The sequence below is a fragment of the Microcaecilia unicolor genome, chromosome 9 (genome assembly GCF_901765095.1).
Source record: "Microcaecilia unicolor chromosome 9, aMicUni1.1, whole genome shotgun sequence".
Taxonomy (NCBI): domain Eukaryota; kingdom Metazoa; phylum Chordata; class Amphibia; order Gymnophiona; family Siphonopidae; genus Microcaecilia; species Microcaecilia unicolor.
Genome location: NC_044039.1, coordinates 154,359,886 through 154,648,243, shown reverse-complemented (window position 1 = coordinate 154,648,243; position 288,358 = coordinate 154,359,886). Strand labels below are relative to the sequence as shown.

The 288,358-nt window shown below is 42.3% G+C and overlaps 1 protein-coding gene across 1 annotated transcript; it reads right to left on the bottom strand.

The window, feature by feature from the left end:
* Nucleotides 1-38,596: 38,596 nt before the first annotated feature.
* On the bottom strand, nucleotides 38,597-42,022 carry LRFN5 (leucine rich repeat and fibronectin type III domain containing 5). The gene is made up of 2 exons (XM_030215026.1): nucleotides 40,635-42,022; nucleotides 38,597-39,539 (listed from the first exon to the last, which is right to left on the bottom strand). Exons 1-2 carry the CDS (start codon nucleotides 42,020-42,022, stop codon nucleotides 38,597-38,599), a joined length of 2,331 nt encoding a protein of 776 aa, XP_030070886.1.
* Nucleotides 42,023-288,358: the final 246,336 nt, after the last annotated feature.

Sequence of the window (288,358 nt, the reverse complement as noted above, 5' to 3'; positions counted from 1 at the left end):
TGACTCTGGACATCAGTGTCCAGAGTTAGATCTGCTCTAAAGGATGTCTAGAGTGCCAAAAACATTGTGTACAACTGTGACCATTAGCATACAGAGTGGGTACCGTGCACTAGTTGTCAGATAACTGACAACTAGTGATAGCACAGCTGAACTTACCAAGATGTCAGTAATAGGGATGGGCTGTCATTTGGAATAGCACAGAAAATGTCAACAATATTTTCTATGTCATTTTATGTTGTTATCAACTGAAAACAAGCAGCAAAAACACATTTCCTGTTTGGTTTCCTTTTTGTTCACCACAAATAGTGCACTTTCTTTCCCAACAGTGGAAACACCAAGTATATGTGAGGAACCCAAACTATAGCTACATGATGCAAGATTCTACATTAGGAGTCACTGCCCAGGAAAAGGATCTAGGTGTCATCGTTGATGATACGTTGGAATCCTCTGCTCAGTGTGCTGCGACATCTAAGAAAGCAAATAGAATGTTAGGAATTATTAGGAAAGGAGTGGAAAACAAAAATGAGAATGTTATAATGACTTTGTATCACTCCATGGTGTGACCACACCTCAAATACTGTGTGCAATTTTGGTCACCGCATCTCAGAAAATATATAGCGGAAGTAGAAAAGGTACAGAGAAGGGTGACGAAAATGATAAAGTGGATGGGATTACTTCCCTATGAGGAACTTGTGACCTGGATTGGCCACTGTTGGAAGCAAGATACTGGGTTAGATGGACCATTGGTCTGACCCAGTATGGCTATTCTTATATTTTTATGTTCTCTTTTCCAAGCTGAAGAGCCCTATCCTCTTTAACCTTTCCTAATACATCCCCTTTATCATTTTGTTCGCTCTTCTTTGAAACATTTTATAATTCTGCTTTTTTTTTTAGATGCGGTGAACAGCTTTGAATGCAGTAAATAAGATGAGGTCACACCATGGAGGTCTATAAAATACTGAATGGAGTAGAACAGGAAGACATGAATCATTTGTTTACTCTTTCCAAAAATATTAATTCTAAGGACCCCGCAATGAAGCTACTAAATAGTAAATATAAAACAAACCAGAGAGAATATTTCTTCACTCAATGTGTAATTAAACTCTGGAATTTTTTGCCAGAGAATGTGATAAAAGCAGTTAGTTCAGCAGGGTTTAAAAAAGGTTTGAATACTTTCCTAAAAGTCCACACAAACACATAGTCATTAAAACACTTATTCCATTATATTTTATCACCATGTTTTTGACACCATAAATATGTATTTATGTTATCTACCGCTATCACATATGTATGGTTCATGATGCATGGATATTTTTTTCTTTTTATCTTCAAACATATTCTGGTTATATAGAGAATGATCATATGCATGATATCTGGTTTTCAATGTTAATTTTAATTTTAAACTATATGTATGTATTTTAATTGATATGTATATTTCTTGTACATATTATTTTATATATTGATTATTTATGTTACATTGTATATGTCGATTTTGTATATTTTTCATTCTGTCAGACCCCTGAGGCAGGCGCTATGGAGTGCCAAAACATGGCCCATGTTGGGTCCATCTCATTAAAGTCTGTACCACTGTTCCAGTTCTGAAGGCACTTTTGTGCTTTTTTGTGTTGCTAAAAGTCCATAAGCCATTATTAAGATGAACTTGGGGAAAATCCACTGTTTATTTGTAGAATGTTTATTCAAGAATAAGCAGTATAAAATCTGTTTTACTGTTTTACTGTTCTGGGATCTTTCCAGGTACTTCTGACCTGGATTGGCCACTGTTGGAAACAGGATACTGTGCTATATGGACCTTTGGTCTGTCCCAGACCGGCAACACTTATGTTCTTATGTTAAGCATTGTGCATGCACAAACTAGTGAACATGTTCAAAGATAGTGTTTCCTCTTTCTGAAATAGTGCATCCTCTTTCTACATAATGTGCACCATTTCCAAAGATTGTGCGCTATTATCAGAAATTGAAAAAAAAACATCAAAATGGCCAGACAAAAAATGAATAAAACAAAAATTCCCATAAATGAAATGGGGAAACAACACAAGATGGAAATCTTATGGCTGCCCATCCTGAATCAGTAAATAAATCTCCACCTCACCAGATCCTCCACCCCCAGTTGCATCTTGAAGACCCAGGAATGCCCTTATTTGGAAGGTTGTATCCTAGTGGTACTACCACAAGACTGTTGCTTGGGGTCACTGCCACCATTTTGAAAGCCAGACCCATACAGGGTGGGAGCAGAGGTGATGGGTGAGTCATGGGTTAGTTATAGGGTCCTGAAGGGAGGTCTTAAGTTGCAATTGGACAGATCTTCAAGATGCAGTTAGGGGTAGAGAGCCTTGGAGATGTGATTGGGAGGGGGGATTAGGAAATTATGCTGCAGGTATGCAGTGTTCAGCACTGCCATGTCTGTGATATAAAATCCACATATAGACATAGCAGTGCCGAACCTAACACCCCTATCTGGTGGGATGGTCACCATTTATTTTCTACTAATCTACTTCAGTAAAATTGGTGCTCCTGCTAGACATCCTGCTGCTGGGATGTCCATGAAGACATGTAATTTAGAAGGGAATCTATGTCAGCAGACCATCTTTTAAAATATTTGCCTAAGTATAGATATCTCATCTTAGATGTCATTAATAAGGCTTGGGTATCCTTCCTAAAATGTTGCATATATGTTTTTATGTATCTTTATAAAATATTAGCATAAATAGCGCAGAATAATGCCTAGATGAAAAGCACAGACATTGTGTCTGCTCGAGAGCAAGTGTAAATGTACACATGTACAAAACACATCATCATGTGTGTTTTCTAAAATACATGGGCAATTGTGATACCAGCTATGCTGTGGCCAAACTCTGCCCCTGAGCATGCTTAATGTTCAAGTGCACACTGGTATGTACTGTATGTATTGTTCGATATGTCCTAATTTTTTTAAGATCTCATTTACTCATGTGTGAAATTTTTTTTTCTTACATTTGTACCCCGTGCTTTCCCACTCATAGCAGGCTCAATGTGGCTTACATATTATATACAGGTACTTATTTGTACCTGGGGCAATGGAGGGTTAAGTGACTTGCCCAGAGTCACAAGGAGCTGCCTGTGCCTGCAGTGGGAATCAAACCCAGTTCCCCAGGACCAAAGTTTACCACTCTAACCACTAGGCCACTCCTCCACTCCAAAATGATTCATAAAATTATAGTTAGGCCCTCTTTTACCAAGGTGCGGCAAAAGGGGTCCTGCGTTGGCATCGGCGCGTGTTTTACATGCACGGTGAGACCCCCTTTTACAGCAGCTGGTAAAAGGGCCAGTCTCACTTTCCTTCAGGAAATGGCCGGGCATCAAGTAAAACACTTGCCGCATGGCCATTTGGGGGGGGGAACCCTTCCCGCCACCCATTGAGGTGGCAGTAAGGGCTCCCGAACTAACCCGGAAGTAACCAGGCAGTGTGCAGCACTGCCCGATTACCGCTGGGTAGCATCCGGCTCTACAAATTTGCATAGTGCCAGAAATGACGGTGCGGTAGGGGAGGGAAGTACTGCCGGGCTGCTGTGGTAGCCCAGCGGTACTTCCTAAATAGCGAACGGTAAACCCGCGTTGAGCTTACCACCATTTCGTAAAAGGAGCCCTTAATGTCTGATAATTCCTAGCTTAATGCACATTCCTAAACCATCTAAAGATGTAGCCAAATATCTGGTTAAATTTATACAACTAAAGTTCAGCTGGTTGGAGCCAGGGCCAGCGTTAGGGGGGCAAACAGGGCAGCTGTCCTGGGACCCACAACTCCAGGGGGCTCCACGGTTCAGGCATCTCTTCCCATTCTCCCCACCACAGTCCATCTACTCCCTTCCCTTCACCTTTCCTATCTTCTTTAAAAATCAATTTCCCTTCTCAGAAGGGCTCCAGTGCGGCAGCTATCCTCACAAGATGACTATGGCTGACCCTAAGCTTTTCCTCTGCCATGATCCGTCCCCCTCTAATTCAACTTCCTGTTTCTGCCTGGGCAGATCACACCAAAGGGATAGTATCAGGGTAGCTGCAGGCAGTTTGTGAAGATGGCTGCCTAGCCGGGGCCCGTCTGAGACGGGAAATACATTTTAAACAAGACCAGGAAGGTAAGGGTAAGGGAGAGAGACGGACCATGGTAAGGAGATGCCCAGACTGCGTGGTAGCAATGGCAGGTGTGGAGAGAGTGAGGAGGAAGACTAGGGGCCCCCTCCTTAATTTCTGCCCTGGGCCCCAACATGTCTAAAACCAGCCCTGGTTGGAGCTGAATATAGTGCTAATTGGTTTAATTTGAAAGCCTTGCCCTGGGCAAACCACAGCTTGGTCCGTTTTGTGTCTGTCTAAATTTGCACACACATTGACTTTGTGCAGACAGATAGTAGGTGAGAAAGGGGGAGGAATTTTACCAGTTATCATTTCTTCAATTAGAAGCTGTTTTTAACTGCATAAATCTTTTGAATATCAACCCTCATTTTATCAATGAATGAGCTATTCATTGTGTAATCATCAGCTGTAAAAGATGTGAAAGGCATTTCTATAACCTGGTGGTTGCAGAAGTCTAGCACTTACTTGAGTCATTGACACCAATAATTGAAAGTTGTAAGTGCTAGATGTTATTCTGTCACCGTTATGTGGATGGAGCATGAGCATGTCATGGGCATGCCACCAAACAACACATACAGTTTACAGAATATCATCAGTTGTACTAACTGAATGGCACAGAAAGGTATGTCATCAACTTACACCAGCCATTGATATGATATAAGATGGTGTGCCAAAATTTCAGCATTCCACAGCTACCATGCTAGTATTTTATAATAACTCAGGCACACCCACAAGAGATTATAGAATTAATACCAAGTTATAGAATGGCCCTGATAGTACTTTTTCTATGCTGTGAACATTTTATACAGTGTATAAATCAAACAAACTTGCCTGAATCAAATATTTTCTTGATCAATCATAGCACCGTTATGTTTTAATGTTGCTCTGCCTGGAATGCATGCAATCAGCAAAAACAATAAACTCCTTCCAATAACACTTAATCATTGCCATGATGTATGACTCATTCTTTCCATAGAGTTTTCTAAAAAAAGGTTCTTGAATAATGTTCCTCTTCCTTGGATTATCAAGTCTCACTTGAAAGCTGTATACCAAGCAGCTCATTTTTGAAACAGAAAATTTTCTAAAAAGCAGCACAGAGTGGCAGATGGACTTTTTCTTTTGCCAAAACGTACAAATCACTATTTTTAAAAACATCTTTGAAGATATTTTTCTATGCAATTCATGTGCAGTGCATCTAAACCACGGGGGGGGGGGGGGGGGGGGGGGGGGGGGGGGCATGTTGGGTGGGATTTGGGCATTCCCAAAACTAGGACATTTTTCTGCCATAATGGAAAAAAGTTGGAAGACTGGGTATCCAAATGGCAGATTAGATTTAATGTGGACAAGTGCAAAGTTATGCATATTGGAAAGAACAATCCAAATCATAGTTATTTGATGATATGTTCCACCCTAGGAGAAGGCACTCAAGAAAATGATTTAGGTTTCATCATGGACAATACGCTGAAATCTTCTGCCCAGTGTGTGGGGTGGCCAAAAAAGCAAACAGACTGCTAGGAATTATTAGGAAAGGAATTATAATAATAAAAAAGGCAAAAATAATGCTTCTGAATCACTCTATGGTGTGACCTCACCTTGAGTATGCATTCAATCATGGTCGCCGTATCTCAAAAAGCATATAGCAGAAGTAGAAAAGGTCCAAAGAAAGGCGACCAAGATGATTAAGGGGATGGAACTCCTCTCATTAGGAAAGGCTTATGAGGTTAGAACTCCAGCTTGAAAAATAGATGGCTGTGGTGGGGATATGATAGAGGTCTATGAAATACTGAGTAGAAAAGATAAACATAAATTGATTTTTTTTTTTACTCTTTCAAAAAGTATAAAGACTAGGTGACACTCAAGGAAGTTACATAGTTCTAATTTTAAAACAAACAGGAGGAAAGAAGATATGGTATCAGCAGTTAGTGTATTTGGGTCTAAAAATGGTTGGGCAAGTTTCTGGAAGAAATATCCATATTCTGCTATTGATTTAGATATGGGGAAAGCCACTGCTTGTCCCTAGGATCAGTAGTATGAATCTTGCTACTATTTGGGATTCTGTCAGGTACTCGTGAACTGAATTGACCAATTTTGGAAGCAGGATACCAGGCTAGATGGAGCATTGGTCTTCCTCATTGTTGCTATTCTTATGTTCTGTCTGTGTGGCCCAGGGCTTTTTTTGTGCCGGTATGCATTGGTACGGCGTACCGGCACATTTTTTCACGGCGCATCCTAACCCTTTCTCTCCCCTACTGTCCAGCGATTCTCCGTCCTCTCTCCCCTGTCCTCCCCTTACATCGATGTCCAGTGATTCCACTCTCTCCCCCCTGCCCTCCCCTTCTATCAATTCTTTCCCCAGCCTGTCCTTCTCCATTGCCTGCCTGCTATGAAGCAATAAAGAAAGACTGCAGGCAGCGATTGAGAGAGGCTGGCAGCGTCGGAGCTTCCCTCTGCGAGTCCCACCTATGCAGAAACAGGAAGTTGAAAGAAAGTAGGCAGGACTCACAGAGGGAAGCTCCAACGCTGCCAGCCTCTCTCAATCACTGTGTGCAGTCTTTATTTATTGCTTCATAGCAGGCAGGCAGTGGAGAAGAAGGACAGGCTGGGGAAAGAATCGATACAAGGGGATGGCAGGGGAGGGAGGAGAATCGCTGGACATCGATGTAAGGGGACGGCAGGGGAGAGAGGAGAATCGCTGGACATGGATGTGAGGGGAGGGCAGGGAAGAGAGAATCACTGGATATGGATGGGAGGGGAGGGCAGGGGAAAAAGGAGAATCGCTGGATACGGAGGGCAGGGGAGAGAGGAGAATCGCTGGACATGGATGGCAGGGGAGGGCGGAGAATCACTAGACATCGATGTGAGGGGAGGGCAGGGGATAGAAAATCGCTGGACATGGATGACAGGGGAGGGCAGGGGAGAGAGGAGAATTGCTGGACATCAATGTGAGGGGAGGGCAGGGGATAGAGAATTGCTGGAGATGGATGGGAGGGGAGGGCATGGGAGAGAGGAGAATCGCTGGACATCAATGTGAGGGGAGGGCAGGGGATAGAGAATCGCTGGACATGGATGGCAGGGGAGGACAGGGGACAGAGGAGAATCGCTGAACGTGGGAGGGGAGGGCAGGGGAGAGAGGAGAATTGCTGGATATGGATGGAGGGAAGAGAAGACAGGAAGGAGATGCACATGGGTGGGAGGGGAGGGCATGGAAGAGAGGAGAATTGATGTACATGGATGGATGGATGGGATTGGGGGGAGAAAGGAGAAATGCTGGACTTGGATGGAGGAGAGGGGAGAGAGAGTTATTGCTTTATATGAATACAAGGGAGGGAGTAGAGGAGAAATGCTGGACATGTTTGTCACAGTTTATGTTTCCATCATTATTCACTAGAAGGAAAAGTGTTATTCATTAATGAATTCTAGGATTTTTCCTACCTTTATCTTAGAATGGATGCACATGGATGGAGATGAGGGAAAGGGAAGAGAGGAGAAAAACTGCACATGGATGGAGAAAATAGGCAAATGCTGGATCCACGTTATACCTCCTCCAGTCAATTCCACGGAGGAGGACATAGCTTTTACTTATGGATGTAGGGCAAGAAATGAAGAAGAAAGGAGGAAAGTAAAGAAATAAATGGAAAGGAAGCCCTGGAAACGGAGTTAAGAGAACAGATAGAGAGCAGCAGAATCAGAGACTGGGACCAATATGGATAGAAAAACAAAGTCACCAGACAACAAAGGTAGAAAAAATTATTGTATTTTCATTTTAGTGTTTGGAATATGTCCAATTTGAGAATTTACATTGGCTGTCTTATTTTGCACTGGGTATACTGGAGTTGTAACAGCTTACAGAAATGATTTATAATGAAAAAAAATCACGTTATTTTTTTCTCCAGTACTAGTATATTATTTTCAATGATGTCTGTTTATATGCGCCATGGCTGGTATAAGGGGTGTGGCCAATGTAGGTGTGGCTATCATAGGGGTGGAGCCAAATGTGGTGAGCCTGCCCATAATGAGTACCGGCACCTTTTTTTCTACAAAAAAAGCACTGGTGTGTACTAAAAATGCTGCCCCCCCCCCCCCCATATATCCCAATGACTTATTTTTGTGTGGTTTTCCCTTGGACTTTTTTTTTTCCAAAAATGATCCGAAAAGATAGGCGCAAATGGCCTTTTTCAAAACAAAAAGAGAGATCTTTTCTGGTTCAAAAATCACTATGTTTGCCACTTGATTTTTGGATGTTTTCAGTAAAATGTCTACAATCAGCTTTAAACATCATATCAAAAATGCACCTCATCGTGCCTTCTTTATTACTTCTCACTCCCTGTTTGTCACAGTTTATGTTTCCATCATTATTCACTAGAAGGAAAAGTGTTATTCATTAATGAATTCTAGGATTTTTCCTACCTTTATCTTAGAATGAAGACTGCTATGAACCTGAAAGGATTCCATGTTGTGCTATGTATATTTTGTGCTATCTGCAGTTCCGTTTTGCAGCTTGCTTCAAATGAGCTAAGTTTAACCCACTAGAGAGCTTTCAGGGTACTGGAGCTCACTACACTTAGAATGACATCAACAACTACGTGAAAACAAAGTTACAGGAACAGTGTGAAGATCAAAAATTTACATCAGGTGTGGATGCTGTTCAAAAATACCATCCAGGAAGCCCAGGTCAAATATATTCTATGTATTTAAAAAGGAGGAAGGAAGACCAAACAACAGCCAGTATGGTTAAAAAGTGAGGTGAAGGAAGCTATTAGAGCTAAGAGAAAATCCTTCAGAAAATGGAAGAAGGATCTGACTGAATAATAATAAAAAACAGCTAAGGAATGATAAGTCAAATGCAAAGTGTTGATAAGGAAGGCAAAGAGGAACTTTGAAAAAAAAATTGCGTTGGAGGAAAAAACACATGCAACTAAATGTGGAGGGGCATTTTTGATATGACGTCTAACTCCAACTTTAGACGTTTTGCAAAAAAACCTTCAAAATATGAATAGGAAAGTTCATTTTCAAAAAAAGAAAAATCTCTCTCTTGTTTTCAAAAATACTGTTTCTCACAAGATATTTGTGCTTTGGACGTTTTATTCCAGGCCTTTACTGGAAATCGCTGGACTCACACACACACACACACACACACACACACACACACACACACACACACACACACACCACACACACACACACACACACACACACACACACACACACACACACACACACACACACACACACACACACACACACACACACACACACACACACACACACACACACACACACACACACACACACACACACACACACACACACACACACACACACACACACACACACACACACACACACACACAGAGTACAGACCTGTGGTGAAGAGGTGCTGAAAGGAGAGCTGCTGTACCCTGTGGCTGCTGAACAATGCAGAGGGGAGGGGGCCCCCCTGCAGGAGGGCCCCAGGCTGAAAGGCCTAGCACACTTGGAGCTGAGAAACACTATGAAGGGGAGGCTTCCTCCACCCAAGCCCCAAGCATGCAACCAGGAGAACCAGGAGAGCCCAGGCCTGTGGACGGAGGAAGGACCAGAGCCCAGCAGCGCTTGCTGAGGAGCCAGCTCACCCTGACTGTAAGTCCTGGCCATAACATTCCTAAGCTGGGTGAAGAACAGGGGGCAAGAAGGCAGGGCCCGGGTTCCAGAGCAGGGTTCTCTGCATCCAGTATCAGAGGAGAGGTGGTGGAAGAGAATAGCGGAGAGTCTGAAGAGGACGTTAGTGAGGAAGAAGAGGAGGAGAAGGAATCCAGGCCTAGGGCCTGGCAGAAGAAAGAGGCCCAGCATATGACTCCTGAAGAGGTAATTAGATCAGTGAAGAAAATGAATCGAGTAGAAGGTGAAATAGAGGTACTGAGGAAGCGGCTGAAGCTAGCAAAACTATGTGTAACCTGGCTTCCACTGGCCCACGAGACAAGTATGTTAAGGGAGTTGAAGCACTCCAGAAGCGGCTTACAGCAAAACAAAGGCAGCTGCAAAAACTAAAGAACTGCAGAGATAATCCCCTTCGTGAGGTTTTCCTGAACAGGGAACGCATGCAGCAGACCCAGACGCAGTCCCAGATCCAGCAGGAAGCAGAACCCAGAGACACACAGGACTCCGTGGTTCCAGACACCCCAGAGGCTATGCTGGAAGGGACAGCAGGGGAAGAGAAACAGCAGCAGCCAGAAGGAGGGAAAGACAAGACTGACACAAATAATTCCCAGTTATCACCAGTATTTTATTTCCTACAGGATTCCCAAGAGCTAGGTGCTCCATCCACTTACCAGCTTTGTAGAACAGAGGCTCCTAGTCCAGTTGTGGCAGGTACTGTGGATAAGGAGGGGCTCCAGCACTGCATGCAGCAAGAGAGCCTGGCAAGTTTGGAACACAAAAGAGCTATGAAACTGAAAAAAATTCAAAAACGTCCCTTATACTTAGAGAGCTGGCAGGGCATAGCCGAACCCACAGAGAAGAGCTCAGGTTTGCTGGGAGAGACAGAGAAGAAAGACAGCCTGGAGAATCAGAACAGTTTGAATGCTGAGGAGAATCAGAACAGTTTGAATGCTGAGGTAGGAGAAGAATCACTACACACTGAGCAAGTACAGAAGTTACCAGGAACAACGGGAGGGAAAGTAGAGCAAAAACAAGGGGTTTTGCAGATGGAGACAGAGACTAAAGAGGATGGGAAAGTACAGGAATGGAGTAGTGGAGTACTACAAGAGATGGAAGAAGCTGAGAGCAAATATGGTGGACAGAGGGCGGGAACATCGTGGGAACACCACAGTCACTCATGGACAGAATTGATAGGGCAGACCTCTGAGCAGGGCTGTCCAAGAGCTGCCATCCAATCTCAATCAGAAGTGCTGATGACATCATGGGGGAAGCTCAGTGACAGGCAGGGGCTCCCAATAGATTCTGCCACTCAGAAACAAGAAGAAAGAGCAGAAGGGAGCTTCTCAGAAACTCATGCCCATCAAAGCAGGAGTCCCAGAAAGGAGAGAGAGAATTGTGGAGAGTGTCAGCTGCACCAGGAGGCGGAGCCAAGACCCAGATCGAGTGAGACAGGGCATGGAGGAGAGTGTCAGCTGCACCAGGAGGTGGAGCCAAGACCCAGACTGAGTAAGACATTGCCAGATACAGAGAGAGTACATGAAGGAGAGTGTCAGTTGCACCAGGGGGCGGAGCCAAGTCCCAGACCCAGTAAGACAGAGCATGGAGGAGAGTGTCAGCTGCACCAGGAGGCAGAGCCAAGACCCAGACTGAGTAAGACAGTGCCAGATACAGAGAGAGTACATGAAGGAGAGTGTCAGCTGCACCAGGAGGCGGAGCCAAGACTCAGACTGAGTATGACAGTGTCAGAAACAGAGAAAGTGCATGGAGGAGAGTGTCAGCTACAAGAGGAGACAGATCCCAGACCTGGTCTGAGTGGGACAGTTGCAGAGCAAGGGAACGAGTGCTGGTTGGGAACAGCAGCAACTGGCAAAGGACTGGAAGTAGAATATTGCAGAGGGGGAAGAGACAGAAACAGCACAAGTGAACTGAACATAGTGGGGTTAGTGGACATGGGAGAGGAGGGAGGGGAAGAGAGGGGGAGGGGAGGAAGGCAGGAAGGGAGTGGGGAAGGGGGGAGCATACTGGTATCAGCCCCTTTATCCTTTGCAGCAGTAGTACGGGGAGGAGGGGCAGAGACAGGGAAGGAGGAGGGGAGGCAGGAGTCAGACATGGAGACAAGGGGAAATCCATTTTCTGGTCCGTTGCGGGGTCCCGGGAGCGGTGTTACCCCAAAACGTCGAAATGTTGTCCAGCTGCGTTGGGTGGGCACAGGGGTAGCACCACCTAGAGAGGTTGTTTTAAGAATGGTATTCTCCCTTGGCTTTATCCCTGAAGATTTGTATGCATGCATACACCCTGTGGGAATCCCTGAATATGATATTAGTTTCTTAACAGGGCGAGGTTTGGACCTGTTTTGGGAAAAGTACACAGAGGTGCAGCATCAGGGTAGATGGGTGGATTTTAAGGCTGTCCCCATCAGTAGACAGGACGCAGTCCAGATTACCATTTTGGTACGTAATGAATCTCTTATGGCTGCAGACCTGTCATACTGGTTGGGACGGTATGCCGAAATTAGGACCCCATTAAGCAAAATACCAGACCAGAGTCGTGTGTGGGCGGGGGGGTGGAGTGCCCTTGTAAAATTAAAACAGGCAGGCTATGTCACCCAACATATACCTTCAGCCGCATACATTGGAAGGGATCGAATTCAATGCTTTTATGCAGGACAACCCAGACAGTGCTACAGGTGCGGATCTTTCCGTCACTTAAGCATGTCATGTACAGTGTTAAAGTGCTCGCGATGTGGTAGTACAGATCATGACACCAGCGACTGCACTACCATACGCTGTAACCTGTGTGGAGGCTTGGGGCACCCTTTTAGCAAGTGCCCACAAGCATCGCACAATCAGGTAGAGGAAGAGAGGAGGGGGGAGGAAGGGGCACAAGCAGAAACTACAAGGATACAAGGACAGAAGCGGGAAGCATTAAAGGGATTAATGGATAAATCAAATACCACTATTCATACAGAGGCAGGCACTAAGGGAAAGGGAAAGGGGGAGAAAAGGGCATCAGGTTTGGATCACATTCAAAGAAGGGGTATTTGTGAAAGGATGGAAGAAGGAGGTGGGGAGAAGGGGGGAGAAGAAGGGGAAGCATGGACCCTGGTAGGGAAACATGGAGGGAAGGGGGGTCGGAGGAAGGAGGGGAGGGGGCTAGCCCGAGCGGGGAGAACAGATATTCTGGAGAAGAGCCAGAGTAATCGATATGCAGTGTTTCAGGTTTCAGGTGAAGGAGAGGGTGATCTTGAGATGAATCCACCCCAAAGGGAGGTTTGGAGGAGAAGAGGAGGGAGGGGAGGGGAGCAAGGAATGAATCATCTGAAAGACTTAACAGAGAGGAGCCAGCAGTGTTACCCCCAAGTCTAACATCACATCCTACTAGTTTAATGAAGGGCCTCATGCAGGAAATAGAGGAGGGTAAGGAAGGGATGAAAGGGGAAAGGGCTGGTCCAGAGGAAACCAAGAAAAAAAAGGGTAGAAAGAAAGCGGGGAAGATGACTCAGAGTGGGAGGATTTGGAATTAGAAGAAATTATAGAGGATCCTGAAGAAATGATGGGGGCAGGAATATCTGTGAAGAGGGATTGCGGTGAAGAGATGAGGAGGGGTAAGAAATTTAAGAAATAAACCATGGCTGCCTTGTCCTTAATCTTTGCAACTCTGAATGTAGCCAGCATAAAGGCAGAGAGAACTAGATTTGTCGCCTTTAGCGATTTGACCCAGTGCAAGGTAGACTGCATCCTGTTGCAGGAGACTCATTTGGATTCTTTGCAGCTCCTGCACCGGGCCAAGAGAGATTGGAAAGGGGGGCCCTCATTCTGGTCTCTGGCCAAAGAAAGATGCGCAGGGGTGGCTATTCTTTTTGCCACCCGAGAAGTGGAGATTACGAGGGAAATAGAGGTGGAGATAGGGAGGTGTGTTGTCTTAGACGTTTTCATTAGAGGGGTAGCAGTGCGAATCATTAACTTTTATGGGCCCCAGATTAGTTGGGAACGCAAGCAGCTGTTGCTCCGGGTGAAACCGTATTTATATACAAGCAAATTGGTGGTATTTGGAGGAGACTTTAATATGGTCTTACAGCAAGCAGATAGAAAGGGGTCCAGGCGTCAGGTGGGTTATGACAGCCTCCAGCTGGCAGCAATTGTAAAACAGGCAAGACTGGAGGTGGCGGGAGGGAAGGGGTTCACTTTTAGAAGGGGAGACACGGAGAGCCGTATTGACTGGCTCTTTGTAGGCGGGTTGGCTAAGTTTCAGGGGCAGCCGAATAGATGGACGGAATATTCAGATCATGCCTTAGTTTCCACAGTCTTAACAATATGCGAAGGGGCGCAGAAAGGCCCAGGATTTTGGAAACTGAGTGCAAAGTTATTAGAAGTAGAGGAAAACAGACAAATATTTGAGGGTTTTTTAGCAGACCAAGAAACACTATGGGAGGTGATGGATGATAAGGGAGCCTGGTGGGACATGGTAAAGGGGCGAGTCAAGGCCCTTTTCCGGTCCCTAGCCAGGAAGCAGAGTCTGGGGTTACAGGCACAGTGCTGTCGTCTTCGTAAGCAATTGGACCACGCGGTCTCCAACCATCTAGAGAAGGGAGAGATAGAAGCTTTGCAGGCCCAGTTGAGGCTGTTGCAATATGATCGATACGCTGCTTTGCTTCTGGAAAGGGAATATGGGCATCGGTATTCCCCGGATCCTTTCCAGAATTGCAAGGTAGCAGTAGGACACAAGGTCATTTATGCTATGAGAGATGAAGCAGGGCAGCGATTGACGAACCAACGTTCAATCGAGGCCAGGGTCATTCGGTTTTACACCAAATTGTGGGGGAAAGAGAGCTTGGTTTCTAACTTCATGCTATCATACGTGCAGAGTGCCCCAGGCTTGGGAAAGGTTTCGGAGGGGGAGATGGAACAACTGCTTAGGCCCATTACCACAGGAGAGGTAGATGATGCTATTGATACGCTATCAGCACGTACAACTCCGGGTCCCGATGGGCTGACCCCAGAGTTCTACAAAAAATTCCGTGTGGTCCTGATTCCAGTGTTAGCTGCAATTTTTAATAATTGTTTGCAGAACGGGCGTTTGGCCCCTTCACAGCAGTGTTCTATTTTGGTTCTCCTCGCAAAGAAGGGAAATCTGGAACTTATCGAGAACTGGAGACCCATAAGTCTTCTGAATGTAGATAGGAAAATAATGGCCAGGATTATTTACAACCGCCTGGCTGGGGCAGTGGGTGGTCTCTTGTCCTCAGCACAGTTTTGCTCGGTGAAGGGGAAAGGGGCAGTGGAAGCAGTTTGTACCATCCGTGAAATAGTGGAAAGGAGTCAAGGTGGGACAAAGGGAAAGTATTTGCTGACCCTTGATCAGTCTAAGGCTTTTGACAGGGTGTCCCAGGAGTACCTATGGCTAGTGCTTCGGTGCTATGGGATACCCGACCAGTTTATAGGGTGGATCCAGACTTTGTATCGCAATGCAAGGAGTAGCACTCTAATAAATGGTTGGGTGGGCAAGAGCTTTGCAGTGAGGTCAGGGGTACGGCAGGGGTGTCCCCTCAGCCCCTTGCTGTACGTCCTTTCCTTAGATCCTTTCCTCAGAAGGTTGAGTGGAGGGTTTAGCGGTCAACTAGAGGGCATCTCTTTGGGTTCACACACATGGCGATGTGTCGCCTACGCAGATGATGTCACAGTAGTAATCAGTAGCAAGGAGGAAGCCGAGCGAGTTCAGACCTGGATGGCAGAATACACACAGGCTGAGGGGGGCCCAGATAAACCAGGATAAGAGCTCCGCAATTTGGGTAGGACAGGGCAGACCAGCTTTCAAACTTCCCAGTCAGTACCCAGTAGCAAGGGATGAAGTACGGATCCTGGGTCTCTGGGTAGGCAGACAGGACTATGATACGATCAACTGGGAGAAGGGGCTGGGGAGAGTCGAGGAAAGGGTGGCCCAGTGGAAATCATATAAGTTGCGGTTTGTGGAAAAACTGCATATCATTAAGACCTATCTGATACCCCTTCTCCTGTTCATATCCAAGGTCTGTTTACTGCCTATATCGTTACATGCCAGAGTATACAGCTTGTTTTTCCAACAGCTATGGGGGAACAGGATGAATATTATCCGGAGGGAGGTGACCTATTTGCCCAAAAGGGAGGGGGGGTTGGGAATGGTCAACCCTGTGGTACATTTTAGTTGTTTCTTTTTCCAACAAAATCTGGGAGGGGTCTTGCGGGAAGGGAGGCCGGCTTGGGCAGACTGCATGGCCTCCTGGCTTCAGCGGTACTTGAGGGATTGGGTGAGGGGAGGTCAGGCAATGCCCCTGCGAGGGAAGGCGGGATACTTGCCACAGTACATCTCACCTCTGTTGAGATTGGTGAAGAGATGGGGTATCACAGTACAGGAAATCCAGAAGGAGGACAGGAGGCAGCTACAACACCGCATTATTCAGACACACTTTTCAACACGTCTAGCCTTGAGGGACTGCCCAGGTCCACTACAGGAGGAAGGTCTGGCTTTCCTCAATTCATCACGCCTCCCCCGGAAGATTGCGGACATGGCCTGGCTGACTTTCCACAGCCGGCTTTATGTTCGAGCTAACATGAAAAATAGAAACAGCAATGATCGTAAGTGCCCGAGGGGGGAGTGCGTGACGGAGGATGAAACAATGGACCACTTCCTCCTCAAGTGCCCGTTCAATCAACAAGTCTGTCAGGCAGTAGCCCGCCAATTAGGGATTCCTTTCTTCCACCAGCTATCTTATGCAGAATGGGCCTATGGAGGGTTTCCAAAAGGAAAGGGGTGGTGTAGGGAGACACTGTATATCATCGCTGCAGCCCTTTGTTACTTCCTGTGGCAGGCACGCTGCCAAGCTTCATTATATCGGAAGTGGCTGTCTGTACAGGAGGTGGCAGGGGATGTGGTACATTTTGTCCAGCAGCTGGCAGTGAGGGAGAAGGAGCATTGTTCTGGACTACAGTGGGCAAGGCATTGGAGGGGTTTTTCGTTTCAGCCTCCCTGAGTGGGAGGGTTTGTTGAGGGGCGGGGGTATTGGCCAGTAAGGTTTTATTTATGTATTAGTTAGCGGGTTTTATTGCTTGTTTTATCGCTTGTTTGTATGCTTGGTTTGTCTTGTTGCAAGTTTCAATAAAGACAATATGACACACACACACACAACACACACGTAGTACTCAGGCTGCATATACTGCAGCAGGACATGTTTATCCACTCCTACTCTAGCTGAGATAACATTTAACCATTTCTCTGACCTCATGTGCAACTTTCTTTAAATCAATCACCTTACTTTCTAACTCTTCCTACTTTCTTACCCTTCAATATGTTACATCTTTGCTTTACCCTTCGCTATCACCTATAGAGGGGTATAATCGAAAGGGGCACCCAAGTTTTCCTGAGGACGTCTGCACAGGATGTCTCAGTGAAGGGGCGGGGAAACCCTTATTATCGAAACAAGATGGGCGGCCATCTTTCGTTTCGATAATACAGTCGGGGACGCCCAAATCATGAAATTTAGGTTGACCTTAGATATGGTCGTCCTTAGTGATGGTCGTCCCCGATTTTTGCCGATAATGGAACCCGAGGATGCCCATCTCAGAAACGACCAAATCCAAGCCCTTTGGTCATGGGAGGAGCCAGCATTCGTAGTGCACTGGTCTGACTGATATGCCAGAACACCAACCGGGCACCCTAGGGGGCACTGCAGTGGACTTCAGAAATTGCTCCCAGGTGCATAGCTCCATTACCTTGTGTGCTGAAGCCCAAACCCCAATCCCCACAACTGTATGCCACTGCCATAGCCCTTATGGGTGAAGGGGGGCACCTACATGTGGGTACAGTGGGTTTCCGGTGGGTTTTGAAGGGCTCACATTTACCACCACAAGTGTAATAGGTAGGGGGGATGGGCCTGGGTCCACCTGCCTGAAGTGCACTGCACCCACTAAAACTGCTCCAGTGACCTGCATACTGCTGTCATGGAGCTGGGTATGATATTTGAGGTTGGCATAGAGGCTAGAAAAAATATTTTTAAATTTTCTTTTGAGGGTGGGAAGGGGTTAGTTACCACTGGGGGAGCTTTGTCCCCTATTGACGAACAAGGAGTCTATTCCCAAATGGTACAAAGATTAACATCAACACAATTAGTCTAACATTGATTATATTTTTCCTATGTCTTCGTGACTTTCTGTGACACCCTGTTTTGATTTTAGGCAGAATGTCACTGTCTTTAACATTGCTAATTGTTTGTAATTCGTACGCACCAAATGTAGACCTGTACAACCCCTGACCATCCTTAAGTGTTGACTTAAGTCCCTCCCCTCTTTTATTCCCCCCTGACCCCCCTTTATACCCCCCTCTTGTGATACACTTTATGGGCATCAAATTGAATTCAATCTCTTTGATCATACGATTCCATAATTTATTTATTTTACAGCACTTATACCCCACAATTTCCCACCGCTGGCAGGCTCAATGTGGCTTACAACAGTTAAATAACAAATAGGCGAGTACAATAAATGGAAAGGGATAAGCGGGGCATTATCTAACCGTAATATCACTTTGTATTTGTTTACACCGGAGTCTGCAAACGCCTCCCCGGTACTATATAAGCCACATTGAGCCTACTAATAGGTGGGGAAATATGGGATACAAATGTAATAAATAAATAAATAAAACCCACAAAAACTACTGTACCCAACTGTGCACCACTACAATAGACCTTATGTCTGCAGGTTTCATCTATATGTGGGGACAGTAGGTTATTGGAGGATTTTGGAAGGCTTACACTTTTCACCACAAGTTAGAGTGGGATATTGGTCCTGGGTCCTTCTCTACAGTGCACTGTACCAACCACTAGGCTACTCCAGGGACATGCTTGCTGCTGTAATAGGACTGATCATAACATCTGAAATTGTCATAGAGGCTGTTATGTACTGTTTCTTTCACATCTTTGGGGGATGGGAAGGAGTCAGTGTACTCTGGGGGAGATGGGGGTTCATGCCTTATTCCCTCCAGTGGTCATCTTTTTGTGACTTAGTCGTGATTGAAACAGATCTAGACCAAGACATCTAATTTTTAGCCCTGGATGTTTTTGCTTTTTTGTATTATGACAGAAAAACATCCAAGTTCTGGTAATGCCCAAATCCCACCCCCAGCACATTCCTGACATTTTGTTTTGTGATTTTGAGGCACTGCAGACAAACTGTATAGAGAAATGTCCTAAAAATGGGTTTCAAAAATAGTGATTTGGACGTTTTGGCAAAAAAAAGTCCATCTGTTTCAAAAATGAGCTCCTTAGTCGATTTCCTAAAAGAAAAGTCCATAATTAATTCTAAGATGAACTTGGGAAAACCCACTGTTTATAGAATAAGCAGCATAAAATCTGTTTTGGGATGTTGCCAGGGGCTTGGACTTGAATTGGCCACTGTTGAGAACAGGATACTGGGCTTGATGGATATTCAGTCTGCTCCAGTATGGCAACATTTATGTTCTTTTACTATTTTCACTGTCAATACTGACAAGCACACTTTTTATTTGATAGTCTGCCATTGCCTATAGGAAAATAAAAAGATGAAGTCCCAACGATTAAAGCGTATCAGTTAGTAGTACTTTCCACGTTGCTGTACAGATGTGAATTCTGGATGCTATTTTCCAACTTGTTATTCCATCTGTTTACAGTATAAGGTGTCAAGACAGGATCATCAATAGAGAAGTCCTTAAATTCTACCAAATTTCCAGTGTGTAAGAAATGGTGATACAAGTTCAGCTGTAGTTAGAAGACCACGTCATATGGCTAGACATCACCACAATTCCCAAGCCCATTTTCTATGGCTAACTGAAAAATGGGAATTAATTACATGGAGTACCACGTTACATTCAGTACAACTTCAAAATCTGCATACTAAAATTTGAACACAGTCAGATGTAGATTGCTCTGCTAATAACCAAGGGGCCCTTTTACTAAGGTGTGGAAGGCTTAATGCAGGCCTACTACTTGGTAAAAGGGTACAACTGTAGGATGCACTGAGGAGTCCCACGGTAGTTTGGCCAATAGTACATGCTACTCCCGTGGTAAAAAATATTTTTTACTTTTTGCCGTGGGAGGCATGTTTGGGAGCAGAGAGTAGGTGTGCCTGCATTAATCAGGTAGCATGGGCACATTACCATGTGCTACCCAATTACTGTGGGAGTAGTGTGGGAGCTGTTATGGACTCCTAAGTAGGTGGCAATTAGGGCTTCTGGCGGTAATGGCCACTCACTAATGGGGAAATTAGCGCGTGGCCATTACAAAAATACATGCGGCCATTTTAATGCCACACTAAAAGTGGTCAAAGTGCACAGGAAAACCCGTGTTCCGACAGCAGCGCTGGCCACATTTTAGCACAGCTTAGTAAAAGGACATCCAAGTGAGCACAACAGCAAATGAATGAGATTTTTAAAAAAGCTGGTTGCACCTTCATAATTTCTTGTCCCATTTGTGGGTCAAAGATTGGTCTTATGCCAATAACATCTATGGACTCATAAATAAAGTTATTCAAAGTCAGTTGCTGGAGATTCACTATCACTGAAAGAAGGCTTCCAGCACAGGCATAGAACAAAATGAAATCATGTACCTAGAAACCAATTTCCAATTATCTAATCAGAGAAATCATTTTCAAGTACTATAGGTTAGTATCTCTCTCTCTCTCTCTCTCTCTCTCTCTCTGTATAGATAGATAGATAGATAGATAGATAGATAGATAGATAGATAGATAGATATGACCGGAGCAGTTGCTTGACGTATAGAAAATGTTTGTTGTAAAACAAAGATAATGAACTGTGTGATCTTCTCTGTAGACAGAGACAATTTTAAAAACTTACCTGGAATCTTTTAGGATTTTGGTCTTGCTGCTGACAACAATGACTAAAATGTACTAACGATAAGAACATTATTATTCACGATAATGTGTTCCTATATAGTAGGGATGCTCAACCCTGTCTTCAGGACACAACCAGTCAGATTTCCAGGATGTCCTCAATGAATTTGCATGAACTAGAGTTTAATGCCCTGCCTTCATTATATGGGTTAATATAGAAATGGCATTCTCTTGACTAGTAAATTATTCCTGCCCTAGAAATCTCTCATGATAATGCTAGTAGTAGTTGTGATTTTCTTCATGTAATTTTCTTCTACTGCTTTCATGGAAACTTTTTGTGGGATGAGGGCACCTCAAAGTTTTTATCATTCACACAAAATGGAACAAAATCCTTAATATTTCAAATACATTGTATAGAAAATACTGGCAGCAGAGAAATATACAAAGATCCTTTCCTATACAACTTACCATTTTTGTCTTCAAATTTTGACTTTTCACGATCGTATCCCAGGTGTTTTTCACTTATTTCAAAAAGTTCAAAGAAGAGTTCATTATTAATTTATGTCAAAAATATAATCCTCCAACTTAACCAAGTTTGTATCCTCAAACGTTAGATCACAAAAATGAAAGTATATTATAATGTCAGTATGATCACCTTGCCTATCCAAAATGTCCTTAGATCTTTAGGGGTAGTTGTTAAGTTGCTTTACAGTCATAACACACATTGGGGTCCTTTTAATATTCCTATGGTTGTCTACATGGTTAACGCACACTAATTTGTAGCATGCACTAAAAACACTAACACACCTTTGTAAATAGCACCCTTAGGTCCCTTTTACTAAGCTGTGGTAAAAATTGGCCTGTGGTAGTGTAGGCACGTGTATTGGGTGCGCACCGGGCCAGTTTTTACTGCATCTACAAAAAATGTTTTTATTTTAATAGGATGGCAAAAGGACCTGTGGTAAAAATAAAAACCAGTGTGTGCCTAAAACCATCCTGAGCTCTTAACGCCACCTATTGACCTAGCAGTAAAGGCTCACGTGCTATATGCGCATGCCAAGTGCTGATTACTGCCAGCATTATGGGTGTGCACCAAAATCTGAAATTACCACTAGGAGGGTACGCTGGCCTGGCGGTAGTAGAGCCTACCGCAGCTTAGTAAAAGGGCCCCTTTAGAGAGCAATACTTTTGTGAAAAATTGTAAAAATGGTCTTACTTATGGGAAAGACCTGTGTAAGGATACGCTAATGCCTATTTTTACTGCAGCTTATTAAAAGTACCCTATTATTTGCTTTCTACTTAAATTATACTGAGCATTTCAAGACATGATATTCAGCTAGGCTTGACCAAGCAGTACTGTTGAATATCCCCCTCTGGAGGCAGAGTTGGGATGGTAATATCCAGTGCCAGTGCCTGCATAGCAAATTGGGTAAATAGGACAGCTTCATTATCAGCCATACCTTCTGAACTTTGGCCATATCTACATAATTTCCAGGTATTGCCACTGAACCAGATATCTAATGCCCGTCCCTGGATGTGGTCCAGCATTGAATATCGGAGTCAGTGGCAGTCAGCATTTAAAAAACAATTCCACCACTACTGGCTGAATAAGGACCTGTAAGTGCATAACTGGCTAGTTATATGTGTATTTTCAATGTGGAAGCTTTAAGTATAGCTGTGACTGAAATTATTTATGACTTTGAAAGGTCAGTTATGTGTTTGGAATTTGAATAGCTGCCACATTACTAAATAGTTATTCCTTGGTGCCATAAACCTCTCACAAGTGTGGATGGAAATGTAGACTAGAATTTACAGCAGGAAAAGGACAAAGAAACAAACAAACAAACAAACAAACAAAAAAGCATTAATCAGTTGTGCATTAACGTTATCTTTTACAAAAAGAATACATTCTGTGGCGGGGAGGGACTGTGTTCATAGATAAGCCCAGAACTAGATATCATTTCCAGCATGATAAAAAAATGAGGATCAGTGAAAATCTAAGTAATTTTCCTTACCTGGATCCTTCACCAAAAAGGACTCAATCATCACAAACTTGAAACTTGTGAGCAGTAACACCAGTAATCAAAGCTTCAATCCTGGCAACCCTGTATTCTTCATACACTAAGCCAATGATTCCCAAACCTGCCCTGGGGGAACATCAGCCATTCAGGTTTTCACGATATCCATAATGAATATTCATAAGCTTGATCTGCATACACTACCTCCTTGGTATGTAAATCTATCTCTTGCATACTAATAATGGATATCTTGAAAACCTGTCAGGCTGGGGTTTTGCCAGGACAGGTTTGGGAATCACTGCACTAAGGATAAATTAGCACCATACCCATCCTGATTTTTTGTTATCACGTACTTAGAGGCATGTTAACTAAAGCTCATTAAGCATTTACTGTGGGTTTAAACACATGGTAACCATTAACATAGACTCATGTCAATAGCTACCATGTGGTAAGAGCAACCATGTAGTGTTGGTAGAGGATTGGATGGGGATCTGGGCAGATATTGGGCATGGCCAGTAATGACAGCTATCATGAGATATGTTACTACATGGTTGTTGCCACAACTGCTCATAGAGTTGATACACTAACATCACCTCAAGAGGTGATATCAATTGCAGGCAAAATATCAGCAGTCAGGGATCATGGCTGAGGCATAAAGATTGAGTTTTTAAAAAAAGGCTTTTGCTGCCAAGATTCCTCTGGATCTGATCCCCCCCCCCCCCCCCAACAGTGCCACCTGCTTTTGACAGTTCCTCTCCAAGACCATACTCCTCTGACCAGCACCCAGGGGTCCTTTTCCAAAGCAGAGGTAAGCCCAACGTGGGCTTACTGCTCGCTAAAAGGGAAGTACCGCTGGGCTACCGCAGCAGCCCAGTGGTAGTTCCCACCCCCAGCATGTGTCATATCCGGCACTGCAAAAATAGTTTTATTTTTGTAGAGTCAGTGTATACCCAGCATTAATTGGGAAGTGCCACGCATTGCTCGGTTACCACCAGGTTAGCGTGGGAGCCCTTACTTCCTCCTGAATAGGTGGTGGTAAGTGCTCCCTCCAGAAATGACTGTGCGGCAAGTGCTTCACTTGTCACATGGCCATTTCCTGAAAAAAAACCCCAAAGACCTGCCTTTTACCCACTGCGGTAAAAGGGTACCTTGGCGCACATCAAAAATAAGCACTGACACCATCGGAGGCCCCCTTTTACCACAGCTCATAAAAGGGGTCCCCAGTTCCCAGTCAGAAGAGATGGGTTGTTTTTGCAACAACATGGGAAATGTCAACAACATATTCCATGTCATTGCATGTCACTAATGAATGAAAATGAGCAAAAAAACACATTGTGTGTTTTTTCATATGATGAAAATAGTGTGCACTCTTTCAAAAGAGCAAGGCAGGTGATCCGCAAAATCCAATGTGGAGACAAACAAAGCAGATCAATCAGTAGTACAGTGCAAACTTTATTGAAAAATAATCACCCAACACAGATTGTGTTTCGTCCACAAAGGCTGCGCCAGGGGCTTAAATAAGATGCAAGCTAGATCAAAACAGCAGGGCAAAAAAAACAGCAAATAGACTTCCTCCAAGATGGAGTCTATAAATGCGCTCCAAAGAATGACAGAATATGGGTGTGCTCATTGTTTTTGTTTTTTTTGATGAGCGTACCCACATGCTGTCATTTTTTGGAGCGCGTTTATAGACTTCGTCTTGGAGGAAGTCTATTTGTTGGATTTTTCCCTGCTGTTCTGATCTAGCTTGCATTGTATTTAAGTCCCTGACACAGCCCTTGTGGGCAAAACACAGTCTGTGTTGGGCGATTATTTTACAGTAAAGTTTGCACTGTACTACTGATTGATCTGCTTTGTTTGTCTCCACGTTGGATTTTGCGGATCACCTGCCTTGCTCTTTTGAAAGAGTGCACACTATTTTCATCATATGAAAAAACACACTGTACTACTGATTGATCTGCTTTGTTTGTCTCCTCTTTCAGAAGAGTGTACATTATTAACAAAGAGGATACATTCTTTTGAAAGAGTGCATATTCTTTTCCTGATAGTGTGCCCATTCAAAACATTTTGCATATATGAACTGTGCCGTCTTTGTAAATATCTCAGCAGAGAGGTAAGATGGATGTAGTTTCTTATTCCATCTAAAACAACTCTCTAGAGTCATCACCAGTCTTCTTAATATTTTGCTTTTATCTACTTTCCTTGTGCTTATAATTCTGCCTATTAGCCAGTACTTACATTTGAGACACATTAGTACTACATTAGAAGATTTTAAAGAACAAACACAGACACTGACTAGATATTTTAAGGACAAAGGATACCCTAGTAAATCTTTGAAACAAGCGTACCTGAGAGCAAGATTTGCTCAATGTGAACTATTATTGCAGGAGAATACTTTGATTCAAAAAGAATGAATAACATGTATTCTACCTTATTCTTACCTTTCCAATATGATTGTGAAATCTTTAAGATCCCATTGGCATTTCTTGCAATTATATCTGGGGTTCAAAGAATTCCCAGTTATAGCATACAAATGGGGGAAGACGATAAGATAAATTTTATCTAATCAATGATATGATAAGCAAATGTTTGAGAAATTTGAGGGCTCTCATGAACAATGTGAGAAGAATCAGTGGTGCTCCTTGACCATCTCTGGACCTGTTTGGACAGATTCAGTGACAGGATATGTAGTAAAATCTAAATCGATCACATTCTGTAATAGCAGTACTAATGTAGTCTACATGACTGAATGTCCATGCAAATTAGTTTATATTGGCCAAAGTAGTAGATCAGTCAAGATAAGACTAAACACACCTAAATCACATTTTTTTGACAAAAACTTTACAAGTTCCATTGTCAAATCATTGGAAAGAATGTCATCATGATTGGAAGGATATAAAATGGTGAGTGATAGATATTATCCAAGAAAGGTTGGAGGTTGGAAGCTTAGAAAATAAGTTAAACTATAGAGAACAATTTGGGGTTTTCATGCTTAAAATAGTAACACCACGAGGGCTAAATGCTGAATTAGAATGGATGATGTTACTCTAGCTTTATATCCTGATTGATGGACTCATGAATCAGCTGATATAAATGATCATACTAAGAACATCACCACCACCATCTTGATGATAAGAGATTTAACAATGTCAGCAAGGATGGCATGAGAAACTTATAGGTAACTATAGATATAAGGTTTTTCTTTGTGATAACTGGGAATACATCTCATTTTTAATATGATTTTCATCCAGGGGGTGGTTCCTTGATATAGCTATATAGCAATGTCGGACCAGAAATACCCCGGAGCTGACATCACTAACATAAGTTGTGGAATACAGTTTATATTGTCTTAATAGCAAAACATTTTGAAAAGAATTTAAGATATTTTTAGGGTTTAAGAATTATAAGCAAAAGGAAAAAAGCTAAAAGCAAAATATTAAGAAGACCGGTGACGACTCTGGAGAGTTCTTTTAGATGGAATAAGAAACGACATCTATTTTACCTCTCTACTGAGGACTTCAATAAAATTATTGAAATTATTGAAATTAGCATATTATTGTGAGTGTGTTTTGAGGCTTATGTTGAGTACATTTTAGCCTTTGCATTAGTCTTTGTAAATATTGCACATTCTTGAAAAAGCATGCACTCAAATCAACAAAATAGCTAAATAAAAACAAATAAAACAAACATTCCTGGAAATGATACATTAAAAAATACAAAATGAACATTTTCTGGCTGCCCATCCCTACCAGAAAATATTCTCCTAATAAAAGTTCCCCCCCCCCCAAAAAAGTAAACCCCATTCAAAATAAGCCCCCTTCATGATAAGCCCCACTTAAGAGAAGCTCCCCTCCTCAGGACAAACTCCTCTTTCAAGTTCTTCCCCCTTAAGATAAGTCCCATTCTAGATAAGACCCCACCACCACCACCATCTTTGACCTCCCCCTTACTCCTGACTTTCCCTCCAGGGACTCACAGAGGGGTCTCTCTAGTGGTCTAATAGGCCTGGATGGGATCTTCTGGTATTCAAAATAGCAGCTATGATACTCTAGAGGTAGTCTCTTGGTAGAAATGCTTGGGATCATCCTGCCATAAAGGGAGCCATATGGGTGCATTACTGCAAAAACCACCACACTTTAATATATATATGTCCCTTATCTTCCAATTTGGATAGCTATTGACATGTAGATATGATTTGCTTACAATTTTATGATTTAAAAAAATGCAATTCACTTCCAACAGTTAATTCGTAAACTATTTCTATTTCATATTTTTTTCTCAAAGCAGAGAACTTAATATGTCATGAACCCAATTTTTAAATTTCTTAAAGTTGTTAGAAAAGGGCTGTGGATGTTTACCTTCTAGACAGTGTGACTGTGAAAAGTTGTTTCAGATTCTTTTACACTCTCTTTTTTTTAACCTATGCTTTTCTGAAGTTCAAATATTAAAAAAAAAAAAAAGCAATTGAAATACAATAAATGAAAACAACATTCAGATGTCTGGATATACAAAAACACACCCCCAAAAACATTTGTATGGAAGCTGATTTTAACTAGGTTTTGAATATCAACTGAAAGTTACAATTTATGGGATACATTTTCCACTCATACAACAGTGTTTTATGCACAAAAGTAGGTGCTTCTAAAAGTGGCTGGAGAAATATATGCATAAAAGTGGAGGTTAGCTGGATCTGGGGCAGAGCTTTGAAATATTTGTGTATGTTATGGATTGGGGGTTATTTGAGCGATGATTATAAAGTGCACACATATGACCATGATGGTCTAATTGCTTAAAGCTTGCAATAGCAGGTCATGAGGTCTTTTCCCCCAGGTTTGTTTGCATGAGTGGTGTTAGACACATTCTTAGTCTTTACTGGCTTGTTTTGTATTACCATTGAGGTTGATTTTGAGCGAGGTTCCCCTCCCCCCTTTTTTCACATACCTTGTTATGGATTAAACAAATATCTGAACAAACTAAGGGATCCTTTTACTAAGCTGTGCAAGGCTTTAAGCGCGCCAAAATGGAGTTACTGCCCGGGTACCACTTGGCTCTTGTGGTAATTTCAATTTTGGTATGCATCCAATAGGCGTCTGAAAAATAATTTTTATTTTCGCACGCACATATCGGACGTGCACCAAGTGGCATTTGATGTGCATAGGTCATTACCACCCGGTTACCGCATGAGTATTTACAGCTAGGTCAATGGCTGGTGGTAAAGTCATAGACCCCAAATGGATGCGTGACAATTTAGATTTTGCCGCACATCCATTCTCGGCAAAAATTTAAAAAGGCCTTTTTTACAGGTGCGCTGAAAAATGGATCGGCATGCACCCAAAACCCATGCCTACACTACCGCAAGGCATTTTTCAGCGCACCTTAATAAAAGGACCTCTTAGGGGGGGTCTTTCACAAAGGCATGCCCATAATATTCCTAATATTCCTAATTTTTAGCATTCGCTAAGAATGCTAGTGCACCTTTGTAAAAGGAGCCATAAAGTAATGCCTGTCTTGGAGCAGGGTTAGTTTTGTATGGGAGGTTTTTGGGAAGCAACTCTGTCAAAGCACCACTGATTCCTCTAATCTAAGTAGCTAAATAATGAGGGACAGGCAAGCTCTGCAGGCCTCCGGGGAACCTGCTTGTTCCTAATGATTGAAAACACAGTATTATATATTCCCTTTATAAAATAGATGCAAGATATGTGCCGAAGTAGTTTCTCAGCCTAGGTACCCTGTTATATAATTACCTTCCCTAAGGTACATAAGTACATAAGTAATGCCACACTGGGAAAAGACCAAGGGTCCATCGAGCCAAGCATCCTGTCCACGACAGCGGCCAATCCAGGCCAAGGGCACCTGGCAAGCTTCCCAAACGTACAAACATTCTATACATGTTATTCCTGGAATTGTGGATTTATCCCAAGTCCATTTAGTAGCAGTTTAAAGCTAAGAGGCCCTTTTACTAAGCTGTGCTAAAAAGTGACAGTCGGAATCAGAAGTGCCTCAGCATGTGTTAGCGCTTACCATAGCTTAGTAAAAGTAAAATTGCTGAGAGAGAACCTGCTAAGGAAAGGAAAACTTCACTGATGTATCTTACCTGCTGGAAATTCCATTCAAGGTTAGGAAACGGTAAACTTTGGGATTAATGGGTAGTTTCATTATCGTTTTTTGTTAAATTACTTATTTAGCAAAGTCAGTTTTGACAATAGTGTAGCGTTTTATGTCTCTGTTGGGGTTTTATTTAAATTGTGTTTTAGAGTCTAGTTTAGACTTTTAGGTTGCATTTTAGAGCTTGACGTAACATCAGTTTTGAGCACAGATACCAGTTGAAAAAAACCTCTCTCCCGCCACATCTCCCATCTACCTCAATGTCAAGGAAACGGTTTATTTAAATTCTAATTTTATATTGCTGGGAAAACTGTTGTTCTTTCTTTTTTTAATCTTAGTAGAGAGGACTTAATTTTCTCTTTAAGGAACTTCTTTGCTTGCTTGCCCGGGATTCTTTTTTACCTCCATTTTGAAAAGAGAAGTGACCTAAATAATCTCTTCTGAAGTCCTCATTACACAAAAGAAGGCAGCTGCTACTGTTAGCCTAAAGGACATCTGAGGAATATTTAGGGACTTTGGTAAGGCTATTTCTGTTTTATGTTGTCTTGCTACAGGTGCAAATACCTCTGCAACAACAATATGGCTGGGAAACATCACCAAAGCTGTTGCCCCAGTTATAGCTTCTTCCTCTTTGAGACAGAAAATGTGATCCCAAGAAAGGGCCTATTCCATGCACACAATGTCTTCAGCTTGAATCCCTCAAGAAAGAAGTGAAAGAACTGAGAAAGGAGATGGCAAGGTTGAGAAGCATCTGTGAAAATTAGAAATGCATTGACTAAATGCTTCATGAAGTATGAAAGATTTCCAGCAGTGGGAAGAAGTAGCTGTGCTGAAAGAGGGCAACTGAACTCAGATCACAAGACCCTACAGGATCGATACCATGACTCCACCCACCTTCGAATTAAAAAGCCAATATGCAGCCTTTGAAGTAGAAAAAGTGAGAGCATCCCAGAAAGGAGAAATTAGAGCTCAAAATCCCCAAAGTTGCTGGATCAGAGGCCACAAAGAGGTGAAAGGTAGTGGTGATTGGTGATTCTTTTCTGAGGGGTACAGAGGCATCAATCTGCAGCCAGACCTGATGTCCCAGGAGGTGTGCAGTCTGCCAAGTGCCAAAATTCAAGATGTTACAGAGAGTTTGTCAAGACTCATCAAGCCTGACTATTATCCAGTGCTGCTCACAGGTGGTGTTCTTGTTGATCCTCCCTGTTGAGGGTAAAGGCCAAAGCAGAGAAGTTTGAATCCTGGAGATGAATATGTGGATTCACAGATGGTGTCCTCAAGAACAGTTTGGCTTTCTAGACCATGGGATGCTTTTCCAAGAGCTGCTGAGAAGAGATGGTGTTCATCTATCAAAGAAGGAAAAAAGTGTTTTCAGCAGCAGACTGGCTAACCTACTGAAGAGGGCTTTAAACTATGATTGTTAGGATAGGGTGGTCAAAGCCCCCAGGTACGTGAAGTATTAAAAACATCTAAATAAATGGAAACAAGGGGTAATGTCTCTAAAGCACTTTATACTAATGCCCAAAGTATGGTAAATAAGGTTTTAGATCTTGAGGCTGTGATGGAAGATGCTGAGTTCAATTTCATGGTGATCACAGGGACATGGTTCATAGCGAACCATGGCTGTGATATAGTTATACTAGGCTTTAATCCATTCAGGAAAGATAGGGTAGGAAGTAAGGGAGGGAAGTGGCATTATATGTTAAAGATAATATTAAAGTCACATAATTGCAGTACCTACAGGGTAAGGAAGAGTCACTGTGGGTCAATCTGCAAAGAGGGAATGGCAAATGTATTTACACTGGTGTGATATACAGGCCTCTTCAGAGACAGAATAAATGGACAGAGATTTAATTGAAAATATTCAAAGTATAACAGTGAAAGGGGAAGTAATACTAATACGTGATTTTAATATGCCAGATGTTGATTAGGGTATCACTATTGCGGGGTTGGGTTGGATTGGATTTATTATTTATAATCTGCCCTTATTTAGGGCAGAGAAGAAAAGAAAAGAAAAAGAACCATAAAAAAACAAATACAGTAGATTCATTAGCATAACATAATTCATCAACATAACATAATTACAATAAAACTAAAACTAAAGCAGGGAGATCTTAGATTCTCTACATGGGGAACTATCCCAGCAGTTGGTAATGGAACCCATGTAGGATGGGCCATAATTGTCTTCATGCTTACTAATAGGGAGAGTGTTTCTGATGTTATAGTGGTGATCATCTGGCATCCAGTGATCACCAGATGGTGCAGTTTAATATTATGATAGATATGGAGAGGGTTCATTCAAACGTGAAGTTTCTAAACGTGAAAAAAACTAACTGTTCAGATGAGGGATTACCTCAAGGAATTGTCTAGATGGGAATGTCTGGAAGAAGTTGGAAAGCAGTGGGCAAAACTGAAAGGAGCTACTGTAAGGGCAACAAACCTTTTTGTAAGGAAAGCAAATAAAAGTAAGAGGAAAAGGAGGCTGCTTTGATTCTCAAAAGTAGTAGCTGAAAAAGTAAGGATAAAGAGGTTAGCTTCTATAAACTACAAGAGATCACAGAAATAGAAAGACAGGTGACAATATCTGGAAAAGCTAAAGAGAAAATGGTAGAGTAATCAGGAAAGTAAAGATGCAACTGGAATTAAAAACAGCCAATACGGTAAAATGGGGGGGACAAGACATTTTTTTAGATATGTTAATGATAGGAGGAAGTGCAAAAGTATAATTGCAAGACTCAAAGTTGAAGGGGTGGAATATGTAGAAGCTGATAATGATAAAGCGGAATTTCTGTTCTGTGCTCACAGCTGAAGGGCAGGGAGCAGGCCTGCAGAAGACAAACACAAATAGAAATGGAGGAGTGGTAGTCCCTAAACAATTTTCAAAGGACTGTGTTTCTGAGGAGCTGGCTACACTTAAGGTAGACAAATCAATGGGACCAGATGGCATACATCCGAGGACACTGAAGGAACTTAGGGAAGTTCTAGTGGCTCCAATGGCTGGCATTTTCAATGCTTCTCTAGAATCAGGAGTGGTCTCAGAAGACTGGAGAAGAGCAGATGTAGTCCCTCTCCATAAAAGCAGAAATACAGGCCGATAAGTCTGACTTCTGTGTTAAGTAAATTAATGGAAATGCCTTTATAACAGAATAGTAAAGTTTTTGGAATCCAATGGATTATAGGACCCCAGGCAACATAGGTTCACTTGAGGAAGGTCTTGTCAGGCACATCTGATTAATTTCTTTGGCTGGGTAACCAGAGAGTTGGATTGAGAGAGAGCACTAGATGTGGTGTATTTAGATTTTAGCAAATATCTGTTGTGGATTAGGAATTGGTTATTGGACAGAAAACAGAGGGTAGGGTTAAATGGCCAATTCTCTCAATGGAAGAGGGGGAATAGTGGAGTGACACAACAACCTGTTCAACATATTTACAAATTATCTGGAAATTGGAATGAGCTGATTAAATTTGCAGATGACAGAAAATTTTTCAGAGTTGCTGTGAGCTGATGTTTTACTCTTTCAAAAAGTACAAGGTCTAGGGGACATGCAATGAAGTTACATGGACATACTTTAAAACAAATAGGAGGAAATATTTTTTTCACTCAATGCATAGTTCAGCTCTGGAAACCCTTGCCAGAGGATGTATTAAAGCAGTTAGCATGCCTGGGTTTAAAACGATCTGTACAAGCTCCTGGAGAAAAAGTCTATAGTCTGTTACAGACATGGGGAAGCCACTGCTTGCCCTGGGATTGGTAGTATGGTATGTTGCTACTATTTGGGTTTCTGCCAGATACTTGGAACCTAGATTGATCACTGTTTGAAACAAGATACTGGGCTAGATGGATCATTAGTCTGACCCAGTATGGTTATTCTCATGTTCAAGCCTTTGACACGGTTCTGCATAGATGACTAATACATAAACTGAGTGCCCTCGTCATGGGCCTTAAAATGACTGACTGGGTTAAGAACTGGTTCAGTGGAAGGTGACAGAAGGTTGTGGTAAATGGAGCTCATTCTGAGGAAAATGATGTTACCAGTAGTGTGCCATATGGTTCACTTCTTGGCTCAGTTCCTTTTAATATTTTTACAAGCAATATTGCTCAAGGGCAGTCTGGTAAGGTTTGCCTCTTTGCGAACACCAAAATCTCATGAGGAAGGACTTCATGAAGCTAGAGGAATAGTCTGGGAATTGGCAGCTAAGATTTAATGCTAAAAAATGCAGGGTCATTTATTTATTTATTCCAGATCTGATATACCACTGAAACTGATGGACAGATCACAGCGTTGATCAAGTAAATGCAAAAAGCATAGAAAAGAACTGCAAAATACAATATGAAAGAAACCATGCACAGACTATGCACAGAAATAAAACAAAAAAAAAAACCTAGGTAAATTAACCTGCACATTAGGAGTCACCATTTCTGTCTGTCATCTCTCAGGCACCCATAACCGAGAGAGTTACCTCACTCGCTGGAATATGCTCTTTGGAAAAGCCATGCTGCCTAAAGTCAGAGACATAGAATTCCAGAGTTGCAGAGCAATGAAGAAAAAAAGCACTATGTTGTGTGATCCTCAATTGGGCAGAGCGTGATCCTAGAAGTACCATACAATGACCGTTAATAGATTTCAAAACACATACTGAAGAGTATGGCATGGTCAATAAGGATAGATACAAAGGTGTACCCTGTGGAAAGGCTTCAAAAGCCAAAAACAACATTTTAAACTGAATATGATAAATCACCACTAACTGGTGATGATTCATCAGAGTGGACGAAACATGATCAAATTTACATAAATTTCAGAGGAGACAAATAGCTGTGCTTTGCAATGCCTGTAGTCGTTTGAGAAGTACATTGGAAATCCCTAAATAAATGATATCACAATAGTCCCAAATGGGAGTGGAATGTGTCGTGATCGAATGAAGAACAGACTAATCACAACTGGTGCAAAAGAAAAAAAAAACTGAGATTTACATAGTTCAGAGATTTGATGCTCAAAAGAAAGACTAGAATTGAGGAGTACACTAAATAGTGAAAGCTAGTGATGGGAGTAATCAAAGTGTCAAATAATAAGAGTGGAACAATTGGAGTAAAGAGATAACCGATCAGCCAGCAGGCTACTGTCTTGTCACGATTTAACACAAGATGGTGGTCTGTGAGCCACTAAGCAATTACCTGCAAACAATGTTGGAAAGGTTGCAAACCAGATGTCAGAGAACTAACCTTATACAGTAATAAGATGTCACCAGCATACATAGAAAAAGAAATGCAAAAATCCTGAATAACGGTGGCTAAAGGACTCAAGAAAATATTAAACAATAGGGGACAGAGTATTGAATCCTGTGGCAAACCACATGCCAGCGGCTTATTAGTGGAAGTAGAATGATTCAACCTAACATGGAAGGAACAGTCAGAGAGAAATGAGTGAAACCATTGCAAGACAGTGCCAGAGATTCCCAGGGAATCCAATTGTGACAATAATAAAGAATGATCAACCAAATTGAATGCTGCAGAAAGATCTGATGAAATAGCCAAAGTAAGGTGATGGTTATCTAAATGCGACCTTACCTCACTAAGGAGGTCTTTTACTAAAGTTTAACTCGAGTTTTCTGCAGCAGGGCCCATAGGAATAAAATGGGTCCTGCTACAGATAACTCAAGCTAAGGTTTAGTAAAAGACCCTCTAAGGGTGCGGTAGGTGAGCTAATGTTTTTAGCGTATGATAAAAATTAGCATGCACTAACAGTAGAAACACCCATAGGAATATATGGATGTCTCTAGTATTAGCGTACGCTAACAAATAACACGTGCTAAAAACGCTAGTGCATCTTAGTAAACAAGGCCCTAAGGGCAGAAGCCAAAATAGTTTCAGTACTACAGCCTGTCCTAAAACCCGATTGTCGTGGATGTAACACTAACTTTTGTTCCATAAATTGACCAAGCTACTGGAAAACATCTTTCTTGATCACGTTTCAAGTAAAACAAAGAGTCAAGACAGGCCTATAGTTAGCAGGAAGATATGGATGAAGGGTTGGTTTTTTCAGAACTGGTTTAATGGAGACTACTTTCCATTCATGAGGAATGTGCCCGCGTGATAGACTAGAATTCACTAGTGATAAATACAGAATTAAACATAGATTTGGCAGTTTAATCCCAGATGAAGGAAACGGGTCCAGAGTATAAACATTAATCCATATAGAGGCAATAGTCTTATCTAAAGCAATCAGTGTCTGAGAATTAACATCTGGACTGCAAAAACCTGAGGGAATGGTACAGTTTAGAACGTGAAGTACTTTTGTACATGAAAGAGGAACGGGACTTGGGTGTGATCGTATATGATAATTTTAAGGTTACCAACAGGTAGAAAAGGTGACGGTGAAACCTAGAAGAATGCTTGGGTACATAGGGAAAGGAATAGCCTTCTGAGACCTCATTTAGATTATTGTGTACAATCTTCAAAAAGATATAAACAAGATGGAGTCAGTCCAGAGGGCAGCTACTAAACTAGTCAGTGGTCTTTGTCATAAAGTGTACGGGGATAGGCTTAAAGATCTCTCTCTCTCTCTCTTTATATATATAATATACTTTGGAAGAAAGGTGCACTGGAGGTGAGTCTCTTTCAATTGAAAGGAAGCAGTAGAACGAGGGGGTATAGGATGAAGGTGATAGCCGATAGACTCAGGAGTAACCTGAGGAAATACTTCTTCACAGAAAGGGTGGTGAATTTGTGGAATGACTTCCCTGTGGAAGTGGTTGGGATGAAAACATTATCTGAATTCAAGAGAGCTTGGGACAGGTACGTAGGATCTCTAAGACAGTGATGGGGAGAGTAGATGGCATGAATGGGCAAACTGGATATGCCATGTGGTCCTTGACTACAGTTTTTCGATGTTTCTATGTAAAATTTCCTGCTTTTCGTTTGAAATAGGTCCATTAGAGATAAAATGTACCCAGCATCATGCTTCGTTTAGAAGAATTTTGAAGACGGTCATTGTCATTTTTTTTTAATAATGCACTTGCAATTTTAGTTAAGTTGTTATGAGGATTTCCTCTTGTGTCCTTGGGAGTTTTTGAACCCGAGAGGGTCTTTTTCTACTGCTTAGCTCAAGTTAACTGCAGCAGGGCCCATTTTATTCCTATGGTCCCTGCTGCAGATTACCACAGTTAGCTATAGCTAAATAAATAAATAAATAAATATGGCATTTCAAAAATAGAAGGACATTTTAAAAATCTTCTTGCATAGATGCAAAGTCTGTAGGTGCTTTAACCAGTGAGTTTTATACCAATTTCAAAGGAAAACCAGAGTATACTTTCCTTTTGAATGTGTCCGAGGAAAAATGTCCACAGATATTGCCCTTGTTTTTTCAACAAGTTCACTTTCACTTGGAAATAATGGTGGGTATATTAGAAGCGCTAGTCACACTATACATGCAAATAGCATGATTTCATAAAGCCAGTATTTACATGTGTAAATCTGCACCATGTAAAGATGGCAAAAAGGTTGGGTTTGGGTGGGGATTGGGCAGACTCAAAATCTATACACGTATTCTACATTTCAAGAAGAGAATGCATGAATATGTCTAAATATATCGCTGTTGGATTTTACAGTTGCTCCTGGGCATGCATAGAGTTTTAAAAGTGCTTGTTTTGGCAGAATAACTGTGGCTTCTGTACTTAGGGGTCCTTTTACTAGGTTGTGGCGAAAACGGGCCTTTGCTAGTGTCAGCGCATGTTTTTGATGCGCACTGATGACCCCTTTTACCGACGAGGGTAAAAGGCTATCTTTTTTTTTTTTTTTAAAGAAATGGCTGTTTGGTTAGTGAACCACTTACTGCATGGCAATTTCAGGGGGAAGCATTTACCGACACCCATTGAGGTGGCGGAAAGGGCTCCTGCGCTAACCAGCAGTAACTAATTACTGTCGAGTAAACACTGGAGGTACAAAACTGGAAAATATTTTTATAGCATCAGACATGGCACGTGCTGGAGGAGGGAACTACAGCTGGGCTGCTGCGGTAGCCCGCTGGTAGTTCTTGTTTGGCGTATGGTAAGTGAAAAGGCCCCATTTGTAAAATATCATCAGACTTGAGCAGGCTTGACTTAGTTCGATATTGATTTATATGTTCTAGCTTCATGTGTATAGATTTGCAAAGTCTATTTATTATTTTTCTCCCATCTTAAATATGTCCCTCCAAATGTCTATGCCAAAAATAGATTAAAACATTCACGTTGTTGATTTCTGTGCCTATTCTTTCCCAATAAGGGAGTGGGCAATCTCCAGACTGCCTATTGACCAAGGAAAATGACATTTTGACAATTTTTTATTGACATATAAACTGTTCTGTTTTAGTTTTCAACTAAATAAAGCTCAGATTATTAACATTGAGTTCTATAAGTCCTTTATGCTTTTTGAGGAAGGCCTTTGCCAAATAATCATTTTTTTTTCTTTCTTGTTCCTTGCTACAAGATGAACAATATGTCCTGCAATTCATTTATCTAGGACTCAAGAGGAAGTGTAGATTTGTGGTTATTTTTCTAACTTATATCCCATACCAGTCAATAAGGGCTTCTTTTACTAAGCGGCGGTAAGCCCAACGTAGGCTTACTGCTCACTATACAGGAAGCACCGCTAGGCTACCGCAGCAGCCCAGCAGTACTTCCCATACCTAGCACACTGTCATTTCCGGTGCTACAAAAATGTATTTATTTCTGTAGTGCCGGAGCGTACTCGGCAGTAATCGGGCAGTGCCGCGCGCTGCCCAGTTACCACTGGGTTAGTGTGGGAGCCCTTACCGCCACCTCAATGAGTAGTGGTAAGGGCTCCTCCCTGAAATGGCCATGCGGCAAGTGCTTTACTTGCCGCATAGCTACTTCATGCAGGAAGGCAAGACTTCCCTTTTATCAGCTGCGGTAAAAGGGGGCCTTGGCACGCATGTAAAACATGCACCGACGCCAGCGCCAGCCCCCTTTTGCCACAGCTTGGTAAAAGGGGCCCTAAATGTGACAAGTTGCCAATAGTAGCTGACGAGAAAGCTAATCATATTGATTTCAACAACACTGCCTAACAGAGCTAGAGCTGCCTAGGCCCCATCCATTTTCACCACCTTTACCATGTTAATGATGAATACCACCAACTAAATCTGCAGTGTTATGGCAGATTCATTTGAGATTAATGGTCAGATCTCCATGTCTTCAAAAGATAATATTTAAACCATGAAGGTAAATATACTCGTCTTCTCCATTCATGATTCTACACAATACTGTGCATACAAATAATGATTTCCTAAGGCACGTTGATTGAAAATGCAATGAAATTGGGTACTGAATTTAACACTGGGTATACTTATTGAATATTTTATTTTACACAACATACTGTTAACAACACAGAGTTGTTGTTCTGTACAGCATTTGCCTAAAAACAAAGGCAACACCATTGTCACTGAAAAGAAATATGCAGTCTGGGCTTTAAAAAATATGAATTTAATAATTTATCATAAGTGGTCTTTTTTTTATATGCTTGAAGGAAATCTTGTTTCCAGTATGAAAGGCTTTTTCTGTGAAAACGCTCTTTTTAGTTTTGTCTGCTACTGCAGAACCAGGAAGCCAGTCCTAGAGCAGGGGAAGGCACTGGTGCTGTTTCATGCTTTTTTCATAACCATAATACCTTTTAATGTTGCCTTCGACTTTTATTTTTAAGTAAACAAAAATGTGTGCAGTAAACAGCTTATACATAACCCTGCATATATAAGCCATAAATTAATAAGATGCGATTGAACTTTTAATTTCCAATCAGGGTCCTCAAACAGTGATTTTTTTTTCTTGAAAAATAAAGAAAAAAACCTAAAATGAAATTAAAACAGGTCACACAGTGCTTTCCAATATCCACTCAGAACTTGAGAAAGCTGCTTTTCCTCTATGCATATCAGAATTGTTTGACTGAATTAGCATCCCGTTCATAGACATGCTCCTCTTAGACCATAATCCACCAGTGTTCTCTGAGTTAATGTAACAGTGATACTCCATCAGTTCTCCGTTCAGAGAGTATCTGCGCCTTGCCCTGGAGGATTCAACAGGCAAAGTAAGAAACTTACTTGGTTTTGACTGTGGTCTTTTTACTGAAGGAGCTCCCTTGACTGAATCAGAAAGGGGAGCAGTTAACTGCAGGGCAGTTGAGTTATTTCTGTTAGTATTCTGGGACTCAATGTTTGAGATGATTTCACTCTGTGGCTCATTAGTGGGCTTTAGCCCAGTCTTTTTTTTCTGCTTTTGAGATGCAGCTATGCTTGAAGTCCAGGTGTAGGGCAATGCAGAGGTAGTGGTGGAAGAGTCTTGGCTTGAACAAGGGTCCAATGACTGCATCAAATTTTCATTAGCCACTTTACAACACTGGAGACTCTCTTCATTTCCTACAGCCTGTTTCGAAATAGACTGGGCTACTGACCCACTGCAACCTTGATTCTGAGCTCCATTGGTCTGAGAATACACATTGTTGACCTTAGTAACCTTATGATGGCCATTGTTGTTGCAAACTTTATATCGTATCATTAGTATTATGATAAAAACCAGTACAGATGCAACAATTATACCTCCAATTATTATAATCATGGTGCCTCCCAAAAATTGTGACTGCATGAAGTGACAACGGACATAATCCTGCTCTGTAGTAAACTGTATACAACCCACAACTCTTGTCGCAGTGAGGGAAGTGATGCCATCATCATAAATTGCTAGGACACAAAGATCATAAACAGTTCCAGCAGCCAGGTTATTTATAAGGAATGTTTTGCTTGTAGGAGGTATCATCCTGAGAGACAATAGAGCATGTGTCAATTACAGTTAAAATAGCATGATTCACTTATAATCAAGAAGACCTAGCACAATGTATCTAGCTATCTAGATCCTTAGTCTTCACTTCCAGTTGATGACCACCAATGGATAAGGTTTTCAAGATATATCTAACAAATATACATGACATATATATATGTGTGTCTACTACATCCATTGTATTCAAATCTCCCTCATGCATATCCATTAGGGCAGTGGATCCCAAACCTGGTCCTGGAGGCACCTCAGCCATTCAGGTTTCTGGGATACCCACAATGAATATTCATAAGAGAGATTTGCATGCACTGCCTCCACTGCATGCAAATCTCTCTCATGAATATTCATTGTGGGTATCCCAAAAACCTGACTGGCTGGGGTGCCTCCAGGACCAGTTTGGGAACCATTGCATTAGGGGTATCTTGAAAACATGACCTTTTGCAGCCCTCAGGGCTGGGTGTGAATAACACTGATCTTGATATAGAAAGATAAATAACTGAAAGGTGTTTCATAATTTTATCTACAAAACTACTGCATTCCATTCCTGATATAGTACAATATTAATGAGGGCTGGCAGATTTTATTGACAAGCTAATTGCATTGCTTGGCAATGCAGAACTCCCAATAACAGCCCCTGCTAGAAAAATCATTTATGACAAATTGGTTTTTAAAGGTGTGACTGTTACATTAGCCGAATATCAAAACAAATCCACTTTGTGCATGTAACACCTCTATGCATATCAAATAGTTTGGCAGTTCAAGAAAGTACTAAGGGTAATATTACAGAACCAAAAGAGCAATGAATTTACAAATATGTGTGGAGAGGTGTAGGGAGGGAATAATTGTCTTCAGAACCAAAACTTATTAAGAGTGATCTATTTGCTACCCAAAAATAGATCACTTAAAGTTCATGATATGCTGAATATTCCATAATTCAATTATAGGCATCCTGTGATCTGTTTCTGAACACAGCATTTTGAAGGAATTGTCAATTAATATTAAACTACAGCACTTATCACAGAAAATCATCTCAATGAATGTCATAACAATGTTGTAGACTGAATCAAATTTGTCTTACCTGTAAACAAGCGAGTCATCATAAGTGCCATTGTACTGAATCTGGAACATACGGATTCCAGGTATATTCCTTTGAAAATTGAATTTTATTAGTGCAGTAGATGATGTTGCTTCAGCCACTACTACTTTTTTATCCTGACTAATTTTAGTATCCCCATTGCTACTGCTTGCATTTGAGCCAGACTTAGTAGATGTTGATATATCTGAAGAACCAGGATCAGGCTCATGAATATGGTTTGTGCTGTTAATCATGTGAGGAAGTTTGATTATATGAAGGTCCACCGATTGAGTAGCTTCACCTGCAGGGTTTGAAGCAATGCAGGTGAAAGAACCTGTATCTTTAACAGTTGTTATCAAGATATCTAATGTTCCATTGTCATAAATAAAGGACCTTGTGCCATTGGAAATAATCTTTCCTTCCGGTGAAATCCAATGAATAGCTGGTTCGGGATCTCCTCGGGCTTTACATCTCAATGTTGCTCTTTGACCCTCTAATACTCTAAGCTCATGAGTATATCTAGTAATGAGTGGCTGCTCACACAGGAACTCTTCTTCTGTGATTGACCAAAAGTAACGTCCAGATAGAAGTGGAGGAGAAGCACAAGTCTCCAAGTCATCCTCCCTTAGAAGGCGTCTCAGCCATAAAAGTTCACAATTGCAATGCAGAGGGTTTCCACCAAAGCTTAATGCAAAACTGGATGGGCTCATGATTCCTGAGGTTACCAATGACTGAGCTCGTTGAAAGAGAGGGTCAGGTGGTAGTTTCTGCAGTTTATTTGATGTCACATCTAATCTATTAAGCTTGTGCAGGTGAGAAAAAGTTCCTTTAGGGATATTGTCAATCATATTATGATCTAGACTGAGTGTGTGTAAGCTAACCATCTTCTCAACGGCATCCCAAGGGATTGTTTCCAGGTTGTTATAAGACAAATCGAGTTCCTCCAGTGCTAAAACATCATCAAAAGCTGTGGAAGATATTAAAGTCAGCTGATTGTTATTGAGAATCAAATGGTGGAGGTTTGAAAGCCCACTAAACATGTCATTTGTTATTTTAGTCAATCTGTTGCTATTTAAATGCAAAGCCCTCAAATTGCGCAAATCTGCAAATGCATGAGGTGTTATAAAACTTATTGTATTCCTTGATAGGGTCAGGTCCACCAAGCTGGTCATATTGGCAAAGTCTTTCCTTTTAATATTTGTAACAAAATTATCAGCCAGGCGTAGTTCTACAGTTCTACGGTTAATGTTTGGTGGAACAAACAAAAGCCCTTTCTTGTCACAAAGGGTTGCAAGATTGGGAGACAGATTCTGACAGGTACAGCGCTTTGGACAGACCTCGGCTTTCACTGCCATGCCAATGAACAGCAGACAAAAAAGCAGTTTTTCCATGGTAAATCAGGTTTAATATCCTACAAGAGAAAACACAGGAAATATACTTTAATATATGGCAGCTATTCATTTAAACTCTCTCTTTAAGATTAATGTTACAATATTTTAATTTGAAGTACAGAAATGAGAAGAAAAACCTAAGGAAAATGAGAGAATAGAGAACATAGAGAGAATTAATTTAGATAAAAAAAAGTGGAATTATTTCAAATCAGTCTTTACAGTTAGCTGAATATATTAAAATGACATTTAACAAGTTAGATTTTATGAATTTATATTACTCACTTTATATATTGCTTTCAAAAGAGATACAGAGATAAGAGCTCTTTTTGAGTGAATTTTACTGATGATGAAAATGGCAGATTGATAGCAGCAATTTCACTAAACCAATGTGCAGAACAAGCAATTACTATTTAAGTTTTCATGCAAATCTTATTTAAAGGTTGATGCAATAGCCCAGGGGATCTTTCATAGATTAGTAGCTCCATTTGGATGAAATTTTGCTACTGGGTGGCAAAATTTTGTGTGAAATTTTGTTACCTGGAATCTGCCAGAAAATAATAACTGTACCTTACTGAACTGTAGTATTTTTATTTATCATTATTATTACTTTTTTGTGTGAAAGCCAGTGTTCAAAGATGTATGTTTCTGTGTTTTAATGAAATTCAGCAGTAGTGCACTGCTTCATACACTTTTGTATCACAACAAGAAAGCTCCATGTGTAACAGCGTGCACAGGAAAGCCTACTTAGGCAAAGGACAAATTTGCAGAAACTTTTGCAAAAGAAGCCTGTCAGGCTTATTTTCGAAAGTGATTGCCGGCCATTTCCCGACATAAATCAGGAGATGGCCAGTGATCTCTCAAAAGCGGCGAAATCGGTATAATCGAAAGCGGCTTTTTTTTACAGCATCGCCGCTTTCCCGTTGCCTCGCCGGCGAAAGTTCAAGGGGGCGTGTCGGTGGCGTAGCGAAGGCGGGACATGGGCGGGCATGGGTGTGGCTACCAGATGGCCGGCTTTCGCGGATAATGGAAAAAAAAACGGTGTTAAGCAGTATTTCGCCGGGTTTTCTTGGTCCTTTTATTTTCATGACCAAGCCTCAAAAAGGTGCCCCAACTGACCAGATGACCACCGAAGGGAATGGGGGATGACCTCCCCGTACTCCCCCAGTGGTCACCAACCCCCTCCCGCACTAAAAAAAATACAACTCAAAACCTTTTTTTTACCAGCCTGTATGTCAGCCTCAAATGTCATACCCAGCTCCCTGACTGGAGCAGTTTTTAATGGGTGCAGTGCACTTCAGGCAGGCAGGCAGACCCAGGTCCATCCCCCCTACCTGTTACACTTGTGGTGGTAAATGTTAAGCCTTCCAAATCCCCCCAAAATCCACTCTACCCACATGTAGGTGCCCCCTTCACCCATAAGAGCTATGGTAATGGTGTAGAGTTGTGGGGAATGGGTTTGGGGAGGATTTGGGGGGCTCAACACCCAAGGTAAGGGAGCTGTCTTCCGCCAGGGTCGCTTTACTCATACTACCCCTCTCCTCAAGTTGCTTCACTGGCTCCCTATCAGTTTTCACACCCTGTTCAAACTTCTTCTACTAACCTATAAATGTACTCACTCTGCTGCTCCCCAGTATCTCTCCACACTCATCCTTCTCTACACCCCTTCCCATGCACTCCGCTCCATGGATAAATCCTTCTTATCTGTTCTCTTCTCCACTACTGCCAACTCCAGACTTTGCGCCTTCTGTCTCGCTGCACCCTATGCCTGGCATAAACTTCCTGAGCCCCTACATCTTGCCCCGTCCTTGGCCACCTTTAAATCTAGACTGAAAGCCCATCTCTTTAACATTGCTTTTGACTCGTAACCACTTGTAACCACTCGCCTCAACCTACTCTCCTCTCCTCCTTCCTGTACACATTAATTGATTTGATTTGCTTACTTTATTTTTTGTCTATTAGATTGTAAGCTCTTTGAGCAGGGACTGTCTTTCTTCTATGTTTGTGCAGCGCTGCGTATGCCTTGTAGCGCTATAAAAATGCTAAATAGTAGTAGTAGTAGTAGTAGCTATGCACCTGGGAGCTTTTTTGGTATTTAAAATTTTTTTTTAGAAATGTCCCCTAGGGTGCCCGGTTGGTGTCCTGGCATGTCAGGGGACCAGTGCACTATAAATGCTGGATCCTCCCATGACCAAATGCCTTGGATTTCGCCGGGTTTGAGATGTCTGGCATTTTTTTCCCTTATCGCTGAAAAACAAAACCGGTGATCTCAAACCCAGTGAACTCTGGCATTTAGCCGGGCTAAACCGTATTATCGAAAAAAAAGATGGCCGGCCATCTTTTTCGATAATACGGTTCCAGCCAGCTGTTGCACCGCCGCCAAAATAGATCGCCGGCGACGTTCGATTATGCCCATCCACGTGAGCTAAACATGAGAAAACACTAGAATTTCAGGATATCCATGCATTTTTTCATACAAAACCCCCTTTGCAAAGTTTCTCCATTTTAGTACATCATCCCCAAAGTATCCTAACCATGACTATTGACAGTCCTAACCTCCTCTGCTCTGGAATGAATCAAGCTACCTTGGTCTGGATTTTGATCTGACTTGATGGACTGAATTTTAGAATGAAGCCTAAATTGATTTTCCTCTTCCATGTATAGTTATCTTTTGCCTGTGTCTATCTGTAGTCATATAACAATTCACCAATATTTCAGAAACAAATGATAGAGAGTATTCAGGAGAATGATTAGATCTGGAAACTGGAACATTGTGATTTCATCCCGGTTTCAGGGTCAATAGCCAAGGTTAAATCCATATGAACTAGTAAGCTAAGGAATTCATTAGATATATTGAAACTGAGAATATAATGAATGGCAGATAAGGACCATTCAAACTGTTCAGTTTACTTTCTGTTGCTATGATATCGGCTCTAATGGATCTGCATCTTTTCTTTCGCTTTCTCCCAACTAAACTTTTTCTGGGCTTCAGATCTGTTATTTAGTTTATCTGTATAAACTAAGCTGGAAGGCTGCTCTGTGCAGCAACGTTTTCATCATTCCCTTCTATGAAGAAATATTGTCTAATTTTATTTCTCAGGTTGCTTCCTTTGAGCCTAATAAGCTTTCTCCATCTAGAGGTTCCTTCCTACTGAAGAAATATTGTCTTCTTGTGCATTTATGCCATTTACACCTTTTAGAAAGCAATACTAAAAAGTCAAAAGTCCATTCAAGTAAAAAATGAAATGGGTAAAAGAGCTTTCAGAAAACTGCCCATGCCGTACGTGTTGCTCCACAGTGGTGGCAATTCTATAATTGAATACTACCTGTTAGGAACCATGATGGGGGACTATGAGTGCCAATTCTATAATCAGGCACAGCAAGCAGGAAAAACCTCTACGTAGACAGTATAAACACAAAAAAGTAGAGGCTGGCCAAAGGACAATCTAACACAGAAGATGATGTTTAAAAGACACGTTATTTGCTGCTTGGACAGAGAGCAGAGCAGACTCCTTCGGGTAACGCTGTGTGTTCAGTATTTATTTTGAGTGGATGCCTTTGGGCTGCTTTGTTTGTTCAGTAACCTTGTTGAACACTATTGTGACCCCCGAGCTAGGCATTTTCAGTACTCCAAAACACGGATCGTGTCGGGTCCCTCTGTCCAAGCAGCAAATAAAGTGTTTTTTAAGCATCATCTCCTGTGTTGGATTGATTTGGCCAGCCTTTACTTTTTTGTGTTTGTACTGTCAATTCTATAATGGCATCTATGAGCACAAATGCCAGTATAGGATACTGGCTTAAGCCCAAACATATGTGAACAATGTTAAGCGTACTCACTCACGCCAGGTCAATAGTAAGATTGAGTGAATATGCCTAAACACTATGGACCATGCACCTACAGTACAGTATTTTGTAAGTTATGCGTGCATGTGGGAGACAAGACATGGAATGTCTGCAATGTTAGACGTGTTTGTACATTATGGGGCTCTTTTACTAAGACACGCCCAAACGTTGTATGCGCTGGTGTAAAGCATTTTTTGGACATGTGCTGGTCTATTTCCTGAGCGTGCCTGGAAAAAAGGGGATTTTTTAATGTACAGGAAAATGGACATGTGGCAAAATGATAACCAGTGCACATCCATTTTTGACCTGAGACCTTAAAACCACCCACTAACAGTGGTAAGGTCTCATGTGCTAACTGGGTGGTAAGCCTGCAGCGCGCGCCAACTGCCGATTACCACCGGGCCACCCGGGTTATCGCATTAATACAAATCCGTGAGAGACAGACCCATAAGCAGGCATGCAGGAAGAAGCTTGTTGGTGCCGGACCACCCTCCCTGCCTTGGAGGCCGGACCCAGGGAATTTTGCCCCCTGCCCCCCCCCTCTCGGCGGCCCTGTTGTTAGGAATTGAGGTTTGGGTGGGTCTGTGGGGGGTGGAGAGAGGGTTTGCTGCAGGGGCGTAGATTTAGCCTTGGCCCCCCTCTACTTTCAACCCCCTTGCCGCCGCCGTCCCTCCCCCACTGCCAGGTACCTTTGCTTGGCGGGGGTCCCCAACCCCCGCCAGCCGAAGTCTTCCTCAGCACTGGTCTCCGGCGCCTTCGCTGATCTGTTTCTGTCATTCCTGACTCCTGACATCCTGCATGCACGTCATGCATGGGGCTACATACAGGACGTGCATGCAGGACGTCAGGAGTCAGGACTGACAGAAACAGATCAGCGAACGCGAAGAAAAGGGCGAGGACTTTATCCTGTAAGTAGAGGGAGCAGAGGCTGGAATCATTGCCCCGGAACAGTGCCTCCCAAAAAATCTGTTTCAGTGATCCTATCAGCTGTGGAAGATAATTGTATTTTTAAGGGTGAGTCTGATGTGGAGAATGCTAGGTGAATGTTGTGAAGGGGAGGATAAGGGTTTTGTACAGATGGAAGTGGAGGAGGGAGAAGGAAGGAGGCTCAAGAGCCGAGGGAGACAGAGCAGAGCCCTACCTTTAATCATTCCTCAGAGAGAGAGAGAGAGAGAAGGAAAAAGGTAGTGCCCCCTAGAAAATGGAGGTGGGAGAAGGACTACATTTCCCAGCATTCCCGGGGAAAACCCTGGTATAGGGATTATTGGCCCCAGCATTCCCCGGGAGAAGGCTCTGACAAGGCAGGGGAGGGGCACCTGGAACATAATCAAGTAAGAGAGGAACAGCAGGCCAGGGTAGAGGAGAATGAGCCCATGGACTGGCAGGCTGCTGGAGAGAAGGAGCATGAGGCAGGTTCTGAGGAACCCATGGACCTTTCTGCCTGGGCTCATGCCTTGAAAGCTAAACTGAAAAACCAGGTGAACTCTTGGTGTCAGAGCTGGGCTGAAAGTGGAAAGGGGAAAGGTCATGCGGGAGGAGGGTCAGTGAAGTAATAGAGTGACCCAGAAAGGGGGGGATCTTTTCCTCTTTCCCAAAGGAGTTCAGGCTGTGTTTTTGTGAAGAGACTGTGTGTCTGAATTGAGTGCTAAGGCATTGAGCCCTGTGGATTTTGAACTGTGGAGAAAACAAACCTTCTTTTTGTGTGGGGGAGGGGAAAGTAGCTACAGTTTTTTTTTCCTTTTGTGGGCTGAGGCCCAAGGAACTTTGAGGTTTTTGAACTGTTGCAGAAACCCAAGCATGGGGCCGAGCTACCTGGGTTCCTTTTGGTTGTGAAGTTGGACTACAGGGGAATCTATCTTTGGGGACTGTTAAATTGGCTCCAACTGTTTTTTTTTCTTGAAGCAGCAGAGAGCTGCACGGTTTTTTTTCTGCTGTACCTGTGAGGCAGCATGGGCATAATTATATATATATGTTTAAATTCTATTTCAACTTTTCACCCTGCAAGTGAAGGAGGAATGCCATCTGGTTTAGATCTAGCTTTGGCTAGGCTAAAGGTTAGAAAGGTCAGAGAGAGAAACTTTCTTTGACCCTTTGTGAATGATGGAGGGTTAAGGCTAGTTCACAGGTATTAGTTACCACATCTGTATACCATTATAAACAAGGCATGAGCCAGACATACTGTAGTTTAAAAGTAGGCTGAATGTTGTTTAAATAATTCTAGATATTCTTGATATGTAGATTTTGTTATAAGGAATTCTGATTTCTGTTTATTGAAGAATATGTTTTATTCTGTGTAATTAATATGTAGAATATCTGTTCAACTCTCTGCCTTACTTTTCAATTAAGATTGCAGTTGAAAAGGTCAGCATCTGGTTTGAATTAACTACGGTCCTAGCTAGTTCTGTGAAGGAAGCTAATAGGTGAAAAAGGTCAGGAAAAGCCTTCTCCTTGATTGATTAGCTAAGTGTAGGACTGTAGCATTAAGCAAGAATATCCCTTAGCCCCTAAATGAACCTAAGTTATGAAGTTAGCTGAGAAATTAATCATAATGAAATGCAAGAGTTCTGGTGCCCAATTGTCTGGTGTGAGAGGCCTCAGGTCATAGGTCAGTTTGAGAAATATCGAACCTATGTAACTGATATTTGGAATATATGTATGGTAATAATTAGTTCAAGGCAGGGTAATTAATCTATTCTTTACCATCTGGAGAGTAAGGGGGGCTAGGAGGGGATAGAACTGTATATAAGTGGGAGCAGAAGCAGCTTACGTCAGAAGGAACAGACAGAAGAAGGAGAGACAGCAGAAGAGAAGGAGCTGAGACAGAAGCCACGAGACACAAAGAGCTGAGGAAGAGAAGAAGAGAGCTAGAGCTGATGTTCTACTTTGTTTGCTGGCAAATAAAGAAGATTTCTCCCTCATTCTGGTGTGTGCTGTTTGACTCCTGAAGTACCACAGATTCTGCTAACAATAGGGGTAATTCCTGCATCAATTCCTGCAACAATTCTTGGTGGCAGCGGTGGGATCCCGGACCCTGCACATTAGCCGGGTATGTATTTTGTATTCTGTATTGTAATCCTAGCTAGGAAACTGTAAACCAGCCCCTCAAAAATTGAGGGAAGGGGAGTCTGATCAACTCTCAGCGAAGGCCTTAGTAGCTTCTAGTCTAGTGGAGATTAGTAGCAAAACCGCCTGAGCTTATCTGTATCTTAGAAATCTGAAATTGTTGGGTGGGATTTTCTGTACTGAATGTGTGATGCTTGAATGTTAATGAGTGCGGACTTCTTATAGCTGCGTTTCCAGTTAACGCGAGTTCAATTGACCAGCGACGGAAGGAAGCGATTGTTGTTTGTCTACCATTGTGTCTCGGGAGTGTGGACCCCATAACCACACTTCCAAAAATTCCCTCCCCTTTTGTGTGTTGTAACTGTAAGCATTATGGGAGGGACATCATCTAGACAAATTGCTACTCCCCTAGATTGTATGCTTAAGAATTTCAAGAAAGGATTTTTAATTAATGATTATGGACAGACTTTAAGTTTAAGTACTCTAAGAACCTTGTGTGAAGTTGAGTGGCCATCTATGGGAGTGGGGTGGCCCCCTAGTGGCATCTTAGATATTGAAGTAATCCGGAAGGTCTACAGCATAATTGTAGGAGAACCAGAATATTCTGAACAACTCCCCTATATAGATTCCTGGGACAGCCTTGTGACTGACCCTCCCTCTTGGTTGAAAACTTATATGGGATCCCCAGTAAAGTTCATGTTGGGCCGCGTTCAAAGAAAGATTAGAAAGTCTAAATTGGAAGAGGGAAAGAGCCCCAGGAAGCCTACCACCCAATCGGTGGCTTCCGCCCCTACCCTGTCCGAGAAACCCATACTCTCTGATGACCCCTCAGATCTTGAGCCACCACCTTATGGCCCATTGTTGGGGTTCCGTGCCACCCCCAGAGATCCACGCCGTCCAGCCCAAGCCTCTCCAGCACAGGCTTCTCCGGATAGTTCCTCCCCTTCTGTGCAAACCCCGCCACATCCTAGGTTGGACTTTTCACCCAGCCTCTACCCTTCTGTGCCACATCCTTCCCTGTTAACCTCCAAAGACCCGCTTTGGGCTCCATTCCCTGACTCCTCAACTCCCGACAGCCCAGCCTCTCCTTCTAGTACCCCTATCCACTCATCAGGGGCCCGGCATCCTTTTCAATGGACTGAATCACCTGTGACCACCTCTCAGTCTATGAGTACCCCTCCCCATCCCTCAGGGGTTCAACACACCTCCTCTGAATGGGTTAGACCTGCTGCAATCACCTTTGAGCATGATAGGAGGGTAGCTCCTAGCTCTGCCTCAGGTTCCATTCCTACCTCCTCGAGAGTTCTGCCCCTCCGTCAGGTAACCATCACTCGACCGGATCCTAATAATGAGGGTCAGGTTATACAGGCACAGGCACAGGCCTACCAGTATGTACCCTTCACAACCACCGATCTCCTGAATTGGAAGACGCATTACCCTTCTTATACTGAAAAGCCTCAGGCAGTGGTGGACCTAGTGGATAGCATTATGGCCACCCATAACCCAACCTGGACTGATTGTCAACAACTTCTCCTGACCCTCTTCACAACTGAGGAGAGGCGGAAGATTTTACAAAATGCTGAGGCCATCACGCGAGCGCGTGTCCCCGAGGGGACACAGGACCCAGAGCAATGGGTTAGAACTCGGTTCCCTCGTGCAGCTCCAGCTTGGGATCCAAATAATGAGCAGCACTATGAACTGTTGTCTGGCTATTGCCGGGACTTGCTGGAAGGTATGAGGAAAGGCATAAAGAGGCCCATTAATCTGGCAAAGGTCTCTGAAATTCTCCAAGGGGCAACTGAATCCCCTGGGGCCTTTTTAGAGCGACTAATTGAAGCCTACAGAACATACACCCCATTTGACCCTGAGGCTCTAGAAAACCAGAGAATGGTGAATAGCGCATTGGTGGCCCAGAGTATGCCAGATATCCGGAAGAAGTTGCAGCGTCAGGAGGGATTCGCAGGGATGAATACCACCCAGCTAATTGAGATCGCAACCAAGGTTTTCATTAATAGGGATCAGGAGGTGCGCCGAGAGGCTGACCGGAAGATGCAGAAGAAGGCCGACCTTTTAGCGGCAGCCATTACTAATTCCACCCTTAACCGAGGTCGACCTCTAGCTAATGGGAAGCCAAGGTGGGACCCTGGACCGCCAGCCAGGCCCCGAGATTCCTTCAATCAATCCCGGCCACGGGGGGAGAATCCCAGACCAAGATTGGAGAGGGATCAGTGTGCCTACTGCAAGGAAAGAGGGCACTGGAAAGAGGCGTCAGGGACTGAGAAGGGGACCAGGAGATCGAGGAAGCCGAGGCCGAGTTCGAGAGGGAAGGTATGAGCCTCCTGATTCTGACATCATTGGGATAGCCGAGATGGCAGAATGGGATGAATAGGACAGACCGGGTTCCTACAAACTGGGCTCCCAGGAACCTATGGTCAAGTTAACTATAGGGAGCCGCTCAATTCCATTCATGATTGATACAGGAGCTGAACATTCTGTTGTGACGGAGCGATTAGCGCCTGTGTCTGGAAAAACTGTCCGAGTGGTGGGAGCCACGGGGGTGCAGAACCGGAGGCCCTTCCTGACGACCCGTAGATGCCAATTAGGCTCACACACAGTCACTCATGAATTCCTGTATATGCCAGACTGTCCAATCCCTTTGTTAGGCCGGGACCTGTTGTCCAAGCTTAGGGCCCAAATTTCCTTTGACTCTGATGGCCAGACTTCAGTCTCCTTTCGGCCCCCGACATCTAGCCCTAAGGGTATATTGAGTTTCTGCTGCCCTCTTGAAGAAGAATGGCGGCTGCATCAGTCGCATGGCCAAGTTGACCTACCCCTGGCAGACAGCTTTCAGGTCAGTGGGGTATGGGCAGAAGATAATCCCCCAGGGTTGGCCTGAAACATTCCTCCTGTTCATGTAGACTTACTTCCAAGTGCCTGGCCAATCCATCTTCGTCAATACCCAATTCCCCGAAAGGCTCTGGAAGGGATTCAAGCACATTTGAATCGTCTGTTATCCCATGGAATTATTCGTCCTTGCCAGTCTCCATGGAATACGCCACTGTTGCCAGTTCAGAAGCCAGGGACTGAGGACTACCGGCCAGTCCAAGACTTACGAGTGGTCAACAAATCCACTATTTCATTACACCCTGTAGTGCCTAATCCATATGTCCTGCTAGGATTGATACCTTCTGGAGCTACCCATTTCACAACACTAGACCTAAAAGATGCCTTCTTTTGTATTCGGGTGGCCCCCGCCAGTCAACTGCTTTTCGCCTTTCAATGGGAAAACCCAGTAACAGGAAGGAAGCTTCAGTATACATGGACCCGCCTGCCACAGGGGTTCAAGAACTCCCCCACCATTTTTGGGACTGCCCTAGGACAAGACCTTAAGACTTTTAAATCTGAGCCTTCCAAGCGAGTTTTACTCCAGTATGTAGATGACCTCCTGATTGCAGCAGTGACCCAGGAAGAGTGTTTTGAGGCTACCAGAGAATTGCTGGAGCTACTCTTGGAGGCAGGCTATAAGGTCTCACGCTCAAAGGCCCAACTCTGTCAGTCAGAAGTGAAGTATCTGGGCTTCTGCATTTCCCAGGGAAGTCGGAGACTGGATGTCAGTAGGAAGCAAGCGGTTGCTGCAATTCCCCAACCCAAGTCCAGAAGGGAAGTTAGGGAATTTCTGGGAGCAGCTGGATTCTGCAGAATTTGGATTCCAAATTTTGCATTGATGGCGAAACCCCTTTACCAGGCCACAAAGGGGGGGGTGAAAAGGAACCATTTGAATGGGGACCTATAGCTCAACAATCCTTCATTGCCATAAAGAAAGCCCTACTCCAAGCCCCTGCGTTAGGCCTTCCTGATGTGGAGAAACCTTTCTCACTGTATGTCCACTAGCGACAGGGGGTTGCTCTGGGTGTGCTGACCCAGATGATGGGATCCTGGCAGAGGCCTGTTGCATACCTGTCTAAACAGCTGGATGGAGTGGCTAAAGGATGGCCAGCCTGCATGAGGGCCATTGCAGCAACAGCCTTACTGGTCCAGGAAGCTGATAAGTTGACCTTGGGGCAAGAACTGGTTGTTAAAGTCCCCCATGCAGTTCTCACCCTCATGGAGTATAAGGGCAACCACTGGTTTACAAATAACCGTATGGTTAAGTACCAAGCCAGCTTGTGTGAGAATCCACGGATACACCTGGAAACAGTGGCTACATTCAATCCCGCCACTCTTTTGCCAGCATCTGAGGGACCACCGGATCATGACTGTATCCAAACTATGGATGAAGTGTACTCCAGTCGACCAGATCTTAAAGATGTTCCGTGGAGGGACCCAGATGTAATTTATTTCACAGATGGAAGCAGTTACGTGGAGAACTCCAAGAGATTGGCAGGCTATGCTGTGGTGACAGAGGACAAGGTGATAGAAGCAAGGGCCCTGCCCCAAGGAACTTCAGCCCAGAAAGCAGAACTTGGGGCCCTCATACGAGCTCTGGAGCTAGCAGCAGGACTGGTGACCAACATTTATACTGATTCCAAGTATGCCTTCACAACCCTACATGCTCATGGAGCTTTGTATAAGGAAAAGGGACTCATAAATGCCGCAGGCCAACCTGTTAAGTATGGACCTGAAATACTGCAGTTGCTAGAGGCTGTTTGGGCCCCTAAGAAGGTAGCTGTCATTCACTGCAGGGGACACCAAAGGATAGATACTCCAGTGGCTCAAGGGAATCGCCATGCTGATCGGGTGGCCAAGGAAGCTGCTCGAGGACCCCCAGCAAGTACTGTGACTCCCCTGTTCCAAATTCGACTGCAAGAATGGACGCCTATGTACACCCAAACGGAAGAGAAATGGGCTCAAGAGGAAGGTGCAGTGAGGAGACCTGATGGCTGGTTACATCTCCCTGATACCAGAGTTCTGGTGCCATGCCACCTAGCTTGGCCTGTAGTGTCTCAAGCTCATGACTTGTCACACTTAGGGAAAACAGCACTAGCCAGCCTACTCAGTCGAGTAGTGGTCTTGGAAGGATTGGATAGTCTGGTTGCCACTGCCTCTGCCCGATGTACTCTCTGTGCCCAGAATAATGCTCGTCAGGGACCCCGTATTCCACCAGGAGTTCAGTCCAGGGGACTAACACCCTTTGAGTCCCTAGTTATAGACTTCACAGAAATGCCCAGGAGTGGTAGGCTCCGATACCTCTTGGTCATGGTTTGCACTTTTTCTGGGTGGGTGGAAGCATATCCTACAGTCACTGAGAAAGCCACAGAAGTAGCTCGAGCCCTCCTTAGGGATGTCATCCCCAGGTATGGACTGCCCCTTGCCATAGGCTCAGATAATGGTCCCGCCTTTGTTGAAGCTACACTTCAGGCCCTGTCCCGCGCATTGCGCATTACCTGGAAATTGCATTGTGCCTATCGTCCCCAGAGTTCAGGGCAGGTTGAGCGGGCAAACAGAACCTTGAAAAATAGCCTAGCAAAGATTTGTCAGGAAACCCAACTGAAATGGCCACAGGCACTGCCACTAGCCCTCTTCCGCCTCCGATGCACCCCAACTAAAGGAACAGCCCTCTCTCCCTTTGAAATTGTGTATGGGAAGCCCCCAGCCATTTTGCAGGGAATTAAGGGAGACATAGGGACTTTAGGGTCTGCCCAGGTGCAGGAGCAGGTAGCCCTCTTGGGCAGGATAATTTCTGAGCTTCAGTCTTATGTGAGAGAAATAAACCCTGTCCCCTTCCAGGCTCAGGTACATTCCTTCCTGCCAGGGGATAGAGTTTGGGTGAAAGACTGGAGGCTCCAGCCTCTGGGGCCCCGATGGTAAGGACCTTTTACTGTTTTGCTTTCTACCCCTACAGCTGTGAAGGTCGCAGGGATAACTCCATGGGTCCATTGGTCTCGAATCAAGTCTGCTGACCAGACTGAGCCCAGCACGGATCAGACGGAGCCTGAACAGTGGAGAGCAGAAAGTGATCCAGCGGAGCCATTGAAGTTGCGCTTGACCCGAATCAAAGAATCTACTAGCTGAAAAGAAGGGTCAACTGCATACCGCAGGAGCTGCTGAACTTCGGCTTCATACTGAGACTCTTTGTTGCCCAGATTCTGGCTTTCCTGGAATTTGAGAGCTTGCTCCTTGTCAGTTGAGGGTCTATCTCAACTGGTATAAGAACTCAAAGACTGAGAACATTATATTAGAGTAATCTGTGATTAGCACAGACTGTTGGAATATTATTGCTTAATTAGTTTGCTGTATTTGTTTTAGATTAGGAAGAAAGAAAATGTTAGTAGTTTGGATGCTTTTGTTGTTTTCTACTCCTTGCCTCCTTGTTCCTAATACCCCAACTCGCTCCAACCTTTGGTTACATTCTGTCCAGGAACTAATTAGCCAGGCAAAGATTACTTCCCCTTGTATTGTGTGTTCCCGATTTTCTCCTTATACTACAGCTGTCCCAGCTGTTCCTGTCCCTGTGCCGCTTACAGCTCTTATACCTCCCTACTTTTCGAGTTCAGGTCCTTGGAGCCAGGATTATACTTGGTGGTCCTTTTATAATGCTACCTCCCCCTCTGAATCTTCTCTAAGGCCAGTCTTTACGTCTCCCTATCCAGCTTCTGGAGTGTTTTGTTTAACAAGAAACATCTCAACTGTTCTTCCCATTCCCTGTAACTATACTAATGTTCTCCCAGAGAAGGGGGAATCTGTGTGGGTAGTTTCTCCAGGTACTCCTATGTGCCCTACTACCGTACCTGCAGATTATGACCCAGGTGATTATCTGGCTCCTAAGCGTACCACTGAGAAGACTATAGTGTCCAAGCTTATTTTCTACTTTCATAAGTCCCCGGGGTATGAAGAATTTATAACAAATGAGCAGCCTGTCACAATTGGGGATTGGCACCTATGGTGTGCAAAGTCTCCATTTCGTCTTCGTTCCCCCTGGGATAGGGGCTCGCACTATGGGCATCCTAAGCACCTTGTCCAGCCTGAGCCAACATTTATTGGGAACTTTCCTCACCCTCTCCTTGGTCATTACTGGCTCTGTGATAATGTCCTCCACATGATTCTTCCCCCCACATATGATTTTTGTGTATTGGTAACCTTGAATTATTTTCCTAAAGTTATTCCTCTCCTCAGACCACTATCCCCGCACCGCTCTAAGCGAGAGGCCTTGTCCTTACCTTCCTCCGTTGCCACAGAGGATGAGGCGATTGAATTAGCCCTCCAGTATATCAACTCTACTTATCCTCTGACTAAAAAGAGACTTGTAGCCCTTTCTGCCATGGCCTGGATTCCAATTGGAGGCCCGGTAGCGGGTATTACTGAACTAGGCATGGCTACCCGGCGACTTCAGTCCCTACTCCATGTTTTAGTTCATGAGCTGAACGTGGTAGTCAATGCATTGCAGGATCAAATTAATGAATTAAGTATAGTTTCTCGGTATAACCGTATGGGCCTTGACTACCTCTTTGCAGCCCAGGGTGGCCTCTGCACAGTGCTTAATTCTTCAGAGTGCTGTACCATTGTCATAAATAGGACGCATGTAGTTAGGCATGCTATGGATAAAGTCCTACAGTTGGCTAGCCTTAATGTGGAGGATTACCGAGGAGGATTAGACCTTACCTCCTGGTGGTGGTCATTGACCTCATGGATACGTCCCTTGTTCATTTCCCTAATAGTCTTAGTTTTAGCAGGGTTGTTGTTTTGTTTCCTGGCCTCATGTGCTTCGGCAGTATGCCGTCGGACCTTAACGAGTAGGGTAATGGTGATTCACAAGCCTATTCCTAGTTAGGATCACTATAATCTCCAGAGTTTGAGTTATGAGACTTATCTCTGCATAAGCTGATTTTAGTCTCAAAGGGGGGAATGAGGCAGCATGGGCATAATTATATATATATGTTTAAATTCTATTTCAACTTTTCACCCTGCAAGTGAAGGAGGAATGCCATCTGGTTTAGATCTAGCTTTGGCTAGGCTAAAGGTTAGAAAGGTCAGAGAGAGAAACTTTCTTTGACCCTTTGTGAATGATGGAGGGTTAAGGCTAGTTCACAGGTATTAGTTACCACATCTGTATACCATTATAAACAAGGCATGAGCCAGACATACTGTAGTTTAAAAGTAGGCTGAATGTTGTTTAAATAATTCTAGATATTCTTGATATGTAGATTTTGTTATAAGGAATTCTGATTTCTGTTTATTGAAGAATATGTTTTATTCTGTGTAATTAATATGTAGAATATCTGTTCAACTCTCTGCCTTACTTTTCAAGTAAGATTGCAGTTGAAAAGGTCAGCATCTGGTTTGAATTAACTACGGTCCTAGCTAGTTCTGTGAAGGAAGCTAATAGGTGAAAAAGGTCAGGAAAAGCCTTCTCCTTGATTGATTAGCTAAGTGTAGGACTGTAGCATTAAGCAAGAATATCCCTTAGCCCCTAAATGAACCTAAGTTATGAAGTTAGCTGAGAAATTAATCATAATGAAATGCAAGAGTTCTGGTGCCCAATTGTCTGGTGTGAGAGGCCTCAGGTCATAGGTCAGTTTGAGAAATATCGAACCTATGTAACTGATATTTGGAATATATGTATGGTAATAATTAGTTCAAGGCAGGGTAATTAATCTATTCTTTACCATCTGGAGAGTAAGGGGGGCTAGGAGGGGGATAGAACTGTATATAAGTGGGAGCAGAAGCAGCTTACGTCAGAAGGAACAGACAGAAGAAGGAGAGACAGCAGAAGAGAAGGAGCTGAGACAGAAGCCACGAGACACAAAGAGCTGAGGAAGAGAAGAAGAGAGCTAGAGCTGATGTTCTACTTTGTTTGCTGGCAAATAAAGAAGATTTCTCTCTCATTCTGGTGTGTGCTGTTTGACTCCTGAAGTACCACAGATTCTGCTAACAATAGGGGTAATTCCTGCATCAATTCCTGCAACACCTGGACCCTGGGAGAAAAGCAGGAGCAACTGTTTGAAGGGCTGCAGGATTCCTTTTTGCAAGTTACTGAACTGTGAATCCCTAACAATAAAGGAGCTTGGTGACTTTTACCTTTTTGAAGTTTATTTTCTTTGAGCCCTGCCCTGTGGACTGCAGTGGGCCGGGAGGCTGAGTGGCCAGGGTGGAGGCAAGGTCCCGAAGACTCTCGGGCGGAGGGGAGGATCTTTCACAATGTATGTTGGCGAGAGAGCAGTGTAAGTCATGGGGAGTAAGGAGGGTACTTGGAGGAAGCAGCTGTTACTATTTTATTCTATGACTTATAGTCTGCCTTTTTATTAATTGGATTCCAGACGGATTACATAATCTGAAATCCTCAACAATAGAGGTGAATTACAATAGACATTCTGTATAAGCTGATTCAACAAAAATTATACCTCTAACCTCTATTTAGAATAGAAATACATTTTTAAAGCTTTCTGAAAAAGGCAGTAAGATGTATTTTTTTCTTATTTAGAAGACTAATTTTTCACACTTTGATATGAAAAGGATTGTTCTAACTTTAACTTTGATCAGATAATTTTTATAGAAGGCCAACCAAATCTTAACATTTGTAAACATCGAGTATTTGGCCAATAATTAGGAATACAGAGAAGCTGTAAAAGTCCTACAGGGTTATGACTGTACAAAGACTTAAAACAGACTATTTTTAATTCAATTCAAGATTTCATTGGTAGCCAGTGAAGACTTCCCATAAGAGGAGATGTTGTTTAAAATTTGCCCAACTTATAAATCAATCTTTCTGATGTATTCTGCAGTAATTGTAATTTTTTTCTGTAGCTTAACCAAAATACTACCATATAGAGAACTGCACTAATCCAATAGAGAAAGTCAAATTGATTGGACAATAGTCCTATAACTCTGAATGCTCATGAGGGGCATATAGCTCGAAGGTGTTTCAGTCCAAAAAAGAATGTTCTTGTCAGATCATTTATTTGGGCCTCAGAAGTTCATTTTGAGACTAGAATTATTCCCAATACTTTGGACTTGTTTTCACGTTTTAGGATCTCTCGCCAGAGGATAAAGTTAATTCTTTATTTGGAATGAATTCATAATTCCCAAACCATAATATTTTTGTTTTTTATTTAGGGCCATGTTTACTAAGGCGCACTAGCGTTTTTAGCGCATGCTAAATGCTAGAGTGGCCCATATGCTACTCATTAGCATGTGATAAAAACACCAGTGCACTCTTAGAGCTGCTTAGTAAACAGGGCCCTTAAAAAGTTATTAATTGTCCAGATGTCAATGAAGAATTATTTTTAAAGATAATAATGTTTCTTCAAAATAAAAAATGTTTAAGGATTTGCATAAAATTGTCAAATGAATGGATTTAGAGAAGACGTTGAAATGGTCTCAGTAAATCAAGGTAAATCTGTCTGTTGTAACTATTTTTTAAATAATTTTCAATAAAAAAAATTAAAACCCTGCCTTTTACTGTACCTTGACAACTTCCTCCCTAAATATCCCTCTCATAGGGTTATTTAACCCCAGAGGGATCATGAACTAGAGCCTAAAATGATTTTTCTTTGATCCCCTTCTTATTTAATTGAGCATTTGTTTTGTAGAATAAATACATTTTTAAATCTTATTAAGCTTTCACTTCAGAAAAGTGTAGGGTATCATGGGGTATTATGGCCAGGATTTGTCTAATCAGCACTGTCATCATGGCATGATGCCTAGAATTGTTTTTCCTTGTTAGGGAGGAAAGAAAATGTACTATGCTTTCATAATTAGAGACATCAGTCGTTGTTTACATTGGACATAGTAATTTTATATTTTATATTTATACATTTTCAAAATACAAGCAAGACAACTCTTGAGTAACAGAAAAAAGATTCCTTCCTCATTACAGAACTAGTCCATCTCAATTACAAAAGAAAATCAAGCAATAAGAAGGAACATTATATCACAAAACTTAAGAAAACCGGGAAAAGAACAATCCAAAAAGGAGGGAAGGAAGGGATTAAAGAAAATACCAGTTAGCAGGAGATAAAAACTGGTAAAGTAAGGAAATTCAAGGAAATGAACATGGTAAATTTTAAGGCAAAAATTGAGCAGTTAATATCTGTATAGGTAGCTGCAGTAGATATTATGGATGGTTAAGTAGCACTTAGCCAGCCAAGTGCTAATACTTAGCATGAGATAGTCAGCTATCTCATCTGAATAGTAGCACTTAGCGCATAGGGCTACATTCTATATATGGCGCCTGAAAAAATCCATGCGGTAGAAAAATACATCTAGGTGTATTCCTTAAAGTACACCTACATTTTATAGAATAGGCTTAAATTTCCATGCAGTATATAGAATACACCAAGCACCTCTCCATGTGACCAAATTTGGTTGCATCCATTTAGGCCATGTTTTACTTGGTGTAAATTCCGTCAACTAAATTAGGCACAGAGCAGGTGTATTCTATAATAATGCGTATAGATTTTAATAGCACCCATGACCCTCCCATATCCACACCCCCTTTTCAACTATGCGACTTGGAATTTATGTGTACCGTGTTACAAAATACACTTAGCAAGTTGTGTGTGCAAATCTTAATGCCAATTAGTGCTGATAATTGCTTGCTAACATCCAATTAACAGTGCTGATAAGCTAGTTAACTAACTAAGGTCTCCTTTTACTAAGCGGTGGTAAGCCCAATGTGGGCTTTCGGCTCGCTATAACAAAAGTACCACCAGGCTACTGCAGCAGCCTGGCAGTACTTCCCACTCCTACCACACCGTCATTTATGGCACTACAAAATTTTATTTATTTATTTTTGTAGCGCTGACTGTATCCAGTGGTAATTGGGCAGTGCCAAATGCTGCCCAGTTACTGCTGGGTTAGCGCGGGAGCCCTTACCGCCACCTCAATGGGTGGTGGTGGTAAGGGCTCCCCCTGAAATGGCCGCGCGGCGAGTGCTTTACTTGCTGCCCAGCCATTTCCTGCAGGAAAGTGAGACCTTCCCTTTTACCAGCTGCGGTAAAAGGGGCCTCAGCACGCATGTAAAACATGCGCCGACACCAGCACCAGCCCCCTTTTTCCTCAGCTTGGTAAAAGGGGCTCTAAGTTACATGCATTGTTGTAGAATACGCTTTGATTTCCAGGCGTAAATTAAGGTGTGATATATAGAATTTGGGGGAGAGCTGCTAACTGTCTATATTGCGCAATATAGCCGGATATCTGTGAATATTCAAGTACTGACTGGTTAGGTTTAGTGGGCAAATAGGACCACATAAATTGCAGTCCTATCTTTGCCCGCGGCCAGCCCTGAATATTCAAATAGCCAATTAAGTTAGAACCAGCCAAATAAACCCCGGATATTCAATGCCGGTCACTGGAAGTGACCCGGCATTGAATATCTGGAGTCAGTGGCGGCAGTGGCATCTAACTGTGCTGGCAGCCACTGTCTGAATATCGCGAAGACTGTATTTATTTAGTAAGGCCTGTCAATCAGCAGTCCTAAACTAATTGCATACAATTCTGGTTTAGTGACTGAATGTTGCCACTTCTGGTTAATATTTTGATCTTCCCTTGCCCTACCCTAAACTTGGTCCATTTTTGCAGATATTATTAAGCTTTTTAGCAATTTAAATAGTCTGATAAATCATCTACATAATGTTTAAAAAGATAAAAATAGAGCAATTATGCATTCACCAGCAACCAACAAATTCATAATTGGTTTTGAGTATCAACTCAGTCATTCAACTGTTCATTGTAATTTTTTTCATTCCAGACTTGTTATGATAATGTTGTTTTATACTTGTGAATACCTGGTGTTATGTGATCAAGTAAATAGTAACTATTTACAGTGTAATATGCAGAAATAAGAGTTGATGTGTGACTAGTAGCTGTACTGTTGCAGAAGTGGCAACAGAAAAGAGAATCACCACGGGATCTTTCATCTATCGCCAGCTCACCAAACCCTGGAGCATTGCCCTTTACACAAGTTACTTTGGTAATAGGAAGACAATGCTGGAGGGGGAGGCAGGGCTAATACAGGGTATATGTGTCTGTATCTCTTAACAGGTTCTGCATGTGTATGTCTCAATGTGCATTATTCTGGGAAAGGGTTTTACCAGATTCTCAAAGATATCGGAGACCTAAAAAAGGTTAAGAACTACTTCTCTATCACAGCCTCTTCTTATCTTCTCCTCTGGATTATACATATTTACAGCCTTAAATCTCATTTTATACTGCTATTGTTGCTGGCTCTGTGCCAGTGTGGTAGCCTTCTTTGAATTCTGTCCATGAACTCCAGAACTGGGCACACTACTGCAGATAGCATTTCAGCAGGGTAAACAGTCTACTATAACCCCAACAACAGAACCAACTTGCCAAGTCAAAATTGAACTGCAATGATTTAGCTGCATACTTTGCCAACAAAATTAAATGTATTTGCCAGGATTTACAGGCAGTCCCACCCAGTCTCCAATCAGCTAACCAGGGGCGTATAAACTCACCCCCTCCTGACACAGACACATGGGGCTCTTTTAACCCAATAACAAAGGACGGCCTTGACAAAATCCTAAGAAACCTTTGACTAACTACCTGCTCCCTCGACCCCTGCCCATGCAGCAGGCAAGCAAGGGCCCAAAAGAAGGTGCCGCAAAAATCATGAACTCCTCTCATTCTAATGGGCAATTACCAATAGCATTAAAAAGGGTAGTGGTACGTCCTTTTGCTAAAAATAAACAACTTTGACCAGGACAAACTTGTGGCTAGTGTCTAACATCCCATTTCTATGAAAACTTGTAAACAGTCTGTGTTTAGCTCAAGTGATTGGCTAGAAGAGAGAAATTGGCTATATCCATGCCAATCTGGATTCAGATCTGCTTATAGAACAGAAATGGTCCTTGTATCCCAACTAGACGAGCTTCACAGTAACCGAGACAGGGGATATCACTCAGTGTTAGTACTGCAATATTTCTCTGCAGCTTTTGACACTATAGATCAAAATATCATGCTAGCATGCCTGGAAGAAACAGGTATCAATGGAACAGTACTTGCTTGGTTCAGATCCTTTCAGACAGACAATAGTACATACTGTTCAGCAGCACCTCATCTCCACCGTAGGAACTAACATGTAGGGTACCTCAAGGTTTGATACTATCACCTATTCTGTTCAAGCATGTAGATGTCTTCCCTGAGTGCTCCTTTTACCCCACGGTCATCTAGCGGTGCAACTGATTCTTTTGCCAGCGTCTTGCTTTTAATATACCTAAAAAAAAATGTACTATGTGTTTTTTGCCTCCAACGCAATATATTTTTCAAAGTTCCTCTTTGCCTTCCTTATCAGTGCTTTGCATTAGACTTGTCATTCCTCATGCTGTTTCTTATTATTTTTAGTCAGATCCTTCTTCCATTTTCTGAAGGATTTTCTTTTAGCTCTAATAGCAGGAACTTTAGAATACGCTACATTCAACACTTATGCTGATGCCAAATTCAATCAACCTTCAAGAGCTGCTTCTATCATGTGCGACAACTATGCTGCCTGTCTTCTTACATTGAGAAGGCAAGTCTTGTCTCAGTTGTGCATGCCATGATAACATCAAGGCTGTATTGCTGTAATGCACTCTACACTGGTCTGAATACAAAGGGATTGCACCAGCTTCAATAGATTCAGAATGCTGCAGTAAGACTAATAAAAGGTTATAAGCAACGTGACCCATCTTACCATTTTTCAAAAACTTCACTGGCTACCAGTACAATACAGGACTAAATTTAAAACTCTATGTCTGATCTTCAAGGCCCTTAAAGGAAATGGCCCACAGTACTTGAAGAACAGGATCTCCCTCTACATATCTCCAAGGACACTAAGGTGCTCCCAATGACTATCCATAACCACACCCTCTCCAAAGGACATCACAAGATGTGATACTCACAAGCAAGCTTTCTCTGGAGTGGCCTCCAAATTCTAGAATGCAAGCCCTGGAAGGTTTTGCTTAACATAAGACTATCTCTACTTCAGGAAACAGGAGAAAACTTGGCTCTTCAATCAGGCTTTTAACCCTTTAGTGTCTAATGTTCCCATAATAAGCCATATGGGAAAAGATTGATGGGAGCATTGGACACTAAAGGGTTTTAATGAAAGAAGTAACTAACTTGCTAGTCATACACACATATAAGGAGTGGCACCGGTTGCACATACTGCAACAGGACATGCTTATTTACTTCTACTCTAATTAAGATAATATCCAAGCAACTTTAGACCTCATTATTTTGTTACTCCTGTTTTTCTGTCTTATATATCTATATGTTCCATCTTTGCTTACACCAAGTTAAATCTAATATAAATACATCATCATCATGGAAATCAGACTGTGGAGTTCCCCAAGGTTCACCTCTATCACCAATACTCTTCAACATTTTAATGATCCCATTGGCCAAGTCCCTATCGAATAATGGTCTCCATCCATTCATCTATGCTGATGATGTTACAATCTATATCCCTTTTAAACGTGATTTATCAGAAATCTTCAACGATATAAAAAATGGATTGAACATCATGCACTTTTGGGCCAACTCATTTCAACTGAAGCTGAACACCGATAAAACGCATTGCCTTATCCTCTCATTCCAGTACAACAATTATAAACCCACAACTTTATTCACTCCAGAGCATTCCCTTTCCATCTCTCAAAATACTAGGTGTCATTATTGATAGAAATCTTACACTTGAGTCCCAAGTAAACTCCACCGTAAAGAAAATATTTCTTTCAATGTGGAAACTCAAGCGTTTAAAACCTTTCTTCCCAAGAGATGTTTTCCGCAATCTAATTCAATCAATGGTGTTAAGCCACCTTGATTACTGCAATGGAATCTATGCAGGATGTAAGGAACAACTCACAAGGAAACTCCAAATGACACAAAACACAGCAGCCAGATTGATATTTGGTAAGACACGATTCCAAAGTGCCACACCACTCCGTGAACAATTGCACTGGCTTCCTATCAAAGAACGTATCTCTTTCAAAATCTGCACCTTGGTCCATAAGATTATCTATGGAGTAGTCCCAGATTACATGATTGACCTAATCAATCTCCCAATTAGAAATAGTACCAGTTCATCACGGTCTTACCTGAATCTCCATTACCCAAATTGCAAAGGACTAAAATACAAGACAACCCATGCGTCCAACTTCTCTTACATAGGCACGCGCCTGTGGAACACATTGCCACAACTGGTGAAAACAACTTATGACTACCTAAAATTCAGAAAGTCATTAAAGACTCATCTATTTGGAAGGGCATATCCGAATGACCCAACTTAAATGACTCAACCCTGCAACACTTCACTATTAAAGATCGTATTGGACATTAATGAACTCTTTTACCTCAACCCAACTTGATTGAATCTTATCTTCCCTATCCCAATACAACATTTTGTACCTATCCCGTACCGGATTTGGCGAATGCCTTCACGGTATTATGTAAGCCACATTGAGCCTGCAAATATGTGTGAAAATGTGGGATACAAATGTAACAAATAATAATAATAATAATAATAATAATAATAATAATAATAATAATAAAATGTTTTATTGCATACTATGTTGACATTGTAAACTTTTAAAACAAATATGAGGAAATATTTTTTTTTCACTCAGTGAACAGTTAAGCTCTGGAACTCATTGCCAGAGGATGTGGTAACAGTAGTTAGCATATCTGGATTTTAAAAAGTTTTGGACAAGTTGCTGGAGGAAAAGTATATAGTCTGCTATTGAGGACATGGGAAAGCCACTGCTTGCCCTGGGATTGGTATCATGGAATGTTGCTACTATTTGGATTTCTACCAGTTACTTGTGACCTAGATTGGCCAATCTTGGAAATTAGATACTGGCCTAGGTAGACTATTGGTCTGAACCAGTATGCCATAATTTATATTCTTATATAGACATTTTTAATGCTGTAATTGTTTATAAATTATGTTTGACTTATTCTTGCTGTATACTGCCTTGAGTGAATTCCTTCAGAAAGTGGTAAATAAATCCAAATAAATAAATATATATCTGTCTACTTCTGTGCATGCTAGCATTTCACTGACACTGACCACTCACACTGTTTTGCAATCTTTAGATAATCAGAATGCTCATCCTGAGGTCTCCCCATGTCCATCTATTTGTAAAACTGTCTTTTAAACTCTTCTTTATTTTAGTTTTCCTGTAACTGCTTAGATGACGTGGAGGGGCATAATTGAACGAAAACGTCTATCTCCATGGGCGTTTATCTCCGAGAACGGGTCCGTGAAGGGGTGGACCGAACTGTATTTTCGAAAAAAATAAACGTCCATGTTTTATTCGACAATTTGTGAGCTGAGCGTTTTTGTTTTTCAGTGATAATGGAAAATGAAAGCGCCCAGCTCAAAAACGAATAAATCCAAGGCATTTGTTCATGGGAGGGGCCAGGATTCATAGTGCACTGGTCCCCCTCACATGCCAGGACACCAACCGGGCACCCTAGGGGGCACTTTTACAAAAACAAAAAAAAAGGTAAAAGAGCTCCCAGGTGCATAGCACCCTTCCCTTGTGTGTTGAGCCCCCCAAATCCCCCTCCAAATCCACTGCCCACAAGTCTACACCATTACTATAGCCCTAAGGGGTGAAGGGGGGCACCTACATGTGGGTACAGTGGGTTTGGGGGGGTTGGACGACTAAGCATTAAGCAGCACAATTGTAACAGGTAGGGGGGGGGATGGGCCTGGGTCCATCTGCCTGAAGTCCACTGCACCCCCTAACAACTGCTCAAGGGACCTGCATACTGCTGCCAGGGAGGTGGGTATGACATTTGAGGGTGAAAATAAAAAGTTGTGAAACATCATTTTTTGTGGTGGGAGGGGGTTGGTGACCACTGGGGGAGTCAGGGGAGGTCATCCCCGATTCCCTCCAGTGGTAATCTGGTCATTTAGGGCACTTTTTGGGGCCTTATTCGTGAAAAAACAGGGTCCAGGAAAAGTGCCCTAAATTCTAGCTACAAACGCATACTTTTTTTCCATTATCAGCGAAAGGCGGCCATCTCTCCTCGGCCAATAACCACGCCCCAGTTCCACCTTCGCCACGCCTCCAACACGCACCCGTCAACTTTGTACGCTTCCGCGATGGAGTGCAGTTGAAAACGTCCAAAATCGGCTTTCCATTATACCGATTTATTCGTTTTTGTGAGATAAAACGTCTATCTCCCGATTTGGGTCGAAATCTAGGCGTTTTTCTCTTTGAATTATAAGGTGGTTAGTGAAAGCCCATTGTTGTATATTAAAGGGCCCTTTTACTAAGCCGCGTAGGTACCTACGTGTGCCCAACGCGTGCAATTCTGAACTACCGCCTTGCTACCGTGTGGCCCAGGCGGTAATTAATTTTTTTATACGCATCAACTACGCGTTGTGGAAAATATATTTTATTTTCCTGCACACAGTGCTAACCGGGTGGTAATCGGCATTGTATGCACGCAGACGATTACGGCTTGGTTAACGCGTGAGACCTTATGGCTAAGTCAATGGGTGGCAGTAAGGTCTGAAGCCCAAAATGGACAAGTGCCAATTTTTATTTTGTCAAACGTCCATTTTCAGCCCCCCAAAAAGGCCTTTTTTGCAGGCGCATTGAAAAGTGGACATGCGCATGTCCAATACATGCATCTACAACAGCACGGGCCATTTTTCAGTGCACCTTAATAAAAGGGCCTCTAAATGCCTTGAATAAATAAATACAACTTCTTCACATCTGGCACATTCCAGTATCCCACCCCGTCACATGTGGAGGGGCATAATCGAATGGAGCGCCCAAGTTTTCCTAAGGACGTCCTAGCAGGATGTCCCCGCGAAGGGGCGGGGAAACCCATATTATCGAAACAAGATGGGCGGCCATCTTTCATTTCGATAATATGGTCGGGGACACCCAAATCTCAGTATTTAGGTCGACCTTAGAGATGGTCGTCCCTAGAGATGGTCATCCCCGATTTTCGGCGATAATGGAAGCCGAGGACGCCTATCTCAGAAGAGACCAAATCCAAGCCATGTGGTCATGGGAGGCGCCAGCATTCATAGTGCACTGGTCCCCCTCACATGCCAGGACACCAACCGGGCACCCTAGGGGGCACTGCAGTGGACTTCAGAAAAAGCTCCCATGTGCATAGCTCCCTTACCTTGTGTGCTGAGCCCTCCAATCCACTAAAATTGCTCCAGGGACCTGCATACTGCTGTCATGGAGCTGGGTATGATATTTGAAGCTGGCATAGAGGCTGGAAAAAATATTTAAGTTTTTTTTAGGTGGGAGGTGGTTAGTGACCACTGGGGGAGTAAGGGGAGGTCATCCCTGATTCCCTCCGGTGGTCATCTGGTCATTTAGAGCACATTTTTGTGGCTTGGTCGTAAAAAAAAAGGACCAAGTAAAGTCGACCAAGTGTTCGTCAGGGACGCCCTTCTTTTTTCCATTATTGGCCGAGGATGCCCATGTGTTAAGCACGCCCCAGTCCCACCTTCGCTTTGCTTCCAACATGTTCCCGTGAACTTTGATCATCCCCGCAACGGAAAGCAGTTGAGGATGCCCAAAATTGGCTTTCCATTATGCCGATTTGAGCGACCCTGGGAGAAGGACGCCCATCTCCCGATTTGTGTTGAAAGATGGGCGCCCTTCTCTTTCGAAAATAAGCCTGTTTGTAATGTACCTTTGCATGTTTGTACCTTAAATGTTGAAATCTTCTTTTAGATTACTCCTTATTTTCTCTTTTCCATAATGAGTGTGCACTATGTTGAACATCTTAGTATCATTTACAAAAAATATTTTCCCATCATTCATGAAAATATTGAACAGGACAGATCCCATCGACATTCTACTGCAAAATGAAATTTGCTTCAAGAAACTCAATCAGTTCTTAATCTGCTTACCTTGGAGACTACCTGTAGTCTGTTGATTATATTTATGAGTGACTTATGCAAAACATCAAATACTTTATTGAAATTTCAACAATACTTCATCCAGTGTTTTCTGATAATCTTATTCTTTGGCCACTCAGGGAGTCTTTTACTAAAGCTTAGCTGGAGTTATCTGCAGCAGGGCCCTGCTACAGATAGCTCGAGCTAAGCTTTAGTAAAAGATTCCCTCAGTGAAATAAATTGATCAGATATGTCTGAAATTATGTTTTGGATACTACATTCAAGATGCTCCACTTTATCCACTGCTGAAATCAGACTAAGAGCCCAATATTTAGCGCCTCCCTTTTTTTTTTTTTTTGCTGTTTTTTGCTGTGATAGTTAGAACACTGGTTGTTATGATATGTTAGCTGTCAGGATTGCTGATAGCATAGCCAAATTTACTCTCAAGGCTGCTATCAGCAGTGTAGCTGCTGACAGATGCAGCAGCACACCCCTGTTGCCTTCGGATTCCTTCACCATCTTCTGCTCTCCCTTCCAGTCCATTTCCCATCTTCAGTTCTCCATCCTGCACCCCCTCTCTGTCAAGCCATACTCCCTCACATCCCACCCCTATCTAATCCTCCCCATCCGTTCCCCCACCCCTGGACACATCACTCCTCTGGACAGTTAAAGCCCATCCACCAACCCACAACCCCTTGAGACCTATTTGGGAGTCTGCCATTGTTGGATTAGCAGTAATGAGCAGCAGCGATCCTTCTTCACTGCTGTCTGGTTGGCATCTGAATTCAAAATGGTGCCTTTGCCCCTTAGCGGTAGTCATGTGGTACAGCAGGCATAATGTGTCTTTGGCCTTAGAAGACAGCAGTGACTTTAGTCCTCTGGAACTACTTCTCTCTCCAAAGTATCTGTTTACTATTTCAGAGCTCAAGTCACTGCTGTCTTCTAAGGCCAAAGACACGTTATGCCTGCTGTACCACGTGACTACGGCTAAGGGGTAAAGGCACCATTTTGAATTCAGATGCCAACCAGACAGCAGTGAAGAAGGATCGCTGCTGCTCATTACTGCTAATCCAACCATGGCAGACTCCCAAATAGGTCTCAGGGGGTTGTGGGTTGGTGGATGGGCTTTAACTGTCCAGAGGAGTGATGTGTCCAGGGGTGGGGGAACGGATGGGGAGGATTAGATAGGGGTGGGATGTGAGGGAGTATGGCTTGACAGAGAGGGGGTGCAGGAGGGAGAACTGAAGTTGAGAAATGGACTGGAAGGGAGAGCTGAAGATGGTGAAGGAATCCGAAGGCAACAGGGGTGTGCTGCTGCATCTCTCAGTAGCTACACTGCTGATAGCACTCTTGAGAGTAAATTTGGCTATGCTATCAACAATCCTGACAGCTAACATATCATAACAACCAGTGTTCTAACTATCACAGCCAGCCACACCTCTGCCTGCCCATATCATATCCACATTCCACCCTCTCTGGCATTTGGAAGCTAATGGTGGTTTTTAATGCAAAGACTCCCTTTTAAGACAGTAATGCAGGCCTCGTGAAAGAGCCCCATAGTTAAATATAATTAGAACTATGTTGAGTAAGTGAATGTTGATGTTGGAGTCATCTAATATACATTTTAAAAGGTAAACATACCCATCCCCAGGCTGGATGCCAACTTTTCAAAATTATTGGGGTGCTAAGCCCAATGAAAATAACCCCTTCCTGGACACTTACAAGGAATTTTCTCAATATTGGGGGTGCTCAAGCACCCACAGCACCCACAGAGTCGGCTCCTACAGCACCCACAGAGTCGGCTCCAATGTCCCCAGCAAGAAAAGACCCACTAGCCGTATAAAAGATTTTTTAAATTAGAAATGTTTACTTATTCTTTCAAAGCAAGGGGAAGTTACTACGATAGGATATCTTTAAACCAAAAACTGGCATAATATAACCTGTTAAGCTATAAACTACTCACTTTTTAATTTTATGGATGGGCACAATTTTGGTAAGTTCTCTATTACAAACACAGAGCTGAAAAGGATCACAATACTTGTTCAAGCCAACTCAACAATATCACACTGTATTCATGAGAACCATGCATTTGATTCCTTGAAATGTGTGGTTTTACAACATCAAAGGGAGTAATAGAAAACTCATGTTGCTGCAGCAGGAAAAAAGATGGATTTATCACCTACAGACACTTCATCTGGGAGGGCTTAACTCCAGGATAAAGTGGAATCAGTTTTTTTGAACAGCATATCTTTAAACATCTTTAAAGCATTTAGAACAGTACATCTTTTAAAATATTTGAGGGCTGCTCATTGGAGGATTCTGGTTTAAAGGCATGTGATGTCAGCACTATAAGATCACGCACCATGTTGAGAAGATTACTGGACAGCAGTATGAAGTAGTGAAGTGATGAGTTGTGATAGATTTCTCGGCGAGAGTAAGTTGCGGTAAGGATGCGTTCACTGAAGATTTTTGTTTTCTTGCAGAAAACAGTTGAGTACGCCACGGACCCTGAAGCAGGACACAAAACCTTGGCCAAAGCTGGCCATGGATAGCTGAACAGACTGTGCGATTGCAATGATAAGTTCTGATTAATTGAAAAATAAAAAACAAAAGTTCTGACAAGAAGAAAGTAATCAGAAGAACAGTTGGAGGTTTTTATGCCAGTGATGAGTGAGGGGGCTCCTTAAGGTTGAAAGCTTGTGAGCTGTTGACAACGAAGTTATCCCAATATCTGTTGAGGCTTTTCCTCCACATAGCACCATCATGCTGAGAAGAAATTAAAGGATTTGATATCGTTGATTTGGCTTGCAAAATTTTGGTAAAACCAGATTGGTATATTGGATACTTGTGCTAACGCCCTAAAAATATTTTATGCATTGCTTTCTATATAGATATGAACATTATAGAATTGTTTCTTCACATATTCTATATAGAACATAATGGGAAAAAAAGCCTTAAGGAGTCCTTTTACCAAGCTATGGTAAAAGAGGCCCTGTGGTGGTGTGAGCGCGTGGATTTGCTGCACCAAGGCCTCCTTTTATTGCAGCAGGTAAAAGGCTTAAAAAAAAGGAACTAGCTGTGCGGTAAGTTAACCACTTGCTGTGCGGCCATTTCCTAGGGGAGCCCAGCGGTAACCAGGCAGTGTGTGGTGCTGCCTGAATACCACCAGACACGCCCCCGACACTCGAATACAAAATAAATTTCTGAGGTGACAGAAATGGCACATGGTGAGGGCAGGGCTCCTGCGCTAGCTCAGTGGTAGTGTCGAATCGGCACATTACACGCCACAGTAGGCTTGCCACGCCTTTGTAAAAGGGCCTCGTAGTGAGACAATTAAAATATTTTAAAAATCTAGCACTACAGATGTCAGTAATAAGCTGTCGCTCAGAAAGAGCAGAATGATATGATAGGAAATAGAATCTTCACTACTATGAAATGGCTTAACAGGCAGATAATTTATTTCTTAGAAACTATGATTGTGTCAAGCCTCTGCTATTCATAGTCCTGGATTGGCCTAAGGCTTTCATTAAAGCATGATATTTTATGCTTTGTACTCATTCACATAACATTTCTTTTGAAGAATTTGTTTTTCAAATGTACAATATCGTGTATTTCTATCACTGGAAAATGAAAAGCGGCTCTTCAGTAATCAGTCTATCAGCCTATGGCTATTCCATAACATATGCTCAAGAGAACCAGTATTTATCTGACAACTGGAAAATAATATGAAAACAAATTTATTTTTCTACTGCCTGCTGAGAATGTAATCTTTCCTCTGTTGAATCCACTATTGTACCAATTTGTATTTTCAGTTAAAAGAAAACTTTGACCTCCCTTCACAGAGAACTCTGCATTCTTAGGTTGTGAATATACCAATTAAATTTATCCCAATTTTTTATTAGCTCAAAGTTCATGAGGCAAGGATCATTCTTTTAAAAAGAAATTGTAACATCTCAGAGTCTTGTATTAATTTTGAATAGTAAAAGACCCTCAGGGTGATGTTTATTTACACTTAAAAATGTTACCATGATAGATAGATAGATAGATAGATAGATAGATAGATAGATAGATAGATAGATAGATAGATAGATAGATAGATAGATCTGGTCATGTTCTGGATCAAATTCAAAATTACAGTTCTTATTTTTAAGATCATTTCTGTAGTTTAGTCAAAACACCCCATCCTGTAGATTAAGATGCTCTTAGTTAAATATTTTAGCTATATTCAGTGGTGTGCTGGTAAATTTTTAACAACAGGCTCTCTCCCCACCCTGGATTTTTTTTTTTTTTTTTTTTGGGGGGGGGGGGCGCAGAGATAGACTGGGGTGGGCAATGCATTACTATCTCTCTCCTTCCCCCCTCTTATCAGAGCTCCCATTAAACCATAGGCTCTCATTTATCAACAAATCTTTATAGCCCAAATCAAATGTCATGGTCATAATTAACTTTGTATGAACTTGGCTGCTAATATTGTGCTCAACTGGACAATGTTGGCAATATACTGACACTGGACAGTTCTGCTGAAGGAAACCCTTCCCTCATTAATCAATATCTTCTCTGTGAAACAGTAGTAATAAAAAAAGGCAAGTGCATTCTACAAAGCAGAAGGAGCAAGTTCCCACATGCCATCTTTTTTCCTTTCTGTAGGCTTCCAGGTTCCAATCTAATTAATGTTTAATGTGTGATAAAATGCCATAAATAAGTAAACAAATAATTAGAAACTCTGAATGTTGAGCACCTGATTGTCATAACATGACATCTGTTTTAGTGGCCCTTTACCAGGAGAAAAAAAATCTCTCCACTAGACCACCAGGGTGGCTTCAGCCAAGTATGTGCCCGGACCCTGTGGCTTGGGGGAGGAGAGGCAAACAGGGAGAGGGAGGGAGCCCTGCATTCAGTAGTGTGCCTTGCATTCAGTAGTATGCTGGAGGGAGAAGCTCTGCTACATTTAACAACCGGCTCACAAAATCTTAAAAAACTTAACAACCGGCTCTTGTGAGCTGGTGCGAGCCGGCTCCAGCACACCACTGGCTATATTCTTCCTCTATCTATCAGTCCAGATATAGGTAGCTGCAATTACCAGAAAGTGAAGCGTGTGTTTAAACAAGGTCACAGTGCTTACTTTCATTAAAATCATAGAAACATGATGGCAGATAAAGGCCAAAAGGTCCACCCAGTCTGTCCATCCTCAGTAACCACTAACTCTTCCTTTCCTAAGGAATCCCACATGCCTGTCCCATGCTTTCTTAAATTCTGACACAGTCCTCATTTCCACAACCTCCACCAGGAGGCTATTCCACACATCCACTACCCTTTCCATGAAAGAGTATTTTCTTAGATTACGCCTGTCTATTTCCTCTTCTTAGATTCCTCCTAAGTCTATTTCCTCTTAACTTAAGCTGTTTCTAAAAGTTCATTGCTGCTCATTATATATCTTTACTGATCTTCTAAACAAACCATTATATTTTATGGAATTCCTATGGTCCATATACTTTATGCGGAAACATGACCACTAGGAGAAGTAGTATGAGACTACTGCTAGGGGCACCAATTTGGAGAAATCACTGGAAGGGCAGGAGCGACTGAGGATTGTTCCTGCCCTTGGACTACTGGACCACCAGATAGAGTGCTTGTCATATGTGTGAGTGTGTGTGTGGGGGAGGGGGGTTGTTTCTCTTTCTCTTTATCCTCTTGTTTTTTTTTTGTTGTTACATTTGTACCCCGCGCTTTCCCACTCATGGCAGGCTCAATGCGGCTTACATGGGGCACTCCTCCACCCTTCCGGTGGAGGGGTCATGGTTGGCGTCAGGGGGTGTTGATTCAGTGGGGAAAGGGGTTGTGTGTGAATGGGGAATGGAGGGGGTTATGACCAGGGAGATTCTAATCAGCCCCATGGCTTTTTAAGGTTAGGCCTAGAGAATCTGGCCACAGCTTTGAGGCTCAATGTTCCAACACAATAAAGTTTATTTCACCATGATTTTTTGATCATAATCCCTGTGATTCTATATATCACACCTTAATTTCCATGTGGAAATTGAAGCATATTCTATAACAATGCACGTAACTTAATTGGTTACCTAGCTAACCAGCGCTATCAGTTGGATGTTATCAAGCATTTATCAGCACTAATTGGCATTAATTAAAATTTACATGCACAACTCGCTAAGTGCATTCTTTAACAAGGTGAGCCTAAATTCTAAGCTGCATAGTTGAAAAGGGGGTGTGGCTATGGGCAGAACATGGGCATTTCTAAAATCTATATTGTTACTGAATACATCTGCTCTGTGCCTAATTTCAGCATCAGGATTTACGTCAAGTAAAACATGGCGCAAATGACTGTGATTAAATTTGGTCACATAGAGAGGCGCTCGACATATTCTACATACCATGTGGAAATTTAAGCCTATTCTATAAAATATAGGTGTACTTTAGAGAATATGCCTAGATGTATTTTTTTCCACACAGAATTTTCAGATGCCATAATAGAATCTAGCCCAATATGTATTATGGATTTTACATAGTAATGAACTGCTTTGCATCTCATTACTATGTAACCTGTGGTGACCTAGATATAACCAGGATAGAACATGACAAGTTGTGTTAGAGCCTTTTAAGTCTGTTGTCCAGATAAGTAGTGCTCACTGGGTTCAGTCAATTATATTCAATGGCATTGTCTGAATAATGCTGCTGAATATCATTTTTGACAGCCTCAACATTATCCAGGTAGTGATAGGGTTAGAGCCAGAAATTATCTGAGTACTGCCAATGTTCAGGACCAGCAAATTAATTCTATTCTAGCTCAGAGAAATAGTTGTACCAACTTGCCCAGGTAGCTATCTGGGCACCAGTGCTGACTATCAGCACTACTTGGATAGATTTCGGTGGCCATTGAATAGCCAGATATTCAGCACTGCTATCTGGGTATGGCTTGGTGCTGAATGTCCAGGTATTAAAAAAAAACATGGTGGCCAGCATTTAAAAAAAGTGATTGCCATAGGCTTCATATTATCACTTTAGTTTAAATTGCATTGTACATCTTATCCTTTTGAGTGAGATAATTGTTTAAGATTTTGTGTTTTTGCCTTAAAATGTGCATGATACTTTTTTTATCTATTTATTTATTTATCAAATTATATTAGTACATAAGTAATGCCACACTGGGAAAAGACCAAGGGTCCATCGAGCCCAGCATCCTGTCCACGACAGCGGCCAATCCAGGCCAAGGGCACCTGGCAAGCTTCCCAAACGTACAAACATTCTATACATGTTATTCCTGGAATTGTGGATTTTTCCCAAGTCCAATTAGTAGTGGTTTATGGACTTGTCCTTTAGGAAACCGTCTAACCCCTTTTTAAACTCTGCCAAGCTAACCGCCTTCACCACGTTCTCCAGCAACGAATTCCATATCTAAGCAGGTTACAATGTACACTCATAAAAATAATACATAGACCAAACTAAAACATACTATACAATAAAACATATATCATCTCCAAAAATGACAGCAGAACAAAGAATAGAATTACATCACATCATCAACAAAATGCCTCACCAAACAAAAAAAGTCATCAACTGTTTTTTTAAACTTCATCAGTAGGTAATTTGATGAATCTCCAATGGCAGTGCATTCCACATAATAGCCCCAATACAAAAAATGTTTGAGCACAAGTTTCAACAAACTGAAGATACCTCCAAAAAATTACAACCCAGAGATCTCAACTCCCTTATAGCCAATAGCACCTAAGGCTCTGAGTCATTGTGAAGTCTAAAGGGGCTTCACAATGCAGAACTTTAAAAACCAACATCAAAATTATAAATTTGATGCACCACAAGATAGGCAACAAATGACGCTTCTGCAACTGGGAAGTCAAATGTTCAAACCTATTCATACCCCCAATTAACCGAGCTGCAGAGTTTTGGACTACCTGCAGTGCCCGCAATGATTTTTGTGAAAGAACACAAAAAAGGGCATTGCAGTACTTCAAATGTGGTAAAACATAACTCTGATTTACCGATTGAAAATTCTCTACAGACAGCAAGTCCTTGAGTCTTGCAACCAGCCGTATTCTGAAAAATACAACTTTAATAACAGCAAAAATGTGTCGCTTAAAGACAAAGAAGTATCCAGAATCACTCCCAAGCTTTTCACAGATCCTAGTATAGGAAGAGATATGTTCTCAAACTGAATAGTTGACACTGGATATTTTCCCCCAGAGCAATACAACCACGATATTTGAGCTTTTCCAATATTCAATGCAAGAGCATTAGCATTCATCATGCTAGTATCGCTCTATGATAAAATTCAATCAATTTTACTATTTCCTCAATTTCAGAAGAAACAGGAAAATAAAACTGAAGATCATCAGTGTATAAGCGATAACTAACGCTCAAATCCATTAGTAAGTTGCATACTGGAAATATAAACAGGTTGAATAAGAGGGAAATAATGAAGAGCCCCATGGGACACCTGAAATTACCGATATCCAATCTAATCTTGATGACATTTCAACAACCTGAAAAATATGGTCTGACAAAATTATCTAAACCATGTTAACACCTTACCTGAAATGCCCAATGGTTGCAGACATTCAATTAGCAGGACAAAGCCTGACCTAATTTCATCCAGCATAGAAATCAATAATGTTTCTGTATTATGCTTGGCTCTAAAGCCAAACTGAAAAGTGTCAATCAAGTAAATGGTGATGATCAATAAAATCAGACAGTTGAGCTAAAACCATCTCCTCCATCACTTTAGCAAAGACATGACTATTAGGGTAGGGGGTGAACTACAATAGTTAGTAGGACGGAGAGGGGAGGAAACAACAAGAGGGAGAGTTACAGGTGTCTTCCACGTACCTCCACTGTATGCAAATCTCTCATAAATATTCATTGTGCATATCCTGAAAACCTGACTGGCTGGGGTGCCTCCAGGACCAGGTTTGGGAACCACTGACTTAAGTGCATTAATAATAATTTTTTACATTTAAAAGAGGTTTTGCAAACTATTGCATTATTTCAGCCTAGTAAATACGTCTTATGCCTGCCTTATTAATATTAACATGCAAATATCATCAATTGAGTGAATACAGGCCCTGTTTATTAAGCCGCACTAGAGGCGCATTAGTGCTTTTAGCGTGCGCTAACCATTAGCACGTGCCAACTGTGTAGGTGCCCACAATATTCCTATGGGCGCCTACACAGTTAGCAGGCCCTAATTTTGTGCACACGCTAAAAACGCTAGCGTACCAAAGTGATTAAGTGACTAACCAGCTTATTTTCGAAAGAGATCGTGAGCCATCTTCCAATACAAATCGGGAGATGGCCGGCCATCTCCTGAACCCGGCCAAATCGGTATAATCGAAAGCCGATTTTGGCCGGCGCCAACTGCTTTCCGTTGCTGAGCCGGCGAAACTTCAAGGGGGCATTTTGGTAGGGTACAGAAGGCAGGACGGGGGTGGGATGGGGGTGTTGTTACGAGATTGCCGGCTTCACCCGATAATGGAAAAAATATGGCCAGCTCTGATGAGCATTTCGCCAGCTTCACTTGGTCCATTTATTTTTACAACCAAGCCTCAAAAAAGTGCCCCAACTGACCAGATGACCACCGGAGGAAATCGGGGATCACCTCCCCTTACTCCCCCAGTGGTCTCCAACCTTTTCCCACCCAAAAAAAATGTTTACACATTTTTTTACCAGCCTCTATGCCAGCCTGAAATGTCATACCCAGCTCCCTGACAGCAGTATGCAGGTACCTGGAGCAGTTTTTTTGTGGGTGCAGTGCACTTCAGGGAGGTGGACCCAGGCCCATCTCCCTTACCTGTTATACTTGTGGTGGTAAATGAGAGCCCTCCAAACCGCCCCAAAACCCACTGTACCCACAGGTAGGTGCCCACCTTCACCCCTTAGGGCTATGGTAGTGGTCTAGAGTTGTGGGGATTGGGTTTTGGGGGGGATTTGGGGGGCTCAGCACCCAAGGGAAGGGAGCTATGCACCTGGGAACAATTTTTATTATTTATTTTTTTAATTTTTAGAAGTGCCCCCTAGGGTGCCCGGTTGGTGTCCTGGCATGTCAGGGGGGACCAGTGCACTACAAATGCTGGCTCCTCCCACGACCAAATGCCTTGGATTTGGCCAGGTTTGAGATTGCCGGCATTAGTTTCCTTTATGGGTGAAAACCGATGCCGGCCATCTCAAACCCGGCCATCTCTGAGATTTGGCTGCCCCCAACCGTATTATAGAAACAAAAGATGGATGGCCATCTTTTTCAATTATATGGTTCGGGACAGCTCTTTGTGGCGCTGGCCATATAGATGGCCGGCCATCTATTTGGCCGGCGCCGTTCGATTATGCCCCTCTATGGGGCCCATTTAATAAGCTGCATTAGACACTTATGCAACTTACAGGAGGACACGCTCAGGCATCTGGTGGTAAGTTTAACATTTTTGTGCGTAAACTGCATGCAAAATCATTGTTTACATTTTATTTTACATGGACAGACATGCTAGGGGCAGAGAGTGGGAGTTCTGCTCTAATTAGTTAGCACATCAACATTACTGTATGCTGATTAGCACAAGCTTAGCGCGTGAGTCTTTACTACCTATAAAATGGGTGGTGGTAAATGCTCATATACTAATTATTGTTAATAGCCACACACTAATGGCAACATTAATGTAGAAAATAGAAAATCGGCCATTTTCCCTCTGCTGGAAAAATGGCCTTAGCACGAGGGAAAAACCTACATAAGAGCATGCTAAGGTCAATTTTTCCCGCAGCTTGGTAAAACGACCCCTATGACTTTATTTGTTTTTGAAAAAAAATCTAGAACATACTTGAAATGGACAAGCCATAGAGGAGAAAAAAGAAAAAAAATACATTCCGATTTTCAGGCCCAAATATGAAACTAATCCAGAATCACTCTCAAAGAAGCTAAGGAAAAATAAATCACCCTCAAAGAAGCTAAGTTAGAAACAAGAAAGAAAGAAAAACTCTGGTCTAGAGAATATTACAACAAATAGCCAATTTAGTTGGATTTAGATTGGTCTATTATATTACCAAGACAGGTTCATTGCTTTTGAAAACCATCTAACTAGTCAGGCTCACAGTACACATAGAGGTCAATTTTCTGTGGTCTATGGACTGCATCCAAGTAGTGCTGCAGAAAAGCCAAACTAAACTTTAAACATATAACTTATCTCTTTAAAGTTAGACCTGCTATTTATGTGTTTATATATAAATGTTTTTAGTTATCCATTTATATGGTGATTTTAGAAGGCTTACACACTATATAGACATGTAGGTAGTAGACTAAGGGCCCTGTTTACTAAGGTGCGTTAGTGTTTTTAGCGCGTCTATACTTTGCACGTGCACTAACCATTTAGGCACCTATGGGGATATTGTAGGCACATACATGGTTAATGCGTGTACATAGTTAACATGCATTAAAAGTGTTAACGCTCCTATAACACTGCTAAGTAAACAGAGCCCTACATTTGTAAATCAGAATACACATATAAGTTAAAATTTATATAGTGCAATGATGTTTTTGGAAATCTACCCTATGTTTTATTTTATTTTATTTCTATTGATTACCTGGAAATCTACAGAAATGGGTGTGTTTGGGACATTCTTTGTCCTTCCTTATCTATGGATAATGTATTTTGTAATGGCCATGCACATACAAGATGCCTAACTTAAAGTAATCATTTATACTTGCTATAAATCACTTGCAAACCCCCATAAATGTGACTTATGACCTGCCAAGTGTTTGTTGGAGGACATTTATTTGTGTTTGGTGTTCCCTGATTGTCACTCTCTATTAAACTTCACCTTTTTACCTTCCTAAGCCCCTTGGCTGTTTCTCCATATTTCTTTTCACTCATTTAACTGGTTATTCCCACTCCGTGGTTCTCCCTCTGTTTTGCTGGGCATCTTTCTATGGTCTATTGAGTAGATATCTGTGTCTCTGCCTGGTTATGATACTGGTGGTGGAATATTGGTGTACCGGTGATGGGAGTCCAATAAGAAAGTGTACAATTCCTTGACTTTGACAATGCATGCAGCTATCAGGTCACCAACCTCCTGTGAAAAGTTGTGAGCAAAGATGAGAACATGTGCATGATCTTCACATTTGGAGATGAGGAAAGCAAGACAGGACACATGATGACAAATGAAGATATTTATATAAAACATCGAAAATTATTTACAGAGGGAAAAAATCACGATATACACAAATAAGACAAAGCAATTGAGCCCTGGTTCTCAAGGTACAGAGTACATCCTCCCAGATGCAGAAGTTCTGCAGTGAGGCATGCAATTCTACCCTCACCCTTACAGCTCAGCCACAACTGTGGCTAGGGTATTCTGCAATTCTCTTAGGCCTTGCAGGATGCCCTGCATCACTCGCAGGGTCTGAAAGAATGTCAAGGTCATAGGAGCTACAGGGCCAACCTCATCTTGTCTCTCCTCCTCCTCCTCCTCTGGAACTTCCTGGTTCTCTGGTTCTTCCTTCTCCTTTTCATTGATTGCCCTGCTGTGATGGTAGATAAGCAGCAATGCCTAGGTCTATCTGGCTGCAGAGAGGAGGGAACATAATGATTCTAGGCCATCAATGGGGTTGAACTTCAGGACCAACATAAGAACTTTTGACCACTATAAGTGGGGTTATACCATGGGAAGACAGCACACAAGCTAGTATTGCCATAAGGTCTGTGAGGAAATGGTGTGGTTACATTAGTGGGTCTGACTGTGTCTAATATATACAGCTCATAGGCCACTAAACATGGAACATATGGTAGCTAAGCCTCAGCACAATATAGGGAGCATGGTAATCTTGTAGACTTATATTTTATGTCACCCTGGCTTGACTAATGGCTACGCCATGTATCGCAGAAAGTGGTTTATTTTCCTGGAAGTCATATTTCAAACTCTTTGTGATGTTATTAAAAAGAATACAGTCAGTATGTTGACCTTGATAGTATCACTGCTAAGTAGGTAATCTACATAGCCATTAAGACTATTCTGGGGAAATGAGGCCTGTGATAGTCAGCATGCTTATCAGCAGTGTCACCACCAGTACTATATATGCAATAAGATGAAAGACAGAAGACATTGCTTCTCCCCACCTAGCTAACTAGGAAGTCTGAAAGTATATAGTTGCTGTCTGCATGCATGTATTTCCACATGAGGTATACAGCAATGCCAAGAGTATGTGTTTTTATCACTTACAATATGAGAGTCTATGAATTACCACTGCCATGACACCAAGGCCTTTACACAATCTTTTAAAAGAAACCAGAATCAAATAAAGCTCTGTAGTAACACAAGAGGAGCTCTAAATTCACAGTTGTAATCTTACCTTGTTTAGCTGCCAGCTCTTCTCTTATTTGCTGCAGCAGCACAGGGTAGATGTGGTGCAAGGCCTCAAATTTGGCCTTCAAGGCCTCCACATCCTGGAATCTAGGGAATCATCTGTAAGATAGAGAAGATGTTGTATCAAACAGCAGGAACTTAATAATGGTCTGCATTACAGTTATCATTTCTTCAACCAAACATCCAGAGCAATAAACATATCTCCATAGATATCTGATATACCAGTCAGGACATCTTTCCTGGACCCTTATCTCCTTATAATTCTCTCTGTCGAGATCCAAGATGGCTGCACCTAGCTAAGTTGCTGTGAGCCTCGTCTTTCGTGCTCTATCAAAATGCCTAAACGCAGAGGGAGAACAACGAGCAGAGCTTCCCCGCTACCCCCCTCTTTACCTGGTCCGATGGATCGTTTTGTGAGGCCACAGGGAGTTGTTTTTGACGGCGGAGTGCTGCCAGTAGAGAACGCCGGCAATTTGGAGATTTTGGCTTCTCCTGGCTGTGAAGTTACCTTGAGCCCCGCTGCGCCCACCCCTCCTCCCCAGTCGATTGGCGCCAGTTCCTTCCTTGTTGAATCGACGGGGTCCACTCCGGAAGATGGTAGGGGCCCAGAGGAACGCCGATTGGAAGCTTCATTTACATCTCAGGTTGGAACGGAGGGCAGTCTGCCCGTGGAATCGCTGCGGATTGAGGGAGGAGGACCTGAGGACTTGGGTGAGACTCGTGAGCGGTTTACTGAAAGGTTTGAATTACCTAAAGAGCTAGTAACTAAACCAAAAGAAGTGACATTAGAAGCATTATGGGATTTAGTTTCTAATTTGGGACAAACATTTTTAAAACAGACTAACGAAGTAATGCCAAAAGTAGAATCCTTGGAAATTGATTTACAAAAAAAAGATGTGCAGCTTAAAGAGTTAAATGACAAAGTGGAAAAAACGGATCAAAGAATTGTGAAGATTGAAACAATACAATCTACTATGATGAAAGATTTGACAAACCTCAGACTGAAAACTGAAATTTTTGACAATTATACTAAAAGCTATAACCTGAGATTTGTCAATTTTCCCAGACTACAGAATGTGGTTCCTCTTGAAATGCTGAAACGCTATATGCGTGAAATTCTGATGATACCTGAGTCAAACTTACCACCATTGACTATGGCATATTATATTCCTGGAAAAAATTTGAACCAACTTGATAATCCGATTGATGTCTCCCTTTTGCTTCAGATTTCTGACTCTGAATTAGCAACTGCCGCCACGTTAGTGGCGACGGTTGCATTATTACCAGACAAGAACTGGATCTTCCGTTTATTTTTCCGTAATAAAGAGAAGCCTTTTTTGGGCCTTAAAATATTATTATTTCCTGATGTCTCCACGGAGACTAGAAGACGGAGGAAGCAATTCTTGCTCCTTAGGCCTGAGGTTCTGCACTTGGGGGGAACCTTTTTTTTAAGGTACCCCTGCAAGTGCATAATAAGGCTTAGGGAGAAGAAATATGTTTTCATAGAACCAGCCCACGTATCGGCACTTATAGCCTCGGTAAAAGTGGATAAGCAATAAATTATAAGATAACTCCACTTAGCTAGTTTTGCATCATCCGTTATATACTTCCTTTTGTCAAACTCCCTTAGGTATCCTAATCTTGGATCCCAAATTTATGGACTTGAGTATGGGTTACCTTGAAAATGTATATTGTTTTTTCTCTTTATATATTTTCTTAACATTCCTTAACAGTTATGTAACTGCCTTATTTTTGTATACTTTCTTAAGCAAGATATCTCTTGTAATAAAATGGATAAATGAATAAATATTAAATAAAAAAAAATAATAATAATTCTCTCTGTCATTATTAGTTTCAACATTTCCCAAAGGCCCCCATGTAAGCAGCAGTTGTGACAGATGGAATAGGGGTAATGTTGCAAGACACTCTCTTCCTCTCACCTTAATGAGTGGAATTGACTCTGAACTTTTCCTAAGATGAACAGTTTTCAGAATGGACAAACATGAAGCGTGAATCAGCATGATCTGTGTGATCCAGTGGCCATTGTCAAATGATAGTGAAACTCTGGAGGAGTGGCCTAGTGGTTAGGGTGGTGGACTTTGGTCCTGGGGAACTGAGTTCGCTTCCCAGCACAGGCAGCTCCTTGTGATGCTGGGCAAGTCACTTAACCCTCCATTGCCCGCCGCATAGAGCCTGCCATGAGTGGGAAAGCACGGGGTACAAATGTAACAAAAAGAAAAAGTGGACAAAGCTATGGGGCCAAATGGGATAAATACTTCTGGAGCTCAGAGAAATTTTGGCAGGACCTCTTATGGATTTATTTAATAGATCTTTAGAGATTGGAGAGGTTCCATGAGATTGAAGATGAGTGGATGGTATGGTGTGTTGTATCCTTGAAGGATACTCTTGAAACAGGCATTTAGGGTATCCCAACAGAGAGGTTTCAACAGTGGTGAAAGAAAGCCAGGAGTGCTTAAGGAGAGAGCAGGGTAAAGGATGCACATTATCACCGTCAACTTCTAAGCAGCTTGTAGATGCAAGGAAAAAAAACACAGTTTTAAGTGTCTGTATACAAATGTTAGAAACCTATAAAAATAAGATGGGAGAGTTAGTGTATATAGCACTAAATGATGAGGTAGATATAATAGGCATCTCAGAGACCTGATGGAAGGAGGACAATCAATAGCATACTGTGTTAACAGGGTACAAATTATATCACAATTTAATGAGAAAGTGGATGAAATTGGAGGGGGGAGGGGGTTGGCCTATATGTTAAAGAAGAAATTGAATCAAACAAAATGAACTATATGAAACAGATAGCAGTATGGATTCATTATGGATAGAAAATCCATGTGTGAAGGGAAGGAATATTTTTATAGGTCTGTACTACCATCCGCCAGAACAGATCGAACAAACAGATGAAGAAATGTTCACAGAAATTAGGAAAGCTGGCAAATTGGGCAACAGTATAATAGTGGGTGATTTCAATTACCACAATATTGACTGGATAAATGTTACATCAGGGAGCGCTAGAGAGTAAAATTTCTAGACTTACTAAATGCTTCTTTGAGCAACTGGTCCAGGAACTGACTACAGAGGGAGCCATTTTAGATCTAGTCCTTAGTGGAATGCAGGGCATAATACGCGAGGTAATGGTGCTGGATCCACTGGGAAAGAGTGATCATAACATGATCAAGTTTAAGCTAATATCTGGAGTGAAGCGACAAAGGAAATCTACTGTTTCAACATTTAATTTCATAAGGGTGAATGAAAAAATGAGGGAAATGGCTAAAAAGAAAAAAAAAAAAAAAAAAAGAACAGCAGCAAAGGTTAGGACTTCAAATCAGGCATGGATGTTGTTTAAAAATATCATCTTGGAAGTCCAAACCAGATGCATTCCATGTATTTACAAAGGTGGAAAGAAGAGAAAAAGACAACCAGCATGGTGAAAAGCAGTGGCGTACCAAGGGGAGGGGCGGTGGGGCGGTCCGCCCCAGGTGCACGCCGCTGGGGGTGCCGTGGCTCGCGCCTGTTGGCTGTGAGTTCGAATCACTACGCTAAATTCTCTCGTTTGCTGTAGCTCCCTCCCTCTGCCCCGGAACAGGTTACTTCCTGTTCCGGGGCAGAGGGAGGGAGCTGCAGCGAACGAGAGAATTTAGCGTAGCAATTCGAACTTGCAGCCAACAGGCGCGCGCCGCGGCACCCCCCCTAGCGGCGTACACCCGGGGGGGGTGTCATTTCGCTGGGGGGGGGGGGCGCATCGGCGATCCGCCCCGGGTGTCATCGAGTCTAGGAACGCCACTGGTGAAAAGGTAAGTTGAAAGAGGCTGAGGCAAAAGAATGTCCTTTAAGAATTGAAAAAAGACCCAAATGAAGAAAATAAGAAGCAACATAAACACTGGCAAGTTAGAAGCAAAGCATTGATAAAGAAGGTTAAAAAAGAATATGAAGAAAAATTTGCTCAGGCAAAAACTCACAGTAACAACTTTTTCAAGTACATCAGAGTCAGAAAGGGTGCATGGGAATCCGTGAGACCACTGGATCATGAAGCAGCAAAAGAGACACTCAGGGAGGACAAAGCCATAATGAAGAGACTTAATGAATTCTTTGCTTCAGTCTCTACAGTAGATGTAAAAGATATACCTGTACCAGAAATGGTTTTCGAGAGTGGTAATGTGGAGGAACTGAAAGAAATCTCGCTGAACCTGGAAAACATACTGAGCCAAATCAACAAATTAGAGTAGAAAATCATGTGCCGATGCGGTAAGCGAGGTAAGCGCCGCAGGGGGCGCCCACCTCTGGAGGGCGCCGCCGCGGTGCTTACCCTCACCCCGTGCCGCCGAGGCCTTTAAATCGTTTGGTCCAGCAGCGTCAGTAAAAGCGCTGCCGACCAGTGGCATAGCAAGGGTGGGGCGGTGGGGGCGGTCCGCCCCGGGAGTCACCAGAAAGGGGGGTGCCGCCGCTCCCGCTGCTCTTCATCCTGGCACCCCCCCCCCCCCGCACCAGCCCTTTAAATTTATTTGCCGACGCGATAGCGAGCGCAGCACCTCGTGTGGAAGTAAAAGAAGCGGATCCGATCATCTCATTGGGCCTTCCCTCACTGTCCCGCCCTCCTCTGACACAACTTCCTATTTCCTCTAGGGCGGGACAGTGAAGGAAGGCCCAATGAGATGATCGGATTTGCTTCTTTTACTTCCACACAAGGTGCTGCGCTCGCTATCGCGTCGGCAATTTCTTTTTAAAGACCGGGTGGCAGGGAGAAGACGAGGCAGGGTGAGGGTGGGGGACAGATGGGGTGAAGGTGGGGGGGACTCGGATAGCAGAAGGGACTGGGTGGGAGACAGATGGGGTGAGGCGGACTCGGATGGGCAGAAGGGACTGGGTGGGAGACAGATGGGGTGAGGGTGGGGGGCACTTGGATAGCAGAAGGGACTGGGTGGGAGACAGATGGGGTGAGGGGGACTCGGATGGGCAGAAGGGACTGGGTGGGAGACAGATGGGGTGAGGGTGGGGGGCACTTGGATAGCAGAAGGGACTGGGTGGGAGACAGATGGGGTGAGGGGGACTCGGATGGGCAGAAGGGACTGGGTGGGAGACAGATGGGGTGAGGGTGGGGGGCACTTGGATAGCAGAAGGGACTGGGTGTGAGACAGATGGGGTGAGGGGGACTCGGATGGGCAGAAGGGACTGGGTGGGAGACAGATGGGGTGAGGGTGGGGGGCACTTGGATAGCAGAAGGGACTGGGTGGGAGACAGATGGGGTGAGGGGGACTCGGATGGGCAGAAGGGACTGGGTGGGAGACAGATGGGAGAAGGGGCATGGAGCTGGAACTGGGGTCTGAAAAGTGAGCAGGAGGGAGAATGGGGTCATGCCTGGGGCAGGGGTGGATGGGAGAATCAATGGATCTGGAACTAGGGGCAGCCGCAGGTGGGAACTGGGAGCCGAAAAGAGGGGGCAGTGAGAGAGGGGGGATAGATCCTGGATGGAATGGGGAGTGAGAGGGAGGGCAGACCCTGAATGGATGGGAGGGGGAAAGAGAGAGGGCAAGTGGTGAATTGAAGGAGCAGAGAGAAAGGGCAGACAGTGGATATGAGGGAGTGAAAGAGCAGACAGTGGATGGAAGGGGGCAGAGATAGAGGGCAAATGCTAGAGGGAAAGGAGAGAGAGAGGGCAGATGGTGGATGGAAGGGGGAGAGAGAGATGGCAGACTGGGGCAGATGGTGGATGGAAGGGGCAGAAATAGAGGGCAGATGTGGATGGAAGGGACATTAGAGAGGGCAGACACTGGATGGCAGAGAGAGAGCGAAGACAGATGCTGGATGGAAGGAAGATGGTGAAAAGAAGATGAGGAAAGCAGAAACCAAAGACAACAAACTGTAAATATATATTTTTATTATTTTGCTTTAGGATATAGTATTTTAGCTGTGTTAATAAATGTTTATAAATAGAACATGTAAATAAGGTAATCTTTTTATTGGACTAATTTTAATACATTTTGACTTAACTTTCAGAGAACAAAACCCCCTTCCTCAGATCAGGATAGGATACTGTAACAGCACTATACTGTATTGACCTGAGGAAGGAGATTTTGGCCTCTGGAAGCTAAATGTATTAGTCCAATAAAATGGTATTATTTTATTTTCTGTATTTGTTTTATTTCTATTTGTTAATTTGTAAAGTGGCGATTGGTATTTGTTAGTTTTTTCAAATTTACATCTGCTGTCTTTATATTTTGCACAGTACTAGGAGACATTTTCTGTTTCTGTGGTGTTGCATTGTAAGCAGAGTCTGGCATCGGGAGTTCAGTTTAATTTTTGTCTAAATAGAAAGTTTATGATTACTTATTCTATAGTGGATTAGGGTGTATCTGTGTTTGTGAAAAAGACATGGTTTTCAGTTGGCATTGACTGTGCAGGATTGACGATCTGTACTATTCTGTCTGCTTTCGTTTTACAATAGGTGAATTGATGTTCTAGTGCTCACTGTAGTGCTTAAGATGCTTTCCTTTTCCTTGTGTGACTCGTAGAAACGACTGCTTATGGTATGGTAAAATTGCTCTATAGGTCGTGAGTGTTTTGTATTCTCGGTATGCCTAGTACTGGATTTGGGGGGGGGGGGGTGTTAAACAATGACCGGCTCCGGGTGTCAACTACCCTAGCTACGCCACTGCTGCCGACGTCTCCCTTCCCTTGCACTCATTGGTTCCCTCAGTGTCCCGCCTTCTTCTGACGTCAGAAGAAGGCGGACACTGAGGGAACCAAGAGCGCAAAGGGAAGGGAGACGTCGGCAGCGCTCCGCTTTCACTGACGTTGCTGCGACCGGAAGTAAAAGATTTAAAGGCCCCAGGGTGCGGAGGGAAGGGCAGAGAGGCATGGATGGGAGGGCAGAGAGGCATGGATGGGAGGGCAGGGCCCAGGGAGAGGACAAATTGCTGGAAGGGGAGGGGAGAGAGGATTGCTGGCTATGGATGGAGGAGGGAAGGGCAGAGAGGGACAAGGATGGACATGGGGACCCAGGGAGAGGACAAATTGCTGGAAATGGAGGGGAGGGGAGAGAGGAGGCAAGGGTTGCTGGCTATGGATGGAGGAGGGAAGGGCAGAGAGGGACAAGGATGGACATGGGGGCCCAGGGAGAGGACAAATTGCTGGAAATGGAGGGGAGGGGAGAGAGGAGGATTGCTGGCTATGGATGGAGGAGGGAAGGGCAGAGAGGGACAAGAATGGACATGGATGGGAGGGCAGGACCCAGGGAGAGAGGAGAAATTGCTGGAAATGGATATAGAGCAAGAAATGAAGAAGAAAGAAGAAAAGTAAAGAAATAAATGGAAAGGAAGCCCTGGAAATGGAGTTAAGAAGACAGATAGCAGCAGAATCAGATACTGGACCAGCATGATTGAAAAAAGAAAGTCACCACACAACAAAGGTAGAAAAAAAATATTTTATTTTCATTTTAGCGTTTGGAATATGTCCACTTTGAGAATTTACATCTGCTATCTTATTTTGCAATGTATAGCAATTTGTTTCTAAGAATATTGCTGACAATTCCTTTCAGTGTGGCAAGTGGTGAGCGATCATTTTCATGGGGGGCGTGATCATTTTCACGGGGGGGGGGGGGCGCCAACTGATAGTCTGCAGGGGGCGCCAGAGACCCTAGGCACGGCCTGTATGCATCCAAGGATACTGAAAGAACCCAAACATGAAATTGCTGATCTGCTGTTAGTAATCTGTAACTTGTCATTAAAATCGTCCACAGCACCTGAAGATTGGAGGGTGGCTAATGTAACGCCGATTTTTAAAAAGGGTTCCGGGGTGATCCGGGAAAATACAGACCTGTAAGCCTGATGTCAGTGCTGGGTAAAATAGTGGAAACTATTATAAAGTACAAAATTATGGAACACATAGATAAACATGGTTTAATGGGACAGAGTCAGAATAGATTCAGCCAATTTGCTTCATTTCTTTGAAGGCATGAATACACATGCTGATAAATATGGAGTGGAGGAGTAGCCTAGTCAGACACTACCAGCCAGTAGCCACAGGAGGATGACAGAGCAGTAGCTGGGATACAGAAACACTTTTTTTTCCTGCCTTCTCCTGTTGCTCTGCAGCATTCAGTTTTTTGTTTCCAACTTAATAAAGTATTGTGTAGAATTATTTGGAGTTCCCAGGCACCCATTGCATACACAGAGCTGGTGCCTATTTCTAGGAAGAAGGCAAAGGATCCATGGGTCCCTGAATATATACCAGAGCAGCAACAGTAATAAGTGAGAGAAGGCTGGAAAAGAGATGGTATTTTATTTTTATTTTTTAGTTGGTTAGGGGCCCTTTTACCAAGCTGCAATAAAAAGAGCCCTGCGCTAGCAGCAGTACCTTTTTTACTGCGCACCAAGGCCCCTTTTACTGCAGAGAGTAAAAAGGCTGAAAAAAGAAATGGCTGTGCAGTAAGTTCTCACTTACTGCATGGCCATTTTTTTTGGAGGGGAGCACTTTCCATCACCCACTGAGGTGGTGGAAAGGGCTCCCGCGCTACCCCGACGGTAAAAATACACTAGTAAAAAGGCTTAGCATGTCCTAATGTGGGGCTTTCCTACACACTAAGCCCATTTCTAGCATGGTTTTTTCAATTATATCTTTCTGGCCATGCATTACGTCAATATTAGCACGCATTGACTGAAAAAAAAATTTAACGTAAGAGCACTTAACACCTCCTATTTAGGAAGTGCTAAGGGCTCCTGCATTGTCAGTATTATTCAGTTACCCCCTAATTCTATATATAGCATTCAGAATTGCACACAAAAATTTTGGGCATGCACAAATGAGAAAATTAGTGTAGATAATTGGGTACTAACAATCAAATATTGGTGCAAATTGGTGCAAATTGGAATTTACATGCGCATCTTTATAGTCTGTACTGTATAAAGATGTGTTTGCAAATTTTTCCATGTGGATCTGAAAAGGGGGCATGGTCATGTGGGGGGTATGAGTGGGTCAGGGGCATTTCTAGGATTTGCATACAGCATTATCGAATTTGGGGGATCCATACCTAATTTAGGCTCAGGAATTCAAACCAGGGCTCTATTGGTGTAAATCCTCATGCCCAAAATTGGGCACAGATACTGGTGCTAAGTGATAGTCTATAAATGGTGCCCTACTTGGAGTACCGCTTACAGAATAGCACTTAACGTGGATTTTTTTTTGGTGCCCAAATTTGGGTGTCATTTACAGGATGAGTCCTTAATGTGCATAATGTCAGTGTTCTTCCATGCCCATCTCCGCCCCTGAGATACCTGCGCCCATTAGTGAATTATTTAGTGGCCCTTTTACTAAAGTTTAACAGGCACTAAAGGATAACATGTGCTAAATGCTGCATGTCCTATTTTATACCTATAAGCCATGTGGCTCTTAGCACATGTTGTCAGCACAAGAGCCCCATGTCATTTATTGGCATTTCTTAACCTCCTGATATGCTTCCTGGGAGCAAGTATGAGAGCACCAGTTAACATCACCTTAGAAACAGTATGGTTTGCTAAAAATGATTGGTGGAATGTACTATGCCTGTCACCTTGGAAACTGCGCTTTTGAATGCCCATGTGCCTGAACTTGAGGGTCATAGGGATAAGTTATTGATATTGGCACTTACTGCAGCTGGCATGGTCATTGCCCAGCAGTGGAAACAGAAGCTGGCTCCTTGACTGAGTCAGATGAGGGTGCAGTTGGGTTGGCTCTGTGAGTGGCATTGTCTCACAGCACGTCAGAGTCGGACCTGGGCACAGTACCAACGTATGTGGAGTCGATACTTGGAGTTGGAGGAGAATGATGGAGTTGCTCTTAAGCATTGATACCTTGTATATATGTTCTTGACTAAGTGTATTGTTATACTAGCATAAGTTTATCTGGTAGTGGAGTTTTAAAAGCGCCAAACCCCTAAGAGAAAAACTACACTGGCTCCCACCAAAAGAACGAATTGCGTTCAAGGTCTGCACCCTGGTTCACAAGATCATTCACGGGGAAGCCCCGATCTATATGTCAGACCTCATAGACCTACCTACGAGAAACACAAAAAGATCAGCATGTACGTTCCTCAATCTTCACTACCCTAGCTGTAAAGGACTTAAATATAAATCAACATATGCCTTCAGCTTCTCCTACATATGCACACAACTATGGAACGCACTACCGAAGGCCATAAGAACAATGCATGATCTAATAATCTTCCGAAAGATGCTGAAAACTGATCTATTCAAGAAGGCATACCACAACGACCCATCCTAAATACAAAACAATCAGACGATACAAGCAGACTCTACATCATCCAGACTAAACCTGAACTCTCCCCACCAGACTAGATAACCTCATTGCTACTATTGCTATTTGCACTATCATTTTATTCCTCATGTTGAAATGAACTTTCTATAGTTGATTATCCAACTATGTTATAACTCACCAAATTACTCTGGAACATCTTTGCAATACCATAATGTACTCTATTGTACCATGTATGTATGTGCCTTAATATAATACCATTTGTAATCAACCCGAAAATGGCGATCGCTATTACGACATAATGTAAGCCACATTGAGCCTGCAAATTTGTGGGAAATGTGGGATACAAATGCTACAAATAAATAATAAAAATAAATAAAATTAAAAGGTTTGGACGGCTTCCTAAAGGAAAAGTCCATAGACCATTATTAAATGGACTTGGGGAAAATCCACTATTTGTGGGATAAGCAGTATAAAATATTTTGTACTTTTTTGGGATCTTGCCAGGTATTTGTGACCTGGATTGGCCACTGTTGGAAACAGGATGCTGGGCTTGATGGACCTTTGGTCTTTCCCAGTATGCCAATACTTATGTACTTATGAAAGCATTTCTACCTGAAGTACAATCCCTAAAACAAAAAGCAGGGATAGTGGAAGTTAAAATAGAATCTGAAATGGTGGTTAATAAAAACTTTTCTGAGAATATTAAACAGTTTCAGGAGAAGACAGCAGACCTCCAAGACTTTAAAACAGCTTAATATTTTGAATAAGAGAGTGGAAAACATTAAGAATTCTCTTCATGCCAAGAGTGTAAGAGCTATCAATGTTCCTTGCCAACATTTGGTTTGTAGGGATGGAACATTTTAATAATTATCTTGTAATTGCTTAGCTACTCCAGGGAAATCCTTCCACTTATGCTAAGGTCTTTTTCTTGACCAAGCAGACTGTAACTCAAAAGCAGAAGTTGTCTGTATCTCAAAAACTGGAAACATATGGACAATGCTACATCCACATGGACTGTTTTAGCTGTGAACCGGGGTGGGTCATGTGACTTTATCTTAGGGACCTGTCTAAAACATTTAAGAAACATAAGTTTTGATTATATTCAGATATTTCAAAAACAATGCACACTGGGAAGAAGGGCTTTCTAGAACATGTTGAAGCCAGATTGGTTAAAAAATGAGATCTTTCATTTTGAGGTATTCTGCTAATTGTAAAGTTTTATATCATAAAGTTGAAAATATATTTTGGTATTATCTTCAGTTAGATAAGCTGATTTCTAAGCAGTCTCTTTCTATACCACATGCAAATCCTTTAAGATTACTTCTTTGCCAAGTGGATTCATCTGAATTGTGACTTGCAGGAGTAATAAAATTGCATTGTTTCTTCTTTCTTCTTCTTCTTTTTAGGTTACTTTGGGATGGTGGAGCTTTTTTGATCCATGCTACAAACTATTGGGGTTTCTTTCTTTAAGATTTCTGTGAGTTTTTGTTTTCTGTTATTGAATCTTGGTTCCCCTCTTGTATGGATCTCTTTCTAGTTTCATAAACAGTAGCATATAGTTTTTTTCTTTCTTCATTTTGGTTTAACTGTATGATTGATTCACTCATTTCTGTTATGATTTGTAGATTTGTATACATTTTAATATACAATGAAAATAAAAAGATATAACATTTTTAGGATTTTATATGCAAAAATGTAAATAAAGGGATAATGAGTTGTTATTTTTATTTTATTTATTTATTTTATTGCGTTTGTATCCCACATTCCCCCACCTATTTGCAGGCTCAATGTGGCTTACATAGATCTGTCAACATTGTCATATCAGGATATCAGATACAGTTAGTAATATGTAGCGATTAAGGAAGGGAAGAGGGAAGATGGAAGACGGAAGAGAGTTGTTAGGGTAGTTATAGAAGGTGGGCGTTCATAACTGAGTGGTTAGGTGAGTTGACTTAGTGAGGTTATAGGTTCTCATTGTAGGCCTTGTTGAAGAAGAATGTTTTCAGAGATTTTTGAAAGATAGTTGTTTCTTTGATTGCTTTCAGGTCTGTAGGTAATGCATTCCATAACTGCGTACTCTTGTAAGAGAAGGTAGTGGCATGCATCAGCTTGTATTTAAGTCCTTTGCAGCTGGGGTAGTTCAGGTTGAGAAATTTGCAGGATGATCTTGTAGTGTTTCTGGGAGGTAGGTCTACGAGGTTTAGCATGTAGATTGGGGCATCTGCATGAATGATTTTGTGTACAATTATGCAGATCTTGAATGCAATGTGTTCCTTAAGTGGAAGCCAGTGAAGTTTCTCTCTTAGGAGTTTTGCGCTTTCATATTTAGTTTTTCCAAATATGAGTCTGGCAGCTGTATTCTGGGCAGTTTGGAGTTTTTTGATTGTCTGTTCTTTGCACCCGGCGTATAGTGCATTGCAGTAGTCTAGATGACTTATTACCATTGACTGTACCAGGGTACGGAAGATGTATCTCGGGAAGAAAGGTTTTACTCTTTTAAGTTTCCACATGGTGTAGAACATCTTTTTCATCGTGTTTTTCACGTGGGTATCAAGAGTGAGGTTTTGATCAATGATGACTCCAAGAATTTTCAAGTTTTGTGAGACGGGAAGAGAACAGTATGGTGTGCTTATGGCGTTGAAGTTTTTTGTGTTATGTTGTCACTTGAGTACAAGACTTTTTCTGCGTTAAGTTTTAGTTGGAATGCATCTGCCCAAGTGTGCATTATTTGGAGGCTTTGGCTGATCTCGTTAGTGATTTCATTCAGATCATGTTTGAATAGGATGTAGATTGTGATGTCATCTGCATAAATGTAGGGGTTCAGTGTATTATCCCTACTGCACTTTTCTGCAGATTGAACACCATGAGAAGTCTTACACTCAAGAAGCCTCTATGCGTAGCCCCTGTTTCTTTCAGTATCACTCTCTGACTCTAATTGTTATCCCTGATCCTCTTGGTATGTTTATCTTTAACTCTCAGTACTCATCCCCAATTACCATTCTCAGTGTTCCCCCAAATAATGAACCTGCCTCCAGTCTTCTTCTCTTTTTCCCCATACAGGTGATTCTATTGCAATTTTCATAGGATTGCTATTTGAATTGTACACAATAAAGGGCTCTATGTAGTTCAATCCAAGAAGCTATGAAGATTGCAGAAGAAATAACAATAGCCAGATGACAAGAAGTGGCTGAAATGTTCTCCTGCTGCAGGTGAGAGGGGTTGAAGATGGGGATGCAGTGGGACTTAGAGAAAGATTAAGGGAGTAGAGAATAGGCTGCTGGCCAAGTATTATGCTTGAGTTGAGACCATGGAAAGATCTCATGGTGCAAAACAATATAACTGCAGCAGAAGAAAAGGTAAAGATAACGAGAAGAAAACAACAATATTCATGCAATGGTCTACAAACAATGTTTCCAGTCCAAAACATAGCAGAAACTTAGATTTCTTCCTGGTGAACCTTTTAATATCCTGTCCTGAATTGTTCCCTTCCATACTGAGCGTGTTGTTTATCATTTTAGCAATCTATGTCTATGGAAAGCATTAATATTTATTCCACTGCTTTGGAAAAAAAAAGATCTGTTTAATAATTTAAAGCTCTAATTGCTAGGATCCTTGCCTGTAACAATAAACAAAAAAAAAAGGAAAGGAAGAAACAACAAAAAAAGGACAAGAGTATGCAGAATATGAAATCACTATTTTGCTCTTCATTAATGTTTCATGGTCCATTTTATCAATTATTTGTATTCAAATACTAATTTATATAGCCTAATTATAGATACAGTTTCTGTTAAAAGGCTTATATTACTGCATGCCTTTTGTTGGTATTCACATCATTAGAGATCCCCTTAAACAGAATTAAATGTGGGTTGTTTTTTTTTTTTTTTTTTTGCTTTTCACTTCCTATGCTAAGATTTGCTTTTGCAGTTCACACAAGGAATGCTCGGTATTAGAATAGGCAATGCTGCAAATTAGTGGTTACATAATAATGTTATTAATTGATGGCTAGCTATTTCCAGATATTTCCATACTGGTAGATGAATCATCAGATAGTTTCTAGCCAATGTTAATGTTTCAAGTTATATACGGGCAAGTTGAAATTTTGACATGGAAATGTATGAAGAAGAAGCAGTGGCTTGCTCTATGACAGAGTTTACAATGTGTGAATTCTTAATAGAAAGTTAATGTATACATCATGATCTTAGAATGGGCTGTGTCGGCATTGCTGCTTGGCAGCCGCTAGAGTAATTTGTAAACATGGAGTCAGAATGTGCAGGATATGGAAAAATTCAGTGTTTTTAAAATCACTTTTGGACTTGAACATGTTTTGGTTCATTCAGTGCATTAGTTTTTAATTACAATTCCTTAGCTCATCTTAGAACTTTTTAATTATATATTAATAAATTATAGCAGGGGAATAACCCGGTAGTGTTGAAGCAAAGCTGGCGCTAAGATGGCCAAAGGGGTCAGCCCTTGAAACACCTCTAGAATAGAGTGAAACGTGCATGTCGGGCGGTACCATCAAACCCTGGTTCGACACATCTAATTAAGGGGAGTACTTAGTAAAAGAAGTAATTAAAAAGTAAAATAATTTAAAAGTAAATAAATTATGAAAAATTATGAAAATGTATCAACACTGTGAACCGATGAAGAATTATGTGCAGGTTCCATTGCCATTAACAATGTTTGGCAATGTGCACAGCTGAGGTCACCAAGAAATAGATAAGGGATGAATGATTGATGAGTAAATAGTGGTGGCAAAGAAACAAGGTGGTGGGAATATAATATTGTGTGCTAATAAATTATGGCATGCATTAATTCATATATGAACAAATGTTAAGGGCTAGATTCCATATATGGTGCCTAAAAAATTGGCACTGAAAAAAATGCTTAAGCTGTATTCTATAAGCCATGCCTAAAATTTGGTGTGGTTTATAGAATGCGTACGTGGCAAGTCGCTTGTAAATGTAGGTTCTGTCATTTGCACCAACGAAAATGTGGTGCAAATGCTTGTGCCTAAATTTACGCATGGAGTACCATTATTCTACAATTATGCATGTAGCTCAATATAACGCCCATGATCCACCCTAAAATATCCATGACCCTCCCATTTCTGCACCTTCTTTTTGGGCCACACATAAATTTTTGGCGTTGATCCTGTGCCTAAATTTACCCTTTAATTTTAGGCAACTTCAATACTCATGTAGATATCCCTTCCCACCCTCGCTCCCAGCATCTCCTTTTCCTACTATCAGACTTGAATCTCTCTCAACATGTTCCCTTCCCAGCTCATCAAATGGAGCATACTTTTGATCTTGTCATATTTCCAGAAGAGTCTGCTTTTCACCTTGATTCCTTCTCGTCCACCATTGTCCCATGGTCCAATCACCTGGTAATTCATTTCTCAATTAGGCTTCCCTTACTGCTCACACTGACATCTCCCCCTTTCTTTGATAGACCCCCTCAAGATCTCCCCATCTGTTCTCTCTTTCCCTCTAGATATTTCTATGCTTAACCTTGATGAGCAAACTCACTATTTCCACTCAGTTCTCGCCTCTGCCATAGACCAGATCGCCCCTCTCAAACCCCCTAGATGTCCAAGGACCGGTTGCTCCTGGCCATGGTTTCACAGCTGGCTACGACTTTTAAAAATGAAACGTATATGGAAAAAGGCATGTTTGGACTCAGGTCTTCTTTTCTATAAATCTAAACTAAAGGTTTATAATTTCTATCTCCATAAGGACAAGGCCCAGAGAACCATATTAAGAAAGCACATAATTTAAATAAATAATTTTTCTCAATCTTTCGCAGAATGATAACATCTACTTCTAAAGTTCTTCCCTTATCCCTTCAGATGAATGTCTCTCATAAAGGGTGGTGGATGCATGGAATGGCCTCCCGGTGGAGGTTGTGGAGACGAGGACTGTGTCAGAATTTAAGAACGCATGGGACAGGCATGTGGGATCCCTTAGGAAAAGGAGAAGCTAGTGGTTAATGAGGAGGGGCAGACTGGATGGGCCATCTGGCCCTTATATGCCATCATATTTCTATGTTTCAATGCCCCATTTGGTTTACATTCTGTGGGATTTAGGTGCTTATTGTTATAGAATATTGAGTAGCAACATTTGTATGCAAATTCAAATTGGTGCCAATTAGTGCCAGTTAGCACCCACTTATTGACACTAATTTGTTCATTAGCCAATTTAGTTGGGCACACATCTTGGAATGGCACCCAAATATCAGCACACAATTTTGGGCGCCATATATAGGATCTGGGGGTAAGTGCACGCTAAATTTTGAACACGAATTAATATCCTCATACTTGTAAAAATAGACACTTTGGAAATCATAGCTCCTTCTTTTGTGGGATATACACATTGGTTTTCCTGAGGATGAAGATTTGAGTAGGGGAGGAGCCCATACTTATATGTGTATCTTATATAATACTAGCATATGCACTGATTGTTACTGGAAAAGACATTCACAAAATTATAATTTTGCTCAGGAAGGTATATTACTAAGGCATATAGCTACATATATAGCCTTTATAAAAATATGCACAACCTATATGACTATTGGGCTCATTTTTGAAGGAGAAGGACGCCCATCTTTCGGCATAAATCGGAAGATGGATGTCCTTCTCGCAGAAACGTCCAAATCGGTATAATCGAAAGCCGATTTTGAACATCCCAACTGCACTCCGTTGCAGTGATGGCCAAAGTTCAAGGGGGCATGCCGGGGGCATAGCAAAGGCGGGACTTAGGTGTTCCTAACACTTGGATTCCTTGACCCATAATCGAAAAAAAAGGACATCCCTGACGAGCACTTGGACGTTTTCACCTGGAACTGTTTTTCTTACGACTAAGGCACAAAAAGGTGCCCGAACTGACCAGATGACCACCGGAGAGAATCAGGGATGACCTCCCGTTACTCCCCCAGTGGTCACTAAACCCCCTCCCACCCTCAAAAAGCATCTTTCAAAATATGTAGTGCCAGCCTCAGATGTTATACTCAGGTCCATCACAGCAGTATGCAGATCCCTAGAGCAGTTTTATTGGGTGAGTGCACTTCAGACAGGTGGACCCAGCACCAACCCCCCCCCCCCCACCTGTTATGTTTGTGGAACAAACAGCGAGCCCTCCAAAACCTACCACAAACCCACTGTATCCACATCTAGGTACCCCCTTTACCTGTAAGGGCTACGGTAGTGGTGTAACATTGGGGGTAGTGGGTTTTGGGGGGCTCAGCACACAAGTTAAGGGAGCTATGTTCCTCATAGCATTTTATGAAGTCCACTGCATTGCCCCCTAGGATGCCCAATTGGTGTCCTGGCATGTCAGGGGGACCACTCACAAAAGTGCCCAAATTGGCATTTTCAAAACTAAGTTTTAGATATTTTTCTATTAAGTCCGTCAGAAGTGCATTCAAATCACAAAGGGGCATGTTAGGGGCATGTTAAGGGTGGGATCTGGGCGTTCCTAACACTTGGACGTTTTTCTGCCATAATGGAACAAAACCAAACCATCTAGGACTAAAACTAAGACGTTTTGAGCTAGACCTGTTTTTATAATGAGTAAGGCACAAAAAAGTGCCCTAAATGACCAGATGATCACTGGAGGGAATCAGGGATGATCTCCCCTTACTCCCTCAGCTGTCACTAACCCCCATCCCATCCCTCCAAATTGTGATTAAAACATTGTTTACCAGCCTCTATATCAGCCTCAGATGTTATACTCAGGTTCATTAGAGTAGCATGCAGGTCCCTGGAGTAGTCTAGTTGTGGATGCAGTGCACTGCAGACAGGTAAAACCCAGGCCCATACTGTCCCCTACCTGTTACACTTGTAGTGGAAACTGTGAGCCCTCCATAACTCACCAGAAACCCACAGTACCCACATATAGGTGTCCCCTTCATCCATAAGGGCTATTGTAGTGGTGTATAGTTGGGGGTAGTGGGTTTGGGGGGGCTCAGCATACAAGATAAGGGAGCAACAGTGAGGTGTATACCTGGGAGCATCTATCTGAAGTCCACTGCAGTGCCACATTGCTCTCTTGGGATGTCTGTGTGGCCAGTCTGCTAAGAATGCTGGCTCTTCCTACATACCCAACACAGAATGGGATGAAGAATGGGCAGACAAAGAATGGATATTTGGTTGTTGACTGTGCTTTAATGTTTACATTGTGGTAGATGACACTGGCTTGACTTTATGGGTTTTAACTTCGATGGGTTATTTTTTTTTTTTTGAAAATGGTCCAAAAAGATAAATGCACAGAGCACAAAAACATCTAGCAAACAGCCATTTTTGAAAAAAAAAAAAAAAAAGCATTTTTTGTTTTGAGAATGGCTATATTACTCACTAACATTTTGGATGTTTTTAGCAACAAGTCCAAAATTAGACTTAGACGTCATATTGAAACTGCTCCTCCACACTTCCACCTTAGGAACCCCAGCATTAAACTACCCTCCTAGACATTAATGGAAGTCTTTTCAGTGATTAAAGTAGATATGGGTAATTTGATTATTGCCCACTTTCAATCGGACTTGTTTACTAACTTACAGTAATATTTTACAGTAACAATGTAGTAAATGCCAAAGTTATCACATAATAAATGAAAAACTTCTGTATTAACCATTAGAGGAATTCCCAGCATTTCCCCATACAGTTAATGCAGGGACAATAGGCATATGTGCATTAACTGTACTGCAGATAAACTGATGCAGTTAGTTATTCCTATTGAGGTGGTATTAACTGCTTTCTGCTACACTGTTCTATAGCCTAAATGCTTCCAAATAAATAAAATAAAAAGATGATATGCACTTGTTTGAACAAGGCAGATAACTTCTGCTATATTTACGATGAAGTGACTTTTCCATCACAAAAGGTGGTTAAAAAAGCCTACCACCTTTATTTTGGCTGCAAAATTGGGGATCAGGACTAGAGCTGAGCCCTGCACATATGCTAAAATACTTCTTCCACAATTCTTCACCTGTGGTTAAACAGGGAAAGGAAATCTATATTTTTTTGCAGATCCAATGATCTGGAGACAGCCGACAGATCATATCAGCAGTTGTTACTTCTCATTGGTGCCTCTCGTTAGAAAAGGTTTGTCAAAGAAGACAAAGTGGACGGTACCACAGGAGCCAACTTTTCAAAATTATTGGAGGTGCTAAGCCCAATGGAAATAACCCTTCCTTGGACACATACAATGAATTTTCTCAATATTCGGGGTGCTCAAGCACCCACAGAGTCGGCTCCTATGGACGGTACAGTATCCAAACATTGCATCATCCATACACCCAGTACCTCATGGAGAAGGACTGTCAGTTCCTTATGCACAAAAACCATTCTCACTTGAATCTGTCAAGAAAAAGGAAGGAGATGAAACTTTCGGTCCTGAACCATCAATATCATACTAACGGGGTAGCGCAGGAGCCCTTACTGCCATCTCAATGGGTGGTGGTAAGTGCTCCCACCCGAAATGGGTGCATGGCAAGTGCAGTGATTACCCACTGCAGTCACCGAACATAGACAGAAACCTGCCAGGAGATTCTACTGCTGCAATCTTGTGTCCAACAGCTCTGTTTTACTCATAGGTATCGAAATCACTCACAAGGTCATTCAGTTCACATTGTGTTATTAGGCGTGGTTCAAATGATGAAGTTGGGAGGAAATCAGGATCATATGATATTGATGGTTCAGGACAAATTTTTTCATCCCCTTCCATTTCCTTGAAAGAGCACTGCCTGATTACTTCCGGGTAAACACTGACACTACAAAAATAAAAATGTTTTTGTAGCACCAGAAATGGCACCTGCTAGGGGTGGGAACTACCACAGGGCTGCTGCTGTAGCCCAATGGTAGTTCCCTTTTAGTGAGTAGTAAGCCCAAGGGCCCCTTAGTTCATCTAGATTACCTTGCATTAACTGATTAGCAAAATAGGTGTCAGTAATTACCAGTGCATATTTTCTAGCAAAAAAGGTGCCAGTACTCAAATGCCAGGCCACCCTTCAGGGGTGGGGTGATTACTGAGGGACCCACCCCACAATAGCCAGGCCCCCTGCAACCAGTCACAGAATCTATGACAAGGCAGAATTGGTGTGTAGAGCCTGAGCTCTTTCATTCAAACTTGGGGACCATGGGTCAATTTTAGTACACAATGGAAAAGGTGCCGGTACTCAGTGCCCCAAAGTACCCCCTCAAAAAAAGCCCTGGTAATTACTAACACGCTAATTTTATTTAATGGCCATGCACTAATAGCAACATTAGCACATGGCCATTAAAGGTCTAAAATACAAACTAGTACACGTGTCCTGCTTTTCCTACATTGGCACTCAGCTGTGGAATGCAATACTATTTGAACTGAAACTATTCATAACTTAATCAACTTTAGAAAAACAGTAAAAACTTATCTTTTAACAAGGCTTACCATAATAATCAATGATAAGAACTCCAATGTATCACTACTTCTTGATAGTTTAACTGTTTTCTGATTTACTGTATTGATTATATCCATTATGTTACACTTATTTCTTTGTATGTAACTATCACGGCCATTGAGGCTTGTTACATGAGGCCTCAATGCCATGGAGTATAACCCTGGCACATCAAATCACCTGAAGTCTCTATTATTTTTATGAAGTCTCTTTTATTGAATAAATCACAGATAATTTACTCACAGATAGATGTTCAGAAATGCTGCTTCCGGATACAGAGACTTCTTAATCTGGAGGCTATAGGAAGTGGGAATCTGAGGAGAGGTAGTTGTATTGCAGGGAGGAGAAAGGGTGGTTGAACAGGTAGAAATAGTCCAAAGCTGGGTGACTGGAATGTGCGATATCTCATTTGAAAGGAGATATTCTCAGGGTAAAAACCAGGTTCTTTACAGGGAGTTCTCAGCAGGACAGAGCTTTCTGGAGCAAGATGGTGTTAGATCCATGTCTCTGGCTAGAATGGTGAAAGAAGTCCCTCGTGGCTGAAAGGTCAAAGAAGCGGTGGGGCTTCACACAAGGAGGAGCAGATAGAGGTCAATGGGAACAAAGCCTGCCATCGGGTGACAAGGGGTGGTCCTAGAGATAGGAGGGAAAGGTCATACCTGGCTGACCTCTCAGGACAGAGATAGTAAGACTGAACAGGAAGTGATAGCAGGAAGACAAAGGAGCCAAGCTCGGCAGAGAGAGAAAGGAGGTCTGGGCAGCCTCACAACCAGTGGTAACAATTCTTGCACAACCAAGCAAGTGTGGTTGTACTGCCTGTGAACTACATTACCCACAGTGCCTTGCTCATATCTCTTTACAATGACAGACTGCAGCAGCGAAAGTCCTTAGAAATGAGAATAACAATAAAGCATTACACACATTTTAGGATCACGTTATAAACTAGTGCGAGGCTGTCGGAGGACAGAACAGTAACCTAATTGTTTACCCACGCTTGAGTGACGCCGGCAATGATGTAATATTGTAAGCCACATTGAACCTGCAAATAGGTGGGAAAATGTGGGATACAAATGCAATAAATAAATGAATAAATTAATTCAAATAATAGAAAATCAGCCATTTTACTGTTGTGGTAAAAATGTCCTTGATGCACATAAGAGCATGCTAATGCCACTTCTTACCACAACTTAGTTAAAAGGCCACTTTATCTATGAAGAAGATCACTTCTAAAAAAAAAATTTGGAAAACAGTGTTATCTACCACAATGTAAACATTAAAGCACAGTCAACAACCAAATATCCATTCTTTGTCTGCCCATTCTTCATCCCATTCTGTGTTGGGTATTTAACACAGGAAGTAGCGCATACTGTTAAGTCATCACAATAAGTATTAGCATGGGCTGCTAGGATACACAAATTCCCACATGCAGGCACATTTTCAATAGAGAAGGATGCCCATTTTCTGACACAAAACAAGAGATGGGCGTCCTTCTCTCAAGGTCGCCCAAATCGGCATAATGGAAAGCCAATTTTGGGCATCCTCAACTGCTTTCCGTCGCAGGGATGACCAAAATTCATGGGGGTGTGTTGGCACCGTACCGAAGGCGAGACTGAGGCACGATTTAGAGATGGGCATCCTTGGCCGATAATTGAAAAAATAAGGGCGTCCCTGACGAGCATTTGGTCGACTTTATTTGGTCCATTTTTTTTCACGACCAAGCCTTGAAAAGGTGCCCCTACTGACCAGATGACCACCGGAGGGAATCGGGGATGACCTCTCCTTACTCCCCCAATGGTCAACAACCCCCTCCCATTTAAACATTTTTTTGCCAGCCTCTATGCCAGCCTCAAATGTCATACTCAGCTCCATCACAGCAGTATGCAGGTCCCTGGAGCAGTTTTTAATGGGTACTGCAGTGCACTTCAGGCAGGCGGACCCAGGCCCATCCCCCCATTACCTCTTACACTTGTGGTGGTAAATGTTGAGCCCTCCAAGCCCCCTCAAAACCCATTGTATCCACATGTAGGTGCCCCCCTTCACCCCATAGGGCTATGGTAGTGGTGTATAGTTGTGGGGAGTGGGTTTGGGGGGGGGGTTAGGGGTTCAGCACTGAAGGTAAGGGAGTTATGCAGCTGGGAGCAGTTCAGTGCCCCCTAGTGTGGCCGGTTGGTGTCCAGGCATGTGAGGGGGACTAGTGCACTACGAATACTGGCTCCTCCCATGACCAAATAGCTTGTATTTGGTTGTTTTTGAGATGGGCATCCTCGGTTTCCATTATTGCCGAAAACCAGGGATGACCATCTCAAAAATGCCCCCTCCATGGCATCTATTGTGTATATCTGTATTGTCCCACAAAAGTTGAAGAATTTGTGATTAGAATGAAGCCATGGATATTGGATGTGCAAATGCTTATATTTTATAAAGTATGCACTAAAATAACAAACTCTGCTGAAGACGATGATAGGCAGAGTTTGTTATTTTAGAATATCTGAGTTCAGCGGTTCTGCTGGCGCTTGCTTTGAATTCTTCCTGGGATATTGATGTTATGGGCCACTATAAATGTGGTGATTGTACTTTTTGTACTATGATGGATGAGACAGCCACCTTTGTCAACTCAGTTGACCAGAAGACTTATTCTTTGAGAACTAGAACACAGTGGTGTACCAAGGAGGGGGGTGGCGGTGGGGGCGGTCCGCCCCGGGTGCACGCCGCTGGGGGGGTGCCGCGGCGCGCGCCTGTCGGCTCCAAATACGCTAACTTCGCTCGTTCGCTGCAGATCCCTCTGCCCCGGAACAGGTTACTCGGAGCCGACAGGCGCGCGCCGCGGCACCCCCCCCAGCGGCGTGCACCCGGGAGGTGTCATTTCGCCGGGGGGGGGGTGTCATTTCACAGGGGGGGCACGCTGCACCCAGGGGGGGGCACATCGGCGATCCACCCCGGGTGTCATCCAGGCTAGGAACGCCACTGCTAGAACATCTTGTAAATCTAATCATGTAGTTTATTGCCTGAGATGTCCCTGTGATAAAATATATGTTGGTCAGACAACTCCAAAACTCACTATCCATTTGACAGAACACAAAAGTGTTTTGCACACTTGCAGGACTGGCTTGCCTTTGGTATTACATTGTGTAAAGAACCATCATTCTTTTAATGATTTGAAATGTGTGGTTTTTTAAGCCTTGCCATGATTTCAGAGAGGAGGAGATCGTCAGCGGGTCTTGTTACAACAGGAGCAGAAATGGATTTTCAGATTGCGCTCCCTTGAGCCGATTGGATTGAACATACGAATAGAGTGGTGTCATTTTTTCTAATATGAGTTTTGATAGGTTGAGAGAGTATTAGCATCGGAAGTCAGTTTCTGTATATATTGGGGGCCATTTTGTGGATTTTTGAATGATGTGTCAGGCATTCAGAACCAGAAGTGCTGTCGATGCTAGTATGAGACTGCCTGTGCTTTTTTGTTTGGATATGCGGATGTGTAAGCATGTAGTGATTTTTTGCTTACCATTTTCTTCTTTTTTCTTTGTCTCCAGAGTAGTCCCGCTAACCAGGAACCTGAAGCAGCAGAGCAAAACGCTGGCCATCGTTGGCCTGGGGGCATGCAGAGAAGAAATTATTACAGCACAAGTCTTAAAAAGTGCCTTATAGAGATAAGATCTTCACTTCGTCCTTCCAATACTCCTGTGCCAAGAATTGGAATGGTTTGCCGAAATGCTTAAAGCTGAAAAATGATCACCAGCTGTTCAAGAGGCTGCTGAAAACCCACCTATTTGGACTGGTCTACTCCCCCCACTCTCTTACCGATCAATAGTCCCACTTTCTTACCCCTGCATCTGTTATGCCTCCTTCCTCTTCCTTGCCTATGCTTGTCTCTTACCATTTTCTCTTATTGCATTGTCATTTTTAATTCTCCTATGTAAGCCACATTGTGCCTGCGTGTGTGGGAAAATGTGGGTTAGAAATGTACCATAAATAAATAAAAAAATAAGTACTTTTGCAATTCTGATGAATATTAGTTATAAGTCACTGTGTTTTCTTACAGCTTTATTTGTGCAGCAACAGTAGAGACTTGGACTGCACAAGTTTGACTAGTCACCCAAAGCATCTATTGTACTGTTTGATTTTTGATTAATATTGCATTATTAAAAAAAGGAGACATTGACTTTGGCAACAGTAACAAAAAGTGACGTTTAATCCTGCAAAAGACATTAATGTGGAAGTTTTTTTTTGCCGATGATGAAGAGAGGATCTTTTGATCCATTCAGCTCTGTAAATCTGTTTGATTCTTGAGCTCTTTGAGGTTTTTTCCTTCCTTTCATCATTACCTTTTTGAACATTTTCATATAGTGGATTTTTGTTTGTGTTCTAATCTAGCTTTTATAAAGTATATGCAAAAATCATGACTCTGCCCAAGCTCCACCAAGATGTACTCCAGAACACATCTACACCTGAGTCATGTAAAAATGAGTGTTCATTCACCACACATACTTTTTCATGGGGATAAATTTTATAAGTGGCATTTTACATGTGTATACCTGCTTATATATGTGAAACCCCTATTTTTAATTACCTCCTTGTTGTTCCTTTTTCATTCATAGGGTTCCCTAAGTTTTGACTCCAGGCTGTCATAGCATGTGACAGGCCACATATGTAAAAGGCCATAGGTTGAGTTCCCAAGATATGTGGATATCCCTAAGCATACTCTTACATAGGCCATTCTGAAAGGGACCTCTCTTTGTGTTAGGGATCTCCATAGGTGCACCTCATTGATATCTTTAAACTCATGAGTACAAGGTCATGGAGTTAGGATAAGGTTTACTTTGGGGTAAGCCAGCTAGGGACAGCGTCTTATATACCTATCTCTTTAGTCCCTTTCCTACTGTTAATAGGGTTCAAGAATAGCACCATAAATCAGTACCACACATAAATGCTGGCCATATCTACAACTGTTTGGATCCCAGAATCAACAGATGGATCATCTTCGGAGGAAAAATACTAGTACAGCCATCCCTTTAGTGTTCATTATTACTTTAACAGGTTTCTGTAACCAGGTATCATCATCTTTTATACCTTCATGTAAATGGACCCCTGTCAGTGCAGGCAGTGGTATGCTGTACTTAAAAAGATCATCACAGAAAGGGAATTCTGAACTACTAGTCCATGCATTCATATGGATAAGCCAGCACTGCTAGCCAGAAATTGTAAAGGCTCTAGGTAAAGCTGACACATGGCCAGAAGCAGGCATTAGGCAGCAATATTCAAAAGGACTTATAGGTTTACCAGCAACCAATAAATGTACTGGCACCTATTCATATAGCAGCACAGAATATGCATATTTTTAAAAAGCCATTAACAGTTAACACAGAGGCATTGTAGTCACTGTGTGGTAATTTGGGGAATTCCACACAGTAAGTGCAAAACTGAACTGCACTATAGTAAAAAGGCAGCTATGTGTTTATCCTATGAATGTTTAAACTCTACCAATATTTTGCAGCCGACAACCTTAGCTGGAAATCTGTTCCAGGTTCTATCATCCTCATAGTGAAAAGGCTTTCAAAAATAAAAATGAAGTTGGCCAAAGCACAATCTATGCAGCTGTTGAGTATGGTCATGTTATAACATTTTTATTTTTGTTACATTTGTACCCTGCACTTCCCACTCATGGCAGGCTCAATGCGGCTTACATATTGTATACAGGTACTTAATTGTACCTGGGGCAATGGAGAGTTAAGTGACTTGCCCAGAGTCCCAAGGAGCTGCTTGTGCCTGAAGTGGGAATCAAACTGAGGGTGGGAATCAAACTCAGTTCCTCAGGACCAAAGTCCACCACCTTAACCACTAGGCCACTCCTCCTTGTAGTTATAGGAGTAACTGATGAACATCCTTGTGTCTTTCAACCAAGATACTGCATACGCCTAAAGGACATCAAAGTAGTGGTCTAAGTTAAGAAATTCCTCTAAAGATGAATTCTTAACTTTCACAAATGGTATGCAGCAACTGGGCCCTATCCTTAAATTCACCTATGCCCCTTCCCTTCTTCCCCATCTCTTCCCCCTCACTGCTTCCTGCTCAGGTTCATTTGCCTTCTGTAAATAGGACTGCATAGTTTATTAGCTGCCTTTTTTAGCTCCCGTTTATGGTGTTGGGAGAGCCCTATCTGGTATTTTTAATCTTGCCACTGCTGTTTTGCCCCACCCCTCCTTTTCTTCCCTACAATTGGCCTGGCTCCCCCTGCCTGACTCAGATGTCACTGCCCATCCTACCCTACCCTTCACCCTTCTCTTTCTACCATGCTGTTCCCCCTTTCTTTTTTAAAGATTCCCCTATCCCTTCCTACTCCCACCCTGAGCCACACTGTACTGTTCCCCTGTTTGTGTAGGCCCTCACTGATCCCCAAGGGCCTTGCCTTTTAGGGAGATAGGGTCCTCACAGGGCCATAGTCAAGGCATCTAGTCTTAATTTGGCTTGCAGATTTACATATTTTGTTTGCAGTATCCACTGCTGGATAATTTCAGTCATGGTAAATCAGAATTCAAGAAAAGTAGTTGGTTTGTAGGTTTAGGTAGATGGAAAACTACCTGTAAACGTTGTCCAAACCTTGTTTTAAACCAAGATATACCAACCGCTGATACCACATCCACTGGCAAAGAGTTCCGGAGTTCAACTATTCATTGAATGGAAAAAATATTTCCTGCTATTTGTTTTAAAAGTATTTCCGTTGAGATGTCCCCTAGTCTTTCTACTTATTTGAAAGAATAAAAGATCGAGTCACTTGTATGTGTTCTATACCACTCAGACATAATATAGGCTCATCTTAGCCTATTGAAACTTAATTGAACTGCAGCAACATTGTCAAATGCTTAAAATATCAACACCAACAAATTTGCACTTGCTGGTTGTAACTATGATACTCATTTTTAAAGTGTATGGATTTATTTAAGTATATCTGATTTGGTTTATTGACTTCTATTCAGAACAAAAGGTATAAAGCATTCTCAGATCATTTGAACTGCAGACCCATATGGAAATGTGGCTTGTAGAGAAAGATTCAAAATTAATTTTCAAAAGATTATGTGGAGAACTAAATACTGCCATAAACTAACCGCTTAAGATCTCAAAATTCCCATAAATCAATCTATTTATCTACCATCCACCTATACATGAAAGCTTGGGGTAAAGTACAAATTTAGCACAAAATCAGGAATAAATATCATAAAAATACATATAACAGAATACAATTTTAAAAAAATCAAAGTTCAAGAACATATGTGGTCATACTAATACTTAATTCAAAACAGAAGCGAGAATATGCATACATTAAAATATTTAGAAACATTTAAATCTTCATATAAAATTGAAATCATAAGCAGATCAAATCAGTGATGGTATAATAAACTAATAACAAAAGATTGACGCATAAAATGTAAACAAGACCAGAACATTGATGAGAACTCTCCAAGCAGCACAAGTCTGAGAACAAATTTCCTTTGGGATCAATACTGAACGTACACTCCATAAAAGTGCTAGGAAAAGTCATATCATGGATGATAAGTATGTAGACAGGGAAGATGAAATGTTAAACCCATGTCATGGTAAAATTCCCACAAATTGTATAAAGTGATCAGCCAAAATTTCCCTGGTAGAAAGCTCTTAGGGGAACTTCTACTAATACACGCTAGAATCTGGGCTCGGTGGGTTTACACTCCCTACCCAACCCGAAGGTTGAAAGGGTAGGTGGGCCCTGAATGGTGGCAGGCAAGGCATGCCCTGGTAAAGATCAGACCAGAGAGTGGCTCTTAAAAGAGCCTTTGGAGGCTGACCTGACAGAATCTAGGCCAGGAAAAGTTCTTAAAAGAGCCATTGGGGGTAACCTGACAAGTCAGGTTGGAAAGTGGCTCTTAAGAGAGCCCTTTCGGGCTTGCCCGACGGGAGTCGAGACCATGGAGTAGCTGGGGCCAGATTAAAACCACAAATTGGAACAAGGCTGGAACAGGGTTGGAGACTTCAACAGGAACATGATTGGAACAAGGCTGAAGACACAGACTGGAACAAGGCTGTAGCTCATTCTAGACCAGGCTATGTGACACATTGCAAAGGCACTGGTTGAGAGTCATTAACTTCCTTATATACTACTAGACAGGAAGTGATGACATCAGTCAGCGCCCTCTTGCAGGGCTATGAAGTGCAGAGTTTCCAGGAAGTAAATCAAATTCTTCTAGCATGGAATGCTGCTGGAGACCACAGAAAACAGGTCCACAGAAAACAGGTGTGGGGCATCACAATACCCCCTCACTGAAGCCTCCTCCCCGAAGCCCCCCTCCCCAGACTCATGGATTTGAGGGGATAAAGACAATGAAATATCTTATAAGCGCAGTAATATGAACATTGACATCTTCCCAAGTATTAACCTCAGGTCCAAAGCCCCTCCAAACAAGATGATAATGTAGTCCCTTCCCACCCCCTTATGCTTCTGGCATCTAGAATGTCAAGGTTCAAGGTTGTCTATATTTGATGAAATGCTTAGGGCAATGCCATCAATGCAAATTACAGATAAAGGGCCCTGTTTACTAAGGTGTGCTAGAGTTTTTAGCACACGCTAAAATTAGCATGCACTAAATACTAGAGACACCCGTATATTCGATCAAAAATTCATGGGGGGTGTCGGAGGTGTAGCAAAGGCGGGACTTGGGCATGCCTAACACATGGGTGTCCTCGACCCATAAGGGAAAAAAGGGCATCCCTGACGAACACTTGGATGACTTCACCTGGTCCTGTTTTTCTTACGACCAAGCCACAAAAAGGTGCCCGAACTGACTAGATGACCACCGGAGAGAATCAGGGATCACCTCCCTTACTCCCCCAGTGGTCACTAACCCTCTCCCACCCTCAAAAAACATCTTTAAAAATATTTTGTGTCAGCCTCAAATGTCACACTCAGGTCCATCACAGCTGTATGCAGGTCCCTGGAGCAGTTTTAGTGGGTGCAGTGCACTTCAGGCAGGTGGACCCAGGCCCATCCCCCCCTACCAGTTACATTTGTGGTGGTAAATGTGAACCCTCCAAAACCCAACACAAACCCACTGTACCCACATCTAGGTGCCCCCCTTCACCCGTAAGGACTATGGTAGTTGTGTACAGTTCGGGTAGTGGGTTTTGGGGGCTCAGCACAAGGTAAGGGAGCTGTGTACCTGTGTACCTGGGAGCAATTTATGAAGTCCACTGCAGTGCCCCCTAGGGTGCCCGGTTGGTGTCCTGGCATGTCAGGGGGACCAGTGCACTACGAATACTGGCTCCTCACATGACCAAAGGGCTTGCATTTGGTTGTTTCTGAGATGGGTGTCCTTGGTTTCCATTATCACCAAAAATCAGAAATGACCAAGTCTAGGGATGACCATCTCTAAGGATGACCTAAATGTCAAGATTTGGGCATCTCTGACTGTATTATCAAAATGAAAGATGGACGTCCATCTTGTTTCGATAATATGGGTTTCCCCACCCCTCCACCGGGATGTTTTGCGAGGACGTCCTCAGCAAAACTTGGGAGTCCCTTTCGATTATGCCCCTCCATGTGCACTAGGCACTATTCTATAAGGTAGCACCTAAGCACCATAGCACCTAACCACAAGGGGGGGGGGGTGCCTTGAAAGAAATTTGATTCCATAGGATAATGAAAACGCTTTTTGTTCATTTTATGTTCCCTTTCTGGAATGTGCTTCCTGCTATCATTAGAACAGTAACTGATTATCTTTCCTTTCGGAAGAAAGTTAAGACCTATTTGTTTTCTTAACCTTATCCTGTTTATGAGTGTGATTCATTTTATGTATTTTTGTATTGTATTATGAATTGTTTTAATTCTATATAATTGTAAACCTCCCTGGACACATTTGGGGAGGCAGTTGGTATATAAGTATGAATTGACATACTGACATTGATATATTCAACACCTAATCACTCGACAACGACTATGACTTAGACCACATCTTCCATTAACTCCCGCTATGCTCTTCCTTAAACTATTCCCTCCTCCGGCCACTCCCACCTCTTATCCCTTGCTCATTTTAACCTTCCCCCTCCTGCCTCTCCTACCCCCTTCTTACTTGCCCATCCCACCTATCTGCATATCTCCATTATTATTCTGTTATACCACAGCTTGTACTCTCTCTGCTGTACCTTGTAACCCCTATTACTACGTAAGCCTCACTGAACCTGCCTCGAGTGGGAAAACGCGGGGTACAAATGTAACAAATAAATAAATAAATATTGACATAAAGGCAGAGCATGGGCTGGCTATGGGTGTGTCTCCCAGTTAGGTGTGTAGTTCATAGAATACTATAAACTATGTGCATCACTTGCCACACCTAGGTATGCTCTCTTAGCCTGCCATTGACATGGTATAAGAGAGTGTGCCTATATATGGCCACACCAATATCAATCTTACACTAGTATTCTATAATGGATTTTTGGTGCCAATATGCCGTTATAGCATTGCAACTAAGAGCACAGAATTGGGACACCTAGACTGAGGTGCCAATTTACAAAATTGCCTGTTAAGTAATGGTGGGTTGCTATAGTGACAGTAATATGTCATGCTAATGGTATTTATAGACTTTATCTTGCCATGGATTTGCCTAGATCACTGAAAATGTTTATTTTGTTTATTCTCATTATTACTATTCAGCTAGCTACCTCAGCCATTAGTAGAAGAACCACTCCAAACGATGTAACTTTAACCTCTGAATTTAGCCACTGCCAGCAATCAGCTTTATTCCAGAACATCAGGACATCTTACCATGGCGTGCTGATAGCTACCACATAAATAATTTGCATAATAGAATGATGATGAGATTTAAAAATGGGAATACTGTGTGTCACTTGTGCAGCAAGCAGAACAAAGTAGTGGGAAATGACCAAATCAGGAAGTAGAAGGCAATCTAGTTCATACATTCATATTTTATTATCTCAAAGTTATCAGATCTTCAAATATACATGGGTTTGACACTGGCCATATTTCAGCAATGTCACCTGCATCAGGAGTCCATACAGTTTAAACTGATATCACAAGTATGATATGGAAAGGAAGATCATAGTTCCCAATGATTGACAATTGTGCACATATTTCACTTGTGAGAACACAGGAAAACAGAGTTGTATTTGAAGGCTGAAAGTAAACGGAGCAAGAGCATGGAGCCTCCTCTATTTTCCTGTGATTGCACAAGAGAAATGCATGCAAATTGTCAATCACTGGGATCTACAATCCTCCTTTCCATATCATACTTGTGATATCAGTTTAGACTGTATGGACTCCTCATGCAGGAAACATTGACGAAACACGGCCCATGTCGATTCCATGTGTATTTGAAGATTCAATAGGTTTGAGATAATATAATATGAATTTACAAACTAGATTGTCTTCTGCTTCCTGGTTTGATCATTTCCCACCCCTTTGTTCTAGAGGTTTGCTGCATGGGATTTTGATTCTTTCTTCTGTACTTCTGAAACATGGAGATTTCAAATCTTCCTAGATTTATCACATAAATGCATGCAACATCCATATATTATGCCATTAATGAATAGTTCCAGACTTTCTATTCAGGATAGTAATGAATATACGGGGAAGTATATGTGCATACTAGAAAGCCGGTGAAGTAAAAATTATCTCTTTGAATTTCTTGAAATTATCAGCAATACTGTCCAAAATGATATGATGCATAAAAATAGCACTGCCAATGTTTCACGCTTATCAAGTAGGATTCTGTTTTATATTCCTTCCAGTATCATTCAAGTTGTTTCTATCTATAACACAAGCATTAGCACCAACACCTCCTTCCCTATATAATCATCCCCACACTCTCATTCCATTCCTTAATAAAATGTATGTATTTATTTATTTATTTATTAGGATTTATTTACTGCCTTTTTGAAGGATTTCACTCAAGGCAGTGTATAACAAGAATAAGACAAACATAAACAATAGATAATTACAGCACTAAAAATATTCAAATAACATTGCAAAGTATACTACTTACAATGTCAACACAATACGTAATAAAACATTTTAATAGACAGCATAGGGTATAAGCAAAGATGGAACATATAGATATGTAAGAGAGTAAGAGGAGTTAGAAAATTGGGGGTCCTTTCACTAAGCTGCAGGAAAAAGGGCCCTATGCTGGTGGCGGGGGCTGTTTTTCCCGCACACCAGAGCCCTTTTTCCTACAGCCAGTAAAACATGAAACTCTCACCGTGTGGCCATGCAGCAGGGAGCCCTTACTGCCACCCATTGAGGTGGCAATAAGGGCTCTGGCACTAACCCAGTGGTAACCAGGCAGCACGCATTGATGCCCGATTTCCACTGGGTTACCTCCGCAATAGTCATTTTGGGGGTTTTCTTTTTCCCCCGGAAATGGAGTGCGCTCAGGGAAATACTACTGCCAGCAGATGCGTTGGGCCAGTAGTAGTCCCAAAAGAGCAAGCAGTAAACACGCGTTGGGCTTACCACTGCTCAGTAAATGGGTCCATAAGGGTACTAAATTAAAGAAAGTTGCACATGAAGTCAGAGAGGTAAATATTATCTCAGCTAGGGTAGGAGTAGATAAACATGTCCTGCAACATGGTGCCACTCCTTGTGTGTGTTAGTGAGACTAGCAAGTTAGTTTGTTCTTCCATTAAAGGTTTGGTTGAAGAGCCAAGCTTTCACCTGCTTCCTGAAGTAGCCTTGTGTTAAGTGAAGCCTTTCAGGGAGTGCATTTCAAAATTATTCAACAACCATGGTGGTGGCAAAACAGGCCACAGCTTTATTTTCTTTACAGCCAGAATTTAAACTCCAATTTGACAATATTCCCTCCCAAATAAGCTTCTAACTGAGCCTAGATCAAGGCTTCCAAACTGTGGGTTGTGACTCCAAACATGCATGCCACATTTGGATTTGCAACCTGCCCCAAAAGTATAACGGCACATCATTCTGACATATACCTCGGCAAGGTCACAAGATCACTATGGCTGCAACCATGGGGTCACAACTTTAAAAAGTTATGTGCTGGTTTTGAACCCATCAATATTTTATATATTTACTCCCAGATTCTATATAGTGCGACTAGAGATCCGCACCGAAATCCAAGCAGAACAATGCATGCAACTTAGCAAGCTTAACCAGCTAATGAGCGCTGATAACACTTAACAAGCAATAATGAGAACTAATTGGCACTAATTAGAATTTATGTGCACAACTCACTAAGCATATTCCGACAAAAGCACAGGAATGCAGTGTTTCTGCAGCAACCCAATTCCTTCCACTTTTCAGGTCATGCCTCCACACACTAGCAGGCTTATTTTAAAAGAGAAGGGTGCCCATCTTTCAACACAAAGTGCAAGATGGGCATCCTTCTCCCAGGGTCGCCCAAATTGGCATAATCGAAAGCCGATTTTGGGCATCATCAACTGCTTTCCGTCACGGGGACAGCCAAAGTTCATGGGGGCGTGTTGGAGGCGTAGTGAAGGTGTGACTGGGGTGTGCTTAACACACGGGCATCCTCGACCAATAATGGAAAAAAGAAGGGCGTCCCTGACAAACACTTGGTCAACTTTACCTGGTCCTTTTTTTCTTACAACCAAGCCACAAAAATGTGCCCTAAATGACCAGATGACCACCGAAGGGAATTGGGGATGACCTCCCCTTACTCCCCCAGTGGTCACTAACCCCTTCGCACCCTCAAAAAATGTGTTTTAAATATTTTTTCCAGCCTCAGATATCATACCCAGTTCTATGAAAGCAGTATGCAGGTCCCTGGAGCAGTTTTAGTGGGTTCAGTGCACTTCAGGCAGGCGGACCGAGGCCCATCCCCCCCACCTGTTACACTTGTGGTGGTAAATGTGAGCCCTTCAAAACCCATCACAAACCCACTGTACCCACGTGTAGGTGCCCCCTTCACCCCTAAGGGCTATGGTAGTGGTGTACAGTTGTGGGGAGTGGGTTTTAGGGGGGGTTGGGGGGCTCAGCACATAAGGTAAGGGAGCTATGCACCTGGGAACAATTTTGAAGGCCACTGCAGTGACCCCTAGGGTGCCCAGTTGGTGACTTGGCATGTCAGGGGGACCAGTGCACTATGAATGCTGGCTCCTCCCACGACCAAATGGCTTGGATTTGGTAATTTCTGAAATGGGCGTCCTCGGTTTCCATTATCGGGGACGACCATCTCTAAGGATGACCATCTCTAAAGTCGACCTAAATTTCACGATTTGGGTGTCCCCGACCATATTATCGAAATGAAAGATGGACACCCAACTTGTTTCGATAATACGGGTTTCCCCGCCCCCTTCGCTGGGACGTCCTGCTAGGACGTCCTCAGGAAAACTTGGGTGCCCCTTTCGATTATGCTTATCTAGGTTTCCTTAAAATAGACTCCAAACCCACAATCACCTGAAGCATCCATAAACAATTCCAAATCCTGATTCAAGACAACCAAAGCTTGCCACACATGAATGCTATTAAACTTTTACTAAAAGGTGTTTCAAATGTGTAGATCTGCTTTTAGTTCTTTAGGTGTGTCACCCTTACATATTAATGCTTGTGCAAGATATATAAAACTGAATGCAATGAATATATTTAAAGCTTAATAATAATAACAATACATCACCACAATATATTCCAACATCCTGGCTGTCAATCACATTATTCAACTCATGCTTGGGGGTCCATCCATCCAGTGGATGAAGTCAGGAGTAATATTGCAGGAATCACCAGCGACACATCTGTCCTGAGCCTGAGATTCCAAATTCCAGACCTCCACAGTTCAGTTAAAAAATTGTTTCTTTCTTATTCACATCCGGCTGTCTGGGTTGGGCCCAAACCCAGACAGGCATGCTTTCCTTAATTCGTTTTATGGATCTCCCTCTCAGTAAGCATGCAATGATCACGTATTTACATCATGATCTAAGCAAAACAACTTATATAATATATAGTTATTAAGCATATGCAAGACAGTGAGGTCATTTACAGGACAGAAGATGTTCTAAGAGTCAGCAGACCTGCTTACATAATGTAAGCCAAAGGGCAATGGACAATAATCTAAACTATTGCCACTACACATGATAATCATGATTCCATCTGCATGGAATCCAACTGGATTCCTAAAAGGGTTATGCAAGGACAGTCAGATTTCTCTGCTGCTAATGGAATTCCAAACCATGCTGCTAAACCCTGAAAAACTGTCACCAAATGCTCACACTCATTTAATTCCCCACAGCCAACACAAAGAGAATCATACAAATAATGAATTATAAACTCAGATACAGCTACTTTCCCAATGGAAAAATGTCACAAATGCCTTGAAACAAGAACACGTCATGGAACAACCCATGGGTATATTCTTGTCCTTCAAATGAAAACCCAGCAGGTAAAATGAGTCAGGATGAACTGTTAATAAATGAAGTGCCAACTTGATATCTGCTTTTGCCATGAGTGATCTTGGCCTCACACATCTCAGCAAATCCACCTTGGAATCAAATGAAACATATTGCATTGAACAAAGAGCTTGATCAATAAAATAATGAGCACTCCACCCCACCAGATATGACAAAATATGAATTAACCTGAATTTACCCAGTTCTTTTGTACAGATCACATGAAAAGGGAGATTACCAATTTCACTAAAGTTGCTGACTCAAAAAGCCCTCCTGTCCAACCCAGCTCTATCTCCTTTTGCAATTCCATCGCTACAATATCCTGCCTGGTCGTCACCAAAAATAAATTCTTGGGTCTGTGATTTAAACACGGCTCTGCAAATGGTACAACAAAGTCAAACAAATCCATCCAACAAAAATTGGACTGCTGCTCTGTCTGCATAGTGCAGACACATGAAGGGCAATGCTAAAAAATAGGCACTACTCTCATTGCATATAACAATAATAATAACAATGTAACTTATATTCCGCCTATACCTCGCAGTTCAAAGTGGATCACAACAAGAGAAACTGGATATATCCAGGAATCTACATACAATGAACTCACATTCTCAAAAAAAGTCTACTAAACCAGACTAATTACTAGATTTTAAGACAACATTGTGAATGAGAAAGAAAGCAAAAGAATCTGAATCTTTATCAAGACGAGCTGCTTGGAATGAAAATAAAGTATCGTCTGTGGGCCCTGTTTACTAAGCCATGCTATAGGTGCACTAAAAATTACCATGTGCTCAATGTTAGAGACACCCATAGGAATATATGGGTATCTTTAGCATTTAGCATACGCTAAAAACGCTAATGCACCTTAGTAAAGAGGGCCCTATACCGTTTTATTTATTGATTGCATTTGTATCCCCCATTTTCCCACCTCTTTGCAGGCTCAATGTGGCTTACAATACATCATGAATGGTGGAAATATATAAGAAAATTTACATTTAGTGTGACAGAAGGATCTTGGGTAACATGATAACGATAAAACATGATAGTAGTTTAACAAGTAAATATTTTAAGGCAGTTCTGAATATATGAATATGTTTTATATTTTTAAGAAAAGGAAAAGTAAATAAAGCTATTGATCTTGTGGTTCTAGTTTTTCATGTAAAACCAAAATGGTCTACCAGATACAATTGGGCTAGTCCATAGACAACATTGTAAATAATGCAGATTTTTTTCAAAGAATAAATCAAATGAAGTGTCATATTCTCAATGGTCTGCAATCGCTTCAATAGATGTTTTGAGACACCCAAGTAAATGTTTAGAATACTAGCATATTTGATAGTGGCTTCCCACTTAAGTAGTGTAGTTCAAAGTAGTAGGTCAAAGTACTTAAGTAAAAATAAATGCATAATTTAATTCTTAAGTAGTTAAGAACATAAGAGTAGCCATACTGGGTCAGACCAATGGTCCATCGAGCCCAGTATTCTGTTTACAAAAGTTGCCAAGTCAGGTCACAAGAAAAAGTACATTGAAAAACATGTTAAAAATTTACAAATGAAAGTAAAAAGTTATTGCCTGTTTTTGAGTAAAAAATAAAAGTACCACAACTACAATGAATGCAACTATTGTTAACGTTTTTATCCAATCAACTTTATTGCTCTACACCAGGTATACTAGTATTCTATAATGGGGCCTAGGTGCCTAGGTTCTGTTATAGAATAAATTGCTACCTCTTACCCTGGTGTGCCTAAATGGAAGTGCCCAGTTATAAAATTGCACCTCCCCTAAGACTATAATACCTGTAGGCTACTTGAAGAAGGAGCTTTGCCTAGTGATACCCTGGGTCCTATACATTTCAATGTTGATCTATCTCTTCTGGCCATATTGATTCAGTCACTCGGTCTCTCTTTTTTTTTTTAATTTATGCTGATGACACACAGATTCTCACACCTTTAGGCATTCACTCCCCTTGGGAAACGGCCACAATATCCTCAAATCTGGTTACATTTTTAGACTGTTTATCATCTAACCAAATTAAGCTTAACCCTTCTAAATCAGACAAAATTCTATCTTCCACCCATCTGTCATCCCTTTTGCATCCCTCTCCCAATATTTATAGTGTGGATATTCCATTCAGAGACTCTTAAAAATATTGAAATCATATTTGATAACATTCTCAGCTTTCACAAACATATTTCCATTCGGCTCGGTATTCAAAATTATTTAACTAGCCAGGAATGACTCCTTGCTGGTTAAGGAGTGTTTAAGTGCCTAACCATAGATATATGGGAGATGATCTTCTATCTCCTGCTGAATATTCACAGTTAGTAGCTAGCCGCTAATTGGCTATGTTGCATGACATTCCCATTTCATCACAGATATTTAGCACCAAGCTGGCTATGTTTAGCGGTTATAATAAATCACATAATAGCAGGCCTTTCATTAACTGCTAAGCACTTGTGCTGTATATTGTACTGTATATTGACTGAACCGGTTAAGTTGCTGTAGTCAAAAATCAAACCGGACAATCAATGCCGGTCGACGGAACAACATCTCTTAGTTGTACCCTCCAACAGTCTTATCTGCCTTGATGCCATTATGAATTCATGCTTTAGTATCACTGCCTCCTTAATTTGGAACTCACTATCATTTCAGAAATTTAAGAGGAGAAGTTATTCACGTGAGCTACTGTTAAGTAATAGCCTACATTGATAAACTCCTCCCTAAATGAGGAATTAACATGTATCTTTTTGGGCTGCCATAATCCAATCCAAAATAAACCACACCCCCTTGTCAAATGCAAGTATGTTTTGAATGTGTATATAACATATAAAGAGGAATCCAATAAAATTTATATGGAAATATGATGTTTGATTTTAACTGGGGGCGTGATGTTCATCACTGGTCATAAAAACCTTGCTTGGAAAGAATTATTTTAACTTTTAATTTATTTCCAAAAAGATTTTAGCAATTTTGCTCTTTTTTACAAAAACTTTTTTTTTAAATATGTTGACAATATCAATGCTAACTTCAAATTTTATTTAGTTCATAAAAACCTTCACTGATTCTCATGAAGTGCTATAAAGCAGCTTTACAAAGATAAAGTCAAGCACTTATCTGTTGCCCGACGGTGGCCCCATCCGTTTCGCTTGTAGGCTTTTTCAAGTGCTGTGCTTCGACAGAGAGAGCATTGAGAAAATTTTTTCCAAGCAAGGTTTTTATGACCAGTGATGACCCCATGACCCCAGTTAAAGTTGCCAAAAACTGAAAGTAAGCGGTCGGGCGTTTTGAGGTCTTTTCCTTGCTTTTTAGAAATATTTTGTTAAAATCAAACATCATATTTCCATATAAATTTTATTGGATTCATCTTTATATGTTTGGTGATCTTGTATCTTGGAGTCCACTATGGTGATCCACCTACTATTGTTTACTTGAATGTGTATATATCCATGCTTTCTAAAATTGATTTAGACATGTATGCAATATACACATGAATCTAACTAACCACATGGTTTTACGGCATTGATTTTTAAAGTGCCATATATAGAATCTCCCCATATATGTTAAAGAGGGAATTGAGTCACACAGACTAAATATTCTGCAGGGAACTGATTGCAATGTGGAATCTTTAGGCAGAAATTCTTTATTAGAGGGAAAATGAATTATGTTGGGGTATACTACCATCAGCCTGGACAGAATGATTTTGATTAGTAAGATGATGAAATGTTAGCAGAAATTAGGGCTGACGATAAATTTGGCAACACCGTAATAATGAGTGAATTTATTACCAACAGGCAAAACATACACAGAAACAAGATGAAAACTAACGAGAAAATTAAAATCTACTTTGTCTTTGTAATCATGTTGTAATTTTTCCGATATCAGTCAGTCACTTTAGACCTCAGTGAAAAAGTGCCCTCAGCCACCCCAAATGCCCAAAGCTGAAGTTTCTCTTTCATTGGTCAAGAAAAGAACTCACCTAACAAAATTCAAATTAAAAATGCAAAATATAAAATACTTTTAAATGGTTTTAAATAGAGCGACTTATCAATATCAAATCTTACTGAATAATAGAGAACTACAGCAATACCATTTATATGTGCAATGCCACACCAGCCCTCTAAAATGACCTCTTTTACATACTCCTATTACACGTTTCTAATGAATGCAATATCAGCCTCAGTGCCACCCTAAATAAGGACTGAGGCCACTAGTTGTGGACCTAAGTTATATTGCTAACGCTAATGTACATGTTAGCTATGAATATGGAACAGGTTTAGAATTCACAGCTCCTAAGTGCAGTACTGCATAATCATAGCTTTCTGGTTCCCTGGCGCTAAGAGTTATTAGTACTGCAAGGCTAAAATTAATATGTCCAGGTTCCCTTTATTGCAAGTGAGTAGGTGTTAGGCATCCTAATTAAGAGTCCCCAGTTTCCTACATTATGCCTAATTAGTTGTTACATGCCATAATCATCAAAACTCCATGGTGTCCATATTTATACTTTATTCTGCTTAAATTTGAAGTATTTTCCTTCTTTGGATCTACTTTATGGTGTGTTTACAACTGGAATGTTTACTGTTGTGCAGCACAGTCTACAGTATGTGGTCTCCCCATAGTATATGACATCATTTTGAATGTTCATAATACAGACTGCATTAGCTGTTATCTCCTCAGGAACTGTTTGAAAGTCACTGTTAAGCAGGATCATTAGTAGTAGATGAGCAATGAAACTGCATGTGCTATAATTTTACTGTTTCTCTTGAGGTTCTTCACCATAATTGTTCCTTTACTTGCAATTTCCTTAACTTTTAAAAATGTCTTTCTTTGACAGTAGCAGAAGACACGTGGAAAATCGACCGTGGACTCCAGAAACAAAAGGGACAATCGCGATATTTCTAAAAAGATTTATTGGTAAAAAGACTCGACACAGCACTGTGTTTCTGCCTATGGCCTGCCTCAGGAGTTTGTTGTTGACAAATATATGACAATAAAATCTCCAATGTAGTATCTTTTTCAATACATAAAACAAGAAGGGTCTTGAAAAAGACCATAAAATACAAATCAGTGCTTCCTATGATCTCGATGCGTGCTGTGTTGAGTCTTTTTACCAATAAATCTTAGAAATATCGATATTGTCCCTCTCGTTTCTGGAGTCCATGGTTAATTTCCCACTTGTCTTCTGCTGTTGTCACATCCCGTGAGATTTCAGAGTTCTCCACTTCAGTGGATTTCTACTGGATCTTTCTTTTACATTTGCATAATAGATGTTTTAGACTAGGTTTTTTGCCATCAGTTTTCACTGGATAAAATGAGAGAACAGGAGATGCAGTAGATGAAAATCAACAGGAGATGAAAATCAGTTACTAACTGTGTGAAGATCAGATGGAGTGACTACAACTGTCTATCTAATATACAGGTGAACTTAAATGTGTCTAACCATGCATGAAGCATTAAAGGGCTAGAGAGGGGTTAATTCACAGTAATTATCTAGATGGTCTACTATATTTATGTTCCCTTTTGTCTTGTTCCTTTTCTTGATGTGTTCTGGCAAATAAGGAGAGGGGAACACAGAGTTTACTTTATTTCATTATATATTAAAGATGAGGCCGATATTTAGCCAGCAACAATCAGCATTTTGCCGACTGCCACCAGCGTTAAACCTGGAAATTTTGTGCCAGACCATGTCGGGGCACCGGCATTGAATTTCTGGATTTCTGGAGCTGGCTAGCACATATCTGATTAAGTGTGATATTCAGCACTTAACCAGTTATAAGGTACCACATAAAGATAGGACTGACTTAGTCCTATTTATGTGGTTATCCTGGCCGGTTAAGCGCTGAGTATCTGCTCATAACAGACCAAGTGTTGACTCTGCCCTGGAACACCACCAAAATAGCTGGTTTTCAGTTTGGCGCCAACTGGTTATTTTCAGTGGCATTAACCAGTTAGTGCTACTGAAAATTAGTGGTTAGTCCTGGACAGACAATTTAACCAGCCAGGAACCACTTCTGCCTGATTAAATCACTTTGAATATTGACCCCGGAATTTCTATCTTGCATTATCTACAATTCTAAACAACATACAACAAAACATATACATTAGACAAGTGACAAAACAAATAAGTAAAATACTAATCAGACCAAAAATAATGAAAATACACATTAAGGGCCAAATTCTATAAATGGTGTTTTAAAAATCAGGTCCGAAAAACCATGCAGTTAGCGTGAGTCTATAAACTACACCTAAAGTAATATGGCTACGTGCCGTTCTTTTAACTAAAATTTAGACACACCCATTTAGGCCACCTAAAACCAGGCCTAAATACCTGTGCCTAAGTTAGGCGCAGATTAGGTGTATTCCATAAGAGTGCACATAGTTTTTTGAAACACACATAGCCCGTACATTCCACGCCAATGGCCTCAGTCACTTTTTGACTGCACACATTAGAATTTCACGAACCGTGTTGTAGAATACATCTAGAAAGTTGTGCATGTAAATTCTAATTAAAGCCAATTAGTGCTGCTAATTGGTTGTTAAATACCAATTATTGGTGCTGATTGGCTTGTTAATCAATTAAGTTGTGCACACAATTTGGACACGTGGCCAAATTAGCATGCACAACTTAAGATGCCATTTATAGTTTTGGGGGGTAAATATATAAAGCATGATGCTAACTCTTTAACCTCAACTCTTTTAACCTCAAGTGAGATTAAAATTAAAATGGATAGTCTATGATGCACGTGAAAGAACCCAAAAATGTTTTAGGATCCTATTCTGCTACTATTAAATGGACTCCAGTGAACCTCATTATCCTTTTCCATAACCAAACCCTGATGACACAGTGGAAACACTAAGGGGTCCTTTAACTAGGGTGCGTTGAAAAATGGCCTGTGGTAGTGTAGATGCATGTTTTGGGCACGCACAAAATAATTTTTCAGCACACGTACAAAAAACGCCTTTCTTTGCTGAAAATGGACGTGCGGCAAAAATCAGCCGTTGACCTAGCGGTAAAGAATCTGGGCGGTAATGACCTATGTGCGTCCATTACATGCGCCCGAAAATAAAAAATATTTTTCAGACAAGCGTATCAGATGCACGCCAAAAATGAAATTACCGCAAGAGCCATGCGGTAGTCAGGCGGTAACACCATTTTGGCACATGTTGGGTGCGCGTAGATGCTTACGTGGCTTAGTAAAAGGGCCCCTAAGAATTAAAAATAAAATATAAACAGAATGATACAGAAATAAATAGAAATGAAAATAAAGAATAAAAATGAAAGGGATCTCTGGACTTCCATTCACACACACAAGAAAAAAAAACTTGCCTGAAGAAAGTTGAAGATATCTCAAAGCTACAGATTGAGACACATAATAGATGACAGTTTTATCTACATAAAAGGGAAAAAAAAGTCTGTTTTTAATATGGCACTCTATTTCCCAGAAGACACATATCTACATTGTAATAAAAGAACCACTACAGACTGGTTTTGATTGGCACAGTTAACGGCAATCTCACAATAAATTAAACTGGCTTGGAAATGGAATGATCTTTTCATAATGGAACAAAGTATATACAAAGCAGACTTGATGCTAATTGATAGAATAATATAAGGAAGCTTATACCTTGCCTATGTGTGCTATACTTCTGTAAAAATAAAGAAGGTCTTTGTTCTCTAGTGCTGTAAGTCTACGTCAAAGGATCCCAAACAATGGCCCATGATTTGAATCAGGATAGAAGAGCTAATATTTCTAGCCCGTAGAGAGTTCATTTCCCTTCTTCTTAAAATGTGCTGTAAAAAATGCGGTAAGGATGATGTCTATGATTTGAATCTCTCACTTCCCTCTCTAACACTGAAGGTCAAGGGTCAGCGCTCATACACATAAGGGAGGTTGAGAAAGAAGGCAGTAATAAGCAAGCAGGGATCTTTCTTTCGGTGGTGGCAAAAGTGAGATGAACCCTCAGTAGCAGCAATAGAAAGAGAGAGAAGACCACTCTCTCAGTAGAGGTGGTAAGAGAAAGAGAGAAGCCTAGATCGTGTAGCAGCAGCACAGGATAGAGGTCTAGGCCTTGAGAAATGGCAGCAAGGGTGAGGTCAGTTTCCCCACCTTACTCCTTGATGACTGACTAGTCTCTCTGTTACACTAATTCTGACAGTCAAGATACATAGTGCATAGTACTGATCTATCTCTGCTCCATCTCTGTCACACCAACTCAGTGTATTAAGCAGCTAGCATGGATTTTTACCATACATACTGTTTTACAGGGGCAGTGAAACACTTTTTGGTTTGGGAATACCCAAACTTCACCCCCAAACCTTCCATACCATTCTACTCCCCTCCTATGGCATCTGACATACCTTTCCACCCCTCCCTTCCTCTCAACCTCCCCCCCCCCCCATGGTGTCAATCATTTCTCTCCTTGTCTACTCCCTCTCCCTATCTTACCTAGCATCTCTCTCTCCTTCCCTCCCTCTCAACCCCTCATGGTCTACTGCATCTCTCTCCCTCCCCATGGTCCCCAGCACCTCTCTCATTCACTTCCCCATTCAGCATCTCTCCTTCCCATCTCCTGCCCCCTGCCTGTAATGTCCACCATTCCACCCGCTCTATGGTCTGAAGCAGTTCTTTTCTTTTCTACCTCTCTACCCCCTATGGTCTCCAGAATCTTTCTTCTCCACTTTTTCTCTCTCTAGCATCTGTACCCTTCCCTCACCCCTCTGCTTCTGGTGTCCATCATTCCATTCCCATGCTTTCCAGCATCTCTCTCCTTTCTGCCCTCTCAAACCCTCATCATCTTCAGCATCTCTCTCTTCCCCTCCCCTCCCCTCCACTCACCCTCCTCTCTTCAGTCTCTCTCTCTCCTTCCCTCCCCCTTCAGCATATCTCTTCTTCTCATCTCTCCCCCCCCCCCAGGATGTGGTGTCCATCTTTCTAACCTCCTCCTCTCACCACCATTTTCAGCATTTTTTTTCTTCCCTGCTGTGTCTGAGAGGCAGTGCTTTTTTTTGTGCCGGTACGCAACGGTACGGCGTACCGGCACCTTTTTTTCCCCCCCCCCGCCCCCCCCCCCCCCGCGACACTCCGGGCGAGTCCCGCACTTAGTTTTTTTTAAAGACTCAGAACGCGCAAACGATGCAGCCGGCAGCGATTGAAAGAGGCTGTCTGGGCTGGCGTCTGCGTCGGAGCTTCCCTCACCCTCTGCGAGTCCCGTGAAACAGGAAGTTGTAATAACGAAGGCGGGACTCGCAGAGGATGAGGGAAGCTCCGACGCAGACGCCAGCCCAGACAGCCTCTTTCAATCGCTGCCGGCTGCATCGTTCGCACGTTCTGAGTCTTAAAAAAAAAAACTAAGTGCAGGACTCACCCGGAGTGTCGCGGGGGGGAGGGGGGGAAGGATTGGGGAGAGAAAGAGGGAAACCAACAGAGGGAAGGATTGGGAAGAGAGGGAAACCAACAGAGGGAAGGATTGGGGAGAGAGAGAGAAAGAGGGAAACCAACAGAGGGAAGGATTGGGGAGAGAGAGAGAAAGAGGGAAACCAACAGAGGGAAGGATTGGGGAGAGAGAGAGAAAGAGGGAGACCAACAGAGGGAAGGATTGGGGAGAGAGGGAAACCAACAGAGGGAAGGATGGGGAGAGAGAGAAAGAGGGAAACCAACAGAGGGAAGGATTGGGGAGAGAGGGAAAGAGGGAAACCAACAGAGGGAAGGAGGGAAACCAACAGAGGGAAGGATTGGGGAGAGAGAGAAAGAGGGAAACCAACAGAGGGAAGGATTGGGGAGAGAGGGAAAGAGGGGAACCAACAGAGGGAAGGATTGGGGAGAGAGAGGGAAACCAACAGAGGGAAGGATGGGGAGAGAGAGGGAAAAACAGATGGACGGATTGGGAGAGAGGGGAAAAACAGATGGAAAGATTGGGGAGAGGGGAAAACAGCTGGAAGGATGGGGAGAGAGGGGAAAAACAGATGGAAGGATGGGGAGAGAGAGGGAAAACACAGATGGAAGGATTGGGGAGAGAGGGAAAAACAGATGGAAGGATGGGGAGAGAGAGGGGGAAAAAACAGATGGAAGGATGGGGAGAGAGAGAGAGGGAAACGGAAGGATGGGAGAGAAAGAGGGAAGACGCTGGATGGAAGAATGCAGAAAGAAATAGGGGAGACACTGGAAGAATGGGGAGAGAAAGCAGAGCTGCTGGATGGAAAAGGGGAATAGAGAAAGACTGGAGAAAAAGAGGAAGGGGCATGGGGAGAACAAGGGTGAGGAAAAGATGAAAAGCCACAGGTAGATGAAGGAAATTAAAGAATGGATAGTAAGAATGAATTAAATCTGGACAGAGAGAGAGCCTGAAAAATATTGAAGAAAGCAATGAAAAAGGAGACAAAAATGACAAATGGCACAGAAGAGTTAAGCGAAAACAAAGGAAAGCAGAATCACAGACTGGGACCAATATGGAAAGAAAAACAGTCATCAGACAACAAAGGTAGAAAAAAATCATTTTATTTTCATTTTAGTGTTTGTAATATGTCCAATTTGAGAATTTACATTGGCTGTCTTATTTTGCACTGGGTATACTGGAGCTGTAAGAGCTTACAGAGATTATTTATCATGAAAAAAAATCACGTTATTTTTTTCTCCTATAGTACTATAATATTTTCAATGATGTCTGTTTATATGTGCCATGGCTGGTATAGGGGGTGTGGTTAATGTGGGTGTGGCTATCATAGGGGTGGAGCCATATGTGGTGACCCCGCCCATAATGAGTACCGGCACCTTTTTTTCTACAAAAAAAGCACTGCTGAGAGGTATTTATTCTCTTACCATGCTCCCCTGGGGTGGCAACTCTAAAAGCTATGTTGGAGACATCGCATGGATGGGTCAGTGCAGATATGTCAGAAATTCATGTTTCGGAAGGGACAGACGGTGGCCTGCAAGTCTTAAGCACTTGCAGATGCAAGGAAGAGAAGAAAAGTGTCATGGGGAGAGAGAAAGGGTTGCAAAACTTTGGGGTGCCAGGGCACCTGTGGCTTCCCCTGTTCTGGGATGTATGTGTTTTAATATGTGTTAGAGGTTGGCACAGGATTACACTAATGTCCATGTCATGGTAAAACCCAGGCTAACTGCTAATGCATCTTAGTGAAAGGGCCATTTAGTTTCAGAAGCACAAGTGCAAAGACCATGTGTTTCAGAAAGGAAAATTTTATATGGGAGGAATAGCATAATGGTTAATGCAGTGAGTTATAATTCTGGGGAACTGGGTTAAAAAGTCACTTAACTCTTGATTGCCCCAGAAATAAAAAAAAAAATAACACCTTAGGTTGTGAGCCCACAAGGGACAGAAAAAGTACCTGTATATACCCCCAAATTCTATATATGGTGCTCAAAATTCAGCGCACAAATTTCGGTGCATAACAAGACACTAATTGGACACTAATGATCAATTATTGGCAGTAATTAAAATTTACACACAAATCTATAAAGATGTGAACATACATTTCTGTGTAGATTCAAAAAGGGGGCATGGCCATGGGCAAATCACGAACATTCCTATAATTTTTGCCTAGTGTTACAGAATCTGTCAGATCCTGGCGCTAAGCACTATTCTATGAACAGCACCAAAATTGGGTGCCTTTTATAGAATAGCACTCAGTGCTCATTTTTCTCAGCACCCAAATTTGGGTGCCATTTACAAAATCTAGTCCATAAGGTGTACAATACTGCATACATCTAGTATCACTTTTGGAATAATAAGTAGTATTAGGTTCAATACTCCACTAGCAGCATTCAGAATTTTGCCTGTTCAGCATTGAATCTCCAGTTTTATGGCACCGGCTAACACATAGCCGGTTAGCCAGATATGGGTTACTGCATAAAGATAGGCCAGTCTTTTTTGTAGTCCCATTTATGTGATTAACCTGGCCGGTTAAGTGCTGAATATCGGCACTTAACTGGCCAAGTGCCAACTCCTCCCTGGACTGCCCCCAAAATAGCTGGTTTGCAGTTTGGCAGTAACCAGTTATTTTCAGCAGCACTAACTAATTAAGTGCCTCTGAAAAATTAGCGGTTAGTCCCTAACAGGCGATTTAACCAGCCAGGAGCATATATATACCTGCGGCATATACTGCAGAAATGCTGAAGCACTATCATCACTTCCTTGAGGAGGGATTGCCGTCCATTGTGGCAGTCTTCAAACAGCAATAAAAATGGTGATTGCACCTCTGTGACCACCCCTCTTACCGCTTCCAATGGCCCGCCCTTTGTCTTGCTTCTAGGACCTCCCCTGTCGTTCCCTATATACCTCATCCCCTTACTAGCCTACACTGTCTCTACCTACACTACCTGCAAAGTCCTTATTAATCTCCTTAGCCCCCCCGGTACCTCCCCCTCTAGTCGTGCCAGGCCGCAACACGTTTGTGCATCTGACCGACTAAATGTCTGCGTCACCTTCCTTAAATACATGCATGCTAAAGACATGGCATAACAGCAATCAAATAATCAAAGTATTAAAACAGAAAACTAAGGGCTTCTTTTAAGGGTAAAACATAAAGGAATCATGTTCAGAAGGAATGGATCCTCAGGAGCTTAACCGAGATTGGATAGCAGAGCCGGTAGTGGGAGGCAGGGCTGGAGGTTGGGAGGCGGGGATAGTGCGGGGCAGACTTATACGGTCTGTGCCAGAGCCGGTGGTGGGAGGCGGGGATAGTGCTGGGCAGACTTATACGGTCTGTGCCAGAGCCGGTGGTTGGGAGGCGGGGATAGTGCTGGGCAGACTTATACGGTCTGTGCCCTGAAGAGCATAGGTACAAATCAAAGTAGGGTATACACAAAAAGTAGCACACATGAGTTGTCTTGTTGGGCAGACTGGATGGACCGTGCAGGTCTTTTTCTGCAGTTATCTACTATATTACTATGTATGTTTACAAAACTGCACTAGAAATTGTGGCATGGCAAGTGAGAGAAAGTCCATTCAGTTCCTATGGGCGTCCTCATTTACCATGCAGGAATCACTAGCACGGCTTTGTAAAAGAATCCTTAAATGACAGACAAATTCAAATCATAGATATGCAGATGTTGTATGCTCGTACTGGTGCATAAGACAGATACAATTCTCACACAAGTAGTACTGTTGGGGGGGGGGGGGGGGGGGGATTCTATATATAGTGCCAAAAGTTGGGCAGCAAACAGATCCGTGTTGAGCATCTATTCTATAAAGGGTGTCCGTCCCTTTAAAAATACTAACTTTTGTACGTACACCTAACAGAAACAGGTGTGAGTCCACTGCCCCAAGTTATGCATGGATTGGCACTATTCTATAACTTGGTGCCTAACTTTTGGGAATTCCCATGACCCACCTATGCCCCTCCCATGGCCACATTCCCTTGTGGGTTGTGGGTGGGAAGACTTAGGCGCCAAGTTATAGAATAGCAGACAGGGGAGACCTGAATTAAACTTCAATCAAGTACCAATTAAGTTGCCAACCGGTGCTCATTTCCTCATTAATTTATGTGCAGCTCTCTGATCCATACTCAAATACAGGTGCCCAATTTTGGGCAACCTATATAGAATCCGTGGGTTAGTGACTAATAGTTAGTGACATATGAAGCTGCCAATAGTCAATAGTGGACATGTGATTTAAGGAAGAGGGGGGAAGGGTTCCATTGATTAGTTAAAGGTGTGTAGGAATGAAAAAATAGGATGTGCTCAGGATTATTGATCTATGGAACCTGGCTGCACACTTTACAGTTATTGAGCTATTTGCTTATTGTTCTATACTAGAAATACATATATAAAAGAAGGATAAATAGGAATGTTGATGCAATGATTTCTGCCAGTTCAGTCTGTTTATTCATTCTACACAGTAATTCATAGGAAAAGAATAATGAGAGTAGGAATAATTTCTCCCTTTTTTAAACCTATTTGTAATATCATTCTCAGGCTTATTTTCGAAAGAGAAGGGCGCCCATTGTTCGACACAAATCGGGAGATGGGCGTCCTTCTCTCAGGGTCGCCCAAATCAGCATAATCGAAAGCTGATTTTGGGCGTCCCCAACTGCTTCCCTTCGCAGGGACGGCCAAAATTTCCGGGGGCATGTCGAAGGCGTAGCAAAAGTGGGACTGGGATTTGCCTAACAGATGGGCGTCCTCAAGCGATAATGGAAAAAAGAAGAGTCTCCCTGATGAACACTTGGCCAACTTTACTTGGTTACATTCAGGTACACTGGATATTTCTATGCCTCTGTCCCTACAACATCCAAAATGTGGATGCTTGTGAGAAAAATGTCCATGCCTGGATATATCTGTGAGAAGGATGTCCATGCCTAACACCCCCTTTATTTATTTGGATTACAAGTAGCAACAGTGGGATTTGAACTGGCCATCCCTGGATTGCAAGACCAGTGTTCTAACCACTAGACCACTCCTCCACTCCCTTGAAATTTGGCCATCTCTGTGGGGGGGAAGGCAGTTGAGGACGTCCAAAATGTTTGAAAGAAGGACGTCCACACCTTCGTTATGCCTCCTCTGACACACACATACCTCCCCCTCCAGGGACCTGCATATTGCCCCCCACAGGGATGGCCAAATTTCAAGGGAGTGTAGTGGCATGGAGGAGTGGCCTAGTGGTTAGTGCACTGGTCTTGCAAACCAGAGATGGCTGGTTCAAATCCCACTGCTGCTACTTGTGGTCCAAAATCCAAATAAATAAAGGGGGTGTCAGAGGTATAGCAGGCATGGATGTCCTTCTCACAGAAACATCCAGGCATGGATGTCTTTCTCACAAACATCCACATTTTGGACATCTTCAACTGCCATTGCAGGGACGGAGGCATAGAAATATCCAGTATACCTGAATGCAACTCACCTTGAGCTACTACTGAAAAAGGTGTGAGCAAAATCTAAATAAATAAATAGCGAAGGACGTCCTCAACTGCCGTCGCAGGGACGGAGGCATAGCGAAGGAGGTCCTTCACCATACTCTAAAAAAAAAAAAGACAAACATTTTTAAAGTTGTTCTTTTCGGGGTGGGAGGTGGTTAGTGACCACTGCATGCCTTTTTCCATTCAGTTGGTGCATCAGTTAGTCCACTGCAGTGCCCCCTCGGGTGCCTGGTTGGTGTCCTGGCATATCAGGGGGACCAGTTCACTATGAATGCTGGCTCCTCCCACGACCAAATGACTTGGATTTGGTCCTTTTTGAGATGGGCTTCCTCGGTTTCCATTATCAACGAGAACTGGGGATGACCATCTCTAAGGTCAACCTAAATGTTGAGATTTGGGCCTCCCCGACCGTATTATAGAAACAAAAGATGGACGCCCACCTTGTTTCGATAATATGGGTTTCCCCGCCTCTTCGCGGGGACATCCTGCGAGGACGCCCTCAGGAAAACTTGGGCGCCCCGTTCGATATTGCCCCTCTCTTTGTCATCTTCTAGCCCCTCCATGAGGCTTTCAGTGGCTTTGAGCAACCACTTAGGGTGAATATTTCAATTATTATTCACAATAACTTCATATTAGAAAATAATAATAGTAAAAAAAAAACTCCAGGTAGTCAGATCAGAATCACTATGATGTTTTTTTTGTATTTGTTTTTTGCTATGTGCTCCTGGGGTTTCTAGCTGAAATGCAGACCTTTCACACAGAAAAAGGAAAGCCCTAGAGTATAAAAATGTGTTGCTAAATTATTCATGGAGTGAGGTATTGAATTCTATGCACCATAATGGAGAGCATTCTAGAAAGTTACCCTCTCCTTCCTCTCTCGGTATGCAAACTCATATACTCCTTTATTTCCCTTTCTAAATATAGCCATGGATTTTGTTTGTATTCTTTCAGCTGCATACAATACCTGTATAGAAGCTTGGGCTAAATTTCACCCTTTTTTGTTTATCTGGTATCTCTGTGTTCTTGTCATTAATTGTATTTCTATTTTGTTTTACTGAATTATGTTGTTTATGATTTGAATGGTATTTTAAGAGGTAAATCACACACTAACCCCCTAATTCTATAAAAATTGCCAAAATTACATGTGTAAATTTGGGCATGTGCCCAACTTGCTCACACTATTTAATTGGTTAATGAGCTAATTAGCATCAATAGTTGGCTTTTTAATAAGCAATTATTGGCACTAATTAGATTCAATTGGCATTTATATGTATAAATTAAGCGCAGGATCCAAGCCTAAAATAAGCATATGATCTGAAAATGTGGATGCGGAAATGGAAGGGTCATAGGCATAACAGGGGCATTCCTAAAATTAATGTGCATTGTATTGTTATAGAATAATGGGGATACACACCTAATGTAGTCACATACATTTGTACCACGTTTCAGTTGGTGCAAATGGTTGTGCCTAAAGTTAGGTGCAACTCCCGGGCATAAGCGTTTTTCTATAAACTGTGCCTAACTTTAAGTGCAGCTTATAGAATGGCACTTTTTTGGCGCTGATTGTTTTGGCAACATATATAGAATCTAGCTCTAACTGTGTAAGGCCTTGCAGGGTGGGATATGGGTGGAGAATAAACACGGAGCACATACAGCATGCAGTACATTAATGGACACTGTCATGGCCGTCAAAAATGCAGATGTACTTTAAGCCACTGCAAGAGGTGGCATTAAGTGCAGCCACACTGCCAGTTGAAGTTAGCATGGTCAATGATTCAAAGAAAAATACACAGCTCGATCCCCTGTTCATAACCCCAACAAACCCAACCTCATACTTGAGCTCCTCAAAACATAAATCCAACAGGCCTGATCACATACCCAAATCCCCCAATCGTAACTCTGACAGCCTGATCTAATACATAATCCCTTCTGATAGCACCCCTTTTAGAATAGCAATCCTCCATAAAGAACCTCCTTGGTAAGAGCTCCTCAAATAACATATGCCAACATCAGCATCCCAATCCTACTACCCTCCTAATCCCCCCCTACAGCACTTATCCAGGGTATCTTTGGTGCTATAGTGGCCAGGGCAGTAGCGATTCTCTTATGCTCCTACTCCATTTATACCAGGTTTAAAATGGTGGCTCTGACTCCTAGTGATAGTTTCATAGTACTACTGCTAGGGGTGAATGTTTTTTTTTTTTTTTTTTTTTGGACATTTCACATAACTCAGTGTTCTAGCACCAGTAGGATGGTCCCTTAATTGGTAGAGCAGTACCACAAGTTCTGTGTTGGCCATGGAAAGGGCATCCATAGTTCTAAGCAGCTGCAATAAAATCATATATACAGAAGTGGAGACATTTTGCTTCAACTTTGATTTGCCTGTACCATGTCTTTTTAGAGCACTTTTTACAATCTTCCTACCAGGGGTTGATGCCATTGGAATAACCGCGATGCCTCCATTCTGAGGACACGGCTAAACCAGTGAGGCATGTTTGTCCACTATAAATTGTTGCAGATTTCTTAAATGGTTTAATTCTACCAGTGGTCAAGCAGTGAGATGCTAAGTACCATGCAGAAGCATCTCATCTGGAGCACATCCTGCTTGCACAAGTCCTCAACTAGCAATGTCCATATTTCTGATCAGTACAGAAGGACTGAGACATTAAAACTTCCATCTTGATTTTCAGCGTAACATTGTGCTTCTTCTACAAGTATCATATTAAACTATCAAAGGCTGCTTGGGTACTACCAATTCTGGCTGCAATATCAGCAGCTGAAGTAACTTTGGATGTTCCTAAATTTATGCTCTTAAAATAGATTATGCTCGTAATATAGGAAAATAAATTTTAGGAGCACAAATTTAGGAGCATAGCCATTATAGAATAAGGACCTCGATGGCCACATTGAATAGCAGTGTCAACAACACACATCCTTATCTTACATTCATTTAGACATATAAATTGTTGGAATGTACAAGATGAAAAAAAAAACCTGCTGAGGCACATCATATCATTGCTAAATAGTGCCCTTCAACTATGATGTAGAAACTGAGGAAGCAACCCCTGTTAAAGTGAACAACGAAGAACCAACTAAAACGGAGATTGCTCAAGCCATCAAATGGCTCAATAATGGCAAAAGCAGTGGCACCAGATCAGATCATAAAAGCAGGAGGCAGTATTGTTGTTGATGATCTAGTCAGACGTTTTTACTCTGTATGAATTCAAGAACATGTTCCCACCAACTGGAAACTTGATGACATAGTACCCATCCTTTAGAAAAGTGATGAGATCAAATATGATAACTACAGAGGAATCAGTCTACTGTCAGTTGTTAAAAAGCTGAAATAATCAGGGCTCACCTACAGCCAATGCAGGAAATGAACACTCAAGAGGAGCAATGTGACTTCAGACAAGATTAGTGTTGTATAGATCGATTTTTAATTTTTAAAAATGTTTTATTTATTTGTTTGTTTGTTTGGCAAATATTTGAAGAGAGGATAAAATGTGGAAATAGAACCATCACAATATTCATTGATTTAAAAAATGCCTCCAACAGCATCCATAGAGAATCTATATGGCACGACATTTGGGTAACTGGAATCTCACAGAAAATGGTCCATTTTACATAGGAATCCTCTTATTGATGTTTCAAGATTTCTGCTCTTGTTCATTGTTGTGAATGACCTATTGGAAAGGAGGTTTAACAAAACAAAACTAAAGTGCAGTGAACTGTGGGTTTAATATGTTTTAACATGGGCTTTTCCTGCATGCTAAGCCCAGGTTTTTAAAAATTTGTAGGTCATCCATTAGCATAGGAGACCTACAAAATATTAGTATGGGAACACACACTGCCTCCCGATTTAACTCTGAGTTATCTAGTTAGCATGCACTAATCATAACATGCTAGCTGGATAATGCAGGAATGCCCACTCTTCAGCAATGGCACGTCCCCTTCCAAAAATATTATTAAAAAGTAAGCAATGCGTGTTAACACTTTAATGCATTTCCCCCCAGATTCTATATAATGCTACTTGAGTTTTGTGTGCGCAAATCCGGTCGTATTCTGGATTTGTGCACGCAACTTATTTAGCTTAACAAGCCAATCAGCACCAAAATTTGAAGTTAACAAGCAATTACTGACACTAATTTTCTTTAATTTGAATTTACATGTACAAATGTCTAAGCATATTTTATAAAGCGATGCACATAAATTCTAAGACGTGGATCAGGAAAGGGGCATGGCCATGGGCGAGTCATGAGCATTCCTAGAATTTATGTGCATTTTTATAGACTATGTCTGTTCCGTGTATAATTTAGACATCAGCATTTGAAACAGGTTTTCATTGGTGTAAATGGCTGTGACTAAATATAGTCGCAGAAAATGGGTGTTGGGCATATTCTATAAACTATGCTTAGATTTAGGCATATTCTATAAACTACATCTACATTTAGATTCAGTTTACAGAATATGCCTAGGTATATTTTTTTGGTGCCAATTTTTTAGGTGCGATATATAGAATCTTACCCTTTATGGTAGCTTTGTCTCATGCACTTACCCCACATTTAGAGCTTAGTGCCCTTTAGTAAAAGGGGCCTCAGATCATGAAGAGAAAAAAAGGACATCTTCCAGACCACTGAATTTCTAATAAAACATTGAAAATGAGTCCAGCAGGGCAGTCTATAAGAGAAGAAAAAGGATGATTTTCTAAGTCAATTACCTGGTAAAATAACATATGGCCATTGGCTTTTCTGAACATTGTCTACCAAAGAATATTTAAAAAATATTCAGTATTTAGAACATATATATGTTTATTAGCGTAAAATAAAAGAGAATACTTTTGGGGGCATATTTAAGTTAGGAAAGTGAAGTACATGCACATAAGAGAATTTGAAAATCAGTGCATATCATTTGCCCCTTTCTTCTACCACACAAAATAGAGGTTCAGTGCAGGGCTGCCAAGACTGGAGGCGGGGGGGGGGGGGGGGCAAGATTCCCTGGGCCCAGCCTCCAAGGGGGGCCCGGTAGCAGCACAGCAATGATGTGCTGATGCCTGCTGCATCGCATCGGTCGGTTGGCCGTGCCGGCAATGGCTTTGTTTAGCAAGGCTTCAATTAAGTTCCTGGTGGTGGTGCTAGCGTAAGGAACAAGGAAGGCAGCCAGGAAGGAAGAAACTGCAATTCATTGGTCTACCTCCCAGTCCTTCCTAGTCTTATTATTGCATTAAGGCGTAACGCATCATCCACTCTGTGTGGTGTGTGGTCCTTCCCGAGTGCCTCATGCTCATCTCACCTCCACACCTCCTCTGACTCTGTGACAGTGCATCTTTGAATCCTGTGGATCTGCGGGCTGTGGCACAGCGGCAGCAGAGAGAAGACTCTCAGGCGGCTGGCCAGAGAGGTTTAATGCGACAGACTGGATGGATAACCATAATCATAACCCTTACCCACCCGATCAAGTCACGGCTGCCGGCCAGCACCACCAGTTGAGCAGCAGATGCTTAAGTAGGTAGGGTGGGGTACGGAGAGACCCTTAAGATTATTTGCCCCGGGTCCAGTTTTGTCTCTTGGTGACCCTGGTTCAATGATACCTGCAGAAGTTAATTTTCATAATGAATAACCTCATGGGTCCCTGCTTTTCAAAAATTGCCGGGTCCATGGGAACAAACCTACCCACAGACTTTGCATTTCTTTATTAGATTATTTTATGCAGCCTTTCTGTGGGACAATCAAAGAAGTTTACATATTGCATCCAGATACTTTCTCAGTCCCAAGTGGCCTCACAGTCTAAATGTTGTACCAAGGGCAATACAGGGTGAAACAAATCCCCAAATATTTGAATTTTTAAGGTTCTAAGGCCCACAGGAAGTGTGTGTATGAATGGATAAGAGCTGTATGATGTCCATTGCAAAATCAAATCCATTGCAGTAGGAAATTATATTCAGTAGCAGAAATTCATAAAAACAGTGTCTCACCGTGGAAAGGAAAGGTTGTTCCCTGGACAAATACTCTTGCCAGTTTCAAACCAACAACAATTAGGACTTGAAAGTAATAAACAGAAAATTAAAGAACATTAGTGTACTCCGGGGGTACTAGTTCCAAGATCTTTGTCAGGAAAGGGGAATATCAGTTACATAAAATGTATTTAGTTATTTCTGTGTCTATAAACACTCTTTCCTAAAGATATTATGTAATTTAACTTTAAATCTAGGATGGTACTAGAAGATTGGAGGATGGCCAATGTGATGGCAAATTTTAAAAAGGGTTTCAGAGGTGATCCAAAAATTATAGACTAGTGAGCCTGATGTTGGTGCCATACAAAATGGTAGAGATTATTTTAAAGAACACAATTACACAGCATATACATAATCAGGGATTAATAAAACAAAGCCAATATGGATGTAGTCAAGGGAAATCTTGGCTTTCCAATCTATAACATTTCTTTGAAGGGATGAATAAACATGTGGATAAAAGTGAGCCGGTCAATAATGTGTATCTGGATTTTCAAAAGGCATTTGACAAAGTACCTCATGAAACATTCCTGAAAAAAATAGAAAGTTATGGGAAAGGAAGTAATGTCCTATTGTGGATTAAGAACTGGTTAAAAGATAGAAAACAGAGAGTAGAGTTAAATGGTCAGTATTCTCAGTGGAGAAGGGTAGATAGTGAGGTTCCCCAGGGGTCTGTGCAGAGACCGCTGCTTTCTAACTTAGAGATGGGAATAATTAGTGGGGTAATTAAATTTGCTTATGACAAGAGGATTGTGAAAAATTGCAAGAAGAATTTATGAGACTGGGCATCCAAATGGCAGATGATGTTTAATGTGAGCAAGTGGAAAGTGATGCAAGTGGAAAGAGGAACCCAAACTATAGCTACATGATATAAGGTTCCACATTAGCAGTCACCGACCAGGAAAAGAATCTAGGTGTCACCACTGATGATAAATTGAAACCCTCTACTCAGTGTGCTGTAGCGGCTAAGAAAGCAAATAGAATGTTAGAAATTATTAGGAAGGGAATGGAAAACAAAAATAAGAATGTTATTATACCCTTGTATCATTCCATGGTGCGACTGCACATCAAATACTGTGTACAGTTCTGGTCACCGCATCTCCAAAAAGATATAATGGAATTAGAAAAGGTACAGAGAAGGGCAATGAGAAAAGAGATGGCTGAGAGGAGAAATTATAGAGGTCTATAAAATACTGAAAGAAGTGCAACAGGGAGATGTGAATTGTTTATTTACTCTTTCCAAAAGTATCAAGACTAGGGGGCATGGAATGAAGCTACTAAATAGTAAATTTGAAACAAACTGGAGAAAATATTTCTTCATTCAGTGTGTAATTAAACTCTTTAATTCATTATCAGAGAATGTGGTAAAAGCAGTTAGCTTTGCTGGGTTTAAAAAAGGATTAGATCATTTCCTAAAAAATCCATAAGCCATTATTAAGATGGAAAAATCCACTGGTTATTTCTAGGATAAATAGCATAAAACCTGTTTTATTCTAATCTTGCCAGGTACTTGTGACCTGGATTTGGCACTGTTGGAAACAGGATACTGGGCTTGATGGACTTTTGGTGTTTCCCAGTATGGCAACACTTATGTTTGTATACTAGAAATGAAAATGAAGTATTGACAAACAAGCTAAAGAACTAAGGACAGGAATAACAAGTTGAAAAGCATGCACTTAAAGGGAAATTCTATAAAGTAGGTGCTTACATTTATGTGCATTTGTGCTCACTTATATGGGTAAATGCTGGTAGGGTGACTAAGCACGTCTGCAAAAATATCCACTTAACTTACACAGCACATACTTTCAAGGATGTGTACACAGGAATATAGACAGTACCTAGATGGGGGGGGGGAGGGCTCCCGCTTACACATGTAACTTAAAGAATATTGTAAACTACATCATGTGTTTTCCTGCCACACTTAAGTGCACACATTTACACCAGCTCCATGGCTGGCTGGAATGAGTGTGCATGCCTAAATTTTAGGTGCACTGAGAACCAGTTATATTAGTATTCTATAATGAAACCTAGGAGCCTGGGTGCTGCTATAGAGTGGCCTCCTACCTGGTGTTCTCCAGCCATCTAATTGGAAGCAGCTAGTTATATAACTGCTCCTTATAATGTAGCAAAATGGTACATTTCTTCTTACTCCATTTGCAAATGCATGAATACCTGTTCAAGGACTGGATGTGAAAAGCCATAGTAAAGTGTGTATCACAGTAAAGTGTGTCTCATAAGGGTGACAGGGGCTGCATGAGGCATGTGTGCCTTCATCTCTAACCCCCCCCCCCCCCCCCCTTCACTTTCCCCCGAGACTCTGGCTGAGTTCTTTCATGATAAGGTTCACAAGATTAAACTTTAATTCTCAACCAGGTCACCTCCACCTCTCCTTCCCTTAGTCCATTCTCTCAACCCTCCAACCCCTGCCTCCTTTTCTTCCTTTTCTGAAATCACTGAAGAGGAAACTACACATCTTATTTCCTCCTCGAAACTAACTACCTGTTCCTCTGATCCTATTCCCACCCATCTACTTAACACTATCTCTCCAACTGACATCTCTTTTATCTCTCATATCCTCAATCTTTCACTTTCCACATTGACTGTTCCTGATGCCTTCAAACATTCTGTAGTCACACCACTCCTTAAAAAACCTTCATTGGACCCTACCTGTCCTTCCAACTATCGCCCCATCTCCCTCCTCCCTTTCCTATCCAAGATACTTGAACGTGCTGTTCACCGCCGTTGCCTTGACTGTCTTTCATCTCAAGCTATTCTTGATCCACTTCAATCTGGCCTTCGCCCCCTTCTTCAACTGAAACAGCGCTTGCTAAAGTCTCCAATGATCTGTTCCTGGCCAGATCCAAAGGCCTCTATTCTATCCTCATCCTTCTCGATCTATCTGCTTCTTTTGACACTGTTGATCACAGCCTACTCCTTGATATGCTGTCCTCACTTGGATTTCAGGGCTCTGTTCTTTCCTGGTTTTTTTTTTTTATCTCTCCCAGCATACCTTTAGTGTATACTCTAGTGGATCCTCCTCTACTTCTATCCCACTGTCAGTGGTGTACCTCAGGGATCTGTTCTGGAACCTCTTCTTTTCTTCATCTATACTTCTTCCCTTGGTACTCTGATCTCATCCCATGGTTTTCAGTATCATCTTTATGCTGATGACTCCCAAATCTACCTCTCCACACCAGAAATCTCAGCCGAAATCCAGGCCAAAGTATCAGCCTGCCTGTCTGACATTGCTGCCTGAATGTCCCAGCGCCATCTGAAACTAAACATGACCAAGACTGAGCTTCTCATCTTTCCCCCTAAACCAACCTCTCCTCCTCCCCCATTCTCTATTTCTGTGGATAACACTCTCATCCTTCCTGTCTCAGAAGATTGTAACCTTGGGGTCATCTTCGACTCCTCCCTCTCCTTCTCTGTACATATTCAGCAGACTGCTAAAACCTGTCGTTTCTTTCTCTATAATATCAGCAAAATTTGCCCTTTCCTTTCTGAGCACACTACCAGAACCCTCATCCACACTCTTATCACCTCTCGCTTAGACTATTGCAAATTGCTTCTCACAGGCCTCCCACTTAGCCATCTCTCTCTCTCCTCTTCAATCTGTTCAAAATTCTGCTGTACGACTAATATTCCGCCAATGTTGTTATGCTCATATTAGCCCTCTCCTCAAGTCACTTCACTGGCTTCCTATCCGTTTCCGCATACAGTTCAAACTCCTCTTATTTACCTATAAGTGCATTCACTCTGCAGCTCCTCAGTACCTCTCCACTCTCATCTCTCCAAACATTCCTCCCCAGGAACTCCATTCACTGGGTAAATCTCTCTTATCTGCTCCCTTCTCCTCCACTGCTAACTCCAGACTCCGTTCCTTTTATTTTGCTGCATCATATGCCTGGAATAGACTTCCTGAGCCGGTTCGTCAAGCTCCATCTCTGGCCCTCTTCAAATCTAAGCTAAAAGCCCACCTTTTTTATGCTGCTTTTAACTCCTAACCCTTATTCACTTGTTCAGAACCCTTATTTTATCATCCTCACGTTAATATTCCCTTATCTCTTGTTTGTCTTGTTTGTCTGTCCTAATTAGATTGTAAGCTCTGTCGAGCAGGGACTGTCTCTTCATGTTCAAGTATACAGCGCTGTGTCTAGTAGCGCTATAGAAATGATAAGTAGTAGTAGTAGTAGTAGTAGTAGTATTGGTATTGTGCCCTTGTGTGGTCATGTGTGTGGTTTTGTGCATGCATATATATGTCTTTGGTTTTGTGTATGCATATGTGTGTATATTTGTGTATGTGAGTGTATTTGTGTGGTTTGATGTGTGTGTGTCTGTCTGTGTGATTGGTTGGTGTGTGTGTGTGTGTTTGTGTGGTTGGTTTGTTAGTTTGTTTGTGTGTGTGTGTCTGTGCCGTTGGTTGGTTGGTTTGTGTGTGTGTGTGTGTGTGTGTGTGTGTATGTGAGAGAGAGTGTCTCTGTGGTTTGGTTTGTGTGTATGTGTGTGTGTAGCTTGGGTATATGCATGTATATATTTGTGTTTTGTGTTGAGGTTTTTGTGTGCATGTCTATATTTCTTTTTGTGTGTCTCTTTCTGCCTTTGTATGTGAAAAAGAATTACCCTGTGTTTATCTCAGTCTTTTTGTGTGGGAGTGTGTCCTTGTGCTATGCAGGGAGATAGACAGACAGAGCCTCCCTAATAGACACTATCACTTGATCAAAATGCACCTAAAAACATTATAATATGCTCTAGCATTTTCTTCTCTATAATTACAGTGCATGCATTGAGCATTGTAGGGATAACTCAAAAAATTTAATGATGCAATAAGGCTATCTGTAATTCTTTTCAAAATAAAAAGAGAATAATGTATATTTATTGCAAAACATTGTATCTGCTTATATTCTGCAACGTCTGCATGAGAATGACATGATTATGTTTGGCATAAGACATATTGGGTGCATGCAAAAATCATACATACATATTTGTGTACAGTGATAGACAAACTAGAGGAGAGAGAAGTAGAAGGGCAGTAGAAGAATAAAGCATCCAAAATGATATAAAGGGACTTATGATTTAAAAGAAAAATAGGCACAACAAAGGGTATGCAACATGAGTATTATGTTACTGAAATCATTTAAACTGTTAAGTCCATATTCATACAGTATATGGTTTTGGTTTAAAAAAAACATTTCTTATGAATAGAAAGCTGGCATGTCTCCCCTCTCCCCACAAATTAAAACAAAACAAAACAAAACAGAGCATCCAGACTTATTTCTATTACACTGGGTCACATGTGATAGTGGTGAAGCCATTTAGAGAAATATAAGCCACTGAACAAAAACAAAATCTGCATTTAGTCCAGCATAAGAATTTTCCTCTTACCTTTGCAGACTTCAAACAATATACCATCTGTTCAAACACACTCAGAATGAGCATACTCCCAGGGCAGTCCTCTTCCTAGACTCTGCCTATCTCGGCTTCGATTTTTGATGTCCTACCTAGGCCCTGCTCTGGACTCCATGTTCCCCAGCTAGGTCCCTGTTATGGTGGCCTGGGCTGTAGCCCCTCCCCCCTTAAAAAGAATTGCAGATCTCATCTGTATACCTCTTGACACCACAGTAATTTGGTCCATTCAGTCTTTTCCTGTATATTTAGCCATCATTTCTAATTATAGGGAGTTTTCTACAAACAAATCATAGACCAACTATGTCTTTTACTAAGCAAGTATTTACTATTGTTCATACTGTAGTTTCCATTTTTATTTGCAGGATATTAAGAGTATAACATTTTCAGGCAAAATGGAACGTGCTCAAGTATGTATCACTTCTTGCTATATTTCCTGTCACACTAATATTAATTAGGAATTATGGAGCCAAGCACCACTTTAATTTACTAGATTGTCTTTAACGGGCTCTTTTACAAAGTGTCGGTAAGCCCAACCCGGCCGTACCGAATGCTAAATTGAACCTACGACTGGAGACGGTAGTTCTACCCAGAGCATGCACCACTTCTGGGGAAAAAAAAATCTAGAAATGGCTTGTGAGGTGGTAACCTGACTGTAATTGAGCATTACCGCGCACTGCCCCATTACTGCCGGGTTACCACGGGAGCCCTTATCAACACCTCAATTGATGGCGGTAAGGGCTCCCCGCCACAAGGCCAAGTGGTAAGAGTTCTCTTACCGCATGGCCATATTTGTCTGGGGGCTTTTTACCTGCTGCAGTAAAAAGGGCCCTGGCACATAGGAAAAACAGCCCCCAAGGCTAGCACAGGGCTCTTTTTCCCACAGTTTAGTAAAAAGACCTCTAAGTTTGTTGACAATACTCAATGATTCCATATTACAGTCTGCTAGCAGGGTTTAAAGACTTCAGTTGAATGCAAAATGCTTGGAAGTCCTAAAACCAAAGCCTAATCAGATTTGGTGGCAAAGACCAAATTGTATTCCAGATGCCTAGCAGCTTTACAAAATTAATTGAGCCTGTGAACATCCTAACCATTCTGCCACAAGATAACCTTTTCTAGAAAAAGTAATTCTGCTGGGTAAATTGAATTAACATTCTAGTGGAAATTTCTTTGCTAGAACATGGTTGCGTCATTATTGTAGTAATTATTAAGGCTAGGACAACAGAAAAAGGCAGCCACTTTTTGCTTCAGAAGCTCAGTCAGCCTAACCTTCTACACAGATCTAGTGCTAAATGGAAGCTTTTCATCTCACCCCTGAGCTGAAATTGACAATTGCATTATTGACTTAGTGCCCAAGGAAAAGCTTGCCTAAAACCTTTCCTTTTGACTCACTGCAGGTTTCTCATGAGTTGAATTTCAGTCTGCTGTTTTGTGGCTGAATAGAATCCCCTAGTGATATGAACCAAGCACTTAAGCAAAAGATCAGCCATACATTAAAACCTGCACTTCAAGGAATGGAAAAGCCATGGATGTACTTAATGTCAATTAGTCTTGGGAACATGAAAAAAAAAAAAATAGGATAGAGCAAATGCAGACTCCTCATGTAATTGTTTCCATGCATTATATTTGCATGCTTTTGAAACAAATTTTGAACTAAGATGTGAAACATTTTTAGCTGTTCCTGCAAATCATAACAGAGATAGCAGTTTTGTGTTCACCATGCACTACCCCCCGTGCTATAAAATATTTTTAGAACTGGGGGCATGTTTGGGGGCAGAGATGAGGCATGCCCACCATTAATCAGTTAGCCAGCTACATCGCCACACACTAGCTGATTAGCATGTGGTTAGTGCGTGAGCCCTTACCGCTTAGTAAATAGGTGTTGGTAAGGGCTCCCGTACTAATGGCCATGTGCTAATTGGGAAATTAGCGTGTGGCCATTAATACAGAAAATAGGAAATACAGCCATTTTACGGCCATGATAAAAGCGGCCCCAGCACGTGGTCTTCAAAAAGAGTAGGTACCCATGCATTTTTTACTCAAAGGTCTTTTGAAAGACCACATTCTTCCTCTTTCTTGAACCTACAGTCATTGACCTTTTGATGGTGTTGCATTTTATTTAAAGACTCCTGATGCAGGCTACCAGCCGAAACACAGTACTGTGTTGAGTCTTCACCAATAAATTATTCCAAATCGACTGAAGTCTCCTCATTTGTCTCTGGATTGCCTGGTCTATTTCCCACTTCTCTGTTTTTTGTTGTTGTTTACCCGTGGGATATCGGTGTTCCCCTGCCTCAGCGGACTTTCACCAACTGTATAATGTGCATTATTTTAATCATATTCAGGAGACGCACTACTGAGAATGTGATTATGTTGGAAGATAAAAAATATATATAACTCTGGATAACTTAAAAGTTGCTCTCACATTCATATAGTGGAATTGAGTATATTTTGGTTAACTTTAAAAATAGATACAAGAATTGATTAGAGAACGAACAGAATAAACCAATAGAAAAGGAAAATTAGAAATGAGGAAAAATGAAAACTATTAAAAATGTCTACTGTCCTGAGAAAATGTTTGATCATAGAACACAAACCATCTCTCTGATTTTGTAGCATTAAGGCTCCCTTTTACTAAGCTGCAGCAACAGGGGGCCTGCGTTGGCGCATGTATTACATGCACGCCGAGGCCCCCTTTTACCACAGCTGGTAAAAAGACCGGTCTTGCTTTCCTTCAGGAAATGGCCAGGCAGCAAGTAAAGCACTTGCCACGTGCCCATCTCGGGGGGGAGCCCTTACCACCACCCATTGAGGTGGCGGTAAAGGCTCCCACACCAACCCAATGGTAACCGGGCAGAACACAGCACTGCCCGATTACTGCCAGGTAGAATCCAGCACTACAAATTTACGTAGCTCTAGAAATGACAGCACGATAGGGGAGGGAAGTACCATCGGGCTCCTGCGTTACTCCAGCAATGTTTTCTAAATAGCGAGCAGTAACCCTGCGTTGGGCTTACTGCTGCTTAGTAAAAGGAGCCCTAAGGATTTTTGTATGTATACAACTCTTTATAGTGTTACAAACACTGACGTGATAACTATAAATTTTCTGAAGCATTATTATTGCTAGCTCATATCCTATCTTAAAAGCTTCTTCTAAAAGTCCAATGAAAATATCATCTACAGCTTTTTAGTTGACAGCAGGGGCGCATCTGGACCGCCAGTAGGGGGGTCCAGAGCCCCGACGCCCAGCGACTGTCTCGACTGCCGCCAACCCTCCACCCGCTGTCGCCTACCTTTGCTGGCGGGGAACCCCAACCCCCACCAGCTGAAACTGTCTTCCTTGTTTCTTCTTTCTGAGTCTGATTCTGACTCTGACGTCCTGCATGCACACAACGTGCAGGACGTCAGACTCAGAAAGAAGAATCAAACAATGAAGGAAGACGGCTTCGGCTGGCGGGGGTTGGGGTCCCCCGCCAGCAAAGGTAGGCGACGGCAGGTTGGCAGCGGGAGGGGGGTCCAGGGCCAAATCTACGGGGGCCCCAGCCCTCGTGGCCCATTACAGATACTCCCCTGGTTGACAGCTCTTTGTACATTTGTGCAGGGGCCCTTTTGGCTCTTTACCCCCCTCCTCCAACTCTATGTAGTGCACCTAGAGATCCATGCCAAAATCCAAGGAGATTCTATAACAGTGCGCATAACTTAATTGGCTTAACAAGCTAATTAGTGTTCATAACAGCACTTAACAAGCAACGTGAGCACTAGTTGGCAATGATTCGAACTTATATGCACAACTCACTAAGAGCATTCTGTAATGCACTGCACCTAATTTCTAACACATGCAGACAAAAAGGGCCATGGCTATGGAAGGGGAAATGGGCATTTCGTGGGCATTCCGAAATGTATGTGCATAGTTACAGAATATGGTCCTCTGCACCTAAATCTACATGCTAGGATATACGCCACATTTTCATTGGTGTAAATGGAGGTGCATAGATTTAGGCACTTTGATTGCCACCTAAATGTGTTCTAAATACTGCGCAGATTATAGAATACACTTAGGTAGAAATGTTTTCTGTGCAGATTTTTTAGGTGTCATATATATATACTCTCCCTATTATGGAGTTAATTACCATTGTAAGTTGTAAATACATTGCTAAGACAGTGAGGGGCCCTTTGCGTCAAATTGGCAATACCGCCTGGCTACCGTGTGCCCCAGGCAGTAATTCCATTTTTGGTGTGTGCCCCAAACATGCAGTAGAAAATATTTTCTATTTTCTACCACGTGGTGCTTACCCAGTGGTAATCGTCGTCAGTTTATATGCGTTGAACGCTTACTGCCCGGTTAGCACATGAGACCTTACCACTAAGTCCATGGATGGCGGTAAGATCTCAGGCCAAAAATGGACGTGCACTGGTTTTAATTTTGCCACACGTCCATTTTCCAGCACAAAAAAGAGCCTCTTTTTTAGGCGTGCTGAGGAAATGAACCAGTGCATGTCCAAAATATGCACCTACACCAGCACAGGCCACTTTTAGGCACATCTTACTAAAAGGGCCCCTGAAAGTTCTAGTTAGCATATTTCTTTTTTTTAGGAGTCATGTAATTATGGCATTTGGTTGTAGGTTTTATCTGAGAACACTGATTAAACACCCTGATACAAAGGGGAAAAAAAAGAAAAACAAATAACCATTTACCCCGGGATTCTATATATCACACCTTAATTCCCATGTGGAAATCGAAGCATATTCTTTAACAATGCGCATAACTTGTTTTAACTAGCTAATCAGTGCCGTTAATTGGATGTTAATAAGCAATTATCAGCACTAATTGGTTGTAATAAAGGTTTGCACGCACAGCTCACTAAGCATATTCTGTAATGTGGTGCATATCAATTCTAAGTTGCATAGTTGAAAAGGGGGCATGGCCATGGGTGGGTGTGGGCATTTCTAAAATCTATGTGCATTGTTATAGAATACACTCATTCTGCGCCTAATTTGAGCATCAGGATTTACGCCAAGTAAAACATGGTGTAAATGGCCATGACTAAATCTGGTCACGTGGAAAGGTGCTCGGCATAATTCTATATACAGCGTGAAACTTTTATCCTATTCTATAAAATGTAGGTATACTATAGAGAATACACCTTGGCATATTTTTTTTCTGTGTGGAATTTTCAGGTGCCATATATAGAATCTAGCACTTATTGGATAAACCAGAAAAACACCATTTCCCTTGGTACTCTTAAAGCCCATCTGTAACTTGTCTTGTATCAGTTTTTATGCCTTTTCTATACTGATAATATTTATGTGACACAAATAAGTGCATTTGATTCCACTGTGGCATGAAAACACCAATAAACCCTGACTTTTTCCACCCTCAAAGAACTCCTAATTTGCTGGACAATTTAAACACCTAAATATATATAAAAAATAAACACTTAAGAATAGAAGCCTTTAGTTAAAAATTTGACTACCAATAGATGGTGTAAAGAACCAAACTGAGCTAGAAGAAAGAAAAATGAAGTAGAAGAGAAAGGTAGGTTCAATCTTTTCTTTCTCTGAATCATTAAGATTACAAGAATTAAGAAAAACAGACTCCTCTCTGAAGTACTAGAGAGTGGAAGTCACAGTCTGAGTGGATTGTGTGGACCATGCAGGTCTTTATCTACCGTCATTTATCATGCTACTATGTTATAAAATGGTAGCACATCTCATTCATATGAAATTGTCTGAATACAGTAAGGCTAATTTTTAGTAATCCATTTTAGGTTATAAAGATTTCCAACCATGTATAGCTTAAAATGGATCTCATCTGTTTAGTTATACCTACTAATTTATACTTTTGTACTTCAATCTATAAGGTATATATTTAGAAGCTGACATTTTGCCACCAAATAGATAATTTGAAGCCTTGCTCCCTGCCAACTCAATATTCCACCCTGATTTTAAACAGATAATTGTGGCCATTGAGCAACTTAAATGGCCAATGTTATCTGTGCCAGTGTTTTGGAAGAAAAAAGCACTCATGTCATTGGCGCCACCACTGACCACATAAATGCTTTTAAATATTGACCTGCAACATCACTGAAAAAGACAAACACCGGGATCATAACACTAAGAGAATTGTGGAGAATTTGTAATCACCAGGGCATTCCCTTTCCCACCAATGAGAAGGCCATAACAGGAAAAGTAGAGGAGTATAAAAAAAAAAAGTCACTGTCGGTACCATATAACAATTCTGTATTACTTGTGGAGAAACAAGGATCCTCAAGAAATATAGAGATCACCAAAATGTGGCCAAAAGATACAGAAATGTTCCCATTGCATTGTGAGTCTCTCATTAGAATAAATTGCATATTTTGATGTGTAACTTCCATATATTGAATAAAGTTTTACTGGAAGTATGAACATTGGAAGAGTTTCAAAATTCTATCTTCTATATTGTCAGGCCACGACTTTAGAACAAGTTACCTCCTGAATTAAGATTCAGGCTATAGGTGATTTACAAAAACAAAAACTGCTAAAAAAAACCCTATTTGTTCAGACAGGCATATGAAGAAGTAACATCAGGAAATAAAGATATTTTATGGCAGGAGAAATTATGGAAAGAGGTAATGTTAGAGGATATATGAGGATAAATGAGTGATATATGCAGTTTGGGTTTTGTATTATTTGTATAATTATGTATACAGTATGTCTCAAGTGTTATATAAAATTATTGTGTATGTGGATGATGTAATCCACCTAGAATATTGGAGATAGAGAAGAATATAAAATTTTAAATAAGTAAATATTGCACCTTAAACCCCCCCAGAAAGAGGCACAAAGCAAGGGTGAGAAAAGTCCCAGCAATAAAACTGTCAGATTGAGAAAGTGATTCCCAAACCTGTTCACATTTTTATGATAACCACAATGATTATTCAGAGATTGATTTGCATACACTGCCTCCTTGGTATGAAAATGTATCTTATGCATGTTCATTGTGGATATCCTGAACACCTACCTGACTGGCTGATGTTCCCTTAGGACAGGTTTGGCAATCAGTGGATAGAGATCATCTCCAACATACGTTGGGTTAAGAGTGAAGTTCATGCCTCTGATGGTAAGCAGGAATGCTAATGTTTCCAGGTATAACAGAGCAGTAAGCCTCATTTCTTTTGTCACTAGACATTGTGTACCCTCTTTGAAACTGTCTTGAATAAAATGTAGCTCATGTAGAGGGAATGACCCATAAAGTGGCAATCACATAAGTTACAAATAATAATCTCTAGTATTTTATAGCACTACTGGACATATGCAGTGTTGTACAGTGGTGATCATCAATCAGATACAACAGAGCCCTTCCCCAATGAGTTTACCATATCAGTGGAACCTGGGGCAATGGGAAATAAGTCTTGCCCAAAGTCAGAAGGGGTTTCAGTGGCAGAAGCAGGACTAGAACCCTGGCTTCCCTGGTTCTCAGCCTATTGCTGTAATCACAAGGTCACTTCCTCCACAAAGTTGTGATAGAACAGTCATATGAGACAAAATGGTATCTATTTTTTGAGTATTTAGCCATATAGGGCTAGATTCAGTAAATGGCACCCAAGTTCAGCGCCATTAAAATCTGCGCTAAACACCAATTCTATAAAGGTCACTTAGTGCTTAGCACCCTTTATAGAACAGTGCTTAGCAGAGGATTCCCATGCCAAACTTTTGGTACAAGTACTTACACCTGACAAAAGCTGGTGTAAATTCTTGCACCCAACTGATGGTAGTTGGACATGAAAATCCAAGTATTCTATAATATCTTGCCTAATTTACGGCAATTCCCCTCACCCACTAATGCTCCTCCCGTAGCCATGCCCCTTTGAGTTGTGTGAAAGAAAATTTAGACACCTAGTGTTATAGAATAGCACACAGGCAGATCTTCGAGTAAGTCCTAATTAGTTCCAATTAACATCAATAACTGATTGTGAAGAACATAAGAATAGCCATACTGCATCATACGAATGGTCCATCTAGCCCAGTAATCTGCTTTCAAAAGTGGCAAATTCAGGTCACAAGTACCAGGCAGAATCCCAACAGTAACAAGATGCATGCTGCTGATCCCAGGAACAAGCAGTGGCTTTCCCCATGTCTAGCTCAATAGCAGACTATGGACTTTTCCTCCAGGAATTTGTCCACACCTTTTTTAAACCCAGTTACACTAATCATTGATACCATATCCCAGGGCTTTTTTGAGGTGGTACTGAGTACCGGCACCTTTTCCATTGTCTGCTACAATTGAACTATGATCCCCAAGTTTTAATAAAAGAGCTCAGGCTTGCACACCAATTCTGCCTTGTCATAGATTCTGTGACTAGTTGCAGGGGGCCTAGCTATTGTGAGGTGGGTCCCGCAGTGATCACCCCCACCCCTGAAGGGTGACCTGGCATTTGAGTACTGCCTCCTTTTTTGCCAGAAAAAAATGCACTACCATATCCTCTGACAACAAGTTCCAGAGCTTAACTATCCGTTGAGTAGAAAAATATTTTGTCCTGGAATCCTTCATAACATTAGGGATGGGCTTTCATTTGCAGCGATCAGGGCCGGCTTTAGACATGGAGGCCCCCAGGGCAGAAATTAAAGAGGGGCCCCTGATTGCTGATCCCCCTCCCCTGATCTCACCACCTGCATTGCTACTACATGGTCCGGGCATCTTTTTCCCTTCTCCCCACCACAGTCTGTCTCCTTCCCTTCCCCTCACTTTGACGTCATCTTTAAAATTGTTATTTCTCTTCTCAGAGGGAACCCAGCATGGCCTTGAAGCTTTCCCTCTCTGCCGCGATCTGCCCAGATGGAAACAGGAAATTGTGTCAAAGGAGGGCAGATCGCAGCAGAGAAGGGAAGCTTTGAGGCAGTTGCAGGAAGCTTGTGAGAATGGGTGCCGGGTCGGGGCCCCTTTGAGATGGGGAAATACTTTTTTTAAAAGACCAGGAAAGGAGGAGAAGATGGATTGTGGTGCAGAGAAGGGAAAGAGATGCCTGGGCCACGGGGCACCCTGCAGCTGTGGGGCCCAGGGCAGCTGCCCTGTTTGCCCCCCTAATGCCGGCCCTGGCAACAATATGGGGAATGCCAACAACACATCCATGTCATTACATGTCATTATCAAATGAGAATGAGCAGAAAAAAACATTGCTCATAATAGCGTACACACTTTCAATTCAAGGGCAGCCATTGCACATTTGCATAAAATTCACACTCTATCAGAAAGAATGTGCCCTTTTTTGAACATAGAGAGTTGGATTCTACAAATGGTGCCCAAAAATGGGACTGAAAATAAAATCATCACTAAACGTTATTCTATAAAGGACGCATGCCCTTTATAAAATAGTGCTTAGTACCAATTCCTATACCCTAACTTTGGGTGCTAGACTTGCGCTTGCTGAAACCTTTCACCTAAGTTGGTTGCACTGACCCAGTAGTCCATAACTATGCACGTATCTTTTTAGAATGCTCCAGCATGCCCATGCCCCTTCCATGTCCACATCCCCTTTTCAGATATGCACTATGGAAGTTGGGCACCCTGCCTTATAGAATAGTGTACAGCCATATGAATGCATAAATTTTAATGAGTGCCAATTAACATCGATAATTGGTTTTTACCACTCAATTATTGATGGTTCAGAGCTCATTATTCAATTAAGTTGTGCATACATCTCGAGCATGTACACGTATTTGGGTGCACAAATCTGTGCACCATATTTACAATCTGGGGGAGTATGCCCTCTTTCTAAGGAGTGCACACTCTAGACTCCTTTTACTAAGCAGTGTGAAGCCCAATGTGGGATTGTCGCACGCTATAATGGAAGTACTGCCAGGCTACTGCAGCAGCCCGGTGGTACTTCCCACCCCTACCACGCCAAAATGGCCACCTGGCCATTTCCTGCAGGAAAGCGAGACCTTCCCTTTTATCAGCTGTGGTAAAAGGGGGCCTCGGCGCATGTGTAAAACACACGCAAATCCCAGTGCCGGCCCCCTTTTGACGCAGCTTGGTAAAAGGGTCCCTCAATGATTTTGCTCCATGAGGAATAAATGCACAAGCGAGCCCAGATGTAGGGCCTATTTGCTGTAGCCATTATTGTGGTTGCCCTACCACGGCTTAATAAAAGTCCCCTTTATTTTAACGAAAATAGTTTTTCTTGCATAACAATGTTTTCTTAATGAAAAAAGAATAATATTTAAAGAGGTAGCTTTTAACATGTGTTAAGGAAATAATACAAGATTTTTTGCCAAATACTCACATTAAATAGATACATTGTTCATTATTTCCTCTTAGAGTACGTTTTTGTAGATGCAACACAAAAGCTAATTAATAATGAGATGCAAAACATGCAAATGCATCAAAGCACTTTATTATTATGCAAATTGAATAATACAGCTAGTGTTTAACCTCACAAGCTACACTATTCAAAGACATTTTAAAATACATCTTCAAAAATTAATCTCTACTGTGTTGTAAGGCTGGATTCCAATTTAAAGTAGTAGGTTTTGCTAAATGAAACATATTTTTCAAGAAAACCAGTAAGTTCCACACAGGGACAGATCAAAGGTCCATCAAGCCCAGCATCCTGTTTCCAACAGTGGCCAATCCAGGTCACAAATACCCGGCAAGATCCTAAAAATGTACAAAACATTTTATACTGCCTATCCCAGAAATAGTGGATTTTCCCCAAGTTCATTTAATAATGGTCTATGGACTTTTCCTTTAGGAAACCGTCCAAACCTTTTTTAAACTCTGCTAAGCTAACAGCCTTTACCACATTCTCTGGCAATGAATTCTAGAGTTTAATTATACATTGAGTGAAGAAAACTTTATCTGATTCGTTTTAAATTTACTACATTGTAGCTTCATTGCATGCCCACTAGTCCTAGTATTTTTGGAAAGCCTGAACAGACGCTTCACATTTACCCGTTCAACTCCAGTCATTATTTTGTAGACCTCTATCATATCTCCCCTCAGCCGCCTTTTCTCCAAGCTGAAGAGCCCTAGCCACTTTAGCCTTTCCTGATAGGGAAGCTGTCCCATCCCCTTTATCGTTTTTGTTGCCCTTCTCTGTACCTTTTCTAATTCCACTATACCTTTTTTGAGATGCGGCGACCAGAATTGAACACAATATTCGAGGTGCGGTCGCACCATGGACTGACACAAAGGCATTATAACATTCCATTCCTTTCCTAATAATGCCTAACATTCTATTTGGTTTCTTAGCCGCTGCAGCACACTGAGCAGAGGGTTTCAATGTATCATCAACTACGATGCCGAGATCCCTTTCTTGGTCGGTGACTCCTAACGTGGAACCTTGCATTACGGAGCTATAGTTCAGGTTCCTCTTTCCTACATGCATCACTTTGCACTTGTTCACATTAAACGTCATCTGCCATTTAGACGCCCAGTCTCGTAAGGTCCTATTGTAATTTTTCACAATCCTCTCGTGATTTAATAAACTTTGAATAACTTTTTGTCATCAGCAAATTTAATTACCTCACTAGTTACTCCCTTCTCTAGATCATTTATAAATATGTTAAAAAGCAGCAGTCCCAGCACAGACCCCTGTGGAACCCCACTATCTACTCTTCTTCAATGAGAATACTGAGCATTTAACCCTACTCTCTCTATTTTTTCTCTTTTAACTAGTTTTTAATCCACAAAAGGACACTACCTCCTAACCCATGACAACTCAAGTGAGGCTGAACATACAGTGATCTTGAGAAATGAGGCTCTGCTTGGTTCTTTATTTCTGTATTTGCATTTGATAAATATGGGTTCCTTGCTTGGTTCTGTACCTGTACAGTATTTCTGTTCACATTGCCTGCTGTACAATTGCTGCGTTGTGTATACTACTCTGTATTTGTGCTCAAATTGCCTGCTGTACAATTTTGTTTTTCATTCTTTCATTGCTGATTACTGTTAATAAACAATACTTTAATTAAAGATACCATTCACCTGTGCTTCGTGCATAAAGTATGTTTTCCATGCATTGTTTGAGGGGTTACCATTGTTCTCCATATTATCCAATTTTTCACTTTTTCAACAATAGGCCGGTTCCGTTTATGTTGGATAATCAAGATTCTACTATATACCAATTGCAGAATCAGACTTGATGAGATGGAGAGAATGCCCTATTACCCCATTCTCCAGGGACCCAAGTCCATTGCTGAAGAAAACTTTGGGGTGGAATTTTCAATGTTTTAAGCTCCTAAGTGAGAGTTAGTTCCCTAAGGGACCCTTTTACTAAGGCGCACCTACAAGTGGCCTGGGCTGGTATAGGTGCGTGTTTTGGAAGTGTTCAGGTCATTTTATCTGCATACCTGGAAAAAAGGCATTTTTTGTGTGGCCGCAAATGGACGTGCAGCAAAATTAAAACCAGCGCCATAGACCTTACCGCCACCTATTGACTTAGCAGGAAGGTTTCAAGCACTAACCAGGCGGTAAGTGGCCAGTGCGCATAAACTGCCGATTACTGCTGGGTAAGCATCATGCAGTAGGAAATAGAAAATATTTTCTACCGTGTGTTTTGGACAGTAGCCAGGCAGTAGTTCCAATTTGGCATGCATTGGATATGCATAGGCGCCAATCCAGCTCATAATCGAAAGTGATCGCCAGCCATTTCCCGACACAAATCGGGAGATGGCTGGCGATCTCGAAAAAGTGGCAAAATCGGTATAATCGAAAGCTGCTTTTTTTGACAGCATCGCCGCTTTCCCGTCGCCTCACCGGTGAAAGTTCAAAGGGGCGTGTGGGCGGCGAAGCGAAGGCGGGACATGGGCGGGTATGGGTGTGGCTACCAGATAGCCGGCTTTCGCCGATAATGGAAAAAAAGCGGCGTTAAGCAGTATTTCGCCGGGTTTACTTGGTCCTTTTATTTTCACGACCAAGCCTCAAAAAGGTGCCCCAACTCACCAGATGACCACTGGAGGGAATGGGGGATAACCTCTCCATACTCCCCCAGTGGTCACCAACCCCCTCCCATACTAAAAAAATAAAAATAAAAACCTTTTTTGCCAGCCTGTATGCCAGCCTCAAATGCCGTACCCACCTCCATGACAGCAGAATGTGTTCTATCCTCTGACAGCCTTTCCCTGGTTGTGATTTGGCTCTCGGGTGAGTGTGACACCTTTTCTGTTAGGTGCACTGCAGAGTCACATCAGCAATGCATTGTGGTGGGTGTAGGGTAGTGGGCTCTACTCCCATGGTGCTTTTCCACCTGCTAACTGGGTCAGAGTGTGCCCTGTTGTGTATCCAGTTGTCCATGAGGTAGTGGCCATTTTTGTAAGGCAGTTTTAGGTCCCTTTCATGTGTTACCCACGTTAGATAACTTAGTTCTTACCTTGAATGTGGCTGAAAGAGGGCATTGTACACCATTCTACCTACTGCTAATCTCAGTACCAGGGAGACTCTTTGCCAGTGGGGTACAAGCTCTGATCTGCAGTTAACTGTGAGTAAACGTGCTTATTCAAATAAAGGACTTTTTCAAAGAGATTAGTCTTCAGGTATGAACTGCTGTGCCAAGGTTATACAGCAGCAACAAGCCCTAGAGGCCTGCATATATGCAGGTCCCTGGAGCACTTTTAGTGGGTACCGCAGTGCACTTAAGGCAGGCGGACCCAGGCCCATCCCCCTACCTGTAACACTTGTGATGGTAATGGGAGCCCTCCAAAACCCACTGTACCCACATGTAGTTGCCCCCTTCACCCCTAAGAGCTACGGTAGTGTTGCACATTTGTGGGTAGTGGGTTTTTTTTGGGGGGGGGTTGGGGGACTCAGCACCCAAAGTAAGGGAGCTATGCATGTGGGAGGTTTTTCTGAAGTCCACCACACTGACCCCTAGGGTGCCCAGTTGGTGTCCTGGCATGTGAGGGGGACCAGTGCACTACAAATTCGGGCTCCTCCCATGACCAAATGCCTTGGATGTCGCCGGGTTGGAGATGGTCGGCATTTTTTTCCATTATCGCTGAAAAACAAAACCGGCCATCTCAAACCCGGCAACATCCAAGGCATTTAGCCAGGCTAAACCCTATTATCGAACAAAAAGATGGCCGGCCATTTTTTTCGATAATATGGTTCCAGCCAGTTGTAGCGCCGCCGGCGATCTATTTGGCCGGCGACGTTCGATTATGCCCCTCCACGCCCCTTAGTAACAGGGCCCCTAAATTAGACTCTTTGAAAATGTGCTAGTGCTGCATACCTAAATTGATGGTGCTAGTTTCATTAAACACCTAAATTTAGGAGCCTAAAACATGGCAATGGAGTTGGATTTAGGGTGGGGAAAAAGGCAAATAGAATTGATTTTCAGCACTAGCCATCTATATTAGACTTTTACATCTCAGCAAATGAATAGTAGGTGAAGATTTGGAAGAATAATGTTTACACTCCCAAATTTAAGTGAATTTTCAGCTAAAAAATTAGGGGCCCTTTTACAAAGCCGCGGGAGGACTAATGTATGGGTAGCATGCACCAAATTGGCACTACCACCGAAATAGCATGTGCACCCAGTGGTAATCCCAAGTTTGGCACACACCAAATCCAACAGTAGAAAATATTTTTTCTATTTTCTACCATGGGAGCGTTCTTGGTGGTAATCAGCAGCGCGACCATGTTGGTGCATGCTGCATGGTTATCGCATGGGTAGTGCGTGAGTCCTTACCGCTAAGTCAATGGCTAGTGGTAAGGGCTCAGATCTTAAATAGGCACATGCTAGTTTTAATGTTAGCGCACGCCTATTTCCTGGCCCATTAAAAAATTACCTTTTTAACAGCCACGGTAAAAAGTGGAACAGCATGCACCCAAAAGATTCATCCACACTACCACAGGCCATTTTTTACCGCAGCTTTGTCAAAGGACTCCACAGGCTGCTATGTTTGTTCACTTAGGCTTCCACCACTGGCATCATGATTGTTTCGGCTGCCTGGATTTTGACGCATCTAAGTAAGAGGAATTGACATTTTAGTCATACTGTTATGACTTTTTTCAGGCATAAAGTTTTGGAACACCCCTGACACGTCCATGCTTTTCCCTTGACCATGCCCCCTTTTGAAATACTTGCTATAGGTGTTGGGTGCCCTACCATATAGACTAGTGTGCAGCCAGATGTATGCACAAATTTTAATAGGTCCCAATTATCATCAATATTTGGTTATTAACATCCAATAATTGATTGTTCAGAGCTTATTATTCAATTAATTTGTGCATGCATCTTAGGCATATGCAAAAAATTGGGTGCACAAATACAATAAGAAGCGCTATATTTTCTAAACAGCTAAGTAAAATCATCATCCTGTATGTCTGAGAAACCAGATGAATATCTGTCCACTGGATCATCTTCATTAATAGAATTTATGACTAAACTACCTATTGAAATCTTACAGGGGGGTGATCTCTTGTTGAATCTTTTGTTCTTAGAATTTACCCCATTGTGCCTACATTGTCAGTTAGTGCCACTCATTTTAACTCACTAATCCTTATTTTTTATACATCTGATATTTGCTTTGAAGCAACTACATCTATGTTTTCTGTTCCTAATTATTATTATTGTTTATTAACATTGACATACCACTTTTCAACCCAATACCAAAGCAACTTTAAAACACAAACAGGAAAAAATATACCTCTTCTGAAAGTCCACCCTACCCTGCCACCGGGAATTGATCCCTTTGATGACAGACAATAATGAGTGTTGTCCCACAGTGTAAGGTAAAGGCAAATTTAATGGAACTAGCCTTAACAAAACAGGTAGACTAATTTAACACTAGTCTGGTAGGAGGCAATTCTATTATTACTGGATGCCTATAAATAGGCACCCAGAGGGTGCCTGGTAGGAGTCTATTCTATAAAGAATGTAGGTGTTTACTTTCCTCTATTGATTACTGGCATAACAGTAAAAATAAGTGCCTTAAAGATTACTTTTCCATAGAGCTGGCATAAGTTCCTGGTAGGGATGGGCAGTCAGAAAATTGTTGTTTTGTGTCATTTCCCGGAAATGTTCTTTCATTTGTTTTCATTTGGCCATTTTGTAATCATGGGAGCAAATTTGATGAGTGTGTGCTCTTTTGAAAGAGTGCACAATGTTTGCAAGGAAGGCACTCTTTTTCGGAAAGTGTGTGCACGTGAACATTATTTGTGCATGCACAGTGGTTTGTAAATGCGTGATAGTTTGTACACGTGCAATGGTTTGAATGGGCATACTATCAGGAAATGAGTGCAGATTCTTTGCACATAAGGCTAGATTCTATATTTGACACCAAAATAAACTGGCGCTGAAAAAATGCTATTCTATAAGTTGCACTTAAAGCTAGGTGGCATTTATAGAATAACGTTTACGCCCGGGAATCACGCATGGCCATTTGCATCAACTGAAATGTGGTGCAAATGTATGCACCTACATTAGATATGTATCCTCTTTATTCTATAACAACGTGCGTTAATTTTAGGAATGCCCCCGTTCCGCCCATGACCCTCACATTTCTGTGCCCCCTTTTTTCAAATTGCACATAAAATTTAGGGCAGATCCTGTGCCTAAATTTACACACGTAAAGTTCCATTATATTTAATTAGTGGCAATAACTGATTGTTAAAAAGCCAACTATTGTTGCTAATTAGCTTGTTATTGAATTAAATTGTGCATGCAATTTTGGTGATTTTTTTTACTGATTTAGGAGGATGGTGTGCACTCTTTCAAAAGAGTATGTACTATTATCTTCAAACAAGAAAACACAAAATGTCATGTTTGTTTTCTGCTCATTTTCATTCATTAACAACATGCAACAGTATGGGATATGTCACTGACATTTCCCATGTTATTGCCAATGACATTCCATCCCTAGTGCTCACGCCTAAATTATGGAGATACACATGCAACTTATAGTATTCAATAAGTTATATCTATAAATGTATGTCCTGCCCATGCCCTGTGGTAACTCCATCTATGTGTATGCCTACCTCTAAGACATGCCCATGTAAGATATGCACGTATTTACAGAATAGATTTAAGGGGCATACTTTTGGCATTTACACACATATCTGCACACATAAGCATGTGTATGCCATTATTCTAATGATTTATATGCATAATCAGTACATATATGTTAGTGTGTAATTTATAGAATTACCCTCTTTAGGGGAAGATTCTATACATGGCGCCTAAAGAATCCATGCAGAAAACATTTCCACCTAAGCATATTCTATAAGCGGTGCCTAGATTTAGGTGCCTAAATCCCAGTGCCTAAACTACACTCATCCATTTACACCAAGGAAAACATTGGTGTAATTCCTAGCGCGTAGATTTAGGTGTATTGAGTCAAGTGCTTTACTTGCCTCCCAGCCATTTCCTGCAGGAAAGTGAGACCTTCCCTTTTACCAGCTGCGGTAAAAGGGGGCCCCAAAGTGCATGTAAAACACGCACCGACACCAGCGCTGGCCCCCTTTTGCCACAGCTTGATAAAAGGGAAGGTCTCGCATTCCTGCAGAAAATGGCTGGGCGGCAAGTGATTTGTGTGTGTAAATTCTAATTATTGTCAATTAATACTCATCATTGCTTGGCTTGTTAAGCCAATTAAGTTAGGCGTGCTGTTATGGAATGTGCTTAGATTTTGGCACAGAACGCTAGGTGTGCTATATAGAAGCTGGGGGTTAGTGCTTCAGGGGGCCCTTTGACAAAGCCACCGGAGGGCTAATATGCAGGTAGTATGCGCCAAATCGGTACTACTGCTGGGGTCGCGCATGCACCTGGCAGTAGTTCTGAGTTTGACGCTCAATGAATCCCAGGGTAGAAAATATTTTTCTATTTCCCACTGCGGGGGCATTCCTGTCAGGAATCAGTAGCATGACCATGTTGGCACGCACTGCATATTACCACGCAGGTAGTGCATGAGCCCTTACCACTAAGTCAATGGCTGGTTGGTAAGGGCCTAGGCATGCCCATTTCATGGCCCATTAAAAACTGCCCTTTTTCCCAGCTACGTGAAAAACTGGCCCAGTGCATGCCCAAAAGACGTACCCACACTACTGCAGGCCACTTTTTACCATGGCTTTCTAAAAGGACCTCTAGGTGATTTAAGACAGAACTCACTCTTGCAAATGTCCGAAGTGGGTAGTCAAACCAGGAACAAGCAAAGAAAAGCAGGAGTATGAAGTACAAGTCAGGACATACAGGAATACCAAGAAACAAGGCCAGGGTGGAATCTCAAGAAAAAGAACACAAGATATGGGTAAAGAAAGCAGGTAATAGCATTGGAAGCATGGAGACAACACTAAGATTGCAGAAGGATAATAACCCAACACTGACCCAAGCTTACAGGTAGACAGATAAACCTTCCAATTCTCTGGGGTAATCCCACCAGGACCAATCAAGACAGGATACACCCAAAGATATAAGAGACAGAAACATAGTTATCATCAACCAAGACAAGAAACACAAGAACCCGGCTTCTCCTGGAGCGGAAGCAAATGTCCAGCTGCAGCCAACTGCTGATTTTGGTACACACCAGTTCACTGTTAACCCGGACACTGCCTCTGATCAGTTGTTAAAATTGTATCCTGTTCTTCATGTGGGGATGCAACCACCAAAATGCATTGTCATGACATAAATATAATAACAGAACACTTCACAATGTAGAAGACACAAGACAAATACTTTGAAGGTCATTTCAGTAGCAACTACAAAATGTTTTTTTTCTTGGATTGTTCAAATTACTGGGGATTCTCCAGTTTTTTACTCTTACTGTAGGCTGCAAAGAACTGTAAAAGTACCTGCGGAATGTAAGCTTGATGTAATAAACATAAGATTAGCCATACTGGGTCAGACCAATTTTCCATCTAGCACAGTAGCCAATCAAAGTACCTGGCAGAAACCCAAATAGTAGCAAGATTCTATGCTGCCAATCCTAGGGCAAGCAGTGGCTTCCCAAATGGCTATCTCAACAGCAGGCTTTCGACTTTTCCTCCAGGAACTTGCTCAAACCTTTTTTAACCTGGATACATAAGTACAAAAGTATTGCCATACTGGGAAAGACCAAAGGTCCATCAAGCCCAGCATCCTGTTTCCAACAGTGGCCAATCCAGGTCACAAATACCCGGCAAGATCCCAAAAATGTACAAAACATTTTATACTGCTTATCCCAGAAATAGTGGATTTCCCCCAAGTTCATTTAATAACAGTCTACGGACTTTTCCTTTAGGAAGCCATCCAAACCTTTTATAATATTTATTTATTATTTATTTATTTAGATTTTGCTCACGCCTTTTTCAGTAGTAGCTCAAGGTGAGTTACATTCAGGTACTCTGGATATTTCTCTGTCTCAGGAGGGCTCATAATCTAAGTTTGTACCTGAGGCAATTTCTAACAGCTGTAACAATTTCCTCTGGCAATGAGTTCCAGAGCTTAACTATTCACTAAATGGCACTGACATTTAGACACTGGGATGATGTGAACTGAGTGTAAATTCTGTAATGGTAGTTCTGCACAGAACTACCATGATAGAATATTAGTGAACGTTCACAATTTTATATGTAATCTTAAGCACGAGCACTTATATCATGTCAATGGCTGGTGTAGGTGCTCATACCTAACTGCTGTAAACTGCATAGTTGCCATGTGGACACATCGCAGTATATGAAGTGCTGGGAGATAAATAAATAAATAAATAAATGTAACCCCTAGTATTTTATAACCTGTGCATGTAGCTCATAGGTACACCCCTAACCCACCTATGCCCTTCCCACATTCCTTAGATGATGCACATGAGAGAAATTGTGCATGCAGCTTCTAAAATAGTGATTAAGGTCAATTGCACATGCACCTGCCGATCGGTGTCAATTAGTGCCAATTAACACCAATATGACACAAGAATTGGCTATTAACTCCAATTGACAGCCAATTATTACATTACATTGCACATGTAACTGACATTTTCCTATGCATTGGATGCCCAACTTTGCATGCTAAGCATAAAGTTGGGTGCCCAATTTCATAGAATTAGGGGGGATAAGTATCTCAGAGGGTAATTTTATTACAGAGTAGCAATATGAATGTCTATAAAAGGATCTATTTAATGCCTAGAATATAAAGTTAGGTGTCTATATGCCTTTAAAAATATGCTCCTAGAAGTATCCTCAGGAGCTTGCAAATGTTCTCACAGAAATTTACTCCTGCCCCAAGACAGGTGCATATATAAGCATGGCCTCTATACATAAGTGTGCATATTTTATAATGTGTATGCATAGACTGCAACTTATCTACTTCCCCACTCAAATTATACCACTAGGAATACCTACACATATGCTATGTAAAAGTAGGTGCTATGCTTCTGCAAGTATACTTGTTACACACCTAAAAACCTAGGCAATTTTATAACGGCTATTTTCTGCATATAAATCATACAATGGAAAACACTGTAATAAGTTGGAAAGAAGATAATGAAAGTGATGTGTTAATTTTGTGACTATATTAAAACCCTTAAGTGTCCAATGTTCCCGTAATAAGCCATATGGGAACAGATTGATGGGAACATTGGACACTAAAGGGATTTATTAAAGGCCCTACACACTGAATTTGAGATATCCTCTTTTTTTTTGCCTTACTCTTTTGTTGTTGTCTACACATATGAGTTTATCTTGTTGGGCAGACTGGATGGACCGTGCAGGTCATTTTCTGCCATCATTTACTATGTTACTATGTTCTTTTTTTTGTCTTCAGAGATGCTATGAAGCAAGGATAAGAATATAGCCAAATGAGTAGGAATATTAAAAATATATTGGAGTTGCATTATTCGTAAAAGAATAGAGCTAAGTAGGATAAAATCTCTGCAGGACACACGTTATATTCTACAGAACATCCAAGTGTAAAAGAGAAAAATGTGGAACTGGCAGCATTCTATCATTTGTCTGACCACGGTGAGAAAGCAGAATGTGAAATGCTAAAGAGATTAAAAAGGCTAATAAAATTGGCAATACAATACATAATGGGAGATTTCTATTACTCCAGTATTGATTATGCAAATGTCACATTAAGCATACTGGAGAGGTAATGTTTCTGGCTGTCATTAAGGACTACTTCATATAACACCAATTTTTGGAAAACATCTCTGGGGATGAGCCAGACAATTATAGACCTGCAAATCTGACATCAATGCTGGGAAAAGGTGGAACTCATTAGCAAGAACAAAATAATAGAACATATGGGGAGACAGACATTAATGGGGAGAGCCAAATAGATTTAGCAAAGAGAAGTTATAACCTCGCAATAAATAAACATGTCGATGGAGAAGAACTGGTTGACGTGGTGTAGCTGGATTTTCAGAAGACATTTGATAAAGTTTCTCATGAGAAAATCTTGAAGAAATTAATGAACCATTTCTTATTTTGGATTGGAAACTGATCAAAAGAGAACTCAGAAACTCAAACTTTTCAAAATGTAGAGAGATAAATATTGGAATGGATCTGTGCTAAGACCAGCAAACTTTACTACATTTATTAATGCCCTGGAAATTACAGATGAAAAAAAATTATTTGTATCAGGAACATTTGTATCAGGAATTCTACGAGACCAACAGCTAGGTGACTTCACTATCATTCTGGACACCAAGAACACAATTACCTAACAGAGAGCAAGTTCTCTTTCATCTCACTTCAATGCAACAGAGTCTGAGAAGGAAACCAGAGAGAAAACAACACTGTACAACATACATGCAGAACATGTTGGATAATGGCCATGCAGAGCCAGCTCCACCATTAAAAGACAACAAAGAATGTTGATACTTACCTACCTTTGGTATATCATCCACAAAAAAAGAGGTTAGATCAAGATTTTGTTTGATTCCAGTGCTCAATTTCAAGGAATCGTACTCAACAATGTGCTGCTTTCTGTGCCTGACTTGATTAACAGCCTATTAAGAGTCTTGATTTGCTTCAGAAAGTACCCGATTGCCATAACAGCAGATATCCAGCAACTATTCTATTGCTTTGTTGTACACTCAGACTACAGAAATTACTTGATATTCCTGTTGTACCATGACAATGACATTAATCAGGAAATTGTGGAGTACAGAATAAGAGTTTACATCTTTGGTAACAGTCCATCTCCTGCAGTAACAATCTATGGGTTTAGAAGGACAACCCAAGAAAATGAAAGAGAATATGACACAGATGTCAGACGTTCCATTGAGAGAAAATTTTAGATAGATGTGTCACGATTGTGCCCATGTTTCATGCTCTCATTCATTTCGCCACCTGGTGGTCAGACCTGGTGGCTGCGATGGACTATCTGCTTGTTGTTTCCCATGTTCCAGAAATCATTCCGGTCCGGATCTTTCAGCCAGCCTTCCAGACTGTCTTGGGATTTTTGGAACTAAGCAACACCCTTACCTGGTGACCTCCCTGGTATTTTGCCTTTATTAAACACCTGGAAACTTTCTAGTTTGCCTTTGCAACAGAGGTCCTCAGAAGAGTTTTCATCTGTGAGAGTTTGTTGCAGTGCTAACCTTGCTACTTTCAATTTCAGCTAGACCCTGTTTGTTTTCTGGTTTATCCTACTGCTCGCTGCCCGCCCAAGACCCTGCTTATTTCCTGGTTTATTCTACTGCTTGCTGCCTGCCCAAGACCCTGCTTGTTTCCTAGTTTATTCTACTGCTTGCTGCCTGGCCAAGACCCTGCTTGTTTCCTGGTTTATTCTGTTTTGCTGCCTTCCAGTAAGACTCTGCTTGATTTGTGAACTATTCTCCTGCTTACTGCTTATTGCTTTTGTTCCAGGCCAGCTGCTCCAGTCCGGCCTGTGCCCGTCTGTCTGTGGTCCGCCTTGCTGCCTGTTTGGGTGGTTCTCCTGCCGCTGCCAGTTATCGGTAGTGGCCCAAGGGCTCACTTTTCCTGACCAGTGTGACAAGACGATGGTTTGAAGTTTTTACCTACTGCAGAAGAAGCCATGGACTTGCAGAAGAGAACACAAGCAATGCTGGAAGAGGCTAATCTGAGATTTCATAAAATCACCTCTAACAGTCCAGAAGTAATGAGAGCATTTCCCACAGAGTATCAAGCCAAATATTTAAAGGATCTAGATCTAAGAGTAGACACCCCCTTCTTCAGAGAAGCCTTAGATTATATTGAGATCTAAAGAGAGACATTTTCACCTTTCAAGTCTGCAACAAAGAGAAACCATATACATGTAGAGGTGTCTTGTCTATGGTCAATAATCTGTATGATCCACTGGAGTTTGTGGATCCAGTCACCATTCAAGGAAAATCCCTAATGAGGGAGCTTTCCCAAAGTACTGAGTGGGATTGCCACAAGAAATGTGAGAAGAATGGGAGAGATGAAAATATTCTCTAAACAACTGCACAACCCACACACTACATCCCTATAGCACTCAGTAATGCCTCTCACAAAGAGATTTCACATTCATCTCATTTACCAGCTGATGAAAGCTCTGACAACTACCACAAAAGTACCATCAAAGATGCAGAACTTCAGATCATCAATGACAACTTGGCAACACCTGGGAACTTTGATGCAAAACTTCCCTGGAATATAAAGAACCTCTTCAGCAAAACCATCACTGAGCCAGTGATCCATACCAGAAAAAAAGATGAGGACATTATAGACCATTGTCCACTCCAGAGATTCAAAGACTTTTCTCTCTCTTTTGTGTTGTTTGTGTTGTCTATCTCTCATTTCAGCCCCTGAAAGATTGCAAGAGAGAAGTCACCAGAGCAACAGCGAACCCGAGACAAGTAAGAAGATGCCAAGTTTAAGATCCAGAAATAAATGGACTTTTTCATGTTTATAATGTTTATAGTTTTGTAAGTTAAACAGTGGTATCTACCGATACAAGGTGGAGAGTATCCAGCTCATTTTCGAAGGAGTTCGCCGGCCATCTTCCGACACAAATCGGGAGATGGCCAGTGATCTCCTGATTCCGGCCAAATCGGTATAATCGAAAGCTGGTTTTGGCTGGTGTCAACTGCTTTCCGTCTCGGAGCCGGCAAACCTTCAAGGCAGGGTACAGAAGGCGGGATGGGGGCGGGGCGAGGGTGTGGTTACAAGATGGCCGGCTTCACCCCATAATGGAAAAAATATGGCCGTCTCAGACGAGCATTTCGCCGGCTGCACTTGGTCCATTTATTTTTAGGTCCAAGTCACAAAAAAGTGTCCCAATTGACCAGGTGACCACCGGAGGGAATCAGAGATCACCTCCCCTTACTCCCCCAGTGGTCACCAACCCCCTACCACCCAAAATAAAAATAAAAAAAAAGTTTTTTTGCCAACCTGTATGCCAGCCTCAAATGTCATACCCAGCTCCCTGACAGCAGTATACAGGTCCCTGGAGCAGTATTTAGTGGGTGCAGTGCACTTCAGGCAGGTGAACCCAGGCCCACCCCCTACCTGTTACACTTGTGGTGGTTAATGTTCAGCCCTCCAAACCCCCCCAAAACCCACTGTACCCACATGTAGGTGTCTTCCTTCACCCCTTAGGGCTATGGTAATGGTGTAGAGTTGTGGGGAGTGGGTTTTGGGGGGATTTGGGGGGGCTCAGCACCCAAGGTAAGGGAGCTATGCACCTGGCAGCTATTTTTTTTTTAATTTTTAGAAGTGCCCCCTAGGGTTCCCGGTTGGTGTCCTGGCATGTGAGGGGGGGGGGGGGGGCAGTGCACTACAAATGCTGGCTCCTCCCATGACCAAATGCTTTGCATTTTGCCGGGTTTGAGATGGCCAGGCCCGATTTCCATTATGGCTGAAAACCGAAGCCGGCCATCTCTAAACCCGGCGATCTCAACATTTGACCTAAATGTTGAGATTTAGCCGGCCCCAATCGTATTTCGAAAATATGGTTGGCTCCACCCCTTTGTGGAGCCGGCCCTGAAGATGGCTGGCCATCTATTTGGTCAGCTCTGTTCGATTATGCCCCTCCAGGTGTCCCTATATTCATGAGGCATGGTGTATTGTTATTGGTATTTACTATGAGTATTATCTGTATTCAATTTTATTGTTGTCTATAGTTAGCACTGTGTTTTAGGGCTGCTTTTCATACAGTTTGAAGTATACTGTGATTAACTCCTTCTGACCTTTCCTTATTGGCTGTTAACTCTGAGCTAAAGCCAGCCCTCCCTCTCTGCCCCTGCGGGCTATGTGAGAGAGCCCAGTTTTCCTGGCATTACTTGATGATCAGTAGCTGTTCTAGGGGGCTGATCCCTCCTTAATCTACTGCAATTCCATCACGATTTTTCACTATTAATCCAAGTCATTTCCCATTTATTTTCTCTGAGTTTCTCCCCATTATTCTCCTTTGATTGTTACAGCTTTTCCTCTCATCTGGGCTGAGGGTTTGCCATCTCCTTGCCTATGGGTTGGCTAGATACAGACTCTACGTACAGAAAGCAACAATTCTCTTCTAAGCAACTGAATTGTAAGTTGGTTTTTCTCTGTTTATTATGAGTACTACAATAAAGAAGATTTGCTTAAGAATTGAGAGTCTGCTGGTAAAGCATGTACTTGTGAATGGTTTAAGCTGGCTGTTGAAGCTACTCTAAACTTTGCCTAGAACAGTGCACCCTCTTAAAAGATTTTCTGCTTCATACTAAGACCCAAATCCCAATGTGCCATAAAAGCAAGCAGGATGCTATAAATTATTAGAAAAGGGTTGGTAAATAAGACCAAGAATATTTTAATGATTCTATATCACTGTTATGTATCCTATACTGTTTATTGTAAGACACATTGAACTCAAACTTGTGGGATATAGGTCACAAATAAAATAAACTCATGCACGCAAGTATGCCTAGTTTATAAATTAATGTGCACAGTTGCCCTCAGATTCTATATATGGTGTCCAAAATTGCCCATACATATTTGGATGCGCACCCAATTTGCACATACAATTTAAATATCAAGATAACTGGCAGTAATAATTGGGTGCTATGAATCAATCATTGACATAATTGGCAACAATTTGGATTTGTGCACGCATCTTTTTATAAAGATGTGTACACAAATGTTTTAGCGTGTAACTGAAAAGAGGGTTTGGTCATAGGGAGGGGCATGAGTGGATCAAGAGCATTCACTAAAGATGTGCACCGTATTATAGAATTCAGGGGATTCATGCCTCATTTGTGTGGATGGGTTTACACTAGGTTTCAGTTGATATAAATCTTTGCACCCGTTGTTGGGTGCGGATCCTGGCGCTATGCGCCATTCTATAAATGTCACCCAACTCAAAGTACCATTTATAGAATAGCACTCAGTGGGCAATTTTTGGCATCCAAATTGGGTGCCATTTACTGAATCTCGTACTCGATGTTCAACTTTAGGCACCCTGTAGAATTGTCTTTATTGCCTGTCTATACTTTCCAGTATTGAAATCTCCTCTGACTCTGCTTCAACTTAAAATGGCTTATTTTCCCACCTAGACAGCTTTTATTTGCCTTCTCGGTGCCTCTTTTCTGGTATTCAGGAGGCGGGATGTTCTGTTCCAATCTCCTAGTGTAGAATCAGCCATCTCACAGGGTCTGGGTCAGTCTGAAAAGAAAAAAACACAAAAACAAAGGACGGATTAGCAGAATATGACCCACAAGTACAAAGCAAATATTAATCTAGAAAAGAAAGAAAAAATGGCTCACTCTCAGTTTAGCAGCACACATTGGAATCATCAAAAATGTGTGCAAATCCTACCTTTCTCACAAGGCATGCCAGACTTACCAGAGCTGTTCTCCTCATCCCAGTATTAGCCCTGAAGGACCAGCTGCATGAATGTGGGTGAGCAGTAGCTAGAGGCAAGTCTTTCAATCATGCAGTCAGTATGAGCATGTCTTGCCTGCATGTTTATACTGTGTCCATTGCCACCATTAGGATGACACATTGCCATTACTGAACGTGTCCATATCTGTTTGTGCTGCCTAGATACAGCTGACAAGTTTCCTGTGTTTTTTGTTGATTTTAAGTGGCACACTTAAGCAAATATTTGTCACTCTTTGGCCTCCAGATGTGTCCATCTAATTGTACATGGCAGGTTTCCTAACTAATTTGCATCCCTGTTCAGAACAATGGTTGCAGGAGATATGCAGTACATCCTAGGCTAGAAAACAGTATGCCACCTTACGTGTGATGTTTGATGCCTATGAACTAGAGAAGTAGTTCTCAATCTTTCTTCTGCTGTTACAGTCCTAACAGACAATATTTACATGTGTGACACACTAAACACTACAATTTTCAGCTGAACAAAAGACAAAACCCTACATATATATAATTTAATTGTTGCTAAATGATATAAGGGAAATACCGATGCAATGGTAGTGATGCCAGGATAGAAGAGGTGATTATGCTGCAACATTTGGTTTGAGGCTGACAGAATAGAGACCATTTATGGAGATTTCAAGAACCTGACTTTCTGGTTCTCAACTTTCCCCAACCTTCAGCACACATGGCTGTTAAGAAAATCACAAGTATGCTTTCTGTCAAATTTTCTGTGAGACACCTCTTCGCTGTTGGTCTGCTTTGTTTCCTACTTATTGCTGTCTACTGTGAACCTGAGGAGCCCTTTTCTGTTCCTTTATCACATTTAGGTGTGCAGCTGGAATATTGGAATGTATCTGTATATATGCACACATACGTGCATATATGCCAGTATTCTAGTCGCCTAAACGCTCACTCCCTCCTTATAGAATTAACCCCATAGGAGGTAATTCTATAACTGGGAACCTCCATTTAGGCACCTCCAAGGATGCCCAGAGGGAACCTATATAGTAACTACATTTGAGAGCCCAGATTCCATTATAGAATACCAGCATAACAATCATAGGAAAGAAGAAATAGGAGAGAAATAAGGGAAGGACACAATAAGTGGTCTACATTAAAATGCAATCTCAAATTAAAACAAACAAACCATAAAGATAAAAGAAAATACAAAAGAGGACAAATTCTCAATAATTTATTAAGTTTAATGCACTTAAGGAGTGCATTCATTCAAAAAATATGGGAAATATCAATACGTTCCATATTATTAGGCAGTGTTTATAGAATATGGTTAGTGTTTGTATTGGTGCCTAACTTTGAACATATAAGTAAACCCTGATGTAAATCCTTGCATCTAAATTAAATGCAGATCCCCCTTATTCTATAACAGTGCACATAAATTGTAGGAATGCCCTTGATCTGCCCATGACCCTCTCATGGCCACACCCCCTTTATGGATCCACATATAAAATTCATACACGGATCCTTGCGACTAAAAATGTGTGCGCAAATTTCAATTAATGCCAATTAATACTGATAATTGATTATTAGCACCCAATTATTGGGGCTAATTGGCTCATTATTCAAATAAATTGTGCATGCAAATTGGGTGCGTGCCCAAATTTGCATGCACAATTTGGAGGACCATTTATAGAATTTCTGGGAATACATATTCTCATAGAAAAGATGGTACATGCACAAAACTGCCTCACAGGAGAGGAAGTGGATTCAAAAACAATAACTGAATTCAAGCCAACATCAAAGAAGTATACAAAATTAGTAGGAAAATTAAATAAATTAGGCAAGAGTGCATAATAATGCTGACTAGGTGGGCCTTGTGAGTCATTATCTGTTATCGCACACTGTGTTTATCTGTTTCTGTGTAACACAGGAAAGAGTAATATGCCACCAGACAGCAAAGAAGAACCTTATTAATGGATTGTAGTGTTAGCTGGGCTTAATTCATTATATGCCAACAGCAATGCCTATGGACTGCCAATAGAAATGAATAAGTGTGCCACTTAATGTATTTGTGTCATAGGTTGTTGATCACTGCCACAGGCTTTCATGTGTCATCTTCTGTTTGCCGTATAAATCTGATATAGTACTGATCATAAATAACACAGGCCTGAAAAGAGCCCTGGATTTATAGTGGACACAACTGTAATTGTGCCTTCTAGTCTAATCTTGATACTTTTCATAGTCATTTGTACAATAGCTTCTCGGTGAGAAGGCACATATTTGATACTTAGTGTATGTGCTGAGATCCATGTGGAAATATCTATGTGGAGACCAGCAGCTCTATTGTAATAGATAAGGCTGCATATGTAGTTCTGATACAAAATCAACACATTTCCACCCCCTGGAACGATCTAATAAAAAAGTTATGCTGAAGATACAGGTGGAAGTGATCAAAAAAAACTCCAGAAACAGGAGGTAAACACATGCAAGTTGTGTCAAAAATACAGATACATATGTATCTTGTACCACCCTGATACCTGCACATGTAAAACCGGCTATTTAACTATGTTGCACGTGTAGGTTCCACATGTATTGATTCATTAGGCACTATTATTACACATATGTACCTGCTGCTAAGATGCACATGGTAGAGTCTACGATCTCCAAACTTTAGAAGAATGGTCAAGGGCCTGGCAGTTAAAATTTAATTTTAAATATATAAAAAACCTATATAAATCTTTTACATTTTTGGTGCTCAGTGTATCAGTGCCGCTGTGTCGTATACTGAAGGTAAACTCCCAGAAACAAATCAGACACTCGTTACAACCATCATAGCATCGCCCTCCCTGCCTGCCATAATCTAAAATGTCTTCCAAGTCTACAACAATTATGTTAATTTCACTTATCTTTTAATACTGACAGTCAGGCAGGTATTGATAGTGGCGATGTGCTTCTCCAAACCGAGTGTTCTTCAAAACTCCGGCGCTAACAAGTGCATACTAACAAAACTGGTCCTTCAATCAAAGTTTCTTTCCTGTTCCTGACAAGGAACCATGTTTTGCCCTGATGGAGAAAGTGTTATTGCCTTCTGTACCTTCGTATGTGAGAGACTCAGTACATCTTTTACATATTTTGGATGCACTATCTATACAGCAATGCCCTCATTTAATGTTAGTAACCATGGACGTGGTCTCATTGCATACTAATGTACCACAATAACAAGCCTTACAATTTGTGCATGCAAATGTTATGAATTTGAATCTGTCCGTGGGTAAATCGACATTATTAAATCAAATGGCTCATTATGGGGCCCTTTTACTAAGCTAACAGAGAACTTAGGGAACACCTCCGCTAGATTATGCACAATAACAGTAAAAAATAACGGATGATAATCATAGGTTGTAGGATAAATTTATCGATAATGGAGGAGAAGAAGACCTCAGACCTGTGACAACTTTGATCAATGAGATCACATCGATGTAACATGCTTTTTTCTTGCGGCGTTATTGGCTTGCTAGGTTTTTGCCACAGTCTGACTGACGTTGCATGGTTTTCTCTCCCTGATGAAGCCCCAGTTGGCGAAATGGGACCGTTGGGGAGGCCCTTAATCAAGCAGCAATAAGCTAAGTAGCTGTGGTTTATCTTTTGGCTGTGATGTATAGCATCATAAACATTAGAAGCGAATGAATTAAACACCCAGGGAGGAGGTTGGTAGAAGACCAGTGATTAGATTGAGGTGACTATATCGAGTACATCGATGTGATCTCATTGATCAAAGTTGTCACAGGTCTGAGGTCTTCTTCTCCTCTATTATTGATAAATTTATCCCACAACCTATGACTATCATCCATTATTTTTGACTGTTATTGCCCTTTTACTAAGCCACATATGCATCTAGGTGCATCCAAAGTGCATCAATTTGGAGTTACCACCCAGCTACTGTGTGGCTCTTGCAGTAATTTCATTTTTGCTATGCGTCCGATAAACGCATCTGAAAAATAATTTTTATTTTCTGGCACTCGTCCGCTATGCTCGCCAAGTGGCATTTGGCACGTATAGGTCATTACCGTCCAATTAATGTGTGAGATCTTACCACTAAGTCAATGGTTAGTGGTAAGGTCTCAGACTGAAAATGGACACGCACCAATTTTTATTTTGCCGCACATCCATTTTCGGCAAAAATTTTAAAAAGGCATTTTTTGCAGGTACACTGAAAAATGGATCTGCACACGCCCAAAACAAACGCCTACACTACTGCAGGCCATTTTGTCAGCGCACCTTAGTAAAAGTACCCCTGAGTGATTACCAAAACTTACTTTCAGTTTGAAAATTCATTTTATCTAAAAACAAAAAGAGTGGCAATGGAGGCGACAGTGGCGCCTACCATTGCCTGCCTATATATGGCAGCATTTCAAGAACGTTATGTGCATCTGTCACAATATACACCTCACATTAAATTGTGGAAATGATATATAGATGAAGTGTTGCTGCTGTGGACAGGGGATCAGGAGACATTGCTGTCCTTTATGGAATATTTAAATAACCATGATTTCAACATTAAATTTGAGACATCATATAGATTTCTTGGATATTCATATAAGTTATGATGGCCATAAGTTTGATACTTCAGTTTTTTCAGAAGTCCACGGATAGAAACACTCTTTTACACTATAAAAGTTTTCATCCTAAAAGAATAAAATATGGGATTCCTGTGGGTCAATTCATGAGGATTAAAAGATTGTGTAGTAACTTCTGAATCATACAAACATCACGCAGGACATATATATAATAGCTTCATCAATAGGGGATATCCTCATAAGGTTATAAAAGCTGCACATAAGAGAGCAATGAATGCGTACAGGCAATGGTTATTGGATGTATCCTCACACAATGCAGCCTATCAAGTGGGTAAAATTCAGAGCATTATACTAAAACATTGGCATCTACTTAGTTTGAATTCAGGTATAGATCCAAAAACCAGGATTTGCCTAAACCAGGTCACAAAATCTGGGAGAAATGATTAAAAGATGAAACTATGAGGGTACAGCCTGTAAGTGGACATTTTACTTATAATAATTGCATATATTGCAAATAAACTATAGTAGCATGGACTGTTATTAATCCAGTTATGGGGTGTCCCTTTTGTTAAAAAACATAAAACAGATTGTATCGCTTCCCAAGTGGTATATACCATTTGCTGCCCTTGCAGCAAATGGTATATTGGACAAACAAGATGAAAAATTAAACAATGCATAGGGGAGCATTTCAGTAATTTATATGTTTCAAAAAAAGGGAAGCCCCTTTGGTGGAACGTTTTAGAAGGTGGTTTGTGATAAGTTTAGCCAGGAGTGGAGATGTTACAATGCATTTAAAAAGAAAGGAACAACGTTTAATTTTCTCAGGGGATATAGTGGCCCTTCAGGGATTAAATAAGGAGATAGAAGGGTTAATCCCATCATTAACTTTGAACCAAGTGAATTAGATGGGACAGGAAATTTAAATTAGTAAGACGCATATGCCAGCCTTTTGATTTCCTGGGTTTGAAGAAGATGGAGGGTAAACCCTTCCCAGTTAGCTGTGAGTAGATTGAGAAATCATGAATTTAAAAGAATACTGGTATATGCTGTTATTGAAGTTAGGAATTGGTTTTGATTTTATTTCTTGTATCAGTCTATTCTCTTGAAGATGCCATCAGGGTGAAACATGTTCTCTGTTGGGAACAGGAAAGAAACTTTGATTGAAGCACCAGTTTTTTTTACTATTGCTAGTGCCAGATTTTTGAAGAGCACTCGGGTTGGAGAAGCACATCGCCACTATCAATACCTGCCTCACCGTCAGCATTAAAAGATAAGTGAAATCAACATAATCGTTGTAGACTTGGAAGACATTTTAGAGTATGACAGGTAGGGAGGGCAGTGCTATGATGGTTGTAACGAGTGTCTGATTTGTTTCTGGGGGTTTACCTTAAGTACACAGCATGGCAGCACTAATACAGTGAGCACCAAAAATTTAAAAGATTTATATATTTGATTTTTATAATATATAAATATAGGTTTTTTGATATAATTAAAATGAACATTTATTAAATTAAAAACCTGAAATTAAGCTGATAACTCAGTATTAATACTTTGCAGTTAAAATTTAATGATAAGAAGTGCAGAATGATGCTTTTGGGGTGCAGAAATCCAAAAGAGATATATCAGATAGGAGGGAAGAGATTGATAAACTCTGATCTGGAGAAGGACCTTGAGGTGATGGTGTCTGAGGATCTGAAGGTGACAAAACAGTTTGACAGATGGTGGCCATAGCCATAAGGATACTATAACCAGTAGAAGAAAGGAGGTGTTGATGCTCCTCTACAAGTTGTTGGTGAGGCCCCACTTAGAGTATTATATTCAGTTTTGGAGGCCATTGGGCTCATTTTCAAAAGAGAAGGACGTCCATCTTTTGACATCGCCGGCCAAATAGATCGCCGGCGATCTATGTTGGCGGCAGCGCTCCAACTGGCCGGAACCGTATTATCGAAAAAAATGGCCGGCCATCTTTTTGTTCGATAATAGGGTTTAGCCTGGTTAAATGCCTTGGATGTTGCTGGGTTTGAGATGGCCGGTTTTGTTTTTCAGCGATAATGGAAAAAAATGCCGGCCATCTCCAACCCGGCGACATCCAAGGCATTTGGTCATGGGAGGAGCCAGCATTTGTAGTGCACTGGTCCCCCTCACATGCCAGGACACCAACTGGGCAACCTAGGGGTCAGTGTGGTGGACTTCAGAAAAACCTCCCACATGCATATCTCCCTTACTTTGGGTGCTGAGTCCCCCAACCACCCCCCCAAAAAACCCCACTACTCACAAATGTGCAACACTACCGTAGCTCTTAGGTGTGAAGGGGGCAACTACATGTGGGTACAGTGGGTTTTGGACGTCCATCTCAGAAATGACCAAATGCAAGCCATTTGGTCATGGGAGGAGCCAACATTTCTAGTGCACTGGTCCCCCTGATGCCAGGACAACAACCGGGCACCCTAGGGAGCACTTCTAAAAATTAAAAAAAATATATACAAATAGCTCCCAGGTGCATAGCTTCCTTACCTTGTGTGCTGAGCCACCCAAAGGCCCCCCAAAACCCAGTACCCACAACTGTACACCACTACCATAGCCCTTACAGGTGAAGGGGGCACCTAGATGTGGGTACAGTGGGTTTGTGGTGGGTTTTGGAGGACTTGCTGTTTCCTCCACAAACATAATAGGTAGGGGGGATGGGCTTGGGTCCGCCTGTCTGAAGTGCACTGCACCCACTAAAACTGCTCCAGGTACCTGCATACTGCTGTCACAGACCTGAGTATGACATCTGAGGCTGGCATAGAGGCTGGCACAAAATATTTTGAAAGATGTGTTTTTAGGGTGGGAGGGGGTTAGTGACCACTGAGGGAGTAACGGGAGGTCATCCCCCGATTCTTTCCGGTGGTCATCTGGTCAGTTCAGGTAAACGTTCAAGTGCTCATCAGGGACGTCCTTTTTTTCAATTATGGGTCAAGGACATCCAAGTGTTAGGCACGCCCAAGTCCCGCCTTCGCTACGCCTCTGACATGCCCCGTGAACTTTGGCTATCTCTGTGATGGAGTGCAGTTGGGGACATCCAAAATTGGCTTTTGATTATACTGATTTGGACAACCCTGGGAGAAGGATGTCCATCTTCCGATTTGTGTCAAAAGAAATGTCCATGTCTAGGGACGACCAACTCTAGGGATGACCAAATATAAGGATTTGGATATCCTTGACAGTATGTTCGAAACAAAAGATGGACGTCCATGATGTTTCGAAAATATGGGTTTCCCCGCTCCTGGATTGGGACGTTTTGCGAGGACGTCCAAATCAAAACTTGGACGTCCCTTTCAAAAATGCCCATCCATATCTTGCTAAGGATGTAAAAAGACTTCAAGTCTTGCTGACCTAAACATGTATACTCTGGAGGAAAGGAGAAACAAGGGTGATATGATACAGACGTTCAAATATTTGAAAGATATTAATCTGCAAACAAACCTTTTCCAGAAACAGGAAGGTGGTAGAACTAGAGGACATGAATTAAGGTTGAAAGGGTGAAAACTCAGAAATAATGTCACAAAGTATTTTTTTCACGGACAATGAAAACGGTAACGGGATTCATAAATGCATGGGATAGACACATAGGAATCTTGTTTAAAAAGAATGGATCCACGGAAGTTTAGTGGAGATTAGGTGGCAACACTAGTAATTGGGAAGCAAAGCCTTGTTGGCAAAATGTAGCCACAATGGGTACTTGGAAATAAAAAATTGTATCTACACAACAGTTGGTCTGCTTTCTCCTGCTTGCTGGCCATACTGAAGTGCTGCAGGAACTCCACCAAGAGCTGGATGAGAAGGAAGGTATGTAATAGGAAATATCAATTCCTATGTTAATTTTCTTTCTCCATTCTAAACCAAAACATGACAATTTTCTTTCCAATGTTGTTAAATTTTATCAATTGTTATCCCATTGTTAGTTGGAATCAGGTAGCAACTGACCTTGCACCTGTGACCTTCAGGTTGAAAGGTCTGCCTTCCAAGCAAATGTAGTCCACCTCTTGGGCATCTGTTATAGCCAGCCCATGCCTAGCTGCATCTTTACATTTCTTGGAATAGTCTTTGTTTCCTAATTGGATATTTGCTTTCAGTAATCTTTATACACCCTTTTGTGCACATTGCACTTCTTGCCATGTGCCCTCCTAGATGCGTTATAGCAGGTGGGGAACACAGCTCTGCTCCTCCTGAGTTATTAATATATGTTGGATATTTTATTTTCACTTATTTATGTTAGGAGCTATGATTTCTATCTTGCCCTCATGTGTTTGTTGGTAATTACAAATCTTGCACCTGCTACAGCTAAGTCAGTCATGGTTCACTCAACTTATGGCATATATCCCTCTTGTCCATGATACCATTTCCCCAAGATCTGATCATACATTTTCCTTCTCCAGTCACCAACACCATAATCAGTCCTGGAAGGAAAGTGAGGTCAATTATAATTTATAGCTGCTGTAAATGGGCAATATTAATGTGCTTTGTTAAATACGTTCTACAAGTCTGAACCAAGGCACTGCCTATGCCACACTCACAACACACCTCATTTCTACATGTGGAAATATGAATATGGCTGGTGTGTCCATGTGTAAATTATCATCTTTCTGAAATCATGAAGCCCACAATTCAGAAAATGCTAATCTCCTAAATTTAAGCTCCTAAATTACACTCATAAATTTGTATCCTATTTTCAGCCAAATTTAGGAGCATATATTTTCAGTTGAAAATTCATCTTACTTTTGGAGCTTAAAAGTTATGCTCATAAATTTAAACCTGCCTTTCTTTTGCCTGGATGTATGAGCCTAATTTTTGAGCCTAGTGCTAAATATCAGTGTTAAACACCTAACTTTTTTCCCAACCCTGTAACCACCTACTTTTGATTCTCCTAAATTTAAGAGTTTAGTGAAATGTTTAGTAAAAACGTATGCACTCAGCCCTAGCAAATTTTCAAAGAGGCCAATTTATGAGCATCTGTCAAAATTAAGAGCATAAATTCTTTGAAATGGGGCCCACAATTTCAAAGTAAATACAATTTACACTTGTAAATGCCATATTTTCCATATGGAAATCACAAATAAGCCTTCTAAAATGAACATCATAATGTTTTATCTACTAAATTGATTTGAAGATGCACCCAAGTTATCAATTAGAAAATCTGAGAATATCTTAGGTAGTGAAAAATCTATATGCAGTGTACCAGTACAGAATTCCAGAACTGGAATTTGCTCCTTAAAGCATGCATAAATAGGGCAGTCTTAATAATAAATATGTTTATTAGCTTTCTTCCTTTTCACTGTGCCACTGCAAAAAAGAGCATATTCAACCAGTCAGGAACACAGGCTCAAAAGCCCAGCCCAGGTTCACTTCACATTGGCAATCTGGCGCATATAAACATGAGAGCTAGACCACAAATCACCCTCATTTTCTTGTCTGTGGTTCCCAGCAGGCTCACACCTCTGTTGTTGTTTAGCAATCTGCAACTTCTCCATACTGTTTCCCATTACATATTCTGTACTGCTCTAGCAAAAAAAAATTAATGAACTGCATCTGCATACCCAGGAGGTAGACAGTTTAAAAACCTTTATAGTTTCACTGCATGCAGACAGATGGACTGTAGAATTATACTTCTGGCACACCTATTACAACTTGAAAATGCAAGGTTATTACAATATGGCCTAATTGGTAGAAGACAGCCATAATCCAGATGTATATTTATACTCATATATTCCAGAATTATTGGTAATACTTTATGCACATACATAACTTAAGGAAACATTCTGCTAATGAAATTGTATTTTGCCCCAATTGCATTTCAAGGCAATTAATTTTACATTGGTTTTAAATATCTACACCCTATGTGCTTTGTGAGGTTTTGAAGACTATATTAAGCAATCCACTGATCCAATATATGGTTTCAGAATTTCCTACTGTGAGAGGCACAAGCAGATATAAACAATGTACCAGAAATCAGCCAGACTGCTTATAATATAAATGGCATTAACTGAGGGGTCGATATTCAATGGAGTTTAAACAGGCAGTAGGCTGTCCCCAGAATTCAGGTACTTAATTGCACAGTGCCACAAAATATCCCCTCTGACTGCCACTACACGATACCTTTACAATAAGAAAAGTAAGCAAAGATCTATACTCCTGGTAGGAAGATGAAGACTTAGATTTATGCCAACAACATTCTGCTTTTCATAATATTTGCTTATGAGTTCTAAGCACCGGAGTATACCAATGCTGGTTTCTTTTAAGGTGAGCAATAAAAGTCTGGAGAGGGGCAAGGGAATCAAGTGTGGAAAGAAGGTTAGAGGAAAATGCACAGAGCCTTTTCTCTAGAGATAAAGAGGGAAGGCAAAAGTGGATTGAGAGATACTGAGAAATGTAGAGATACCTGTCCAAGCTATAAAAACAGTGCTTGAAGTAGATGTCAGAGGGTTAAAAAGCAGCACAAGAGAGGACAGAATAAGTAAAGGAGACAAGAAAATGATCAGGGGAATGGAAAACTATGAAAAAAGCCCACAAGATGCTGCAGACAGAGGCTACTATTATAAGAGGGGGGCAGTAGAAAGAAGAGTAAAGAACAGGTCAGAAAGACAATGCAAGAAATCAAATTCCAATCAAGAAGGATTGTCTACATATATATTAAAATTCCTCAAAACAATAAGTGGGCCAGAGGAAAAAGCTAATTCAGCCAAAACACTCTTAAAGGAAGAGACTGTAAGAAGATGGGTGAAGAGGGAAGGTCAGGATAAAGTAAAAGATGAAAGAAAAAATAGGGCTGCAAATTGTAGCAGTAGGGCATCAATAGAGGGTTACAAACAAGAAAAATAACTTTTTTAGAGTTCTATGAGGATAGCAAAAAGTTCACCCTCTCCAGCTTTGAGGGGCAGTTGCACACAAAAGAAAAAATAAAAGTCATTAGAGCATCAGTCAGATAAAAAGAGTCCCCATCTTTGAGCCAAGTTTCAGTCACCACCAAAACAGAAGGTGGTGGTCTGGGAGGAAGTCAGAAAATAGAAAATATTAATTCTTTATGGACCACACATTAATGAGACTGATATCGAATGAGGAAGTCAGGGTGGAGCTGGAGTTCTGTAAATCAGATGAATATTTAAAGGCAGTAAGAAATGACTCTTTTGAGACGCTCTCAATGCTGTGAAAGAGGATGCAAGTCATAATGGAAAGGAATCTGACAAACCAAAAACCTGTAAGTAAAAGGGGCAGACACATTAGAATGTGAAAGAGGTGAGTGAAGAAGCATGCACAGAAGTAAATATGGCTGATTATCAAGGAAGCAGCTGATGTCATCTCAGAAGACGTCAGGTCAGAAGGCAGAGAGCAATCAGGAACGATCACAATGGAAACAGTGGAAGAGTGTAAAAATCGAACAACAGCCATATCAGTACACATGCAATACAGGTATAAATGCACTAGTGCAGTAAGACCTTGTGATTCAAGGGAGTCCTTGAGATTCTGCATTAGGAGGATTAAGCCATACCATTCAAAGTAGGCTCAGTATTGTTCTCTAAGAAAAAAAAACAATAAACATTCAAATGAAAAAAGAAAGAAAGAAAGAAAGAAAGAAAGATTACACTACCAGACTGAGTAGGTAGGGAAGAGGATGGCCTGACCCTGGAAGGCTTATTTCCCAGGGTGTGGCAGACACGAGGAGGAGGAGGAGGAGATATTCAGGCACCTGCTATCAGATTCTTATGAAGGCTGAAACTTTACTAAGTGAAAGTTTATCTAGGTTTCTATTTTTTAACCAATAATTACTGATAAAATATCCCTCATAAAAAAGGTGTTTATTAGAGAAACACCTGAAAATCATCACTTTACCTACTACTTGCTCACCCCTTTCCTGGCCTGTCCACTCAATTTGTGTGTTTTTCCTGCACTAACTCTTAAGCAACACCAATACATGTATGATTTGACTAGGAAAAGTAATCAACAATAAAAAAAATAGTACCTGTGACGTGAAAACAGCAATAAACACACACTGAGGCTCATTTTAGAAAGAGAAAAACATCCAAAAGTGACATAAAGCACCATTTGGACTGACTGGGTTAAAAACCAGTTACATGTGAGGAGACAGAGGGTAGTGGTAAATGTATCTTGCTCTGAGGAAAGGGATGTAATCAGTGGTGTACCGCATGGATTGGTCCTCGGGCTGACTCTTTTTAACATCTTTCTGAGTGATATTGTGGAAGGGCTGTCTGGTAAGGTTTGCCTCTTTGCGGATGATACCAAACTCTGTAATAGGGTGGTATGAGGAAGAATCTAGCAAAGCTTGAAGACTGGTCTGAAAATTGGCAACTAAGATTTAATGCTAAGAAATGTAGGGTCAAGCACTTGGGTTACAATAAACCAAGGGAATGGTACAGTATAGGGGGTGAAGTGTTTCTGTGTACGAAAGAAGAGCGGGACTTGGGGGTGATTGTGTCCAAAGACCTTAAGGTGGTCAAGCAGGTAGAAAAGATGATGGTCAAAGCCAGAAGGATGCTTGAGTGCATAAGGAGAGGGATGACCAGCAGGAAAAAAAGAGGTAATAGTACTCTTGTATTTATTTTTTGTTACATTTGTACCCCGTGCTTTCCCACTCATGGCAGGCTCAATGTGGCTTACATGGGGCAATGGAGGGTTAAGTGACTTGCCCAGAGTCACAAGGAGCTGCCTGTGCCTGAAGTGGGAATTGAACTCAGTTTCCCAGGACCAAAATCCACCACCCTAACCACTAGGCCACTCCTCCGCTCTCTGGTGAGGAGTACTGCGTGTAATTCTGGAGACCACATATACGGAAGGATATAAACAGAACGTAGTAGTCAGTCCAGAAGGTTGCTACCAAATTGGTAAATGATCTCTGTCATAAAACATATGAGGACAGGCTCATGGACCTCAACATGTATATGCTGGAAGAGAGGCAGGAGAGCAGGGGCATGATAGAGACATGTAAAAACCTCAGTGGCATTAATGCACAGGAGGTGAGGCTTTTCCAAATGAAAGAAAACTATGGAATGAGAGGGCATAGGATGAATTTAAAAGGGAATACATTTAGGAAGAATCTAAGAAAACACTATTACATGGAAAGGGTGGTGGATGCGTAGAATGGCCTCCAGGTAGAGATCATGGAGATGAGGACTGTGTTGAATTTAAGAAAGTGTGGGACAGGCATGTGGGATCCCTTAGGAAAAGGAGATTCAGGGATTACCACTTCCTCTCCCAATAGTCACTGACCCCCACCCACTCCCCAAAATGTGAATACAAATACTACTCACCAGCCTTTATGCCAGCCTCAGATGTTATACTTGTGTTGGAAACTGTGAGCCCTCCAAAACTCACCAGAAACTCACTGTGTCCACATATAGGGGCCCCCCTTCACCTATAAGGTCTATTGCAGTGGTGTACAGTTGGGTGGGTTTTGGAGGGCTCAGCAGACAAGATAAGGTAGCAACAGTGAGATGTGTACCTGGGAGCACTTATATGAAGACCACAACAGTGTCCCCTAGTGTACCCCACTGCTCTCCTGGGATGTCTGGGGGACCAGTCTGTTAAAAGTGCTGGCTCCACATATATTCCAATGGCTTGATTTTCTCTGTTTTTCACTTATATGTTTTTGTGGTATTTTTTTGAAAGTGGCCTGAAAAGATAAACGCACAAGAGTAAAAAACCTTGATACACGCAGTATTAAAAAAAAAGATAGATGTTTTGTTTTTTCAAAAATGGATACATGTGCTACTTGGATTTCGGACATGTGAAGGGGCATTTTTGAAAGGGACGTCCAAGTTGCGATTTAGACGCCCTTGCAAAACGGCGGAATCCAGGGACGTCCATCTTTTGTTTCGAAAATACCGTCAGGGACTTCCAAATCCTTAAATTTGGACATCCCTAGATTTGGTCGTCCCTAGACATGGACGTTTCTGACTTTTGGCAATTTTCGAAAAACAAAGATGTCCATGTCAGAAACGGCCAAATGCAAGACATTTGGTCATGGGAGGAGCCAGCATTTCTAGTGCACTGGTCCCCCTGACATGCCAGGACACCAATCGGGCACCCTAGTGGGCACTGCAGTGGACTTCAGAAATTGCTCCCAGGAACATAGCTCCCTTACCTTGTGTTCTGAGCCCCCCAAACCCCCTCCCAACCCACTACCCACAACTCTACCCCACTACCATAGCCCTTACGGGTGAAGGGGGGCACCTATATATGGGTACAGTGGATTTGTGGTGAGTTTTGGAGAGCTCGCTGTTTCCTCCACAAATGTAACAGGTGGTGGGGGTATGGGCCTGGGTCTGCCTGTCTGAAGTGCACTGCAGTACTCACTAAAACTGCTCTAGGGACCTGCATGCGCTGTCATGGACCTGAGTATGACATCTGAGGCTGGCATACAGGCTGGCACGACATATTTTTAAAGATGTTTTTTGAGGGTGGAAGGGGGTTAGTGAAAACTGGGGGAGTAATGGGAGGTCATCCCTGATTCCCTCCGGTGGTCATCTGGTCATTTTGGGCACCTTTTTGTACTTAGTCATAATAAAAACAGGTCCGGGTGAAAACGTCCAGGTTTTCGTCAGGGATGTCCTTCTTTTTTTCGATTATGGGTCAAGGACGTCCAAGTGTTAGGCACGCCCAAGTCCTGCCTTCGCTATGCCTCCGACATGCCCCTTTGAACTTTGGCCATCCTTGCGACGGAGTGCAGTTGGGGACGTCCTAAATTGGGTTTCGATTATACTGATTTGGACGTCCCTGGGAGAAGGAAATCCATCTTCCAATTTATGTCGAAAGATGAACGTCCTTCTCTTTCGAAAATGAGCCCAATAGCTTAAAACATTCAAGGTCCAGCTTAGATGTCATATCGAAAATGCCCCTCATTGTTTGTATCCTCAAAGAACTCCTAATTAGTTGGAAAATAAACTCATAGGAATAGAAGCCCTAATTATATTTATTTATTGCATTTGTATCCCACATTTCCCCACCTATTTGCAGGCTCAATGTGGCTTACATTATGTCGTACTGGCGATCGCCATTATCAGAATGAGAAATACAGAGTGGTATTGCATTAAAGTTCATAAGTGAGAGTACTTTAAGCAGTCAGGTTTAGAGAGTTCATTTCTGGAATGAGAAATAAAGTGGTATTGCGTTAAAGTTCAATGGTGACAAAGTAAATTAAGCAATCAAGTTGAATCGAGGGTTCAGTTTTGTCCAGTTCTGGTACAAGTTTCATTATCTGGAATTTAGGCTAGATCATTGTGGTATGCCTTTTTGAACAGGTTGGTTTTTAGTGATCAGACTTATTTTAGATTCCATGGTTAATGAATGGTGTGTGGGGGTTATTAGTTATTCTAATGATCAGATAAATACAGCACATTATTATACTACATGGTGGAAGAAAACTCAGCTAATTGCTAATGACCTTGTCTGCCATTTGTTTTGCAAATATTCTTTGTTTCATTCTACAGTGACAGAGGAGGAGGCAATTTCTTGCTGCTTAACAAAACTGTGAGTCATTGAAGTGATGGAACAAGGAAGAACTACAGCAGTTCATCAGAGGAGCAGCCTGAATTCAACAAAGCTGAATACCAGTTTTTAAGTAATTCTTTCTTTCTTTCTTTTTTTTTTTCATTGTCCCGCCTATTAATTTTAGATCTTTGATTGATAAATTGATTTTAGTCATAAAGGGGATCTGTTTATACTGAGCAAAACGAGGTGATTTCTTTGCAAGATGCATTTCGAATTTATAAATTTGGAACAGTAAGCCCCACAACTCCTGGGAGGTGGCTTGGAACAAGGATTTCCAGTGCGTTAAAATCACCTTCAATGCCAAAGACATCATGGTATTAATAAGAATACCTACACTGGGAGTGATGAAATATTTGTAGCATTGATCCTTAAGCAACACAAATTTAAAAGTGATTGAACCAGGGAGATGGAAAATGTCTACCAGCTGTGACCATATTTCAGCCCAATACTGTTGAATGCATACACAATCATAGATGAGATGCTTGATGGTACCCACTTGCGCATGAAAAGACCAACATAAGGTAGAATATGAGGGAACAGCAACATGCAGCTTATGCGGTGTCCACAAACATCGGTGCATAAAGAAGTACATAGACTGCATAATAGATGAAGAATTGGAGCACCGAAAAAGGGAACTCCAAAGATGCTCCCACAGACTATCAGAGATGGGCTGCTGTATGTCTTCTTCCCAACATTTACGTAAGTCTCTCTGTTCTACTTCCACTCTAGGGATTTTAATTGTCTTTCTCCAGGAGCCCCACCCTTCAGGTTAGCAGGGTAGCTCTACCTACCTTAGGACCCTGTTTACTAAGGTGCGTTAGTGCTTTTAGCATGCCTACACTTAGCGCATGCGCTAACCATGTAGGTGCCTATAGGGATGTTGTAGGTGTGTACATGGTTAACGCATGTTAAAAATGTTAACGTGCCTATAACGCTGCTTAACAAACAGAGCATTTAATGTGGCTCCATCAGGGAGTTTCATTAAGGAAACTTGGGCTTACTCCAGGCACTCCATCACATGGTCCTTGACTAACCATTAATATATGCTAATGTAGTTAACATGCCTTAATTATTGCAGGGTCCATTGTATTAACATTAACTTTTAGTAAATGACCCCTGAAATAAATCAACAAAAACAAACATGCGTAGATATTTATACACACACACACACACACACACACACACACACACACACTCGCACAGAGTACAGACCTGTGGTGAAGAGGTGCTGAAAGGAGAGCTGCTGTACCCTGTGGCTGCTGAACAATGCAGAGGGGAGGGGGCCCCCCTGCAGGAGGGCCCCAGGCTGAAAGGCCTAGCACACTTGGAGCTGAGAAACACTATGAAGGGGAGGCTTCCTCCACCCAAGCCCCAAGCATGCAACCAGGAGAACCAGGAGAGCCCAGGCCTGTGGACGGAGGAAGGACCAGAGCCCAGCAGCGCTTGCTGAGGAGCCAGCTCACCCTGACTGTAAGTCCTGGCCATAACATTCCTAAGCTGGGTGAAGAACAGGGGGCAAGAAGGCAGGGCCCGGGTTCCAGAGCAGGGTTCTCTGCATCCAGTATCAGAGGAGAGGTGGTGGAAGAGAATAGTGGAGAGTCTGAAGAGGACGTTAGTGAGGAAGAAGAGGAGGAGAAGGAATCCAGGCCTAGGGCCTGGCAGAAGAAAGAGGCCCAGCATATGACTCCTGAAGAGGTAATTAGATCAGTGAAGAAAATGAATCGAGTAGAAGGTGAAATAGAGGTACTGAGGAAGCGGCTGAAGCTAGCAAAAACTATGTGTAACCTGGCTTCCACTGGCCCACGAGACAAGTATGTTAAGGGAGTTGAAGCACTCCAGAAGCGGCTTACAGCAAAACAAAGGCAGCTGCAAAAACTAAAGAACTGCAGAGATAATCCCCTTCGTGAGGTTTTCCTGAACAGGGAACGCATGCAGCAGACCCAGACGCAGTCCCAGATCCAGCAGGAAGCAGAACCCAGAGACACACAGGACTCCGTGGTTCCAGACACCCCAGAGGCTATGCTGGAAGGGACAGCAGGGGAAGAGAAACAGCAGCAGCCAGAAGGAGGGAAAGACAAGACTGACACAAATAATTCCCAGTTATCACCAGTATTTTATTTCCTACAGGATTCCCAAGAGCTAGGTGCTCCATCCACTTACCAGCCTTGTAGAACAGAGGCTCCTAGTCCAGTTGTGGCAGGTACTGTGGATAAGGAGGGGCTCCAGCACTGCATGCAGCAAGAGAGCCTGGCAAGTTTGGAACACAAAAGAGCTATGAAACTGAAAAAAATTCAAAAACGTCCCTTATACTTAGAGAGCTGGCAGGGCATAGCCGAACCCACAGAGAAGAGCTCAGGTTTGCTGGGAGAGACAGAGAAGAAAGACAGCCTGGAGAATCAGAACAGTTTGAATGCTGAGGAGAATCAGAACAGTTTGAATGCTGAGGTAGGAGAAGAATCACTACACACTGAGCAAGTACAGAAGTTACCAGGAACAACGGGAGGGAAAGTAGAGCAAAAACAAGGGGTTTTGCAGATGGAGACAGAGACTAAAGAGGATGGGAAAGTACAGGAATGGAGTAGTGGAGTACTACAAGAGATGGAAGAAGCTGAGAGCAAATATGGTGGACAGAGGGCGGGAACATCGTGGGAACACCACAGTCACTCATGGACAGAATTGATAGGGCAGACCTCTGAGCAGGGCTGTCCAAGAGCTGCCATCCAATCTCAATCAGAAGTGCTGATGACATCATGGGGGAAGCTCAGTGACAGGCAGGGGCTCCCAATAGATTCTGCCACTCAGAAACAAGAAGAAAGAGCAGAAGGGAGCTTCTCAGAAACTCATGCCCATCAAAGCAGGAGTCCCAGAAAGGAGAGAGAGAATTGTGGAGAGTGTCAGCTGCACCAGGAGGCGGAGCCAAGACCCAGATCGAGTGAGACAGGGCATGGAGGAGAGTGTCAGCTGCACCAGGAGGTGGAGCCAAGACCCAGACTGAGTAAGACATTGCCAGATACAGAGAGAGTACATGAAGGAGAGTGTCAGTTGCACCAGGGGGCGGAGCCAAGTCCCAGACCCAGTAAGACAGAGCATGGAGGAGAGTGTCAGCTGCACCAGGAGGCAGAGCCAAGACCCAGACTGAGTAAGACAGTGCCAGATACAGAGAGAGTACATGAAGGAGAGTGTCAGCTGCACCAGGAGGCGGAGCCAAGACTCAGACTGAGTATGACAGTGTCAGAAACAGAGAAAGTGCATGGAGGAGAGTGTCAGCTACAAGAGGAGACAGATCCCAGACCTGGTCTGAGTGGGACAGTTGCAGAGCAAGGGAACGAGTGCTGGTTGGGAACAGCAGCAACTGGCAAAGGACTGGAAGTAGAATATTGCAGAGGGGGAAGAGACAGAAACAGCACAAGTGAACTGAACATAGTGGGGTTAGTGGACATGGGAGAGGAGGGAGGGGAAGAGAGGGGGAGGGGAGGAAGGCAGGAAGGGAGTGGGGAAGGGGGGAGCATACTGGTATCAGCCCCTTTATCCTTTGCAGCAGTAGTACGGGGAGGAGGGGCAGAGACAGGGAAGGAGGAGGGGAGGCAGGAGTTAGACATGGAGACAAGGGGAAATTCATTTTCTGGTCCGTTGCGGGGTCCCGGGAGCGGTGTTACCCCAAAACGTCGAAATGTTGTCCAGCTGCGTTGGGTGGGCACAGGGGTAGCACCACCTAGAGAGGTTGTTTTAAGAATGGTATTCTCCCTTGGCTTTATCCCTGAAGATTTGTATGCATGCATACACCCTGTGGGAATCCCTGAATATGATATTAGTTTCTTAACAGGGCGAGGTTTGGACCTGTTTTGGGAAAAGTACACAGAGGTGCAGCATCAGGGTAGATGGGTGGATTTTAAGGCTGTCCCCATCAGTAGACAGGACGCAGTCCAGATTACCATTTTGGTACGTAATGAATCTCTTATGGCTGCAGACCTGTCATACTGGTTGGGACGGTATGCCGAAATTAGGACCCCATTAAGCAAAATACCAGACCAGAGTCGTGTGTGGGCGGGGGGGTGGAGTGCCCTTGTAAAATTAAAACAGGCAGGCTATGTCACCCAACATATACCTTCAGCCGCATACATTGGAAGGGATCGAATTCAATGCTTTTATGCAGGACAACCCAGACAGTGCTACAGGTGCGGATCTTTCCGTCACTTAAGCATGTCATGTACAGTGTTAAAGTGCTCGCGATGTGGTAGTGCAGATCATGACACCAGCGACTGCACTACCATACGCTGTAACCTGTGTGGAGGCTTGGGGCACCCTTTTAGCAAGTGCCCACAAGCATCGCACAATCAGGTAGAGGAAGAGAGGAGGGGGGAGGAAGGGGCACAAGCAGAAACTACAAGGATACAAGGACAGAAGCGGGAAGCATTAAAGGGATTAATGGATAAATCAAATACCACTATTCATACAGAGGCAGGCACTAAGGGAAAGGGAAAGGGGGAGAAAAGGGCATCAGGTTTGGATCACATTCAAAGAAGGGGTATTTGTGAAAGGATGGAAGAAGGAGGTGGGGAGAAGGGGGAGAAGAAGGGGAAGCATGGACCCTGGTAGGGAAACATGGAGGGAAGGGGGGTCGGAGGAAGGAGGGGAGGAGGCTAGCCCGAGCGGGGAGAACAGATATTCTGGAGAAGAGCCAGAGTAATCGATATGCAGTGTTTCAGGTTTCAGGTGAAGGAGAGGGTGATCTTGAGATGAATCCACCCCAAAGGGAGGTTTTGGAGGAGAAGAGGAGGGAGGGGAGGGGAGCAAGGAATGAATCATCTGAAAGACTTAACAGAGAGGAGCCAGCAGTGTTACCCCCAAGTCTAACATCACATCCTACTAGTTTAACGAAGGGCCTCATGCAGGAAATAGAGGAGGGTAAGGAAGGGATGAAAGGGGAAAGGGCTGGTCCAGAGGAAACCAAGAAAAAAAAGGGTAGAAAGAAAGCCGGGGAAGATGACTCAGAGTGGGAGGATTTGGAATTAGAAGAAATTATAGAGGATCCTGAAGAAATGATGGGGGCAGGAATATCTGTGAAGAGGGATTGCGGTGAGGAGATGAGGAGGGGTAAGAAATTTAAGAAATAAACCATGGCTGCCTTGTCCTTAATCTTTGCAACTCTGAATGTAGCCAGCATAAAGGCAGAGAGAACTAGATTTGTCGCCTTTAGCGATTTGACCCAGTGCAAGGTAGACTGCATCCTGTTGCAGGAGACTCATTTGGATTCTTTGCAGCTCCTGCACCGGGCCAAGAGAGATTGGAAAGGGGGGCCCTCATTCTGGTCTCTGGCCAAAGAAAGATGCGCAGGGGTGGCTATTCTTTTTGCCACCCGAGAAGTGGAGATTACGAGGGAAATAGAGGTGGAGATAGGGAGGTGTGTTGTCTTAGACGTTTTCATTAGAGGGGTAGCAGTGCGAATCATTAACTTTTATGGGCCCCAGATTAGTTGGGAACGCAAGCAGCTGTTGCTCCGGGTGAAACCGTATTTATATACAAGCAAATTGGTGGTATTTGGAGGAGACTTTAATATGGTCTTACAGCAAGCAGATAGAAAGGGGTCCAGGCGTCAGGTGGGTTATGACAGCCTCCAGCTGGCAGCAATTGTAAAACAGGCAAGACTGGAGGTGGCGGGAGGGAAGGGGTTCACTTTTAGAAGGGGAGACACGGAGAGCCGTATTGACTGGCTCTTTGTAGGCGGGTTGGCTAAGTTTCAGGGGCAGCCGAATAGATGGACGGAATATTCAGATCATGCCTTAGTTTCCACAGTCTTAACAATATGCGAAGGGGCGCAGAAAGGCCCAGGATTTTGGAAACTGAGTGCAAAGTTATTAGAAGTAGAGGAAAACAGACAAATATTTGAGGGTTTTTTAGCAGACCAAGAAACACTATGGGAGGTGATGGATGATAAGGGAGCCTGGTGGGACATGGTAAAGGGGCGAGTCAAGGCCCTTTTCCGGTCCCTAGCCAGGAAGCAGAGTCTGGGGTTACAGGCACAGTGCTGTCGTCTTCGTAAGCAATTGGACCACGCGGTCTCCAACCATCTAGAGAAGGGAGAGATAGAAGCTTTGCAGGCCCAGTTGAGGCTGTTGCAATATGATCGATACGCTGCTTTGCTTCTGGAAAGGGAATATGGGCATCGGTATTCCCCGGATCCTTTCCAGAATTGCAAGGTAGCAGTAGGACACAAGGTCATTTATGCTATGAGAGATGAAGCAGGGCAGCGATTGACGAACCAACGTTCAATCGAGGCCAGGGTCATTCGGTTTTACACCCAATTGTGGGGGAAAGAGAGCTTGGTTTCTAACTTCATGCTATCATACGTGCAGAGTGCCCCAGGCTTGGAAAAGGTTTCGGAGGGGGAGATGGAACAACTGCTTAGGCCCATTACCACAGGAGAGGTAGATGATGCTATTGATACGCTATCAGCACGTACAACTCCGGGTCCCGATGGGCTGACCCCAGAGTTCTACAAAAAATTCCGTGTGGTCCTGATTCCAGTGTTAGCTGCAATTTTTAATAATTGTTTGCAGAACGGGCGTTTGGCCCCTTCACAGCAGTGTTCTATTTTGGTTCTCCTCGCAAAGAAGGGAAATCTGGAACTTATCGAGAACTGGAGACCCATAAGTCTTCTGAATGTAGATAGGAAAATAATGGCCAGGATTATTTACAACCGCCTGGCTGGGGCAGTGGGTGGTCTCTTGTCCTCAGCACAGTTTTGCTCGGTGAAGGGGAAAGGGGCAGTGGAAGCAGTTTGTACCATCCGTGAAATAGTGGAAAGGAGTCAAGGTGGGACAAAGGGAAAGTATTTGCTGACCCTTGATCAGTCTAAGGCTTTTGACAGGGTGTCCCAGGAGTACCTATGGCTAGTGCTTCGGTGCTATGGGATACCCGACCAGTTTATAGGGTGGATCCAGACTTTGTATCGCAATGCAAGGAGTAGCACTCTAATAAATGGTTGGGTGGGCAAGAGCTTTGCAGTGAGGTCAGGGGTACGGCAGGGGTGTCCCCTCAGCCCCTTGCTGTACGTCCTTTCCTTAGATCCTTTCCTCAGAAGGTTGAGTGGAGGGTTTAGCGGTCAACTAGAGGGCATCTCTTTGGGTTCACACACATGGCGATGTGTCGCCTACGCAGATGATGTCACAGTAGTAATCAGTAGCAAGGAGGAAGCCGAGCGAGTTCAGACCTGGATGGCAGAATACACACAGGCTGCGGGGGCCCAGATAAACCAGGATAAGAGCTCCGCAATTTGGGTAGGACAGGGCAGACCAGCTTTCAAACTTCCCAGTCAGTACCCAGTAGCAAGGGATGAAGTACGGATCCTGGGTCTCTGGGTAGGCAGACAGGACTATGATACGATCAACTGGGAGAAGGGGCTGGGGAGAGTCGAGGAAAGGGTGTCCCAGTGGAAATCATATAAGTTGCGGTTTGTGGAAAAACTGCATGTCATTAAGACCTATCTGATACCCCTTCTCCTGTTCATATCCAAGGTCTGTTTACTGCCTATATCGTTACATGCCAGAGTATACAGCTTGTTTTTCCAACAGCTATGGGGGAACAGGATGAATATTATCCGGAGGGAGGTGACCTATTTGCCCAAAAGGGAGGGGGGGTTGGGAATGGTCAACCCTGTGGTACATTTTAGTTGTTTCTTTTTCCAACAAAATCTGGGAGGGGTCTTGCGGGAAGGGAGGCCGGCTTGGGCAGACTGCATGGCCTCCTGGCTTCAGCGGTACTTGAGGGATTGGGTGAGGGGAGGTCAGGCAATGCCCCTGCGAGGGAAGGCGGGATACTTGCCACAGTACATCTCACCTCTGTTGAGATTGGTGAAGAGATGGGGTATCACAGTACAGGAAATCCAGAAGGAGGACAGGAGGCAGCTACAACACCGCATTATTCAGACACACTTTTCAACACGTCTAGCCTTGAGGGACTGCCCAGGTCCACTACAGGAGGAAGGTCTGGCTTTCCTCAATTCATCACGCCTCCCCCGGAAGATTGCGGACATGGCCTGGCTGACTTTCCACAGCCGGCTTTATGTTCGAGCTAACATGAAAAATAGAAACAGCAATGATCGTAAGTGCCCGAGGGGGGAGTGCGTGACGGAGGATGAAACAATGGACCACTTCCTCCTCAAGTGCCCGTTCAATCAACAAGTCTGTCAGGCAGTAGCCCGCCAATTAGGGATTCCTTTCTTCCACCAGCTATCTTATGCAGAATGGGCCTATGGAGGGTTTCCAAAAGGAAAGGGGTGGTGTAGGGAGACACTGTATATCATCGCTGCAGCCCTTTGTTACTTCCTGTGGCAGGCACGCTGCCAAGCTTCATTATATCGGAAGTGGCTGTCTGTACAGGAGGTGGCAGGGGATGTGGTACATTTTGTCCAGCAGCTGGCAGTGAGGGAGAAGGAGCATTGTTCTGGACTACAGTGGGCAAGGCATTGGAGGGGTTTTTCGTTTCAGCCTCCCTGAGTGGGAGGGTTTGTTGAGGGGCGGGGGTATTGGCCAGTAAGGTTTTATTTATGTATTAGTTAGCGGGTTTTATTGCTTGTTTTATCGCTTGTTTGTATGCTTGGTTTGTCTTGTTGCAAGTTTCAATAAAGACAATATGACACACACACACAGAGTACAGACCTGTGGTGAAGAGGTGCTGAAAGGAGAGCTGCTGTACCCTGTGGCTGCTGAACAATGCAGAGGGGAGGGGGCCCCCCTGCAGGAGGGCCCCAGGCTGAAAGGCCTAGCACACTTGGAGCTGAGAAACACTATGAAGGGGAGGCTTCCTCCACCCAAGCCCCAAGCATGCAACCAGGAGAACCAGGAGAGCCCAGGCCTGTGGACGGAGGAAGGACCAGAGCCCAGCAGCGCTTGCTGAGGAGCCAGCTCACCCTGACTGTAAGTCCTGGCCATAACATTCCTAAGCTGGGTGAAGAACAGGGGGCAAGAAGGCAGGGCCCGGGTTCCAGAGCAGGGTTCTCTGCATCCAGTATCAGAGGAGAGGTGGTGGAAGAGAATAGCGGAGAGTCTGAAGAGGACGTTAGTGAGGAAGAAGAGGAGGAGAAGGAATCCAGGCCTAGGGCCTGGCAGAAGAAAGAGGCCCAGCATATGACTCCTGAAGAGGTAATTAGATCAGTGAAGAAAATGAATCGAGTAGAAGGTGAAATAGAGGTACTGAGGAAGCGGCTGAAGCTAGCAAAAACTATGTGTAACCTGGCTTCCACTGGCCCACGAGACAAGTATGTTAAGGGAGTTGAAGCACTCCAGAAGCGGCTTACAGCAAAACAAAGGCAGCTGCAAAAACTAAAGAACTGCAGAGATAATCCCCTTCGTGAGGTTTTCCTGAACAGGGAACGCATGCAGCAGACCCAGACGCAGTCCCAGATCCAGCAGGAAGCAGAACCCAGAGACACACAGGACTCCGTGGTTCCAGACACCCCAGAGGCTATGCTGGAAGGGACAGCAGGGGAAGAGAAACAGCAGCAGCCAGAAGGAGGGAAAGACAAGACTGACACAAATAATTCCCAGTTATCACCAGTATTTTATTTCCTACAGGATTCCCAAGAGCTAGGTGCTCCATCCACTTACCAGCCTTGTAGAACAGAGGCTCCTAGTCCAGTTGTGGCAGGTACTGTGGATAAGGAGGGGCTCCAGCACTGCATGCAGCAAGAGAGCCTGGCAAGTTTGGAACACAAAAGAGCTATGAAACTGAAAAAAATTCAAAAACGTCCCTTATACTTAGAGAGCTGGCAGGGCATAGCCGAACCCACAGAGAAGAGCTCAGGTTTGCTGGGAGAGACAGAGAAGAAAGACAGCCTGGAGAATCAGAACAGTTTGAATGCTGAGGAGAATCAGAACAGTTTGAATGCTGAGGTAGGAGAAGAATCACTACACACTGAGCAAGTACAGAAGTTACCAGGAACAACGGGAGGGAAAGTAGAGCAAAAACAAGGGGTTTTGCAGATGGAGACAGAGACTAAAGAGGATGGGAAAGTACAGGAATGGAGTAGTGGAGTACTACAAGAGATGGAAGAAGCTGAGAGCAAATATGGTGGACAGAGGGCGGGAACATCGTGGGAACACCACAGTCACTCATGGACAGAATTGATAGGGCAGACCTCTGAGCAGGGCTGTCCAAGAGCTGCCATCCAATCTCAATCAGAAGTGCTGATGACATCATGGGGGAAGCTCAGTGACAGGCAGGGGCTCCCAATAGATTCTGCCACTCAGAAACAAGAAGAAAGAGCAGAAGGGAGCTTCTCAGAAACTCATGCCCATCAAAGCAGGAGTCCCAGAAAGGAGAGAGAGAATTGTGGAGAGTGTCAGCTGCACCAGGAGGCGGAGCCAAGACCCAGATCGAGTGAGACAGGGCATGGAGGAGAGTGTCAGCTGCACCAGGAGGTGGAGCCAAGACCCAGACTGAGTAAGACATTGCCAGATACAGAGAGAGTACATGAAGGAGAGTGTCAGTTGCACCAGGGGGCGGAGCCAAGTCCCAGACCCAGTAAGACAGAGCATGGAGGAGAGTGTCAGCTGCACCAGGAGGCAGAGCCAAGACCCAGACTGAGTAAGACAGTGCCAGATACAGAGAGAGTACATGAAGGAGAGTGTCAGCTGCACCAGGAGGCGGAGCCAAGACTCAGACTGAGTATGACAGTGTCAGAAACAGAGAAAGTGCATGGAGGAGAGTGTCAGCTACAAGAGGAGACAGATCCCAGACCTGGTCTGAGTGGGACAGTTGCAGAGCAAGGGAACGAGTGCTGGTTGGGAACAGCAGCAACTGGCAAAGGACTGGAAGTAGAATATTGCAGAGGGGGAAGAGACAGAAACAGCACAAGTGAACTGAACATAGTGGGGTTAGTGGACATGGGAGAGGAGGGAGGGGAAGAGAGGGGGAGGGGAGGAAGGCAGGAAGGGAGTGGGGAAGGGGGGAGCATACTGGTATCAGCCCCTTTATCCTTTGCAGCAGTAGTACGGGGAGGAGGGGCAGAGACAGGGAAGGAGGAGGGGAGGCAGGAGTCAGACATGGAGACAAGGGGAAATCCATTTTCTGGTCCGTTGCGGGGTCCCGGGAGCGGTGTTACCCCAAAACGTCGAAATGTTGTCCAGCTGCGTTGGGTGGGCACAGGGGTAGCACCACCTAGAGAGGTTGTTTTAAGAATGGTATTCTCCCTTGGCTTTATCCCTGAAGATTTGTATGCATGCATACACCCTGTGGGAATCCCTGAATATGATATTAGTTTCTTAACAGGGCGAGGTTTGGACCTGTTTTGGGAAAAGTACACAGAGGTGCAGCATCAGGGTAGATGGGTGGATTTTAAGGCTGTCCCCATCAGTAGACAGGACGCAGTCCAGATTACCATTTTGGTACGTAATGAATCTCTTATGGCTGCAGACCTGTCATACTGGTTGGGACGGTATGCCGAAATTAGGACCCCATTAAGCAAAATACCAGACCAGAGTCGTGTGTGGGCGGGGGGGTGGAGTGCCCTTGTAAAATTAAAACAGGCAGGCTATGTCACCCAACATATACCTTCAGCCGCATACATTGGAAGGGATCGAATTCAATGCTTTTATGCAGGACAACCCAGACAGTGCTACAGGTGCGGATCTTTCCGTCACTTAAGCATGTCATGTACAGTGTTAAAGTGCTCGCGATGTGGTAGTACAGATCATGACACCAGCGACTGCACTACCATACGCTGTAACCTGTGTGGAGGCTTGGGGCACCCTTTTAGCAAGTGCCCACAAGCATCGCACAATCAGGTAGAGGAAGAGAGGAGGGGGGAGGAAGGGGCACAAGCAGAAACTACAAGGATACAAGGACAGAAGCGGGAAGCATTAAAGGGATTAATGGATAAATCAAATACCACTATTCATACAGAGGCAGGCACTAAGGGAAAGGGAAAGGGGGAGAAAAGGGCATCAGGTTTGGATCACATTCAAAGAAGGGGTATTTGTGAAAGGATGGAAGAAGGAGGTGGGGAGAAGGGGGGAGAAGAAGGGGAAGCATGGACCCTGGTAGGGAAACATGGAGGGAAGGGGGGTCGGAGGAAGGAGGGGAGGGGGCTAGCCCGAGCGGGGAGAACAGATATTCTGGAGAAGAGCCAGAGTAATCGATATGCAGTGTTTCAGGTTTCAGGTGAAGGAGAGGGTGATCTTGAGATGAATCCACCCCAAAGGGAGGTTTTGGAGGAGAAGAGGAGGGAGGGGAGGGGAGCAAGGAATGAATCATCTGAAAGACTTAACAGAGAGGAGCCAGCAGTGTTACCCCCCAGTCTAACATCACATCCTACTAGTTTAACGAAGGGCCTCATGCAGGAAATAGAGGAGGGTAAGGAAGGGATGAAAGGGGAAAGGGCTGGTCCAGAGGAAACCAAGAAAAAAAAGGGTAGAAAGAAAGCCGGGGAAGATGACTCAGAGTGGGAGGATTTGGAATTAGAAGAAATTATAGAGGATCCTGAAGAAATGATGGGGGCAGGAATATCTGTGAAGAGGGATTGCGGTGAAGAGATGAGGAGGGGTAAGAAATTTAAGAAATAAACCATGGCTGCCTTGTCCTTAATCTTTGCAACTCTGAATGTAGCAAGCATAAAGGCAGAGAGAACTAGATTTGTCGCCTTTAGCGATTTGACCCAGTGCAAGGTAGACTGCATCCTGTTGCAGGAGACTCATTTGGATTCTTTGCAGCTCCTGCACCGGGCCAAGAGAGATTGGAAAGGGGGGCCCTCATTCTGGTCTCTGGCCAAAGAAAGATGCGCAGGGGTGGCTATTCTTTTTGCCACCCGAGAAGTGGAGATTACGAGGGAAATAGAGGTGGAGATAGGGAGGTGTGTTGTCTTAGACGTTTTCATTAGAGGGGTAGCAGTGCGAATCATTAACTTTTATGGGCCCCAGATTAGTTGGGAACGCAAGCAGCTGTTGCTCCGGGTGAAACCGTATTTATATACAAGCAAATTGGTGGTATTTGGAGGAGACTTTAATATGGTCTTACAGCAAGCAGATAGAAAGGGGTCCAGGCGTCAGGTGGGTTATGACAGCCTCCAGCTGGCAGCAATTGTAAAACAGGCAAGACTGGAGGTGGCGGGAGGGAAGGGGTTCACTTTTAGAAGGGGAGACACGGAGAGCCGTATTGACTGGCTCTTTGTAGGCGGGTTGGCTAAGTTTCAGGGGCAGCCGAATAGATGGACGGAATATTCAGATCATGCCTTAGTTTCCACAGTCTTAACAATATGCGAAGGGGCGCAGAAAGGCCCAGGATTTTGGAAACTGAGTGCAAAGTTATTAGAAGTAGAGGAAAACAGACAAATATTTGAGGGTTTTTTAGCAGACCAAGAAACACTATGGGAGGTGATGGATGATAAGGGAGCCTGGTGGGACATGGTAAAGGGGCGAGTCAAGGCCCTTTTCCGGTCCCTAGCCAGGAAGCAGAGTCTGGGGTTACAGGCACAGTGCTGTCGTCTTCGTAAGCAATTGGACCACGCGGTCTCCAACCATCTAGAGAAGGGAGAGATAGAAGCTTTGCAGGCCCAGTTGAGGCTGTTGCAATATGATCGATACGCTGCTTTGCTTCTGGAAAGGGAATATGGGCATCGGTATTCCCCGGATCCTTTCCAGAATTGCAAGGTAGCAGTAGGACACAAGGTCATTTATGCTATGAGAGATGAAGCAGGGCAGCGATTGACGAACCAACGTTCAATCGAGGCCAGGGTCATTCGGTTTTACACCCAATTGTGGGGGAAAGAGAGCTTGGTTTCTAACTTCATGCTATCATACGTGCAGAGTGCCCCAGGCTTGGAAAAGGTTTCGGAGGGGGAGATGGAACAACTGCTTAGGCCCATTACCACAGGAGAGGTAGATGATGCTATTGATACGCTATCAGCACGTACAACTCCGGGTCCCGATGGGCTGACCCCAGAGTTCTACAAAAAATTCCGTGTGGTCCTGATTCCAGTGTTAGCTGCAATTTTTAATAATTGTTTGCAGAACGGGCGTTTGGCCCCTTCACAGCAGTGTTCTATTTTGGTTCTCCTCGCAAAGAAGGGAAATCTGGAACTTATCGAGAACTGGAGACCCATAAGTCTTCTGAATGTAGATAGGAAAATAATGGCCAGGATTATTTACAACCGCCTGGCTGGGGCAGTGGGTGGTCTCTTGTCCTCAGCACAGTTTTGCTCGGTGAAGGGGAAAGGGGCAGTGGAAGCAGTTTGTACCATCCGTGAAATAGTGGAAAGGAGTCAAGGTGGGACAAAGGGAAAGTATTTGCTGACCCTTGATCAGTCTAAGGCTTTTGACAGGGTGTCCCAGGAGTACCTATGGCTAGTGCTTCGGTGCTATGGGATACCCGACCAGTTTATAGGGTGGATCCAGACTTTGTATCGCAATGCAAGGAGTAGCACTCTAATAAATGGTTGGGTGGGCAAGAGCTTTGCAGTGAGGTCAGGGGTACGGCAGGGGTGTCCCCTCAGCCCCTTGCTGTACGTCCTTTCCTTAGATCCTTTCCTCAGAAGGTTGAGTGGAGGGTTTAGCGGTCAACTAGAGGGCATCTCTTTGGGTTCACACACATGGCGATGTGTCGCCTACGCAGATGATGTCACAGTAGTAATCAGTAGCAAGGAGGAAGCCGAGCGAGTTCAGACCTGGATGGCAGAATACACACAGGCTGCGGGGGCCCAGATAAACCAGGATAAGAGCTCCGCAATTTGGGTAGGACAGGGCAGACCAGCTTTCAAACTTCCCAGTCAGTACCCAGTAGCAAGGGATGAAGTACGGATCCTGGGTCTCTGGGTAGGCAGACAGGACTATGATACGATCAACTGGGAGAAGGGGCTGGGGAGAGTCGAGGAAAGGGTGGCCCAGTGGAAATCATATAAGTTGCGGTTTGTGGAAAAACTGCATGTCATTAAGACCTATCTGATACCCCTTCTCCTGTTCATATCCAAGGTCTGTTTACTGCCTATATCGTTACATGCCAGAGTATACAGCTTGTTTTTCCAACAGCTATGGGGGAACAGGATGAATATTATCCGGAGGGAGGTGACCTATTTGCCCAAAAGGGAGGGGGGGTTGGGAATGGTCAACCCTGTGGTACATTTTAGTTGTTTCTTTTTCCAACAAAATCTGGGAGGGGTCTTGCGGGAAGGGAGGCCGGCTTGGGCAGACTGCATGGCCTCCTGGCTTCAGCGGTACTTGAGGGATTGGGTGAGGGGAGGTCAGGCAATGCCCCTGCGAGGGAAGGCGGGATACTTGCCACAGTACATCTCACCTCTGTTGAGATTGGTGAAGAGATGGGGTATCACAGTACAGGAAATCCAGAAGGAGGACAGGAGGCAGCTACAACACCGCATTATTCAGACACACTTTTCAACACGTCTAGCCTTGAGGGACTGCCCAGGTCCACTACAGGAGGAAGGTCTGGCTTTCCTCAATTCATCACGCCTCCCCCGGAAGATTGCGGACATGGCCTGGCTGACTTTCCACAGCCGGCTTTATGTTCGAGCTAACATGAAAAATAGAAACAGCAATGATCGTAAGTGCCCGAGGGGGGAGTGCGTGACGGAGGATGAAACAATGGACCACTTCCTCCTCAAGTGCCCGTTCAATCAACAAGTCTGTCAGGCAGTAGCCCGCCAATTAGGGATTCCTTTCTTCCACCAGCTATCTTATGCAGAATGGGCCTATGGAGGGTTTCCAAAAGGAAAGGGGTGGTGTAGGGAGACACTGTATATCATCGCTGCAGCCCTTTGTTACTTCCTGTGGCAGGCACGCTGCCAAGCTTCATTATATCGGAAGTGGCTGTCTGTACAGGAGGTGGCAGGGGATGTGGTACATTTTGTCCAGCAGCTGGCAGTGAGGGAGAAGGAGCATTGTTCTGGACTACAGTGGGCAAGGCATTGGAGGGGTTTTTCGTTTCAGCCTCCCTGAGTGGGAGGGTTTGTTGAGGGGCGGGGGTATTGGCCAGTAAGGTTTTATTTATGTATTAGTTAGCGGGTTTTATTGCTTGTTTTATCGCTTGTTTGTATGCTTGGTTTGTCTTGTTGCAAGTTTCAATAAAGACAATATGACACATATATATATATATATATATATATATATATATATATATATATATATATATATATATATACTGAATATTGGACAGAAAAGTGTTTAATTATACAGAAGTGGAACACGTACAGACTGGTAGATTCAACTGTGGCGACCTTGCTGGCTGGTTAGATTGTGCAGGTGTTTATCTGCTGACATTCGCTATGTTACATAATCTCTCTCTCTCTCTAGAGAGACAGAGAGAGAGAGAGAGTAGAGAGAAAGAGAGAAAGAGAGAGAGACTAGCAAGGCTAGTGTCCTAAGAGGGCCAGGAAATCTTTGTCTGTAAAATCGCAAGGGCACCCTCATGCACTTGCTTGAATCCCCTGTCACTCATACTCCAAACTTTCACGATGACCTGAAGGACAAAGTGCAAAACAGAAATTTAAACCACTCTGCAGCCAGGTTTGTGCTTTCCAAGCCCATACGTCTAGCCTTTCACTGATCTGTTATTCCTCTTATCTCACGGTAAGGGTTTGAGGATGCATGGTGCAGTTCAACTTTCAATACAGCATCATATAGGGAATTTTATGTCCCCTTCCTGTATATACAGTGCAATCCGCTTAAGTGCAAGGGTCTGGGACCAAAGAAATACATGCAGTTAACCGGAGCGTGCACTTAACCTTTGTGACCCAAAGAAGCTTGACATCTGATAAACATATGTACAGTACTGTTTGTTATACGAACAGTATACTTTCTCCATTAACTGACGTTATACAGTCTCTGTTAACTGATGTTACGCTTACTTGAAGTAATCAGTCATAGTAACGGAATTCAAACATGCATGGGATAAGCATAAAGGAATTCTTTGCCGAAGGAATGGATCCTCAGGAGCTTAGTCAAGATCGGGAGGCGGGGCTGGTGGTTGGGAGGCGGGGATAGTGCTGGGCAGACTTGTACGGTCTGTGCCAGAGCCGGTGGTTGGGAGGCGAGGTTGGTGGTTGGGAGGCGAGGATAGTGCTGGGCAGACTTATACGGTCTGTGCCAGAGCCAGTGGTTGGGAGGCGGGGCTGGTGGTTGGGAGGCGGGGATAGTGCTGGGCAGACTTATACGGTCTGTGCCCTGAAGAGCACAGGTACAAATCAAAGTACGGTATACACAAAAAGTAGCAAATATGAGTTATCTTGTTGGGCAGACTGAATGGACCGTGCAGGTCTTTTTCTGCCGTCAAATACCATGTTACTATGTTACTATGTTAGTCCTCTGTACACTATTGTGTCTGTGAGTTCCATAGACTACATCTGCCAGACGGTAAAAACTGTCATAGCACTGACATCCAGTGGCCTCCAGATAGGCCTGCATGGTGTTGAGACTCTCCAGCGCTCTTGCAAAGGTGACAGGAGGTTGTTGAATTTCATCAGCATGTGCCTCGCTGTTCATTTCATCATCTGTTTCATCATCAGCCGTTGTTGCCTGCGTGTAGGCGCATATCTCAACATCAGTGCTGTCGTCAGCTGTTTGTAGATCATAATCAACAGCTACGTAGTGATGAAACTCCTCTTCAGTAACACCGCTGGGATGTCAATAGCCTGTTCATCTAACGCGTTTGCAACAGCTGCATCTGTTTCGTCCCTCTCCACATCCTTAACAAAGCTTGCCCGCTTGTAGCAGTTCACAATGGTTGCCTGTGTAACATGATTCCAGGCTTCTTTCTGCATATCTAGGGAATCCAACAGTGATAGATTATGAGCCAGTTCAATAGCATGTTTATCCTTGCCAGTCTGGTCATCCATAACGCTCATCAGACAACGTAGCACAAGAGCCCGATAATGTTTTTTGAAATTGGCTATTATGCCCTGATCCATAGGTTGGATCAGAGAGGTAGTGTTTGGTGGCAGGAAGACCACCTTGATGTTAGACAGCCTGACATCATCACTGTGTGCAGCACAATTATCACAAAGCAACAAAATCTGATGCTTTTGTGCCCGCATTCTAGTGTCTAACTTCTTTAGCCACTGCTTCCAAATTTCCCCAGTCATCCATAAATTTGCGTTAGCCTCGTATAACAAAGGAAGTTACTTAACATTCTTGAAGCAACGGAGCTGTTTGCTCTTTCCAATGACGAGTGGTTCCAACTTCTCACTCCCATCCATATTGCAGCAAAGGAAGATCGTCAGTCGGTCCTTCGGCGTTTTACTTTCTGTAGTTTCGGCTTGTTTGAATGCAAGTGTTCCATCAGGAATCGCTCGCTAGTAGAGACCGTTTTCGTCAGCATTGAAAATGTCACAAGGTGCAAACTCGTTCAAGATGGTAGGAAGAACTGAAATAACCCAAATTTCAGCACCAAAGTCATCAGCGTCTTGTTTTTCACCATGCTGTTTCTTGAATTTTATGTTGTTCCTCTCCTTCCATCTTTCCAACCATCCAACAGTGGCTTTGAATTCAGTTAGTCCAAGACTTTCAGCTAGCTGATTAGCTTTCTCCATAAGCAGTGGACCACTGATAGGAAACTGTCTGCTCCTGACTTGAGAAAACCACCGAAGAAGAGCATCTTCTACAACCTCAGCTTTTCCCGCCCGTTTACATTTCCTGTGTGGATTTGTATTTTTTTGCCAGTCTTCCAGAAGCTGGTCTTTCTGCTTCAAGACATGTGAAATTTGACTGGGATTGACACCATACTCTTTAGCAATAGATGCTTGACTTTGTTTGTTTTCTAATTTTTTAAGAACTTCTATTCGTTCAGCCAGTGTTAAAGTCTTACAGTTCTGCCGCGATGATGACGACGACCCCTGTGTACGCTCTAACAACATTCTTTCACGTATTCTGCCTGTGGCAGTTAAAGAGACAGTAAATTTGAAATCTCGTTGGTTGTCACGAGCCAATCGGCTTCCATATTCCATGCGCGCGCTTATGCGGAGTCTTTCCTGCAGAGGAGCGATCTTGAACCATGCATATAAGCGAATCTTGCACTTATCAGTGGTGCGCTAAACTGAAGTTTGTCCCCATAGAAATTGATGGTGCCCCAAAAACGGGACCGAACTACCGCATGCAGTTAAACAGAGTATGCACTTATCCGACGTGCACTTAAATGGAGTGCACTGTATATATATATATATATATATATATGGCATTTAGGCATGAGCAATTACTTCAATTTTATGGGTGAACTGGGTTTAGCTATTCTATATCCTACCTTGGATTGTTATCTCTTAATATTTGACACTGGTTGGACCTTAGTTTTAGAAAATATTTTGTCAGAAACAAAGAACAGTGGACTGATGAGGCCTGATAAGTTGATGAGAGGTATGACAGAGTGGTGTGTGATAGAATTAGCTATAATGAGTATCCAGCAAATTAGCTAACCATGCTAGTCTTATTTCATGTTTTAAATGATTACTACAATTTCACACATTAAAGAATTCAAGGGGTCATTTACTTAGGTGCACTAAAAATCGGCTGGCGCTAAATGCTGAGATGCCAATTATACTCCTATGGGTGTCTCATTGTTTAGCACCAGCTGATTTTTAACTTGAGGTAAAAACGTTAGTGCAACTTAGTAAAAGCCCCCCTCTTAAGGGCCCTTTTACCAAGCAGTGGTAAGTCCAACATGGGCTTACTACTACTACTACCCCTTACTATTTATCATTTCTATAGCGCTACTAGACGTACGCTTGGCAATCCGGAACTACTGCTGGCCCAACGCAGCTGCCGGCAGTAGTTGCAACCCCAGCGCATGGTTTTTCTGACACTAGCAGAAATATTCAAAAAAATATTTCCACAGGTGGTTACTCGGCGGTAATTGGGCAGCACAACGCTGTACCCAGTTACCACTGGGTTAGTGCAGGACCCCTTACCATCTCCTCAATGAGTGGTGGTAAAAGCTCCCCCTGCATGGCCATGCAGTAAGAACAATCTTACTGCATGGCCATGCAGTAAGGCTGTGTCTTTTTTTTTTTGGCCTTTTTACCCGCTGCAGCAAAAAATAGCCCCTGATGCTAGCGCAGGGCCGTTTTTACTGCTGCTTAGTAAAAGAGCCCCTTAGTGGCTAAAATGTTAAATTCTATGGTATATCTGCTTTGGTTTGTGATTAGATATTGAAATAACTGTTACCATAATTACTGATGTATGAAATCCATGGGCTGATATTCAAAGGTTTTAGGGATCTGTTTACTAAGCTGCGCTAGATACAGGGCCCTTAATGTTTTCTTTTCTTTTTTTAATTTATTTATATATAAGTATTTAATCAGATATAATGTTGAAACATCTTGTGTAAAAAAGTTTAGCCCATTGCTGACATATGAAGATTAAAAAAAGGTAAAATTATATTAATAGGTTAAGCACAGACATTACTCTCAGTAATTAAACAAAAAGATTATAACGAAGGGCAATATGATCCTACTGATATACATACATCCTATAAGGATCCACCAGCATATGTCCAGGTAGTGGAGCTGGGGTTATAGCCGCCGAGAGGGGAGGCAGGGGGATAAAGTTCCCCGGGCCTCCAAGGGGGGCCCGGCGTCACAGTCCCACCCGCCCTCCGTCGTCGACCGTCTGCCACTGGGCTGGGCCCCCTGCATTGAAATCACAGCACCTCTCACCTCTGTGTGAAAGCGCTGCAGGCAGTAGGGCAGCAGATCACCTCCCTTCAGGCCTCCTTCCCTCCCTGTGTCCCGCCCTGGTCTGACGTAACTTCCGTGAGGGCGGGACACAAGGAGGGAAGGAAGGCCGAAGGGAGGCGATTTGCTGCCCTGCTGCCTGCAGCACTTTCACACGGAGGTGAGAGGCACTGTGATTTCAATGCAGCGGGCCCGGCCCGGTGGCGGACGGAGGGGGGGAGCTGCAGCAACTTCAGGGGGTGGAGGGGGGGAGCAGCAGTGACCTCGGGGGGCAGGGCCCCAGGGGTGTTCTTGCCCCGGGCCTGGCCCAGTCTCTCAGCAACCCTGGCTGGGGCTAAAGGCTAACTAAATGGGCTGGGTCAAAAAAGGTAGGGCTATCGCAGCAATGGCATGTGGCAAATCGGGGCGATGGCGTGTGGCAAATCGACTCTACTGCCGGGCTACCGCAAGAGCCTGGCGGTAGTGCCACTGTGTGCTGCACGCCATTTCCTGTGCTCCAAAAATAATTTTATTTTTTTAGTGCTAGGGGCTTACCCAGGGGTAATCAGGCAGTGCTGTGCACTGCCCGATTACTGCCAGGTTAGCGCAGGAGCCCTTGCCTCCTCTAAATATGAGATGCTAAGGGATCTCCTTGGAAATGGCCAAGCGGCAAGTGCTTAACTTTCTGCATGGCCATTTCTGTTTAAAAAATAATAATTTTACCCGCTGCGGTCAAAGGGGCCTCGGCGCATGGCAACCCTGTGTACTGACACTACCGCAGGAACCCCAAAATGATTTAACCAGGTAGGAGAGACTTCTGCCCGATTAAATTGTGCTAGCTGGGTGATCCTCAAATTTTCAAAGGCACATACCAGTGCCACTGCAAATCCAGGGAGATTGCTGACACTATCCAGTTACTGCTGTGGGTGGAGCTGTGATTTACCTGGTTAGCTGCAATGTTTAGACCACCAACCAGGTAAGTGCCCAGATAAAGTTAAAACAGGAGAAAGACAGTCCTAATTCTAGCCAGCCGGTTATATAGGTGCTTGCCTGGATATAAGCCAATGCCTGGATAAGTTCAAGAGCCCAGCCAAGACTCGGATATTGAGTGACAGTTCCAGGATTAGGCCAGGCATTGAATATTTGAGTCCTATTTTGCCCGCGGTAGTCAGTGCCTTTAAGATTGCTGACTACTCTGGGCTGAATATTGGCCCACTTGTTTTAAAAATTGTCAGTATTTGCATACCTTTTATTACATGAGCATCACCGTTGAATATATGTGATTAGTAATGCTTCACCATAACTGCTTTACTTTATCTGGTGACTACAGGAGGTGAATATCCTAAAGTTTTCGATTATTCCTCTCTCTCCTTGGTCTTCTTGGGCAACCAACCACATTTTTCGTAGCCAATTTTCTCTAATCTATGATCATTTTCTCCCTTCTCTTATCAAAAATGATCTCGCCAATCTTCTTCCTTTCTTACTTTCTATCATCAATAACAGTCTAACCTCATATTCTTTTCTCTCTTCGTGGAAGCATGCCATTGTTTGTCCAACCTTAAAACATTTTTTCTGGATCAAATTTCCCCTACAAGCTATCATCCCGTTTCCAAAAGGTAGTAAACCTACAACTGGCAACTTCTCTACAGAAAAGGCTTGTAATCCACCCTAAACAAGCATGCTTCCAAGTAGGGCATTCCAAGGAAACCCTTCTCCTTAGACTTATTAATGAGCTTAGATGGGAGACTGAATTAACTCCTGCTGCAATTATTGTCTTTCTCAATCTCAGTGCATATCTCCCTAACGGCACCTGCTCTGTTAAAATGCATAATTCTCCCACCCAGATATATTCCCTTCCTTTACGAATCCACAAAGGAACTATTCCAGCTCCTACACTTTTCATGCTATTCCTTTCCCCATTAGCCACTATCATTTGCAGCTTAAGACTCCATACCTGTATCTTCACAGATGATATTCAGATTATCTACTTACTGATCAGAATAATCCTGATTTTATCATTCAACACAAATCAAAAATACTGTAGTCAGCTGACTAGCTAATCGTGGTATGAAATGAAACCCTCCCAAATTCAAAACAATGCAGGTCTCTCGATGCCAGTCTCTTTCTACTATCCAGCCTTACACTGACAATCATCCAGTTCCTCTTTTCAATTAAAATTCTTGGATGTAAAATTAACTTTTTCTTATCATTTGAATCCTACCTTGTAAGTCCTTATGTCCTATTATTTCCTTATGTCCTATTATTTCACCCTCAGAAAGATTCCTTTTGTAAAGCTATATTTTAGTGTCAAGGATCTGAGCCTTCTCCCTTGTTTAAAATCATCCAGACCAGTGGTTCTCAACCCAGTTCTGTGAACACAAGACAGGTTTTGTATTGTATTGTATCAATAGATTTCTATTCCACACTACAATGCAGATTACATTCAATAATGGCTTCTCATAAGAGAAGGAATTTACAATAAAACAATAATTGAATTATCTATTTAACCTAATACAGTATCATCCATGCCTGACAAAAGTATAATTATAAAATTAAATTAAGATCTATTATAATCTTTGCTTTGAAAACAGGTAGGTTTTAAGAACCTTTCTAAATAAAATATAAGATGTACTATGCCAGAGTTGAGTCTGGATGCTGCGCCAAATTTTAACACTTTGAAAAATAAAAGAGTGTTCCCAAACTGATTTGTAATTTATATTTTTCATAGAAGGAAAGTTCAATAATAACCGAGGACTAGCCTAGTGGTTAGTGCAGTAGACTTTGATCCTGGGGAACCGAGTTCAATTCCCAATGCAGCTCCTTGTGACTCTGGGCAAGTCACTTAACCCTCCATTGCCCCTGGTACAAAATAAGTACCTGAATATATATGTAAACTGCTTTGAATGTAGTTGCAACAACCTCAGAAAGGTGGTATAGCAAGTCCCATTTCCCTTTCCCTATTTGAGATTCTACATGGAATGTTGCTGTTGCTACTATTTGAGATTCTGGGCTGTTGCTATTATTTGAAGATTTTACATGGAATGTTGCTACTATTGAGATTCTGGTGCTACTATTTAAGATTCTACATGGAATGTTGCTATTCCACTAGCAACATTTCATGTAGAAGCCTGCCCTTGCAGATCAGCAACGCGGCCGCGCAGGCTTCTGTTTCTGTGAGTCTGATGTCCTGCACGTACATGCAGGATGTCAGACTCACAGAAACAGAAGCCTGCGCGGCTGCATTGCTGATCTGCAAGGGCAGGCTTCTACATGGAATGTCGCTAGTGGAGGAGTAGCCTAGTGGTTATTGCAGGACGTCCATCCTGGGGAACTGAGTTCAATTCCCACTGCAGCTCCTTGTGACTCTGGGCAAGTCACTTAACCCTCCATTGCCCCTGGTACAAAATAAGTACCTGAATGTATGTAAACCACTTTGAATGTAGTTGCAAAAAAACCTCAGAAAGGCGGTATATCAAGTCCTATTTCCCTTTCCTTCTTTAAATGCATTTCCAGAAAACATTAAAAGCTGAGCTATTACCTCAGGATTTAACCCCACTGAATATCCATGAGATGTAGTTGCATACAATGGAGGCTGTGAATGCAACTTTATCTCATACATGTTCATTGAGGATCTATTGAAAACCATTTGCTTAGTGTCTCCCAAGGACTGGGTTGAGAACCTCTGATCTGGACTATTATAATTCCTTATACTTCAAAGATCCCCAACATTCTATCTGTAGATTACAACTCTTGAAAAATGTAACTGCTAGGCTCCTCACAGCAGCAAACAGATATGACCATATTTCTGCAGTACTTAAAAAACATCATTGGCTTCCCTTTTCATTCAGAGTACTGGTTCTCATACTTAAGTCATTCTATACGAGTACTCCTCTCTACCTTTTTAGCTTCCATATTCCTTATCATTTCCTTTGTCTACTGCATTTATAGTGTGCAAATCAGTTGACTCTTCCTTTCCCCCTCCTTGATTCATTTACTTAACAAGATATAAGGCTAGATTCTTTATATGGCGCCGAATAATTGGTGCTGACCCCCCACCCACCCACACACACACACACACACACACATAAGCGGTATTCTACAAACCAGCCTAAAATTCAGAATAGTTGAATAGGTTCCACATAACTTTAGATGTAGCCATTTGCACCAATGTAAATGTGGCACAAATATCTGCACCTAAATTTACGAACAAAGCACCGTTACTCTACAATTACACAAGTAACTCAGAACCAGGTCCACAATCTGCCCCGAAATACCCATGACCCTTCCATTTCTGTACACACTTTTTTGGATTGCATGTAAATTTTAGGTGTTGGTCTCATGCCTAGCTTTATGCAGGTAAGTCCCAATTAAATCTAATTAGTGCCAATAATTGGCACTAATTGGCTCATTATTCTATTAAATTGTGTGCACAAACCAGGAATGTGCCTAAATTTCTATGTGTAATTTATGGTGACCTTTATAGAATCAGGGGGATACTGACTTTAGTCCCCTTGAATGGAACTATTCCCCTGCATGAAAACCTGTTTATTTAGCCTTTAGTGTGACATAAGGCTGCAGTCAACATGACAGGATAACATCAGCACTATTAGTTTCTTTTTACGATCTAAGATAGACGATTATGTTCTCCTCTTTTCTCTCTCTCTCTTTCTCTATCGCTCTCTGTCCATTTGTATTAATTATTGTAAACTACTTTGCTGTGTCAATTTTGGATACTGAAAAGTAGTATATCAAGAATCAAGTAAACTAAACTAAACATTGTGTCCCTGATGAGTGAACAATGAAGATAAATACCACCTTTGGAAATTCTGTGCACTACGACGAGTACACATTTGCTCCAGTCAGGATCATGTAATATAATATGAACTTCATTATAATATACATGGACCACATCATCCTTTTTCTGATATGTATTCTTCTGTCATTACCAACATCTAGACTACTGAGTATGTTCAAACTATGATATCAGTTCAAACTAAGTTGAAGAGATCAAAAGTGTTTGTCAGTGCTAAAGTTTCCACATTAACTTGTTAGATCATGTTTCAAACTACTTATTCAGTCCAGGTCTTTAAGAATCAATGAGGTGAAAAAAGAAAGAAACATAAAATTTTTGACAGGCAAAGACAGCGTCATAATAGAATGAAGGCAGCTTCAGATTGCTTTGCATATTTTGATTTGCCTTCAGTTCATTACACGCAACATTGCACTTCAAGAAATACCTTTCCAAACTGAAAGAAAACAACAAACAATAATTTGGATATGGAATAATATTATACACGTGGTCAAAATTCTGTGGCTGGCAACTGAGGTACATTCTTAGCAACATAGATTAGAAGTGAATTGGTCATACTGAATGGGCTGCCCATTCCATTCATTCGGGATTTTATAGACCTCTATCATATCTTTCCCTTCAGTCATCACTTCTCAAAGCTGAAGAGTCCTATAAACAAATTCTAGATTTCACTTTCAATTCTAATTATAGTCCCTACACTTCAGACATGATGGGGTACTTTTACTAAGGCATGCTGAAAAATAGCTTGCGGTAGTGTAGACGCAGGTTTTGGGCGTGCGCTGATCCATTTTTAGTGCACCTGTAAAAAAGGCCTTTTTTGCCAAAAATGGACATGTGACAAAATCAAAATTGACCTAGCGGTAAAGACTCATGCAGTAACCGGGCACTAAGTATCTACGTGCACCAAATGCCACTTGGTGCGCATCTGTTACGTGCACTTGAAAATAAAAAATATTTTTCAGAAGTGTGTATCGGACACGTGTCAAAAATGAAATTATCACAAGAGCCATGCGGTAGTTGGGCAGTAGCTCCATTTTGGCGCACGTTGGGTGTGCGTAGACGATTATAAGCTTAGTAAAAGTGCCCCGATGTTTTGCTCTCTTTTCCCTATCTGATTTGGCCCACTTGTACATCTGGTTCAATTGAGTTTTATTCCAATCACTATGATATCTGTACAGCACACAGAACACACATACCCTCATTTCTCCCTACACTCCTTTCCAGGAACTCCATTCACTAGGTACATCTCTCCTAACTGCACCCTTCTCCTCCATCGCTAACTCCAGACTTCGTTCCTTTTATCTTGCCACACCTTATGCCTGGAATAAACTTCCTGAGCAGCTACATCAAGCTCCATCTCTAGCCGCCTTCAAATCTGGACTAAAGGCCTACCTGTTTGGTGTTGCTTTTGACTCCTAACTTTTCACTTGTTCGTAACCTTTATCTTGTCTTCCTCTCTTCAATAGTCCCTTATCCCCATGTGTCCTATCTGTTTGTCCTACCCTTACCCTTAATTGTCCTGTCTGTCTGTCCTTGATTTAGAATGTAAGCTCTCGAGCAGGGACTGTCTCTTCTTCATGTTCAATTGAAAAGCGCTGCGTACTACTGGTAGCACTATGAAAATGATTTGTAGTAGTATAAAAGCAATGAACAAGGGGTAGCAGGAGTTGGATAATATGACTACAGTTTTATTAGATGCTTTAATAAGGTAGTCTAATCTGGGAGCTTTTTGACCCTATTCTCTCTTCCATCTGGATATGCACTAGCTGCCGCCCTAGCCACACTGCAAAGTATACCTTTTAAAGCAAGGACTTATCTATCAGTATTGAGCAGTATTCAAAGACCATTTCAAACAAAAAATCCCCACAGCTCTGCTGACGCCAATCACCAATCGAATTTCAGAGTCATTACCCCAGTCCTCAGGAATTCTATATCATTGGTCATCTAACGAGACTTTGTTTACAAAATATAAAAATGCATTGAAAACATATTCTTTAGCAAAGTTTTCTTTTAAGATTATTATTTTTCCTTATAGGAAATATGTATTTTTGGCTATATGGGTAGGTAGATACACACTTGTCACTGTTGTGTTGATTTCTCTCACCAACTTTTTCTCTTTGTTGGGTCTTAAATAATTGATATTTTATAGGTTTTTTAATCCAATTATATTTATTGCCATTTTGAAAAAGAAATACAGTTTAGCAGAAGATATATTTACATATAAAGTTAATGAATAGCATATCAGTATACTGTACAAAACTGAATAACTTTCAGATAACCAATGTAAGAATCCAAGAAACAAATCAAGGACAAACCCAATTGGAAAGATGGCATCTAAAATCTAGATGTGATACTTAATCCCCCCCCCCCCCCCCAAATAGGCATGTTAACTAAATTGTATTGTGCATTTATGAGGCAAGAGCAACATTTTCTATAGCCAGGCTTCCCTTCTATCTTAGCCAATGCACACTTATTATTCTGCAAGACTGTCTGCCTCCAAAAATGGACATTGAGGGGTCCTTTTACTAAGCCATGGTAAAAAGTGGCCTGTGGTAGTGTGGGTGCGTGTATTTGGTGCACGCCTGGTCAGTTTTTACTGCATCTGCAAAAAAAGGGCTTTTTTAATAGGACGGGAAAAGGGCATACCGTAAAACTGAAACCAGTGTTCGCCTAAAACCTGCCTGAGTCCTTAACCCCAACCATTGATCTAGCAGGATGGGCTCATGCGCTACATGCAGGGTGACCGTTCAGCATGCGCCAAATGCTGATTACTGCGGGAAACACTGCATGTGGGAGGAAATAAATAAATAAATCATCCAGGTGTTACGGGCATGTGGCAAATCTGAAATTACCACCAGGGGGATGTGGTAGCCTGGTGGTAGTCTCATTTTGGTGCACGCTGCACACACATAGAGCCTAACGTGCCTTTGTAATGGTACCCCTTAAAGGGCTGTTATCTTTCTAAGATGACAATACCATACACTGTGCCAAAGCTAAGAGTATGTCTAGAAGTCTTGCTTGCAAAAGCAATAATGAATAATCTGGGAAAACTGAATTTTATCATGATAGCAGAATATTTCACAACTCCTTCTAAAGAAAGCATGGCTGATATAATCTTCCAGACTTCTTTCCAAAATACAATAATGTTAGGAGAATAAAATAACGCAGCTATGAGACTGCCTCTATCCACCTTACAACACCAAAACTCAGGTGAAGGTGCTAACTTTATATTAAAGAGTTTCATAGGATTCCATACCACTTGATGACTGAGAAAGTGAACGGGTTGTAGCACAGCTGCTAGAGATACTGCTTGATTAGAGGTTGTCTAAAATTATTGCCATTACACTGGTGTTAGGCTGACCTTTAGATCTGCCAACTGTATTGTCTCTAGACCCGCAAATTGATTTGGCTACTATTCCTCAAGCAAATTATATTACATTACCAAAAAATCGTATATTCTGCCTATATATATGCAGATTCCAGAAATCAAGAAACCAGACATCTTCAGGCATAAACATTACAAACAGCATTTATAAGAGATATTTTTTTAAAATAATAAGCCTTTAATAGCTTTCAAAGTAACAGATAATTCTGCAACTTCCTAATTTGATATGGAATCAACAACACACTGAGTTAATTATATGTCAATTACATCTATTTAAAATATTGTGACGGAGGGAGGCAGAGTGTTCTCTGGGCTGTCACAAAGTCCATTACACATCCTTGTTCAAATATTTGTGCTAATGTCCAAATGTTATTCTGTTGCCAGGGTTTCCAAGTGACCATTCTACCTTTTTAAGTTATATTTTTTATTACTTTCACCAATTGTAACCTAGGCCCCCTGACCCTTATACTTACATCCCTTGTCATTAGTTCTATGAATTATTATTTTAATGGTATGTCTATTTGTAAATCACCTTCAGTAGGTTTTTATTGTGATAGGTGGTATATCAAATTAATAAAATGTAAACTGTAACTAGTTCCACTCTACTTAGCTCTGCAAGATATTCACTCTAATTATAACTTATTTAATGCAAGAACTATAAAATCATCTTTTTATTTTTTGAACCACTAACAGGCTTATTTTCGAAAGAGAAAGACGCCCACATTTCGACCCAAATCGTGAGATGGGCGCCTTTCTCTCATGGGCACCCAAATCGGTATAATCGAAAGTCGATTTTGGGCGCCTCCAACTGCAGTCTGTCGCGGGAATGGACAAAGTTGACGGGGGCGTGCCAGAGGTGTGGTGAAGGCGGGACCGGGGCATGTTTATTGGCTGAGATGAGCATGCTCGGTCGATAATGGAAAAAAGAAGGGCGCCAGAAGCGAGAATTTGGGTCACTTTTTCTGGACTCTTTTTTTCACAAACAATTCCCTAAAAAGTGCCCCAACTGCCCAGATGACCACCGGAGGGAATCGGGGATGACCTACTACTACTACTACTTAACATTTCTAGAGCACTACTCCCATGAGTCCCCCAGTTGTCACTAACCCACTCCCACCAAAAAACAGAACTTTAAAAACTTTTTTTCCAGCCTGTATGCCAGTCTCAAATGTCATACCCAGCTCCATCACAGCAGTTTGCAGGTCTCTGGAGCAGTTGTTAGTGGGTGCAGTGGACTTCAGGCAGGTGGACCCAGGCCCATCCCCCCTACCTTTTACACTTGTGCTGATAAATGGGGGCCCTCCAAACCGCCCCCAAAACCTACTGTACCCACATCTAGTTGTTCCCCTTCAGCCATAAGTGCTATGGTTCTGGGGAGTGGGTTTTGGGGGGGGGGGGGGGTTGGGGGGCTCAGCACCCAAGGTAAGTGAGCTATGGACTTGGGAGGTATTTTAATTTTTTTTAATTGTTACAAGTGCCCCCTAGGGTGCCTGGTTGGTGTCCTGGCATGTGAGGGGGACCAGTGCACTACGAATCCTGGTCCCTCCCATGACCAAATGCCTTGGATTTGTTCGTTTTTGAGCTGAGCGCCTTCGGTTTCCATTATTGCTGAAAACCGATAATGCCCAGCTCAAATCCACCCAAACCTGATGCATTTGCCTGGCACCAACCGTATTATCGAAACAAAAGATGGACGCCCATCTTTTTTGAAATTACGGTCTTTCCCGCCCCTTCGCGTATCCATCCTCGGAGATAGACGCCCATGGAGATGGGCATTTGCGTTCAATTATGCCCCTCTAATTCTCCTCCTTTGTCATTCCCACAAGCCCACAACAACAAATGTGGATGGCTAATGTCTGCTGGCCATGGACATGTTTTGACTGGGACAACAAAGGCTGAACAACGAGCCAGAAATAAGACCATGAAGTGGCATAACATGATCAATGCATAGCTGGGAGAAAACTGGACGTGACATCCATACACCAAAGCAAAACAGCTCTCCATAAATAAATAAATCAAAACAACAGTGACAAAACTGATGTAGAGTAGAAGAATGAGAAACATTTAAAAAGGAGTGAAACATAGGTGAATCTTTAAACTTTTTCATCTCTCACCAAACATATCACTTCTTCATTCCTTTTCACATAACCTTTTACATTATAGGCTAAGCTAAGTCAGCACGTATCTATAAATGTTTTATCGTTGTTTTAAAAGTTATAAATATTTAAAAAAATCTATAAAAATTAACCAGATTGAAAAAGAAGGAAAGTGACAAGTATGTGAATACAGGGATGGAGGAGGTTTTTTGACTCATGATGGTAATGGACAGATGCTTATAAAGGAACGAAGCATGGTCCTGGATAAAGTCATTTCCTCCACCTATAAAATTTTGTGCTCTACTATATTCAGACTTATTTTTTCCCTCACTTCCTGTCCTAATAATTCTTCACTACTGTAATACATGTGTGACTAGGTTTCTAGCTTTATATTTTCAGCCGGTCAATGCAAAATAAGCTATGAACCTATGAACACTTTGTAGACGCAGGTTTTGGGCGTGTGCTGATCCATTTTTTAGTGCACCTCATTTTGCATTGGCACTGAATTGTACTGGTACTCACTGAAGTTTATGCAAAAATGGTGTGATGTGGTCATGCCACTTATAACCTTCTATTAGTCTTGCTGCAGCATTCTGAATCAATTGGAGCTGGTGCAAGCCCCTTGTTGTCAGACCAGTACAGAGTGCATTACAATAATCCAATCTTGATGTTATGATGGCATGTACTACTGACACAAGGCTTGCCTTCTCAATGTAATGAGACAGGAAGCATAGTTGTCGCAAATAATAGAAGCTGCTCTTGAAAGTTACTTGGATTTGGAAGATCAGGGGGATCAGAGTGAGTGTTGAATCAAGCTGTATTCCAAGGTTCCTGACCTGTGATTCGAGGCAGAGTTCATATTTCCCACAAGAGATTTTGACGTCAGGTATGTCCCCACTTGTGTTAGGGATCCCTAGAAGCTCAGTTTTACTTGGACTTTTAGATTGTAAGCTCTTTGAGCAGGGACTGTCCTTCTATGTTTAAATTGTACAGCGCTGCGTAACCCTAGTAGCGCTTTAGAAATGTTTGTTAGTAGTAGTAGTAGTAGATTTAGACAATGTTTGTTATTTTTAGCCCATTCTTGAAGTTAGACAGGAAGTCAGTTTATTCAGGGCTGTGGGTAAGTCAGGTTCAATGGGTATGCATAGCTGCACGTCATCCATGTCGATGTAGAGCAGATTGTCCATTGACCAAATCAACTTGGCTAGTGACTTGAGGTAGATATAGAATAGATTAGGTGACAGTATTGATCCTTGTGATACCCCAAGGGTCAGTGCCATGTTGGTTATGAGTTGCTGCCTAACACTATGGACTGTTGCCTGTCTGATAGATAGGATCTGAACCAGGCATGTACAGACTGTAATAGCACATATGTAGTCTTAATTTATATACTTTATGGGTGAGTATATAGCGTATATAAATTAAGACAATGCACAGACTCTAATAGCATATATGTGGTTTATGCCATTGAATATTCTTTTTCAAAACTCTATATAGGAAAAATAATATGACCACTCAGAACAAGGATGAATGAATATAAATTTTGCATGACACACAATCAACAAGAAGCTCCTCTGGTTTCACACTGCATGTTGCATTCACACAAATTTGAAGATCTAAAATGTTTCATAATAGATCAGATAGGAGAAAATAAAAGAGAGGGACAGGGGGAAATGTTTATTACAAAAAGAACAAAAATTGATATTTACTGTCAGCAGGCCACCACCTTCAGGCCTTCCTGCAGGTATGAACTTGGCTGACCCTGGAAGGGCCCTTCCCTGGACACAGCACTTCCAGAAGCAGACTCCCAAAATATGCTTAAACCGCTTTATTCCATCAGCAAGGTCAAGACATTTCCTCTTCCAGACACAGTCCTTGGTTACAGCACATATCACCCCTTGTTCCTTCCCCCCCACCGACCACAGTTTCTGGATACAGTTTAAATCATTCACTGCTTCCCCAGCATGGCACCACTTCTGGCAACAGTTCAAATCACTCACTGCTGCCCCAGCATGGCCAGGTTCATGGACACAGTTCAAGTCACTACCTGTTTCTCCAGCTGGGTATGACTTCTGACCCACAGTTGAAATTATTCACTGCATTACAGCACAGTACCTTTCTCCCCCTTGAGTGGAACAGCTGCTTAACTTTTCCTCCAAGCTTTCCCTAGCCTTGAAGAAGGTTTGTTATGAAGCCTTTCAACTTCTTCCCATGTACCTGAGCTACAGCAGCAATCTCCATGGGCTCACTTCCCCAGTAATCTTGGGCTTGGATCTCCTCTCTGACCTCTTTCTCCACTTACCATTCCATGGGCTCCTCTCCATTTATGGTCCCCAGCTGGTCCTCTCCCTCCTGATTATTCTTCCTCAGACAATCCCCCCTCTCCCTTGGGATCCTGGGACTTGTAGTTCCCTTGCTGCCCCCTTTGCTTGCCCCCAGGGCTTTGCAGGGGTTCTTGGGAACTGTAGTCCTCCTCCCTTCTCTGGCTCTTGGGAAACTTATGCCTCCATGGGGGCATGGCTTCCCAGCCCCTAGGATCATGGGACTTGTAGTTGGAATCCCGGGTATGAAACCTACCCATCTTGCTCCTCTCCCGGATCCCCTCTTCCCTGACCCTCAGGGGTTCCTCACATTACACTGAATAGAGACTCAATATGATGTTGGATTGAAGAGCTTTATTTTAATACTAGCTACATCGCTTCATTCTGTTAATATTAATAATTACATATTTTTGCAGATGCATGTAAGAGAGATGGCTTCTATAATATATAGAAGTCACATCTTAACTAGAAGATCTTTTATTTTGACAGGTTTCTTTGACAGCAATTTAAAATTTAAGATGAAGGCTCTCTTTGTCCAATCCACATTGTGGTTTTCATGCAAAGTCATTGGATTGGGTGATTAGACAGAGAGCATCTCTTATAAGGAAGCACCATTTTGAAAACGTTTTTTGGACATTATAGGCAGCAGGTGACAGCACGATTGGTAAGCCCAATGTTTAATCTTTTTACTGCTGGGACGCATGATCTGTGGGTGCATTAAATATAATGATATATTTTTTTTCATTTTAAATGTGTGCTCTTTGCAAAGGGTTCATTGCCGGCAGTTCCTGAGGAAGCAATATAGTGAAACGCGTTGAGCACAAGCTGAGCATTACACTGTCTTTGTAAGTTAGGTCAACAAATGTTTTACCATTGTTAAAAAAGTTATAATAAAAAATCTATAGAAATGAACCAGTATGAAACAGAAGGAAAGTGACAAATATGAGACTAGAGAATGGGGAGAGGTTTTTACTCATGATGGTAACAAACAGATGCTTAAAAAAATTAAGCACAGTCTGGCAGAAGTCTTTTCCTTCACCTATAACATTATGTACACTACTGTATTGAGACTTATTTGATGTGTATGAATATTTCTAGTTTAGTCAGATCGTTTGTAGGATTTGGAAAAAAATAGAGAAAATTGGAAAGGGCATAGAGAAGGGCAACCAAAGGGGGGACCTTTACATCTTGGGGCCCCCTTTTAGGTGCCCCAGTGCTGCATGGGGGAGCAACAATTCTATAATGGCTTCAAGGCACTCAGACCCATTATAAAATGCTAGTATAAACATGTATAGGCATGCCTAAAATTAGGCACACCCATTTATGCCAGGGCAATGGAAAGTGTAAAAAAATGCTGACATTAGAACAAAAGCCTTGCCATACTGGGACAGAACAAAGGTCCATCAAGCCCCATATCCTGTTTCAAACACTGATCAAACCAGGTCGCATGTACCTGGCAATATACCATAAGAGTAAAACAGATTTTATGCTGCTTATTCTAGGAAGAAAAATAATGTATTTTCCCAAGTCCATCTTAATTATTGCTTATAGACTTTTCTTTTAGGAAAGTATCCATATCTTTTTTAAAAAAAAAAACCCTGCTAAGCTAACTGCTTTTACCACATTTTCTGGCAACAAATTCCAGAGTTTAATTACATGTTCAGTGAAGAAATATTTTCTCTGATTTGTTCTAAATGTACTACTTAGTAGCTCTTCATCCCATACCCATAGTCCTTGTATTTTTGGAAAGAGTAAAGAAGGGATTCACATCTATTTCCACTCCACTCAGAATCTTATAGACCTCTATCATGTCTCCCCACAGCTGTCTGTTCTCCAAGCTGAAGAGTGCTAGCCTTTTTAACCTTTTCTCAAAAGGAAGTTGTCCCATTCCTTTTATCGCTTTTGCTGCCCTTCTCTGTGCCTTTTCAAATTCTGTTATATCTTTTTTGAGATATGGTGATCAAAATTGCACACAAAATTCAAGGTGCAGTCGCACCATGGAGCAATAGAAAGGCATTATAATATTTTCAATTTTGGTCTCCATTCCTTTCCTATTAAATCCTAGCATTTCTGTTTGCTTCTTAGCCACTGCTCACTGAGCAGAGGGTTTCAAGGTATCTATAACAATGATGCTTAGATCCTTGTTCTGGGCAGTGACTCCTAATTTATAGAAGAGATGGTTTGGGAGGGATATGAGAGATGTCTGCAAAATTCTGAGTAGAGTGGATTGGGATGATGTGAATCAATTGTTTACTCACTCAAAATGTACTAAGACTAGAAGACATGCTATGAAGTTACTAAGCAGTACATTTAAAACAAACTAAGGGAAAGTTTCACGGAACTCATAATTAAGCTCTGAAATTAATTGAAATAATAAATGATACAAGAAAGGTTCAGATGCAGAAACACTGGTGAACACTGACAAAGATGGCCACCTGCATGTAGACCACCCAGGAATTCCGATCTTATTCAGCACTGGTAGAAGTTCATTCACACTGACTTGCATTATAATTTTGCATAAATCAGAGGACAGTAATTACAACTAAACCAGTAAAATCACTTGTTTAATTGCAGGTCTATCTCAGAAAGGCTGTATGTCTCCTGTACTAAAAGATCTCAATTGACTACCTATACAGTAGTGAGTGAAATTCAAAGTTTTGGGCCTTATACACAAAATTGGAAATAATAAGGTCCCTCTTGCACTCAGTACATCTCTCAGAATATATCATACAACTCTCATTCCTTATGATCTATTGACAAGATGTTACTGTATGTTCCTTCCGTTAGACAAATTAGACTGGATACTCATTATTCTGGTCTTTTAAGTTGAAGATGCTGGTTATGGAATACAGTACTCTCTGAGTTGTATTGTATCAGCTCAATAACACAATTTAGGAAACAGCTTAAGGCTCATTTATTCACTCAGGCATTTCTGTATTAATTTTATTTTTTATGGATTACACTCTATTGAATTATGTTCGAGTATAATCCATACAAAATAAAATTAATACAGAAATGCCTGAGTGAATAAATGAGCCTTAAGCTATTTCCTAAATTGTGTTATTTATGTTGTTTCATTTATGTTGTGTAATTATGTTGTTTCAATTTTTATCACAGTCTGGTTAAATAGTTTATTTCTGATTTATTTGTTCAAGTATTTTTATGTTGTTTTTATTATGTATTGTTACTTTTGATGCTGTCTTACTTTGTGTTAATTATATTAAAATATGAATGTTTTAACTTTGTAACCTGCCTAGAATGAAAGGATAGAGCAGGCAGTAAATATTTTAATAATTGATGCAATACATATTTTTCCCAGCAATAAGCAGCTGAAACTAGATTGTTTATCAGGAAACAAAATGGTGGCAAGAAAGGACACAGAGGTAATGCTGAATTATATAATGGAGGAATTGTTAACATTAAAGATTAAGTTAAAGGACTACAGTGGAGGAGGAGTGGCCTAGTGGTTAGAGCACCAGTCTTACAAGCCAGAGGTGGCCAGTTCAAATCCCATTGCTGCTCCTTGTGATCTTGGGCAAGTCACTTAACCCTCCATTACCTCATGTACAAGCTTAGATTGTGAGCCCTCCTGGGACAGAGAAATATCCAGTGTACCTGAACGTAACTCACCTTGAGCTACTACTGAAAAAGGTGTGAGCAAAATCCAAAATAATAAATAAATACACAGCAGCACACCTTCTGACCTAAAGGAAGAAATGAGAATTGAAGGAGCATTTGGCAGTATGCCATAAGAAACAGCAAACATAGCATGGAGATATTTTGCCATTAAGGAGTTACAGCACAAGCTTAAAGTGGCTAGTGAGGTCCAGAAAGATCTGGAGGATCTAGATCCTGTTGCAATAACTTAAGAATCTTTGGCACCAGAAAAGCAGACAGTGGAGATCTGAAAGCTTCCCTGAATCTCTTCTGTCAACATTGATGGATATATAATTTGATCTGCACTTTGAAATAGAAAGAACTTATTGTGTATAATCATCGAGACAGGCTGGAATAAAGTTTCATTGGCCTTTTTATCATCCAGGTCCTGAGATATCTACAAGAATGTCCCATATTACAGAAAGTCACATTGAAAACTCTATTGCAAAATGAAAGGGCTAAAATTATGATCTTTCAAATTCTCAATAAAATAACACTACAAAGAAAGAAGCCCCCCTAAAACAGTGACCCCCTAAAACAAATTGGGGCATAGTTTGGTAATTTCAGCTCAAATGAGTGTCACGCTCTTAAACATGACAAAAATGTTTGAGGACCCTTACATAAGTACATAAGTAATGCCATACTGGGAAAAGACTAAAGGTCCATCGAGCCCAGCATCCTGTCCCCGACAGCGGCCAATCCAGGTCAAGGGCACCTGACAAGCTTCCCAAACGCACAAACATTCTATACATGTTATTCCCAAAATTGTGGATTTTTCCCAAGTCCATTTAGTAGCGGTTTATGGACTTGTCCTTTAGGAAACTGTCTAAACCCTTTTTAAACTCTGCCAAGCTAACCGCCTTCACCACGCTCTCCGGCAACGAATTCCAGAGTTTAATTACGTGTTGGGTGAAGAAAAATGTACTACACTGTAGTTTCATTGCATGCCCCCTAGTCCTACTATTTTTGGAAAGCGTGAACAGACGCTTCACATCCCCCTGTTCCACTCCACTCATTATTTTATATACCTCTATCATGTCTCCCCTCAGCCGTCTCTTCTCCAAGCTGAAAAGCCCTAGCCTCCTTAGTCTTTCTTCACTTCACTTCACTTCACTGCACTTCAGGAGTTTTTGAACAATATGGAAAAGAAGTATGAAGGCACTGTATCCTGCTGTGTAGAGAACAATGACCCTACAGAAGACACAGTTACTACAAGAAACTTTAACACCATTGCCACTGAATTCTTGAGTGTATAGGTTAGAGACTTGAAATCGTAAATATTGTAGTGTCTTATCCACCTCCACAAATTCATATTCTAAATTGCTTAGACCTAGCCAATATATTTAAATATTGTAGCTCCTGTTAGAACATGCAAAACCCAATTTATGAGATAATTTTTTTTTTTGTTATATTTGTACCCCACGCTTTCCCACTCATGGCAGGCTCAATGCGGCTTACATGGGACAATGGAGGGTTAAGTGACTTGCCCAGAGTCACAAGGAGCTGCCTGTGCCGGGAATCAAACTCAGTTCCTCAGGACCAAAGTCCACCACCCTAACCACTAGGCCACTCCTCCACTTCTGTGGATGAAGATTGGCTGATGTCATGAGAAAATGGGGTGATTTTTTTGTAGAGTGTGAGGTATAAGTCTTAGCACTGAATGGCAAATGGATGGTGTGTATGTGAGTCCAAGGAATCGATGGTGTGTATGTGAGTCCAAGGAATCAAATTTAGAAAATGAAAAATTGAACAGTATTGAATGACATTCGAGTGATTTACAGAAAGGGGGGATTGTGATGGATATTAAGAGGAAAGGACTTTGAAACAACCTTAGATATGAATTATTGGTTGAAAGTAAGCTTTTCTTGTTAACTTGACAGAGGAGATAAAGATAGGCATTTTTCGATATGATGTCTAAATCCAACCTTGGATGTTTTGCCAAAAATGTCCAAAAATCTGGTAGCAAACAATCATTTTCAAACCTCAAAAATGTCTTTTTCTCTGTAAATGGCTATTTGCTAGATGTTGTTGTGCTCAGTGCATCTATCTTTTTGGACCCTTTGTGGAAAAAAAACCCATCCAAATGAAAAACTCACAAAATCATGCTATTGGGATGTAGAACGAGCCAACATTATTAGTAAACTGGCCAAATAGACATCCCAGCAGAGCAGTTGGGCACCCTAGCGGGTATTGAAAGGTCCCAGATACACATCTCACCATTACCCCCTTATATTGTATGGTAAGCCATACAAAACACACCAAAAACCTACTATACACTACTACAATAGTCCTTATAAGCTAGATCATATATGATGCCAGAAAAATTGATGCCCAAAATATTTCCACCTAGGCATATTTGGTAAACCACATCTACCTCATGTTTAGTAAGTCGAGCTAGCAACTGGTGGTGTGCTAATGCCAACACTTTGAATGGACTGTGTTGGCATTACTACATGGCTTAGTAAATGGGGGGGGGGGGGGGGGGGGGCTAGATTTAGGCACAGTTTATAGAATATGTCTAGTGTACATGCCTGAGCCTAAACCTAGGGGCATCCATTTACACCAAAGTAAAACAATGTTAATACTGCATGCACAAGTCGTATTCTGGATTTGCATGCACAATTTAATAATTTAACAAGCCAATCAGTGCTGATAATTGCCACTTAAGCAATTATTGACACTAATTGGCAATAATTAGAATTTACGTGCACAATTTGCTAGGCGTATTCTGTAAATTGGTATGCAAAACTTCTAGTGTGCATGGCCAAAAATGGGGGTGTGGTCATGGATGTGGAATGGGTGGGTTGGTATTCCAAAAATCTATGCTCAGGGCTATAGAATATACATGCTCTGTGCCTAACTTAGGCATCTGTATTGGCGTAAATGGACATGCCTAGAGTTAGGCACAGGCATGGCCACTAGGCATATTCTATAAACCCCCTAGGTATATTCTGTAAACTATGCCTAGATTTAGGCTTGGTTTACAGAACACATCTAGGTGGAAATACTATTGGCGCTGGAATACAGAATCTAGTCCAAATCATCCAAATGATGTTTTGTGCCACTTTTTGAATGTTTTTCTGTTTCAAAAATGAGCCCCAAAGTAGATCTATTAGATAATATATGGTCAAGTATAATTTGTATCCTGGCAAAGCTCAGGTGGCTGTATTTTGAATCTCATCAGGGAAAAAATTTAAGATGCTATCTGTTGTCATTAGTAGTTGTGTACTTGTGTGTTTTGGCCAACAGTTGGAAAATAAGATAAGCAGCAACATGAAAAATATGTCCAACATGAATTATCACTCACACATATATGTAATGGATCATTAACAAGTCAGAATATCATAAGTTGGAGTGGAGAAGCCTATGGAAATTTCTACAGTCTGTTCTATGTAACTCATCTCTTAATGTAAAGGGTTTAAATAAACCCATAAAAAGAAAGAAAACACTTCTGTATCTGGTTAAAGTGGAATCTGAATTAGCCTTTCTATAGGAAACCTATAGGAAACCTGCAAGAGTCACTATGCCTAGGTAACTAGCTGTATAAACATCTAGACTACTGAGAATGTTCAAACTATGATATCAGTTCAAACTAAGTTCAAGAGAGCCAAATATTTTTTCATAGGAAAAACTGTTGTGATCATAAGTTGATCTTTAAATGTGAGTATAGTAACACATGAGTCTGATAGAGAGGGAAGGTGACTACAATTAGAACTTAAATGGGATAGGGGATAGGGAAGGGAAATGGGATGGGGCTTGATTATATTAACTATGTAAGCACCTACAAATGGTACACCTCAATTCTTTCACACAATGGATGACTTATTGGCAACCACTGGTTCAATATTGCTTATAATAGTATATGTATGTGTGTGTGTGTGTGTGTGTGTGTGTGTGTGTGTGTGTGTGTGTGTGAGGGGGGGGGGGTCAATCAGATTTTAGCAATGATCTATTTTCTATTTTTTGTATTAATGGTCAAGCACTAATGTTCACTTTAATGCACCCAACCAAGGATCTTGTTCACAAAAATGTCAAGTAGAAAATACTAACACCAATTTGTGAACACACAATATATCAATATTAATACTCCATACTATAAAGTATAAAATGGAGGAAAAGACCTCAGAAATCTGCACTATATACATCAGATTTCTGAAGTCTTTTCCTCCATTTATTGCTTCAAAGTAAGGAGTGTTAATATCGATATATTGTGTGTTTGCAAGCACTAATGTTGCAATTAGTTTACGTGATGTAACAAAGAGAGGGAACTAAGTACAGAAAAAGTCCAAACAAAAAAAACAGAGCACAAAGGGCCTTTAAAAACAGAGGGAACATGGTTCTTTCATTTAAAAAAACTTTTAATAGTAGAATTTGATTGCAGGAAGACCTGACACAGGCCGTGTTTCGGTGCTACCGCACCTGCGTCAGTTTCTGCACTGTGCTTTTTTAAATCCTTTTGAGACTCACACTAATGGTGTGCGTGAGTCCTGCACTGCATGGCATTCGGAGACCCCTGACACAGGTGCGGTAGCACCGAAACACGGCCCGTGTCAGGTCTTTCTCCAATCAAATTCTACTATTAAACGTTTTTTAAATGAAATAACTGTGTTCCCTCTGTTTTTAAAGGCCCTTTGTGCTCTGTTTTATTTATTTGCAATTAGTTTACAGCCATTTTTAAAAATTACCAAGTGAGCACTTAACACCATTTTGTAGACAGTAAGGGCTCACGCAGTATCCTTTCACATTTTGAAGTTACCACAGGATTCCTGAGTGCATCACACTGTACTCCATTTTTAGCTGCATTAGGCATACGTTAGTGCCTAACAGAGCTTAGTAAAAGAATTCCTTGGATAATCTACTGTTCCACGTTCAAGATCTTAAATCTCACTATTCCATTCATTCCATGATTACCGAATTTGGAGTAGTTAAGTCAAGAGTCTACCACAAATGGACTGTTGATGATTTAAACACTGTATGGTTAGGCATAATAATTGTAGAAAATTGGATTGTGCCTCTGATGGTCCAATAGACACTTCTGTGTTGAGGGCTTTAGAGGAGAGAGAATATTTATAGTTATAGTGAAATATAACTACAACATAATGTTGAGTAGAGAGGCCAGTGACTCGCTTTTTATGCAAAGATCATTAAAATATGCTAAAATGATTGATTCAGTCATTTGTTTGCCCAGCATCTAAAATCCATAAAGAGCAGGAAATGAGTTCCACTTATATTGGACTCAGAAGGTGGAAACTTAACAAAGAATAAAGAAATTGCTTCTCAGTTTTAAAACAATTTTTATGAGAAATACTCCACTGAGGTCATTTTTTTTAGAAGAATCCTTTGATAATGTGGTGGGAAAATTGGATCATCCTACTATAAGTTCAGAGTAATGTTCATAAACAATGTGAGCTGACATTAGATTCTTCTTGAAATTCTTCCATCTGTCTAACCTTGAAACTTTTCACAGGTATTGTGATGCAAACATGAATCACTTCAATTATCTTCTTATGCAAACACATATTGGATCTTTATCAAAAGCACTGTTATCCAACTAGAAGTCTATTATTTAAATATCTTCTAATTCTTTCACAGATATTGTAAGTCATAAGAACCTTAAACTGCTGTACTATGATAGGAGAGATAGGAGAGGCGGAAAGGTAATTACTAGCAATGAGCCACTTGACATTCAAAGTGAGTTAACTGACTCAGAGTGGCTTCTGGCCATTTAAATAGCTTGTCCAGGGCTAACCATTTTTATTCAGTGGCACTTAGTGCCCCTTTTACCAAGCTGTTGCAAAAAAGGACCAGCGCTGGCGTTAGCAAGAGTTTTACACATACGCCGATGCCCCCTTTTACCGCAGCTGGTAAAAGAGAAGGCCTCACTTTCCTGCAAGAAATGGCTGGACGGCAAGTAAAGGACTTGCCGTGTGGCCATTTGGGGGGGGAACCTTACCGCCACCCATTGAGGTAGCAGTAAGGGCTCCCGCGCTTACTCTGCGGTAACCGGGCAGCACGTGACACTGCCCAATTACCGCTGGGTACAGTCCAGCACTATAACGATAAATACATTTTTGCAGTGCCGGAAATTGCAGCTCGGTAGGGATGGGAAGTTCTGCTTGGCTGCTGCGATAGCCTGGCAGTACTTCCATTATAGTGAGCAGTAAGCCCGCGCTGGGCTTAACACCGCTTAGTAAAATGAGCCCTTAACTGGTTGGCTGAATATCTATGATAAGCGTCTAAGCCAAAACTGGCTAACATGTGGGTATTCTGGTGCGGAGTTGGCACTTATGTGGTTAAGCGCTGTTATTCAGCCCATAACCGCATAAGATAGCCACATAAAAACAGTCTTATCTTTATAAAGCTCATGTTATGTGGTTAAAGGCTGAAAATTGCACTAAGGGGTCCTTTTACAAATGTGCACTAGTGTTTTTAGCGTACGCTAAACACTAGAGATATCCATAGGTATACATGGGCATCTCTACAGTTTAGTACACGCTTATTTAACACATGTGCTAAAAACGCTAGCGCGCCGTTTTTAAAATGACCCCTTAACCACCTAACTGTTAGGGGTCGATATACAACCGGATAGTCAATATGTCACGGAACCCAGGATGGTGAGTCCTTGGGCTGCAGCCAGGCTGCAGCAGACAAGTCCTCTGGGGAGGCGCAGAGCAGAGGCGAACCAGGTACTGAATACAAATAAGATACCAGACATGGCAAATAGACAGAGCACCCTCAAGACAAGGTGAAACCAGAGCCTGGCTAAAGTGAAAACCAGGAACAGAATTTAACCTGAACAAAGGAAGGACACTCATATGGGCCGCAAGGCCGAACTGGATCCCATTCATACCAGAGGGAAGGGAAAAGAAACAGAATGGAATCTCTTGAGCAAGTACTACTCAAGCAGTGCACACACATTGCACTAAACAGAGCCACAAACAAGGGGTCAAAAGACCCTACACACAGGCACAAAGAAACTGAAGGGAAAAGGACAACCCCACTTAGACTCACATGGTAGAAACCACAAGTAAAAAATAAGAAAACCACACAGGGAGGCAGCACAGGGCTGTACTTAGAACCACAGCTATAAATTAGTCCTAACCAAGTCAAACAGAACTCACAGAGAGGTAGCTCAGGGCTGAGCTAGTAGTCACAGCTAAACGAAAGAACCGTCCACTCAAACACAAACAGAACCAAACAAAGAGGAAGCTGAGGGCTGTGCTAGTAGATACAGCTAAATGAAAGAACAGCCCACTCGTGCCACACAGAGAGAGAACACTCAAGGCTACGCTAGTAGTCACAACTAAACGAAAGAGCAACCCACTCAAACACAAACAGAAGCCAAACATGGAGACCTTTCAAGGCTGCGCTAGTAGTCACAGCTAAACAAAAGAGCAACCCACTCAAACACAGAGAGGATGTTCAGGGCTGTGCTAGTAGACACAGCTAAACAAAAGAACAGCCCACTCGAACACAAACAGAAACCGAACTGAGAGTACTCAAACAGACAGCACACAGGGAAAACTCAAGACAAGGCCACAAAAAGGAACACTCACGGCTATGCCACATTGCAGTCAAGGATAAGGGAAGCCACTCATGAAGGAACACTCTAAGCTGTACCATACAACACTCAGGGAAGAGGGAATCCACTCAAAGGAATACTCAAGGGTATGCCACCAGGCCCTCAAGGATAAAGGGAAGCCACTCATAGGAATATACAAGGCTGTGCCACACACCACTCAGGGATAAAGGGAAGACACTTATAGGAATACACAAGGCTGTGCCACATGGCACTCAGGGATAATGGGAAGTCACTCATAGGAATACACAAGGCTGTGTCACACAGCCCTCAGGGATAAGGGGAAGCCATTCATAGGACTACACAAGACTGACCACACAGCACTCAAGGGTAAAGGGAAGCCACTCATAGGACTACACAAGACTGACCACACAGCACTCAAGGGTAAAGGGAAGCCACTCATAAGAATGCACAAGGCTGTGTCACACAGCACTCAAGGATAGAGGGAAGCTACTCATAGGAATACACAAGGCTGAACACACAGCACTCAAGGGTAAAGGGAAGCCACTCATAAGAACACACAAGGCTGTGCCACACGGCACTCAAGGATAAAGGGAAGCCACTCATAGGAATACACAAGGCAGTGCCACACAGCACTCAGGGATAATGGGAAGTCACTCATAGGAATGCACAAGGCTGTGCCACACAGCCCTCAGGGATAAGGGGAAGCCACTCATAGGACTACACAAGACTGACCACACAGCACTCAAGGGTAAAGGGAAGCCACTCATATGACTACACAAGACTGACCACACACAGCACTCAAGGGTAAAGGGAAGCCACTCATAGGACTACACAAGACTGACCACCCAGCACTCAAGGGTAAAGGGAAGCCACTCATAAGAATGCACAAGGCTGTGTCACATAGCACTCAAGGATAGAGGGAAGCTACTCATAGGAATACACAAGGCTGAACACACAGCACTCAAGGGTAAAGGGAAGCCACTCATAAGAATACACAAGGCTGTGCCACACGGCACTCAAGGATAAAGGGAAGCCACTCATAGGAATGCACAAGGCTGTGCCACACATCCCGCAGGGATAAGGGGAAGCCACTCATAGGACTACACAAGACTAACCACACAGCACTCAAGGGTAAAGGGAAGCCACTCATAAGAATGCACAAGGCTTTGCCACACAGCACTCAAGGATAGAGGGAAGCTACTCATAGGAATACACAAGGCTGAACACACAGCACTCAAGGATAGAGGGAAGCCACTCATAGGAATACACAAGGCTGACCACACAGCACTCAAGGGTAAAGGGAAGCCACTCATAATAATACACAAGGCTGTGCCACACGGCACTCAAGGTTAAAGGAAAGCCACTCATAGGAATACACAAGGCAGTGCCACAGAGTCAAATAACAGACACTTGAGACAAAGGGAAAAGCAAGCAAAAAGGGAAGGCTGCCTTTACCTACACAAATCATATAAGGTGCAATGCTCACAAGAACCAGGAAACAAACACAGCAAAGAGTTAAAGCAAGCTAAAGGGAAGGGCTGCTTCTAATACACAATCAGAAAGTAGCAGGGCTTACAAGAGCAAAATAACAAACACTGCAGTCAAAGGTTTAAAGTAAACAAAAGAAAAAACAAACAATGTTCTTACCAGAACTCAGCCAGCACCCACAGCCAGGTAGGGAAAGGGAAGGCAGGCAGAGACAGAGCACACACAACTGCAAGGAAGAAAAATTACACAGCACTCAAGGATAGAGGGAAGCTACTCATAGGAATACACAAGGCTGAACACACAGCACTCAAGGATAGAGGGAAGCCACTCATAGGAATACACAAGGCTGACCACACAGCACTCAAGGGTAAAGGGAAGCCACTCATAATAATACACAAGGCTGTGCCACACGGCACTCAAGGATAAAGGGAAGCCACTCATAGGAATACACAAGGCAGTGCCACAGAGTCAAATAACAGACACTTGAGACAAAGGGAAAAGCAAGCAAAAAGGGAAGGCTGCCTTTACCTACACAAATCATATAAGGTGCAATGCTCACAAGAACCAGGAAACAAACACAGCAAAGAGTTAAAGCAAGCTAAAGGGAAGGACTGCTTCTAATACACAAGTCAGAAAGTAGCAGGGCTTACAAGAGCAAAATAACAAACACTGCAGTCAAAGGTTTAAAGTAAACAAAAGAAAAAACAAACAATGTTCTTACCAGAACTCAGCCAGCACCCACAGCCGGGTAGGGAAAGGGAAGGCAGGCAGAGACAGAGCACACACAACTGCAAGGAAGAAAAGTTATCAAGGAAAGCAGCTGGCAACAACTGGCTCTCTGAACAGTGAAAGGCATAGGCTGTCGGTGGCCCAACTGTTTGGGGAGGCTAAAGGGGGTGGGGTTAGGGGTGGGGCCAGTGGTAGAGCTTAAATCCATAATTGTCTGATAACACACAGAAAAAATAAATACATAAAAATAAAAGTCACAATTAATACCTTTTATTAAATTTAGATATTAGATATGTATCATATGTCAAAGAACAAAATGGTTGCTGAAAGCATATTCTAACCACAACCACTCAACTGCAAAACACTATGCACAACTTTGTCAAAAAACAAACTCAGAACCTTTCTGTACCATAAATATTACACTGGGCAGACCTAATACACCAATATACCACCCATACGGAAAATGCAGACTGTCAACAATATGAAACAAGGGATCATATCATCACAATTCTCATGTAGAGCCACAAAACACCCTAATTCATGTTTAATGTGGGATAAAATGCCATAAATAAGTCAATAAATATAAACTTTTAATGTTGAGCACCTGATTCTCAAAGTGGACATATTCCAAACACTATAATGAAAATAAAATGATTTTTTTCTACCTTTGGTGACTTTTTCTGATCATGCTGGCCCAGTATCCGTTCTGCTGCTATCTGTCCTCAGTGCAGGTCAGGAAGTCATCCTCCTTAAATATCTCCCTGGCAACCCAGGACACCTCCAGCCAACCCCCCCCCCCCTGCTTTCCCAGCAGTAAGGTAAACAAACCATAAACCAATTTCTACAACTGTTGGAGGGCTTTCACTGCAGCTCCTGCTGTGAGGATGGAGGTAAATCAACAATTTAATCCCCTCAGAGCAGCTGGACTCCATAGCTGATCCATTCTGCTGCAGCAGGGGGGAGGCTTAGCCTCTCCAAGCCTCTTATACCGGGCGCCTATGGTGAAAGGTAACAAGGAAAAGCACACAGGGAAACAGAACAGGCTATGCTGGAGAGCATAGTTATCAAGGAAGTAATCCATTCAGGTTCAAACAAAAACAACATACACAGAAAAACAGAACAAGGTTTTGCTTGAGAGCAAAGGTAACAGGCAAGTAATCCATGCAGGTTCAAACCATAACCACACACACAGGGCTCAGGGCTATGTCCCAAACGCACAGCTAACAAGGAGACCAGTTCCCTCAGAATCAAACAACAGTACAACAAGAAAAGGGAAAAATATACCTGTTGCACAGGCAATGCAGGAAAGCTACCTGGGTCCTTATAAAGGAGTAGTCTGATGATGATGTCACAAGTAGGAAATGAAGCAGACGCAGGGAGACCAAAGTGAGGCCTGGCTTCAGGGACACCAAAGCGAGGCTTGGCTAACAGAAGGAACAACAACAGGAAAAAAGGTAGACAGGAGATGTCAAAGAGCTAGATACAGAGAAACAGTAGGTCTGAATATAAGGGCACGGCCACAACCATGACACAATTCTTGTGCCCGGACTTGGCCCAGCATTGAATATCCAGGAATACAGACATAAAAACACTGACTGCCGCTGGGGGACTGTCTCTTTATGTCCAGTGTACAGCGCTACACTCGTCTAATAGCGCTATAGAAATGATAAGTAGTAGTAGTAGAGATATCTAGCTAATTGTGTTAATGGAAATTGTATGACTTGTGGGCAAAGTTTTATGAATAAGTCAAACAATTGACACAGTTGGGTTAATTTTTTTGTTCTAGGAACACAGAGATGTGCCACAAGACTCATTTTCAAAGTACATAAAGTTACAAGTTACATAGGTTACTATCTATGTGCTTTGAAAAGAAGCACCAAAATTATGACCAAGGATAACACAATTGAAAATATTCCATTTTCTACCTGGGATTCAAGTGCACTAATAATTCATACCTATTGTGTCTTATGGATACGTATATGGTTACCATATACCTTGCCACATAATAAAGTCCCTCAGAAGAATTAAATGCATTTTCTTTACTTAAATGTGGAAATATTGCCACAGTTATGTGCATGGCCCTGTATTTAAATAAATTATGGATATGATTGAAACCTTATGCAGTACATCATGCACATTTAATGGTGGTCTTTGTGCCTGGCCAATGAAAAGCACAGTATGCTGTTCAGATTCTTTCTTTCAATGCTTATTGTATGCCTATGTAATTTCTAGCACATCTGAAAAGTTGAAATCTTGTGAGTCACAAGAGATTAAATAGGTGGGGAAAGGAGAAAAATTGACTTTTTCTCTTAATTAAGAGGAAATAATTTTCTTAACACAAGACGTGGCACATTCCTTTATACTCCCACTGGAAACACAGTAATCAATGTACTAGAGAGCGCTTTTACTAAAGTTTTTGCACTTACCCTACATGCCCTAGTAAAAGGAGGCCAATTTAGGAGCATAACTATCAAAGGGGCCCTTTTACTAAACTACGTTAAACAATAATACATACTTACCACCTAATTCTATAAAAATCACCAAAGACTGTGCACGCAAATTCAGTATTTATAAAGCCGAAAATGTACACCAGATTTCTGCATTAAACAATTTTCTGCACCATTCTAGCTAGCTTCAGAAGCAGTGCACGTGCTATGGATTCGGAAGGCTTTACTAACAAGTGAAATGCTGATATAAGAATGTGGATTTCCATGCAAGAAAAAGGTGTTGAGTACTCGTGTGAATAAGTGGTGTGATTTAATGATTGTTAAGAAACAGAAAGCACAGATGTGACTGTAAGGAAAAGAAGATTTTTTTTTTCTTTTACTAATTTAAGAGATAGGGTGTGAATGGGTAGACTGAGATTTCAGTCATAAAGAAACAAAAAAAATTGTTGAGACTCTGGCACCAAGAGGAAAATTGGGATTGGCCTCCTTTATTTTATTTTCTTCTTTCCAGTTTCCTTCTGCGTCTTTGGGCAAGAATACAAATGTCAATCAAAGATAAGTAAAGCAACAGATTTTTAATATGTAAGAGGCTTTTGTACTAAAATTGGCTAAAAAAAACATAGGGGCGCTTTTATTAAGCCGTGTAAGTGTCTATGTGCCCAACATGTGCCAAAATGGAATTACTGCCCGGCTACCACATGGCTCTTGTGGTAATTTCATTTTTGGCCTGCGTATCGGACGTGCGTCAAGTGGAATTTGATGCGCATAGGTCATTACCGCTCAGTTACCATGTGAGACTTTACTGCTAGGTCAATGGCTGGCCATAAAGTCTCAGACCCAAAATGGATGCATGACAATTTTAATTTTGCCGCATGTCCATTTTCGGCAAAAATTTTAAAAAGGCATTTTTTACAGGTGCGCTGAAAAATGATTCTGCATGCACCTAAAACAAGCATCTACACTACCACAGGCCATTTTTCAGCATGCCTTTGTAAAACAGCCCATAGACTTAGAGGGGCATAATCGAACGCGAACGCCCATCTCCATGGGCGTCTATCTCTGAGAATGGGTACGTGAAGGGGCAGGGCAAACCGTATTTTGGAAAAAAATGGGTGTCCATCTTTTTTTCCGATAATACTGTTTGTGCCAGCCAAATGCATCAGATTTGTGCGGATTTGAGCCGGGCGGTATCGTTTTCAGCGATAATGGAAACTGAAGGCGCTCAGCTCAAAAAAGAAACAAATCCAGGGCACTGGGTCGTGGGAGGGGCCAAGAGTCATAGTGCACTGGTCCCCTCACATGCCAGGACACCAACCGGGCACCCTAGGGGACACATAACAATTAAAAAAATTAAGTTAACTACCTCTGAAGTCCATAGCTCCCTTCCCTTGGGTGCTGAGCCCCCCCAACCCCCCCAAACCCCACTCCCCACAACTCTACACCATTACCATAGCACTTATGGCTGAAGGGGGGCACCTAGATGTGGGTACAGTGGGTTTTGGGGGCGGTTTGGAGGGCTCCCATTTACTACCACAAGTGTAACAGGTAGGGGGGGATGGGCCTGGGTCCACCTGGCTGAAGTCCACTGCACCCACTAACAACTGCTCCAGGGACCTGCATACTGCTGTGATGGCATTTGAGACTGGCATACTGGTTGGAAAAAAAAGTTGTTAAAGTTACTTTTTGTTTGGTGGTTTATTAGTGACCACTGGGGGAGTCAGGGGTGCTGATCCCCGATTCCCTCCGGTGGTCATCTGGTCATTTAGGGCACTTTTTTGGGACTTGTTCGTGAAAAAAAAGGGTCCCAAAAAATGACCCAAATTGACGCTAAAAACGCCTTTTTCGATTATCGACCGAGGACACCCATCTCTCCTCGGCCGATAAACACGCACCAGTCCTGCCTTTACCACACCTCCGACACGCCCCCGTCAACTTTGGCCGTTTCCACGACAGATTGCAGTTGAAGACGCCCAAAATCGGCTTTTGATTATACAGATTTGGGCCCACGGGAGAAAGACGCCCATCTCCCGATTTGGGTCGAAATATGGGCGTCTTTCTCTTTCGAAAATAAGGTGGTTAGTGTGCTTTAACATGGGACTTTTCCACATGCTAATCCCATATTTAAGGCATCAGTATATTAAGATTTTTTTGTGCAGCTCCCACACTAATTTTTCCATTAACGCATAGGGGAGTCCTTTTACTAAGCTGCTGGAAAAAGGGCCTATTTTCTTGGTGGGGGGGGGGGGGAGCACTTAATGCCATTCATTGAGGTGGTGGTAAGGGCTCCTGTGGTAACCGGACTGTGCACGGCAATGCTCAATTACCACCGGGTTAGCGCCACACTATTAAATTAAAGAAATATTTTCTGGCATGCTGAAAATGGTATACACAGGGGGCCCTTTTACTAAACCACATAGGCACCTATGCACGCCCAACACATGTCAATTTGGAGTTACCGCCTGGCTACCATGAGGCCTGGATAGTACTTTCGTTTTTTATGCACATCTGCTATACGCGCCAGAAATAGTTTTTATTTTCCTGTGCGTGACGGAAACTGGGCGTTAATTGTCACTCTACGCACGTAGGTGATTACCGCATGGCTACCATGTGAGACCTTACCACTAAGTCAATGGCTGGCGGTAAGGTCTCAGACCCAAAGTAGACGTACACCATTTTTATTTTGCCGCACGTCCATTTTCAGCAAAACTTTTAAAAAGGCCTTTTTTACAGGCACGCTGAAAATTGGATTTGTGAGTGCCCAAAACACGCGCCTACACTAGGGCAGCCCATATTTCGGCACACCTTAGTAAAAGGACCCCTAGAGCCAGAACTACCTCTAGCGGTCACATTAGGCCAGTGGTAGTTCCAGGATAGCATGCGGTAAGCCCACGTTGGGCTTACCAACACTTTGTAAAAGGGCTCTAGGATTTACAAAATAGTAATGCAAGAGAACTCCTTTTTAAGAGGTAGCAAGTACTTCTGCATTGACTCAGTTATTCAGTTAGCACAAGCTAATGCAAATGTGCTTGCTGGGTAACATTTGCAATCCCATTTTTCTGATGTTAAGCAAGCTTAATAAAAGCACCCTTATTTTTAAAATGTTTATTTGACCCCTTTTTATATATCTGGATGTGATTACATAATGTATATGCGTGTTTTTACATAATGCATGGACTTATTTTATTTTTAATTAATTCAATTTTGTTGTCAACTTCATAGAATTTTATTGTTACAGGACCCCGCCTTTTCAAAAGGGAGTGCTTTCTATGAAGAAATAGAGGGCTCTTCGCCACCCAGGCTAAGTCACCTTTTTTTACTTTTATTCTTTTTAAAAAAGTTATTATTAATTTCAATTTCATAAGGTGCTTCAAACCTATTTGTTTTTGAGTCAACAATTGTAATTTATTGTTATGTAATCTGCCTGCTATGATATGATTGTTGAACATTTCTTCAAATGAGAAGCTGCTTTTTATATTTAATACACTTTGCAACTTTCGGGTTAAAGACGGAATATAAGTTATACAATACAATAAATAAGAACACATGAATAGCTATACTGGGTCAGACCAATGGTCCATCTAGCCCAGTATCCTGCTTCCAACAATGGCCAATCCAGGTCACAAGTACCTGTCAGAATCCCAAATACTAGCAACATTCCATGCTACCAATCCCACGGAAAGCAGTGGCTTCCCCATGTCTATATCAATATCAGATTATGGACTTCTCCTCTAGGAACTGGTCCAAACCTTTTTTAAACCCAGATACACTAATCACTATAACTACATCCCTTGGCAACAAGTTCTAGAGTTGAACTATTAGTTGAGTGAAGAAATATTACCATGTTAGTAGTCCAAACATGTAACTAACCACTTGTAACAGAACATAGCTGACAAACACTTAATCAAAAAATATAAGAGAAAAAAACGTAGGGATCATTTTACTAAGATGCACTGAGAAATGGGCTAAGCATGTGCTAACACAGGACTTTCCTGCTCGCTAACCCTGTCCCACATTAATTCTTCCATTAGCACACAGGACTTGAAAAGAAAATTAACAGGGGAGCACTTTATCCATGACATGCCCCCCCCCCTCTAGAAAGACATTTTAAAAATGTGCAGTTAGCGCCCATAAACAGGCAAATTATCCCAAAATGTCAGAAGATGTTTAATGTGAGCAAGTGCAAAGTGATGCATGTAGGAAAGAGGAGCCTGAACTATAGCTACCTTAGGAATCATCAGTGAGGACAGAGATCTAGGTATCATCGTTGATGATACATTGAAACTAGTAGTGTGCAAGAGCCATTTGTTACATTTTTAAGAATTTCGGGACCCAGTTGTTAAACTTTAACAACCAGTTCCCCAAATTTGGGCTCGGATACCCTCCTGGCGTCGGCGTCCTCCTCTCCTTTGTGGCTTATGCTGTAGGCATCTTCTGTCTCCACTGCCCTCCCCCAGCACCTTTCTGAGCTCAGGTTTTGTCCTCCCCTCCCCTGCCCCGCACCTCTTTTCCTTTTCTTGTTCTGCCAGCCACGGCGTGAGTAATTTTTTTTTTTAAGAAGTGCTGGTACACGTCGGTAGGAACAGGCTGCTTCAGCCAATACCGGGGCCTTCATTTAGCTCTTGGGGGTGGAATAGGCTGAAAGAAGGCTCATGGGAATGGCTGAAGCAGTGTGTTCCTGCTAACATGTACCACCACTGCTTAAAAAAAAATTAATCACGCAGCGGGCGGCCAGCCCAGCAGAATGAGAAGAGGCAAAGAGGTGCTGGTAAGCTGTTCTATTAACGTTGTGGTTCTTTATTGTTGGTAGCATTCTTATTTGGGTTCTCACTTACATTTTTAAACATACCAGCTTGTGCAGCATAGGGATATACATAGAGGAACTATTGGTTTAATCGGTTATGTACTAATTTGTTCTAAATTGTAAATCATTGTGTGTAGCTGATTATAGGGACTCCCTGTATTTGTGCAGAGATGTTTTCACCTAATAAAGGGCCACCAAAATGTTATGAGAATCAGGTCAGGTGCTTAACATTCAGACATTTATTTTTGTTACATTTGTACCCCGCGCTTTCCCACTCATGGCAGGCTCAATGTGGCTTACATATTGTATGCAGGTACTTATTTGTACCTGGGGCAATGGAGGGTTAAGTGACTTGCCCAGAGTCACAAGGAGCTGCCTGTGCCTGAAGTGGGAATTGAAGTCAGTTCCTCAGTTCCCCAGGACCAAAGTCCACCATCCTAACCACTAGGCCACTCCTCCAATTTACTATTTATAATTACAATTACTATTTATAATTACAATTAAAAAAACATTAATTAGGTTGAAACCTGGGAGCATTTAACATTGTTCAGTTCAGCACACTATTAAGCTGCCAAGTTCATACAAAATGACTTATGTTCAATGGAAAATAAACCTGTTGGCTCAGGCTGGTTGCTATGTGAATATTCTATCACTGTTTCATTATTGCTACCAATAATTACATATTGAATCAAATCAATCAAATCAAATCAAATTAGGGCTTATATCCTGCTAATATCCCCACAAGGGGCTCAGTGTGGTTTACAGTAGTTAGGTTATTAAGATATTACAAGTCACACCACATCGACGTAGGTGAAGTACAATAATTAGTGATAAAGTTGTTACAGATCACTCATCATCATTGTGGATAACAGGTGGAGGAATATAGGGGTCCTTTTACAAAGGTGTGTTGAAAAATGGCTTATGGTAGTGTAGGCACGGGTTTTGGGTGTACATCGATCCATTTTAGGGACATGCAATGAATCTACAAAGTAGTACATTTAAAACAAATTGGGGAGTTGGAGAGGCTAGGATAGGGATTGGGGTGTCCAAGGGGGGGTCTTCCTTTTTCAAAAGAGGCTTAGGAATAGAAGGGCATTTTTTTTTTATTTTGTTTTAGTTTGAAAGTCACAAGATAGAGGCCCATAATTGGAATTCATGATCTATGTACTCTTGCAGTTAAGAATGTGCAATATTCCCAGCTATATCAATGCAAAACAAAATTTAAGGGCCCTTTTATAAAGCTCCAGTAACCTTGGCCACAGCACACGCTTATGCGGGACTTTCCCACATGCTAAGACCATTTTCACTACAGCCGTGAAAATCTTGATTTTCTATTTTTTTCTACTAATCGCCATGAGCTAATGTTGCCATTGGCACACAATTATTTTAGGGCTCCTTTTACCAAGCTGTGGCAAAAGGGGGCCGGTGCCAACATCAGAGCGAGTCTTACATGCGCACCGAGGCCCCTTTTTACCGCAGCTCATAAAAGGGAAGGTCTCACTTTCCTGCAGGAAATGGTCGGGTGGCAAGTAAAGCACTTGCCACATGGCAATTACGGAGGGGGGGGGGGGGGGAGCCCTTATCACCACCCATTGAGGTGGCGGTAAGGGCTCCCGCTCTAAACCAGCGATAACCGGGCAGTGCATGTCACTATCTGATTATCGCCGGGTACAGTCCGGTGCTACAAAAAAAAAAAATAGATAGATAGATAGATAATCATTAGTATATGGGTCACTGTTATGATTGTATTTTTTGGAGGTATATTTTATGGAGAGGTATATGTGATCTATTGTGACCATTTCAGTGTCTCTCAACCCAGTCCATGGGGCACAGCCAGCCAGTCAGGTTTTCAGGATATCCACAATGAATAAGCTGTCTCCTTGGTATACACATCTAATTCTTGCATATTCATTGTAGATATGCTGAAAACCTGTGTGGCTCCCAAGGACTAAGTTAAGAAGCACTGATTTGGAGGACTAAAATTAAATAAATAAATAAATAAATAAATAAATAAATACTTACATACATTTTCTAGCTCCAGTGTGTTCATTAAGTTGATTATGCTTATACATTTTAGGGGTTCTTTTACTAAATGGCATTAAGCCCTTAGCACATGGTTAACACATGCTAACAGGCAAGCATTTTATGGTAATTTGCCTGTTTGAAATGCTAACCAGTGTGTTATCTATTTTTTTTTTTTAATACACCAGTGCATTCTGATTACTGTGCGCTAACCCTCAGATTCTATATCTGACCCCCCAATATTCAGCCAGTGATGGTCAGTGTTTTTTTAAAATGCTGATCCTCACCAACTAAATTATGCCCAAATATTCAGTGTCGGGCCATGTCCGGGCACCGTCACCGAATATCGGGGCATAATTTTAGGTTGAAGCTTATGCGGACCTGGCTAATAATCAGCCGAGCCCATATAAGACTGACTATTGGACCGGGGCTAGCATAAAAGAGTGTATTTTCTTGCTCCCACGGTGGCTTCCTCACTGACAACATTGCTCCTCCCGGGCAGCTCTGCTGTGTGCCACCCCCCACCGGGTAGCTCCGATCCGTCCACCGCCCAACAAAAGCCCCACCCCAACCCTATCTCCTGGTCAGGATAGGACCCTCCCCCAGGGACTACCTGACCTCCCTGGTGGTCCAGCAGGGTATCAGGGCAGGAGAATCCCCCACTCCTGCCCCTAGCTAAAATGGCTGCCGCAACCCCTTGCAGCAGCCTCATGTACTGCAAAGTCCTATCTTGACCAGGAGATGGGGGTGGGATGGGGCTTTTGTTAAAGGGATGGGCGGACCACACCCACCCAGGAGGGGTGGTACGCAGTTGGGCTGCCTGAGGGGGTGAAGTCGTCAGGGGCTGTGCTGCCATGGAAGGGAGAAAATACACTTTTTAAATGCGGGTCCCAGACAGATATTCAGCCAAGGCCTGCATAACGATAAGCAGGTGAATTTAGAACAGCTTTTGAGCTTTCTTAACTTCACCCACTTACCTTATGCGAGTCTCAGCTGAATATTGCCAGCACCAGCATAAGTCCTGGCTCTCCTTGGTACACACCTGACTATCTCTCTCTTTTTTTTGGGGGGGGGGGTCAAGTCAGAGGTGATATTTAGCGGCACTCCGCGCTTTAGTGCCGCTGAATATCTGCGGTCGGGCGACGACAGGTGATTTAAGCAGGCAGGAAATCACTTTGAATATCGGCCCCCAAGGTAACTAAAGTTGCATATGTAAATCAGCATGCATAGCCAATGTACATGTGCAACTTAATTGTTTATCAAGCTAATCAGTGCTATTAATTGGCCGCTAACAAGCAATTATCGGCAGTAATAAGAAATTACGTGCACACCTTTCTAAGAATATCTGTAAAGTGGTGCAAGTAAATTCTATTGTGTCGATCACAGAAGGGGATGTGGCTATGGGAAGGGCTTGGGCATTCCTGAAAATTAAAAAAAACACTGTTATAGAATATGCCTGATCCGCGCCTGAATAAGACATGGGCATTTACACCAGGCTTTAGTTGGCATAAATGGCTGCACCTACATTTTAATTGAGGGAATGGCTGCTACACATATTCTATAAACAGTGCCTAATGTTAGGCGAGGTCCACAGAATAGTGCTAAGCACGATTTTTTTCAGTGCCAATGTTTTGGTGCCATATATAAAATCCCCCCCCCCCCCCCCACTGGATAACACACAGTTAATCCTCTAAATACAATATAGGGTGGTGGTGGAAATAGCTATAAATCACTGGCACTCACAACTCTCACTGCTTAGTAAAATGGAAGATAACATATAGTCATACTCAATTCTATATCATTTATGACTGATGGGGGAGGGGGGGGAAGCCTCAAGGTGCCTGGCTCAAAAACGATAACACAGGCTGTAGTTGATAACACACAGAAGGCTACTTTTGCAGAAGGAACAAAGATGGATTTTCCACCTTAACATGAGGGAACCGAATGGGTTGAATTCACGGATAGAATGGAGCCTCTTCTTGTGATTGGCTCAGATATCTAAAGGCGTCTGACTTCAGAAGCAGTGAAGGTTAAAAAAACAGCTGATTTCAAACATTCAGTGTTGCCGGTTAACCAAGCAGGAACCGCTAGTGTTAATGTAAGAGGACAGAAAGAATGTAAGCACAAATTGCACGATTTTGATGGGTATAGTTAGAATTATTTTTTCCACAGCTGTTCCCCACACTGACCCTGAAGCAGCTAGAGCTTGTGATGAGCACAGTGAAATGCTGGCCACCATCGGTCGGTGATAAAGGAGCTGTGGCAACTGTGCATACTTCGGACCATCAAAAAAAGCTAAGTAGCTCACCATCTATCTTCTGTTTGATTTATATATATGAAGAATTGGTAGATACAGAGAAGCAATCTATATCAGGAGTACAATGGACTAACACCCTGCATCATTTCTCCTTTGTTTTTCATTTGCGACCTTGGGGTGGTTTTTTGCCCATGATGAGGAGCAGATCCTCTTAAGACCGAGTGATTGGTCAATGGGATCAACTACAGCCTGTGTTATTGTTTTTGAGCCTGGCACCTTGAGGCTTTTACCCCCATCAGTCATAAATAACACACTGTTAATACAGGAGTACCTAGTGCCTCCTAAATAGGAGGCGGTGTTACTACTACTAATCATTTCTATAGCGCTACTAGATGTACGCAGTGCTGTACACAATATATGCATGTACTTTCTTTGTCCCTAGAGGTCTCACAATCTATGTTTTTGTACCTGGGTCTATGGGGGGTTAAGTGACTTGCCCAAGGTCACAAGAAGCTGCAGAGGGAATTGAAGTGTTCCCGTGTAAAGTGTATGCAGGTGCCATGTGCTAATGACAACATTAGCACACGAGCTATGTTAAAATATTTAAAAATATCCCTCCATAAGTGGGCTTAGCACATAGGGAAGGCTCATGTTCAAAATGTGTTGCCCAGATTTCACTGTTCTTTAGTAAAGGGGCTCCTTAATCTATTGCCTTTCATTCACTCCAGCACAGTAGTACAAATTAATAAAAGGCAATGACCTAGGAGACAGGAGAAGAGACCAATAACACAAGAACAGTAAAATACTAATTCTACCAGGTATACAAATACAGAAATACAGGATACTTTAAGGCAACAGAACTCACAGACATTCAGCAACACAGAAATACAGAAACTCAAAAGAGACAAAATAGTGTTGGCCTACACAGACAGGGCCATGGCAATATATAGAGGCACAGATGCAAAATAGCACAGCACAATCAAAATAGCGGACAATGAACCATCTGTTTCCATCTACAGTGCCCAGGGTTAATTAAAACTCAGAGGAAAAAGATTTTGAATTCTATCTCAAATTTGGAATATATCTCAACCCTCAGTTTGAGGGGCAGTATATTATTGGTCAGGGGTCAGATAACTGAAAAAAACCTTTCATGTAGTCTCTAGACAAATTCTAATGGGTGAGGACAATGGCAGAATAATATCCTTATTTTTGTTTTCAATCCCTCTCCTAATGATACCCAACATTCTATTTGCTTTCTTAGCCACAACAGCACATTGAGCATAAGTTTTCAACGTATCATCAATGACGACACCTAGATCCCTTTCTCGGTCAGTGACTCCCGACGCTGAACCTTGCAAGACGTAGTTATAGTTTTGATTCCTCTTTCCCACATGCATCACTTTGCACTTGTTCACATTAAACGTCATCTGCCATTTAGACGCCCAGTCTCCCAATCTCGTAAGGTCCTCTTGTAGTTTTTCACAATCTTCCTGCGATTTGACTACTTTGAATAACTTTGTGTCATCAGCAAATTTGATTACCTCACTTCACTAGTTACCCCCATCTGTAGGTCATTTATGAATATGTTAAAAAGCAGAGGTCCCAGCACCGATCCCTGAGGGACCCCGCTAACTACCCTTCTACACTGCGAATATTGACCTTTTAATCCTACTATCTGTTTCCTATGTTTCAACCAGTTTTTAATCCACAGTAAGACACTACCTCCGATCCCATGTCCCTCTAATTTCCTCTGTAGTCTTTTTTTTTTTTTTTTTAAATTTTATTATTTATTCATTTTCATCAAAAACACAAGAAAACATCTTGTTCGGAAAAGAACATAAAATAAAAAAATTTTTCATATAACTTAACACTAAAGATTAAGCAATCTAAAGGATATAATTACTACTCAAGTCCATAAACTGAAAATCCAAGATTCAGGAATACAAGGAGAATCTAATTAAATTATAAAAATTAACAGGATTAAGCTAGTGCCATTGAGGTGTATTACTTATATATTAAGCGTTATCCTTTTTTCTCGAAGTTATAAGAGCAGATGCATGCATAGGCTCTGTGAACACATATTTCTTTCCATCAAGTTTTACTATACACTTGCAGGGGTATCTTAAAAAGAAGGTACCGCCCAACTGCATTATTCCAGACTTCAGGAGCAAAAATTGTTTCCTCCGTTTTCTTGTCTCCTTAGAGACATCAGGAAATAATAATATCTTATAACCCAAAAAGGGTTTTTCTCTATTACGAAAAAAGAGACGGAAGATCCAATCCTTGTCCGGCAGTAAAGCAACGGTAGCAACCAAAGTTGCGGGCGTTGCCAGCTCAGAATCAGAAGTCTCAAGCAATAAGGATACATCTAATGGTGTTTCAGAAATTTGATTCAGTTCTTTTCCTGGGACATAATAAACAGAGGTAAATGGTGGCAAATTCTGATCTGTTACATTCAAAACATCTCGGAAATATCTCTTTAGCATATCAGGAGGAGGTGTTGTCTGAATCCTGGGAAAATTTACAAATCTTAAATTGTGACTTTTGGTATAGTTATCAAATGTTTCCATTTTTTTCCGAAAATTAGCCAAGTCATTTATCATCAGAGGTTGTAATGTTTCCAATTTTTCAATTCTTTGCTCAGCCGTTCCAGCTTTATTGTCTATTTCTTTAGTTTTTCCCTCCAGTTGTCTCAAATCTTTCTTTAATAAATTAACTTTTGGAACAATCTCATTTGTCTGTTTCAAAAAAGTTTGTCCCAAGGCAGAAACCAAATCCCATAATTTATCCAAAGTAACCTCTTGTGGTTTAGTAATTAATTCTTTAGGCATTTCAAACCTTTCAGGAACCAACGCATGGATCTCTCTCTGTTCCTCGATACCTCTCCCCGGATCCCACGAAGGCAGCGTTTCTCCTGCTTGAGATGAAAACGAGCCCTCCACTCGATTTCCTTCCGGGTCCCTCACATCTTCGTTGGGAGACCCGATCGAGCCAACAAGAAAGGAGCTTGCTCCAACCGGTTGGGGAGGCGGAGTCCGCATAGCGGGGCTAAGAGTGGTTTCCAAGCCAGGGGAGACCGAATCTCCTAGTACGCCGGACATCCCAACTGGCGGCGTCCCGCTTTCAAATGCAACACTCTGAGGTCGAACAAAACGGTCAAGAGGACCAGGTAAGGAGGGGGTAGCTAGCGGGGCTCTGGCTGCTACTCGCCCTCGTCGTTTAGGCATTTTGAGAACAGAGGTAAAGCGCGACTTACAGCGCCTCAATGGACTGCGGCCATCTTGGATTTTCAAGGGCCAGGACCCCTCGATGCACTGAATATTCTCCTCTGTAGTCTTTCATGAGGGACAAAATCAAATGCCTTCTGAAAATCTAGATACACAATATCAACCGGCTTTGTCCACATGTTTGTTTACCCCGTCAAAGAAATGCAGCAGATTGGTGAGGCAAGACTTCCCTTCACTAAATCCATGTTGACTTTGTCCCATTAGTCCATGCTTTTGAATGTGCTCTGTAATTTTGTTCTTGATTATAGTCTCTACCATTTTGCCTAGCACCGACGTCAGCCTCACCGGTCTATAATTTCCTAGGTCTCCTCTAGAACCTTTTTAAAATATCGGCGTTACATTATTTCCTTTTTATATAACGTAATATGATGAATATCCACTCTCATCTCTCCCTACATTCCTCCCCGTGAACTCCGCTCGCTGGACAAATCTCTCTTGTCGTCCCCCTTCTCCTCCACTGCTAACTCCAGGCTTTGCTCCTTTTCTCTCGCGGCACCTTATGTCTGGAATAGACTTCCTGGACCTACACGTCTAGCTCCATCTCTACCTGTTTTCAAATCTATGTTGAAAACCCACCTTTTCACTGCTGCTTTTTAGCTCCCATTAATTCCCTCACCCATAACTGTCCTGTCTGTCTGTATTATTTAGATTGTAAGCTCTTTTGAGCAGGGACTGTCTCTTTGAATCAGGTGTTCAGCGCTGCATGTGTCTGGTAGCGCTATACAAATGCTAATAATAATAATAATAATAATCTTCAGTTTGTCCCAGTATGGCAACACTTATGTCCTTACATCACTTTCCTAAATAAACCACTGAACATACATGAGAAAAGAGAAAACCATTGTCTATCTTTCTTTTATAGTGCACTTGACCCTCCCCTTCAAAAAAATGAAACATCAAAATGACTCAAAGTAGGAATAGGTTTCAACTCTGACCTGATATAGGGGCCCTTTTACTAAGCTGCTCTGCACATGCGTTTCCCACACGCTGCAGCCACTTTTAGCATGGTGGTAAAATGGCCACATTTGTATAGTTTCCTGTAATGACCACATGACATATGTTAATTTTCCAATTACTATGTGGTTATTACTGCAGGAGTCCTTACTGCCACCTATTTACTAGATGGAAATATACCCATGCTACCCGATTAGCACAGAGCACACCTATTATCTACGCATAGACATGCCTTTCACGCCAGAAAATAAAAACTATTTTATAGAATTGGATTAATGTGCACTGAACAGTACACTGCCTTTGGACACCTCAGTGCATCCCATGACAGTGTTTTGTGGCACATTGTGGACACATGCTAATGTCTACCACAGCTTAGTAAAAAAAAGCCCCATAGTATTGCTAGGCAATGCTTTGGCAAAGCGTTTGTAAACATTGTGCACTGAACCTTCTTCACCAGGATACCAGCAATGCATCAAGGAAAGAGAAATGCTTTTGTATTACTGAACTCATTAATTGTAAATTCCTTCAATTCCCTTTGTTCTACTTTTTATGCCAAAGTTTTTGCATGCTATAAGCACCGCTTCTTATTCTTGTGTCTAATTAAAATACATCTATATTAGTTTTGCAGAAATGATATTTTGTGCTGTTTACAAAGGATGATCATTCTGACTTCTTCGTTTTTGGCATGTAGAGCCCTCATATAAAAGAGAGATGCCAGATGGAGCTGAGTCGGCTGATCTGCAAGAGATGTGCATCAGCCATGAGATTCTGAATTGGTCCCAAAGATTTTTCAGCAAAGTTTAGATGGTTTGTTCCAAAAAAAAAGTTCTAGTGTATTTGCCTCTGAATAGACTTATAACACATTTATAATTTCTTCAAACAATATACCAAATTAAAATGCAAAGGCTGACATAAAACACGTTTACGTGATAAAGTACTATTTCACTGATATTATTTAATGCAGATTATTTAAAATTAAAGGGGTCAACTTTCAAGGAGTTTAGGCTTCTAACTTTGAGAACCAGGCTCCTAAACTGGCCTCTTGGAAATCTTACTAGGGTACAGTCGTTAAAAAAGGGGCTCTTTTACACAAGCTGTTAGTTTTGTATTTTATTTTATTTGCAGTATTTTATGCCATGTCTTATGTATTTGAAGATTAGTGTGTTATTTGTAAAGGTTTTATTATGTATGTAATATGGAAACTGCCTAGAATTGTAAGATAATATGGTCTATAAATATTTTAAATTAAAATAAGTGCATAAGTAAATGTGGCCCTTACACCTAACACCAAAATTACCATGCAGTAAGTGCAAAGGCTCTGTGATAAATGTAATCAGTGTGCATTATATCTGCCCTGCATTCACCTCACAGGGCAGACAATTACCACAGGGGCACCAAGTTACATGGCAGGGCTGATAGCATGGGCTCTCCACGCTATCAGCCCAGGAATGTAACAAAAAAATTGCAGCATCTCCCAGGATTCGGCACATATAACTATCAGCATTTATCTGAGTAAGTACATAATTTGCAACCTAAATGTAAATGTTAGCATCTACAGGCAAGTGGTGGTGTTTGGAAAACTTGATGTCTAGGATAAGTGACGTAGAAGCTCAGATAAATAGCTTCTACTTTTACTATGAGATATTAGCTCATATTTGTTATAATCACTGTTTCCAGTGAACCCACCTCTCATGCTAAGCCCTGCATTTCACTAAGGACTAGATCTAAAATAGTTCCCCCTCTTGTTGGTTCCTGGACCAGTTGCTTCAAGAAGCAGTCATTTATTATATTTTGGAATTTTTTCTCCATAGCACTCCCTGATATGATATTTATCCAGTCAATATTGGGATAATTGAAATCATCCATCATTATACTGTTGTCCAATTTGCAAGCTCTCTTAATTTCTGTTAACATTTCTTCATCTGTCTGTTTGTTCTGTCCTGGTGGACGGTAGTACTCTTTCTTGTCACACAAAGAATTTCTATCCATAAGGATTCCATGCTTCTATCTGTTTCATGTAGAATGTTTATTTTGTTTGACTGAACAAAATTAACATATAGCGCACCCCCTCCCCTCCAATTTGTCCACTCTATCACTGCAATATAATTTGTACATTGATAACACAATGTCCCATTGATTGTCCTCCTTCCACCAGGCCTCAGAGATTTCTATTATCTACCTTTTTATTTTATGCTATATATTCCAACTCTCCCATCTTATTTTTTAGGCTTCTAACATTTGTATACAAACATTCACATTGTATACATTACCACTCTTCCATTTCTCCCTTAACATCCTTCTTTACCTTGCCTTACAGCTGTTACTTCCTTCTTTGATTCTTTACCACTTCATTTTATCTTTAATCCAATTTCTCCACCCTCAATCCTTTTGCATTTCTCCCTCACCATTACTATGCAACAGTTTCATTCTTTCCACCACCGCTTCAACAATGCTGCTCAGTAGATATTGATGCACAGAGATGCTGAGGGTGGCCCATCCCAGTGCTGGAAATTTACCACCACAATACTGGAAGGCCCACAGGATTGGCTAAAGCAGCTTGTTATTGCTGAGGGTACAGACACTGCAAAGATTAATTGCAGCAAGAAGAGAAGAGGGGAGGTACTGGAATGTGTGGAAATGGGAGGAGGACAAAGAGAGAGAGAGGTGCTGCACTTGAGGGGAGCCTTGGGGAGAGATGTCTGTCCCACAGGAAGGCAGAGGAGGAGAGGATTCCAATGAGTGAGATTGGGCCCCTTAAGCATATAAGCTGGAGAAGGGGCTCAATTGAATGTGTCACACATCAAATGAATATGACTTCACATTTCTGGATTCATACCTTTATTACCTATTGCCTCAACTATTGTAACATCATTTATGAAGGTGAATGTTCCTCAGAAATATTTCCAAACAGTTTAGAACACTGCTATTTGGATCATGTCACCTCTGTACTATCAGCACCACTGGTTTCCTATACAGTACTGGATCCATTTTTATATCCTGGTCCTAACTCACAAGGTTTTATACACTGGCTCATCAACCTGTCTTCTAATGTCCTTTTTCATGCCCTTGTGTATTCATCATGTTCAGTTCATGATTACTGTCTTGTACTGCCAGTGGTGTCTCATGAACAACTTCTGTCAACAACTTCAAGTCATATCTTCTAGTTCTACCACCTTCCCATCTCTAGAAAAGATTTGTCTGCAAAAGTATACCTTTCAAATATTTGAACATCTGTATCATATCACCCCGGTTTCTCCTTTCTTCCAGGGCATACATTAGTGTTTCTAAATTCTGGTCCTGGAGGCACCCCAGCCAGTCAGGTTTTCAGGATATTCACAATGAATATTCATGAGAGAGATTTGCATGCACTGGCTCCACTGCACAGAACTCTCTCTCATGAATATTCATTGTGGATATCCTGAAAACCTGACTGGTTGGGGTGCCTCCAGGACCAGGTTTGGAAAACACTGGTATACATGTTCATGTCTAGGGTTACCATATGGCTCCAGAAAAAGTAGGACGGATTGAGCCAGCCGGGTTTTACTTCCATTGCTTTCAAAGCAATGGAAGTAAAACCCGGCTGGCTCAATCCGTCCTCCTTTTTCTGGAGCCATATGGTAACCCTATTCATGTCAGCAAGTCTCTCCTTGTAGATCTTGGTAAGTTAACCTCATAGGCGGTCGGTGGCCCAACTGTTTGGGGAGGCTAAAGGGGGCGGAGTTAGGGGTGGGGCTTATATCCATAATTGTCTGACAACACACAGGAAAAAAAAATAAGTAAAAGTAAAATAATCCCAATTAATACCTTTTATTAAATTTAGATATTAGATATGTATCATATGTCAAAGAATAAAGTGGTTGTTCAAAGCACATATTAACCAATGTATACTATTCAAAAATGTTATCAATTATTAAACACTGCTATTTCCATCCATTGAAAATCCCAAAATGAAATGGTCACATTAGTCAAGTAACATTATGCATGAAAAGGCAGCACTGTAAATATTACACTGGGCAGACCCTAAAACACCAATACACCGGGTATACGGTAAACACAAACCATCAACAATATTTTTTATTTATTACATTTGTATCCCACATTTTCCCACATAGCAGTAGGCTCAATGTGGCTTACAATATGAAACAAGGGATCATAATATCACAATTCCTCGTGCACAGCCACAAAACAACCTATTCGGGTGGATACTGTTCACAATGAGTTCCTTCTACTAACAACTAGATAGAGATAAGAGTTTTCAACTTTGGTACAGTATAAGTCATCACAAGAAAGAAAACCAATGGACTGCATTAGGGGCTTATAGCCCATTTAGTTATGTTTAAACAAAAGAGATCTGCATGAAACAAAATATTTATTTTTTATTTTGACTTAATAAAACCTGCAGCACAGTTCTTATTTGTAGCTGAGAACACTTACCAATCTTGATCTTCAATCCTTCCCCAGCGGTTCCATTCCAGCTTCCTCCTCTCTGCCCCCTCCCACGAGCTGGTCAACATTTATTATTCCCCTCCCCCTACAGCACTTTCTATCTGTCCAAGGTCCAGGGGAGCAGCACCTACACTGCACCTCTTTCCCTCTAGCCTCCAGCGTTCCTGCAGCCAGGTCTTGTCTCTCCCCTCCCCCCATCGTGGTTCCAGCGTCTTTGCCTTTCCCGCCCTACCCATGGCCCAGTGATCCCTTGCATTCTACTTGCCTTGAAGTTGACCACCGATGCTGCTACCAGTAGCGGTACTGTAAGGAGATGTCCCATTCCCTCCTCTAATTTGATTGGATCGCCCATCACTGCAGATAGCGGCACGCCAACATCGGACTACAGCTTGCTTCGGCCTGACGGCATGACATGCCCCACCTCCTCTAACCAAACTTCCTGCTTCCGCGAGGGTTGGACGCATCCTAAGGAAGGCTGGTCAGAGAGAGGAGGCGGGGCACGTCAGGCCGAAGCAAGCTGTAGTCCAATGTTGGCGTGCCGCTGCTACCTGTAACGATGGGCGATCTAATCAAATTAGAGGAGGGAGTGAGTGAGAGGGAGGATAGACACTGCATCAGGCGGGGGGGGACGGGACGAGAGCCTGCCAGTAGCGGCGATCTGAATTAGAGGGACTGCACTGCAGGTAGGGCGTGAGACGGATAGATGGACGCGGCATCGGGGGGGGGGGGGGTGATAAGAGAGAGAGACGCTTGGGGCTTGCGGCTGGGGAGGCTTATAGGCTCATTTTCAAAGCACTTAGCCTCCCAAAGTTCCATAGAAACCTATGGAACTTAGCCTCCCAAAGTGCTTTGAAAATATGCCTCTTAGCCTCCCCAAGCCTCTTATAACGGGCGCCTATGGTTAACCTCATACCATTTCCGTTGTTTTTCTCTGAATCGCTTCAACTCTTTTTATATCCTTAGCAAGATACAGCCTCCAAAACTGGACACAGTACTCCAAGTGGAGCCTCATCAGCGACTTATACAGGGCCACTAACACCTCCTTTCTTCTGTTGGTTATATCCCTCTCTATGTAGCCTAGCATCCTTCTGGCTGCAGCCACCGCCTTGTCGCATTGTTTCATCACCTTGTGATCTTTACATCTTCTTTGCAGAATTTGCTTCCCCTTCTTTTGAGCTCTGAACTCACTTACCAACAATTTAAGGCAACACTCAAAACACATCTGTCATGTTTCATGGGTCTCAGACCTAGTGAGGAAGAGGCCTGTCCTGCTTACTTGCTTGATCCACTTCTATGGGCGTTCTCCTCTTGCTTGTCTTCTGCTTTCCTGTTAATCTAATGGAGTTCCGCTTCATCTTTCTCCTGTTGTTTTTCATGTAACCCACTTAGTTATTTGTGAATGGCAGTATAGGAAATATGAATAAACATAAGCATACACAGGCAACTAGTTTTCTCTAAAACTTAAAAACATAAGAATATGTGGAATTATGTTTTGCCATTCTCATAGCTATAAATAGTATTTGTTGTTCTTATATTTATGTCTGAAAGGGCACTAATTTCTACAGCTTTAATATATAATCTTTAAACAAGAAAACAAGCATTTTTGTCAAATCATCATTATTAACTCACTAGATTACATAGTACAAATTACAGGATATCTTGCCTTTTTGGGAGATAAAGATGTTGATGAATAAATAACATATTCTTGACTTTTTCCATCCTCTTCAGTGCAGCTGCAGTTTACTTACTTATTCTTACTTATGGCATACTTTTTAGTCAGCTAAAAAAAGTGTTACAGAAATTATATGAATCCCTCCCCCGGCAGAAACTTTAATCACTGATCAAACTGGGGTCCCTGGTGTCTAGCAGGAGCAGGAATGATCCTCATTTGTTCCTACTCTTAAAGGCCTGGTTTCAAAAATAGCCACAGTGACTCCTAGAAGTAATCTTGCATTACCTACCTGTAAGAGTCAGGTTGGCAAATAAAGCCAACGTTCTTCTATGTGGCAGCCTGACCCATAGAAGTAATTCCATGAGATTACCTCTAGGGGTCATGGTGGTTATTTTTGAACCCAGAACTGTAAGAACAGGAGTGTGGATCAGTGATCCTACACATAGCCACCAGGGACCTCCGTAATACCAGAGATTAGGATAAAGGGGTGAAGGTGGGGGACAGGGGTCTTCTATTTAGGTCTCAAGAGATTGAGTTCCCTTCTGGAGGTGTGGTGTCTGAGGGAAACTGAATGCATTAGGGGTGGGGGATCAGATGTGTTGGGGATTTCATTGTCAGAGGGACTAGGAAGGAAATGGGTGACTTATGGGCAGGGGTCACTGGACAGACAGCAGCGGTGATTACAATCTGGCTTTCATCCTCTACACTCAAATGAAACAGCCCTTGCTAAAGTCTCCACTGACATGTTCCTGGCCAGATCCAAAGGTCTCTATTCTGTCCTCATCCTTCTCGATCTATCTGCTGCCTTTTACACTGTTGATCACCACATGCTCCTTGATAGGCTTCCTCACTTGGACTCCAGGGCTCTGTTCTTTATTGATTTTCTTCTTATCTCTCCCATCACAAATTTAATGTATGCTCTGGTGGATCCTCTTCCACTTCTACCCACTATCAGTTGATGTACCTCAGGGCTCTGTCTTGGGACCTCTTCTTTTCTCTATCTATACTTCTTCCCTTGGTACTCTGATCTCATCCCATGGTTTTCAGTATCACCTTAATGCTGATGATGCCCAGATCTACCTCCCCACACCAGAAGTTTCAGCAGGAATCCATGCCCAAGTCTCAGCATGCCTGTCTGACATTGCTACCTGGATGTCTCAACACCATCTGAAACTAAACATGGCCAAGACTGAGTTTCTTATCTTTCCCCCTTAACCCACCTCTCCTCTACCCCCATCCTCTATCTCTGTGGATAACATTCTCATCCTCCCTGTCTTATCAGTTTGTAAACTTGGGATCATCTTTGACTCCGCTCTCTCTCTTTCCCTGCACATATCCAACAGACTGCTAAAATCTGTTGTTTCTTTATCTATAATATCTCAAAATGTGTCCATTCCTTTCTGAGCACACTACCAAAAACCTTTATCCACATTCTCATCACCTTACGATTAGACTACTGCAACTTGCTTCTCACAGGTCTTCCCCTAAGCCATCTCTCTTCCCTTCAATCTGTTCAAAAATTCTGCTACATGACTTATATCCTGCAGTGTCACTATGCTGATGTTAGCCTTCTCGTCAAGTCACTTCATTGGTTCCCTATCCATTTCCGCATACAGTTCAAACTCCTCTTACTGACTTGCAAAGTGCATTCACTATGTATCTCCTCAGTAGCTCTCCACCTTTAGCTCTCCCAACACTCCTCCCCAGGAACTCCATTCATTGGGTAAATCTCTCTTATCTGTACCTTCTCCTTCACTGCAAACCCCAGACTATGTTCCTTTTATCTTGCTGCATCATGCACCTTGAATAGACTTCCTGAGTCAGTATGTCAAGCTCCAGCTATGACCATCTTCAAATGTAATCTAAAAGCCAACATTTTTGAGACTTCTTTTAACTCCTAACTCATATTCACTTGTTCAGTACCCATGTCTGTTTTATCATTCCCACTTTAAGTAATTCCCCTATCCCTTATTTGTCCTGTTTGTCTGTCTTGATTAGATTGTAACCTCTGTTGAGCAGGAAATGTCTCTTACGTGCTTAGTGTACAGCGCTGTGTATGTCTAGTAGTGCTATAGAAATGATATGTAGAAATAGGAGGAGGAGGAGTGATGGGGGAGGGGGTAAGACTTTGTCACTGAGACCTGACACCTCAGCAGGCACTTATGCTTGTTTGGGGCAGGTGTAAATGTCAAAGTCAAGATTTTCTTTTATCTATGTGGATTCCGCTTACAAGTGGGAGAATCAATGTCAATAGATTGGTCCTACCAAATCCACTACTTTTCCCCATTCCTACCATGCTTCCTGCCAATGAAACTTGGTGAGCGCCAATCACCACATATAAATAGCCCCCTTTTTAAAATGAACTTTAAACAGGTATAAAGTGTAAAACCTACTACTTACGCAAAATGATGCTTCTAAAATAAGGGTTATTTATAGCTAATGTGGGTACCCTATTAACATTTTTTTGTTGTACCTTAGCAATTAACATGTATGGAGAAGCATTTTTGATAAAATGTCTAAATTAAATTTTGAATGTTTTGCTAGAAAATTCCAAAAATTGAGTAGTGAACATAGACATTTTGGAACCCGAAAAATGATTATCTTTTTGGATTGAAAATCGCCTTTTTCCTAGATATTTGTTGCTCAGTGTGTTTTCTTTTGGGGCCATTTTATAAAATAAAACATCCTAGCGAAAAATGCCCAGAAACCTGTCGGCCATCATTCTTAGAGGACTGACCACACAGACATCCCAACAGAGTAGTGGGACACCCTAGAGGGCGCTGCAGTAGACTTCACATAAAAGGTCTCGGGTACACATCTCACCATAACCCCCTTTTATTGTATGGTGAGCCCTCCAGGAGCAGAAAAATACCTATGGTACCTTACTACAATAGGTCTCACGCTTGCAGGTGTCACCTATGTAGATATAGTATGTAGTTGGTGTATTTTGGAGAGCTCACACTTTGCACCACAAGTGGGATATGGCCTGGGTCCCCTTCTCTACAGTCCACTGCACTGACCACTACCCTACTCCTGGGACCTGCTTGCTGCTGTAATAGTAATGGCCATCATATATGAAGCCTTGTATGTATTGTCACTGTCACGTCTTATGGGGCTGGGGGGGTCAGTAACCACTGAGGGTGTAAGGGGAGTTATGCCTTCATCCATCCAGTGGTCATTTAGGGCATGATTGAAATGGGTCTTTTGGCCCTAGACATTTTAATTTTGTTCCATTATTGCAGAAAAAATGTCTATCATTTTGGGCCACCCATGTCCTGCCCAGGTGAGAGATGAAGGAAATGGAAAGATTTTTGAAGGAGTTAAGAGAGAGCAGATATGGGAAAGTAAAAGAGGGGATGGGAGCAGAAGCGTAGCCAGATTGAGGGTGCGGGGGGAGGGGCGGAGAGTGGACTCCTGACGGCGCCGGTGCATATTTTAAACAAGACAGATTGCACCATCGGAAGTCCATTTGGGAGAGTGGACACTCCCCTGGTGACCCACCTAGCTATGCCTCTGAAAGGGAGCTTAGATATGGGGGTGCAACATAAGAAAAAGACAGGAGGTGAAAAGGAAATGAGTGGCCAAGAAGAAGCCGGGGTTGCTGAGGGAATGTGAGATAGAAAAAAGGTAGAGAAGGCTAGAAAGGGAATGAGTACAGAGGATGGAAATGTGAGATCAGATATGGCTTAAAGTGGCTGAAAGAAATTATATTAGATCTATGCTAGAGGAGTTCTTAGATATTGGTACCAAAGCAGTGATTTACATGGTTAGGGTCTATTCTGAATGTGTATGTTGGAAATGAATATGATTGTCTTAGAATGACTATGCTATTAATGTATGTTGTTTTAATTTTTGTATTATAAATTGCCTTGACTGACTTTTTAACTACTATGGAGGTATATATAGTTTAATCTAAATCGAATCTAAAATGACACTTCTAACCCGCTAATTCCCTAAAAAAGTTTGAAGAATCTTAATGCATTACACACACTCAATAAAATTAAAAAGTAGACACAAAGAAATCTTATTGCATACACACAATTAATAAAACTGAAAAACAGATACAAAGTCATGTCTATTTAAACATCTAGGTGCACATAATTCTTAAAAAGAAGTTTTCTTTTTAAGAATTATGTGTATGTTTTCAAATCTTTCCGAAAGGATTTTTCAAATTAGATGGTAACTTATTCCAAACCTGGATTGCCTGATCTGAGAAAGAATTCTGCAAAATGTTTTTATATCTAACTTCCAATTAGGTCCATCTGATGCAATAAATGTGTAGAGCTCAGTCTAGATAAGTAAAATACCAAATGAATGAGCACTGATGTCAAAACCATGCCAAATCTTAAAAATAATACAAGAAGATTTAAAACAATATCTGTGCCTGCAATGGAAGCCAATGTATTTCCCTCAGGAGTGGAGACATGTGTTCAAACTTATTCTTTCCAAAAATCATACAAGCTGCCGTATTCTGTAACAGCTGCAGTTAATTCCTCAATTTTACTGATATACCCAAATATAGCACATTGCAGTAATCCAGTTGGGCTTCAATGAGACTCTGAACCAAAGTAAGATTGAATAGTCTCAAAAATACTTTCCTAAATAAACTATTAATCTGTTCGTCAAAAGAAAAGGATGAATCCAGAATCACTCCCAACACTCTGGAAGATTTCTGCACTGTCAATTTCTCACTTTGCCCCAGGGGCGTAGCCAGACTTCCGTGGGAGGGGGGTCCAAAGCCCGAGGGGAGGGGGCACATTTAGCCCTCCCCCGGCGGTGCTCCCCTGCCGCCATTGCCGCCCCCCACGTCTTTTCTGACCCCCTCCCGGCGCGAACCCTCCCCCGCCGCCACCTACCTTCACTTTTGCTGGCGGGGGACCCCACTCCCCGCCAGCCGACGTTCTCTCCATCCTGCTCCTGTTCTTGTTGCATGCATTGCTGACATCTTCTCCATCCTGCTCCTGCTGTTGCATGCATTGCTGACGTTCTGTTCTCTGAGTCTGACGTCGCACGTACAACGTGCAGGACGTCAGCAATGCATGCAACAGCAGGAGCAGGATGGAGAAGATGTCGGCTGGCGGGGAGTGGGGTCCCCCGCCAGCAAAAGTGAAGGTAGGCGGCGGCGGGGGCGGGTTCGCCGGGAGGGGGTCCAGGCTGGAATATACGGGGGCCCAGGCCCCCTCAGGTCCCACGTAGCTATGCCACTGCTTTGCCCATTAAGAACTGACTCTGGTAAACAATCTGTATGATTAGTGAACCAAAGAACTCTGGTTTTACTTGTGTTTAGGTTCAACATAGAAGCTAACTCCCAAGCTTCAAGCTTCTCTATGCATTTAGGCCCTGATGCTCAAAACTCCGGCATTGTTCTGAATAGCACCATAAAAATACTGCTAGAACAGCGCGGAAGAAAAACACCTTAATGCTCAACACTAATGATATGCAAATATCGGTGCACTCATAGCATAGAGCATTAGGAAGTTCAGCAGGAGGCCTATCCTTTGGCATGGGAGGATTGTGTTTGGCACATGCGCAGAAGACGTTTGTGGTAAGCTCGGCTCCTGTGCACATACGCCTGGTAAACCTAAATGTGAAGCTCACATTGGTGTTTGTTTTCTGTGGCTTAAATATAAGTGAGATAAGATGGTAGAAAGAATAGCTGAGAAAAGAGTGAGGAGGAGAGACTGGAGAGATGAGGCAGAAATGGAGAAAAGAAAGATATGAAATGGTAGTGTGGAGGGTAAAAGCAAGGAGGAAAGGGCAGAGGAAGAGAGAAGGGAAAGAAGTGAAGAATAATGGTTCGATGAAGTGGGGGGTTCTAGGTCAGTTCCCACTGGACAGCTCCTAACCACCAATTCCTATCTAGACAATTCCCACCACACCAGGGAGGACAATTCCCACCTATAACTCAAAAAATATAAAACACACTAGGAACAACTAATCTCCCTACCTTTTCTCTTCCACATCATTTGAGGGGGCAGTTACCCCTCACCTCCCACACACACAACATTAAGTTTTACACATCCCTTTTCCCTTCCAGACATGCAGTTCACTTGGGGGGGGGGGGGTAGTACTCCCCCCCAAAGTAGGTTTCAAAATAATCATGTTTAATCTGGGATCTATATGGTACAAATAAGTAAGTAAATAAATAGATAAATGCAAAGTGCAGTTCATGTGGGGGCAATACCCCCATACCCCCTAAACTAGGTTTCAACCTAATTCAGCCCCTTAAAATGACACACCTATGAAAAGTTATTCAGTTATTATACGTCCTCTGTGTACATCTGTATGCTGTTCTAACCTCATTGTTTCAGATGCCGTAAAAAGAAAAAAAAAAGCACCGCCAAGACTTATGGAACCCGTGACTCTGGCTGAGTTCTTTCATGATAAGGTTCACAAGATTAAACTTGAATTCTCAACCAGGTCACCTCCACCTCTCCTTCCCTTAGTCCATTCTCTCAACCCTCCAACCCCTGCCTACTTTTCTTCCTTTTCTGAAATCACTGAAGAGGAAACTACACATCTTCTTTCCTCCTCGAAACTAACTACCTGTTCCTCTGATCCTGGTAAAGGTGGTTAGCTTAGCGGAGTTTTAAAAAGGTTTGGACGGCTTCCTAAAGGAAAAGTCCATAGACCATTATTAAATGGACTTGGGGAAAATCCACTATTTCTGGGGTAAGCAGTATAAAATGTTTTGTACTTTTTTGGGATCTTTGCCAGGTATTTGTGACCTGGATTGGCCACTGTTGGAAACAGGATGCTGGGCTTGATGAACCTTTGGTCTTTCCCAGTATGGCAATACTTATGTACCCATCTACTTAACACTATCTCTCCTACTGTCATCCCTTTTATCTGCCATATCCTCAATCTTTCACTGTCCACTGCGACTGTTCCTGATGCCTTCAAACATGCCGTAGTCACACCACTGCTTAAAAAACCTTCATTAGACCCTACCTGTCCTTCCTACTATCGCCCCATCTCCCTCCTCCCTTTCCTATCCGAGATACTTGAACGTGCTGTTCACCGCAGTTGCCTTGACTTTCTTTCATCTCAAGCTATTCTTGATCCACTTCAATCTAGCTTTTGCCCCCTTCATTCAACTGAACAGCGCTTGCTAAAGTCTCCAATGATCTGTTCCTGGCCAGATCTAAAGGTCTCTATTCTATCCTCATCCTTCTCAATCTATCTGCTGTTATTGACACTGTTGATCACAGCCTACTCCTTGATACGCTGTTCTTACTTGGATTCCAGGGCTCTGTTCTTTCCTGGTTTTCTTCTTATCTCTCCCAGTGTACTTTTAGTGCATACTCTAGTGGATCCTCCTCTACTTCTATCCCACTGTCAGCTGGTGTACCTCAGGTATCTGTCCTGGGACCTCTTCTTTTCTCCTTCTATACTTCTTCCCTTGGTACTCTGATCTCATCCCATGGTTTTCAGTATCATCTTTACGCTGATGACTCCCAGATCTACCTCTCCACACCAGAAATCTCAGCCGAAATCCAGGCCAAAGTATATGCATGCCTGTCTGACTTTGCAGCCTGGAAGTCTCAGCGCCATCTGAAACTAAACATGACCAAGACTGAGCTTCTCATCTTTCCCCCTAAACCAACATCTCCTCCTTCCCCATTCTCTATTTCTGTGGATAACACTCTCATCCTTCCTGTCTCATCAGCTCGTAACCTTGGGGTCATCTTTGACTCCTCCCTCTCCTTCTCTGCACATATTCAACAGACTGCTAAAACCTGCTGTTTCTTTCTCTATAATATCAGCAAAATTCGCCCTTTCCTTTCTGAGCACACTACCAGAACCCTCATCCACACTCTTATCACCTCTCGCTTAGACTACTGCAACTTGCTTCTCACAGGTCTCCCACTTAGCCATCTCTCTCCTCTTCAATCTGTTCAAAATTCTGCTGCATGACTAATATTACGCCAGTGTCGTTATGCTCATGTTAGCCCTCTCCTCAAGTCACTTCACTGGCTTCCTACCGTTTCTGCATACAGTTCAAACTCCTCTTATTGACCTATAAGTGCATTCACTCTGCAGCTCCTCAGTACCTCTCCACTCTCATCTCTCCCTACTTTCCTCCCTGGGAACTCCATTCACTGGGTAAATCTCTCTTATCTGTACCCTTCTCCCCCACTGCTAACTCCAGACTCTGTTCCTTTTATCTTGCTGCACCATATGCCTGGAATAGACTTCCTGAACCGGTACGTCAAGCTCCATCTCTGGCCGTCTTTAAATCTAAGCTAAAAGCCCATCTTTTTGATGCTGCTTTTAACTCCTAACCCTTATTCACTTGTTCAGAACCTTTATTTTATCATCCTCACTTTAATATTCCCTTATCTCTTGTTTATCCTATTTGTCCTAATTAGCTTGTCAAGCAGGGACTGTCTCTTCATGTTCAAGTGTACAGCGCTGCATACATCTAGTAGCGCTTTAGAAATGATAAGTAGTAGTAGTAGATATAAGAAAAAAGCTACAGGCTAGGGAGGATGGGAAATGCCCAGGGTGGAAATGTCCTGGTGGGAATTGTCCCCTTAAGTGGGGACTGTCACGGGGGGGGGGGGGGGGGGGGGGGGGGGGAGGGGGGGAGAGAATTGTCTCAGGGGGAATTGGTGGATGGGAACTCGCCTGATACCAAAGTAGAGAAGGATGCGCGAGTGGGGAAAGTTTAGAAATCAGAGGGGAGAGAAACATGGAAAAGAAAAGAGAAATTATTAAGAAAAACACTAGTGAAATGAAAATAAACCTAAATAAAAAAAGAAACAAATAAATACAAAGGATTTAAAATATATCATTCTGTCATCTTCTTGCAGTTAATAGTGAGTAGGTAGGCAGGTTGAGGCTGGCAGAGGCAGGTCTTGGCAGTGGTGACTGAGAAGGAAATAAGAATATGTTTACGTGTAAAAAAAAAGAGTGTGCATGTGCGGGGGGGGGGGGGGGGGAGGAGACAGAGCTAATTAATGCCCATCTAAGAGGAGGGGGAGAAACCCCCCCTTCCCCCTAGATCTCCCTACCATTCGTCCCCCCCCCCAAAAAAAAATAAAATAAAAAATAAAAACACAACAGGCAACCTTTCCCCATCTATGTATTCTGTCTGTAATTGATTAAAAGTTATTTTGTCTTTAAAGGTGCAATAATAAAAACAGCTGAGAAAACAAAGATAGCTGTATCTCACATTTCTTAATCAATGTTCATCTCCTCCACATTAAGGATTGGCTGTTGTTTGCAATGACATGGAAAACATCAATGAGAATCAATGGAAATGTCAAATGCAAAATGAGCAGAAAAAAAAATATCATTTTTGCCTGATATTTAAAACCATTTAACTGGCCAGAAACCGCTCCTGCCTCGTTAAATGGCACTTAAATGGCTATCAGGCAATATTCAGAGGGAGACAGCTGGTTATCTCACACTAAATGTTGCCGGTTAGCACTTAGCGGATATCCAGTTATATCGCGCAATATAACTGGCTATCTACTAATATTCAGCACAAGTTTGGCAGCCAAATTTGGCCACAGAAATAGCAGCCTAACTTTCGCTGGTTTCAACTTAACTGGCCAGCGCTGAATGTCGGCTTGGTTGGTTAAGTTAAAACCAGTCAAAAAAAAAACACCCGAATATTCAGTGCCAGTCACTGGAAACGACCTAGCATTGAATGTCTGGGCTCAGCGCCAACCGCGGGAGTCAGCCCAGCTAACTCCCGTGTCTGAATATTGGACCCTTTGTGGGTTTTTTTTCATTCATCAATAATAGTGTCCACTATTTGCAAATAGTGTTTGCATGTACAAACTGTCATACGTGTGTGAACTGTCAACCCTGCATGAACCACCGGGAAAGAGTGTGTGCTCTTTGCAAAGGGGGTGCAATATTTTGAAAAAGTGCACACTCTTAGGGGCCCTGCACTGAGGCCCTTTTTACCACAGCAGTTAAAAAGGCTGAAAAAAAGAAATGGCCATGTGATAAGACTGCACTTACCATGTGGCCATGCAGGGGGGAGCATTTATTGCCACCCACTGAGGCGGTGTTAAGGACTCCCACGCTAACCGGCAGTAATCAGGCAGCACGCAGCACTGCCCGATTACTGCCGGGTAACTGCTGCGGTAAAAAATAGGGACCTGTTTTCCTGGTGCCAGAAATAGTGCGTGCTGGAAGTGGAACTACCGCCGACGCCCATGTTGGGCCAGCGGTATTTCTGGATTGCCATGCAGAATGCCCATGGTGGGCTTACCGCTACTTACTAAAAGGGCCCCTTAATGATACTGCCCCCAAAATGAAATAAAAACTAACCAAAACAAAAACAAGATGAATACTGTTGCAATCGACATAGGAAATAAAACTAAATGGAAAAATGTTGGGCTGCACATCCCTACTTTGCATCTGACTATATTATTAAAATAAAAAGCCAAGGCAGAAATAGTAGAAATGGTAGGAATTACAACTTCAAATGCCTTACCCACAGTTTCATCTTTCACATGTACTTCCCATGCATGGTACTACTACTACTACTACTTAACATTTCTAGAGCGCTACTAGGGTTACGCAGCGCTGTACAATTTAACAAAGAGAGACAGTCCCTGCTCAAAGAGCTTACAATCTAATAGACAAGTGAACGGTCGGTCCGATAGGGGCAGTCAAATTGGGGCAGTCTGGATTCACTGAACGGTAAGGGTTAGGTGCCGAACGCAGCATTGAAGAGGTGGGCTTTAAGCAAAGACTTGAAGACGGGCAGGGAGGGGACTTGGCGTAAGGGTTCAGGAAGGTTGTTCCAAGCATAGGGTGAGGCGAGGCAGAATGAGCGGAGCCTGGAGTTGGCGGTGGTGGAGAAGGGTACTGAGAGGAGGGATTTATCCTGTGAACGGAGGTTACGGGCAGGAACGTAAGGGGAGATGAGGGTAGAGAGGTAGTGAGGGGCAGCAGACTGAGTGCATTTGTAGGTAAGAAGGAGAAGCTTGAATTGAATGCGGTATCTGATCGGAAGCCAGTGAAGTGACCTGAGGAGAGGGGTGATATGAGTATATCGGTTCTGGCGGAATATGAGACGTGCAGCAGAGTTCTGAACAGACTGAAGGGGGGATAGATGGCTAAGTGGGAGGCCGGTGAGGAGTAAGTTGCAGTAGTCCAGGCGAGAGGTAATGAGAGCGTGGACGAGAGTTCGGGTGGTGTGTTCAGAGAGGAAAGGGCGAATTTTGCTGATGTTAAAGAGGAAGAAGCGACAGGTCTTGGCTATCTGCTGGATATGCGCAGAGAAGGAGAGAGAGGAGTCAAAGATGACTCCGAGGTTGCGGGCAGATGAGACGGGGAGGATGAGGGTGTTGCAGTTACACAACTCTCATGTCAAAACCAAGGAAATGTAATTACTGCTTATACCACCCACATAGGGAAACTGATATAGACTACTTCTCACTAAGGATATATGCAGATTTTTTTGTTTTGTTTAATTTTGTTTAGTTTGTTGTTTCTTTCCTTTGATTTATTTCATATGTAGTTCAGGGAGAGAGATATGTTCAGATACAGTACGCTTGAATCCCCTCATAGAGAAGTGGCCACTGAAGCTCTCCTCCCATATCTCTGCTCCAAAGCTCAATGTTAAATAAAATTTGCCCCTTATCTACTGGGAAATCCTGCCCCATAATACATCACAATCACTCAAAGTGTGCCTGCATTCCTCTTGACCTCAGATTTACCCCTATTTGCTCTATTCAGAAATGGGTAGGAGTGTAGTCAACTCATTTCTGCCCCATTGGGGCCATCTTGAAAAAGGGCATCATCTCACATCTAGAAGTACATTCTGACATACTTTTAGGGGTCAAAGTGCCATTTTTCAAGATAGTACCATTGAGACAGAAGTGAGTGGTTATCACACAAAATAACCACTCTGCTAGATCTCACAGGGTAAAATTCTCCACATTTATTAATCCCCCAATCCCATTATCAGAGTTAAGGGGCCCTTTTACTAAGCGGTGTTAAGCCCACTGCAGGCTTACTGCGCAGCAATCCGGAACTACCACCAGCCCAACGTGAGCTAGTTCCACCCCAGGGCAAGGCATTTCTGGCGCTAACAGAAATATTTGAAAAATATTTCCACAGGGGGTTACCTGGAAGTAATCGGGCAGTGCTGCATGCTAGCTGGTTATCACCAAGTAAGCGTGGGAACCCTTACCGCCATCTCGGTGGGTGATGGTAAGTGCTTCCCCATGCATGACCACTCGGTAAGTGCAAACGTATTGCATAGCCATTCCTTTTTTCAGCTTTTTTACCTGCTGGGTTAAAAAGGGCCTCAGTATGCGGTCAAAATGGCCACCACCACTAGCCTGGGGCCTCTTTTACCACTGAGTAGTAAAAGGGTCCCTAACTGCCTGTGGGGCCCTTTTACCAAACAGCAGTAAAAGTGCTTAGCGCATCTTTATGCAGGTCTTTCCTGTACGCTAATGCCATTTTTACTGCTAGGGTAAAATGGCCAATGTCCCCTATTAATGGCCATGCACTAAGGAGCACTAGTGTTTTTAGCATGCACTAAAAATACGCACCTGCTAAACGCTAGAGACACCCCTAGGAATAAATTGGCATCTCTAGCATTTAGCATATGCCTATTGTTAACGCACGCTAAAAACGCTAGCGCGCCTTAGTAAAAGAGGCCCTAATTTTCTCATGTGAGCCTCTACAGTCACTTATTTGATTGGCGGTAGGGACTTATGTGTTAAATCTGCACTAGTCGGTTAGTGCGCAGCCATGTCCACACATTAGCTCATTACTACAGAACATTCCCACTCTCCACTCCCAGATCCTCCAGCACTAAAAAATAAATTATATATATATTTTTAGACCGTGGGTAGCACACGTACGTCCCAACATTTCTGTGGTGTCAGCGCACCCCGCATTAAGCCATTTTTTGCTGTGATAAGCACGTGTTTTTGGTTACCACAGCTTTGTAAAAGGGCCCCCTAAGTTTGCTGGACTTCTCAAAGCATCATCATAGCTGGTTTAAATCTGTGTAATTAAGTTTAACTGAATAAGCAAACATGGAGTAGCAAATAAACTTGTAGATCTGTTAGTAAATGGAATTCTATTACATTTGTTTTCAAGTATGAGCACTAATGAGGATGTTATTCCAGGATACCCTGGAGTCATGTCCAAAGTAATTAATTTCATGCCAGAACAACTTTTAAGTACATCATGAATAGCTACTTTGTAAGTACTTTCAAGCAGCTGAAGAATTTTTCATTAATATTATTTAATCAACTGACACCATAAATACATTTTTGCTAATGTAAATCCAAACTCCCAAAGTCACAATACTGTATGTTTAAAAGATTTTGAAAAAGTCTGAAAAATAGCCAGTGACATACAACAGCATTGAAAGGAATATCAATTAAAGTTACTTGTGAGCTCACTAGAGACAGAGTAATTACCTACATATAATATATGTAAATTGCATTGGTTGTATCACAAAAAAAGTGGAATATCAAGTCCATGACCCCTTTCTCTTGTAGCCCTTATGCAGGGCACAATTTATCATCCCCACCCCTCAAACTTAGCAAAATTGTAAAAAAAATATATCTATTCTCAGTGTGTTTTTACTAGCAAAAAAGGTGCCAGTACTCAAATTCCAGGCCACCCTTCAGGGGTGAGGTGATCACTGATAGACCCACCCCACAATAGCTAGGCCCCCTGCAACCAGTCACAGAATCTATGACAAATCAGAATTGTCGTGTAGAGCCTGAGATCTTTCATTAAAACTTGGGGTCCATGGGTCAATTTTAGCAGACAATGGAAAAGGTGCCGGTACTCAGTACCCCCAAGTACCCCCTCAAAAAAGCACTGTCCATTCTATAAATTGCTATAAATGATTAAATTCATTCATATACTCTCTTTGAAAAAGGCAGCCTAGTGCTTAGATGCTCTGTGCAACTCAACAAAGCTAAGCAAATTGTTTTTCATTGATGGGTCCTTTTACTAAGCTGCGGTAAAAGGGGGCTTGCGCTAGCGTGGTTTTACTGCAGCGGGTAACAGGCTGTCTTTGTTTCCCAAAAAGAAACGACTGTGCTGTAAGTGAACCACTTACTGCATGGCCATTTCAGGGGAAGCGAATCACTTACTGCATGGTCATTTTGGGGGGAGCACTTACTACCACCCATTGAGGTGGTGGTATGGGCTCCTGCACTGACCCGGTGGTAACCAGGCAGCACACGGTGCTGCTGATTACTTCCAGGTAAGCACATGTGCTACAAAAAGAGAAAATATTTTTGTAGCGCCAGAAATGGCGTGAACTGGGGTGAGAACTACCACTGGACTCCTGCGCTATCCCGGTGGCAGTTTCGGGTTGGCGCACAGCAAGCCTGTTGCCCTGTGCCAACCCTTTACTAAAAGGGCTCCTGAATTTTTAAACAGCCCCCTCCCCTTTTCTCTACCACATAAAATGTTACTGAGTTTATAAGATCTATCAAGTTTTGGTCATAGAAAATCCCATAATGGACACCGGCATCATGTGAAATAAGATGAAGAATATGAGCATAGAATGTTTACTTTGTGATGTCAGCAAAACTAAAGAACAAGAAGTTAAAGTGGCCTATCAGTCCATGGTTATTTTCTTTTAAATATGCTCACAAACACTTAAGCAGCCCTGTTCCATAAGGAACAATTGGGAAATCAGTATGAATACACACTTAGAACATCTCATCCTTGCCTTGGGAAGGTACAAAACATGATGAACTACTGTTAATGGATGGCAAATTTCTAGAAATACATAAAAAATGAGGGGTAAGTGTGGAACCAGAAAATGTTTGTTTTGTGTTGTGTCCTGTGTTGTTTCTGGGATTGTTCATTTTCTTTGGGTTTTGTTTTTCATTATGTCATCACAGGAACAATTTTGTTAAGTGTGTACACTCTTTGCAAATAGTGTTCACTTTTATTTAGATTTATTATTTATAGCCCACCCTTATCCAGGATAAGGCACACAAAAAAAACACATACATATACAGTGGGGGAAATAAGTATTTGATCCCTTGCTGATTTTGTAAGTTTGCCCACTGACAAAGACATGAGCAGCCCATAATTGAAGGGTAGGTTATTGGTAACAGTGAGAGATAGCACATCACAAATTAAATCCGGAAAATCACATTGTGGAAAGTATATGAATTTATTTGCATTCTGCAGAGGGAAATAAGTATTTGATCCCCCACCAACCAGTAAGAGATCTGGCCCCTACAGACCAGGTAGATGCTCCAAATCAACTCGTTACCTGCATGACAGACAGCTGTCGGCAATGGTCACCTATATGAAAGACACCTGTCCACAGACTCAGTGAATCAGTCAGACTCTAACCTCTACAAAATGGCCAAGAGCAAGGAGCTGTCTAAGGATGTCAGGGACAAGATCATACACCTGCACAAGGCTGGAATGGGCTACAAAACCATCAGTAAGACGCTGGGCGAGAAGGAGACAACTGTTGGTGCCATAGTAAGAAAATGGAAGAAGTACAAAATGACTGTCAATCGACAAAGATCTGGGGCTCCACGCAAAATCTCACCTCGTGGGGTATCCTTGATCATGAGGAAGGTTAGAAATCAGCCTACAACTACAAGGGGGGAACTTGTCAATGATCTCAAGGCAGCTGGGACCACTGTCACCACGAAAACCATTGGTAACACATTACGACATAACGGATTGCAATCCTGCAGTGCCCGCAAGGTCCCCCTGCTCCGGAAGGCACATGTGACGGCCCGTCTGAAGTTTGCCAGTGAACACCTGGATGATGCCGAGAGTGATTGGGAGAAGGTGCTGTGGTCAGATGAGACAAAAATTGAGCTCTTTGGCATGAACTCAACTCGCCGTGTTAGGAGGAAGAGAAATGCTGCCTATGACCCAAAGAACACCGTCCCCACTGTCAAGCATGGAGGTGGAAATGTTATGTTTTGGGGGTGTTTCTCTGCTAAGGGCACAGGACTACTTCACCGCATCAATGGGAGAATGGATGGGGCCATGTACCGTACAATTCTGAGTGACAACCTCCTTCCCTCCGCCAGGGCCTTAAAAATGGGTCGTGGCTGGGTCTTCCAGCACGACAATGACCCAAAACATACAGCCAAGGCAACAAAGGAGTGGCTCAGGAAGAAGCACATTAGGGTCATGGAGTGGCCTAGCCAGTCACCAGACCTTAATCCCATTGAAAACTTATGGAGGGAGCTGAAGCTGCGAGTTGCCAAGCGACAGCCCAGAACTCTTAATGATTTAGAGATGATCTGCAAAGAGGAGTGGACCAAAATTCCTCCTGACATGTGTGCAAACCTCATCATCAACTACAGAAGACGTCTGACCGCTGTGCTTGCCAACAAGGGTTTTGCCACCAAGTATTAGGTCTTGCTTGCCAGAGGGATTAAATACTTATTTCCCTCTGCAGAATGCAAATAAATTCATATACTTTCCACAATGTGATTTTCCGGATTTAATTTGTGATGTGCTATCTCTCACTGTTACCAATAACCTACCCTTCAATTATGGGCTGCTCATGTCTTTGTCAGTGGGCAAACTTACAAAATCAGCAAGGGATCAAATACTTATTTCCCCCACTGTATACTAAACACACAAGCATCATAAATACAACAAAAAACAGTCCATACAGTGAGCCTCCTTTGCAACCCATAAGGGAGAAAAAAAAACAATGTCCCAGGTGTAAAATTGCATATGTCTTTTATGAAAGTGTGTGTGCTCTTTAGAAAGAGTGAACACTATTGATGGCACATGGAAATCAAACATGAAATTCCATGTTTATTCTGCTCATTGGAGTCTTTTTATTAAGGAACAGAAGTCCGAATGCGGGCCTTCCGTAAGCTAAAAAGGCACTACTGCGAGACATGCTGAGGCATCCCATGGTAGTTCCTGCTTAGTGTGTGCTAATCCCGTACTGGAAAATATTTTTTATTTTCCACCGCAGGAGGTGTGCCCATGGGTGGGGAGTAGGCATGCCTGTGCAAATCGGGTAGCACAGGCACTATACGGTGTGCCAGCCGATTAGCACAGGAGTAGTGCAGGAGCCCTTACTGCCTCCTAAATAGGTGGCATTAAGGGATCCCGTGGTAACGGCCACATGCTGTGGGAAAATTAACACATGGCCATTACAGAAAAATATGCCAAGGTTGCCATTTTACTGCTGCACTAAAAGTGGCCACAGAGCATGGAAAACCCATGCACTGATACCAGCTCCAGCCACTTTTTAGCACGGCTTGGTGAAAAGACCCTATTGTCTTTTACCAATGACATGAAATGATATGTTACTTCAAATGAATGCACATCTCTAATAAAAAATATATATCTCACCATCTATTCTTGAATTCATTAACAGTTATTTTGGGGCCCTTTTACTAAGGTGAGCGGGAAAATGGCTTGTGGTAGTGTAGGCACAGGTTTTAGACATGCGCCAATGCAATTTTCAGCATGCCTGTAAAAAAGGCCTTTTTTGTCAAAAATGGATGTATGGCAAAATCAAAATTGCCATGTGTCCATTTTGGGTCTGCGACCTTACCGCCAGCCATTGACCTAGTGGTAAAGTCTCACGTGGTAAATGGGTGGTAATGACCTATGTGCATCAAATGCCACGTTGCACATGTCCGATACGTGCGGCGAAAAATAAAAATTATTTTTCAGCCACGCGTATTGGACACTCACCAAAAATGAAATTACCACAAGAGCCACATGATAACCAGGTGGTGTCCATTTTGGCGCACATTGAGCACGTGTAGACGCTTACAGGGCTTAGTAAAATGGCCCCTTTGTCCTTAAAGGTGCAAAATAAACATTTGAGAAGACAACATTTCTTAATTAGTTCTTATCACCTTCACATCTGAACATATTATTACAAATAAAAAGCCAGGAAAGGAAGAGTAGACATGCTGGGCGCTATAGCTTCATATATCTCATCGACAGTTGTATCCCTGTCACATAATAGTTCCATCCAGGGTAGCTCCACCAGTCTTGCTGTCATATGACACCTTATACCATGACCAAGGAATTGTGGCTGCTGCATCTACCAGCCATATAAGGAAATTGATACAGATCACTTCTCAATAGTGGTGAATGCAGAACTTTTTTTTTTACTTTATTTTATCTTGCTTTTTAAGTTTGTATTCCATTTTATGTTTCTTTCTTTTATTTATTTAGATTTACTTTACATTTTTTTTAAATTTGTAGCTCAAGGTGAGTTATGTTCAGGTACAGTATATCCCTGTCCTCAAATTGCTTATGATATATTTATACAATGGGATTTGAACCCTGATGTCCCTGTTTTTTTTAGACTACTGTTCAATCTACTAGGTCTCAAATCAACCAGTTTCTTTTTTGCTAATCAGCTAATATTAGTTAATGTTATTGTTTACTACTGAACCAACAGAATAGGAACAGCTAGTTATCCTTCCTGCCCTGTGAAAACAGAAAATGTGGATTCGGGAGATGTGGAAAGCCTGGCAGGGGGGTGATAGGGATGAGATAATTAAATGAAATCAAAACAAAATGTTGTTCTTTTTTAAGATTTAGAAATGAAAGGAAAGAAAAGCACATCCCTGCTTCTCATATCTTGTATTTTATGTTTTCTAATATTATGTTTTTCATACATGTGGATGCAAATTTGATTTTTTTATACTATTAGGGTCTGTCTGACATGCTGATTTTACAAGTGTTGTTTCTGGGGTGGGGGGGGGGGGGGGGTCTGTATGCACCACAGACTGGCCTTATATACAGTACAGTGGACACTTGCTGACCTTCAAGCCCATTTTCAAAAACACCTGAGAGTTTTCCTTTAAAAATTAGCCCCTATGTTTATTTATTTATTTATTTTATTTATGCATTCTTGTATCTCACTTATCCAAAAACAAGTTTCTGTTCAAAGTGGCTTACAATTTACATTTCGGTCAAATTACAGTAATGTTTTACAGTTAGAAAGTGGAGTGGAACATTGATAACTTATGTAGTTAACTACATAATTTTTTCAAAAAGGTAGGTTTTCAGTCCTTTTCTGAACTGAAGATAGTAATGCTTCTTGTAGCCTTGGGTATTGAGTACCACCATTTGGAACCCAGTTAACTAAATTCGCCATGTAGATGGTTTTGTAAGTAGTGTTTCTGCAGTTGAGTAAGTGAAGTAGGCAACATCTGGTTCAAAGTGAATGGGCTGTATCAGCATTAGTGCATGGCAGCCACTAGCACGGCTTAGTAAATGAGGTGGGGGGGGGGGTACATTTGTGGCATGCACACTATGATTATAAATATACCAGGGATTTTGCATTGGTCGTATATGCAGGCAGTTTGATTAGTGATTTAAACAGAAATCATTTCCATCAATTTAACCTCATCTTCTTTTCTCCAAGAATGAGCATGAGCTCAAAACAAAATGTTCAAATGAGGGTGGACAATTTTTAAAAGTCCCATATTATGCACCTCAACATGTTTTCTGTATTTATTTGTTTATTTTGTTTGTTTATTTTATTTATTTGCATTGTTTTAGCCACCCGCTATAAAGCATATCCCAAGCAGCAATCAATGATCTTCTATTCAAATTATAAAACATAAACCAGCTTATAATCGAACGAGAAAAACGCCCAAGTTCCGACCTAAATCGGAAGATGGGCGTTTATCTCACAAAAACGAATAACGCGGTATAATCAAAAGCCAAATTTGGGACGCTTTCAACTGCACTCCGTCGCGGATGCGGACAAAGTTGACGGGGCGTGTCGTAGGCGTGTCGAAGGCGGAACTGGGGCGTGGTTATCGGGCGAACAGAGATGGGCGCCCTTTCGCCGATAATGGAAGAAAGATATGCGAATTTAGCGAGAATTTAGGGCACTTTTCCTGGACCCTGTTTTTCCACGAATAAGGCCCCAAAAAGTGCCCTAAATGACCAGATGACCACTGGAGGGAATCGGGGATGACCTCCCCGGACTCCCCCAGTGGTCACTAACCCCCTCCCAGCACAAAATATGACGTTTCACAACTTTTTATTTTCACCCTCAAATGTCATACCCACCTCCCTGGCAGCAGTATGCAGGTTACTGGAGCACTTATTAGGGGGTGCAGTGGACTTCAGGCAGGTGGACCCAGGCCCATCCCCCCCCCCTACCTGTTACAATTGTGCTGCTTAATGCGTTAGTCGTCCAACCCCCCCAAACCCACTGTACCCACATGTAGGTGCCCCCCCTTCACCCCTTAGGGCTATAGTAATGGTGTAGACTTGTGGGCAGTGGGTTTTGAGGGGGTTTTGGGAGGCTCAACACACAAGGGAAGGGTGCTATGCACCTGGGAGCTCTTTTACCTTTTTTTTTTGTTTTGTAAAAGTGCCCCCTAGGGTGCCCGGTTGGTGTTCTGGCATGTGAGGGGGACTAGTGCACTACGAATCATGGCCCCTCCCACGAACAAATGCCTTGGATGTATTCGTTTTTGAGCTGGGCGCTTTCATTTTCCATTATCACTGAATAACAAAAACGCCCAGCTCACAAAGTAGCGAATAACATATGGGCGTCTATTTTTTTCGAAAATACGGTTGGGTCCGCCCCTTCACGGACCCGTTCTCGGAGATAAATGCCCATGGAGATAGGCGTTTTCGTTCGATTATGCCCCTCAAAAACACCTAAAAATACAATATAATGTAAATACAACATTAAAAAAACATGTCAATGTATTCATTGGAAATATCTACCAATAGAACAGTCTCCTCACCACAACCCCAATTTCTGACCTTTATTATGGAAACAGAAGTTTCCAACTTTTTCCCAAAAGATAAACAATTCCCTTCCCTTCATTTCACCTCAGAAGGAAGTATGTTCCACAGACAGAACCCTACTACCGAGACCATCCAGGAATGTAGTCTTATCTTGCCCACCTTTTTGAGGGTAGGAACTGATAGTAGCTAATTCTGACTACTACAAAGAGAATTGGTGGGTACATTCTATTCAAGCCAAGACCTCAAATACTTTGGAGCACCTTCCTGACAGCCTTGAAAACCAAAGCATCATAAATTGAATTCTCAGTTTGATTGATAACCAGTGCTATGTGTATAGCAATGGAAGATTTGGAGACCTTCAAGGGTACCTAAATACTGATTTAGCCACTGCATTTTGAACCACATGCAGTCTGTGTATGAGCCTCTCAGGGAGACCCCACTCACACACACAGTTAACAGTAATCCAACCATGAAATAATTTTTGTGTGAAATACTGTCTTGAAAGATTTTAAATCTAAAAAAGAATGGACATGCTTGAGCAACCACAGTTTAAACACAGCCTGCACACTATCTGAGAAATGTGCAATTCATAACTGTTATGGTGTTTCAAAGAGAACCCCTAAATCTTTCACCATCTGAAAAGATAACATATTTTCTGCCAATCCAAGTATTGTCAGATGTAATAATATCTGTCTTCCAATGATTTAGAACCAATTTTTTTTTCACAAAGCCACATATCAATCAAACCCATAGCTCAGAGACTGAGAGGACCTGTCCTTAAAATCTGTATTTTGTGGTTCTGCAATTTATCTTCATACATAATACAAAAAAAAGACCCTAAGACTCTGCTGTCTTAGATGTTCTCCTAACAGCTGTAAATGGATGTTAAAAAGCAAAGGGGAGAGAGTGGTGCTCTACTGATTGCCCATTTGGGCACTGACTAGAGATGTGCATGAGGATGGATTCCTTGGGAAATCTGCAGGATCCTGCGGTATTGGTGACAAAAAATCTGTTTATGCTAGGGATGGAGTGGGGATGGAAAACAGTTGACAGAGGATGGGGTAGGGATGCATATAAATTGACTGGGGGGGGGGGGGGGAGAGATTATGTTCCCATGCATAGACACAACCAACATTCACAACTAGCTCCCAATCCAACAAAAAAAAAGATTCCATTCATTTTAACACAGAACTTTTTATGCCTGGAGACTCACATCTGTTGACTAAGTCAAAAGTCAAACTTTTATCCCCATTATATACTGATCTCAAACTGTCATCATGCAGTAAATTACACCTGAAATTCATCAAGCATAGTGTTGTTGTCCAAAGAAGAGGAGAGCTGAGAATAATTGACCTCAACATTGGCAACAGTTCAGTAGGTCGAACAAATTATGAGATATACTATTTTACCCTTAAAAAGAAGAGTGATAATAAAAACCCAAAGGATATCTAGCAGAAAACCTTCAGTTAAAAGTGACTCCCAAACTTTCCAAAAACATTTGAAAATGGCCCTCCCCATGGAAAATGCACGTTACATGGCTTAGAATAAGTGTGAGTACTCAAATTATTACAGCTTATAGTATACTTTGCTGTATTCTCCATCTTTTCTTTTCTATGCATTCCATGCTTACCCTTTCAGTACATAAATAATTATTTCTAACTCCTTCTTTAGGACCTTGCTTGCCCCTTATTCCATAATGATTTTTTGTTAAGTCTGACCAAGTCTACGTCAGACCATGCAGCTCATTCTATAGAAGAGCTGAATCCTTCATACTCAGTTTTATGTCAGTGTCCCAGCATCATAGGAAGAGCTGGAAATGATTTCTCATCTCATTGCTGGCTGCTAGATGTGACAACCAGACATACTGATAAGAGAGAAAAACACAAAAATGTTACTGATAACAGAAGTCTCAGTGACAAGTGATTTTTCTGTGCATCATGTGAAGAGACACAAGATTCTCATTTACAAAAAAACATAGTCAGCCAATAAAAAATATCAGGAAGATAACAAATATTTCCCATCATTCTGAGCATCATACGCTTGATTTAAAATGATTTATATCCTCCCTTTAATAAGTTTCCTATACAAACGTATATGTGATGTTTTTCTCCAATATAGTCCCTTTCCCTATGTGTCCTTCTGTCTGTCTTGCCCTTATCCTTATTGATCCTGTCTGTCTGTCCTGATTTAGATTGTAAGCTCTTTTGAGCAGGGACTGTCTTTTCTTCATGTTCATTTGTGAAGCGCTGCGTACGACTGGTAGCGCTATAGAAATGATTTATAGTAGTAGTAGTAAAGGAGACCCAGGAGTGGTAAGTGAGCTAGACCCATGGACAGGATCCCCGTAAAGCATGGATCCCCTGGGTCTAGAGACAGAAAGTGAGGGCTTTTGCATGTAGTGACCACTTTCCCTTCAGGTTGAGCCCTCTGGTGCCAGGTCTTTACTCCCATACCCAAAACCTGAGGAGAGAATAGGAAAACGGAGGAACCACAAAGGAGAACAAAGCACAGGGAAGTCACCAAAAAAGAATAAGGCAGGAGGAAGACCGAGCAGGGCCTGGAAAAAGATCCAGAATCATCTAACAAGACAAATAGGATTCAGCAAAAAGCAGGTAGTCAAAGCAGAAGATGACACCAAGTAGTGCAGATTAAAGTCAGGCAAGGAAGCCAAACAGTAACTGGGTTTATATAGGAGTCCAGGCTGGAAACAGCAGCCCTGATATGAACAAAGATGGCCATTCTGCCTGCAAAGGCACACTGATACCAACTGGTAGGGGGTCAGAAGTTCACCAAAACCTGGCAAAACTCATAAAAGCTGAGCTCCCTGCAGGCTGGGCTGGAACCCAGGGGCATAGCCAGACACCTAATTTTGGGTGGGCCTGGGCCCAAGATGGGTGGGCAGAAGAACCCCGCCTCATCCCACAGATGATGTGGTCTCTCCTTCTCTCACCTGCATGCCATATGGTTTCTCAAATATCCTCCCTCTCCTGCATACCTTTTAAATAGCAGATTTTCACCGGCAACAGGCAGCAACTAATACACACTGCTGATGTTGGCTCCATACCCTTCCCTCTGATTGCAATTTCCTGTTACCGCCTAGGCAAGAATACATCAGAGCGAAGGCTGTGGGGCCGGTGTGAGCAGTATGCATCAGTCACTGCTCACTGCAGGCGAAGATCTGCTATTTACAAGGTATGCAGGAGGGACAGTTGTTGGGAGTTTTCGGCTTGTGGGGCTTGGGGATCCCTGCCAGCCACATTATAGCTATGCTGGTACTAGGTGGGCCTGAGCCCAAAGTGGGTGGGCCTGGGCCCACCTAAGCCCACCCTTGGCTACGCCACTGCTGGAACCTGACAGTATATTCATAAGTTTTCATGGAAAAAGTACTTAAATGAAAAGCAGGTGAAAATCTATGTGAACATTTCCTGAATCGATTTTCAAAGGCAAGAATTATTTTTTTTTAATTTAGTATGCCTATGTGAAATAGACTGCTATACTGTCCTTCATGTTCTTTTCAATTTCCTGTGCTACAACCTTATATGGTATTTCGGAAATATTAATTTTAGAAGGTACCTCTTATAAATCATAGGCAGCAAAGTAAGTGTATATGCTAGAGTGTTAGTTTATGGTACTTCATTTTTGACAAGCTAACAGATCCTCAAGTATCAAGAAATGCAGTCAGGGAGCAAGAACATGTGGCACAAAAACATAGAAATATTCTCAATTGTATTGGGGCTAAAGGAGAGAATTCCCATTATAAGTTACCTATACACTATATATAACATCCTATGAACTCCACATTCATCTTGGCACAATGAAAGATGATCATTAGCAGTACATTTCAGAGATTGAGATTATATGCCATATATGCTGGCTTAGAAGTGAGGTTCATTAATGTCATGCCATGCACAAAACTGACCCATTTGGAGACACTGCCCCTGAAAGAGTAACAGGTCTCAGAGTCACATTTTATTGTACTTATTGTGTGCTCTAGACTTGATCATGTCTGTCACAGTCTCTACGGTGACACCTCACTTACTGGAGATTCCCCTACATATTTACAGTGTCCATGCATTATGAGTATATATTCAAGTATTTCTTTAGCCCATTATTAGCAATATCAGTGCATACATCAGATGATGCACCCTATCAGGCTTATTTTCGAAAGAGAAGGACGCTCATCTTTCAACACAAATCGGAAGATGGGCGTCCTTCTCCCAGGGTCGCCCAAATTGGCATAATCGAAAGCTGATTTGGGGCGTCCTCAACTGCTTTCCGTCGCGGGGTCAACCAAAGTTCAGGGGGGGGGGTGTCGGAAGCATAGTGAAGGCGGGACTGGGGCATGCCTAACACATGGACGTCCTCGACCAATAATGGAAAAAAGAAGGGCGTCCCTGATGAGCACTTGGGCGACTTTACTTGGTTTATTTTTTCTTACAACCAAGCCTCAAAAAGGTGCCTGAACCGACCAGATGACCACCGGAGGGAATCGGGGATGACCTCCCCTTACATCCCTAGTGGTCACTAACCCCCTCCCACCCTAAAAAAAAATACTTTTTAAATATTTTTTGCCAGCCTCTATGTCAGCCTCAAATGTCATACCCAGCTCCCTGACAGCGGTATGCAGGTCCCTGGAGCAGTTTTAGTGGGTGCAGTGCACTTCAGGCAGGTGGACCCAGGCCCATCCCCCCCTACCTGTTACACTTGTGGTGGTAAATGTGAGCCCTTCAAAACCCACCAGAAACCCATTGCTCCCACATCTAGGTGCCACCTTCATCCCTTAGAGCTATGGTAGTGGTGTACAGTTGTGGGGAGTGGGTGTTAGTGGGGTTTTGGGGGCTCAGCACCCAAGGTAAGGGAGCTATGTACCTGGAAGCAATTTATGAAGTCCACTGCAGTGCCCCCTAGGGTGCCCGGTTGGTGTCCTGGCATGTCAGGGGGACCAGTGCACGACGAATGCTGGCTCCTCCCACGACCAAATGGCTTGGATTTGGTCATTTCTGAGATGAGCGTCCTCGGTTTCCATTATGGCTGAAAATTGGGGACGACCATTTCTAAGGACAACCATCTCTAAGGTCGACCTAAATTTCATGATTTTGGCATCCGTGACCGTATTATTGAAATGAAAGATGGATGCCCATCTTGTTTCGATAATACAGGTTTCCCCGCCCCTTCGCTGGGACATCCTGCAAGGACGTCCTCAGGAAAACTTGGAAGCCCCTTTCGATTATGCCCCTCCACGTGGTGTATATAAGCAAGAGTAGTTAACTGTGCTAATGCTCTGTGAAATACCTAATCCATTGAAAATGAATACAAATCTATGAATCCATTTATTTGTTTTATTTTCCAATCTGTGAACCACTGATGAAAAGCTGTCGTACATCATCCTCTCCATTTTGTGATCCAGGGAAGGCCAAGTGCCCAAGCAGAACACCTTTTCTGCCCTTCACTGATACAATTTTTGTTGAGCAATCTCCTGTCAGTGCTTTGAAAACACATCAGGTTTCATCATGTTTCCCTTAAATAGCATCTGAAATATGGCATGGCTTGTTTAAGCTAGGTTTTTTGTTTGTTTGTTTGTTTGGCTTGTGAAGAGGAAGAATATATAGAGACTGATGAGGATAAAGCTGAATTGATTAACATTTATTTTTGCTCTGTGTTCACAGATGAAGGGCCAGGAGTAGGACCACAGAAAACATATACAAAGAGGAATGGAAATAAAGTATACATTGAGCATTTTTTCAGAAGACTGTGCTTAGAGGAACTAGCTAAACTCTAATTAGATAAAGCAATGAGGCTAGATAGGAAACATCTAAGGGTACTGAATAAACCTAGGAGCTTTCTGGAAGGTTCATTCTCTGCCCTTTTCATTAAAAAAAAAATTCTTTTTAGAGTCAGACGTGGTCTTGAAGGACTGGAGATGGACATATTTGTTTCCTCTCCAAAAAAAAAAAAAAAAGCAGAACTTAAAAAGAGGCTGGGAACTGAGCTGGTTATTTTGACCTTAATAGTGAGCAAACCAATAGTAATGCTGTTAAATCAGGAGATAGGGCAGTTGCAGGAATTCAGGAATTTTCTCAAACTCCCCCAGCACCCACAGGCTCCAATGGATTACAGGATCCAAGACAGCACAATTTCACTATAGGTATATCTTGGTAGACAAATCGTATCAATTTATTTGACAGGGTGGCAAACGATTTGGATCAGGGAAGAGCACTGGGTGTGGTGTACTTAGATTTTAGTAAGGTTTCCTATGTACGGGGCATCTATTCCCTTTTTGACTGAAACTGCATAGTCCTTCTCCTTTGGGATCCTTTTCCACACTAATTCTCGGTCTCACTCTCAATCTGAATATCCACACTACTCTTTCTCCTGCAGTTAAGCTCCTGGTTGCTGCTTCCTTCACTCCTTTATGTTTATTAAGACTTAATATAACGCTTACACGAACTGGCAGATCTCCCCTCAGTTTGTAGATCATGCTCTCCTGTTTACGCCTTTACAGCCAGCCAGAGGGGTATGTGTAGGGAAAAGGTGCATGATCTTTTTTTTACAGTGGAAAGCTGCATCTGATAAAAAGGGGAATCAACTCAGAAGCCTGTCAACCAAAGACCAAAGACTACAATTATAAAACAGACTGAAGCTGGAGTCATCCCAGGATTCATCTTGGACTGAGCAAGTGCCAGGGCTACCCAAACAATTATTATCCTTGCCAGCTAACAGATCACCCAGCCATAAAAGGCAAGACTGTGCTGACTCATCTGTATAGTGCAATATCACAGAACACCTAGCACCCACCTGGGGCTAACCCTGCGTCCACAGAAGGTCTGTCCCCAGCACTGCTCAGGCCCGCCTGCACCTGTGCATGTGCTCTATACTGACACCCTCTCCCACCGACTGGGTCCTGCTTTTCTCTGGGTGAGTCTCCCACTCTCAAGCTATTCTCCGGTGATTTCTGGTCCACACTCTCATGGGTCCCACATTTCCTAGAAAGCGCCCCAAACCCTAAACCACAAACCACTAAGATTCTTATTCAGTTCAGGACAGTACCATTAATAAACTAACAGGTTTATTATCAAAGTGGAACAGAGAACAAGGAATAAATAAAGGTGAAATCAGCAAGCAATAACAGGTAACTGAATAAGGATCAATATTAAAGCTATCTAAGCACTTTGTCACTACCTAGCTATGTAGCACCTGGGGAGTTTCAGGTCTGAACAGGGTCTCAGGGCAGAGCTTTCACCTTCTGTACTCCCTAGCTGAGTCTGGTGAAATTCTAGTATCTCCTGGCTGGATTTGAACTCCAGGGTCAATCACAGCCCAGAGCACCAATTGTGAAAGTATCTGTCTAATGGCACTGCAGTTTGCCTTCCCACAGGGTTTAAACTGAAAAGAAAACAGTCTTTTCTGCAACAGCTTTAAAACAGAAAACAAACACTACCTGCAGACCAAACAAGAGTAATACACTGCATGAACAGATGAATACAGTTCACAAAATTGAAAACTCCCTGTTTCACCACATGCAGTATGATTTATTTTGTGCTTTTACTTGTTTATAAATAATGGGCCCAATATTCAAAACCACATTGAGTAAGCCAGCTGCTAATATTCAGTTGCACCCAAAAAGGCAGTACTGCTGAATATCAGCTCTAACTAGCTATATCAAAACTGAACAGTGAAGGGGCAATCAGGGTGTCAGGTGGGGTGGATGTATTTCTTTATTTATTTTTAGAGCCTGTCCCCCCGACTAAGCCCAGAACAGGTTGCACACTTACATTCAAAATAAAAAACACAATACAAACATAACAATAACAAAATAAAAATCAATCTGCGAGTTTAACAAAATAAGGGGTCCTTTTACTAAGGTGCACTGAAAAATGGCCTGCGGTAATGTAGGCACATGTTTGGGTGCACGCAAAATCATTTTTCAGCGCACCTGCAAAAAATGCCTTTTTTATTTTTTTGCCGAAAATAGACATGCAACAAAATGAAAATTTCTGCACCTCCATTTTGGGTCTGAGAGTTTACCGCCAGCCATTGACCTAGCAGTAAAGTCGCAAGCAGTAACCAGGCAGTAATGACCTACGCCCATCAAATGCCACTTGGCGTGCGTCTGATACGCTCATCTGAAAAAAAAATTATTTTTGGATGCATGCCAAAAATGAAATTACCACAAGAGCAACGTGGTAGCCGGGTGGTAACTCCATTTTGGCGCATATTGGGCACGCATAGCCCCTTACACAGCTTAGTAAAAGGGCCCTTAAATCAATCCATCAATTTCCATTAAAACAGATGAGTTGTTACAGCTTATAGATGTCATAGTAGGAGGTAGCTTGTTGCATCATCAAATCAAAGAATAAGAAAACGCTTGAGAATGAGCATGCTCCATCTGACGAGACCTTATAGTAAGACAGGAGAAAATGTCTCTCACACTGGGAACATAACAACTGGTTTCGGATATAAATTGGCAACTTCTTAGATATATAGGGGCCCTTTTACAAAGACACGTGGAGGGGCATAATCGAACGGAAACGCATATCTCCATGGGCGTTTATCTCCGAGAACGGGTCCATGAAGGGGCGGGCCGAACCGTATTTTTGAAAAAATGGACATTTTTGAGCTGGGCGTTTGTTTTTTTTAGCGATAATGGAAACTAAAAACGCCCAGCTCAAAAACGTCCTAATCCAAGCCATTTGGTCGTGGGAGGGGCCAGGATTGGTAGTACACTGGCCCCCCCTGATATGCCAGGACACCAACTGGGCAACCTACGTCAGTGCGGTGGACTTCAGAAAAAGCTCCCACATGCATAGCTCCCTTATCAAGGGTGCTGAACACCCAACCCCCAACCCCCCTCCCCCAAAACCCACTACCCACAAATGTATAACACTACCACAGCTCTTAGGGGTGAAGGGGGCACCTACATGTGGGTACAGTGGGTTTTGGAGGCCTCCCATTTACAAGCACAAGTGTTAGAGGTGGGGGGGGGGTGGGCCTTGGGCCACCTGGCTGAAGTGCACTACGGTACCCACTAAAAGTGCTCCAGGGACCTGCATACACGCAGGCCTCTAGGACTGGTTGCAGCTATATAACATTGGCACACCAGTTCACACCTGAAGTCTAATCTCTCCGAAAACGTCCTTTATTGGAATAACCGCGTTTACTCACAGTTAACTGCAGATCAGAGTTTGTGCCCCACTGGCAACGAGTCTCCCTGGTACTGAGATGAGCAGTAGGTCAGAGCTGGCAGAATGCTGTACAATGCCCTCTTTCAGCCACATTCAAGGTAAGAACTAAGTTCTGTAACGTGGCTAACACAGGAAAGGGAACTACAACTGGCTTACAAAAATGGCCACTACTGCATGGACTACAACAGGAAACACAACAGGGCACACTCTGACCCAGTAGGCAGGGGGAAAAGCACCATGGGAGAAGAGCCTACCAACTACCAACATCGTGAGACTGTAACACAAGCTAATGAAATCACGGAGCCCAATACCCTACACCCACCACAATGCAATGCTGATGTGACCCTGTACTGCACCCGAGAGCCACATCTGACCCAGGGAAAGGCTGTGACAGGATCGAACACATTCTGCAGTCATGGAGGTGGGTACAGCATTTGAGGCTGGCATACAGGCTGGAAAAAAGTTTTTAAAGTGGTTTTTTTTTGGTGGGAGGGAGTTAGTGACCACTGGGGGAGTCCGGGGAGGTCATCCCCGATTCCCTCCAGTGGTCATCTGAGCAGTTGGGGCACATTTTTGGGGTCCAAAAAAAGTGACCCAAAATCGCGGTCAAAACGCCTTTTTTTTCGATTATCAGCTAAAGACGCCCATCTCTCCTTGGCTGATAACCACGCCCTAGTTCCACCTCCACCACACCTCCGACACGCCCCTGTCAACTTTATTCAATTCTGCAACGGAGTGCAGTTGGAAACGCCCAAAATCGGCTTTCGATTATACCGATTTGGGCGCCTTTGCGAGATAAACATCTATCTCCCGATTTAGGTCGCACTATAGGCGTTTTTCTCTTTTGAAAATAAGGCAGATAAGGGTCTACTCGCATCCAACATGCACAAAATTGATATTACTGCCCAGCTACCACATGCCCTGTGCAGTCATTCCGAATTTGGCACGTGCTGAAAACATGCGGTAGAAAATATTTTCTACCACCTACTCAGTGGTAAATGGCAGTTGGCATGCGCTGCATGCCTACTTCCCGGGTAGCACTTTAGACTTTATCACTAAGTCAATGCGTGGCGGTAAGGTCTCAGATCAAAAAATGGATGTGCACTGGTTTTCAGTTTGCTGCATGTCTATTTTCCAACCCAGTAAAAAAAAAATCCCTTTTTTCCAGACGTGGTACAATAAGCGTCTAGTGTGCACCAAAAACATACACCCACACTGTCGCAGGCCAGTTTTTGGAGTGCCTTTGTAAAAGGGCTCCATAATTTGGAACTGTATCATGAAAAACCTTAAAAGCTAACACTAACATCTGAAAAAAATACTGTTTGCTAATAGAAAGCCAATGCATTGATAAGAGAAAAAGTGTAACATGGTCACAAAGGCCCATGTTTTTCAAAAGCTGAATCATCGTATTTTGACCATGTTGGGGCCTCTTCAAACTCTTTTCAGGCAGCCCCACAGCGCATTGCAATAGTCAATGTGTGAGATTACATAAGCATATAGCAACTGAGCAAAACCGGACTCAGAAAAATAACCAAGGATCTTATGTAACTGACACACAAAGGGTAGAAAGAGGAAGAAACCAATTGAGAAATATGACTATCACAAATTAGCCCAGCATCAAAAAGTACAACCAGACTACGAATTTGATCTTTTGCTACTGTAGTGGTCCCTTCCCACATCAAAAACTGGCAGGCGAATTTACAATTATCTCTCCAAATCCACAAAAAATCTGTTTTAGATGCATTCAGTTGCAGCTTATCCCTCATCATCCAACTTTTAGTGTCTTTCAAACAACTGCACAACTTCTTCAACTGAGTCTCTTGGGCAGATCCTAATGCAATGTATAACTGAATATCATCAGCAAATGAATGAATATGAATTCCATGCTTCAAAACAATAACTGGACACACATACATATTAAAAAAAGGAAACAATAATGCACCTTATGGAACATCATACTTCAGAGATTTGGGCTTAGAAAGTTCCAGTTCTATTGACACCCTCTGTGACCTATGTTCTATGAAAGATTTAAACCAATGCAATGCAACATCACAAAGCCCAATTTCCATCAGCCTAGTCAGCAAAATCGAATGTTCAAGTGTATCAAAAGTGGCACCTATAATATTCAGTGCTGGTGTCCGCATAAGCTAAGTACATAAGTAATGCCACACTGGGAAAAGACCAAGGGTCCATCGATCCCAGCAACCTGTCCAATACAGCGGCCAATCCAGGCCAAGGGCACCTATCTGAACTTTAATTGCTCAGGTATATGGGTACCAGAATTAGACACTGACTGTCACCCACATAACGTCTGGGTAGCACCATGAATATTCCTCTGTTCTCTCCTCCCTCTTCCCCCAAAATATGAGTGTACTCCACTTCTAAACCCCCCAAGAGCATTATCCCCTTCTCACTCCCACAAGAGTTTGCCCGATCTCTTCAACAAAAGCATACCCCCTCCTAAACCCCCTCCACAATATATCTTACCCCATCTCAACCTCCCAAAAAGCAGTGCCATCCCTGACCCTTGCCCCAGAAGAGCTCCCCCCTATATGCATTGTACCATTCTTCAATGACTCCCCACCCCCTATAGGCCCCCTTGATTATAGCTGAA

What these genes read in the sequence shown, in the direction of transcription:
- LRFN5 (XM_030215026.1), bottom strand. Translation starts at nt 42,022, where the DNA reads ATGGAAAAACTGCTTTTTTGTCTGCTGTTCATTGGCATGGCAGTGAAA. An exon ending in GATGACTCGCTTGTTTACAG is followed by an intron (nt 39,540 to 40,634) that starts GTAAGACAAATT and finishes ATTGTCTCTCAG; the next exon opens with GATGATACCTCCTACAAGCA.